General features: G+C 44.3%; 2 protein-coding genes and 1 pseudogene across 3 annotated transcripts in view; all 3 read left to right on the top strand.

The window, feature by feature from the left end:
* Positions 1–104,278, top strand: part of LOC129332864 (cullin-9-like) — a 116,170-nt gene extending 11,892 nt beyond the window's left edge. Inside the window, exons 2-41 of one of the 2 annotated variants that reach the window (XM_054984173.1) lie at positions 16,091–16,696; positions 28,560–28,714; positions 29,033–29,566; positions 47,248–47,386; positions 48,099–48,289; positions 52,981–53,356; positions 53,572–53,764; positions 56,019–56,226; positions 56,747–56,940; positions 57,289–57,497; positions 57,962–58,196; positions 59,799–59,904; positions 62,653–62,880; positions 63,192–63,282; positions 63,403–63,574; positions 69,566–69,671; positions 72,694–72,789; positions 73,074–73,249; positions 73,613–73,746; positions 73,837–74,022; positions 74,385–74,500; positions 75,428–75,610; positions 75,937–76,094; positions 76,341–76,578; positions 76,746–76,917; positions 77,722–77,867; positions 78,822–78,930; positions 79,162–79,358; positions 79,444–79,718; positions 79,802–80,165; positions 80,634–80,774; positions 84,829–84,993; positions 85,092–85,255; positions 88,109–88,202; positions 88,315–88,389; positions 92,896–93,006; positions 94,148–94,265; positions 95,321–95,454; positions 95,637–95,725; positions 102,845–104,278. In XM_054984173.1, coding sequence (XP_054840148.1) covers positions 16,105–16,696; positions 28,560–28,714; positions 29,033–29,566; positions 47,248–47,386; positions 48,099–48,289; positions 52,981–53,356; positions 53,572–53,764; positions 56,019–56,226; positions 56,747–56,940; positions 57,289–57,497; positions 57,962–58,196; positions 59,799–59,904; positions 62,653–62,880; positions 63,192–63,282; positions 63,403–63,574; positions 69,566–69,671; positions 72,694–72,789; positions 73,074–73,249; positions 73,613–73,746; positions 73,837–74,022; positions 74,385–74,500; positions 75,428–75,610; positions 75,937–76,094; positions 76,341–76,578; positions 76,746–76,917; positions 77,722–77,867; positions 78,822–78,930; positions 79,162–79,358; positions 79,444–79,718; positions 79,802–80,165; positions 80,634–80,774; positions 84,829–84,993; positions 85,092–85,255; positions 88,109–88,202; positions 88,315–88,389; positions 92,896–93,006; positions 94,148–94,265; positions 95,321–95,454; positions 95,637–95,725; positions 102,845–103,064 — 7,590 coding nt within the window. In that variant the 5' untranslated portion in view covers positions 16,091–16,104 and the 3' untranslated portion in view covers positions 103,065–104,278. The remainder of the gene's footprint in view (positions 1–16,090; positions 16,697–28,559; positions 28,715–29,032; positions 29,567–47,247; positions 47,387–48,098; positions 48,290–52,980; positions 53,357–53,571; positions 53,765–56,018; positions 56,227–56,746; positions 56,941–57,288; positions 57,498–57,961; positions 58,197–59,798; positions 59,905–62,652; positions 62,881–63,191; positions 63,283–63,402; positions 63,575–69,565; positions 69,672–72,693; positions 72,790–73,073; positions 73,250–73,612; positions 73,747–73,836; positions 74,023–74,384; positions 74,501–75,427; positions 75,611–75,936; positions 76,095–76,340; positions 76,579–76,745; positions 76,918–77,721; positions 77,868–78,821; positions 78,931–79,161; positions 79,359–79,443; positions 79,719–79,801; positions 80,166–80,633; positions 80,775–84,828; positions 84,994–85,091; positions 85,256–88,108; positions 88,203–88,314; positions 88,390–92,895; positions 93,007–94,147; positions 94,266–95,320; positions 95,455–95,636; positions 95,726–102,844) is intronic. The other variant, XM_054984165.1, reaches the window with a different exon arrangement.
* A 23,866-nt stretch (positions 104,279–128,144) lies between these two features.
* Positions 128,145–265,525, top strand: TTBK1 (tau tubulin kinase 1). The gene is made up of 14 exons (XM_054994565.1): positions 128,145–128,267; positions 166,718–166,865; positions 172,396–172,469; positions 180,657–180,797; positions 182,557–182,661; positions 195,710–195,775; positions 205,220–205,312; positions 205,478–205,603; positions 207,704–207,858; positions 209,122–209,341; positions 210,689–210,864; positions 215,508–216,066; positions 260,155–261,779; positions 265,129–265,525. Exons 1-14 carry the CDS (start codon positions 128,160–128,162, stop codon positions 265,523–265,525), a joined length of 3,993 nt encoding a protein of 1,330 aa, XP_054850540.1. The 5' UTR covers positions 128,145–128,159.
* A 16,122-nt stretch (positions 265,526–281,647) lies between these two features.
* Positions 281,648–288,358, top strand: part of LOC129325031 (solute carrier family 22 member 7-like) — a 20,609-nt pseudogene continuing 13,898 nt past the window's right edge.

The following is a 288,358-nucleotide window of genomic DNA, read 5'->3' as shown; positions in this document are numbered from 1 at the left end:
AGGATGGTCATTCTAAAGGGGTCTCCTGCCTTCCATACTGCGGCCGACACTAGAATAACTTCACAGTATGGTCCGAAAGCCTCAGTGACAAATGGCGAGGTTTCGACATTGGCAGGGGTGGTATATTTGTCTACCACCGGGACTGTGGTGGGGGCTGGCCTGATACGGGGAAGGAACATACATGGAATCGGAGCAAGTGGTGACACTGTGTCAGTAGGTGAATAGCATACTAATTCTTGGGACATAGTTTTGACTCCCACACATAAAATAACAAGCTCTGGGGGTCGGATCCACTGCTCTTCACAACTGCGGAAGTTAGTGCGATCCGTAGGGGTGGTCATATTACTCTGCTGCACAACTTTGCAGACCATCATTTCATTCCTTGCTAGGGTATTGATACATCTCCAGTGGGGGTAGGGCATTAATTTGGATGGGCGTCCCTCTATTAGGGGGCCTGCCAGCATGAGCAAACACAGAGTAACCAGGTGCCTCATCTCCTGGCCTTCCTTTTCCTTTTGTGGTGAAAATATCCTGGGGAGACCTGCGGATATAAGTACAGGTTCCCTGAGTTTCTTGCAGCAAAATAAATGAAGTGGAATGGGGGAAAAGGGAGGGTGTATTTCTGCCAGCACTGTATGTTAAGCGGGGTTCGAACGAGAAGTCCCAGGGGCACTAAGCGAGCCTTCCAGCTTGTTGCTCTGGGGAACTCCTGTGCGGGGGCTTCTTCCTAAAGCATGTATATTTCAGAGGGTAACGTCTTTACGTCGAGCAAGGGTTGGCTGTGCGTTAGGCGGGATTATGCAAACTCGCCCCAGGGGTCCCTGGGTGCCTAGACTATGTGGCCTTCAGGTGCCCCTTGCTCGGTGGCGGGCTGTTTTTATTTTGCGGGCTGAGGGCTATCGGTCCGGCTCAGCCTGGCTTTGCCGTTTTAAAAGGAAAAAAACTAGAGAGCGGTTTCCATTAACTATAAGGGTTGCTGCAGACGGGGGCCCTCGCTTTAATTTTCAAAAATAGGCCTTCGTCATATATTTGCAGGACAACCAATTTTTGGAGGGACTCCCTCGGGAGGCCCCATTTTCTGGTTTAAAAAAAGGTACACCGGGCAAAAAGAAAAATATACTGAGCAAAAAGAAAAATACACGGAGCAAGAAGCATACGGGTGTGGGGTACTTTCGGGTTGCCCTTACTTGGGGTGCCTGGCAGGGCTTCATTATAACTTCAACATGTCTCCCCCCCTTCTTTTCCCTTATACGGTACGGGCAAGGGAAAAGATATCAGTACGTGGGGCAAGCGGCTGCTGGCGGAAAGGGCCGAAGTGGAGCCGAAGGTGCTCGGCAGCGTTTATCGAAAAGCGGCGGAGGCGGCCGAGATCTGCCGGCGCCACTGGGTCTGAGTTATTCGGGGGTCATCTTGGCGCGGGGGATCCTGGCTATGTAAATGAGGCACGCTGCCCCTTGTGCGTGGCGAACGCACCCCAATAACACATTCCAGAGGTAACATATTTACAAAATACTGGCGGGTCTTTTACTTTTGCACTAAAGCGTACTGGATGGTGGCGCCGTATAGCAACTCACCATGACGAATATGAACATTAGTAAAAGAGGGATGTTGGGTCTTCGGGGGGTCCTTTTCCAGGGGAGGCACGGCCCTCAAAGCCAAAGCCGACCATCATGCGAAAGCGTGGGTCTGGCAGGTGAGACCCCGAATCTACGTAGATGCGGGATCTTCACCAGCACGGCGGGTGAAATGTTTTCAAACAAAGAAATCACCTTTTTTGGTGGTTTCAACGTTGGAAGACTGCATTCACTTTTGGTCTAAAGCCTCTCCAAACACTTTCACACACAGCAAATCTCTTTTGCCTGTGCAATTTTTTCTGAACACGCGGCTTAAAATCCAATTAAGAATCACTTTCGGTGGTGGTCCTATTTGGCTTTGGTTGCCGTGTTTCCCCCTAGGGTCCCAACTGTGGGGCCCGCCTAATAAAGTTAAAGAATAGAACTGGAAAAGCGTTTGACATTCACATCTACATATTCTGTTGTTTTTTTTTTTATACTAGAGCTACAAAGGTCTGGTCTAAGGGGACACAGGGTATCTCTGGCCCAGGGTGAAGGGACGTCTGGCGAATCACTGGGCAGAGGGGGGCTGGGCTGGCGGCGGCTCCCCCAGGGTCATATACTGGTGGGGCGGTCTGGAGCGGCTTCCCTTTCCATTCCTTTAATTGAGAGGCATGGAAGTATTTTAGCCAAGTGCCTCCTGTCTTCCTCTGGATAGCTACCTGATAGACGGCTGGAGAGACTCTTTTCGTGATTGGGACGGGGCCTTGCCATTTGGCGGCTAGTGAGTGTGCCTTCTGTGAGAACTTTCTATATAAAACGAGCTGTCCTTCCTCCCACTGCCTGGGGTTCCTGACCCATCCTAGTTTGCGGTCCATATCCTTCTGAGCTGTGCCTAACTTCTGGGCCACTTGCATGTGGACGGCGTGTGTGGATGAGATGAGGTCCTGAACCCAGGCGTCATTAATTACTACGGGCTGCATATCAGAAGGGAGCTGCGTGTCTAGCCAGAAGGCTTCTGGGAGCTGCATTTTCCGTCCTGTCATGACCATATGGGGCGTGAGCCCGTGAACTGCGGTGGTGCCTCTGATGGCCATTAGAATTATGGGGAGTTTTTCATCCCAGTCTCTCCCGGAGGAGCGAACCATCTTGCGGAGAGCCTCCTTGAGGGTCCGGTTGGTTCTTTCTATGGCGCCGGAAGCCTGGGGATGGCCGGCTATGTGAAAGCGTTGTTGGATGCCTAACGCCTTGCAAAGTTCCTGGGTTACTTCTCCGATAAAATGTGAGCCCAAATCGGAATCCATGACTCGTACAGTGCCCCATCTCGAAAACACATTATTGAACAGTAGTTTGGCCGTGGTGGCTGCAGTGTTATGCTTACACGGGAATGCCTCGACCCATTTACTAAAGGGATCTATGACAGTGAGACAGTAGCGATTGCCGCGGGGAGTGGGAGGAAGGGGACCGATAAAGTCAATCTGTATACGAGCCCAGGGTCCATCAATTCTCTGATGCTGGAGGGGAGCTCTAGGTCCAGTTGGGTCTGCATTGACCATAGCACAAGACAGACAGTTGTCCACCCATTGTGCTACTTCGGTACGCATGCTAGGCCACCAACCAACCTCTTTGACCCTCTCCAGAGTCAGATCCTTGCCTCGGTGTCCCTGCTCGTGGACAAACTGAATCAGGTCGGCCCTGACTTCCAGTGGCACTACCCAGTGGCGTTCACCGGCTGCATCTACTGCCCAAACTATGCCTTCTTCTTCTCGGATCAATAGTCTTCCTGTCTGATCTCTTCCTGCGGCTAGGAGGTCAGCTACTTCTGGGTCAGATATCTGCAGTTGTGCTAGGTCTAGTGTTCCTGCGATTCCCTGAGCCTGGCTGCGGGCTTGTGCCCGGGTGGTGACAGGGTGGAGGGGACAGTCGGTGGCCGGTTTCGGTAAGGGAGCATTCTCCGTGGCGGCCGTCTTGGCTGCAAGGTCTGCCTGGTCATTCCAATAAGCGGTCTCTGAGTTTGTCTTTTGGTGTCCTTTAACATGGGTAACCTGCGTTGGGCCTGTGCGGGACTGAAGGAGCGCGGCTACTTGCTGCCATAGCTGTAGGTGGGCTACGGGTTTCCCATCACTAGCTCTCCACCCCTGATTCTGCCACACCGGGAGCCAGACCGTGGCGGCTTTGGCCGTCCAATCCGAGTCTGTGTAAATGGCAAGTGGGCTTTCTGGGGGCTCAAACTCAAGCACTGCCAGAAGCGCTTGCACCTCAGCCGCTTGGCTGGAATGGGGGCGGGCTGGACCCTTTAGAGTGCATGCGTCGCTCACTCGCACGGCGCCGTAGCCTGTCCGAGGGGAGCCTCCAACGTGAAAGGAGGAGCCGTCGCAGAACCAGCATGTGAAGCCGTTCAGTCGGGCTTCCTGTAGCGGGACTCCCCAAGTGACTGGCCAAACAACCTGCGGTGGCGGGTCCAGGGGGCACTCGTGCTCGGTCCCGGTTACTAACAGGCCATAGGGGGCTGGTGGCTCAGTGGTTTCCTTTTTAAACTCTACTCCGCGGTTAACCAGGGCCAGGGTCCACTGTGCTATGCGGGCGTTTGAGACTTGTCCATCTTGTATTTTGCCAGACAGAATATATTTGAGGGGCGTGTGAGTGGTTTGAACTATTGTGCGTGAGCCTCCTATGATAAATTCCCAGTGGGTCAGACTCCAAACTAGAGCAAGGCAAGTCTTTTCGCATGGGCTGAACTTGGTCTCTACTGAAGTTAGGTTACAAGAGGCATAGGCTACTACTCTAGCGGCTCCCGCTTGCTGCTGGGTGAGCGTGGCTCCTATGCTCTTGTCTGACACGGCTAACTGAATAAAGAATGGCTGGGTAACATCTGGATGGGCTAGGGCCGGGGCTGCAGCTAGGCTGCGCTTCAGTTCGGCTAAGGCTGTCTGTTGATCCGGTCCCCACTCCCAGGGAGTGTTCTTCTTAAGGAGAGCATAAAGGGGGCGAGCCTTGTCTGCAAAGGACTCGATGAAGTCTCGGGAAAAGTTAAAAGTTCCTAGAAGGGCTCTGAGGGAGGGGACATCGGTGGGTGCAGGCAGCTTGGAAATGACCTCCATTCGCTGGGCGTCCGGGGTGCGACCCTCGGGTCCCAGGGTCAGACCCAGGTACTTGACGCTGGTCTGAACCAATTGGGCCTTTTCCCTGCTTGCCTTGAACCCAGTCTCGCGGAGGAGTTCCAGGACTTCCCTGGTGATTTGGCGGGCTAGTTCTTCCGTAGGGGCGTGGACTAAAATGTCATCCACGTAGCTCAGTACGTGGGGCCTCGAGGAAGGTTGGAGGCGTTCCCACATCTGAACCACATGGGCATGACAAATACTAGGGCTGGAGTGGAATCCCTGGGGTGTCCGCTTGAATGCGTATTGCTGGCCGCGGAAAGTGAACGCGAACTTGTACCAGCAAGACTCATGCAACCGGATGGAGTGGAAAGCGTTGGCCAGGTCTATGACCGAGTAGAACCGGGACCCAGCGGCAATGGCCGTCAGGATCTCGTTGTACTTAGCCACAACCGGGGCAACTGGAGGGGTGGTGGCATTCAGGGCCTGGAAGTCGACCGTCATTCTCCAGGTCACTCCATCTGCTTTCAGAACTGGCCACAATGGGGCGTTGCAGATGGACTGCATCGGGAGTATGACGTCCCACTCAAGGAGTCCTTCTATGGTCTTGGCTATCCCTGCCTCGGCTTCAGCTGGGTACTTGTACTGTCTTTGGGGAGGGGGGTCCTTTCCTTCAATCAGGACGCAGGCGCCCTTCACTATCCCACACTTGGCTTTGTCTGTCACCCAAACTTCGGGAAAGTCCTGAACCCAGGGGTCTCCTGTGATGGGGGCGAGAGGCAAAGGGGCCTTAAGGGCTGCACATCGATGGACTGCATTGACGAAGTCTGGGCCTCCCGGGATGCGCCACAGGAGCCCGTTCGCTAAGTCAATGGTCAGTCCCTCGGCTCGGAAGAACGGCATACCCAAGAGTCCATCATCTTCTCCCCGGTTTGCGCATGCCGAAATCCTGGTGGCCAGGTTCCCAACGGAGAGGGGGATGTCCTGCCAGACCGGGGATTCTTGCATGCCGCCTCCGAAACCGGCGAGCTGCATGGTAGTAGAGGTTTGAGTTCCCTTTGTAACTAAGGTGGGCCGGAGTATATTAAGTGAAGCTCCGGTATCTATGAGGAGGGTGGCAGGCTTCTTCTTTTCCCCGAGAGTCCCGATCCCTGCCTTCACTGTCGGTCTCCCCCATGTGTCCGGCTTTAGTTTGGCAACTATGCCCACGGAGGGAGACTGGGACTCGGGGCGACCCTATTCTGATCCTGCGCCCTGGTCTGTGAAAGTGGCACTTTCTCTAAAGGGGTTGTTGGGGCTCGGGCGTTCCCAGACCACAGCTATCGGGGGACTCGAGAAGGGAGGGTCTGGCGGTAAAGGGGGCGCCGACGGGGGTACTGGGGGCTGCTGCTGGTCTTCCCACTCCATGATCGCCTTCATTAGAACGGATGTGGGCTTTCCATCGAATAGCTCCATGTTCGCTCCAATGTTTTTGAGGCGCATCCAAAGTTCCCAACGGAGGGGGTCCCTGGACTGGGGCGTGCTGCCGCGGTCCCGGTAGCCCTCGTGGTCGCCCTGTGATGCTCCCCAAGCGTTAGACTGATCTGGAGGTGGGTAGACCTGATGGTTGTACGGGTGCGATGCTCGAGAGTGAGAAGGGGCTAGGGGCGCATCCTGTGATCGGGGCTCGTGGGGTCCCTGCTGGGAGGAGGAACCGTAACTCGGGGTGGGTGCAAAGGAAACTCCCAGGCGGTAGTCCCTTGGCCCTCTTCCCCGGTTAAAACTGCTGCTCCTTCCCCCCAGGATTCCTCCCCTTGTCTTCGAGTACGAGTTGCGTCCCTGCGGTCGGTACTGAGAGTGGGGGCCATGATTGGCGTAAGTGACTGCACTTATCGGCTCGCTCTCCTTCCTACGAGAGGCCGGGGACTTCACATGGCGGATTGCTCCGGTCTCTCGCAATAGGCCAGCAATGCTCCTGATGCGAGCTTCCAGGTCTCCCCATGAGATGCTCCCAGGTTCTACTCCTGCCAGGGCTAGGCGAGTGGTGCTGTTGAGCCCATCTATGACTGCCCTTCTGAATTCTAGCTCATCGAAGTCGGGTACATCGCTTGCATCTAGGTCTACTTCGTCTGCTAGCTCAGCGAGAAGCTGCTTCCTAGCTAAGTATGCCTCTGGGTCCTCTCCGGGCTTTTGGGACTCTGCAATATACAGGGCCTTTAAACTCTTGGTGGGCCATAGGAATGCACATAACTCCTTGATGGACCCATACTGACTGCGGGTGGCTAGCCTTCGGTTGGACACGTAGGCATTGAGGGCTGTGACTATTTCGGGGCTGGCGCAGTGGCGGGCCAGTTGGGCCACATCGGAACCACTAGCGGAGGGCTGGGAGGTGGTTACGTGAGTGAACCACTGGATGGCCGTGTCTCGGTTCAAGGGCCCCATACGATCTGCTATGGCTTGGAGCTCATCGGGCCTCCAATTGCGGGTTTCCTTAACGACCCGGTCTGTTTTCCTGCCGTCCTCGTCCATGGATACAATTTCCTTAGTAGCTATCGGATGGAGGGGCTGTGGGGCTTCCTCGGGCTGGGGCGACTGAGATGCCCAGCTATCCTTACTATCTTCTGGGAGGGCCAAGAGGGCTGAGGGGTGCACGGCGGAAATTACGGCCTGTTGCATCCCCAAGTGTCGCTTCAGGGCCTCTAGCTCCCTCTTACAAGCTGAATGGTCCGCGGCTGCGGTTTTAGACTGGTTGTGGTCCGCCATGAACCGGGCGGCATGGGTGAGCTTAGTAATCTCTTCTTGTCCCTCAGTTAGTGCGTGCTCAGCCATATCGGCACGAGCGGTGGCCGCTTCAGCCTTGTGCTGAGCGTCCTGGAGGGCAGTGGTTAGTCCTTGCTTCTCTAATATGAAATTGACGCGTTCGGCGCGCCACTCAACTGCTCTTCTCTCGTACTCTTTTTCCTGTTCGGTTAGCTTGGTCCTGAGAGTCTGGATTTCTAGACGCAAGGCGTCCTGCTCTCGCTCTGACCTTTCCTCTAGCTCCTCCTGCGTGGTTTGTAACTTACTAATTAGGGACACGCTGTCCTGTAGGGCAGTGAAAAGTGCCCAAGCTCCATATCTGTCTTTTTTACTTGACTTGGGTTTCTCCTTTTCACAGAAATCTTGGAAGGCGCTTCTGACTATCTGGAGCGGGTCGGGTCCCTTGAAGGAACCGGCTTCCCAAGGGCAATCTCCCTTCTTAACTAGCCACTTCTCCAGGCGGGGCACGGTGGGGTTTGCCCGGTACATTTTTCCTTTTAGTTTAAAGCTGACCTCGGGGGGTTAAAGAGTGGATCAGCGACACCAGGGGTGGGGCGATTAAAAGCTCCCTATACGTTTTCCCGTCTAGGGGCCGTTCAGAGGTTATTTTCCTTCGGGTCCTCGGGGATTCTTACACTGGATTCTTAGGGGTTTTCAACAACTTTTCCTCTCTATGTTCCTTTGGGAGGTTTATCCTTCCCTCGGGTCCTCAAGGATTTTTAAACTGGGTACTACACAGGGTTTTTACCAGGGGGTGCTTTCAAGGGTCCTACTTTTAGGTTTACAAGGGTATTTTTAATGGTACCACACTCAATCCTTCTCCACCGGGGGAGAGGGGAAAATTCCTATTCCCGTTTCAAGCTTGCCTACAAGCCACGGGACCAGGAAAAGTTTACTGGCTCAGAAGGTGCTCCCAAGCTCTCTAAGCCCAAGAACAAAAACGCTCAGTGCTCCCAAGCCTCTGCTCAGAAGCCAAAGCTCAGGGGTCTCCCAAGCCTATACTCGGAAAACCAAAGCTCAGGGGTCTCCCAAGCCTCTGCTCAGGCAACCAGAAATGCTCCCAAGCCTCTGCTTAGAAACTGAAATGCTCCCAAGCCTCTGCTCAGAAGCTACAAATGCTCTCAAGCTCTCTAAGCCCAAGAACTAAACTCAAAGTGTCCCCAGGCCTCGTGCTCAGAGACAAACGGTTAAATTGTCTCCAAGCCAAGACCAAACGACTAAAGCGCTCAAGGACTGCCTCTGCAAGTCCCCAAGCAAAAGTGCCCAGGAGTAAAGCTTACTGTACTCCCAAGCGAGGTGCGCTCAAGAGTTCAAACAACTCCCAAGCAAAAATGCGCCCAAGAGTCCTACTAACTCTCAAGCGAGGTGCGCCCACGAGTCTGACTTAAAACTCGCAAGCGGAAAGGCGCCCAAGAGTCTACCTTAAAACTCTTAAGCACGGTGCGGCCGGCTGCCGTGGGGCTTCAGGAACCTGGCTTTAGATTCCCAAAGCTATACTGACTGAACGAACGGACTATCGATCCCTTCACGTTTCCTCCGGAGCGGGGATTGAAGCCTAAGTGCTGGCAGGAACGGGGTTTGGACGGACTTAGGAGAGACGGGGGAGGGCGGAAAAGAATTTTATATGTGCTGCTTCAGGATGTATATATATAGAGCCTACTTCTGGGATCCCACCCACATAGACGCGTTTAGGCGGCCCGGAAGGTGGCCAGGAACTTCACCAGTTCAGAGGTCCTCACCCACAGTACACCGGTTATAACGGCTGGAGGGCCTCGCGGTGCACCACAAAAGGCAAGTAGTCCAAAGCTGGCTGAAGGAGGAAATGGGGAAAAGCCAACCCACAAGATAGAAATGCTCGCTAGAGCCACACACACTCACACTTTTAATTCCCTAAGCTAAATTGCGCTCTTTACACAGAGGTCTGGAAAATTTTCCTCTAAGTCAGTTCGCTGAAAACACGCGTGTCGACTCACGTGTATTCACACGAACTGGGTTATGCCCGCATTCTCCACCAGTAAACTGTTACCAGAACTGCTCTTTATTATAATGGGGAATTAGCTGTAGCAGTCTGTAACTTAAAATAAGCGCGGATCTTAACCTATGTCTACGGAGGTCCCGATCCCAGACACTCTAGTGAAAAAGAGGCAGACTACAAATAAGGTTCCAAACACGTGTATTTAGTGTGGCGTAAGCCTAAACTGGCACAAGCATACAAAGAACATACAAGACCTAAGAAACACAGAGTAGGAAATATAGAGACTTTCGCATTAGCGGGTTCCCAACGATGATAGGGGAAATACTCACAATCCTGGAGCGAAGCAGAGACACAGCAGCGAGGGTGGCCCAATGCCAGCACTGGGACCACAGACGGACAGCAAGGAAGTCTGGATAGGAATGGCCTAAGCACCGAGTGGTCTGGGAGACCAGCTTAAATACCCCAAAACGTACCCTGGTGCTGGTGCTGTACTTGGTGGTTCTCACAGATTAAAACAAAGGGTCTAATGGGTCACTGAATGGCTTGGATGGGCCACTTTAGCAATCAGATCGTGATAAGTGACACCTCAGGAAGAGGGGACAAAAGAGGGAGGGGGAAATCCAAGTGGGCTGAAAGGATGTTCCAGCGGACAGGGCTTGTCCTGATGTCATCAGCTTCTGGAATGCGGAGGTTTCTTTGAGATGCATTCTCTAAGTGCTTGGGATGGTCGGCACTTAGTTCTTCTCCGGGGCGGCTCCTAAGATATGCAGAGCGGGGCGAGGTACTCTCGCTGCGGACGTGGTGTGCCCGCTTCACCGAAATGGCTTCCCAAAGCAGTCTTCTTCCCAGGGTCTTCTGGCTGCCTGAGAACATGGATGCCGGCGGGGCATAGCTGAGGCTGGTTTGCAGGCTGCCCGGTAGCGAGGGCAAGCTCGGGGGCCGGCCCGCGGGAGGCTCCAGGCGGGAACTGGCCAGGGAGCGCCTAGCCAGGCTCGCTGGAGGTTTCCCCGGCAGGCGCCCGGCTGCTAGCAGCAGCTTGGGCCCATATGAGGCAGGCTTCCATGGAGGCAGGGGGAACAATACTTAAAACACAGTCCAAAGCAAGGAACAGGCACGGTCCGTGGCAGATGGCAATGCAGGCACGGGGAACACAGTCCAAACGCACACTAGGAAGTCCAGATACAGGTCAGGGCAGGGCTGCCCAGAAAGAGAGTCCTCTGTGCAGTTATCCAAACATGGAGTCAGTAAACTACACAGTCTATTGCAGCAGTAAGGCAATTGACACGCAGGCAGGAAACTGACACGTGTATTAACACACACACACACGTGTAAAGCAATCTTTGGTGTAGCAGTGAAACAGCAATGCAGGAAACTTTAACACAGTTAATGGCAGGCTTTAAAGCAGGGGAGGGGGCCTACTTGGCAACAGGCCATCGATGAAATCGCCCCCCGTCGTCCTCTTCGCTGCCGGAATCGCCGGGCTCCTTGGTATACAGAGGAGCTGCGGCAACAGAAACGGGAGCTAAGACGACTTGAACGCGTGTGGCGGCGATCTCGTGACGAGGAAGCAAGAACATCTTATAGGCTGTTTATGAAGTCCTATGAGATGGCAGTGAAAGCTGTGAAGAAAGAGTATTATGCAGCTTCCATCGCATAGCTAGCTCTCGCCCAGCTAAATTATTTAATGTGGTCCGTTCATTGGTCTCCCAATCAGGTGGAGACCATCAAAAGTTGAATTTGGAGATAAGTTGTGAGGCTTTTGCGAGCTTTTTTACTGATAAGATCTTGCTTCTCTGCCGCGACTTACCAGCCACAGTTGATACAGTAAATGAACTAGAGGCCCCTTGGCCGTCTTCGGGACCCATATTAGATCATTTCAGCCCTCTTTTCGGGGAAGAGGTGGACAGGATTCTGCATGTGGTACGGCCTACCACGTGCCCCTTGGACCCATGCCCGTCATGGCTGGTGAAAGCCAGTGTTGACGGGCTTCAGGATTCCTTGGAGGCGATTATAAACCTGTCCTTGAGCTCTGGGGTTTTTCCCAAGGCGCTGAAGGAAGCTGTGGTACGGCCTCTTCTGAAGAAATCATCATTAGATCCTGCTGACCGGCTCAATTACCGACCAGTTTCCAACCTTCCGTTTTTGGGGAAGGTGATTGAGCGGGCGGCAGAGAAGCAACTGCAGAATTTCCTGAAGGAGACCTCAGCCCTAGACCCCTTCCAGTCTGGTTTCCGCCCGGGACATGGGGTCGAGACATTGTTGGTCGCCCTCACAGACAATCTCCGCAGACATCTGGATCAGGGCGGATCAGCACTGCTGATTTTGCTGGATCTGTCAGCAGCGTTTGATATGGTCGATCATGAGCTTTTGACCCACCGCCTTGCTGATGTGGGGATTCAGGGGACAGCACTGCAGTGGCTGGTCTCCTTTCTCCATGATCGGGGACAGAGGGTGGCGCTCGGGGAGAGGGTGTCATCTCGTAGGCCACTGGTTTGTGGTGTGCCACAGGGAGCGATACTCTCTCCATTATTATTTAATATCTATATGCGCCCCCTCGCCCAGCTGGTGCGGAGTTTCGGGCTTGGGTGTCACCAATACGCGGATGACACCCAACTTTATCTGTTGTTGGACGGGCGGCCTGGATCGGCCCCTGATGCCCTGGAGCGTGCTTTTGAGGCTGTGGCTGGTTGGTTGAGACAAAGTCGGCTGAAATTGAATCCCACGAAGACGGAGGTCCTGTATGTGGGTCGTGGGGAGATGGCTTTGGGACCTTGGCTTCCTACACTTGATGGGGCAGCACTTACACTGGCCCCGAGGGTTAGGAGCCTGGGGGTGATTCTGGATTCCTCCTTGAAGATGGAGGACCAGATCACTGCAGTTGCCAGGTCTTCCTTTTATTATCTTCGGCAGGCCAGGCAGCTTGCCCCTTATTTGTCTCCCCGTGACATGACTACAGTGGTCCAAGCAATGGTCACCTCTAGGTTGGATTACTGTAACGCGCTCTACGCTGGGCTTCCCATGGGCCTGATCCGGCGGTTACAGCTGGTACAGAATGCAGCAGCGCGGGTCATTGCCGGAGCACCGGTGTGGGAGCATATTACACTGGTGCTACGCCAGCTGCATTGGCTGCCAGTGGAGTACCGAATCAGGTTCAAGGTTTTGGTGTTAACCTACAAAGCCCTACGCGGACTGGGACCGACGTATCTGAGGGACCGTCTCTCACCATATGAGCCCCGGAGGACTCTCCGCTCTGGCGGAAAACATCTTTTAAGTGTCCCTGGCCCTAGGGAGGCCCGCCTGGCGTCGACCAGGGCCAGGGCCTTTTCAGTCCTGGCCCCGACCTGGTGGAATGCTCTGTCTTGCGAGACAAGGGCCCGGCAAGATTTGCTTGCATTTCGCCGGGCCTGTAAGACAGAGCTATTCCGCCAGGCATATGGCTAACGCCGGGCAGTGCCCGCCCCCCCCCCGTGAAGGGGGGGTTAAACCATCACCCCTATGCAAACACAGAGGCATGTATGAACCACTATGCAGCATGAATTGTTATATTTAATGTTTTTAGATGTTTTTAAATGTATTATTTAATGTTTTTAAATGTTTTTAAACATGTTTGTATTTGTTATCCGCCCTGAGCCTGCGAAAGCGGGGAGGGCGGAATATAAATATAATAAATTAAATTAAATTAAATTAAATTAAAGATAGCAACCAGGCTGCCTTCTCATGCCAGGCAGCAGGTATTGCAAATACTGTAGAGATGACTGTGGGAAAGCTGCATATGTTGTCCTGGCCTGCATGTGCTTGTTTGCTGCTGGAGCTCTGGGAATGATGAGCGCAAGTAGTCTGTTGGTGTGTTTCTGGTGTCATACTATACTTTATTATAGAATCGTAAAGTTGGAAGGGGCCTTACAAACCATCTAGGCCAACCTTCTGCCCAATGCAGGGACAGCCTAAAACATCCCTGACAAGTATTTGTCCAGCTGCTCCTTGAAGACATTACTTTTAACGTGAAGAAGTTTTTCTTCATATCCAGCTGGTACCTGGTAGTGACTTTCCAAAGAATTTTGGGAAGGGTACTTTGATGAGGGTGGTAAGAATTTATCTAAAAATCTTTATTCCCCACCTCCCCCAACTCACTGGGGAGAAGGAATGACTGTTAAAATAGTATATTATATAGACATACTCTAAGCATCTTCTCTTTTTCAGATTCCCTGAGAGCTTTAGTAAAGGTGCTATTTCAGTTCTAAGAACAAAGAAAGCTGTTTAAGGGATACAAGCGTTGTCTTTTTGCTCTTTCCTTTTCTCAAAGTAGAACAGAAGATGGGCAATAAGAGAGGGTTGTGGTGCTTCCTGAACTCTGGTAAAATGGAACGGGTATTTCTGGACATCTGATTTCTTCTGATGCTTCTGATTAAGTAAAGAAGGGGTGTGCAAGCATGGTTTCTTTCCCTTTTTTCTGGAGAGAGGGACTCAATAGGATTTTTTTTAGTGTACTGGTGAATAAATTTGTGCATGTATGATCACAATACATCTTGAAATGCACAATTTAAGAATTTAAAATGTTTTTGTTCTATGCAGATAGTGAGTGTCCTTCTTTAATATACTAAACACTAATTTCTAGATTGATAGACCTAGTAAAAGAAATTGGATTCTTTTCTAGATATAAGGTGGGAAATACAGAAATTTTGACCTAAGGTCGCTAAGCCCTTCAACTGTGTTCACAGGTTGACAGCTCAAAGCAGCCATAGACTTAAGGGTGTACAGATAAAGCTTGGCCAGACTTATTCCTAGGGCAACATTGCAGAGGAGAGAATGCTCACTTTTCCATCTTTTTACACAGTTGTATATCCTAACTTGGAATTCATGAGCCATTTTTTGGGTTACAGAAATTATGCATGCGAGTTTGCAGGAAGTTAGTAAACTCAGAAGTGTGATTAGCAAGTGGACTTGGTTGGTTTGCATGCTCTTGAATAAAAAATGCAGACCTCCTATGTAAACTATTAGTTCAAAAGCCACCTTTTTCTTGGAACCTGGGGCACATCTACTTTTTCTAATCTACTACTGATAAAGTTCATGTAACTAGAATGGAAGAAGGGAGAGTGTTGAACACTGCTCTGAGCTCTTTGGACAAAGGCAGAATAAAAACATGATGGACAAATTCTTTCCTTATCTATTCCCACCTTCCCTTTGTTTGTCTCTCTTAACAAATTTTAAATTGTAACCTCTTTGGAGTAAAGAGCATCCTATTCATTGACAATGGTGTATAAATAATAAACTCAGGATTGAAATCAGAAAGTTACGGACTTTTAATATTTAAATATAATATGAATATACAGAAGATGAATATCAAATCCCAAATGCCATAGTTTTGGGCTGAGGTAAGCAGCGGTAGTAACCATCTACTTACAAGCAAATCCAACAGTAATATTTTTTTTAAAAAAATTGTGGCTGATCCAGAGTGAATTGTGGAATGATACAAATGTAATACTAGATTGTCTCAATTTGGATCTGAAAACTCCACAATAAGGTCCCCACTAGGGAGAAAGGTGGGGTATAAATAAAGTAAATAAAAAATATCCAGTTATTGTATCATTTGGTACTGAAATCTGGCTCAGAAGTACATGGTGCCTCAGCCATTCCATTCTGTTCTTCCAACTATATAAGTTGTCATTGATGTAAGTTTCTGTGTGTTCTACTTGAGTCACTACAAAAAGAGACAGTTACAGACCCAAAAAGTAGGCAAGTAATGTCACTTACCTTGGAGAGCAGAACACTTTGCATAATGCATTTATACTAGGTGTGAAACTTGGAATGATCAAAGAACTTATGGTGTCTTGGGAGTGATGGGTGGAACTCTGCTGATGGAAGAGAATAAAAGGAGTGATTTCACCCATCTCTCCTCACTGCAGCTCACTGATATTTTTGGCTTTTACTCCACGTGGGTTCTGCAGTCCTGGGAATAGAATTTCCCTGGGTAAGAAATTGCTACTAGGGAAGAGAACATGAGGAAGATCTGCAACTGGATCTAACCTTTAATCAGAATTCTTTCACATACTCCCTATAGATAAGTTAATTATTATAAAAGCAAATTTAGTATATACATACATGTAAGAAGATGTTTACTAGATTCCCCCTCCTCACTAAATTTGATCTTGTATTGTCAAATTATAACTGCAGATAAAGCTTAAATGGGGAGGCTGCAGTTGCAATTCTGTTTCTGCTTTCTTGGGGAAAAATGCCATTGAATAGGATTTACTTCTGGGACAGGGGGAATATTTACAGGATTGGGCTGTTGGATTCCCAAGTCTTTTTACAGTCCTTCTTTGTCTCAGGTTTCTATGGGATGCTCTTGGGGCAGTCTGTGAATGTAATACTGCTAGTTGCTTGAGACCATTGAAAACAGTTTGTTCATATTGGTAAGTGGGAAATGCTGCATGGAGACATGTTGTTTTAAAATGTGTATGGAGTCCAACATCTGTAAGAGGAAGCCCGTCTGGTATAGGTTATCTTCTGATACAGCCCTACCAGAAGAATCCTGCATTGGTTGGGAGTAGCAGAGGGAGATATTATGTATTTTGCTCCATAACTGTTTCTCTGGATATGGCAAGAGTGTGCTTGATGCAGTGGAGTGTCTAGCATGGGTTTTCTGGATATTTTTAGGGGCCTAACTTCTTTTCCTCCTTTATCCACAGACAGATCTTCCATCATGGTTGGTGAAAGGAGGAATGGAAATCTGCTGGTGCATGTTGGGCCCAAACTGCAGGCCTATCCTGAGGAACTAATCCGGCAGCGTCGTGGCCATGATGGACACACTGAATACCTGATTCGCTGGAACATCGTCAGCTTGGATGATAATATAGCAAGTAGCACAAATGCTGTTTCTGAGAACAAAACAGAGAATATTCTGATGTGGATGTCAGCTGAGGAGGTTTATGCCAACTGCCCCACGCTTCTGGGCAAGAGGAAACCAGAAGGGCAGCGGGTGAAAGAGGAGAAAGCGCCTAGCACATACCCATCTGATGTCACACTGGATGAAGCTTCTCTTTTGGAGATGAAGGCTGATGTCAGGAACCTTGTCCAGCGGGCTGCTCGGCAGATGGCTCGGACAACAGGCCCAGAGTCTTCCATCCTGAACACAATCCATGTACTCAGTGCCTATGCCAGTATTGGCTCACTGACAGGTGTCTTTAAGGAGACGGGTGCCTTGGATCTGCTGATGAAGATGCTGTGTAATGAGGAGAAGCAGATCCGTCGCAGTGCTGGCAAGATGCTGAGGGCTCTGGCTTCACATGATGCAGGTGAGGCTGCATGGACGGGAACTCCAGGGTGAAATCTGAGCTGCTCCTTGGCTAGCAGTTTGACTGCTCTGGGAAAGCAAAATGCTCTGATGGTTGGTTCTTTTCCCCTTTGGTGTTAGTATAGTATTTCTGGGTGCATATCTCAGACCTTGAAGTAAAGGTGCATCCTGAAATTTCATAGGACTGATCGGGAGGACTGAGGAGAGTTTTGATTCCAGACTCAGTGAAGGTGTCAGATTTTTTTATAATCAGAAGCCTGAACATTCTTCAGAGGCACTACAGTGAAAGCTTGCCATTGTTCAATATAGCACTGTCTGTTAGTTTATCCTCACAACAGCCTTGAAACAAGATTGTTGTCCCTGTTTGTAAATAGGAATTTAGGTTGAAATATTGTTACTTGCCTACAGCAACCCAGTGGTTCCATGGAAGTAGGGACTGGCTTCACAAACTCAAGAGATGCCCTGCTAGACCAGGCCAGTGGTCCATGTAGTCTAGTATCCTGTTTTGCACACTGGTTGACGAGTTCTGTAGGGTCAAGAACCAGTGCCTAGGGGCTTCCTTGGTTGTTTCATTGTCCTACTTACTTTTCTAGAGTTTGTGTTTACTGGCAGTATCTGGCAGCGTTTGCTGGATTAACAGCTCAATCCTATGCCCTGAGGCAGCGTTGTCGCTCATGTGCCTATATAAATGGGGCACCCTTCCACAGCTCCCTATGGAATTTTGCAGGAGAGTTCCATCAGCGTGACAAGGTGAGGTGAGCACAACAAGGCGAGGTGCGGCTGCTGCCAGGAGTGCCCACCTGCTGTTCCCCTGACAACCCCACTCACACCAGCCAATGGCCACTCCCCTCCCTTGACATCCAGGCTAGAGGCAAGCAGTGGTGCAGCCAATGGGGAGGCCGTGATCCCCACTGCCGCCAATAGGCCCCTCTTCAGAGAGCAGGCATCCCTGCCAGATTGAACACCCACCCTCTCGCCCGTCCAGCACCCATTTCTGATGAGGGCCAGGCCAGTGGCTGCAGCTTGGTGCACCTGCAAATCCACGCTGCCGCCACCGCCACTGCCACCACAAGAAACAGGTTCCCCCTCCCTGAAATGTAGGGCCAGATAGTAGGGAACTGATCTCTGTTGCCTGGAGATCAGTTGTAATTCTGGGAGATCTCCACCTGGAGACTGGCAATCCTAAGTAGTCCTCAGGTTCTGGAGAAGCAGGTGTGGGGGAGGCAGGGTCTTCAATGAGTGTCAGGAACACCCATTGGGAACCACATGGGAGGCCGGGAGGCCATTTGGAAGCGAGGGGAATGAAAAGCGCCCACAAACTTGCTGTGGCGCCACTTGAACACATCACTGCATCTCTACAATGCCCCAGTACTGGGGAGATGCCCTTCCCCAGCGTGGACTGACAGGCCCTCCCCACGCCAGATTGCCCAAGTCCATCCCTGCTTCTGCAAACATATCCCCCACACCCTGGCAGCAACTTCTCATGTGCAGCGACCATCTTCCTGGCTTATCAGATGCCAGCAGCTCAGACTATCAGAGAATGAAAGTCCGCAATGCCCCTCCCTCCGCAGACATTCATGGGCCACAGTTCAGTTCCCACCCCACTGCCTGAAGTTACATTGAGGGGAGGAAGGGGGCAGGGATTGGGGCGCCATTTGATACATTTGCGGGGATGTGTAAGAGGACATGTGTGATGGAGTTGAGAGGGCGACTGCAGGCAATGTCAGACAGGCATGCAAACACAGAAGTTTGTTGTTTTTCAACGCGTTTTATTAAACTGGAAAAAGTGCCATTGTCTCTCGGCTGGAAAGGGAGCCAAGGCATTTTGCACAGCCCTCGTTCTGCGCTCCCAAGGACGAGGCTGAGATGCGGACTGCCTTAAGATATTGCTTCCTGGGCTGGATCTGAATGACACTCGCAGAGGATTATGGGGAGGGGGGGTGGAAGCAGACATGCTCGTCTCCCGGACGAGTCACGGCATGCCTGCAAGAGAAAGACACACATGTGCTGCAAGTAACCCAGCCTAGTCCATGGCTGAGGCAAAGCCCACACTCCAACATCTGAGAAGATGCACATAGTAGAGAGCAGCAGCGGCAACCCCACAGGTGCAGCTAGCGACCAGCTGATGCAAGACCCTCTGGCGAGGAAGCACTCTGCCTTGGGGTGATTTTACCTTTAAGGGAGGAAGTTAACAGGTAGTTATATACACCTGGTCAAGAGTAGTTTTCTGGGCAACTGCCTCTGGAGCAGGCTGGGGCTGCCACCACCATCCTCTCCCCCGCCAAGCCTCACCTGAAAAGGCTAGTGGTCAGGCGAGTTCAGGTGATGGGGCAGCCAGCGAGCCGCACCGCCCCATCTCCTTCTTACCTGTAAGTGCTACCTTGCTCCTTACTGAGATAGAACTTCAGAGTCAGATAACCTGCAAGGAAACTTGAATGGTTATTGTTAGTTAGCCAGACAGTCTGGACTTTTTCCTTCCCTTGAGCTAGTGCAAAGTTCTCCTAGTTTTCTTGCTAAGTCCCCCCAGTGCACTCAGTGCCCGCCACCATGAGTACCCTCTGTTCCACCTTGTGCTCAAAGTACCCACGGCGGAAGGCTAACAGGCAGAGCTTTCGGCCGTGTGCTCACTTACTTGAGGTCATGAGCAGCGCAGCTGGACGTTTTGTTTGGTACGTGAGCAGGTGATTGGGTGCGGGGAGGGGGGCTTGTCCACCCTGGAAGCAAACGCGGATTGGCCCCCGTGGTATTTCCTATCCTATGCTTCTTCAGGCTGCTGGGCTGAGCAGCGAGAGAGGGGCTCGTGTTTTCCTGTTCAGTGGGCCTATGGGCTGCACCTCCTTTTTTCCTGGCATAACTTTCTGCTGCTGGAGGGGGCATTTCCAGGGCTGGAGTGGCTTTGGAAGCAGACTAACTCACCCCCGCCCCCCTCCCTGCCCCCTCCTGTGCCGGCGTGGCGACTTGTGCCAGACTTGCACCTCTGCTCAGCCACCAGCGTGCCCGCTGCCAGCAACCCGTCTGCGGTCCTGCGCCTCAGGTCGGTGCCGGTGGAGAGGCGTTTACATCGGCATAAGTGCCATTTACACCTGTGCAAGGCTTAGTTCTTTCCCTATGCGGTTTCCACCCTGCTGCTTAAGATTGCACTGTTAATGGAGTAAACTTGGTTTAATCTGGCACATTAGTATCCAGCTTCCTGGATCAGATCCAGGCTCCTCTGTTTTGAATTGGCACAACCAAATTTTGCTGGATAGGCATAAATCCAGCTAATTGGCTGGTATACAAATGCTGGATCATACACCCCAGTATGGAGAGTGCCATTTTTCCCCAACTGAGAGAAAAAGAGATTGACAGGGAAGCTGCTGCAACAGAGGTGCATTGTGTATGCACATGCAGATAAATGCTCTTCTGCTTTAGGTGGTTTCACCCCTTCCTTTCCAAATTACTGCAGAGGGGTAGCTGAGTTGGTCTGTCATAGCAAAATAAAAAGTCAAGTGGCACCTTAAAAATTAGCAGTGTTTATTTCAGTATAATTTTTTGAGAACTGATTCATGAAAGCTCATATTGAAAAAAATTGCTAGTCTTTAAGTTGCCATTGGATTTTTGTTTTATTTTATTGGAATTATTCACATTAAAGCAATAAACACATCCTTGAAAATATGTTGTACGTCGCAGCCAATTTATGACAAGTCGCAGCCAATTTATGATGATTCCCATGGGGTTTTCAAGGCAGGAGATGAACACAGGTGATTTACTGTTGCCTGCCTCTATGTAGCGACCCTGGACTTCTTTGGTGATCTCCATCCAAGTACTAACCATGGCTAATGCTGCATAGCTTCTCAGATCTGACGAGATCAAGTTAGCCTGGGCCACCAAGGTCAGGGCACAGTACCCATAGGAATTATGCTGTTTTAAAAAGTTCATGCTATGCATTTTGAGTAATACCTTGTCTTTAAAAGGTATTTCACGTATTCCAAAAGAAAGAATTTTTCATAGTATTTCCTATGAAATTTCCTAATTTTTCCATTGCAAAAGTTGAAGGAAAAGTCTGAATTTTTTCCCCCTGTTGTCCCCTCTCCTAGTACTTTGATTTTCTCCCGAGGGAACCTCCTCCTGCATTGTCCTTCCAAAGGGCAGCTCCTCTGCAGTGATATTTCTAGGTCTGCTTATGGAATCTCTGGAGAAGAAGTAGCTGATGTATAAATCATCAACCCCTCCAGTGGTTACTGGTCATTTACCAGATTCAATTTAAAGTGCTGGTTATTTTTCCCCAAGGCCTTAGTGGCCTAGGACCTGCGTACCTGCAGAACCACCATTCCTGCTATGCTCTGCCATGACAGCTTCACTCATCTGAGCAAAGCCTTCTATAGGTACCACCCTATAAATGGGTAAGATTGGAAGCTGTGCCTTCTAACACATTCTCTGTGCTGGCTCTCACTTTGTGGAACGGCCTCCCTGAGAGGGCAAGGAATGCTCCTGCACCTCTACCATGCCATAGATTGTGCAAGTCAGTAATGTTTTGCAAGGCCTATTTATTTATTATATTTATAATCTTTCTCACTGATAAACAGGGGAAAATATGCAGGGTAGGTCAATACAACCAACAGCTGGAACATTCAATAAACAACACAATAGAGTAAGGATTGCAGAAATTTGAAAACAAGCAGAAATCTGATACAGAGCTGAAACAATGCTGAAAAAAAATAAGCAAATTAACATGACATAGTACATGATGCAGAACTATCCATAGTTTATGGAAAGCCAGGAGAATGGGAGCTTTTCATACCTTTCCAGGTAGACCATTCCATAAGATGGGGCCACCACATAGAATGCACATGTACAGGCAGCTGTTGATTTTGCCCATGTGCAAGGTGGCACATGTAGAAGGCCATGTTCAGATGAGGAAAACTGTCCTGACAGAGCATAGTCCTGTAGAAATGAAGGAACAAAGCCATGAAACGTTTTGGGTATGATAGCCAATACCTTGACTTGAGAATGGGAGTAATATCTATGCTCCATTTAGCATGCCCATTACTATAATAATAATGTTATAATAATACTAGACTATATTAATCAAGCTGTGGCATTCTGCACAAGCTGGAGTCTTTGAACTGATTTCAAGCAAGGACCTGTGTAGTGTACATTACAGTAGTCAAGAGACTCAGTGTTACCATGAAGTGGATCCAGGTGGCCAGATTGACCACGTCAAGGTATAGAGGGCCGTCCTCTGGACTAAACTGAGTTTGGAGAAGACATTTTTTGCAGCTTCATCAACTTGCTTCTCTAGGAGCAATGGTAGATCCAGTATAATCTGTAGCTGTGAATGATTTCTCCAAAAGGCTTTACATAGAGGTCAAATAACATGGGGGATACGTTTGCGCCCATTGGAACCCCACAAAATAGTATCCATGCTGAAAATAGCTGGTCTCCAACAGCAACCCTTTGATCCTGCTCCATGAGAAACAATTTAAACCAGTCCAAGGCACATCCCTTGATACCAACTTCTGCCCCCCAACACCTCAACAGGATGACTGTATCAAAGCCTTTCATGGCCTTTCATTCAGACAGAGGTCATCAACTAAAGCCATCAGAGTTGTCTCTGTCCCATAGCCCAGTCTGAAACCCAGGGGTGGAAAAAGGTCAGTAAAATCAGCAAAATTCAGTTTTTTCATCTTGGTCATTAATTTGTTAGTTTTTTTAAAAAAATTGGTCAGTAAAGTCAGTATTTCTTTGTTTTCGTAAAATGTAATTTGTGGGGTTTTTTTGTTTTTGTTACTCAATTTTGGGGAAAACATGATGACTTCCCACTATGAAGATTGATTTTGTTCTCATAATGATTACTTTATGTATGATTTTTAATATGTTTTGCTGTTTTATTATCTGCAGTATGCGATTATTTTTAAAAAGGAATTTTTTGCCTTAAATGTTGTAATGAAAAACGTCCTATCTTTATAAAAAAAAATCAATAAAAAAGTGTGCAAAGGCTGACTATGGGGATGTTGAAGGACAGATAATAATAATTTTTTAATGAAGTCGCAGTTTTACTTTTAAAACACTAATTTATCAATAGGCTTAAATTGTTCAGTAATTTGTCAGTTTTTTGTCAGTATTTGGCCAGTTTTTTTGAAATTTTGGTCAGTAAAATCAGTAATTTTGACCCTTTGACTAATTTCCATCTCTAGAAACCAGACAGAAAAGGATCCAGATCACCGGAGTTATCCAAGAAGACCTGTAGTTGGTCTCCTTCAGCTCTCTCAATCGCTTTGCCTAGAAAGAGCAGATTAGAAACTGGGTGATAATTGACCACATCATTTTTGTCTAGGGATAGTTTTTAAATTAGTGGGCGGATAACCAGCTCTTTTGAGTGGCTGAGGGAAGGTGCCTTGTGTTAGTGATTGATTCATGATAGACATCAACGGCTCATTTATATGGTCTTTACTTGTTTTTAGCAGCCAAGATGATCACAGCTCCAGTGCCCAAGTAGTGGCTTTCATAGATTCCTGAATCCTTTCAATATCCATCACTGTAATTGAGCCAAAATGGTTCATAAGTGGACCAGATGGTGTATTGACTTATCTCTTCTGACTCACCTATATTAGAGTTGGTATCCAGGTTAGACCATATTTGTGCTATTTTATCAGCAAAAAACTTTTTAAAGGTGTTGTAGCTAGTTGTCTGCTTTTGACCCGATAAAGGTTCAGATTTAGGAGCCAGAAGGTGTTGAAATACTATAAATAATTTAGATGTTCATAAAGCAGCTGATGCAGTTGTGACAGAAAAATGTTTCTTTACTATTATTACTACTCCTTCATAGGCCTTCCAGTGGACTCTATAGCATGTTCTATCAGGTTCAGTGTGAATTTTCCAGGACCACCAGTGTCTTTCTAGATGTCTTCCAGCCCTCTTTTGGGATTAGAATTGTAGCAGGATAGAACAGTACAGGAGGGCACCTTTGTTACAGAATAAGATTGTAGTCTACTGCAATGATTACTCTAGATATTTTTCTGCTTTTACTGCGTTGTCCTCTACCTTTGGAATTCCACTTACTATATTGTTTATAGTATGCTTTGCCTTTGACATTTTGTTATTTGTATTGTCTTTTATTTCTGTACTGTAGCATTATTTATTGGATGTCTTATGTGTACACTGTTTTTATTCTGTAATCTTCTTTGAATGTCAGCAAGAAAGGTGGGCTGTAAATAAATAAATTGGGAGCACACTGAAAGCAACATTTTTTAAACTCCCAAATGTACATTTTATTTTGTCACAGGTAACATTTCAGCAACTAGCTTTCTTATCTTCCTCTCCTTAGTGGGGAGTGTCAGTGCTGTCTTAAGAATTTTTAATAAGATATTTTCTTTTTGGTCTAACAAGTTCTTCCTGCTCAGAGGCTTCAGCAGAAAATTGAACTTAAAGCATTCTTGTGGCAATATTTTTGCTGATATCACTGGTGCTGCCTATTAATGTCATAGGTCTTCCTTTTTAGATTTAAAAGAACACTCAGAATCAAAGAAGTGCCTTTCAGTTTTGACCCCATATAGATCATTTGCTAATTGAAAGTTATCTGTATAAAGTGGCCCAGCACAAGCTTTGGTTTCTTTTCATATAAGAACAGAATCTGAACCATTATTAGAAAAAGTCTGTCCAGGAAGATGGCCCCTTGACACGGTCTATCTAGCCACCTGGATTCATACCATGGTAACATTGAGACTAGAGTACTGTAACACACCCTACATAGGTTTCACCGTAAAATCAACTTGGAGACTCCGACTGGTGCATCAAACCTCAGCTCGATTATTATCAGGAGCTAGGTGAGGCACGCATGTTACTCCCATCCCACAGTCACTCCATTGGCTTCCCATCAGTTACTGAGCTCCACTCAAAGTTTTGGCTGTTATGTACAAAACCCTTCATGGCCTTGGTCCATCATATCTGCAGGACTGTCTCTCTCCCTACACTCTTCAGGGCAGCTTTGCTCATCTGAACAGGGCCTTCTGTAGGTGCCACCTTGCAAATGGGCAAAACCAGCAACTGCCTGTACATGTGCATTCTGTGTTGTAGTCAACCACCTTATGGAATGGCCTTCCTGATGAGATTAGGTGAGCTTCCACTCTCCTGGCTTTCTGCAAATTCTGCAGAACTGAATTATTCAGGAGCATTTTTTTACACTGATAGGAGTATGGTACAGTAAGGAAGTGATTTCAAAGATATGCATTGGTAAATGGATAGGGGGACTATAGACTATATTACTCTGTACTGTCTATTGTAAGTATGATTCTACTGGATAGTTTTGGCATTGTTTAATATGTTTCAGTTCTGTATGATATTTATGCTTGTTTTCAAATATCTGCAAATTTGCATTTCCATACCCTATTGCATTGTTTATTGAATGTCCTTGCTCTTGATTGTATTGAATTAGACTGTGTAATCTGCCTTGAGTCTCTATGAGAAAGGTGGATTCTAAATAATGTAAATAAATACTTTCTGGAATATGAATGAAGTCTGTAAAAAAACAATCAGGTTACCCATTGAATAATAAGGAATTGACTGGAAACTGACAATATTGGCAACATCATTGGAGTAATGAATCAGTTTCTGAGAATTTCCTGTGTCTTGTGTTTTGCTAGGCTGCTGCACTGGACTGGAACCTTAAAGAACACTGTCTTTCCTGCTGCTTCCCAGTCCTTGAAAATGTTGCCACCTTCAAGATTTGGGCAGCAGCAGGCAGTATGTAGCTTGCACAGTCTGCTGTAGATTGTGAAAATGAGGAGCCTGGTGAAGAAGGGGAAGGTGACTGTGTTTCTGTGTCCATGTGTGCCTTTTCCCTCATGGAATTCTCTCCCAGTCTCTGTTAAATTTGATGGTGGTGAAGACTTCAGTAACATTTGACTTAAAGAGCGGTCATGCTCTGTAAATTATTAAACCATGAATTTTTTGGGGTCAAGAAGACTGCATCTATGGTTGTTAGGCATGCAGAATCCCAGGCCCCACAGAGTGCAAGTAGCTGCTAAGTGTCCACATACAGAGACGGCAAGTTCAAAAGCTTTCACATCTAGTGAAATTCAGAATAAATTGTGATGGGTTAGAGAGAAGCTAGGCAGTATGCTTTTCAGATTTGTGCAAAGTAAATTCTAATATTCAGTTATTAAGTCCACAGTCTGTAAAAATAAATAGATTGGTTTGGATTTATTGTCTACCCTTTTTATGGCGTGTAGTAACAATCTGGTAATTATAGTTATTTGGAATCTTTGTGTAGGTTTCACTTCCTACAGTCTCCCCCAGACTTCTGTGGAAGGAGTTCTGAGAATTAGTCACCAGCTTCTGGAATTGTTCCCACGCTCAGGGAATAGAGTCAGCTGGAGTTTGTATTACAACCTTTGCTTTACCTCAGTCTTGAGGCCTTTCAGGAACTTGCAGTGGGAGGGTCCTGTCATTGCAAAACATGTATTAAATATTGAGTTCTTGAATGAATATGGAGGAGAAAAAAATAAGGTTAAAACATGTTTGTTGCTCAGCTTTAAGAGTGTGTGTAGTGAAAATTGGGGGAAGTAAATTTAATCAGCAAGTGAGGAAATTTCATAAGCAGATGTCACTTTTTTGGAACTTGCAAGTATAATCCTTTTATAAAACAAGAAGAAAAAACCACAGAGGGAGATGAGCAAGGTACATGTTGTAAAAGAGTATCATTTTCTGTTCTTGTATACCTTTTATCTTCAAATATTGGTATCTGAATGTAATATTGAAAGCAGACTTCAAAGTTTAAGTACACGGATTGGATAGCTGCTGTATTGACCACTAGTGGAAAATACATCAGGACTGCCCTTTGTACGTTCTATATTGCATGGTTTTTCCTACGCCAAGATTAATATCAAAGTAGAACTCATGATACTCTCAATCAGATTCTCAGGGATGTATCCTGCCATGCCATCACATGCAGCTAAGAGCAATACATTCTAACTATGCAAAGTGTCAGTACAATCCAGCATAAATATAACTTTGTGCAGTTTCACCCAATGTTTGCCATGTAATTCTTAAGCAAGATCTCTCATGCTTTTAATGGTGCTGTCTTGTGTCTTGAGTTGACAGAATCAACAGCCTTAGCTATGCACCATGGTAGGATATGAGCCTTTGCTGCTTCATGTAAAACTTTTCTGCATGGGCAAAGCTGGCTTATGGTAGGAACTTTAACTATTAGAATACTGAAGCCAGTATATGCAAATTTTATAAATTAATTGGAAAGGTACATTCATATTTACATAAAATAACTAAAGATCAGATGTTTTATTTTATACTTATAGATGCCTCAGTTTTGTCCCAGTTGTGTAAGTTTCTTAGAATAGAAAATGGGGGTCCTATGACACCTTTAGATGGCTTTTCTAATGAAAAGTTTACGTCATATGTAATTCTCTTTTATGTTTTTTCCCCTTTTTGTGCCAGAACTCATATTGTCTGGAAAGGCTGGATGAAATCCACAATTGATTTGAATGTACCAAATGCTGTCATGAAGCCTAGCTCCTTACCACTGCCTAATGGTGTAGACGAACCCCCCCCCCCGCCCCCATCCTTGGCTAAAGTCCCAGCTGTGTAATGAAAATCCAGTCCTGCATCCTCCTCCTTAAAATTCCACAGAGGGCTCTTTGGTTGCTATTCTTGCTCCCAGGTGCTCAGCCTACTCTGTCCAACTAATTTATCTACCACCTGTTCTCTGTTAATCTGAGCCCTGCTCCTACTTCTGTTATACCAGTCCAGTGGTGGGCAGTGTATGGTTGTGACACCCAGAGTTGTTTATAGCAATATGTAGGTTTTTCAAATTTGGGACACTTGCTACCTTTTCTTTTTTTTTCTTAATTAACTTACTTGCTTATATATTCAAATCTGTTCACTTAGCCCTGAACAAGTGTCTTCTGTGTCTCTTTTTGCTTCTCCGTACCACACATAAACTGATGCATATTTACTGTGTTTCCTTGTTATATCAGACAAACTGCTAACTAGATTTTTTTTTTGATGGAGGGGCGAATGTTCCAGCATTTCTTACTATTCTAAAGAAGCCAGTATTGTACAAGATCTTGATCACCCTTTAAAATTGGTGACAGTTCTTTAGTAACTGTTATACAGTAGCTGTCAAATGTTTTTCTTAAATATTCTCTTTGTGTATTGTAAATTAAATACTGCTTTTCACTTAGACTGCAGAGGTTGCAAAAAAGAAGGACCAGAATGGATAATTTCTTAAAAGCTGGGAGGGGCTGTGGCCAGTGGTAGAGCACCTGCTTGGCATGCAGAAAGTCCCAGGTTCAATCCCCAGCATCTCCTGTTAAAAGGATCAGGTAGTAGGTGATATGAAAGACCTCCACCTAAGATCCTGGAAAGCTGCTGCCAGTCTGAGTAGACAGTACTGACCTTGATGGAACAGTGTTCTGATTCAGTATTAGGTAGCTTCACGTGTTCACGTTATTGTAGATGTAACACCCTTGACTTCGAGTAAGCGGACAATGAATGGGTTTAAGTTAAAAAATGAATATGCCACCTTTCTGCCAATAAGTATTCAAGGTGACTCAATACAGAGCAATAAAAATAACAATAACATTTCTTCTCTTGGCTTTAATGATGGATGTCTCTATCTTCCTTAATGATCCATGCTTAACCAGGGGCTGAAAATTGGTTTTAAGCTCTAAGCTTAAAACCATGTTGTCTTTTTGTAAACAGACTATGTGACTCCTGGTCATAGTACAATCTTAAAATGGGCCTTGGTGGTAAACAAGGTGTCACCATCATGAATAGGTATGATGCTTGAAAAGCATCTGGTTTGTGTTCTGTTTATCTCCCTGGCAAGTTATGAGGGGCTGTACTAAGTGTGTCTGTTTTGTTTCCAGGTAGCCGAGCCTATGTTCTCTTGTCCCTGAGCCAGCAGGATGGCATTGAACAGCATATGGATTTTGATAGTCGCTATACTCTCTTGGAACTCTTTGCAGAAACAACATCCTCTGAAGAACACTGCATGTCCTTTGAAGGGATTCATCTTCCTCAGGTATCAATTGACTTGGTTAGCTGTGATGTGGCCGTGAAAGGGGAAGAAGTCTCTTGGGAAGAAATTAGATTCTACAATTTACATCTCTGAGAAGCAGATGAGATATGGGTTGGCTAACTTAAAGGTTGATGTTAAAAAGGAGAACACGAACTAGGATTACCTACAGCCCTGTCTTATTTGAAAAATGTCTGAAACAGGGATTATGATAGGCATTGGAAATTTGAAAAATAAGATGAATTCTAATGTCTGTCTACAGATATTAACTAGAAGTCAAAGTTACTTTCTTGCAGTTTGTGTGATGTGCTGTTTCTTTTTCAGATTCCAGGAAAGCTACTGTTTTCTTTGGTGAAACGCTACCTGTGCGTCACCTCCCTTATGGACAAGCTCAACAGTACCACAGAACTGGGAGGGGAGCGCCAAGACTGTGCAGCGCTTAGTGCAAACTTTGGGGAAAAGAGCCGTGTGCAACGAGAGTTTGATTTCAGCATGGCCATGGCTAACCTCATCTCAGAGCTGGTGCGGGTGATGGGCTGGGATCGTAGCCAAGAGAGGGAGCTTCTGTCCCTGAGGGAGATACAGCCTCGAGTTGTTCGGTCCATCTTCCAACCAAAGGGTCCCACTTGCACTGCCGTTCAGGTGCCTCTGGTAACTCCAAAGCCTTTACCACGGAAGAAACAAGGGAATACGTTCTTGACTTTGTCAGATTTCTCAAACCGCAGCAGCTATGTAGAATATGTGCAGGAGAATCTAAAACCTGGGATGACTGTGCGCATGCTGGAAGACTATGAAGAGATCAATGCTGGAGATGAGGGAGAGTTTCGGCAGAGCAATAGTGGGATGCCTCCCGTGCAGGTATGTGATGTGGAGAAAAGTAGAGTAAGAGAAATTACTAGGAGGCAGAGAGATGGAACTTTCATTTTGACTCCTCTCTTGTTTCATATTTGTTTGATTTAATGGTCAGCTGGGATTTGGACCTTACATAATTGACTTTTAAAGTTTTTGATTCCAGAAGTTTGAAGTGTAGTACCTTGACTTTTTTTTAAATCACTTGCATGATGTCTGCAGGCCTGTAGGGTATCTGCAGACTGTTGCTTTAGGGTGACCCACCAGATTGACCCTTCAGATGTAATAGAAGAATAGTTAGTTTAGCAGTAGGTTGCTGCAATAATGATAATTGTGCAATTTTTTCACTTTGTATCATTTTTATTAAAAAAATGTTCCTTTCCCCGTCATTTCATTGGAAAGTTCATTCCCAGCTGGAGGTGATGAGAAATTATGTTTTAGACATATTGAGGAAATTAAAAACCAGCAAGTCTCCGTGTCCTGATGGCATATACCCGAGAGTTCTTAGGGAACTCAAATGTGAAAATGTTGATCTACTAACTGATATATGCAACTTGCCACTCAAATCAGCTGCTGTACCAGAAGACTGGAGAGTAGCAAATGTTACAGTGATTTTTAAAAAGAGTTCCAGAACGGAACCAGGTTAGCCTAATGTCTGTCCCTGGCAAATTAATAGAAACCATAATCAAAGATAGAATTATTGGGTGCATAGAAGAACAAAGCCTGCTGAGGTAAAATCAATATAGTTTCTGCAAAGGTAAGTCCTATCTCACCAACCTTTTGGAGTTTTTTGAGAAAGTGAACAAAGATGTAGATAACATTGACCCAGTAGACATTATGTACTGGAACTTTCAAAAGGCTTTTGACAATTTACCTCATCAAACACTTCTGAGTAGGCTTAGCAGTCATGGTATAAAAGGACAGATCCTCTTATGGAATAAAAATTGATTAAATGATAGGAAGGAAAGAATAGGAATAAATGGGCAGTTCTTGCCATGGAGGAAAGTGAGGTCCCGAAAGGATTGGTATTTGGGTCAGTGCTATTTAATTGGTTCGTAAATGATCTGGAACTGGTGATGAGCTGTGTCGTGGCCAGGTTTGCAGATGACATGAAATTGTTCAGGATGGGGAAAACTCAGGCCAATTAGGAGTGTGCGTAATGAAAAAAACGAGCTGAAAATACACACAGAAATTGCCAGTTTGGCTTGTTAAAGCAGCTTCTGGAACACTTAACCAAATCCAGGAAATGAGATAGTAATGACCTGCCCCCCACCAAAACATTTGGTGTTTCATTCCTTACCGCACAGAGGCTGCACATGCAGGCCAGGCAGTGGGGTGGATTGTCTGGCAGCTTCTTGTTTTCCTTAACAGCAAGTCTGTCTACACTCATCATGCAACCAGTTGGCTCCAAAGGGGAAAGATTGGACCCTTAGCATTAACTCCACTGCTGGGAAGGAGATGTGCGTGACTTGCATGAGCGCATTTTTCCTTCAGTACATGCTGGGCAATGGCGTTGTCATTCAGTGGCTCATCGGGATTGTTTGCTTTGCACTGAGGAGGGGAGCAGCAGATGGCATGGTGGTGTTGGCACCAGTGTCACCATTGTCATCCCTTTCTGTGCGATTTTACACACAATGCAGGAAAAAACTAGCCCGGCAACATAAATGTGGGCGTGCACATATGAGTTTGAGAGGGGACGGGTCTTCTTCAGCCTCTGAGCCCTCAACTGCCCAAAAGATTCATGTTATGCAGATTAGGGTGAAAACTGGAAAGAAAAAAGCAATTAAGAGAGAGCCACACCGAGGAGGTCCCAGACACATGGAGCTGGTTGATGCCTATTCAGTGGCCTTTTGCTGCTGCTGTCCTTCGCTTAGGTGTCATGGTGCCAGGGCCGCCAGAAAGCCTTCTGGCTTTTGGGGCTTTTCTGGTTGAAACTGTTTAACCCAGTGTTAAATGATGGGGAGGTGGCAGTGTGTATTGCACACTTGCACATACACTCCCCACCCCCAAGTCTTTCCAGATCAATATTCCACATGGAAGGACCAATCTGTTCAGTTTTTTGGGGGGGGGGCACAGCAGTGGGACTTTCTTCTTCAGCTGTTTGAGTCATTGTTTCTTCTTCATTCTCATTCAACTCTGGATTAACAGTTTTAGTCAAAAAGGGAGACTGGTAGTCAGCAACCTGTCCAGTCTCCCATTTTTACTAGGAAAAAAAGAGGACCATCATTCTGTTTCCCATCTCGTGAAGGAAAAATGAACATCCGGCTCTCCCTTTCTGTGCTGTTTTACGCACAGTGCACGGACAGACTGGCAGCTGGCGAGTTTAAACAGGGAATCCCGGGCCGCTGCAAAGCAAATTAGGGTGAGGAGGATTTGCCCATCTCTCTTCATGGAAACAAAACTACAAGGCACAGGGAACCATGGCATAACAGCAGGACTTAGACATAATGCTTTATTGGTTTTGTCACTAAGAAGGCAATTTTTAAATTTTTTTGCTGCACTGTACTCCTTGGCAATGGGACATTTTCCTGCTTACGTACCATTGGCATGCCATGATAATGCCACTTTGCCAGTAAGTTTCCCACCATTGTGCGTGCCCACGAACACTTGCCTTCTTTAGAATCCACCGTTGTGTGAGTTTTCATGTGCTTGAGGAGAAACTTACTGGACCGATGGGTTTTTGAACAATGCAGGTTTTGGTTAAGCGCAAATAAAGCCACGTTTCCAACTCCCCCCTTGAAAAAAAAATGTGTGTATGCATCTGCAGCTGCCCAAGTCGTCTTGACATGTGCCTTCCCCAAGTGTTCCTCGATGTCCATAAACATGGAACCCCATTGTTGCATGCTCTCTCAAACTCAGTAGATCAATGGCTTAGAGGGAGGACTGTTTTTCTTAACTAAAACCTCAGTATTCAGGTTTAATGGCAGTGTTGGCACTTTGAAATAAGTTGGTTTTGTGTTGCAGTTTGGGCACTCGGGCTCAAAAAGGTTCGCCATCACTGCCCTACAGGGTGGGGATTCCTAGAGATAGGGAACAGGGCAGGGCAATGCATCTGGCACTTTTGATTAACTGAGAATCTTCATTCCACATGAGTTCCCAATAACAAACCTATTGCTGAAAGCACATACATGCTAATTTTGTAGCCGGCAGTTGGTGTATGTGTTTTATACTCTCTCTCACACACGTGTGCGTACCAGAGTACAGCTACTCAGATGAGAACTAGCCTTCAATCTCCCCCCATCCCCCCGGGTCTAATGTTGCAGGCAGGGGATGCAACAGCAGCAGTTTCATTTTTGTTTTTAAAAGTAGACATGCCCCTAAAAATAATAATTGACAATTTGAGCAGTATGCTAAAGCGGGAGTAACCAACACCTGGCGCAGGTGCAAACAGAGCACGCCAGACCTTTCTGTTTGGCACAGTGGCCTCCTTGTTCCACTCCAGAAGTAGGGATGCAGTTGAGTCAGGCCAGACCAGAGCTTGCTTCTTGGGACTGGGGGTGGGGGACCTAAAGCAGTAATGTCATCAACTGGGGCACCTCCCAGTAAGTGGTTGGTGCAGTACTGCACAGGTGCAAATAGATATTGCTGCTCAGTAGACTCAGTCTGTGAAACAGGTGGAGGGGGCTGCCAGCCACACATGTGGGGCCCCCAACTCTCTGAAGAGCAGAAGCCATTGCTGCCACTGTGGCCCCCTCCCCTCAAGCGGAGCTGCCTCTGGGGCCAGGCCAACCCTCATTCCCCACCCCTTTTGTTTGCCAGCACACCATCACCACCGGTGGAGGTTGCATTTCATTCTTCATTCAGACCAAAAATGGTTGCCTTGCCGACCCCTGCAATGAAGGAACATTGTAGTACAGCTTCAGAAGGGGACAGTTTCTCCTGCTAGTAAGCCCCAAAAGCTATACGAGCAGGAAAGAATCCATAGCCCCAATCCTAGCTCCAGATTATTATTTTGCTACCCTGATCATACAAGTGGATTCCCATGACATTCACATTCTGTAACAATACTCAGTTTCTGGATAGTGAATTCAAGTGTTCAAAAAACTGGAACTGGTGGTGAGCAGCGCAATGGCCAAATCTGCAGATGACACAAAACTATTCAGGATGGAGAAAAACCAAGGCTAATTGTGAAGAGTGTCAGGAGAGGGCAGCGACGAGCCAAAGGAAGATCAATGTAGGCCAAGTGCAAAGTGATGCACACCGGAACCCAAAAAAATCCCAGCTTCAAGTATATTCTAATGGGGTCTGAACTTGCTGAGACTGAGAGGAAAAGAGACCTCAGGGTCAGAGCAGACAGCTCAATAAAAGGATCGACGCAGTGAGCTGCAGTAGTGAAAAAGGCAAGCTCTATGATGCAGAATATTAGAAAAGGGATTGAAAATAAACGGCCAATATTTTACACCCACCTAATCTCATGGAAATAAAAAAAACCAAACAGATCAGATCTGAGTTGGTGGTGCCCCAGCTGGAACAAACAGTAATGGAACGAAGTTATTCCAAACCCACCTTCACCCCATGGAACCGAAACTGAAATGGATGTTTTCTTGGTGCATACCCCTAAAGCCAACTGTGCAGAGTTCTAGCAGGATCTCCACAAATTGGGTAAATGGGAAACAGTGTGGCAAATGAAGTTCAGTGTAGGCAAGTTATAAGATAATTAAAATTGGACCACTGAACTTACTGTGCCTAAGAGGGAAAGAAATTTTGGCGTCATAATGGATTGCGCAATGGAAATGGCAACTCATCAGTGCCCCAGCAGTAAAAAGGGCAAACTATATGCTGGGGAATGTTAGGTAAGGGATTGAAAAACAAAACAGCCAGTGTTATAATGCCCCTATATAGATCTATGGTGCGGCATCATTTGGAATATTGTGTACAGTTCTCATCACTGTATCATGAAAAGGATATTGAAGAGCTGGAAAACGTACAAGAGAAGCAACCAAGATGATTAAAGGGTTGGAGCACCTTCCCTATGAGTAAAGGCTAAAGAGTCTGGGATTTGTTGGTTTAGAAAAGAGATGACCAAAGGAGGTCCTAGGAGAAGTTTATAAAGTTATGTATGGCGAAGAGAGAGCAGACAGAGAGACATGTTCTTCCTTTATCAATGTACTGGAACTTAAGGGCATCCAATGAAGTTGATGGGTATCAGATTCAGGACTAACAAAAGGAAATACATCAAGGGATTAAAATATAGACACTGCAAGAGGTTATGTAATGGCCATAGGAATAGACAGCATTAAAGGGGGATTAAACAGATTGTAGAGGATAGGCCTGTTAGTGGCTGTTAGCCATGATAACTAAAGGGAACCTCCATGTAAACTTCTGACTACCAATATCAGGAGGCAACTTCAGGGGAAGGCCCTAGCTTCTATGTGATGTTGTTGGTCCTCCAGAGTAACTGATTGGCTTCTGTGTGGGACAGGAAGTTGGACTAGAGGGAAGACTTGTGTGATGCAACGGAGTACTTATATTTTTTTCTATCCAGCTGGGATAACATGTTCAAAGATTGTTTCCCTCACACATCAGATCCTGCCTGCCAAATTTTCAAAGGAGTGGTCCCCATTTTATATGGGGAGGGGGCATTTGAGGAACCCTAAGAAAACAGGTAGTATTGCAGAGCAGGTTCAAATAATATAAATAAACGACAAACCATTGGGCACCACATTTAGTAGGAACTTGGTACCATCTTTGGGTGAGGAGGCAGCAGGCAGAGCCTTTACCTTCTCTTTGCTTTGTGTATTTCATGGCTTCAGGGCTGCACAAGGATTTTAAACAGACTATTCTTGCTCTTTTCCCTTGATCTGCCAGTAGCCCTGGTAAGGAAGAAGGCCTGTCTTTTTCCCATATGGGGGTTATAAATTAAGTAAGATGAGCCATTTCTATCCAGGAAACAAAAGGGAGAAGTTAAGAAAAAAACATCCTGCCCATCACCTTGGCCCTTATCCAACCCTCTCTCCAGCATCTTTTTCAAAAAGATCTCGTTTAGTTGAGCTGTCAGTGGCTGCTTAAAGGATGGTATTACACCTGTAGTTCCGTGATCTTTCTAAGCATTTTACTGGAATACAGGTGCTGGGGCTGCAGTCTTAAGGGGAGGAGACTATGTGGGAGGCTGATGGAGAAGTGTTTTGTGACCTTTTTTCTGTCATTTTTTATGAATGCCACTGTGAAGCTATTTTTACTATTGCTGGGGAAAATGTTCTTACCAACCCACTCTGTCTCTATTTCCTCAATGTGGATTTTTGTAACAACGTTAATGAAAATGTCTATTTTTTTCTCAGGACTGGAAATCTGCTACTTCCTAAGCAACTTGTTTCATTGTCCAGTTGTCTTACTCGTCCACTGTTATGATGCCTTGTGCCTTCCCTTCCTTCCTTGTCCTCCATCTGTTGCCTCCCACATGAAATATAGGTTCTGACCTCCCCTGGGACAAACACCCGTCCTTTTCACTCAATCTTTGAAAAAGACTCATCACTAAACTGTGCTTTCCTTTGGCTGTTACTGTCCCTTCCGTTATTTCTCTTGCCATTTTGTTCCTGCTTTGTAGAAAAACAAGCCTCCTGTTGATGTACAGCTCTAGTTAATTAGTTAGTGCCCTGCAAGGTTGCTGCTTGGGTCTAGCATGACAGTCACTGTGTTCTACTTTTCACTGTTAAAGCTCTCTTATTATTAGCTAATACTGAATTACTGGCTTGTCTTTGTTACTAGGGAAATGGAAATACAATCTTGGGTGAAGGCTACTAGAAATGTAAAAATAGCAAGTTCAAAATGATTTATTAAATTTCTAGTAGAGTTTGCATGTAATTGTGGAAATAGTGTTTGCAAAGATGGAATGTGGACAACCCCATTCTCCAAAACTGGCTGGAGAAACTTACTATTGTCATAAATTGGGCATGAATTATAATATTTTAATGACATTTTTATGGATACTGTGAAATTGTTTGTTTTTAAATGATGTGATCTGCCCTGTGGGGAAGACAGAAGAGTAGTTTAATAAAATAAATACATAAATAATTGAAGTAAACACAGCTTATAATAGCACCATGTCCCAAGAATTTCAACCATACATTTAATGCTTTGACATCTGGCTGACTGCTGTCAGAAGTGATGTGAATTGGATAGGGATTGGTGTGATCCACCAAAGCAATTCTGATGTTCTGTAGAAGCCAATTAACTTATGCATTATAAGGACTCAGCCCCACTATATTGAACAAGTGAGGCAAGAAATGGAATGCGGGCCTTGCGTATACATCCAGGTGGCCACCAAAGCAGTCCCTCCCTCCACTGACAGATTGTGCTTGTAAATCTCTTGCAGGAATTGTTTATGCATACAGAGAACTGAGCAGTGCTACTTAGCATTGTCCTTTGACAGAAGAAAAGCATGGTTTAACAAGCACAGTGCAAAAGTTTTGAAGGGCATAGCTTTTAAAGCTGTGCTGAATGTTTACCTCCACATTTTTAGGGGTATGTGTGAGAATAAGTGGAAAAACGATTTCCAGACCACTCTCTTCTTTTTTGAGCTTTTTGTTTGCGTTCATTTTTGCAGCTGCTTTTTCTCCCTGCAGATTTGACACCTTTTATTTTTAAATTGACTTTTGTCTGAGGTAATCCTAGCCAGTTGCAGATTGTCGAGGCTGTCTGGCATCATCACATTAGCTTGGTACACATAATGTATTTGTGAACTTGGCCACCATGTACAGAGAGGTATTGGAGTTCATGGCTGACTGTTTTGGCTCAAACCCAATGTACATGCATGCACAACATGTGGGCAAAATGCTTATGTGCGTATGAATGAATGTGCATAGATTTCATCCTTATGATTGGCAACATTAGAAAAGCAGCATTCCTGAGCACGGGTACAGACCTCATGTGCTGGACTTTTTCACATGCCTGTGGGCCTAGCATATTTGCAAGCAGGGCTGAAGTTGGTGCATTTGCTCCCTTAGCCCTTCTACACTGAATGGCCCTGTACACTGGTATGTTGTACGTACAGGACTGTGTCACACAGCTAAATCAGACTAAGGTCAGTGCTACTTGCCCTGAATAGGTAACCATTTTTTCTGTGGTTTTTCAATGTCCAAAGAAGTAGTATTTCTGTGCGTGTTTCTTGGAAGGGGCAGTGGGCAAAATTCTTTGTCAGAGACACTCACCCTGTTTCAGCTGACCTGTACTTGCTTTTTCCCCCCAAACAAGCTGATCTACAATGAACATGGAGTTCATTGCTCCATTTGGATCTGGTATTTGTTCGTGCTTGTGTCTCTTGTTCAGTGATATGTTTTTACCAGTTTGTACAGGTCTCATTATATTCCAATATACTGTGTTTATGGCAGAACTTTTTTTGTCTTCCCTTAGCCTCTATGTCTTGCCTCATAGTTTTAGTTAAATATTGTGCATTCACTATTTTTGCTTCCCAACACTACAAAGCTAATGTCCTCAGTTAGCCTTTAGGAATGATTTCCCCAGTCAGGCTAATGTGTTCTAGCTAAGATTCCTGCTTATGGCTAGAAAACGTTTTAAATTGGAATGTGCTAGAAAGCATTTTTCATTCAGGGCTGAAATAATAACTCAGATTCTTGAAGGCAACCTCAAGTTTTTTTGCAAGCCACTGTCAGCATTTTAGTATCAGTGTTGCACAGGACTGTTTCAAATTTTCAAAATCCCAGTGCCAGTATCAGATTTGTAGGAGACAGGACACGGGGGATTTTTTCCAATTCCAAGTCTGCGTATTATTTTAAAAAAATATTCTAGCTAAAATAGTCATGTTTTGCAATGATGGTTAGGAAGCCCTAAGTCCCCTGTGCAAGCACCAAGTCATTACTGACCCATGGGGGGACGTCACATCACGACATTTTCTTGGCAGACTTGTTATGGGGTGGTTTGCCATTGCCTTCCCCAGTCATCTACACTTTACCCCCAGAAAACTGGGTACTCATTTTACCGACCTCGGAAGCATGAAGGTTGAGTCAACTTTGAGCCGGCTACCTGAACCCGGCTTCTGCCAGTATCGAACTCAGGTCCTGAGCATGAGCAGAGCTTGGACTGTAGATGTGTTTTGGTAAAGAAAAAAGGACCGTAGGTGCCAGACAAACTTTTTAAATTTTTTTTTAACTTTTATTTAATACAACCGAATAACCACAACAATAACTTGAACAACAAATACAGGGAATGATATAACAATTATACAAAATTATTGATTACAATAAAAGAAAAGGAAGAGAGAAAATAAAACATTTCAATCAAATGCTTACTATAGTCAATAAATGTTAAGTATAAGTAGCTTTCACCAAGTGTCGAAGTGACTTATTCCATTTGTGGTACTAAATTTTCAAAATATCCTGATATAAATTGTTAGGAGGAAGTGTTTCAGTTTTATCAACATAATCCAAAAAAGACCACTATTTTTCATATTAATTGCTTGTAGTAGAATTAGCAGATAGACTCTCAGTTATTTTATCAATTATCAGCTGGTCCCATACTTTTGTATACCAATGATTCAATGTTGGTGGGGACTGGTTTTTCCAGAAAAAAGCAATAGACGATTTTGCTATAGCAAGCAAGTTATTTATTAAGTCACATTGCGAGACTGGTATATTTGTGTTTTGCCAGAGGTTTAAGAATATTAGTTGAGGTTTGAGAGGTACGTCATAGTTTGTTATTAATTTTATTTGCTTTAGTATTTCCTCCCAGAATGTTTTAATTTTAGGGCACTGCCACCATAGGTGAGCAAACATACCGATATTTCCACATTTCTTCCAACACATGGGTGAATAAGTTGAGGTGATAACCGAAAGTTTTTTAGGGGTTAGGTACCAACGTGTTAATATTTTAAACGATTGGAGTTTTATGTTTATTGCTTTGGAGATTAAAGTAGAAGATGACCAAATTTCTTTCCAATGGTTTTGGGATATTGGTATGTCACAGTCCAGTTGCCATTTTGTTTGATAGGCGTACTGTTTTGGTTTATGCATATGTATAATGGTTTTGTAGACTTTTGAAATCAGTCGTTTTTTATGATGAGTATTCATGTCTATGAGGTCTTCAAAGCTTGTTTTGGGTGTTGATATTATATCTTTTAAATGTATTTTATTGGTCATATTGACCAATTGTAGGTATTGGAACCAGGGGATAGTAGTATCTAATTTCTCTTCTAAAATACTTTTTGGTAATAGGCCCAAACGGGAAGATATGTCTGAGAGATTTATATCCTTCAAAAAAATCCATTGCTTGCAGTTTAATAGGCTGCAGCCTGGTGGAAACCATTCTTGAAAAAGAATAGCTGAATATCATGATAGTGGTGGGAGTAGTTTGGTTTTGTAGTAATCCCATAGTTTCATCAAATTTGCCCAGAGTAAGTTGTTATCAGTTTGTGTTGGTCTAAGGCGATTAGTGCTCCAGAGAATTTCTTGAATTGATAAAGGGGAGTATAGTGACTCTGATATTTGTTACCAAATTGTATCTTCCTTAGAGTTTAGTATTTGTAAAATAATAGAAAGATGGACTGAATGTGCGTATAGTTCTAGGTCTGGGTATTTGAAGCCTCCATTTTTGGGGCTCTGTCGTAGTATATGAAATGCAATGGTTCCATAAAAAATTATTAAAGATTGTTTGCCATTGTTTCATTAATTTGTGTGGTATAGATATAGGAATGGTTCGAAACAAAAATAACATTTTGGGAAGCAGGAAAGATTTAATCAGATGAAATCTTGAATACCAGCTATGTTATTGTTTGTTCCATGTCAAGATTAATTTCTTTATTTCTTGCATTGTTTGTATGTGGTTGAATTTCAATAAGTGATCCAGATTAGTTGGTATGTTAGTACCCAAATAGGGGAGATATTTGTTAGTCCATTGGAATTTAAATTTTGAGGAAAGTTTAGTTTTATGTGCTTGTGAAAGATTGATTGGCATTAACAGTGACTTTTGTATATTGATTTTCAAGCCTGAAATTTGTGAAAATGTGTCAAGGATTGTTTGTAACTGTTGTAATGATGTGTCTGGTTGTGTAATATAAAGAAGCATGCCGTCTGCAAACATGCTCATTTTAATCGATTTCGATGCAATTTTAACGCCATGAATTTTTAAGACATTCCGTATTTCATTTGCTAAGGGTTCCAGTGCTATTGTGAATAAGAGTGGTGATAGTGGGCAGCCCTGTCTGGTTCCCCTCATGAGGTTTATTTCTGGAGATGATATATTATTAACCTGCACTTTGGCTTTGGCTTGTGAGTATATCGTTTGGAGGGCTTGACAGAATTTGGGACCAAAATTCATGTATTGTAATAGTGAGCGTAGATACATTGTTTCGAGTGTATCGAAGGCTTTTTCTATATCTAGCGAAGCCAATATTAATTCTGAGTCATAATGTTTGTAAGTGGAGAGAATGTGTAAAGTTTTGTGAATGTTGTGTGTTATATCCCTTCCAGGTATAAATCCGGTCTGATCCGGATGAATGTAGTCTTTTATAATTGAGTTGAGTCTTTGGGTCATGACAGAAGTAAAAATTTTGTAGTCTTGATTGAGTAACGAGATGGGGCGGTATGAGGCTGAATTAAGATGATTTCTACCTTGTTTTGGTATGACTATTATGTTTGCTTCCTTCCAAGTATGAGGTTGGTTACCAGTGTTTAATAGATGATTACATGCTTCAGTTAGTGGTTGTGTTAAGGCTATGATGAATTTCTTATAGAATTCTGAGGGAAAGCCGTCAGGGCCGGCTGATTTATTATTCTTCAAACCTTTAATTGTTGATTGTATTTCTGTGGGAGATATTGGGTTATTTAGTAGCTGTCGATGTTCCTCTTTTAATTGTTTGATGTGTTTTGAGTTAGCTAAAAATGCATTAATTTCTTTTATAGGGGGATTAGACGAGGTATATAATTTAGTATAGAATTCCTTAAAACAATGTAGAATATCTGTCGTTTTGTGCAAAATATTTCCTTTTTTGTCTTGAATTGCCTTAATAAGTTTTGACGCTTTCTTTTCTTTTACTTTCCATGCCAAAAGTTTTAATTGCTTGGGTGACTGGAACCAAAAATTTTGTTTTAAATATAGTAGATTCTTTTGAATATGGCTAGTGTCTATGGTCTCCAGTAATTTGCATTCATGTAGTAGTTTACGATATACCTTGTTACTTCCTGTTTCCTTATGTTGCTTTTCTAATAAAGAGATACTGTCCAAAATTGATTTTTTTTGTAGTTGTTTCATTTTATTTGTGTGGGCCGAAATTGATATTATTTGTCCTCTCAGGACTGCCTTAAGGGCGTCCCACCTAACATGAGGGGATATCTCTGGTGATTTATTGTTTTGCAAATAGTCATGTATAGATTTTTCAGTTTCTTTAGTAGCGAGTTCTTTTTGTAAAAGGGATTTATTAAAGGTCCAGTGTCTTTCAGGAACTCTTTGAGAATTCAAAGATAATAAACATGAGACCCAGGCATGATCTGAGTTAATAATATTACCAATTTGTGAATTAATTGTGTTGTTTTTTATATTTTCTGTTGTTAAAATATAGTCAATTCTGGTGTAGGTTTTGTGTCTAGATGAAAAATATGTAAAACCTTTTTCATCGGGTGCATCGTTTGCCAAATATCCGTTAGTAAATATTTTTTTAACATAGATGGTAATTCTGAATCTTGTTTTTTCTTGCTATTTGGGTATTTGTAGTGCGATTTATCCAAATTATAATTGCTGATATAATTGAGGTCTCCCCTGATAATCATTTCTCCCACATGAAAGTCACATAATTTAGAGAAGGTTTCTTCTAAAAATTCTACCTGATTCAAGTTTGGGGCATAAATTGAGCCTATAGTTATTGGTTGATTGTCTATTGTTCCTTTTATAAATACGAATCTTCCCATAGGGTCTGTTAGTGTAGATTTATGTTGGTAGTTGATTGTTTTGGATATTATCATCGAAACACCACGTGATTTTGATGAACCTTTGGCATTAAATTGTTGTTGTATCCATTTTGCCTTCAAGACTGTGTTGTTGGGAGAGTGAAAGTGAGTTTCTTGAAGGAGGGCTATGTCAACTTTCTGTTGTTGCAAGACGTTCAGAATTTTCCTCCGCTTGATATTATTATTGAGTCCTCTAACATTGTAGGATAAAACATTCATGTTTGTGTGCATGGTGATTGAAATAATTTCAGTTTATAATAAGATATGATTTGTTCTTATAAAGGTGAGTTTCTTATAGTAGATGTTGAGCTATTTTGATTGGTAAATCAAAGGTTATTTCAAAATACTTGAGAAGCTCGAATTGAAATTGTTAATTTCGCTATAATTTTTTTAAATTATTTGTTTATTTTGTTTGTTTTGTTTAAATGTGTAAATAGGCCAATATTAGTAGAGATCTGTTGGAATATTGGAATCTATAAGATGGTAGTTTGGATTAAAAGAAGGTACAACCAGAGTATATGGAAGATGCAACAAGCTATAGTAGCTCACTACAGTATAAAGGAACTGTGTATATAATCAACTGCTGTCCCAATTTATCAGCGTGACGTATTCTATGTCACAAGGTTATAATTCCAATTACTTATTAATACAAAAGCTGTTGCTAATAATATAGTAGGTCATAATTGAAACCGTTTGTTATTATGATAGTAATTACCAGGATACAATATTAATAACCGTTTGTAAAATATATATATATATATATATATATATATATATATATATATATATATATATATATATATATATATATATATATATATATATATATATGTATGTATATATATATGTATGTATATATATATATATGTATGTATATATATATATATGTATGTATGTATGTATGTATGTATGTGTGTATATATATATATATATATATATATATATATATATATATATATATATATATATATATATATATATATATATATATATATATATATATATATATATATATATATATATATATATATATATATATATGTATGTATGTATGTATGTATGTATGTATGTATGTATGTGTGTATGTGTGTATATATATATATATATATATATATATATGTATGTATATATATATGTGTATGTGTATGTGTATGTGTATGTATATGTATATGTATATGTATATGTATATGTATATGTATGTATGTATGTGTGTATATATATATGTATATGTGTGTGTGTGTGTGTGTGTGTGTATGTGTGTGTGTGTGTGTATATGTATATGTATGTATGTATGTATATAAATTTTGAGGTTGTAAATATAGAAAAGAGAAAGAAAAGAGAATATGCAGTTATAAATGATAAATAGCGTAGTTTGCTGTTATAAGCACTTTTAGAAAGAATATAGCTATGTATTGTTCAACAACAGCAATTTTAAAATGCAAGTTTTCAAAATAGGCAATTTCTTTCTCTCAAATCCTAATTTGTTGTATATATATCAATTACTAGTATTATAGTGTTACTTAAACAATAATATGAAGCTCCACACAACTTTTACCCATCAAATGAGTTTGTAAGATGGGTATCACCTTCCCCCTCTTTTAAACTATTAATCTATAAATTAGGAGTATTTAAACCCTCCCCCTTCCCACCCCCTGCCCTCAGTCCCTCCCTTCCCCACCCAAAATAAAAGTTATGAAATATCAGTATTAAAGTTTTAATTCCTAGCCTCCCCTATACCCAACCTTTACCCTCCCACTATTCCCCCTCCCTTCTCTTACCCTTCCCTTCCCTTCTCTCTCTCTTTTTTAAACCCTTTCACTATTAACTAAGGTTCTGCTCTTAAAATAAGCTTAGATAAGGTATAATACTGAAGTAAAATCACTTGTTATTATAACAATTAACAGAGGTAGTTAGCAATTAAAATATATAGATTTAGCTCCTTATAGTTGGTGTGTTAAATGTCACCCACCAACTATTTGGGTACTTCCAAAACCTACCCAAAATTAAAATGGAGCTAACTCAAAATATGATTTGTCTTATTAAATTGTATAAGTATCTAGTTTTGAATTCAGAGGTTAACAAAGGAGATCACAGTCCCCCCTTTCGCAACAGAACCTGGCATAGAATATTAGCAGAAGATGTTGCAGCTAGCATAACATTTGTATTAGTATACAGAAGATTACTTGAGCACATTTGTTTGCATGTTTGTTCTTCAGGTGTTTCTGACAGGGATCTTGCTGCCTTTGCACGGCAAAAATTCCTGTGGCATCTTTCTCTTTTGTGATGTCTTGTCTATGTCCATGTCCATTTCAGCTTCCAGATTAAGATTCAACAAGAGGGATAGTCCTGATTCTGAGTCAGTCGCAATATAATGCTTCCCTTGGTATTGGACAGATAGCTTAGTGTAATTTATCCACCTATATTGGATCTTTGCCTTTTGCAGAGCTTCAGTTGTTGCTTTGAGTTCCTTCCTTTTATTCAAGACGTCTCCAGGAAGATCTGCAAAAACTTGCACTGGTGTGTTATTAAGTAAAAGTGAGCCTTTATTTCTTGCTTCTTGCAATACCATTTTCCGGGTCTTTTGATCAATAAATTCTGCCCAAATGTCTCTTGGTTTTATTCTCCGCTTCTTTGCACCTACACGATATGCTTTAACAATTAAGGGAGCCACGCCCACCTCCAGGGCTAGAGCTTTCATTAACCATGCATTTAACCATACAGCTAAGTTTTCACTCACAGTCAGTGTCTCTTCAATGCCTCTAAAATGGAGGTTCACCTGTCGAGAGTTTATTTCAAGATGCATTATTCTTTCTTGAAGACTAATATTTGCATTCTGTAAGTCGTTTATGTTGCTATGGGCTGATTTGCTGAGTTCCAATGCTTTCTCTGCTTTGCTGTTGGTTGCTTTCAAATCTTGTGTAATTTCATGGAGTTGATCATTTATTGGGCGTAATAATGAGGCTATTTCTCCAAGCATGCTGTTTTGAAGCATTTTTAATTCTGGAGGGAGGTTTATTTCTGGCTGGCAAAAGTTGGCGTTTGTGTCTGTGAGTGTTCCGTCCGCCATTTTGGTGCGTTCTCTGGTTGCCGTTTCTTGAAGAGCTGTTTGGCTCGTTGTTAAGAAGAATTCTTGTAGGTTTTTTTGCTGCTTTGTTCTTTTGTCTTTTATCTGATTCCTGTTTGCCCATAGTTAAGAGGAAAAAGTTGTTGTTATGCTGCTTGTTGCCAGGTTTTCGAGCTAGGTGGGATCGGAGCTCCTCAGAATGCGTCTGACTCCATAGCCGCCGACGCCATGCCCTGGTGCCAGACAAACTTCAAGGGGGAGGACATGCAAAAAGTAATATGCCACCACAGACAAGGCCCTGTCTCTAGTCATCACCCACCTCACCTCTGAAGGTGGGGACACAGGGAGCAGAACTTGAGAGGCAGATGTTAACCAGCAGTCTGGATTGTATGGGAGGAGATGGTCCTTCAGGTACCCTGTCTCCAAGCTCTTTAGGAACCTAAAGTAAGAACCAGCACTTTGAATTGTGCTCAGAAACAGATGGGTAACCAGTCCAGATCTTTTAGCACAGGGGTGATAAAATCCCTGTAGCCAAACCCTGACAGTAGCCTGACCGCCGTATTTCAGACCAATTGAAGTTTGGGGACCATTTTTTAAGGCAGCCCCATGTAGAGTGTATTATAGTTACCTGACTTGGATAAGATTAGAGTATGGATCACTGTAGGGCAGATCATGCTTTTAGGGGAATTGTCATATTTTGGAAACCAGCTGGAGCTGATAAAGAGTGGTTTGTGTCATGGAGGAGACCTGAGCCTCCAATTGTAGGCTGGGATCTAGTAGTACCTCGAAGCTGTGCACCACCTTCTTCAGGGGGAGTATAACCAGAGCAGCGTCTCTATTGACCAATATCACCTTAGACTTTTCTGGAATGATCTTCAGTTTATTGGCCCTCAAATATCCTTCTACTTTTTTCAGGCTCCTTTTCAGGACTTGCACAGTCCTACTTGGCTTAGCTGTTAAGAAGAAATAGTGCTGGGTGTCATCTGTATATTGGTGACACCTAACTCCAAATACCCAGAGGACCTCTCTCAGTGGTTTCATATAGATGTTAAATAGCATGGGGGACAAGCTGGAACCCATGGCATAAATGCCACAGGGCTGAGCAGCAGTCCCCCCAGCACCACTTTCTGGAATTGGTCGATCAAGTAATAGTGGAACCACAGAAGCATGGTACCTCCCATGCCCAAACCCAGTCCGCCTCTCCAGATGGATACCATGGTCAATGGTATTGAATGCTCTTGAGAGGTCCCGGAGAATCAGCAGGGGACATACTCACTCTCATCACTATCCTCTTGAAGATCATCAGTCAAGGTGACCAAGTCCATTTCTGTTCCAAAACTAGAACATCCAGATTGAAATAGGTCTAGATAACCTGTCTCTTCCAAGGCCTCCTGAAGCTGTGTAGCCACCATCTGCTCAAGGACCTTGCCCAAGAATGGAATACTAGCCACTTGGCAGTATTTGTATAGGTCATTTGGGTCCATGGATGACTTCTTCAGGAGGGGTATTTTTCAAAGCAGTTATGTATGACCAGATTTTCTAAATATCACTGCCACAAAAAATACTAGGTGCCATGGCAACCTAAGCACCTGGGATTTGTCAAGCCCTGATGCCTACTCCTGTTAGTTTTCTTATTCTGCATTTTAGTGAAAGCACCCTCACTTCCTGTTATGTGACATGAAAGAGTGGGGCAGGGCAAGCAATAAATTCTAACCATGCCATGTGACTTTCAGGTTTTATGGCAGTCCACAGGCCACACCTACTGGGTACACTGGCACATGGTAGAGATTACTGGCTTTGGAGAGCAGCCAGAAGAAGAGACTGCCCAGGACAAGGCATCCAGTCTAACAGAGAACCTGAAACTACCCACAGGTAAGATTAGAGGCATCTTAGTTCCAGCTCCTGTGTATGCATGTTTATGGTAGTCATCTTAATTTCATATCTTCCTTTCTTTGGAGAGGTGGAAAATTGTTCACTCTTTCTTAATCTTTATGTTGTATTCGCTCATACTTGCTGTTAATCACATACATGGGAACAGGGAATTTCTTTAGGGGAAAAAAGAAACAATAGAAAATCTCAGGATGTATGAAAATATCATTTTGGATAGGAAGTATATGAAAAATGAAGTGGGCAAGGAGGTATTTTCAGAGTTCCCATATCTTCTGAAATAGGCACATTTATCTTTTTGACTGCACATTTTCTTTCACCCTATGACATGGGCATGACTTTTGAGATCATGCGTGTTTTTAAAATAACATACGTCATGTGTGTTGTGAAGAACTGTTTCCTGTGCCAGGTCATTGGCATTGGTCATTGGTACCCAAGTAATGTAGCTTCTGTGGCTCAATCCCATGTGATTCTGTAACATTTTAAGTAGCCTTTCATCTCGCAGGAGTCTGGTATAATGCCATCCAGTGTGATCTGCCTTTCCTTTGTGGTGTTGCTACTTCATGTGTTACTGGAGGAAAGTTGGATGGAGCACAAGTAAATGAAAGCCATATGAGTTGGATGTCTTAGCATCTAGGCCCTAATTATACGCACATCAGAAAGAGCTAGACAAGGCTTTTGTTTTTCCTGCCTGCAGTTACTCGAACATTCTACTGTAAACCACTTGGGGGTCTTTATTCTCTGCCATACCTGACGGATGAGATGAGTGAGCACTCTGGGACCCTCAGCAGAGCTGAATGGTGGGAGCTACTCTTCTTCATTAAAAAGCTAGAACAGCAAGAACAGCAGGAAATAGTTCACTTTATCCAGCAGAACTATAAAGAGCAGGTAAGTGGAGTTACAGAATGAGAAGAGGATGAAAAAGTAACAAGAAAGCGTTCTTGGAAGGGGAAATGGAGTAAATTGAAAAGGGTAACTGCTGTAGTTGCTACTTGCTAGATCATTAGCATTCAAGGTGCAGTTTGGCTGCAAAATACCCTTCACCCCCCCCCCTTAACTTACCCTGTGGCTGAACCCCTTGGAGAAGTCAGGTCAAGAAGTTCTCCCTGCAACTTTTAACCTTTAAAAATGGTGGCATATCTGCAGGACTGCCTCACTCCCTGTGTCCTGCAGCTTCACTCATTCTAAACAAGGGCTGTTGCAGATACCACCCTGTAGTTGGGCTAAATGAATAGCTGCCTGTACACGCACATTCTCTGTGGTGGCCCCCATCTTATGGAATGGCCTGCTTGACATCATGTGTGTTTTTAAAATTATAATTAACACTTATTTTAGTATCTTTAATTAGTAAGATACTAAAATATGAATGTATATTAAACTAAATCCAGCTAGTGATGAACATATGCATGCAAGAGAAATTAACAGCCCAATCCAAAGGGCCAGCCTGGCCCAATCCAAGGGGCCAGCCTGGTGCCTGCACCCACATGTCAACATAAAAGTGGCACTGCTCCACCACTCCCTATGGACTTTCATGGGAAGGCCACACTGGCACCCGAGCTCGACAAGGAGTGGTGCAGCCGCTGCCGAGAGCACCCACCCAAGTTCCACGGACAGCCCCATCAGCACCAGCCAGTGGATGCACTGCTCCCCTGACAGGCTTGCAAGGGGCAAGCAATGGCACAGCCAATGGGCAGGCTGCAATCTCTGCTGCTCAGCGACACCTTCCCCCCTTGTCAGGGAGCAGGCAGCCCTGCCTGGGGAGTGGGAAGGTGACACCGAAGGTGCAGACGGCACCCGCCCTCTTGCCTGCCCAACCCCCATTTCCAATAAGAGCAAGGCTGGTGGCTGAAGCTCTGCTTGCTTGCAAATCCCTGCCGCCGCCGCCGCCCCCCAAAACATGTTCCGCCTCCCTGAGAAGTGGGACCAGAAAGACGGTGGGACCCAGCACCCAGGAGCAGCCCCCCAAGGTACAGGAGAGGCAGCTATGTAGAGGCAAGTGGGGGTGGGCACTGCAACGGTTGACGGGGGCTGCCCATTGGAAACCATCTGAGAGATTGGAAGAACCATTGAATGTGATGGGAGCAACCAATGCCCATCGACTTGCAGCGGCTCCATTACATATCACCGTATTAAAAAAAGGTGCAAAGAGAATGTGAGATGGACCTCACAAGCCATGCTCCAGTCCTGGGATGACACCCCCCCCCCCCAGAATAGAATGATGGCTTGTGGTACTAGAGAACCTGCTCTAGGAGCTGCCACCCCACTCCCCAGCGCCACCCGACTCCCCAGCGCAAGATCCCCGAAGTCCATCCCTGTCTCCACAAAGAGCAAATGGAAGAGTGTCTGGCCTCGCGGGCCACCGAGATCCTAGAACATCGCTCCACATCTCCCCCCTGCCCCAGCAACAACTTTGCTCCCTGCATACAGAGATCCTCTGCCTGGCTTATTAGATGCCAGAAGAGATGTTGGAGGAGTCCTCCGTGGCACCACCACTCCCTGCCACACACACACAAGGCTACACTCCCACCCCACTGCCTGCTGTGAACTTGAGTGGGGGGAGGGAAGCTGGCCGGGGCTGGAGCCTCCAAGCTGCAACTGGACACCTGCTCCTTTGAACTGCAGAGCCACACAAAGACATGGAGCCATGTGGAGCCTCATAGGAGCCACCCCACCCACTCCAGCCCAGAGTCAGAGACCATTTGCTTCCAAGTGTGGAATGGCAGGTCTTCAGGGAAGTGGAAGGGGGCTACTGCCACCCAAAGGCAAGCAAACAGACCGGGGCAGTGGGGAGGTGGCTGTTCAACACATTTTATTGAACTGTGAAAAGTGAAGAGGGTGTCTGGACATGCTTTTTCCAAATTTCAACCAGCCAGGAAGGGAGCAAAGCCAGTCTGTGCAGCAGTCAGAGCCGCAAGATCCATTCCTCATGCTGCCCGCACAGGAGCGAGGTTGAGATGTGAGATGCCTTGGGGACTGCTCCCTAGGCTGGAATGGAATGGCAGTAGAGGGAGTTGCTGGGGGCTGGAACAGCTATGTTCCTTGGTCTTCCTGACAGGCTGCGACCTGCCTGAAAGGGAAACAGACACACATGTGGCAAGAGGCCCGTCCTTATCCTAGTCCTAGCCCAGCCTGCCATGTTCTGAGAGGGCTCCATGGCTGGGAGTGGTGGCAGCAGCTCTGTTGTCACAGGTGCTCCCAGCAACCAGAAGATGCATGCCCCTCTGATGGGACCGTACTCCTTCTTTGCATCTGGGATGCTCTGCTCCTGCAGCTGCTTGCGGAGACAGTCAAGGAGCTGTGCACCTGCCATTGACAGGGAGTTAGAAGAGCAAGCACTCAGCCACCCCAACCTGCAGCGGTTCTCTCTCGCCTGCCTGAGAGGGGAGCCCAGCCAAGGGTGTTAGATCGGAGGCCCAGCATGGGCTGCTGGAATCCACCCACCCCGTAACTAGGGGTGTACAACAACAACAAAAAATTCCTGCTTCGGAATTTCTAAAGTGGGAAAAAGAGTCAGAAATATGCGATTTCGTAAATTGCTTATTAACCTGCTTTGGTATGCGCCGTAAAGATTCGGAGCATACTGACAAACTTCCCGCCCTGCTCCTTATTTCACCCGATGGGAGGAGGAGCCGCCCTGTGGCTTACTTCCCATAGGGTGAAATAAGCTGCAGGGCAGTAAGTTTACCCTGCCGCTGGCTTCAGCTGATTGACAGGGGAGCCTCCTCCTCTGCCCTTTGGGGGCGCTTTAAATCCATCACTAGCTGGATTTTGGGGCAGCCTGCTCCTCAGCTCCTTCTTACCTGTCAGAGTGCCCTCAGCCCTCCTCAGGCCAGGACTCAATAACCTACAAGGGAACTTAAGTGAAAGTAGTTAGGCAGACATTCAGGACCCACCTCTCCTGCCCTGAGTGAATGTTCAGCAATCCCCAAAATTTGCAAAGTTCCCCTGGCGAACTCCTGCCCCAGAAGTGCACCCTTTCCTGCCTTGTACTCCCATGGCAGGGAGCTCTCGGGCAGAGCCTCTGGCCGTGCCTCCACTTACTTGGGGCCCAGGCCATCCCATCTGGCTGTTATATAGTGTGGGCGGGGGACTGATTGGCTGCCGGGGAGGGGGCTCAGCCACCACAGGGGCACAAAAGGATTGGTAGTTGGTATCTTATGCTCTGCCAGGCCATGTGGGTGGGCCTGAGTACCAGGATGAGTTTTCCCATTCAATGAGTGCCTATGGGCCATACCACCTTTTTTCATGCCATAATTTCCACTGCCGCAGCGTGGGCATGCCCCGAGCGGCTTTGCAAGCTGACTAACTCACACCCCACCCCTCTGGCCTGCCCCCTGGTGCGCATTTACGCCTCCATCTGGCTGCCTCGTTGGCAGGAGGGGGATTACGCCCGTGTCAGTCTGAGTTATGACAGTGTGCCCCTTAGTTCGTTCCTTGAGTGCTTTCCGCCCTGCCCCCTCAGAATTGGGCTGTTAATCGCTTAACATTTCTCAATCATATCTATAAATTATTTAAAATCAGGACATATTTGGTCTTCCATGAAATGCATTGGAATTTTATAAACACAGAGACACATACATTTCTCATCCAGATCTTTTGCATGCAATTTCCTTTGTCAAAAACCTAGTTCCTATCTTGGTGATATTCTTTATATGCAATGACATTTGCTATCTATAGAGACATATCTATGACCTTTTACATGTGACAATAATATTAAAAAAGTCATCGGTCTTAAATTTAGCTAATTCTTCATATTTTTAATCATGTGACTTTTGCTAAAGCCAATTTACAATACCATTGTGCTCCTGTACAGATAAAATTAAAACAAAGTTTTGAAGATACTAAAAAACTAATACAAGATAGATTAACAGATTATACATAGTATTTCCTACTAATTAAGAAATCATTTATCTACCCTTTTCCAACTACCTTTAATTAATTGCAATAAAGGAACACCTGTATTTTTCCACAATCTGCTAATGAACTGCAGTAAAGGCCATGCAAAGTTTACAAAAATACACGTTTAAATGGAGTATATATGATTAAAATCAAATCTCCTATTGAGTAATGGTTGTTGGGGGTTTTCCGGGCTGTATTGCTGTGGTCTTGGCATTGTAGTTCCTGACGTTTCGCCAGCAGCTGTGGCTGGCATCTTCAGAGGTGTAGCACCAAAAGACAGAGATCTCTCAGTGAAGATGCCAGCCACAGCTGCTGGCGAAACGTCAGGAACTACAATGCCAAGGCCACGGCAATACAGCCCGGAAAACCCCCAACAACCATCGTTCTCCGGCCGTGAAAGCCTTCGACAAGACTCCTACTGAGTAGTTTCTGCGCTGTTAAATATGCCTTGTTTAATTTCTTATGCTTTGTTTTGGCCATTTTTCATCTTTGTATTCAGAGTTATGTTGTTTTCAAATTTCTGCAACACGCACACTATTGTATTGTTCTTTGAATGTCCTATCTGTTGGTCGTATTGCCGGGCACTGTGTTTGAGTTTCAGTGAGAAAGGCGGACAATAAATAAATACAGTTACAGTGATATACAGATGCAAACTTTAACTGTCTTTCTTATATTTCAAGTTGTCAGAGCTGGACGAAGAAAGCCTGATCCAGCTGTCTGTGTCAGCAGAGCTGGCTCAGAAAGTGCTGCAGCTGCTGAGCAAGCTGTGCCAGGGCTGCACCCGAAGTGATTTGCAGTGCTCCCACATCTATCTCAAGTATTCCTTCAGCAAGGGAAGGGCAGAACAGAACTGCCAGAATGGGGACGTGACCCTTGCAGAATATGGTAGCCTTTCTGAAGCCATGGCATCCAGAAAGCCAAAGAAGGAACTACTCCCTGTGGGAGTGCCTTCCGCAGCTCCATCTACAACAGAGAAAACTGACACACAGCTGATTAATGAGCTCCTCAAAGTTGAAGGACTTGCCTTCCCAGATGCACTGGATGAGAAGGTCAAAGGTAAGTGCCAGCCAGCATCCCTGCTGTCTTTTGGGTGAGCATTCTTGTGGGCGAGGATGTGGGTGCCTGGAACTGCAGGATGCTTTCATCTTTGTTTCTAGAGGGGTAGCGGTAGTACAAAAAGAGGCGCTGTGGGTTTTGTTCAGGGGAGAGAGCTTGAAATAGGTCTCCAGTTAAGAGACTGTTATACTAATCTATCTTTTGATCCTGGAAAGTCTTCTGCAGCCTCAAGTTGACGGGGAAGAGGAACTCACTGGAAAAAATAGCAGACGTTGGGGATATCATCCAGAAATCAAGCTCTGAAGTTGGGTTACAGATGGCTGGTCTCAGGTTCATCACCAAGATCTTGGAGGACGAACCTGGTCAAGCAAGACAGGTTATCAAAGCAGATGGTGGACTCACCATCAGGTCAGTTCTCTTGGTTTTTCTACCCCTGGCATGAACTGCAGGGTGGCCTCTTTCAATTCCATCAGTTTGCTGGAAAACAGGAGCATGTTCCTGTGGGTAGAAAATCAGGACATTAGCGAGTGTTTGTCACATAACTGATGCTTTTGAAATAAAGAGGGTTTTTATCTGGCTTTGGGTTTTGAGATGTCTCCTAGAACATGTACACACATCTGCATTGGGAGATGGGGGAAAAGGCATGTTGTTAGTTTCTTGAGCTTTAGGGAGAGAATGGGATATAATGCCAAACAAACAAATCTCAGGTTGGTCTTGTTTTTTTCTTAAATATATATTTTATTATTTTTAGAAGGTAAGAAAGAGAAAAGAGGTAGGTAAAAGAATAGAAAAAGAAACAAAGCAATTTTGCAAAGTTCATTAAGCTTGCTTGTATCCACATTCTAGTTCTCCAGGTTTATATTTTATCCTAATTCAACTTTAACTGTGAATTCTAATATTTCATACAGTATTGCCTTATTATTAGATTTTAGTCTCTATATTTGTTCTTTATCCATTTGTAGAAGGGGTTCTAAGGTGTAGCGAAGTCTCCTTCCTTTTGTCCTTTTGTTAAAGAGGTTAATTTGTCCGTTTCTGCAGTTTCCATTATCTTTACTGTTAATTCCTCTTGCTGCGGTATTGTTTGTTGTTTCCAGTATGACACAAATAGTATTCTAGCCACAGTTACCACATGAATTGTAAAGTAATCTGTTCTTTACTCATATCTGGCATACAATTTAACAAAAATATCTCTGGTTTAAAAGGAATTGAAATCTGTAAAATAGTTTGTATTAAAGTATGTACCATTATCCAAAAATCTATGTACCTCTTTACAGGACCACCACATATGAAAAAATGTCCCTGTATGTTTCCCACATTTCCAACACTTATTTGGCATATTCTTAAACATTTTAGCCAATCTATCCGGAGTTAAATACCATCTGTAAAACATCTTGTATAAATTCTCTTTAAATGTGACAGATTTAGTTATTTTTACATTCACTCTCCATATCTTATTCCATTGTGCTGAATCGATATTATCTCCTAGACTCTGAGCCCATAAAGTTTTACACTTTCCCACCCCCTCATTCATTTTCATTTTCATTATAAATAGATACATTTTCTTAATCAGTTTTTCATCTGAGTCACATAACAGTTTTTCAAAGTCTTTTTGTTCTAGATAGAAGCCTCCCATTTTATTATCTTTATTATATCTAGATTCAATCTGTGCTCTTGACCACCAGTCTAAGTTAATACCTTGATTTTGTAAGTCCTCTTTCGTTTTTAATACTCCTTTATCATCTAAGTGTTGTTTATATCTAATAACCTTATCTACGGAGAATACATTTGGGTGTGTAAATGCTTCTAATGGAGAGACCCATTGTAGGATTTTCACATATATTTGCGGCACAACTCTTTCCCATGTCGTTATAAGAGATTTCCTTATCAAGCGATTTTTAAAATACTTATGTCTAGTTGCTTTTCCATACCACATAAGTGCATGCCCTCCTAACTGTAGATCATAGCCTTCAAGAGCTAAAAGTCTTGGATTTTCCAATAAAATCCAGTCTCTCATCCAAACTAAGCAACACGCTTGATAGTAAGTTTTCCAATCAGGTAGAGCAAGGCCCCCATTCTCTTTCAAACCTTGAAGCATTTTCAATTTAATTCTTGGTTTCTTTCCTTGCCAAATAAATTTACTTATACTCTTGTTTAGTTCTTCAAACTAAACAAGGGTATAAGCAAATTGTGTTTTAACACACAGTTGATTTTGTATCCAGAGGAGTTAGCCGTGTTAATCTGTAGTAGCAAAATCGAAAAGAGTCCAGTAGCACCTTTAAGACTAACCAACTTTACTGTAGCATAAGCTTTTGAGAATCACAGTTCGAGAATCACAGTTCTCTTTGTCAGATGCGTGCAAGCTTATGCTACAGTAAAGTTGGTTAGTCTTAAAGTAAAGTTGGTTAGTCTTATGCAAGCTTATGCTACAGTAAAGTTGGTTAGTCTTAAAGGTGCTACTGGACTATTTTCGATTTTGATTTTGTATGTATGTTTTTCTGAGTTTGGAGCAGCCCCCACCATACCATCTATTGAGCTGGTCTCCAGGTTTTCAGGCACAACTCTCTTAGTGATGTCTGGCCAGCCTTAAGCTGGTTCTAGTTCTACCCAACTTTAAGGGATCACACAATGGCAAGATTAAAAGTCCCCTTCTTGCTGCCCCCAGGGAGAAAATGGTGAAAATGCTGGTGGAGCTGCTGAGCAACCAATTGAAGGAGAAGCTGCTGGTGGTGATGGCTTTGCGGTTGCTTTATGTGCTTGTGGCAAAGTATGACTGGCGAGTTCTCTTTGCTACAGAAGGTGGGGTGCGTGCTGTGTTGGGCTGTATGCAGGAGTACCCCACATCAGCATTGGTGCAACAGGCTGGCTTGGCAGTAAGTAGAATACCTAATTGGGCAAAGGCTGCCCTCAGTGGGCAAGGAAGCTATTACAAATATATAGACCAGCTTTCTTAGATTCAGACTAGCTAAAACAAGTGTATTAAGAGGCTTATGCTACAGAATAAAGATACAACCTGTACTATTACATCCGCTTCATATAAGGTGAATTCCTGCACTGATAATCACTTCCATGTATGTTGCCCCATCACATGTTTTGGTCTTGCCTATATGTAATAAGTTCACCTTGTATGAAGTGGCCTTTGCCACTTAGGATCAGAACTATGACAGAGAATATATAGCTAATGGGTGGAGAAATGAGCCAGGCAGTGAGAAGGGGATGGGGAATAATATGTGCTGGGGCTGTTTTAGTGGTGAGGATGAGCAAGAGTTGAAAGAATTGGGGCACAACAGGAAGGGGTGGTGGTGGTGGATGATATAATTGTTGAAGGGAGTTATTTTTGTTACTCCTGACTGCTTGACCCAGTTCTCAAGCCTGCCTGCTTTCCCCTTTTAGGCACTGAAAGTGCTGGTAGGTGCTGGGAATTGTGAGCTGCTGGGTTCCAGCGGGAAGTCCTACCCTCTGAACCACTCTGATGCCCAGATGATGCGGGAGATCTTTGCCAGCATTGGCTCTGCTTCCAGCAAAGACTCCGACAACTTGCTCTGTGCTATCCCTGCTGCTATTGAGAAGATGCTGGGCACACCTGGGTAAGAGCAAATGGTTAACCTGGCTAGGTAGAGGCAAAAGAGATGACATGCGAGGCAAAAGAGAGCCCAGAGATCACACAAGCAATCTGGTTTCCCTCAAGCTTCTGGGGTGAAGAATCCATGCAGGGACCATGGTTTGGTTCACCATCTGCTTGGTTCTCCTTCCTCCTTGCAGAGAGACAATCTGATAGGCTCCTTGTCTGCTGCTGCTTGAATTGCTAGCTAGTGGTGCTGGCCCCTTGAACTAGAATTTGAGTTGTTGCCCTTCTGTTCATTCCTCCTCTTGCCCAATGAAATGGTGATTACCAATCAGACTGGACCCTCACCCTTTATTCCTTCTTTCTGTAGTGCTTCGTCAGCAGTGCAAAATGGGCTATTGGTGTTGAACATGCTGATCAACAATCACAAGGGTCTGGCTGAGCAGCTGGGAAATTGTGACCTCCATTCAGTCTTGCAGAACTGCTGCCGCTCAGGCCAGAAGTCCAATGAGATGCTGGCTCGAATAGTGCTCAACCGCCTGGCTGAGCATAAGTTGCCCCTGAGCCAGGAGAATGCAGGTAGGGATTGAGGTGGTCTTCCAGATATTTAATCCTCCCTTGCATTTCTGTGCATGTGTGCATGTGCTGGCTTTGCTGTATTTCCATCCATTACTTGTTGTTTCCAAGCTCTGCTTTGTGAAATGGGAAAGCATGGACCCAGAATGCCTAGGCTCCTTTGATTGCAAGTTCAGCAAGTCCTATACCCTTATAACCTTGGATAACATTCATGTACTTTGTTCCCTTGTCTTTCTAGGGCACTGTGTATTGGTGCTTTTCATCCACGAACTTCCCTCCATTATCATTCCGTACCTTCTCCATTTGCTCCTTTTAGGAGCTTGAAAAGGGAAGAGGTGAAAAAGCACTATTTCCTTCAGGCTTTGTCCAAACTCTTGGTCATCACTGGGTCATGATCACCAGCTAAGGTTGTCCTATAGAGGGTGTGATTTTGACTCCTTCCTTCCTTTTTGTTTCCCCCTCCTCAGATCCTGAGGCTACCTTTGAGCTCAAGGACATGGATGTACCAGCACTGTTAAGCAGCCTCCGTGAAAGCTTTTCGAAGGAGGTGGTGCTGGCACTGGAGCTCTGCCTTTGTGATGAAGCTGTTAACACTGAGGGAGATGGCTCTGAGGTTTTGCCAGACCATGAACACTTCTTGCTGCTGCTGAAAACTCTGGAACAGCTGGGAGCAGAGAAGTCTGTACAGCTGGGGGTGTTGAGGTGAGGGATAAATGAGCAGAAGCATAGGTGTGCCTAAACAGAAGAAGGGAAAAGCAGGCTGAGGGACATCATGAGATTAAACTTGTGAAGGTGGACGGAACAGGGTTTCACTGTCATGGAATAAAACTTTTAGAATAGTGCTTAAGCATTGTGGATGTAGAAAAACCAATGTGTCTTGAGCAGTAGTTTCTCAAAATAGTACACGTGGCCTTTCTAGATAAAGCTTAGCATGGGAGTCTGGGGAGCGGGGAAATATTGAGAAACCATGTAAGGGGCTGGCCTTCATGCAGCACCACAAGCCTGGCCTAGGGCACAGAAATGGGAAGATAGCAGATTTGAGTAAACGTCAGCCATATCAACACAGCACACTGCAGAGCGTGGTTTCTCTCCCCCCACCCCGCAGTCATAGGCTGCAGTTGAGGGAGCTCTAGAGATTCCTGAGACTTTGTATATAGAGCTTGCCAAAAATTTGGGACCACTGCCTTGAGAGGTTCTCCCAAGAAGATCATGTTGAAAAGCTAGTAATAGGTAGATGGTGTGTCTGAAGGAACACAGATTCTGAGTGTGTGCTGTGTGAATAGTATCTTGAAGGAGAAAGTTTTCTGTATTGTGGGTGTCATTAAAAAATTTTGGGCAGTCTTCAAGCAGACCTTAGAATTATGACAATATGCTTTGTGAACAGTTTTTTGTTGTTGTTGCTGGGAGTTGTCTAGTCAACATGACTTATGGAGGAGTTCTATTTGTAACACATTCCTGAACATCTTAAAGAAAATAAAAGATCTTGTTGTGTGAACAGGGGCATGATTAGAAATAGGGGTGTGCATTTTGGGTTTCCGATTTGAGTTTTTAACCCGAATTGGGCCCAATTTGGAAAGATTTGGGATTTCTGAATCGGTCCCAGCATTGCTGAGCCGATTCAGGAATCCCAAAGCAAAGCTTCCTGAAGCTATTTGTATCGCTTCAGGAAGGAAGCTTCGGGTAATGCAGCAGCAGCCGCAGTACTTTTCTAGCTGTTTGCATTTCCAAATAGCAAGAAAAGTTTCAAACTTCCCGCCTCGCCACTTTTTTCTCCTTTTCATTGAGTGAAAAAAGTGGCCGGGCAGGAAGTCTGAAAGGAGCACTTTTCTTGCCGCTTGCAAGCAGCAAGAAAAGTGTTGCTTTCAAACACCCACCCCTTTTCCCAGCTGTTGGGAGGGGGAGAAGAGCCCCTTTTTTAGCTAATGGGAGGGGGAGGAGGCTGAGGAGGTTCTGTCTTCCCCCTCCCATCGAGTAAAAAAGGCAGTAGGGCAGGAAGCTTGAAAGCAACACTTTTCTTGTTTGCAAACGGCAAGAAAAGTGCTACTTTGAGCTTTGGTGTGCTCTGTAAACCTTCCCAAATCTTTATGAATCAATTGAATCCCGGAGCAGCTTGCCCCTTCAGGTTATCCCACATTGTTCCCTGAATATTTTTCAGGTACACACCCCTAGTTAGAAATGGAAGGGACTCCATGGCTCTTAAGCAGTGGGTGTAGGAGTGGCTCTATTGCATTTGGCTTAGTTTCCAGACAGAACTGAACTGAATTTTCTTCTCCTTTAACCGCTCTTTCATTCTCTCTGTCGCAGGATTTTGAATAAGTTTTTGGACAGTTCCCAAGAGGATGTGTTGCCCTGGCATGAGTGCATTAAGCCCTGTCTGTCTTCTATGAGTGTCCACAGCAATGAGCGGGAGGTGAGGGACTCATGAGAGTGTTACTTGAAAGACTGAAAGTATGAGGGGCTACTGAAGGCCATTTTGGAGATACTTTAGGATATGCTAGTAAGAGAGCAAATGTTTATGGAGTGGTAGCTTCCTAACGCATTGGAGATGGTGGCAAGTGCTCTTGGACCTTGACTGCAGATTCCAAGTTGAAAGTTATACTAGATGAAATGTGATCAGAAGATGGTTGCTGTAAGTGCAACCATGCAGAAGAGAAAGGATTAAACCTTCTCTCTCCTCCCTAAACTACCTCAGTTTAAATTCAAACTAGCTTTAAGCAGATCTCATTACAAATCTTGTCCGGCCCCTAAAACATGTTAGGGATGCTCATAGCTGAGTCTCCAAAGGGCCAGGACAATCAGTGATGTGTGTCCCATATGGAAGCTGAAGTACCACCCTGCACAAGAGCACAACAGTTGTCAGTCGCAATATTCATCCAGACACTTTCCTGGTCATCCACGGTGAGCAAAAATCTGATTTTGGCAACTAATAGGATGATAAAAATTGGTCCTCTTTAGATCTGAAATGAGTGATCTAGGTGTATATGGGCAAAGTGGGCTATTAAGTTTTTCTATAGTTTGTAATTTTTGTAGACTTGCACATAAGACTGCTTTTGTCTTGCATCTTTCAGATTGCCCACATCTAGTTCCTAGCTAGACTCAAAGACTGTAGAAACATAGTTGGTTGGAAGTAGAGAGCGGGCAGGTTAGCACATTGCCTTCAATGTGATGGCAGTGTGCCTTTCAAATATTTGCATGCTGGCCAAAAAGCCACACGTATCTCAAAAGAAATACGAGGCAACCTTCACAAGGAAGATAACAGGGAGGGTATAATCCATTATTTTAATGCTGCTCTCCCTCCCATGAACAAGAATAATCTTATGATGTATGGTTTCAAGAAATGGGATTTTATTTTATTATGGCCATTTCTTTTCCATGTCATATGGGATCCTCAGGGTGGCTTACAGCAAAATAATCATAAAGCCAGTAAAAGCAAAACAACCAAGTCAGCAGCATAATAGTCAATGGCTAAATACTACAGAGAATAGCCAGATCCAATAATAGTCAGCAGACAATATGACTCAAAAAGTCTTCTTAAAGAGAGCAGCTTCCAGCAGCTGCCCAAACACTGGTAAGAAGGGGAACCAGGGAGCCTTTTGTTAGCCATTCTGAAGTTGTGATGCCATTATATAAAAGATCCTCTCTAGTGGCCATCCATCTGACTTTAGAAGGTGGAGGCACATGAAGAAAGATCTCTGAAGATGACCTTAGTGTTATAGGCAGGTCTACCTGGTAGCCAGTGCAGATTATACAAAACAAGAAAAATGCTTCTGGGGCCTTTCTCTTATTCTAGAACAGCTGCAATGCAGAATGGATCTTTCTTGCCTCCCTCCTACTGCAGCCCAAAATGTCCCCATGAAATGCAGCTCCTGGGGGACAGCAACCCTCCCCAGACCAGCCAGGGGAGGGGAGGAGTCAGAAGTCTGCACTAGGGGAGATAAACTGGCAACCCCTCCCCTTTTGATTCTTGAAAATTTATTTATTTATTTATTTATTTATTTATTTATTTATTTATTTATTTATTTATTTATTTATTTATTTATTTATATCATGTTTGTATTCCACCCTCCCCGCAAGTGGACTCAGGGCAGATGATAACCTTAAAATCATTTTAAAACGTTCCATATTAAAACATTAAAACATCATATAAAAATAGCAGAACAGTGGTGGGCAGCTTTCACAGGGAGTGGGGTAGATGTTGCATCCTCCGGCCAGCGGAGTCCCAACCTCAGCCCTGAGCCTGGCGGAACAACTCTGTCTTACAGGCCCAGCGGAAAGATAGTAAATCCTGCCGGGCCCTGGTCTCAGTAGACAGAGTGTTCCACCGGGTAGGAGCCAGGACTGAGAAAGCCCTGACTCTAGTTGAGGCAAGGCGGGCCTCCTTGGGGCCATGATGCGCGCCGCTGCGTTTTGCAACAGCTGCAATCTCCGGGTCAGGCTCAAGGGTAGGCCTGCGTAGAGCGAGTTACAGTAATCTAACCTAGAGATGATCGTTGCCTGGATCACTGTAGTTAAGTCACAGGTAGACAGGTAGGGGACAAGTTGCCTGGTCTGTTGCAGGTGGAAAAAAGAACTGACAACTGATACAACCTGTGCTTCCATTTTCAGGGAGGCATCCAGGGTCACCCCCAGGCTCCTGACCCTCGGAACTGGCACAAACTGTGCCCCATCGAGGGCCGGGAGCCTGAGTCCTGAACCCAGTCCCCCGTGGCTCAAGTACAGGACCTTCGTCTTTGTTGGGTTCAGTTTCAGTCGACTCTGTTTCAACCAATCAGTCATGGCTGCAAACGCACGTTCCAGGACTGTGGGGTCCAAATCAGAGAATAGCAGAATAGCAGTAAAAATAGAGATGCACAGAAGAGCTATCTCATGTTAACTCATTTTTATCCTGCCCATCCTCCAAAGGCATCAGAGTGGTGTACATGGCTTTTCTCTGCACTGCCTCACTTTAGTCCTCACAAATACAGCTGTAAGGTAGGGGAGGCTGGCCTAAGATAATCTAGTGAACTTTGTGGCTGAATGTGTGCCACTTAACAAAAACCACCCTGTGTGTGTGTGTGTGTGTGTGTGTGTGTGAGAGAGAGAGAGAGAGAGAGAGAACACAAACCTCACTGGACAACCTATCCTTGTACACTACCAGCTGTTACATCTTTGTCTACAGGTTGTGCAGGAATTTATTCGCTTCCTGCATCGTCTGGCCACCACCAACAAAGACTGTGCTGTAGTGATGTGCCGTGTAGGCACAAAGGAAGCATTGACAAAAGCTATGGACAAGCACAACTCCAGTCTATTGCTGGTGACAGAGCTGCGTGACCTTGTGACAGACTGCGAGAAATATGCCAGCCTTTATAAGAAGATGACTACCAGCATCCTGGCTGGTTGTATCCAGGTGAATCTGACATTGGGGTGATATAGGAGTGGCAAGCCAAACAACAGTGTACTGAGAATCAGGATACTGACTAGCTGCAGCTGGTGTAAATCTGAGCGGGCTGAACCAAGATAAGGGGCCAGTGCAGGAGAAGTTGTGCTCTGTAGAGTTTTCTCCTCTAAAATGGGTTGACTGGTTTGGTCAGCAGCTGCACTAAGAAATATGCGTGGCTTATTCTAATAGGGCTCTTCTGTCAGTTTGGATTGTTGGGGTGAGAAGCAGGTATTCCACCATTCTGTGTTCTCAGTTAATGCATTTGTTTGTCTCTGTAGATGGTCCTGGGTCAGATAGAGGAACATAGGCGTAGCCACCAGCCTATCAACATCCCGTTTTTTGATGTGTTCTTGCGCAACCTTTGCCAGGGTGAGTGATCCACACATTTCTGAAAAGAACAGGAAAAGTGGGGAATTTATCCCACCCCCCAAGCCAGCTTGTGTCATCCCTGACTCTCTCCAACTTTATTTATTTATTTATTTTGCCTAGGGTCCAATGTGGAAGTGAAGGAAGACAAGTGTTGGGAGAGAATGGAAGTCTCCTCTAATCCCCATCGGGCCAGCAAGTTAACAGACAGGAATCCAAAAACATACTGGGAGTCAAATGGAAGCACAGGATCCCACTACATCAATGTTTACATGCATCGAGGAGTGGTAGTCAGGTCAGTACCAGTGGAGATTAGGGATTCTCTGGACAGGTTGAATTGGGGCTTTCCAGTGAAGTAGCAGGGTGGACAGGGCTTGAATAATGATGCATTTGGCATCTTAGGGCAAGAGCAAGCTAAGCTGTTGGTTGCCTTGTAGGTTGCCTTGTGAGTGATCCTTTGTGGGATGGAGATGAGAGTCAGGGCTTTGTAACGTGGTGGTTCATTGTCCGTCTTCTGTGCAGTCCCACATGGGACTGCGCATGCGCAGGCCTGCCGACCGGATCTTTTTTCTTTAGTTAAACGTCCACTAGGGGTCACCCAACCAGATAGTGCGCCTGCGCGGCCCTTCCCACCAATATCGCATCCGGTGGGCGCCCCCCACCCTCCAGTTTCTTCTTTGCCACCAACCGGTGAAGACATAGCTTGTCCGCTGACCTGAAGAAGAAAGTATAAGTGTTAGAAGATCTGATAAACGTATCGGTGAGAGCTTGCTTTTCTCGGTCGTGATGTCTGAGAAAGCTTTATTCAAGAAATGTACAACGTGCTCCACTAAGATGGCCAGGACGGATGGCCATTCTGTCTGCCTGGAATGCCTGGGGGAGACGCATATTGTGGCTAAATGTGTTCATTGCCAGAAATTTACGCCCAAAGCCAGGGCTGAAAGAAAAGCCAGGCTAGAGGCGATGTTATGGAAGAGGCCAATGCAGGCTACTAATGGCGCGGAGATGCCCCCCAAACCTCCCTTGGTGAGTGGAAAGTCGTCCCGGAGCGCCTCGTCTACAGCGAAATCTCTTTCCCCGGGACGCCCTAGAGCAACCCCCCCTCGGATCCGAGCGGGGCATCGGGTCAGATCCACCAGCCGCCCAAGTCTCCCAGGACTCCGACCCCAAGTCCGAGAAGCGCTTCGGATCCGATGGCGGCGAGATCGGAGCCGAGGAAATTGGAACCGAAGCCGTCGGTGTCGAGGAGTTCGGAACCGGCGCGATCCGAGCGACTTACTAGCGAGACCGCGCGGTCGGAGTCGAGGGGTTCGGATCCATCGAAGCCACCAAGTTTGTCGGTTCCGAGACACTCCGATCTTGAGTCAACCGATCTGACTCAGAGGAAACGTTCCAGGGTTGAAGACCAGACTGGACCGGCCCCCAAGAAAGCTAAGAAGAAGAGCAGACAGAGGCACACTGCGTCGGTTCAGACAGAGACCGAGTGGGAGACACCTGTAATCCCCTCTCGAATCCGATCACCATCGTACCATTCGTCGGATGGCAATTGGAATCCCCGTGAAGATCTTTGGTCTGGCTCTCCTTCCCGGGAGGGACGCCGTCGGCATTCTGAACAGGGCTCCCCTCAACATCACTGTAGCCGTTCGGAGACTTTTTGCTCCAATCTCCTCCGGCCCCGTCGGGCCTATTCCATCTCATCGGTCCGGGATGACTGGGAGCTGCCTCTTAGTGAATATTCCCGGTTCGACTCGCCTCGACGGGATCAAGGCTACCATCATTCTGAAATCGGCCGTGACCAGAGCCCGAGCCCTCCGTCGGATCCGTCTCCTGACGAGGTTATTATCAGTTCCGGCAGGCTCTCCCCTACAGAGGACTTCCGTCTATATGCGGAGCAGATGATGAGAATGGCTCTCTCGTTGGAGCTGGAGGTGTCTGCAGTTAATCCGAAGCCCAAGGATAAGATCTTGCACCATATATATTCTGGCAACCCGGCCTCAATTGCCTTTCCCATTGCGGAAGGTCTAGAGGAGGTCATTACTTCGGTATGTGAGAAGCCTGCTTCCATTCACCCCACCTCTCGGCGTCTGGAGGCTTTATACAAGACTCGGGATGATGCCTGCACATACCTCTTCATCCATCCTCCTCCATCTTCGCTGATCGCCGAGGAGATGCAATCCAATCAGAGACAAAGTGTGCATGCTGTACCTGCTGACAAGGAGAGTAGGAAGTTAGATTCTCTAGGGAAGAAGATCTACTCCTCGGCGGCCCTGTCGGTGAAGATTGCGAATTACTTCTCCATAATGGGAGCCTATCAGATATTCCTGTGGAACCATGTCGCGGTGTTCCTTGATAAGCTCCCTGACGACCAGAAAGTTTTGGCCAAGGTCATTATGGATGAGGCACTACGCCTCTCAAAGCAGCAGATTAGCGCTGGTCGCAACACCCTGGAGACCTCATCAAGAGCTTTGGCTTCGGCTGTCGTTCTCAGGAGGCATGCCTGGCTGCATACGACTGCGTTACCTCCACAGAATAGGAGCAAAATCGAGGATATGCCTTTTGAAGGGAAAACTCTCTTCGCGATCAAGACAGATGAATATCTGTCCCAGAAGCGAAAGGACCGTTTAATGGCTCGGTCCTATGGCATCGCCCACACTAGACCATCCCAGTTCAACCATCCCCCATATCGTTCCTCGTACTACTACCGGAACCGAAACCAGAGGTACCAACCGTATCCTCCTTATGGCTCCTTCAGACAGCCCCATCAACAGTCGGGATCCTTCCAGCGGCGCAGATCCACTTACCGTCCGCAACACAGTCGTCAGAGTCCGGCTGAAAAGGAGCCGGCTCCCCAACCTAAGCAGTTCTGACTAGCCGTGAATCAGGCTGTGGTCTTTGGAGACCGTTTGGCTGAGTTTAGTGTGTCCTGGGTGGAGATCCAGTCTGACAGTTGGGTTCTTGATGTTATAAAGTTTGGTTATAAAATTGAATTTGAAGTTTATCCGGAGTTGTCTCTCCCTGATTTCTCGTTTGATTCCGACTCACAGAAGCTCCAGATGGCTGTTCAGGCCCTGTGTCAGAAAGGGGCAATTACGGAGGTTCCTCAGGGTGAATCTCTCCTTGGGTTCTACTCCAGGATGTTCATAGTTGACAAGAAAGATGGGGGAGTACGCCCTATTTTGGACCTTAAGGGGCTCAATAGATTGGTGAGACCTAGAAAGTTTAGAATGCTAACCTTGCATATGGTCCTGCAGCTGATGCCTGATAACATGTGGTTTGCTGTACTGGACCTCAAGGATGCGTACTTCCATGTTTCCATTCATCCGGCACATAGGAAGTTCCTGAGATTTCTTTGCAATGGTAAGGTTTTTCAGTATCAGATCCTGCCCTTTGGGCTGTCCTCTGCACCTAGAGTCTTCACAAAGTGCATGGCTCTGGTGGTAGCTTTCCTGAGACGTCAAGGATGTTCTATTTTCCCGTACTTGGACGACTGGCTCCTGGCTGCCCTGTCCTCGGACCTTCTTTACGAACATGTGAACCTGGTGGTGCGCACTTGTGCGCGCCTGGGCCTCTTAGTTAACTTTCAGAAATCAGTTTTAGTTCCCTCCCAGAGGGTGTCCTTTATAGGCATGGTATTGGATGGGACGCTAAATAAAAGGTTCCTACCCAAAGAACGTGTCTCCCGTATTAAGCGCTCAATAGCATTTTTCTCCAGGTGCCGTTTCCAATCAGCCTCAGCTATTCAGACGTTGCTGGGCCTTATGGCGTCTGCCACGGCTGTGACTCCTATGGCCAGGTTGAACATGCGACCACTTCAATTGTGGTTTCTTTCAGTCCATGACTTCCTTTCGGCCCCTCAGTCCAGGAAGTACTCCATTCCTCGTGGAGTCCTTCGCTCCCTGAGGTGGTGGCTCTCTGAGGATAACCTCCTTAAGGGAGTTGCCTTTGGAACAGTGCAGTGTCAGGTCACCATTTCTACGGATGCCAGCACTATTGGTTGGGGCACTCAGTGTGGACATCTCAAGGCACATGGGACTTGGTCTGACCAAGAGAGGTGTTTCCACATTAACATGTTAGAATTGCTGGCTGTACGCTTTGCCCTTATCGCATTTTCAGATACGCTCCGAAACAAGACAGTGCAAATTCTCACAGACAATTGCACGGCCATGTTCTATCTGAACAAGCAAGGGGGCACCACTTCCTGACTCCTCTGCGAAGAAGCAATACGGATTTGGGAATGGGCGTTAGACAGGGGCATTTCATTACAAGCAGTTCACATTCCAGGCACCTCAAATGTGATCGCAGACAAGTTAAGCCGTCTCACGTCCGACAACCACGAGTGGACCATAGTGCACTCCGAGTTGGGAGGCTTGTTCGAGACTTGGGGTTTCCCCGAGGTGGATCTGTTTGCATCGGAGAGCAACAGAAAGGCCTTGCAGTTTTGTTCCCGGGGAGGTCTGGGTCTGAACTCCTTGGGGGACGCTTTCCAGATTGCTTGGACAGGAGTTCTCTTCTATGCCTTCCCTCCTTTTCCGCTGATTGCCAGGACAGTCAGCAAGATCCTCCGGGAGGGTTCACGTGTAATTCTAGTCACTCCCTTTTGGCCTCGTCAGCCATGGTTTCAACTAGTGATGCAGCTATCTCAGGGTGTATATTATCATTTCAATCTGGTTCCCAATCTCCTTTCCTACAGGGGAGTACTGTATCACGATTTACCCAAACTGAAGCTGATGGCTTGGTTAGTTCGGGGTTCCCGGGATTGTCTGACAGAGTTGCAGAAATTTTAGTTAATGCTAGGCGGGATAGCACCCGTAAGTCCTATGCAGCAAAATGGAAACGTTTTGAATGTTGGGCTGCTGAGACGGGAGTAGATATTTGGAATTGCCAGTAGGGGACTATTTTTGATTTTCTTTTGACTCTTAAGGATGGAGGTCTTTCTAATTCTTCAGTAAAAGTTTATTTGGCTGCCATCTCCGCCTTTCACGCAAAGGTTGATGGTCGGACTGTTTTCTCCCATAGTTTGTCCAGGTCCTTCCTTAAAGGTTTACAGAATATGTTCCCCCCAGTTAGGGAGATTGTGCCTCAATGGTCACTTAAATTGGTGTTGGTTGCTCTGATGAGGGCACCTTTTGAACCTCTGGCCTCTTGTGCCTTGAAGTTCTTATTGTTCAAGGTTTCCTTTTTGGCGGCCATTACTTCAGCCCGTAGGGTCAGTGAACTGGCGGCCCTGAGACAGGACCCCCCTTTTCTTAAGGTGCACCCTAATAAGGTGGTTCTTTGGCCGGATCTTAGATTCCGGCCTAAGGTTGCTTCGCAGTTTCACACATCTCAGGACATTATTTTACCTGTGTTCTATCCCTCTCCTTCGGATAGCTCGGAAAGGGCCTTGCACTCATTGGATGTGCGTAGGGCAATCCTTTTCTACCTCCAGAGAACTAGGTCGTTTAGGAAAGTTGATAGTCTTTTTGTTTGTTACTCGGGCTCTTGCAAAGGGAAGTCAGCCACTCCTCAGTCTATTTCGAGGTGGGTTACGATGGCTGTGAAGACTTGTTATGCACTCTCTAATGTTGACTGTCCTCTAGAGGTTCGAGCACATTCCACCAGGGCTCAAGCGTCGTCTGCGGCCTTCTTGAGAAGTATCCCTATCCGGGACATTAGCAGAGCGGCTACGTGGTCCTCTTCGGAGACCTTCACCAAGCACTACGCCTTGGATACGTTGGAGCGTAAGGAAGCGGCTGTTGGTCAAGCTGTCCTGCAATCGCTTTTTGCATAAGAAGCATACCCTCCTCCAAGGTAAGCAGCTTGCTAGTCTCCCATGTGGGACTGCACAGAAGACGGACAATGAAAACAGAATTTCGCTTACCGTAACTGCTGTTCATTGACGTCTTCTGTGCAGGCACACATACCCTCCCTCCTGCTCTGCTATGCTTCCTCCAGTTGTCAAATTTTTTTCTGGGGGTCGGCAGCACAGGAGAAACTGGAGGGTGGGGGGGTACCCACCGGATGCGATATTGGCAGGAAGGGCCGCGCAGGCGCACTATCCGGTTGGGCGCCCCCTAGTGGACGTTTAGCTAAAGAAAAAAGATCCGGTCGGCAGGCCTGCGCATGCGCAGTCCCATGTGTGCCTGCACAGAAGACGTCAATGAACAGCAGTTACGGTAAGCGAAACTCTGTTATATACATGGCATGCTTCTAGCTTTCAAGGCAGGTTATACCTCTTTTGTGCAGATGCTGACATTCTACTATGGCCTTGGATCAAACACTGAATGTATTTTCTCTCTTGCTGCAGGCAGATGACGTTGCTAGTGGCAAATGAAGATTCCAGCTATATGCCAGCTAGGATTGTGGTGATGGGAGGAGAGAATACATCCAGCATTACTACTGAGCTCAATACTGTGAGTGCCACAGCCTCCCTCTAAGGCCTGCTCTTACCTTGACAGGGAGATGCATGAGTTGGAAGGCTTTACACTGAAAATTCTACACCATGTTGAGATTCAACTATTTCACAGAGTATGCTTGAGAGACTGCCTGCCTCCAAATTGCTGTGTTTCACTCCCTCCTGCCTGCGCCATCTTTGGTGATGGCAGCATAGGGAGTTAGGGGGTTGTGGGACAGAAGCAAGCTGCCCTGTTTCATTTCCAGTCTGCTTATCAATTAGAAATGTCTCAGCAACTAACTACATATTGCTCATCAGAAACTCATTGGAACAGTCTTGCATAGCTATGCAAACCCCATTTGGATCACAAATTCACTGTGCCGATGGCAAGAACAATGAGATTAGACTTGATTGTGTGCTGAGGAATGCAACTTAAAGTGCCATGGTGATTCTATGGGAATTGTAGTTCTGTGATTCAACTTGTAGAACACCTCAAAGAATTCTAGAAGTATCTTTTATTTACCTTGAAATGTACATACTTGAAATACATGCTGTTTTGTGTAGAAATGGATTAGTGGGACCTGCCCTCAGTGCCCCCCTTCCGTTTATGAGTTGAAGTAAATATCTGACACAAATGCTGATTTGTGGGGAAATGTATGCACTTCATATATGCATCCTTTGCCCATCTGTTGGTATGATTGGAAAATAGGTTCCAGAGCCTTTTGGTAAGCTTGCTTGCAGATCTATATTGTAGATGTTGGTCTTCAGAAGAGGTAATGATTGCTACTTGCCAGTGACTTTAGCCAGCTGAAGGTTTCAGGGTATAGGAAGAGTTCATCATTGTGCTTTCTGTGCGGTTCCACATGGGAACTGGGCATGCGCAGGCCAGCTGTGGACATTCTAAAGCTTCAGTGGTGCGAGATGCTTGCCTAGCCTTTTTGTACACTTTCCCCCTAGGCACAGCTGTAAAAGGTGGGGCAAGCAACTCCCTCTCTCAGTTCTTCTTTAGCTGCTGCTGAAGAAAGAAGTGTCTTTGCTCCACTCCTCAATTCCTACCTTTCGATGAGAGTTCAGGCCTTTGGATCCATGGCTTCTAAGGCACTTTTCAAGAAGTGTATACCTTGTGGTACCAAGATGGCCCAATTGGATGGGCATGACAAATGTTTGTTATGTCTGGGCGAGGGCCATGATACCTTACAGTCTGCCATCTGTAAACAGTTTACTCCCAAAGCGCACCATAAAAGGGCATTGTGATTGAAAGCAGCTCTTTGGTAGTCAGTCCAAAGAGTTTTATTAGAGACTTCCAAAGTCTCTAACAATGCTGCAGATAAAGGGCCGCAGCACCCAGAATGGGCCTCCTCAGTTCCTTCAGCATGCTTGGTGCCTGTTACCGCTGAGAAGGACCAATCGGTTCCAATTGCTTATTCGATGGTTCCACTTCGGTTCCAATCAGAGCAACATTCAAAAAAGGCTAAGCTCAAAGCAAACCATGCTGATAAATTGTCGACTTTGAAGTCACGAAAGGGAGGGGGGATTCCTCTTCAGCTCTAACCACATTGGTTGCATTGAGTTTGCCCAGGATTCTGAGAACTCCATCTCCAACCTCCAGACAGTGTTCTACTTTGATTCCAACCCTTTCAGACATTTTTCATTTCCCTTGGTCAGACACCCTCCTATACGTGTTTCCCCCACTCCATCTTATGATGCTGACACTCGGCAAAATGATGAGGGAAGGTTCCTCAGCAACTGTAATAGCCTCTTACTGCCTGAAGCAAGCCTGGTTTGCCACTCTGTTTCAAATGGTGAAGGGCAGAATCTACCAATTTCCCCTAACACTGCACCTGCTATAGGACAATGTGGTTCTCCACCACAACCTAGGCACTCTGAAACTGACAGCCTGGTTCATATTCCCCCTAGACTGAATTTCTCTTCCCCAGTCAAGAAGGTCTTGTGGGAAGCTAGGAAACCATCCACCAGGACATCATATCTGGCCAAATGGAAAAGATTTTCTCTTTGGGCTGCAGGCAACAACTTGAACCTGGTCTCAGCCTCATTACCATCTGTTTAGCACTATTTGATCCAGTTAAAGGATCAAGGTTTGGCTAATTCCTTCGTTAAAGTCCACCTAGAAGCTATTTCAGCCTACTATGACAACATGAATGGGAAATCTCTGTTTGCCCAGCCTCAATGCAGGTTCTTTCTCAGAGGGTTGGCAAACCTATATCCTCCAGCATCCAGGCCTATTCCACAGTGGAATCTTTCCTTGGTGCTTGCTTCAATCATGCATAAACCTTTTGAACCCCTAGCTACCTGCTCCCTTAAGGTTCTTTCTGGTTACTCCTTTCTGGTTACTATAACATCTGCTAGGAGGGTGACCTGTAACAACAGTTACAGGTAAGAGCAACCCTGTTTTCTGCTGGGGAGTGAGTGTCCCACCCTCATGATATCACACAGATACAGTTGAGTTGTGAGCTGTGCTGAGATCTTTGTGCCTGTTTGCATTCAGACTGGTGCCTGACCAGAATTTGAGAGATTATATTACAGGGAATATCAGTGACTAGAGATGGTCTAGCAGAAGGCAGCTAGCCATGTTTCATGCTCACCCTTACCAGTTGATGCCTTTGGGAGTATTTAGAGAACCTGAGCATGCTCAAAGGCTCTTTACTTCTGGGAATGGGACATTCTTGGTTTTATGATGGTTCACAAAAGCTGGATAACATTTTAATACCCCTAAAAAGATCAAGACCACTTGAAAAGGTGAATGTCCTGCGGTCATTGTACTTTGCACTAGACGTAGCACCACCTTCATTTAATCTCCCTCTTCATTTCATTTGTGAGGAACATTGTTTTTTTATGTGCTGTTCCCACAAGGTAGGCCACATGACCTTGCATTCTTTACCCTTGTATGCGAGGGGCTCTTGCTTATTTTGGTGGGAGTACAGAGGAAAAACTGAGTGGTATTGCAAGGCAAGTGATTCCATTTTTCTTTAGGACCTCTGTAGTATGGTGGGGATTTGATCCTTCTTTTTTTTTCTCAACAGGTCAATGTCATACCTTCAGCCAGCAGGGTGGTTCTTCTGGAGAACATGATTCGCTTCTGGCCCATCATACAGATCAAAATCAAACGTTGTCAGCAGGTACACTGAGTTATCTTACTTACTGCAGTGAAGCAAGCAATCAGCAGCGTCACTTTGCTGGCCTTGAGGCCTTTCTATGTGATCAGGTTTTGCACATTAAAAGAGCACATTTGGCTCTTTAGCCTAATGTGTGTTATTCACAAAGGATGGAGGCCTTGTTGTTGAAGCATAGTTTGCAGCCATTTTGTGGAGGAGGCAAAATGTCATTGAGAGCACTAGACAGGATGTTAGTTGCCTCCAGGAAGAGGGGTGCCTTATATGTGAGGGTCCTGTGTTCTCTGCAGGGTGGCATTGATACTCGTGTGCGTGGCATCGAGGTGCTGGGCCCCAAGCCCACCTTCTGGCCCATCTTCAAGGAGCAGCTGTGCCGGCGCACGTTCTTGTTCTACACTACCAAGGCACACACCTGGTGCCAGGAAATCTCAGAAGATCGGATGCAGCTGCTGCAGCTCTTCAACAGGTATCCTTGTCCTTCTTCTGGGGCTGCAGAGTGTTGTGGTGCCCTGAGAGCCTCGTGCCTGTAGGCCCAGGATGGAGAGGTCTCACCCACGTCTGGGTCCCAGGCCACAGGATGAACAGGAAGAGCTTAGCAGCTTTAAGGAGGGATGCTCCCTGCTAAAATGCCAATTCCCAGCACCCACTCAGTTGCCAGGCTTAATTCACAATATCCACCCTCAACATCCCCACTCCCTACATGGGCCACCGTAAGAGCTCTCATCTCTTACCCAGTGTATGCCTCATCCAATCCAGACATCCCTACAGACAGGCTATCCAGGCTTTTATCTACAGTTGTAGCTCACACAGCACCTCTTTGCTGTTGCAGGTTGAACAGTGCTCTGCGCCATGAGCAGGTGTTTGCTGATCGCTTCCTTCCTGACGATGAGGCTGCTCAGGCCTTGGGCAAGACCTGCTGGGATGCTCTGATCACCCCCTTGGTGCAGAGTATCACCTCTCCAGGTACCGGATCTCCTTCCTGGCAGGGACCCTTGGCTGGCGTGGTTGCCCATCCCTCCCGCTAGTTGACTTGTCTTCTTCCTGGCCTTCCAGACCCCAGTGGTGTCAGCCCCCTGTCGTGGCTTCTGAGCCAATACCTGGAGAATTTAAAGGCAGCCCCAGGTGCCAAGAAACAAGCATCCATTTTCAATTCCCGTGTGCGACGACTGAGCCACCTGCTGGTGCACGTGGACTCCAGTAGCCCTGAGCCTGAGGAGCTGAAGCCCCCAGTGAAATCCAGTGAGTGTCATCCCAGGGGCCAGACAGACAAGGCAGCGGAAAGGGCAAGTCTTCCTTTCCATTCCAAGTGGAAGATAGGGTGGGGTAACAGTGGGGGGAGCCCCTGATGTCTAGGTAGGTTTTGTTGTTTCCAGAATGGCAGAGTCAAGAAGATGGGGCTGCAAGAAGCCGGTATGTGGGTGGTGTGGGAGTCCTGTACAGAAGAACGGAAGCTGGGAGCTAATGGGGAGGCATGTGATTCTGGCGGGTGGGAGAGGAATTCCCACCAAGTTTTCAAAGCCCACTAGGCCCGAGGTGTGTGTCAGCAGTACTGTTTGAAGACCTTGGTTCCCTGTCCATGCTGTGTAATGCCCTCTTTGCAGATGGCAAGAATGGAAAGAGCAAGGAGTCGAGTTCTGGGGCCGCCAAGCCAGTAGAGAAGAAAGCCAGCAGCACAACCGGCATCACCCAGTGCTGGAAAGAAGTGGTCCAGCAGCAGGTAGGGGCTGCTGAGCAGGAGCGTGAGTGGGCATGCGGGCAGTGGGACGGGGTGCAGGGCTTGCCCAGATGTTCATGATGCAAGTTGATGTTTTCATATTGACACCTGCCATGACTTTTGGTGCGGGTGTGTATTAGGGAGCAGTTGCGAGTTCCTTTCTCTGCCTTGCTAAGGAAATCTTGGGGGTGCAGCATCAGAAACCCTGAGGCTGTCTGACAGGGCTGGATCTCTGTGGGGAAGAGGCTGCTGGGCCCCAGTCTTGGTGTCATGCTGGATTTTTAGGGCCCCTTGTGACTTTTTAGGGCAAACTGTGACTTAGCTCCCCCCACCCCATTCAACATACTTACACCAGTGTATCGAAACATCAACTGGCTTGTTCCAAGGACTGCAGTCCTAAGAACGCTTACCTGGGAGTAAATCCCATAGTGGGACTTACTTCTGAGTAGGCATGGAAGACTTGCATAGGAGGCACGCTGGTTTGGCTCCCTCTGAGTCCTGCACCTGGGACCCCTGTGGCTGCCTGTGGCTTTCTAGCTCTTTTGGCCTCCCCCCGCTCTGGCACCCTGGGCTGGGCAATCACCGAGGCTTGTGTCTAGCAGGCAGGCCAGCCTTGGGGACTTAGCTGGGGCTTATTTTTGTTTCAAAGTTCCTTCTCCCATCTTGTAGCCCTCCCGCGGGCTCCCTTGGCAGCTTACACGACAATGAAAAGCTTGATTACGATAGGAAAAGAAAGCATAGAGGGAAATCAGTGAAAACAGGCTGTTGCTTACCTGTTCCCAAAACTTTCAAAAATCTGACTTGTGACAGCATGGCAGTTGTCCTTGGCCGCTGCAGAAGCCTTGCTGCGGAGGGAAGGGACTTGGGGACTTCCAGGACGCCCTCGTAGGGTTGCTGACTGGTTTCCTCTGCTTGTGCTGTTCCGTCTAGGTGAAGCGGTTCCTGGAGTCCTCGTGGCAGGCCCCGGACTTCGTGGAGCAATATTGCAACATCTACCTGCGCCTCCGCACTGCCATGGAGGAGCTTTTTGGGCAGCAGATGTCCTTCATGCTTGCCCTGCGCCAGGGCTTCTCTGGGGGACTGCTGCAGCTCTCTTTCCTGACTGCCATGCACGTGAGTCAGGGCGGATAGGGGCTGGGGCCGAGGGGCCGAGCCTGTCCTCGGGTCTTAGCAGCTGGAAGAAGTGAGCTTGGCTCCAAACCCTAAGCCTGACCATTAACCTCCCCTTGTCTCCAGGGGTTTCTTTGCCTACCTCCAAGCTCCCCAAGTGAGCACAGGCTGGTCACATACCGTCTCTCCTCCTGGGCTTCAGGCCCCAGGGAAACCACACCAAGCCTTTCCGTAGAGTTCTTCCTGCTTGTCTGGTGGGAGGAGTTCCTCACCAGTCTCCCCTGGCCTCTCCCTGGCTCATACGGCTTCTCCTGTTCTGGGATCTCCAGGTGAGCGAGCAGTTTGCCCGTTACATCGACGTGTGGATCCAAGAGAGCTGGGCAGACTCGGGCAACGCAGAGACTCTGCGGCGCCTGCAGCAGAGCCTGGAGCCTGTTCTCTTCCTGTCTGGTCTGGAACTGGCCAACACCTTTGAGCATTTCTACCGGTGAGAAAGAGATGCAGAATGGGGAGAGGGAGCGATGCTGCTCCTGCTGGTGGAGAGGAGGGAGGCATTAGGCAGGACATGCTGGGAAAGTGATGGCAAAGCACTTCATGGGATGGATGATGATGGGTAGGGGGTCCTTTGTGGGGGGAGGAAGGGAAAAGGTCTGTGGTCCAGGCAAGGCAGTGGGGGCCTGTGGGAACGAGTTGCGGCAGAGCGAAGCGTCCATGGTCCTCCTCCTTCCTCCAGGTACTACCTGGGCGACCGGCTGCTGTCCCAGGGCAAGACGTGGCTGGAGAGTGCTGTGGTGGAGCACATTGGGCTCTGCTTCCCCAACCGTTTCCCCCAGCAGATGCTGAAGAACCTGAGCGAGCTGGAGGAGGAGCAGCAGCAGTTTCACCTCTTCCAGCTGCAGCAGCTCGACAAACATCTGCTGGAACTGGACCAGGATGGGAAATACGGGGAGGAAGAAGAGGATGAGGGAGCGGTGAGTGAGAAGGGGGGGGGGCTGTGTGAAGACCCAGTTGTCAGTCCCTTGAGCCCAGAAGACCTTTGGCTTCCGAGTCCTCTTCCCTGGCCCCAGTAGTGGCTGCCTTGGGACCCGTTGCTGTCCTTCAGAGCTACTGCTGGACACGGGTTCTGTTGCTCTCCCAGGTAACGAAGGAGGAGCTGAACGGGCAGGAGGAAGAGTCAGAGGTGAAGGTGCTGGCGCTGTCTCCACGCTGCTGGACCATCTCCCCGCTCTGCTACCTGGAGGAGCCTGCCAGATTTTTCCCACCATCCCTCAGTCAGCACTTGGGCAGGTTTGCTGACTTCTATACCCAGAGTGAGTGTGGGGCTTTCAGAGTCCAGCAGAGCTGAGAAGGTGGTTTGCACAGGTCTATCTGGCTCCCTTGGGCTTGGTTGATAGTGGACAAATCAATGCCGCTCGAGTTACAGGCTCTAAAATGGGGAAGAGCCTCCAAACCAGGAAATGACTGGCATCGAACTCTGGCATCGAACTCTGTATAGTCTTTGTAAGCCGAATTTCCAAGAGAAGGAGCGTCGAAGGCTTTTCTTTAGAGGGAACGTGCTCACTAGAGCATCTGAAGCCCGCCCCGCCCCGCCCCCCCCCCCCCCCCGCCGTGCTCATGCCAGTTCAGATCCTTCCCCAGCACATCCTGTCCCTGTGTAATGGAAGGGAGAACATGGTTGTGCTCTTGGGAGGAGAGTTAGCGTAGCCATGGGGGAGTGCCTTCCCTCTCACATTTTCACCCCACCCTTTTGGCCAGTGGCCCTTGAGTCTACTGTATGGTAAGATCTGGTGTCTTGATGTCTCTGGCACAGAGAGTGGCCACAAGGCAGTGGCTTGCGTGCAGAAAATCCAGGTTTCAGTCCTGGCATTTCTTGTCCAAAGGAGCTTGGGTAGGTGGGAAACGTGCGACCTGCGTGGAGAGAGCTGTGGCCAGGCAGAGCCAGGTGGTAGTGAGCTAAAGGGACCAATGGTCTGATGGGATAAGGCAGCTTCAAATGACGCATCCTTTGTAACACGTAGTTCAGCCTGTGTTTGAGTACTTGAAGAAGGGGGGTGGGGTGGGGAGCACAATCCCGCTGGTGGAGTTCTCCTCGACTGAACCTTTTTCTTGTTTAGGTCAGAGCCGTTTTGGACTGGAGCACACGAAGCCACGGCGTTTACAGTGGACATGGCTGGGCCATGCTGAGCTGCAGTATCAGGGCTGCATCCTTCACGTGTCCACCCTGCAGATGTACATCCTTCTGTGCTTCAACAGTGTTGAGGTATGGCCTGCCTTGGTTCACTCTGTCTTTCACTATGGCTTTGTATGACTTGAACAATATCCAGTACGGTAGAGCACAGTCAATGTGGTTTAATGGTGGAACCTAGGATATCATGGTTCCACTCCCTGTTGTGCCACAACATTCAATGAATGACCCTTGGGCCCATCACTTTCTTTCATTATAAGTTATTTCGTAGGGTTGTTAAGATAAAGTGGCTGGGACAACCATTTGGACCTCTCAGGTCTGTAAATGTAGGATGGGATAAATGTTTTTAAAGAAAAAAATGTAGAGTTGGGTGGACAAAAATGTCCTCTGAACTTTATGTAGTAGTGTTTAAGTTATGCAGCATGAAGAATGATCCATTCTGATTCTAGACATGTTTTGTTGTGAGCAATTTCTATGTTGCACACATTTGCCCTTTGTCATAGCAGGTGTAACTTTTGCTTGACAATGGGATCACAGGGGTCATTGGCCCAGTAATTGCTAGTCTTTTCAGCCAGGGAAATTACCTGGTTCACCATAGACTTTGCCTGTAAGTGACCACTGGATCCTGTTGGAACTTTTTATAGTCAGAGAATTAGTGAAAATGCAGAATCTAAGAAGATGTAACCTGAGAAAGCCTAACGTCCTTTGCTCTTGTGCATTATCAGAATCTCTATGCACTCCATATGTAGCAGTGGTGCTGAAATGGTATCCAAGCATGAGCTGGGTATTTCTGTATTATAGTGGAGAGCTCTTTAGGAGCTCTTGTTTGCCCATGTAAATCATTGTCTTCCAGATTGGTCAGTGTAGCCTCTGTCTCCAGAGAGCCTCCACCTTGCAAGTAGGGATTTGACTGTATCTGCAGTATTTCTTGGGGAGACGGTGAGAATCCCCTATCAACAGATATCTTGGTATTCCTTTTTGGTCTGTCTGCATACTAATCCCCCCTCTTGCTTTTCCTCTTGGTAATAGGAGGTTTCTGTGGAGACCTTGTTACAAGCCACCAATCTCTCCCCTGTCCTCCTTGGTCATGCACTGAAACCTCTCACAAAGGAGAATGGTATCTTGTCTCAGAATCAGAGTAAGTATAGAAGCTCCCAAAGAAATGGGGTAGGGTGAGGGAAGGAGAGGAGACTTTGATCCATTTGGCCATGTTTGCATGACCTCGGCCCTGTGAAGCAAGTGAGGTTTTTCCTGTCAGCTAGTTTAATGGAGCAGTTGACCACACCTCATGGAGGTCAAGCTGTGCTGTTAATCCAAAAAGCTGGAAAGCCTCCGGATGTTGTGAAGACGTCTTGTTTTTTGGTTCCAGGTATCTTGAGGCTCAATGAGGGGACATTGACCCAGATGTCAGGCCAGCGTCTATGGCTGTTGCCCAAACAGACATACTTGAATGTGGAGGAAAATGAAGGCAGTGCTCTTGAGAAGAAGAGGAACATCATCTGCTGCCTCCTCATTCAGATCCTGAAAGAGGAAAAGGAGATACACATTGACAATCTGGTCTTCAGGGTATGGAGTGCAAGGCCTCTGCCCTTTGTAATTGAGTACAGCTGCCCAGCCAAAGCAGGATTAATTTGCTTTCTGCCTCTCTCAGGTGATTGATGCCTGCCAGAAATGGGAGTCCAGCACAGCTCTGAAATTCTTGAGCTTTTGCTGCAGTAGCACTGATGTCCTGTCCTGTATCCTTCATCTGCTAAGTCAAGGCTACATCCGGCGCCAGGAAGACAGTCCTCAGCTCCTGGAGTATGTTTCCACTGAGCCCTCTACACCTCATCGGGGCCAAGCTCAGCTAATTTTTCAGAATGCTGATTGCCAGAATAAAAAAAGCCCTTCTCGGCCAGATGCGGACAAGAAGTTTTCTCCTTTCAGGTAACATCATATATAAATGTATAGTGCACAGCAGGAACAGGAGCCCATCTACATGCTGTTGATAAGGCCTTTTCCTCTGACAGATTAGATACCTTCAGCCTTGGCACGGAAGAGGTTTTGATGGAGACAGTGCTGTTGCCCAGAGGACGCACAATGAGCCAAGAAGAAGTTGAGGTGCTGATGACCCAGACTGTACGGAGGGTCTCAGATACTCTCAGTTTGTCTGCAGACATAGCCCAGCACCTGCTTATACACTGTAAATGGAATGTAGACGTGCTCATTCAGCGCTATTCCGAGGACCCAGAGCTGCTGCTGTTTTCCTCAGGGCTGCAAGTGCGAAATCCCCAGCCACCCTTGGACCCTGTTACCCACTGTCCAGTATGTGTGAATCAGCTGACTCCAGAAGACAATTCACCTGTCCTCTGCTGCATGCACTATTGCTGTAAGGTAAAGATTGGCTCCCTCTACTCTCCAGTTGGTAGATACCGGACAGCAGTTCTGTGCATTAGAAACTGTGAAGGTATTCTATGTCCCTGTTTTTCTCTTTCTCTCAGTGGCTAGCCAGATGGCCTTAGAAGGCTAACAGGCAGGTAGCAGATGCCAAAGGCCACCCCCCCACACACACACAGTTGCCTTTGCACATGAAAGTAACATTTAGTCATTGAGTCTTTTAGTTATTAACGGACTTTTCCTCTGTGACATTGTCTAATCCCCTTTTAAGGCCAATTAGTGGCTGTTACTACCTCCTCTGGCAGTGAATTCCACAAGTTAATTTATGAAGAAATACTTCTTGTTGTGATTTGATTCAAATGAACCAGACGGCTTCCTTCCCTTTGGGCAGCTGCATGTGATGGTGATATTGTACAAATCTCTAAATCTAATCAATGTCTTCCCCCCCATGTTGATTTTAACTAGGCCTGCTGGAATGAATACTTGGCAACTCGGATTGAACAAAACCTGATTCTGAATTGCACGTGTCCCATCTCTGATTGCCCTGCACAACCCACCACTGACTTCATCTGCTCCCTCATTTCATCTAAAGAGGACATTGCCAAGGTAGGCATAGTAATTATAATCTGGTAAGGGATCAACCACCCTAGGTTTGAGCTCCTGTTTTGTATTCATGATGATTATATACTTAGAAAATAACTTATTCCAGTGATTCTGAATTGCCCATTAATTATTTGTTTAAAACATTTCTATGCTTCCTTTCTACCCAAGCAGGGTCCCCAAGGCAGCGAACATCAAAACATTTCATCATTAAAACATTTAAAATAAAATGTATATTTAAAATTCAATAAAAACATATAACACCACAATCAGGGAGAAGGGCATGTTATTGAGGGTATGCCAGACAAAACAAAAAGTCTTTGCTCACTGGCAGAAGACGACAATAGAGAGAGACAGTCTAATCTCTCTGGAGAGTGCTGAGTTTTGTCACCATGACCAAGAAGGCCCTTTCTTAGGTTGCCTCTCTAGCTAAGATGGCAGGGGTACCTGAAGCAGACTCTGCGAAGAAGACTGGAGTGGTCAGGTAGGTTCTTACTAGAGAAGGCAATCCTTAAGATCCATTACAGTTCAGGTTGCTTGTTGAGACTACCTTGTTGTTGGCAGCATATCCCACAGAACACCATCTGGAGCACTTCTTTCTGCAGATAACTTGCTTGCTGCTCTTTGTTACATGCTATATTCTGGTCCTTGTGAGTGGGTGTGGCAGACTGTTTTCATGCAGAAGGGGGTTTACTAGCCTTTCAGTCCTTTCTGTTGGGATTGAACATATGTTGTTGGGATTGAACATATCCTGACCCCCCCCCCCCAAATTAAAATCATATGCTGGGAATCCAATTTTTGGACTAAGGGCAGCTTTATTCTTTGGTTTTTATATAGTATGCAAATGGGCATATTTTGCATTATTTATTCTGATTATGCCAATTGGAAGGACGGTGGTATGCAGGGCACTGGGGTTGTTAGCAGTCGACCCTGATCCTCACGCTAATAGGGAAGCTTATAAATATGGCTATATCATGAACCTCTCTCCTCATGTGTTTTAAACACAGAAGGTACTGCCTTGTGAGGCAGGAAATGGTTGCCAACCCTTGGCAAGGGGTTGGAAAATACTGGCATGTGAGTCAAGCACCATTTTACCTTTAGTAATACCCAGGACGGTTTAATCAAACCTTTCCCATTTTATTGGCTCGCCTCCAGAGATAGCCATTAAGTTACTGTTTTTAAGCAGAAGACACCATCCTGCCCCAGGGTACGTCCCACAGTATAATTGGGCTACCCTCCACTATAGTTGAGTGTGCATGTTCTTGGATCTGAAACCCACCCTCGGACGCATGTCTGAGCTTCTCTCTGCCACAAACCGCTGTTCGCTCAAAGCTACTATCCTATGGACACCTCCTATCTTCTGGACTGGTAAATATCACCCAACCATGCACTCCTCTCCATTTTCTAGTTTGCTCTGTCTGTATGTTGTGTGCAATTTTCTGTGTATTTACTTTTGCTACCCCTTCAGTAAAAAACATTTTTGTTTGTTTTTATTAAGAGTTCTCTAGAGGAATGATCCCTGTATATAGAAGTGGAGAAATCTTGCTTAGTTACCCCCTCTTGCTGCTTCTCCTTGTATGCTAATTCCCTTAACTCACAAGGAGACCACCTATTTGGGTAGCAGGATCTTTCCCTGATCAATGGAAATCCCAGTGAATGCATACATGCACATTCCCCTTGAAGTTTTGAGGCGCCTCACGTATTTTTTCCATTGACTGCTTTAAGAGCTGTAAATTTTGAAAAAATATTCAGTTAAGGCCTTTGTAAAATACATTAGGATATGGACTTCTATATTCAGTATCGATCATTGTGATGCCTGATGTAATGTGGAATCTCAGAATATGCACAGTCCTGCTTTTGATAGATCAAGATCATGTTTCTTATTTCATGAAGAGACTATGTGGTCTTAGTAATATCTCTGCTCTGTGGCTTGAAATCTCTCTTGTTTGAGTACTTAGAATAGATTTCAGAATTAAGTCATAGAACGGGAAACTGTTTGCCCATATTTCTTAAACTAGAGCTTGTTCTTTTGGTTGTCAGCCCATATACTGAAGTTGTAAAGAACTGTAACTATCATGTCAAAATAAGTTTGAGGAGCCAAAGCCAGGAATGGAACCCATATCTCCTGAATTACATCCTACTCTTAATGATCTTCTCCAAATTCCCCCCTCTTTTTAATGAACATTTCATTATAAATTTCCAGAAGTTACTAAAACAGAAATGTTCATACAATAGCACAGAAGGCAAACGAGGCTATACAAAGACAACTGTTATACACAGATTTATTACAACAAATGCATTTCAGGATTAAATCAATGACCCATCATCATATAAGAGAATCCTGCAATGTGTAAAAATTGTATTTTCTTAATAGATTCTGTTTAATTTGCATGTTCGTCAATTGCACTAATTTGGGTATATGCCAGATTTGACTATGCCATTCTCCCATTGAAGGAGCTTTATCTGATTTCTATTTAATAGCAATTAAGATTTTTGCTGTTGAAAGCATGTTCCCAACTAATTATTGTATGTTAATACTCGGACATATTTAATATTACCAATCAGTATGACTTCAGGAGTTGATTAAATAGGGCAACTGGTTATTATAACATCAATTATGTCTACTGAATTGACTTTAATTTGGGGGCAATCCCAATATATATGTATAACATTAGTCATATCAGTATCAGTACCGCATCTACAGTGCTTCAGATCCTATCATGTAGATTTTCTTTGTTTTCTCTTAGTATAAGGTACAAAATATTATAACATTTCTCTTTAAAATAATGCTTGGCTGGAACTAATGTCTTCCATTTTTCCTTCCAATAATAGAACCCCATAAAGGCATTCCATCTCACCTTAAACTTATTCTTTGTATGGTATTTGGATTCCAGCAATATCTTTTAGACTGAAGATAATAGTCCTTTCAAATAGGCCTTATCATATAGGATTAGATCCTGCTGAGCAGTTCTTTCCCTGCCTTCTCCAAGCACCCTTTCCCTCTAAAAGCTGAGGCTGGCAATCAAGCAAACATCATGGAGAAAGTTCCACAAGGCCCTGGGAGCTGTACTAAGGAGGGGGAGTTGGGAAAAATCGCCACCATTTTTTTTTTTGCTGTTATAGGACCTTCCTTCCTTACTGCAGCCTTCTTTGTCATGTGGCATTTGTCCATGAGGTTCTTTCACCACCCAGCCTTGGGGTTGGGGGATCTTAAGGGGCTGCTGGGGGAAGGATTTGCCTGTGTGACTTCCTTCTGCTGACACTTCATTGAATCCAACTCACAGATGATAAGTTTTTCAGATTTTGTACTAGTTAATTATATGACTTTCTAATTGTTCTCTCATAACAGCATTATTCTTTTATTATGTGCTCAAAGAAAGCAATCTTTCTGTATCTTTAATTAACCATTTAAATTTGTTCCCAGTATAGAAGGATTCTAGAATCTGTCTTATATAATACCATGGCAGATACTTTTAAGTGAATCCAACAACTGGGTCATATTTTAATCAAGTTTATCATCTTCACAAGATGACCAAGCTCATTTAATACTTAGCTGAACAGAATAAAACTATATTGCAATATTTAGGGCCGATATACCTCCATAGTAACCTGCTCTAGATGATTCTTTTCACATGTTTTTTCTGTAAAGTCGTCATAGTTGCTTTATGTGGTTTTATTATCCTATACAATATTAGTTACATCTTTTCTCATGATGCTGTCACCTTTTAAGATAAAGACTGGAGTGCAAAAATAAAATAGAGAAATCAAAGTTAAAGCACTCAGTTTTAGAATGATTAATTCTCCCTATCCCAAGGTGTCTGAAGAAGGGAGCTCTGACTCTTGATAGCGTACACTCTGAAAATCTTGTTGGTTTTTAAAGGTGCCATTGGACTCCAATCCTGCTGTTCTCTGTATCGATGAAGACTTGGAATAATTTTTAAAGACTGTTTTGCATTTTTTCACCATAGGCTTAAAATTAACATTGTAGTTGTTTCAAATCTGATGTGAAATTAATATCCAGTACATTGTCTTGCTTGGACCCCGCCCCTTCTCTCTGCAGTATGAGAAAGCTCTCTTAAGAGGTTATGTTGAGTGCTGTTCAAACCTGACCTGGTGCACCAACCCTCAGGGCTGTGATCAGATCCTCTGCAAGGAAGGCCTTGGTTGTGGAGAAGCCTGCTCAAAGTGTTCATGGATCTCCTGCTTCAACTGCAATTTTCCAGAGGTAAGGCATAAATGAGGCTGAAGTGCTGCTGCCTCCTTCCAAAATAGTTACTCTTGTTTCTTGCTCTCCTCATAGCTTAGGCTTTGTATTCCTTCCAGGCTCACTACCCTGCTAGCTGTAGCCACATGTCCCAGTGGATGGATGATGGCGGATATTATGAAGGGATGACTGTGGAAGCTCAAAGCAAGCACTTGGCCAAACTCATCTCTAAGCGGTGTCCAAGCTGCCAGTCTCAAATAGAGAAGAATGAGGGCTGTCTTCAGTGAGTACTCTTTTGTGAGCTTTAAAGCTTGAAGAGAGAGGAAAACAGACTTTTTGGCTTGTGGATTGATATTTGCTGTTTTGATGTCAAATCTGGTTTGCCATGTTGGACTGCTAAATGCAGTCTACTTGTGCTTTCTTTCATCTTCACAAGGTGAAAAGCTGTAGAATTGATAGCAATAGAGAGAAGGGAACTGGAACACGGGTCTTTTTTGTGGGATGTGTGAAATGTAGATCCATTTTGGCTTCTTGTGAGAGACTTCTGACCTCTCCTCTGTAGGTTCTCTCAGATTATATGGACACAGTCATAATCACTTATGTCTCTAAAAGTGATAAGCAGTGGCACAAGTTTTGGAAAATATATCTTGCTGTGGGGGCTGAAGGAGATTAAATTTATGTCATTCATGGAAGGAAAGGTGAAGCAGTGACTTTCAGTCTGTTAAAATACTCCCTGAGAAGAGATTTTTAATTGAGAGAGTCTAGCGCACACACTGTAAAGATATCCAGCAGCCAAAAGGTGAGTATTAAAAGCTTACAAGCTATGAGAAGCAAGTTTTTTAAAAGAATAATTGGCCACTGTAGCAGCTCCCACTAGGATGCTCATCTACTAAATCCTTAAATTAAGACTCCGTGTCTTTCTTAAAAATACAGCTCAGCCATAGTTGATTTATAACATTCTTCCGTGGGGTCTTTGATGGCTAAACATATTACATTATAGTTATGGATGAAATTAGCCAGACCGCTCTTTCTCTGTCTCCCTGCCTGAGCTGCTGGAGGTGGTCTAGAAAGTTGTGTTAAGGACTCGTAGGCTTCTCTCCCCCTCCCCTCAGGGGGCTCCACATCCATATGTGAGGTCACCTTGTCAACAGCAGCTCAGGATTTCATGACCCCTATGATTACCATGGGCCTGTCTCAGGTAATAACAGGCTCCAGGCACTGTGCAGGTTATGCTTTTGATCTGATGTTCTGTTCTGGGCAGGGAGATTATCTGAAGGTGGGGAATTGAAGACAGTCCCCTTGTCTCACTGCTTGCTGGGGTTTAGAATACCAAGACTCTACAGGGGTGATGACCCGCCCCTGTAGCCTGATGGATCTGACTCCTTTTAAGATGGCATTAGGGGATTTTCATGCTGATATGGTCGGTGCTCCTGTCAGTACCCTGGTTGATCTCTGGAATGAGGGAATGACTTGGGATATTGACAAGATTACTCCTAGGCACCCCCTCTCAAGTCTCAAGGACCCGAAGCAGTCCCTTGGTTTATTGAGGGGCATGACAGGGCACTGGCAAGAGATCATTTTAAAGCTTACTCTGGGACAGTGATGGTGAAGAAAAATATTTCTCTAACACGAATGCATCCACACAGTGCAGACTTGCAGAACTCTTCTGGGCGGTCAGGGGCCTATTAGGCTCCAGCCTACAGCCGGAGGTGGACTACTTTGCAGCCTGCTGTGATTATTTTGCTGAACACTTTGCAGATAAAAACACTTGCATCCAATTTGACTTGGGCTGTACATTAGCAGTCCCGTGGTGCCGATTTGTTCAGTTGTGTGACAGTTGTTCAGTTTGTCCAGTCTGAGGATATGGAAAGGATTCTTAGAAGTTTGTCTGCTTGTATGACCCTTCCCTTCCTGGTTGTATAAATCTTCCGGGGCGGGGAGTTACTGGCATACTGGGTCTAGGAGACTGTAAATGCCTCCTTAAGAGAGGGGGTAGTCACCTCTGACTTGAAGTAGCAGTGGTGTGTCCACTCCTAAAGAAACCTATTCTGGACCCAGAAAACTTAAATAACTATCAATCAGTCTCAAATGTTCCATTCCGGAGCAAGATGATAGAACAAGTGGTAGCTGGGCAACTTCAGGAATTCCTGAATGAAGCAGATTGTTTAGATCTGTTCCAGTATGGTTTCTGGCCTGGTCATGGGACTGAGGCTAGACAAGCAGCAACACAAGAAAGGGCCTTCTTAGTCATGGCACCAGATTTTTGAACTTTCACCCTTGGAGTTTTGTGTCTCCCTGTGTTACTGTCTTCTGCAAGTGAATGAAGACTTTTGTTCCATTTGGCATACCCCCAGTAAACTCTTACTGGCTTTCCTCCTAGATGTGTGTTTCTTTATACTTTGATATTTTTTATACTGTATTTTAAAATGTAATTTTATTGTTTTAATTGTGTGTTGCTTTGTCTTGGGGACCCTATTTTGGGTGGAAAGGTGGCATATAAATATTTTTAAATAAATAAATAAATAAATACTTGCTCATTCCCTCACTGCTGCAAGAGTTGCCTCTGGCATATCCTGTCCTGAGTTTGGAGGTGTTCTGGTCATCAAACTATGAGACACAAGTTGAGAAATAGAAAGAAAGTCAGGTAACAGAGACATACGGGATATTTCTAGGATTCAGAAATCTGCTTTGCGGGCTCCTGATGATTAAGGCAAATATATTAATAAAACTGTGTGACCAGGGCTGTTACAGCAAGTTACTATTCCCTCAAGATCAAATACAATGTGTTGTGGACAGAAAGTGTTTTAGATGAGAAATTATTTCATTACATGAGAGCTTGGTTGCTTGGTTTGATCCAAGCACAGTGACAAATTAGAAAGCAGACATAAATTCTTCAAGAACTGTGGTTGTGAAATCATGTTCTCCTGAAATACTTAAAATAAGACCTATAGCCTTAGAAACTTGCCCCAAAGTTAGTCCCATTGGTCATAGTCTTCACTACTCATAAATGTCCAAGGGTCAGCATCTCAGAAGCTATTTCATGGCACACCTGAGCTGTTCTTCTAGACTATGGACTTTATATGACTAAGCTGCTAGCCATGCTTTTGAACTAATGGCCATTCTTTATTATGCGCAGCATGACTTGTGCCAAATGTAACCATGGATTTTGCTGGCGTTGCCTGAAACCTTGGAAGCCAACCCACAAAGATTATTACAACTGTTCTGCTATGGTGAGTGTATGAGTAGAGTACAGGGTATATATGGAATGTAGTGTTGCTCTGTGTGGTGTTTTACATGGCAAAACATTACATTCGATAACTGTATCCCATTTTCCTCTCTTAGGTAAGCAAAGCAGCTCGACAGGAGAAGCGTTTCCAAGACTATAATGAAAGGTGCACTTTCCATCATCAGGCAAGGGTGAGGATCACTATTCCATCCTTGAACCTGCATTTTACTACCCACTTCCTCATTCATAGGTTGTCTTGGACAATGCAGTTCTAGACAGTGGTGTTCAGGGTCTAATAGAGTCACCAGTGAGGGAAAGGCTTAGTTCTTCTGCAGGCTAAGATGAAATCTTCTGACATCAGAAGGAAAGAAGTAATTGGAATCTTCCAGAAAGTGCTTTTTAACTAGGAGAACCAAGGATGTTGCATTTTTACCCTTTTTCTTTTACTAGTCTAAAAATATTTTTCCATTAAATTTGAGATGGAAAAAGAATGTTGGGTTCTCTTACTCCTCACCACCAAGAGATAGGAAAGGTCTGGACAATTCCCCCTCCCACCCGTAACTGCTCATATGTAAGGTGATAAAGGTAAGGTAAAGCACCGAGTCATTACTGACCTATGGGGGAACATCGCATCATGACAGTTTCTTGGCAGACTTTTTATGGGGTGGTTTGCCATTTCCTTCCCCAGTGGGGAAGGTGATGGACCGCTGAAAGAAGTCCAAGGAGAACCACAAGCTTCAAAGGGGCTGCTCATTGAGACCTATACTCAGCAGCTCCCCTTGAACTTGTCTGACACAAAACAGTCAGAAGCCAAAGTATTACAGAAAAACATGTTTAGTTTAGTTTATTCAGTGTTTAGCCTGCCCTCCTCACAAGCGGGCTCAGGACAGGGTACAGCAGTCTTAAAATACAATTCCACAATGGGATAAAATACAATACAATAAAACAGAAAAAATCACCAATTAAAATCATATACACAGAATCACAGATGGCCATTTCCACATTTCTGCCCCTGACATACAAAGAGGGAGGGAAACGAACAGGTGAGATGTAATCAGATACATACGCGGGACAGCTCATAACAGTCCTAAATAGTCCCATGCTTTGCAGGGCGCCGGTGGAAGGCTCAATGATGGTCCTAGTGCCGGCCTCAACCTTATGCCTGGTGGAACATCTCTGTCTTGCATGCCTGCTGAAATGATACAAGATCTTGGCGGGCCTGGGTGTCATCAGACGGAGAGTTCCACCAGGTTGGGGCCAGGCCCAAAAAGGCCCTGGCCCTGGTCAAGGCCAGGCGAGCCTCCCTAGGGCTAGGGATCACCAGTAAGTTCTTACCCGCTGAACAAAGCGCTCTCCGGGGCACATATGGGAAGAGATGGTCCCTCAGGTACGCTGGCCCCAGTACGTTTAGGGCTTTAAAGATCAAAACCAACACCTTGAAACAGATCCGGAATTCCACAGGGAGCCAGTGAAGCTGCTACAGAACTGGTGTAATATGTGCCCTGTATGGAACACCCATCAGGACACGAGCAGTAGCATTCTGGACCCGCTGTAGTCTCCAGATCAGCCCCAAGTGGAGCCCTGTGTAGAGAGAGTTACAGTAGTCCAACCTGGAGGTGACCGTTGCATGGATCACTGTCGTTAGGTCACTGGGCTGAGAGAGAGGGGTGAGCTGCCTGGCTTGCCGCAGATGGAAAAAAGCATTCCGGGCTACAGCCGCGACCTGAGCCTCCATAGACAGGGAGGAATACAGGATCACACCAAGACTCCTGACTGATAAGACGGGCACCAACGGGACCCCCCAAAGGCCAGGAGATGGATCCCCGCATCCAGCAGCCCACAGCCCAAGTACAGGACCTCCGTCTTCGCACGGGTCAGCTTCAGTCTGCTCGGCTTCACCCAAGCCGACACGGCCTCTAGAGCTCTCAAAAGGGTGTCCGGGGCAGAGTCAGGTCGGCCATCCATCAACAGATACAACTGAGTGTCATCTACATACTGGTGACAACCCAGTCCGAAACTCTGCACCAGCTGGGTGAGGGGACGCATATAAAGGTTGAACAATAGGGGAGAATCGCCCCTTGCGGGATGCCACACACCAATGACTGGTGCGTGAACACCCTCTCCCCCAGCGCTACCCTCTGTCCCCAGCTGTGGAGAAAAGAGACAAGCCACTGTGAGGCCGTCCCTCAAAACCCCATGTTGGCGAGGCGGGGGCACTCATGGTCGACCATGTTGAATGCCGCTGAAAGATCTAACAATATCAGCAGTGCCAACCCACCTCGATTCAGGTGTCTGCGGAGATCGTCCGTGAGGGTAACCAGCACTGTCTCCATCCTGTGGCCCGAACGGAAACCGGACTGGTATGGGTCCAGGACGGAAGTCTCTTCCAGGAAAACCTGCAGCTGTTCCACCACCACCCACTCAATCACCTTTCCCAGGAACGGGAGGTTTGACACTGGACGTTAACTGGACGGGTCAGTGGGGTCCAAGGATGGCTTTTTAAAGAGAGGCCTCACCACGGTTTCCTTCAACACCCTGGGAAAAACCCCAGAGCTTAATGATGAATTAATAATATCCTTCAATTGGGCCCCCAGCCTATCGACGCTTTCACCAGCCATGATGGGCAGGGGTCCAGGGAGCACATAGTGGACCTAACCAGCCACAGGATCCTGTCCACTTCCTCCTGGGAGACCAGGCTGACACGGGGACAGAGAGGGCGACAGGGAGTGATCTCGTCAATGGCTTTCGAGAGATGGTCATGCCAATCTCCCACCAGCTCATCTAATGAGATGCCAGGGGTCATCGGATCCCGCAGAGCATTCTGGAAGCTAGTTGGATCCATAAGTCTCCGCAGGCAAGCATAAATCAGCTCGCCGCGTATGCAGGAGGGGGTTGGTACACCCAGAAGAGCCTTCAGGACGTGGTGGTCCGACCACAGCACCACTGTAATAGCATCTAGGTCCACCTGAACCCCCATCCCAAAGATCAGATCCGGTGTCTGGCCCGCTTGATGTGTAGGAGCAGAAACAAATTGGGAGAGTCCCACTGCTGCCCTGGATGACACCAGGTCCGCAGCCTGAGTAGAGGCGGCATCATCGACATGGACATTAAAGTCACCCCAAACCAACAGCCTAGGGTGCTCCAACACCCAGCCCGATACCGCCTCTAACAAGCTCAACAGGGTAGCTATTGGTGCTCTAGGCGGCTGGTACACCAAATAGATAGACAAACTCTCCTCTGCATCCCACACCAGACCAACACAATCAGTGTCAGCAATCTTTGGTGTGGGGAGTGTGCTGAAGGAGAAACTCGAATGAGTATTGCCACCCCTCCCCCTGGCTGGCCGGCCAGGACTGGTGAAGGACCAAAAAACCTGGTGGAGCCAGTTCTCCCAAGGCGACCGTTTCGCCTTCCCTCACCCAAGTCTCTATCACGCACGCCAGGTCCATACCTTCTGCTGCAGGAAAGCCCTGCAGTGTTTTGGTCTTGTTATTGATGGACCTGGCATTGCACAATACCAGTGTCAGAGGGAGGCTATACCTCTTAGCCACACAACCAGCATGCCTTGGGATGGGATGTAGGTTGGAAGGACACCAAGCCCTACCATGTCTCCGTGGCCTTCCATTCCCACTCCACGTCCCACCGCCATACCTCCCTTGACCCGGAGTACTGGGATCCCCAGCTCCATCCCGGTCTCCCCCTTCATATCCACCACCCTCCGCAAACCTCCCCTCACAAATTGACACATAGCAGTAACAACACCAACCCGCAGCAGCTACCCACAGATCATCCATCGTTGCCCTGCACCCCCCCAATCACAGAGAAAATAAAATACTAATGCAATCAGGTGGAAATACAGGATCAGTTTCCCACCTGAGGGTACGGCCTTACTGGCTGGCGGGCACAATCATAGCCCATTGTGGAGTCCAGCTTCAACTACCTAAGCCCCTGTAAGCTGCTCCCTCCTTTCTCCAGCAGCACATCTACATCCGACTGGTAGTTGACTCTGGACATCTCCCAGAGACCATCCTCTAACTCCTCCACACTCCCTAGGTCTGACAAGTTGGCTTCAGATGTTCCCAACATTAAAGAAGCCAGCAGCTGAGTGGCCAGTAACAAACTCCACAGAGTGTCTGCTCAGACAGCAGAATAACTCTTCCCAATAAGGGAGGGGAGGTGGAAGGCCACTACAGTGGCTGGACTTGACTTGGCTCAAGCTACTGCTGGCTGGACTTTGGCTTTCTTAGGAAGGGAGATATCTGGGCAGGCTTCTGGGAATATTGTGTGGAATTTGATCAGACAACTTCATCTCCCATTTCTCTGATCACTGCTTCTGTGTATAAACATTTGCAAATATCCAAATAGAACAGGTGCCTGCTGTTAATCAGGCTTTTCCAATTATAGTGGGCTAGAATATTTTATAGGCAGGTGGTTCAAGTTCTACTAGTAGAAACTGGCTGATAAGGCTACTTTGGCTTTTGATGACAAAAAAGGCTGGAAGCTCTTTGTGCCATTTCGAACTTAGGTCCATATGTCTTGGAATAGTCAGCCAGATTGCCAAACAGAATAGTTGGTCTGAAACAACGCTCACTATGAAGAATTGGGGCAGGATCTTGTCCAGAATTCATGATATATGCGTGCTGGTGTAGATAATAGGGAAACTGGATGAGTTAATGGAGTTCTCTTGGGTTTTTCAGGAATTTGCCATGAACCTGCGAAATAGGGTTTCCACTATCAGTGATGTGCCACAGATTCGGACCTTGACATTTGTTGTTGATGCCTGCAAGATGCTGGAACAGGCACGGAAAGTAAGTGCACAGTTCTGAGAAACAGGCTTCTGTGGGATGATTCTACGCTACTTTAACCTCTGGTTTTCTCCTCTTCTGTTGCAGTTCTTTCACTCATTTTCTGGTATCATCTAGTCCAGCCTTACTTTTTTGAAAAGGTGTGTGGGCCATTGCCTAGAGAACAGGTGCAACGTTCAAATAAAAGGGCGTGGGAGGTGGAAGAATAAGAATAAGACAGTGCAAAAGAAAATGCTAAAAATTGATGATGGAAGTGAAAAAAAAATCTGAATTGCTGTTAAATTCAAAAAACTGATTTATTACAATGTGGCTTTTTATAGGGGAAAGCCTAGTACATCACAGATGTAGAATAACTGAAGTTTGGCTAATAAGGGTATTATACTGTACTTGTTGATCTCTGTTTGCCATAATCTAAGGAGTACTTTGCCTTTGGTACTTGTATTAGAAGCGCATCCTGTGTGGTTGTGTACTGGGCTGTTCTGGAGTAACTGGGCTATTCCTTGGGATTTGGAAGCATGATCTCGTTTCCAGCACCTTCCTTAGTTCTCTCTCTCTCTTGTCACAAGCCCTACATCCGTCATTTTGTTCACGTTTGGGAACTGTTGGGGTTCAGTGAGTGCAATCATAGACCAACACAAACATCACATCTTCCCCTTTTATTTTTAGAAATAAAGAGGGAATGCTTTACAAGTGAAGTAACACAACAAGTTGGTGTTTCATAGGCAGGCCTCATATCTAGTTCATTTCAACCCATGTATTGAAAGCAGGTGTGCTGTGTCTTTGAAACCATGCGGGTTTTTTTTAAAGCATGGTAACACCATACCTACATTGATCCTTGGAGCATAGAAGATATAGGGAGGTAACATTACAGTTTCTTTAAATCTGCATTAGCTCATGGCAAAGTCTCTGTGCAAACAAGGATTTTGTTTGTCTAGTGTTTCCCATTCTAGATATTTCTTTTGTGAGTTATCTGTGCCTTTCTGGTTGTAGGTCTGTAAATGGATGCTTCATTGTAATCCTGATTTATGCACGAATAACAAAGCAAGAAAATGTTGGTTTTTCATTATGCAGCAGGAATGTGAAAAAACCCAACCTGGTCCGTTATTTATATGTAAATTATGGGTATGTCTCTGTTCTCTACCAGGTGCTGGCTTATTCCTGTGTGTACAGCTACTATAACCAAGACACTGAAAAGATGGATATCATGGAACAGCAGTCAGAGAATCTAGAGCTACATACTAATGCTCTGCAAATTCTTTTGGGTGAGTAAGAGTGAATGACCCAGTACTACTCTACAAGTGGCTACTATTGCTGGAAAAAAATAGGTTGAGATAACACTGGCTATATGGAGGCTAGAGAGCCCTTATTAAGGAGAAAGACAACAGTGTCTCATCACCACCATTCTAAATGTCTGGTCTGGCTTTATTTCTACATTGCGTGAAATTTTAGTCAAGTGATTCACTTGTATAGTCCAGACTGTTTGTACTGTCATGAATGATGCTTCAGCATGTATAGACTTTCACCCCATGCTTTCCCCCAGTCTGATAGGCTCCAAATAACATATCTGTGAAAAGCAGCAGACAGAAGTGCTGGGGGCTGAGAAAAACTCTGCTACACTAGAAATCTCACCATTCTACTGATACAGGTTTGCAGGGATGAAGTGAGAGTGTCAGAAACAAACTGTAAGATGGAGATATTTTGAGTTTATTTCTTCTGAACGCACAGCCCCAAGAGGAGGGAAAACTTCTTACAGCCTTAATTTTAGACTGTGGCTTTAAATGTCTTCCTCTTGCCCATTGTCTAGAGCTGCTAGCTGCATCCTCATAGGAGGGGAGAGCAACAGGAGTTTGATGAGAAACTTTCCTTTATAGCCACCCAAGTTTGCCAGAACCATATCTGGAGATGAGGCCTATACCTTTTTAAATATTTCAAAACCGTGAGATAAGATGTCCCTGTTCTTCCTGCCCTGCTTTTCCACCAGTGTCTCCACCTATTCTCTTCCCTACTTGATTCTAGTTGTATTCCATAGCAGGCAGAAAAGGAGGATGAATTCCTGAACATTCTGAATAATTGCAATTGGGGGCCTATAAGCCACTGGTATATTTAAAATAAAAAGCTAAACTAGAGCAAGAGGGAAATTTTATCCCATTGTTTTTTTTCTTCTGAGCTGAGCTGAGCTGAAATTTCCTGCAAATGAGGCAAATAAGTGCTTGTCTGCTTGGAACGTCATTGAATGTGTTCATTGATTCATCACTGCCCATTTGATTGCTACGATATAACCTGCATACAGGAAGATATGTCTTGCCTTGTATTTCAGAGGAGACATTGCTGCAGTGCCAAGATGTTGCCTCCTCCATTCGGCTGCTCAAAGCAGAGCATTTTAATACAGGTCTAGAGCTAGTGCGTAGGATCCAGGAACGGCTTCTAGCAATTCTACAGCATGCAACTCAGGTAATATCTCTAGTGGGGTTTTTTTGCAAGTGATCTGTTTTATTTACTGCTGTAGCGAGAGGAATATTAATTGCATAGTAGCAGGTCTGGACTCATAACTGTACCATCTATTTATGAGGGAGATCTTCACGTGTGAACATCCAGGATACATCCTTTTTAAAATATTTCTCATTTTGTTGCAGGACTTTCGTGTGGGGTTCCAAACCCGGCAAGGCTCTGAACCGAGGGAGATGAAATCCAATGTGCCTAATGCTACTCCTGCTTATAAAGAGTAAGGTTTTTTTTCTTCCAGGAAGCAAGTGGTGGGAGGGGATTTTTATATTCTTGCTATGAAAGTTATGGGTAGCATCTCTTTTGCGTTCTGAAGGCTTGCTACTGTACAGCCCCCTTCTTGAACAATAAACTAGGCTACTTCCAGGGACTCTTAAGCCATTGGTCACAGGAGGGGCCTTTGGATCAGTCACAATGCTCTGGTGAACAAAAGATCAGCCTTTGTTGGTACTATCCCCAAGGCAACTCACAACTATATTGTTCATTGTCAAGTCTTCTGTGCAGTCCCACATGGGAACTGCACATGTGCAGGCCAGCCGAGGAGGCATCAAAGCTCCAAAAGGCACAAGATTCTCTCCCGTCCTTTCCACGTGCTTTTTGAGTGGGCACTGCTATAAAAGGCGAGGCAAGCGGATCCCTCCCTCAGTTCTTCTCTAGCTGCTGCTGAGGAAGGATGTGCTTCAAGCTCCTCCTCGATTCCGAGCAAGAAGAAAAAAAAAGAATATGACTTCGAAGATGCTCTTCAAGAATTGCCTCAGGTGTGGATCCAAGATGCGGATCCAGTGGTGTGGATCCAATGGGCACGAGAAATACTTCATGTGCCTAGGAGAGGCACACAATACACTGTACTGTGGTGTGTGTAAACAGTTTACGCCTAAGGCCCGGTATGAAAAGGCATTGCGCCTAAAAGTGGCACTGTGGGAGTCAGCCCTCTGAGTTGTCTCCAACTCCGAGGTTTCAAAGGCCACGCTAATAAAGGACTGCAGCACCCAGAACAGGCCTCTTCAGTACTTCCAATTTCAGCTCCAAGCGCCAACAGTATGAACCAGTCGGTTCCTAAAGATTCTAGCCCATCTTGGTCTTCATCTGAGCCGCCATTGAAGAAAGCCAAGCTGAAGTCAAGGCATACTGAAAAGCGTCTGATTTTAAAACCACAAAAGAAAAAGCGATTCTCAGCTTTGGCTCCATATGCCTCACTGGCATCCAGCCCACCTGTGGCTATGAGAACTCCGTCGCTGACACCTAGATGCTGATTGGCTTTTGATCCTGCATTTCTAGAGGGCGAGATTCCAGACTTTATGGAACTAGGAACGGCTTTATCTCTGTTACTGCCTTCCCCAGTGCACCCTGCACAGAGGGAAGCCGCTTCCTAGGCTCCAACGGACACCGAGAGTTGTCTAGAGGTCGTTAGAAGTCACAGACGCCCAGGGATTCCATACCCTTATAAGTCTCTTTACCATTACTGTGCCTACGGCATGGAAGGATCACCGGGTCTGTATCCTCATTACTATCTGCAAGATGACTACTACCCTGTGGAACCTTGTCCTGCAGTCTCAAAGGCAAGGCTGTCCTCAGTTCCTCCAACGGTTCCTGAAGACACCAAGTCTGCGGAACTGACACTTGATCTACCAGTGCATCCTGACAACAGCACTGACCCTGGGTCCAACATGGCATCCGAGCCATCCCCTCCCAAATGTATTACGAGGACTCTGCTGGGTCTCCCACTGAAGACCTTCACCTCTACTCTGAGCAGTTGGTCAGAATGGCAAGATCACTATAAATCGAAGTGACTTGTTCAGCTCCGATGTCATCGGATCCAGTCTTCAAGGTTCTCCACTCAGAGACAACAGGCCTGGTGGCGCTCCCAATCATGCAGGGAATGATAGATGTTACAAAAGAGGTTTGGTCGACTCCAACATCCATGCCAGCAACTTCAAAGATGTTAGATAACCTCTATAAAATGAAACAAGACTGGACTAGGTTTTTGTTCAGTCGCCCTCCTGCTAATTCCATTGTTACAGAAACCTTGCAAAGCAAAGGTCTTCAGTGGGGTACTGGTCATTCTGCCCCCACAGATAAGGAGGGCAGGAAGCTTGATATTTTGGGGATAGAAGTTTCTGCCTCATCACCCCTAAACTTCCATATTGGCAATTATGAGGCCATTATGGCCAGGTACCAGTTGTTCCTTTTGGACAAGATAGGCCCTTACTTAAGTCTCATCCCTGATGAGAAACAGTGTCTTGCAAAGATACTTCAGGGAAATGTCCTTCGGAACTCTAAACAACAAATTATCACTGCGAGACACATTGGGGATTGCTCTGCATGAGCTATGGCCTCAGCCATTGTAATTTGAAGGCACACATGGCTTAGAAACCACTGCATTGGCTCCACATCATAGATTAAGGATTGAGGACCTTAATCTTTAAAGGGAGTGATCTTTTCTTGTCAACCACTTATGATGCCCTCAAGAAAATAAAAGATGATACGGCGACTGCTAGGTCCCTAGGCATTACCTTACCTTACAAGCACCGGTTCCCTCCTAGACTGAATCCTTACTACAACCCCAGATACAATCGGTTTCTGTCTCAACCCAATCAACATTTCCTCGGAACCAGCAACATGCTACTTCCATGGTTCCATCCAACCAACCTCAGTGGAGGTATTACTGTAATAAGTCAAAGGATGGTTCCAGTTCTCCCAGAGAGCAGTCGGGCTCCACCAAACAAAGTTTTTGACACCAAGACGTCTTCCCCTCTCCCTCTGGGTCAATCCCTGCCTCTACCTGCATGGGAGAAAATCACCCAGGAACTCTGGGTACTGTCCATATTTTGGGAAGGTTACTCCCTAGAGTTCAAATCCATTCCTCTGAATGTTCTTCCCCAAACAGACCCATCCCTACCTCAAGCACTTCTGGTGAAGGAAGTGCAGAGCCTATTGCTGAAACAAGCAATAGAACCGGTTCCGTGCTCCAGTTCTGAGGGGATCTATTCCAACTATTTCATGGTGGGCAAAAAGTCAGGGGGCTCACGCCCCATCTTAGATCTCTGTTTTGTAAACAAGTTTATCATTCCAAGAAAGTTCAGAATGTTGTTATTAAAAGATGTTTTACTCCTCTTAGACAACCACTGTTGGTTCGTTACTGTAGATTTGAAGGACGCTTACTTTCATGTCCCAATAAATGTTTGTTACAGAAAATATAACCTCATATTTCCAACGAGGTTCCAAACGGTACCAATACAAGGTCCTTCCTTTTGGTCTTTCCTCTGCCCCTTGGGTGTAGGTTATGGCAGTAGTTGTTGGCCACCTCAGAGAGAAGGTTACACCATATTTCCTTATCTGGACTTGCTTATCGGGGGCCAGTCCAGAGAGTCTGTCTCTCATCACACCTTGTTAGTACTGTTAACCCTCTAGCAATTGGGTCTAAGGGTCAACTTGGAGAAGTCTTCCCTGGTTCCACAGCAGAAGGTAACTGTTATGACCTGTACTTTCTTTGGGGTAGATTTTTCTTTTAATCTCCCCCTTATACCCTCTGGGTAGTTTGCTGCCACCAGGAATATATTATTCCAAAATATTTTATTCAAATTTCCCCTTTGGTAACGTGTTTAAGCGTCAGGCTCCTTTGTGTTTCTATGTGGCCCTGAGGATATGAATGGGATATAGCAATGACAGCTACACTGGGATATAACAAAACAAAATAAATGTTTATTTTTCAAGAAGCGTATTGGTTTCATAAAAGTAGTTCTTAGTTCTTAAAGTTACTTCCTAGAAACTCATTCACACAGATCTCTTCTAAGGCTTCACACATAGTTAGCCTCCTTCACTAGACTCAATAGTTCTCTCACAAATACTTCAAATATAGGCAGCACACAGCTAGCCTCTCTTTCTCTGACTTTCATTCACAGAAATATTAAACCTGCTCAGGCAGCACACAGCTGGCCTCTCTTTACCTGACTGAGTGTCCTTTCACAAACATGCTCAGTTCAGGTTCCACACAGGTTATATAAATACTTCAGTATACTCAGGCAGCACACAGCTAGCCTGCTTTCTTCTGACTGAAACCTTTCTCCCTGCACTGTCAGTCTAAACTCCATTCACTCTGCCCACACTCTCAGTCATCAACCAATCACATCACTCACTCTTCCCTCTCTCACCCCCACTCTTCACCTGGCTCAAACCAAGCATTTAAAGACACATGCACACATTTACTTGGAATCATTACAGTAACATTTGTGGAAGCAGTGCTAGACTCCACACTAGTTCAGGTTTTTCTCACCAAGGAATGTATAACCCAGTTACAAGTTGCTCTGAACCAGGTGTGCTCTTTCAGACACCAAAGCACAAGGCAAATCCCAAAACTGTTAGGTTTTATGGCCTCTCTGATGCTGATAGTACCATTTCCAAGGCTCCGGCTATGACCATTGCAAAATTGGTTTGTCAGGGTTTTTCATCCACACTACCAGAACCCGTACAAGTGGTTCTCAGTTCTGAGGATTGTTCACAGATCCCTGTCATGGTGGAACACCAAACGGAACTTAATGATAGGGACCCCATTCGGTTCCAACCCCATTCACCTCTCCATCATTACAGATGCCTCCCTGTCGGGTTGGGGAGGCTTATTCCAGAGACAATCAGGTGAAGGGTCTCTGGTCTCAACACAAGTCAAAGTTACTCATCAACCTTCTGGAGCTGAGAGCTATACAGTTTGCTCTGAAAGCTTTCCTCCACCTTGTCAGAGGCAAGAATGTTCAGATATGCATGGACAACGACGCAGCTGCTGTGAATTATGTGAATTATCTGAACAAGCGGGGGGCATGGTCTCTCTGTCCTTCTCCCAAGAGTCTTCATAGATTTGGGAATGGGCAGTCCAGCATCAGGTTTCCCTCACAATCATCCATATTGCTGGAGAAGACAACACTCTAGCAGATGCCCTAAGTCAGTCCAGGGACTTCAATTACAGATGGTCCATCCATATGGATTTCCTTCAGCCCTTATTCCTACAGTGTGGGTTTCCCACCATAGACCTCTTTTGCTACTTCACTCAACAAGAGGTGCCCCCAATACTGCTCTCAAGCGGGCAAGAGAAAGTCATCTCTAGGAGACGCCTTTCAGATTTCTTGGGCAGACGATCTACTCTATGCCTTCCCTCCTCTCCCTCTCATAACTGTGACACTGAGAAAAATGATGAGGGAGAGGGTATCAGTGATTGTAATAAAATCAAAAAGAGTCCAGTAGCACCTTTAAGACTAACCAACTTTATTGTAGCATAAGCTACAATAAAGTTGGTTAGTCTTAAAGGTGCTGCTGGACTCTTTTTGATTTTGCTACTACAGACTAACACGGCTAACTCCTCTGGATCTATGAGTGATTGTAATCACCCCTTATTGGCTAAGACAGGCTTGGTTCTCCACCCTGTCCAGAATGTCACAGGGAAGGATGTACTGGTTTCTGCTGTCACCAACCCTTCTTCAGGACAATGTGGTTTTTCACCACGATTTAGAATCACTGAAGCTGACAGCTTGGCTGTGTCCCCTCTGCAGTAGAATTCTCCAGTCAGGAACATACTTTCACAGGCCAGAAAACCTTCCACCTGGAAGTCACACTCTGGCAAGTAGAAATGTTTCTCCCTTTGGGCTTTTGAACAGGGCTTAATCTCTCCTTTGGCCATCTGTCTTAAACTATCTAGTTCTGTTAAAGAACCAAGGACTCTCTAACTCCTCTGTAAAGGTCCATCTGGCAGCCATCTCAGCCTTTCATAAGGGGGTGAAGGGTAGGTCCCTCTTCTCCGAACCAGATTGCAAATCCTTCCTTAAAGGTTTGGCTAATGCTTACCCTCCAGTGTTCAAACCCACTCCTCAGTGGAGTCTACCCTTGGTTTTAGCAATTCTTATGCATAAACCTTTTGAGCCTCTAGCTCCTGTCCGCTCAAATTTCTCACAGCCGAGACAGCCTTCTTAGTGGTCATAACATCAGCTAGGGGGGGTGAGTGAAATGCAGGCCCTGAGGTGTAATACACCTTTTCTCAGAATGTTTGCAGACGAAGTGGTTCTCCGTCCCAGCCTCCAGTTCCTACCCAAGGTAGTCTCTGCTTTCCTCCTCAACCAAGACATTACTCTGCCAGTGTTTTTTCCTTCGCCTTCTACAGAGGCTGACAGAGTCTTGTACACATTGGATGTCAAATGTGCACTCTGTTTTTACCTGGACAGGACTATTGCCTTCAGAAAGGACCCTAACCTATTTGTCTCCTTCAGGGGATCTAAAAAAGGACAGAAGGTCACTCCTCAGACCATCTCCAACTGGTTGGTGTGGCTCATTAAAGAGTGTTATAAGCAATCCAAGCAATCTTGCCCTTTGAACATGAGAGCGCATTCTACAAGGGCCAAATCTACCTCATCACTGTTTAGCTTGGGCATTCCACTCATGGACTTATGCAAGGCAGCCACCTGGTTGATACCCTCCACCTTTATTAAGCACTATGCAATTGACGTAGACTCCAGAAGGGATGCTGCAGTTGGTAAAGCAGTGCTGAAGAGTCTTTTTCGATGAAGAACAACATGTCCACCTCCTGGGTAAGTTCACTCGCTAATCTCCCATGTGGGACTGCACAGAAGACATGATGATGAAAACAAGGTTGCACCTACCTGTAACTGTTGTTCGTGGAGTATTCTTCTGTGCAGGCACACGTCCCTCTCTCCTTTCCCCCGCCATGTGCTCTTTAATATGCTAATTTATCCTTCTTCACCTGCAGCTCTGTGAACTGAGGGAGGGATCTGCTTGTCCCGCCTTTTATAGCCGTGCCCACTCAAAAAGCACGCGGAAAGGCCAGGTGAGCGTCTTGCGCCTTTTGGAGCTTTGATATGTCTGCAGCTGGCCTGCGCATGCGCAGTTCCCATGTATGCCTGCACAGAAGAACACTCCATGAACAACAGTTACAGGTAGGTGCAACTCTGTTTTTTTATTTATATCTTTCTAGCTGCAGTTGTAATAGTAGTCCAGATGTAGGATCACCAGATATCTAAAGGCTGTTCCACTAAAGTCACAATGTTGATAACCATATTTTTGTTAAGTGTGATTAGTTCTTTGACAGCTTGACAGTGTTTTCTAGCAGTGTTGGCTTGTAGGCTTTAAAGAAAAGGCTTAATGAGAGACTTGCTCCAAAACTGCTGAAGTTTGACAGCCTTGTCCGGCAGCATGTTTATACTTCTATCTGGTTGAGCGGACAAGTTTCCAAAGGCTGTTGGGGATTTAGAACTCTGATCCTAAGAGCTATCTCCTTGGCTGTGATTTAGCAGCAGAAAAATATACCCAGTACACTGATCTGCCAGTGTTTGTTTCTACACAGGTTGAATTTTGATGGAGCATCTGATTCACCTGACACAGATGATGGTGGCAAAGAGGAAGAGGAGGATGAGGATGAAGATGAGGATGAAGAGTATGTCCCTGAATGGCAGGACTATGATGATGAAGATCTTGATGATGACAACATTTCATACGATGATGAATCAGAGAATCTGGAAAGAGATTCCTTCTTTTTTGAAGATGAGGATATAATTTGTGATTAGGCTTGACCTGCTGGTAGCCTGATGTGAAATCTTGCCTGTCATCACTCAGGACAGTCTTGTCCCTGATGCGCTCTTCTTCTGTCATTGTCATAAACAGCAGGGAGAGGACTACTAGGTTTCAGTCAGGCAAGACAGAGTTTGTATGGGTAGTTTACCACAAAAGGGTGCTTTCATCTTTTGAGTTGGCTGCCTTGTGACTCTTGGGAAAAAATTACAGGGTTGCTGTCCCTGGATGCATATGATGAACTTCATCAATTCTTGGCAAGAAAAATTGAAGTTACTGTTTTTTGTGAGCTTTCTTCATACCTTCCCTTGGGAAATAAAACCAGGTGCCAGTCTGGAAACAGGTCCAGTCATTGCCTCTGCTCTACCTGGAGAAATCAAGGAAGCATCACAGGTCATCAGTGTTTGTGAAAAGTTGTTAGGTTATGCACCACTCTTCCTGTATTTCTTGTTCCTTCTGATGCCCATTTGCGACTACCCTACAGGAAATCCAGCCTTGGCAAAAATCAAGCTTGACAACGGCTAAAACATCAAAAAAAAAAGTAGGGACAGAATTTTATAAATACCAGCAGTGATGTTTCATGTGGTAAATGTATGGATGTACTAATACACATGCACACACATGCACACATACACATACACACGTGCACACAGTCTCTTAGAAGGCGTCAGAGAAATTCTTATTTCTGTTCTAGCACAAGTCTAGAAACTAGGAATGGAGCTTTTCACTCCATTTCAGTGTGAATTATATGGACAAGAAAGATCTACCTAACTGGAGGCATTTTAGATGATTTAGGTCATTGTGCTTGGTTGGAGATGTGGGCCAATAAAATTATTAAACAAAATGTCCCGAATGGAGCCAAAGTGCCCTGCTGTGAGCCTGGTGGGTGGTTTGGTGGGTTGCTGGTGCTCTGAATGGACATGGCTTTGTGTGCACCTCTCTCGTTGAAAGGCAAGTTTTCTGTAACTTTTCCTTTGTGTTTGTCATTGGAATTGTTGCCTTTTCTTCCTACAGATGGAAATTCTGCAGGATGCAGAGGTTTTGAGAGTTCGTATATATATATTATAAATATATACATATATATATATATATATATGCAGAAACTGAAATTGTTCAGATTATTATGCTTTATCTTTTCTTGAAAATTAAAGAATCCTGAAAGAATGAGATGATATAACTTCTGTTTATGAAATAAACAGTCTTTCTTCTACTCTTTTTAGTGTGGTTTCTCTTCTAGATCTCCTCCACTTTCTACACTTTCTTAGGGACAATCTATCTGTTCAGAACATGCGACTGTGGCCAAGAGCAACAGCCCTGTGTCTCCTTGTTAACACCTAGTAAAAGAACGTGCTAGATGTGATGTTACCTAGAGTTCCCCTGCCCCTGTTCTGGCTGCAGTTTTCAGGGGTAGAGAAGGGGAATGCAATGATGTCACACCATGCATTGCCTTTTACTAGACATCACTGAGGAGATATGGGGCTGTTGGCCTTGACTATACATAACATCTAATTTAGCTCTGAATCCCTCACAAAACTTACAACAAAATTCCATGTTATGAAGAACCCTGTATAACTGGTTCTAGTTAGGTAAATGATGAAATGGAGTAAATACAATTTTTCATTTATTCTAAATGCATTTTTGAAGTTTATGGATTGAATTCAGGAATTTTTCATGCAACATTCCCTGATAATTCTGTACCCCTCAGCTCAAAATCTTAAATGCATCCTGCTACCATCTCACTCAGGCCCAGCTATATGGTGATGTAAGGTAAAATAGTGGTGGCAGTGGTGGATTTTGACAAATGGCAAGATACACTGTCATCTGTGCGTTGTTCCTTGCACCAGAACCATTTAAGATCCTTTCCTCTTGGACACAGAGTGCATTGCAGTAATCTAACATACATGTTACCATGCTATGCCCAGCTGGCTCACCAACCAAAGGTGGTGAAAGACCCACCTAGCCACCACTGCCACCTATTTATCCAACTGGGGGCCTAGGTCCAGCAGCACCCCCAAGCTACAAACCTGTTCTTTTAGGGGTAGTGCAACCCCATCCAGAACAGGAGATACTTCTGTTTATGGGTCAAACCTCTGTACCACCACCAATAGCGCCTACATTTTGCGCTATCTCTCAACCATCCCAACACTGTCTTGAGCCACCACAGTTCCCACAGCCTCCCTAGGATCTGTGGAAGCATAAGGTAGAGCTGAGTGTCATCTGCATATTGGTATGTAATGCAGCTCAAATTTCTTGATGACCTCTCCCAGCGGCTTCACAAAACTGCTAAAAAGCATGGGGGACATGATGGAACCTTGTGGGACCCAGTAGGTCAGAGGCCAAGGGGCCAAACAGCAGCACCACTCTCTAAAATTACCTTTAAGGTAAGACCAAAACCACCAGTCCCAACCCCAAAAGGTGGTCCAGAAGGATACCGTGATGGTATCAAAAGCCTCCAAGAGGTCCAGGACAATTAACAGGGTTACATTCCACCGCCCATCTCTTGACATTGGGATGGTCAAGGCCATTTCAATCCCTCAAACTAGGCTTGAAACCAGACTGGAAAAGATCAAAACAATCCATCTCATTTAGGAATTCCTAAAGTTGGTTAGTCACCATATCAACAGGAAAATTCTCCAACACCACCTGAAAACCAGTTTTCCTCTTGCAAAGTTCGGAGGAGTGATGCAAATGCTGGGATACAAATGCAGGGATTCAGGTTCTGACTAGTGTGGGTTATGTGGGGAAAGTAGGCCCTGTAAAATGTATAGGTTTACGGCAGGATTGATTATCCTCTCCCAAGAACTGTGGAAGAGAGGCCACCACTTCCACATTGCTATTTCCTGTGGGCAAAGATGTATGCGATTTCAGTAAGGTAAGAGAATTTGGAGGGTGAGAAGCATTCAGCAAAGCCTGCAAGGATGGGTTCTGCTCTTGTGTGTCTGCTAGACCTGGTGGCTGCTGCTGTGCCTCCATTGCTAGTGCCTTTTGAAACTGCTTTTGAACAGGCAGTGCAGATGTGACAACACTTTCTCCTGACTTTGGCATTGCTGGTGCGGCTGGAGGAGAGCACAAAGAAGTCTGAGGCTAGTGAACAACCTAAGACAAATGGAAATAGGGTATGTGAGTGGTCCACTTGAACAAGGAGGTTCCAATTAGGAGACAGAACAAAACAGAACCAAAAAAGTGGAGTCAGAGAGCTGTGGGCTTGTTGAAGTTTCCATTTCTTGATCAGTAGTGGGGTGGGGGGGATCCCAATGACAAAAAGAAATACCTAGGGTCCAACCCTTGTTTTAAGATATACTATGTGTCCACTTCATTATGTGTGGGAATACATGGTTACACATTATTAAGGGAAAGCACACTGTACATGCTCAGGGGCACTTCGTACTCCAGGACAGTTTAGTGCTGATGCTGGGGCCAGTAGGGGCGAGGAGTGCCACTTGACTGGGGCCTCAGAAAGGCTATAAAAGCATGTATTAATCAAAATATTCAAATTGTATCTCTTTGAGTGTACCTTATGTTGTCTGCATTTTTAAAAAAATTCAGGGGCCTCAAAGCTTGGGTGTGGCCCGGAACTCTGAAGGTCTGGCTGAGACTTGCCCTTATTAAAAACTGTATTTAGAAGCTTTGGATCCTGTGAACACTTTCTGCATGTGTTTCAGTCCAGTGCAGCTTGCTCCCTCTGCTGCTAGTACTTCTGCAAGGGCAGTCTTAGTGATTCTTTGGCCATGGGCAAAAATCCAAGATGGAGCCCCAGAATCAATGCCCCCACAACCCCCCCTGCCCCCCTGCCGGGCCTACCTGCTGCCATCAGCATCCAAGCGAGGAGTGGCCCTTGCCCTGTAGGAAGCAGATGGGAGCCACTGGAAACCAGCTGCTCAAGCCTTGGATAGGGCAGATGTGAATGGCCATTGCTGCCAAGCCAGATGCCCTGATCCCCAGACAGGATGGGTGTGTGCAACTGCCACTACCAAGCTGGCTGCCCCCCTTGACTGGAGGGGGGGGCGCTGTGGGTGGTTGTCCCCTAGTGCAGGGCCTGTGGCAGCCACCCCATTGCCCTTTGATTTAAGACTTCCCCTGTACTTCTGTTTGTGCAAGGATTCCTTGAGAACCATTGATCTTTCATAAATGGAAGCACTAGTGGCAAAGAAAGCATGCTGAGCTGAGGCTGGAACAATACCTAAGCCAACGTGTCATTGTCAAGGGTACCAGTTGCTCATATATAAAGATTTGGGGGTTGTATCCCACCATAATGGTGCTGCTTAGATTGGCATGTTCTGTCTGTGCAAGGCATGTGCCATCAATGAAACATGATCTTGAACTGATGGGACATGCTCCGCTTTGTTGTATTATCCATTGCCCTTTTTCTGTTGTGCTTTCATAATTATCTTGTTCCACTGAAACTACCTTGCTCTTGTAAAACAAACCACTTATTTGTTAGCCTGGAATAATGCCCCCACCTCTACTTATTCACTATCCTATAAGCCATTCTTTTCTCTAAGATCTTGTAGAGAAGCACAGTTCTTGTTTCCACTATGTGAAATAAAATTGTGTGGGGTGAGGGACAGGGCATGTCCCTTCATGGTGGGACATGAAGCCACTTCATGGTGGCTTTGAAAGCAGCTTTTCAGAAATGCCTGCCAAGTCACTTCACTGTAATACAGAGTAAAAACAGGTTTCCTCTGTTTTTTAAATAGTTTTAATTTGGTCTGTAGCTTTCTGTTTTTATTGTAGTTATTTCACGATGATGGGAAAGGAGGTGGCATGGTATAGCCTGATCTCATCAGATCTTGGAAGCTAAGCAGGGTTGATACTTGGATAGGCAGGGGCAGCGCCAGGGTTTCTGGCGCCCGCAGCTGCCCCTACGTGTGTGCGTACAGAATGTGCACGCCTCTGGACTGTGTGATGACGTCACTGCGTGTGACATCACACTACAAGCGGCCCCATTGGCTGGCTGGCGGCTGGGACGGCATGTGGAGGCTGTCCGCACTCCCAGTCAGGCGCAGCGGGTGGCTGGGGAGGTTCTGCACGCCGCCCCGGATGCCTGCTGTGCCTGGCCCATGGCTGCTGCACCCAGCTGGGGGCATGTGTTGGTGGCGGTGGTGGCAGCAGCGTGGGGCGGGGCGGGAGGGCTGGCAGGCTGTAGAAGCTGCGGGCCAGGCACGCCAGCTCTGCAGCACGCGCCCCCGCCCCCGGCGCCCCCTCTGGTGCCCCCTTCGGTGCCTCAGCGCTTGAGGTGGGGGCCGGACCTGTCTCAATGGGCACGCCGGCCCTGTGGATACGTGTCCACCAAGGAAGACACTGAAGAGGAAGGCACTGGCAAACTACCTCTGCTTCTCACTTGCCTTGAAAGCCCCTTGCTGGGGTTGCCATAAGTTAACTGCATCTTGATGGCACACACACACACATTTCATGATGAGATTGTAATGTTTAACACATTGCCCTCAGTGCTTTAAGCAAAAGAGCGAGTAACAGAAGTGATGTAAATACATAGCTCTCATTCGCAGCCTTTTTAGACAAGGACGTGCACAAGACTGGGTCTGGGGGAGAGGCAGCGATACTCTGTTATACTTCTTGTAATTAAAGATAAGTATATAGAAGAGGGTAACTAATCCCTCTCAAATGTCTTGTGTGTGCACATTTGTTTTCTATTAAATGTAATGAATGATTTGGGATTATAAAACGCTAATTTGATGTAGAAACTGAAAGGGTGTGGAAGGGAATGTCAAGCTACTAAGATGTCTGCGAGCCTGGGCCATGGCACAAAAGTATTGCAAGGTGTCTGCCTAGCATGTGCTTGTCACCTTAATAAGGATCCTGGCAATGCAGAGGCCTTAAAACGCACGCAGTGTGCGAAGAGCAAAATCGGACTGCACAGAGAAGAAACAGGAGTTTGCAGCGCCGGTACGCGCGCGCGTCATTGGCGAGGAGGCTGTTGCAACGTGGCGGAGCCGACGGCCTGCCAGTCAGTACCTGAGGTCCCGGTGCAAGCCGGCGGGGCGGGGCGGGGCGGCGCTGCGGAGGCTGGAGCTGATGTCAGGCTGCTGCTGATGCTGCCGCGCGCGGTGCATTGTGGGCGAATCCCGCTAACCAGCGCCGCCGCCGCCGCCTCTTCTCCCTCCTGCCGCCGCGGACCCATCCCGAGGCCTGTGCGGGAGGGGGGGGAGGATGCTCCCCTGGCGGCCCCCGCAGGAGCAGCCACAGGCGCAGCGCCAGGCGATCCCGGGCAGGGAAGGGAGCCACGCGCCGGTGCCGCACTGACTGAGAGCAGCGGGGAGGGGATGCGCCGCCCTCACCAACGGCTGCGGCAGGGACCAGGTGAGCGCGCAGGAGGGGTGGGCCCCGGGACTGGGAAATGTGGAAGCGAGGGGGGCACCTAGTCACTCGGGGGGCGGAGGGGGGCTGCGGGAAGGGCCTGTCCCCTTCAGCTTGGGGTGGCCGGGCAATGCATTGTGGGAGTTGTAGTTCTTTCACCCCCCACTTGCTAGGGTGGGGGTGGGGGACAACGAAACTGTACGCAGGGGTTGAGGCTCCCAAGATGCCCCGGGGCGGGATTGACGGGACATTTGACCAGTCGCTAGTAGGAGCAGCCGGTGGGTGGGGTGAAAGCAAGTCGGTGAAGCTGGAGCAGAGTTTCAGTCAGCTGCAGTGCAGGGGATGGGAGGAGTGGTGGGTGGGGCCTTTGGCGGGGGAGGGGGGGTTCGCGCCTTACCTGGTAGCTGGGAGAGGGGAGGTTTCGGTGGGTGGTGTGGTATTTCTACAGCGGATTGTTAAATTGGGCGGTGGGCGCCCTTAGAAGTAATGGATTATGTAGTGGGATTTTTGTATAATAAATGCAGGGGAGGAGAGAATAGGCCTCATGGGGGTGATGGATGGTCTGGTTGGGTTCTGTTTGGAGTTGAGTGCGCTTTCTTTCCAAGCAGAGAATAGGTGCACGCAGGGCGGGCTTCCTTTCAGATTGTGCAAGAGAGGGGCAGTATAGCTTCTTTGCTTTGGGGACAGTTTTAAGGGTTATAAATACGACCAAGCGCCTTTGCCTCTCTCTCTCTCTCTCTCTCTCTCTCTCTCTGGCTATTTAAGAACTCTGGTTTCAGCATTCCCTGTTCGCTTATCCCTTGTGAGAAGTCTCTCTTGGAAATTATTGTGGAGGGCCGCCCAAAAAATAAAAAAATGAAGTACTAAGTAAAGTGAGCAGTAGATAAAGATGGTTCGGGATACTACTAAATAAGTGAATGTGGAAGAAAGATAGGTAGATAATTCCAAGTGTAAGGGAGACCATGGCAGAGGATATACAGACTGTGATGTGATGTGACAGTGTAGTGGGTAAAGAGCCTGAATTTAAACTTGCTGTATGTTGTGTAGCCTTCATGCAGTTGTCTCAAGTGACCATGCTGGAGGCAGTTGGCATTGAGAGGTTAGTGTAAGGAGGGGTGTATCCTGCAGCAGTGGTAATAAAACATACAATTTAATTTAGCAATTTATAATAAATTTTTGAACTTGCAGTACTTACAAAGAAAAGGGACCTTGGTTGTCTTAAAAACCATGAGAATCAACAGCAGTTTCGTCTGCTCTTGTAAAATTGATTTAAAAGATTAGTTTGTTTTGCACCTTCACCCTTACTATCTCCCAGACCCAGTTCTTCGAAAACAGGTTATCGTATTGACTTGTTCACTTATATAGCTGACTTTCTAGAATTATTATTCTTGTAGTTGTGTTTTGAGTGCTCTCTGATTGTCACATCCTCCTTGAAATGTGATGCCCCAAATGATATTATATCAGTACTGAAGTATATAGTAGTGTCACTTCCTGCGTTTTGGATTTCATGCTTCTGTTTTGCCGCTGCTAATTCTGGACACTAGATTGGACTAAACATTGACATTTTTAAAGATCTTTTGGCAAGTCTGAGTGAGGCCCAGTGACTGTAAGAACATTTCTGTGTTGGGCCAATAACTAATTCTGCCAAGATTTCAATAATTCAGGGAGCTTCGACAATTGACAGTAAAATCCTAAACAGAATTATACCCTTCCCAGTCCATTGAAGTCAGTGAGCTTAGGAGGGTGTAACTCTGCTTAGGATTTCACTGTTTGAGAACTGACTCTGTTTTCTTGCCATTGACTTTTAGCTCGTGATATTGGGGACCCTGGAACTTTCTTGTGGATCCCCTGAGCATTCCTTATAATACCAACTTTAATTTATTTGGTCACTTTGAAAGCTTGATACTGTTTGCTGACTTCTGTTTGTGAGTAATAGCAGATGAATATTGTTATTGCAAACATGCAGATCCTGTCAGCACCATAACAAGAATGTGCTTCATGTTTTATTTTCATTGATGGACTGTCATGGAGGACCTTTACTAAAAAGTCTGCAGAGTCCAGTACAGCAAACAGAATCATCAGCTGTTGTGCTGCTGTTTCATAAGTCTACAGGGCACTCACGTTTAGAATACTATGATCTGCCCTATCTGGGGTAAAAATCTGGAAAAGGTACAAAAAGGACAGCTGAAAATGACAGAGAGATGACATTTTAAATACACATGAAACTAGCTAATATTGAATCAAACATCACTATATCAGTGTCACCATAGTCTACTCTGACTGGCAGTAGCTCTTCAGGATCCAAGGTCTTTTGCGTCACCTGCTGAGCCTTTTTAAACTAGTGATTCTCCAGTGAGCCACGGCCCCGCCCCTTTCTTTTTTGAGAAGAAAGGCTTAAACAGTTGGATGCCTGAGAACAGATACAAGTGTCATAAAATTATGAACACTATGAATAGAGTGAATTTGAAATGTCACATGGTAATAAAACATAGACTCATCCAATCAAACTGATTTAAAGTAGGATCCCATCAAGCAAAGGAAATGGCTTCTTTATACAATGCATGGTAAACATCAAATTCATTATTATTTCATAATGGTCATCTAACATAGATAGTTTCAGAAAGGATAATACAAATTCATGAAAAGCTCTGCCATAAATACAAGTTTCCCCGTGAAGGAATTATCCCCTTTATCTAGGAAACCTTGCATCAGAACTAGACTGAATTTACAACTAGTTAATCCCATTCCACCAAATCTTTATTAACCATCCTGAACAAGAAAATGATAACCAGTCATCAGGACATGGTTGCTTCGGGCCTGCCTTTTTATGTAAGGTTTTATGTGGCAATTTGAAATGAATGACCTCCTTTAGCTCAAAGTTTCCAATTACAAAAAAGATTTAATTAAACAGAGATGGAGGTAGAACAATGAATGTTGATTAGCAACTGCTGTATAGAAGACAGCCTCCAAACACAAATGCCTCAAAAATACTAAGAAAATAGTTATTTGTGGGAGTGTTCTGTGTAACATGAACTCATGGGCTGTATTTGAAGGTTGCAAATAAGTGAGAAAGCTTGGGAAAACTTTGTAGAAGAAAGGGAATGTTTGAAACGGCCATTTACAGCAAGAACAAATATTTGGTTGTTTACACTGGAAGATTTTACATGTGGGTCACGTCAATAGTCCATCTTTGTACAGTTATTAAATCTCGCAAATCTTACCCAGAAGTACTGCAGATCCCAGGGATTAAATCTGGGCCCTTCTGCATGCAAAGCATATACCAACCGTGTTGATAAAAAGAAAACAGTTCTTTAAACTTGTTATATTCACTGCTTGCTATCTTCAAACTAATCCATATTAATGTGAAGTTATTTGATTTTTATCTCTTTTAACAAATAATTTAACACATGCTCAAATACTATACTACAAGCATATGTTCTGTTGAAGAAAGTTTTTCATAAAATGTGAAGAAGTTTGGACCATTCCATGACTTCTTAACATTAGAGGTTTTGTTCATTTCTTCAAATGTACATGCCATGTAGTTTTTGAGCTTATTATAAATATCATGTATTTGCTTTCAAAAGGGCCAGTACAATGTTTAGTTTAAATTCCCATTCAGAAGAATTTATTACAAAAGCAAGGATGATTGACAGGTTTTCTAAGAACAGTGAGTTTTGTGGGATACATGCAACCTGTGTGTATTCCCCTCTGTGGCAAATAGCAACTCCTGGGGAATGTCAAGGAAACAGCAAGGAGGGAGGGTTAAACCCCTCCCCATGCAGATGGGGGCATACATGCTATTTATCAGTAAAAACTGCTGGAAATGTCCTTTCATGAATCTCCTAGTAGTTAACTAGTTTGTCCCTGAGGTTAGAACTGGATTGTGGACTCAAGTACCATGGGAACTGAATGATCTATTTACTTATTATTTATTTATTAGACTTATAGTCCACTCTCCCCACAATGCAGGCTCAGAGTGGATCACCACCTGATTAAAACACAATACAATATACAATAAATAACATATGGCAAAAGCAATTTAAAACTGGCAGCAAAATTTAAACAGCAGATTTCACAGTCCGGCAAGATCACTGGGTCTGCAGAGGCTAATATACAGCAATGAGTTAAAAACCAGGAGGGGGGTCTCCCCCCGCTTGGTAGGAGGCCGAGAGGAGGCCTATCCGCCTCAATCACCAAAAGCCTGGTGGAAAATCTCTGTCTTACAGGCCCGGTGGAATGCTAAAAGATCCCGCTGGGCCCGAGTTGTCTCAGACAGAGTTCCACCAGGTTGGGGCCAGGCTGAGAAGGCCCGGGCCCTGGTCGAGGCAAGACGGATCTTCTTGGGGCTGGGGATCTCCAGAAGATGTTTCCTTTCTGAGCAAAGTGCCCTCTGGGTGTATAGGGTGAGAGGTGGTCCTGAAGATATGCTGGTCCCAGTCTGCCAAGGGCCTAAAAGGTCAAGACCAGCATCTTGAACCTGGTCTGGAACTCCACTGGGAATCAGAGCAGCTGGCAGAAGATAGGTGTCATATGGGCCCAGAACGGCGTCCTAGTCAAGAGCCGCACTGCTGCATTCTGGACCAGCTGTACTCTCCGGAGCAGGCCCAAGGGCAGCCCAGCATGGAGTGAGTTACAGTAGTCCAGCCTGGAGGTGACCATTGCATGGATCACTGTTGCAAGGTTGTGGGGTAAGAGGTAGGGGGCAAGCTGCCTGATCTGGCAAAGATAGTAAAACGCTGATCTGCCAACCGCCATGATCTGGGCCTCCACAGACAAGAAGGCATCCTAGACCACACCCAGGCTCACTGTTGAAGTGGGCGTGAGCAGTGCCCCATCAAGAGATGAGAGCTGGATCCCTGAACCCGATAGCCCATGGCCCAGGTACAGGACCTCTGTCTTCGTTGGATTCAACTTCAGTCTGCTCTGCTTTAACAATCCAGTCACAGCCTCCAAAGCCCTGGCCAGATCATCCGGGGTGGTATCTGGCCATCCATCCATCAACAGATAAAGCTGGGTGTCATCCGCATATTGATGACATCCCAACCCGAAGCTCCACGCCAGCTGGGTAAGGGGGCACATATGGATGTTGAACAACATCGGGGAGAGTATCGCCCCCTGAGGGACACCACACACCAAAGGGTGGCATGCCGATAACTGCTGCCCTAGTGCCACTCTCTGTCCCCAACTGTGAAGAAAGAGACTACTAGCCACTGTAAGGCAGTCCCATGAATCCCCACATCGGCGAGGCAGTGGGCCCAAAGCTCATAGTCAACCGTGTTGAATGCTGTGGTAAGATCCAATAACACCAGCAGCGCTGACCCACCTCGATCCAGCTGCCTGCAGAGATCATCTGTGCGGGCGATCAGCGCTGTCTCCATCCCCTGGCCAGGGCGGAAGCCAGACTGAAATGGATCCAGTACTGAGGAATCCTTCAGGAATACCTGGAGCTGTTCTGCCACTGCCCACTTAATCACCTTACCCAGGAACAGGAGGTTCGAAACTGGGCAGTAACTGGCCGGATCAGTGGGGTCCAAGGATGGTTTCTTCTGTAGGGGCCAAACCACCGTGTCAACTGTGTCGAACGCTGCGGTAAGATCCAATAACACCAGCAGCGCTGACCCACCTCAATCCAGCTGCCTGCAGAGATCGTCTGTGAGGGCGATCAGCGCTGTCTCCATCCCATGGCCAGGGTGGAAGCCAGACTGAAATGGATCCAGTACCGAGGAATCCTTCAGGAATACCTGGAGCTGTTCTGCCATTGCCCACTTAATCACCTTACCCAGGAACAGGAGGTTCGAAACTGGGCAGTAACTGGCCGGATCAGTGGGGTCCAAGGATGGTTTCTTCAGTAGGGGCCACACCACTGCCTCCTTCAATGCTCCAGGAAAACCCCCAGAGCTAAGGGAGAGATTGACAATGGCCTCCAGTGGAGCCTGAAGCCCGTCCAGGCTAACTTTTACCAGCCAGGACAGGCAGGGGTCCAGGGGGCAGGTGGTAGGCCTCACCACTCACAGGATCCTGTCAACCTCGCCAAGAGATCAGACTGAATTGATCTAACACAAATCCAGAAGATGGCCAAGGGGCCTCCAGTTCTCTTACTGTATCACTTGTGGCCGGCAGGTTGTGATGGAGAGGAAAGATTTTACCCACAAAATAGCTCCCCAAAGCCTCACAGCTAACATCCAAATTAACAATTTGCCGATCTCCCTGTGTAAGGAAGACCAAAGACCAAACTACTTGAAATAATTTTGCTGGGCATGAGCTTGCTATTGTTAACAGTTGGACAGTATATTTAAAATGCTGCAACAATGTTTGTGAAGTGCTTTGAAAGAGCTATACAAATGCTTTTTATTGTTATTAGTGGTATTGTTTTCAGAAGTCACTTTTCTAGCTTAGGTACAAAATATTTTTTTAAAAGCAGGATTGAGTTTAGTACCAGTGATAGTACTTGGTCAGTAATCACAACTATTGGTTATGAATAGAATGCTTAAGATGGTTTGTGCAGCAAAGTATTTTTTTCCACTAATAGTTTTTAAATCAAAGATGGCTAATATCTATGTCACCAATTGTTTTTTCACAGACATTAGGATTCTGTAAGGAAACCAAAATCTTTAATATTAGACAGATATTTGAAACGGTATATTTAAAAATACTCAGTAACTCGAGAGCGATCATACACACTAATATTGTTTTATTTTTAAAAAATTACTTGATAATTTTAAACATTAATCATCATTCTGAATACCAGGGATGTCAGAAACCATGAAGTCAAGCTATTACAAAAGAAAAGCCAGGGATAGGTTCAGGAAGTGGGAACATATCCGAGAGGCTACCAACATATGGAGATGAAACCCCTGTAGAGCAGCAGGGGAGGGATAGAGATCAGAGGAAGCAGGAACAAGAACAAGAAGCAGGAAATGTAGTTGGTTGTTCTGTTGGTCCTGCAGCAGAATACAGATGGAATGCGAGGCAGAAGGAAGTTAGGAGGCAAGGCAGAACTATGGTCAAGAATCTGGAGCAGGTCATATAGGAAGCCTTGTCTAGTCAGTCATTTGCCAGCCCTGTTATTTTAAGGGCCATTGAAAACTGACCTTGGAAGTTCAGCTGGTACTGGCCATTAACCATTTTCAGAATCATTAGGGAAGGACAAGATAAGATGAAAATGGATCCTGATTTCTCTTGCACCTATTGAATCAAACGTAATTTTTATGTAATATATAGTAGCTTTCTTTTTGTAAGTTACTTGAGACATGTCTGTACCAAGGATTTTTTCTTGCTCCAGGAATTTAATTGCTTCTGCAAAGTCTGTGATCCTGATGAGATTAATCCAAGCCAAACACTCTTTTAAAAATATCTGTATTTTAACTATTTTATCTGATTAGACTTTTCAGTTCAACTCAAAAGGATAGAGGTGACTGTTACTTTGCTAGCAGATGTTTATCTTGCTGGTTTCCCATCATCTCTTGTTTGTGTGTTCCATAAAGAGGCTTATGATTTTTTGAGGATATTAATTGTCACTTAAAACTTATTTCAAAATTTCATGATAAAAGAAATTGTCATGTCAATATTTGCCATGTTAAAACTGTGTTACTTATTTTGCTGTATTTGTTAGTGATTTTATGATGCTTAGACCCAGGCAATACATATGATGTATGTATTAAATGTATTTAAGGTAATACATATGATGTATGTATTGAATTTATTTAAATTGGTTAATGCAAATATGTAGTGTCATGTTTGAAAAATTCTGGTCACAATGTACAGCAATTGATTTTTGAGCCAGTGCTCACATATGTATTTTTACTCATATTTTGTAAGAAACTAATATTCAGCTGTAATCCTGCATGCATGCATAAAACTCATTGATTTCCACTGGTATCCGTTCTCAATGTATAACCGTATTCAGGACTGCAACAGCCATTGTAAAAGTTAATCTGAAATATTGAGAAGGCAGTAAAATATAGGTCAGTTATATAGCAACTGGGAACACTTTCAAGCAACTTGAGTTGAAGGATGGGAAGCTCTGAATGGGAGCCAGTGTTCTCAAGCAGGAAACAGGGGCCGATTCCACACAGCTTACCTGAAGCTGGGATGTGGAAGATTGCATTTTCTCGCGCGAAAAAACGTGGAAGATTGCATTTTCTCACGCGAGTTTTGTGCAATATCGTGTGAGAAAATGCAATCTTTCACGTTTTTTTCCGACATGTTCCGCAACATCCCGGCTTCAGGTAAGCCGTGCGGAATGGGCCAGGCTTTTGTAAAGAGGGGCAGGTATTTTATGTCAGAAGAGTGAAAATGAAGTGACCAGATTTTTGTCTTCTTGATTGACCCAGTGGATGGAAGGTACTCTTCTGCCCTCCTAACCAGGGAGTACGCAACTCAGATTCCTTAGAGAACCACTTTTTAAAAAATAATCCAGAAGGGCTGAATTAGTAACAAAACTAAAAGCATTTTCTCAAAATTGTACGTTTTCTTTTAAACTCTTTCTCTTTGCATACTCCAGTTTCTTTTTGATTCCCCTGTCCTGTTCATAGCACCACCTCCTCTTTTTTTCATCCTTCCTCTATCACTGTTGTCTCTTCTCCCTCCCTCCTTCCCTCCCTCTGCTCTGTTTCTATTCTGCCATCTCCCTCTGCTGATTTTTTCCTGAGCTCAGTAGCAAGAATGTGGATAGGCATGGTTATTTGATGAAGAACTAGCACCCACTTTACTACACACATGCAGAGAGAGAGGAAGTGCAGCACAGTCTATTGATAAACCTCAGTTCCATCCAAAGACTTCAGTGAATAAGTGTTTGGAATTCCCATGAGGTGCACAATTAGGGAAGAGGCTGTAATTGGCCCATAGTTTATCCTAATTACTGCAAAAAGAAGCACCTATGCTACTTAATGACTATTGAGTTGAATTACTGAGAACAAGAGAAGCAATCTACTATATTTCACAGGTGTTTTTTAGTTCCTTGGATCTTTTTTGTAGGAAACATCAAGTACATTGAATGCCCCCGGCTTGTGTGTCAGGTGGGTTGCCATGTTGGTCTATAATAGAACAACAGGATTTGAGTCCAGTGGCACCTTGGGAGACCAACAAGATTTTCAGCCTGAGCTTTTGAGAGTTGGAGCTCTGTGTCACTGGACTCAAATCCTGCTATTCAGGCCTTAGTAAAGAGGAGCATGTAAAGGGGGTGCTCAGACAGCTTTTTCTCTCCCTGTCTGGCGCTTCCTGTGGTGGTGTGTTATATCCTGGCCCTCAAATGTAGGAACAATTGGTCAAGTTACTGCTGGAAAACATTGAAGCATTGTAGGAATACCTACAAAAAGGTATTCTGTAGGTATTCTGATAAACTGATTGTTGATGTTTCTGTCACAGATATGCCTGTACATCGTAGACTGCTTGGATAAGTTTCTTGTGCCCACATTAAATCTGGGTAACAAAAAAGTACATAGAGGGTGGCTGACTGCCAGCTATTTTACCTTTTTGCCTCTGGTTCAGTGTCAGCTATTTTGTTAAATCTAGTATTTTGAGCCAGAAGTGTTAACATTTTTTCTGTTGACCTCAAGCCTTGATTTGTCAGATCCCCTTCCCCTACATGAGGCTCTGCTCTGGATCCGTCAGAGGACCCATTTCCTAGCTACATATATTGTTGAGTATATTTAAAATCGTCTGTTGGCAACCCTACTACACATGCACTGAAAATAGCATCAAAAGGTGGTCATGTGAATATGTCCCAACTTCCACTTTTCTGTGTGTCCTGGAAGATTCAACATTGTTAATTCTGCTGTGTTCAGTGAGCACATCTGTGGTGCAGTGAAGGTAATGCTTCTGTGTAATTGTAAGGAGCTGAGGAAGAGGAAGACCAATCAGCAACAGTGAATAGTTGCATGTTGTTCTTAAATTTCCTGAGTTACATCTTTGCTTGCACAAATGGCTCCAAATGGAATTCCACCTTTCCATCTGACAAATTATAAACAGTCTAGCCATTAATTGTGCCAGTAGGGCAAAATAAGAACTCTTTAAAGGGAAAACAACATTTCCACTGGTCTCAGCATTTGAAGTAATAAACACAGATTTGGAAAATAGGTTACTAATAGCCATTCTATTATTATGGGCAGTATATTCTAGCCATCCAAGTTATTCTGTTTTTCACAGGAGTCACAACTGTTAGGTGCTTCCTAGCGTAAGAGGTCATGGCAAACACATTCATGTTTGTCATTCAGGTGAAATTTGTTCTGCCTATTGGGATTCTGTTTCTTTTGAGGACAGGGACAGCTTAGCCGGCCACTTACATTGGGTAAATCCCAAAATATGAGCAATTACTAAGAATTCTGGCCACACAATGACCTAAAGAAAGCATAGTCAAAGGAAGCTCAAGAGAATTGTAACTGCAGTTATTTGGGACCATGTCCTTTCTACTGGTTCGAATCCCACTCCTGCCATGAGCTCAGTAGGTGACCTTGGGTAAGCCACTCCTTTCAGACCCAGCTCCCCAGCTGCATTGCGGGGATAATAATAACACTAACTTGTTCACTGCTCTGGGTGGGGCACTAATCTGTCTAGAAGAGCGGTATATAAGTGCAGTTGTTGTTGTTGTTTAATGGCTGGTGAATGTGAGTGGTCTTTGGGAAAAATAAGCACATCAGCAAGATACCTTTACTCTTTATTGTGCATCTCAAAAGAGTTCCTCTGTAGCTACAGGATGCTTTGGGTTGCAATTCAGAGGCATTTCTGAGCTGTGAAATAGATGAATTTGCTCTTGAAAGTAAGGCTTTGTGACTGGAAAGACACAAAAAAGCGATCTCTCCTAATGTCTCTCAGGCCTATATGAGAGCAGGACAGCTTGACAAAAGCATCTGTCTCAAAGATTGATGGTGTTGGTTTTATTATCACTGGGTTTTTCTGAATTCTTAATGACACATATATTTCCAGCTTTCTAGAGACCAACAGTATGCCCCAGATCTGTTATCCTTACATTTGGTTTTTCCAGAATCTGGATCCTGCAAAGTGTCAGTAAAGAATTTCTAAGGGGAACTTTTTCCTGGGCAGTCCAATGAGAAGCAGACATCCCAGTGGAGAGGAGGTCAAACAGCAGAGGTGGGGACCACAGCTGTCAATTAAACGTAATTTTGCCAAAAATACTTGTTGATAGAAATGAGTTAGGCAGTTTTGCTGCTGTCTTCCCTCTCCCACTTTTGAAGCATAAAAATGATTAAATCTATGGTTTTTGTTGTTACAAGGATTGTCACTAATATTTCAAACATTTCAGTATAATTTTTTTTTTGCCACCTTCAGTGCTACATTAATTGTATTTGCTTTTGAGGTGTTTTACTGTATTGCTCAGGTGTGTGGTCACTTTAATAAACCATGAAAGTAAGAGAAAGTAGCAAAAGTGGGGCAGACAACTAGGAGGGTGCCAGATACTGCTGTTTGAGCTGGGAGTTTATTTCTGAATTCTGAGAATCTAAATTCTACACTCTGAGAATCTGTGTGGCTCTTAGGCAGAGCACTGGACTTGGACAGGATAGGCACAGCTTCAAATCCTAACTTCATCTGAGACTTATTGGGTGATCTTAGTCAATTCATTAGGGTTCAGCTTAAAATTACCATTTAAATTAGCCATGACGAAAATAGAGGATATACTGGGCAGTATATCTCCTGTTATCATCAGCTGTTTCTTGATATCCTGTCCCACTCCATGGCAATTTCTTCTTTGCAGAAAGGTTACTGGTGTCTTTATTTGCTTCTGATTTTTGTTTACCTCTTGTTCTTTTTCCTCCATATTCTGCCCTCAGTTAGAAAGGATTTCTGTTAATGTTAGATAAATGTGTATAAGTAGAGCCTCAGCTTCAATTCTCTTTACAACTTTGTTCTCTGTCCTTTTCCCATTATAAGGGGAAATAAGTACTCTCAAAATCCATCCAGCATGTTGGGGGTTCTCATGCCACTCTACAGCTAAGTGAATCAGGTTTGTGTTTTCTCTTCTCTAAAACCCCCTTCTCCTTTTCTTGCTAATGAAAACCTTTATTTGGGATGGGAAGATGATAAATCTGAAGGGAAGGTGGTTTCCAATAACTTGAATAAACATTGCTTGTTCTAATTCATAGGCTTCCTGAGGTGAGGATGTGTCCTGCAATAAACTGGGATATTGCAGTTCTTCAGCATTGAGCATAAAACACTTAAGTGTTTTCCTGGAACTTTAGTAAGATGGTGAGAGCCAGACTAACATAGCTTTGTTCTGCTGAATGAAGATGATGGAGCATTCTGAAAAGATTGTGGATGTTACTTTTTATGTTTTGGCTGTGTTTGAGCAAATGCTATTGCAGCAAACCTGAGTGGAGAGAGATTCAACATACGAAAAGTCTGTGAAATCACAGATTCCATATATAAAGCTTTTTATTCTGTGAGATTTCAGAAAATTGCTAAAGCCATCATGAGAGGGGCATGTTTCCAAACAAAAGGCCCCCCATTAATTGTTGCATGTGTATAATCGTGCGGTCTCTACAGTCCTCAAATGGAACTATATTACTTTGTGATTTGAGAGAACCCTACTAATTATTTACCAATCAAGGGTTGTAACTGGTCTTTGTTTAGCTCTCCCCTATGTAGGGAGACATAAGCTGATTGCTGTACTGAAAATAATTCTCTCCTAGAGGCCTTTTGTCTAAGCTTTCCCCCTGCTGCTTGTTCCAGCCAATTGCCTGTTTTTAATCTAATTCTGTTGTGTATAGATTTCCAGGTTGGGTCACAAAGAGCCAACTGCTATTGATAGGTAGCATTTGTCTTGGCTTTCTTGCAAGTCTAATGTAAAAACAAGGCAGCATTACTAACACTTAAGTGTTCCTATTTGGCTGGGTATAATATATGAGCTGATACCAGGCAGAGAAGTAGATCGGAGGATCACTTCAGTTCAATCAGGCACAGAAGCAAGAGAGCAGAAAAGGTAAATTTTGCACCGAAGCTTTCTTGAAATATGTCCTAAAACTGGGTGTAAAACTCAAACGAGTTGGAGGGTCAACTTTTAGGCCTGGGTTTTTTTCACCCCAAATTTAATTTTTCCTTGATTTGATGAATCTCAATGAGCCAAAGCCTAGCTCCTGAATACCTCCCACTCTACTGCAAGTGTTTCATTTGTAGTGTGATAGAGGTAGGGAAACATTGCAGAAGCAAGAGACTAGATTTTTAAAAGATAAGCTATTGTTCAGCTCCTCTTCCTGATGTTTGTCTGCTTGTCCTCTCCCAAACTCCCAAACTTAAAATGGCTGACTAGAACTTGGGCCCTTGAAATGTGTAATGTTTGCCATTGCAGGCTGGGGATACTTGGAAAACATGCTTAAATAGCAGTGTAGGAAAGTACAGAAACCAGAAAATAGCAAAGGAGCTTTGTTGAGGCCACAGGCATACTTGGCTGCAATTGTTTTTGCGGTACTCTGCATTTGCCATTCTGCACTGCAAACAAAAAGGAAGGAGGAACTGTGCTGTGCTTAGTAGCTGTTGGTCACTTATTGCCTTTTTAAAGGCCCTTTGAAAGGGTATTTGCTTCGTGCCTCTGAAAATGATTGAATTATGTGCAGTCTGGTGAGAAAGCCATACTGGAGAGCCCAGCAAATATGATAAGTTGTCAGTGTCTTATAGTTGATTTAGCAGATGCAGGGATGCTTTTGGGACTGGAGCCTGCTGGATTTTGCTGTTTCTCAAGTTTGAACCCCTTCCCCGTAGGCTTGCTTCCTTTGGTGATAGGGACAGTTGATGGAGACATTTCTGGAACTTCTTTTTCACTTTGTACTAGAGTTCTAAAATGACTTGCATGTTCCCTCAACAAGTTGTGTAGTAATTTGATTGCCAAAAGTATATATCTGTTTTGTGTGTGTGATTTTTTTATTGTATTGATTTTTCATACAGCTCACAAAGCACACACACCAACGTTAACTTGTGGCAACCAGTTCCCTCCATGTGGATGTTCAGTCAGTGTACCCCCATCCCAAATCAGTCCCAAACCAACAAACCTGCTAGAACGTTGTGGAGAAAATAAGCTTCAAATGAACTTCTTATTTTAAGTTTTCTTTCATCCTACTTGCCCTTTTTGTCATTGGGAAGCAGATTTGAATGCAGCTTATTTGACTCTGTGTCTTGAGAGAAAAAATATGATAAGGTATTTTTTGGCATGATCATTTTGAGGCAGCATATAAATATATCTTGTCTTATTATTGACCCTGTTTGATAAAAAAAACCAGCTGCTTTACATAATATAATTTAATTCTATAAACTCTTTAGTTCTTTGGAGCTGCCAGATGATCAAGCAACTCTCTATTCATTTCAAGAAAACCACTGAAATGAATGGAGGCTGCCAGGAGTGGACTGGGAAGTGAAAATGGCCCTGAGCAAGTCCAGGTGAGTGGCCCCATGCGGTGCTACAATACAGTTCTTCAGGGATACTTGTCTTGGTGGGGCCACTAGTGGCCATTATCTCACCCACTGCATTCTCCCCCAAACTGGCAACATTGCAGAAGGAGACAATTGGTGACCTGACATCACTTGTCATTGCTGATAAAGGGCCTTAGCCAAGTAGCCCCTTAGGCATTGACAAATTTACTGAGGGGCTTGGCTCTGCTTGCTCCTGGCCTCCAGTGGCCCTCTAGGGTAGCAGCCCACTGGGCGACTTCCCTGTAAGTTAAATGGCTAGTCTGCCCTGGAGGCTGTGCAGTTGCAGAGCTGTTTGATTATTCTGTCTATCACTTATGGCCAGAGCCATCTCAAGGTATTGCTGTGACTGAAGCATCATCCTTCCTACTTTCCTGGAAGGCTCCAAGGTGGGATGCAGAGGAAACATCTCTGCAGCTTGCCTTAGATGGAAGATGGGATCCTGAGAGGGTAGCAATACCACATGCGAGAGAGGAGAAGAGGAAAAAAAATCTCTCGTAGTGCCTGGGCAGGGTTGAAAGTGGTGTTATAAGGGAAGCACCTCTCTAGAAACAGATTCCTAGAGGACTTGGCACTGGCACATAAAGTGAGGATAGACACCCCACACCTGTTTCCTTCTTTGTTGGTGCCCACACCAGTTTCATGCTTTAAGCTGCTGCTTGGATGGTGTACTGGCCCTGATAACAACCAACGCTGCTTTCAGGGTTAATTTCTCTCTCATTAGAAGTTATCAAAGAAACCACACAGAGTAAGTAAAGTTTTGTAGGTCTACAAGTGAATTTGGATACTTATTCATGGGTTGTTTGCCCCAGCTTGGATCCTATTAGGAAGTGGTTTTTCCCCCAGCTTCTTCATAGCTCCTTGGTTTTCCCTGTCTTTCCTGTATTTTTTTTCTAAACCTTCTTTGTTTTGGGAAAGATCTTAGAAAAATTGGGGTGATGCCTAAGTGGATGGGAAAGTCTGTTTCTTCCCAATTCTACCCATTAGTCATGTATGGTTGCCAGCCAGTGACTGGCAGCTGTTGGGAGTCTGGGGTGGGTACATGAAGGGGCTTTGGCAGTGTGATGGCATAACTCTAATTCCGGTGTGACATCATGTCTCTCTAGGAATTGCTGGAAACTCTGTGATAAAACCATATTTGACAATTCCTAGAGAGGCATGATGTCACTTCCAGGTTTCCCCTGGAAGTGATGTCATGCTGTTGCCGATGGTTACATCCATGTTCCTGTCCCTCAGTCTCTCACTGGTTGCTATTCCTGGAAACCCTACATAATGCTATAATGCCAACACATTTTTTTCTTAATTTTTCTCCCACTAGCTGACAAAGTGGTGGCAGGCAGCGGTGGTTGCCAGTGAAAGGTCCCTCACCATAGCGGGTCTCTGAATCCCTAGCTTTCTTTTTTTTAAGAAAAGTAAATCTGTAGCCCCTTTTGTTGTTCTAGAGAAATGCCTTTCCTCTTATATTTCTGCAACAAAAGGAGCTAGATGCTTATAAACAAAATGAAAGCTGGGAATTCAAGGAACCTAAGAGAGATTGTTGAAATGTTATCATGATATGCAGCTGCCCATTAAAACTAAAAAAGCGGAAAGAGCATACAACAGTTAGGATGGTAGGAAGTGGCTACTGCCAGGGTACTGTGGCGGGGAAACCTGTCACATGGAATTTCAATTGCTGCTGCACTGTATTGGAAGCAGCAGTGAGGAAACCACACAAGTGTGTCTCCATGTGGAAAACACCTTAAATGGAGCACAGACCTGCTGCATTCCATTTATAAAATAAGAGCAAACTTTAATATATATGCTCGCTAACTTCCGTGACAATTGAGCAAATAGTTTTGAAATGAGAAGTCTCATCTCCTTAACTGGGATTTGCTTATCTTAGGTTCTATAGGCAGATTACTTAGTAATTTATTTATGTAAAACCCATCCCAGGTGCTCTAGATAGAAAACAGTGTATTTTGTTAATTAAAAATATATCAAATAGGTATTAAAACTTTAAAATGTTTTGTGCTAAAACTGTGTGTGTAAGAAAGTCCTGTTGTTGGGTCATGGAAGACAAGGATATATGAATGCAAGTTGTCCATAGCTAACTGGAGAGTTTCACAGTGCAGTCCTAACCGGAGTTACTCCAGTCTAAGCTCACTGACTTCAATGGACTTAGATTGGAGTAGCTCTCGTTAGGATTGCACTGTCAGTTTTGCTCATGGTATGTGCTGACTGGATTGCAGCCCATTGCTCCAATCTGATAATTGCTTATGACTTCTGGAACTCAGATGTGTGCACTTCTACTTCCTCTTTACCAATTGAGAGCTTCCATATTTCAATGGAGAGACTACATCTGAACATGGAAGGAATGTATCTGCAGTTGGCTACCTTCATTTACTTGAATGGGATATTTCACATGGACAGAGCACATGGATTTCTGAGTGAAGAGTTTTTTAAATACAAGAGAATGCTGAAAATTATTCTTCTAAATGTTTCCCCCATTATCTTTGTTCTGAAAGCACTTTCTGATATATGGTCCAGTCTGTGCAAGCCAATGATCCCTGGAGGTAACTCCTAAGAGCAAAAAGTTAAAATATAGCCTCACTGAATATAGATATTGTTGAAGAATTAAAGAGCCAAGAATCAACATTATTATTCCTTACCAAAATCTTGTGCTAAAATTCCAAATATATCTGATCTCCTGTCATAGTTGTTAGTCACCATTGTTACCACCTCCAGGATCTTGGCATCTTTTTTTGTCTTACATTTCTAGAGATCTGGTGCCTAGTTAAATAGATAAGTTTTGAGAGTAGAAAGTATAATAATTGTGCCTAGTTTTATTGATTTAAATTAGTCTGTCGATTCCAATGCAAGATGGCAGAGCGATTAACATAATGTAACACTCCAATACCCCCTTCTCCTCCTTTAATACAAGATGGCAACAAAATCTTATTTATTATTATATTATACATATATTTCCCATTTCTTCCAACATGGAAGACATGACATACATAGAGCATCCAGGTTGTCTCCAAGGTTCCTAAAAGACCCAGATCTGTTTAGCTTGGCAAAATTGCTTAATCAGCCTTCCAACCTTACCCAAATAGCCTGACTTGGCAAACAAAGGAATAGACAAACATTGATTCCTTGAAAGACATTGAATTAAATGGTAATTCAAAAACAAATTGAGAGGAAGGTTATTGGAGTTCTCAAGAACATTTCTGTGATTTCCCCTGATGCTTCAGGATGGTACAAGGGACAGGTGTGCTGGACCATGAGAAAAGGCGTAAGGAAGAAAGGTGGTTACCAGAAGCAAGTTCTGTTGAAAGCAGTGTTTACTTTTGGGTAAAAATAGCCAAAACTAGACTTAATAATATCATTAAATTTATATACTGTCCTTGAGGGCAACTTAATGACACCCTCAGAGCGTTTTACAAAGTTTGTTATTATCCCCACAACAATCACCCTGTGAGATGAATGAAGCTGAGAGAGTTCTGAAAGAGCTGTGACTGACCCAAGGTCACCCAGCTGGCTTCAAGCAGAGGAGTGGGGAATCAGACCCGGTTCTCCAGATTAGAGTCCTGTCACTCTTAATCACTACACCAAACTGATTTGAAGCCTTTCTGTACTTTAGTAGCTATTGATAGAGCCGTTTATCTCAAAGAAGACAAGTAGACTGATTAGTGACATCATTCTGAACATATTCCTTTTTCTGCTTGCCTGTTTCACAGAAGAAGCTGTTTTTAAATCCTGGCACTCAAAAGAGCATTCTGGCCCCACCTGGATGCTTACCGTGTGGTCCCTGGCAGACCTTGGTGAGCTGAGTGTTGGAAGTGGTTATTTGAAGAAAGAGTCATTATTTTAAAGCAAGATTATTTATTCTCCTGATATAGTTATGGCTTTTGCAGCATTCTTGTTACCACTCTGGTACTCAAGCAATATCCAAGAAGTTGGCTTCGGCCAGTCTTTTGACTTGCTGGCTTTCAAATCCCCCCAGCACTGAAAAACCCTGCATGGTATAAGCCAGTAACTTGTCACCACTTTTATGTTTGTGCTGCTGACTCACGGCATGGTTGCTTCTGCTGATTTTGTGCATGAAGACAGCTGGCAACGTTGTAAAGAGGGCAGTAGCTTGGGCCAGCAAGGCTTATTGCAAGCTGTACTTTGCCCCCAAGGTGAGTTTGCCACCTTTCCAGTGCTACTTTCTTTCTCTTGGCCTAGACTGTATTTGTTTCATCAGAATGATCTGTTTCTTATGACCTGCAGTAATTTTGTATATGTGTTTTTCCCCCCTCCCCTTTTTTGTGTTTTTCATCTTCTTCTAGATAAATGGCTCATTTAAATTGGGAGCTGCTACTAAAATATTCTCTGGCTGGCAAATGCAGTGCCTAGCAGCTGCCATAAAGGACGAACCAAACATGAGTGGGGGAGGGGAACAGGTCGACATTCTGCCGGCCAACTATGTGGTGAAGGACCGTTGGAAAGTGGTGAGTACATTTCTGTCTCTTTCTCTTTGGCCTTGGTGGATGTCATATCTTTCGACTGCCCTTTCTTACCTAGTACAGTTCTGAATTTTTTTGAGAACTTTCCAAAGTAAGCAGTTGCCTGGATGTTAACTTGGAGAGTGTGTGTTTCTGGAGTCATTGACACTTGTAATGGCTAAAAATGCTCTGTATGGAGCTGCATACTGTTTAGAGCTGCATCTGCCAGGACAACCAGTCTCCTGATGAGGAGAATGGAGTGGGTGGATAGGCCAAGGGGAGGAGTGCATTTCATCAGGACTCTGGCGATTTGCACTGGTTCCTTGTTATCTTTTGAGGCATATTTTTAGGTACTGACTCATAGAACATAGAAACATAGAGCTGGAAGATCCCCTATGGGTCATCCAGTCCAATCCCTGCACAATGCAGGAAGTTCACGGCTATCTCTACCCTCATCTCCCCCAGTAACCCCTTCTCTATGCCCAGAGAAAGACAAAAAAATAAAGTTGTTGGTGTCATGAGCATGACATGATTTAAGAAATTCTCTTTGATTTATGCCCCATCATACCTGTGCTGAGAGAGATTTTTGAAGGGAGATTCTACAAGTCTTGAACCTACTTCCCATTTCATTTGTACCTAGTTATTTGTGGGACTTTTACTTTATAGTAAAATTATTGTTAGCTCTTAACATATACTTTTTCTTTTATATATTTTATTTCCTTATGCAAAGAAGCTAACTTTCAAATATGGCTGTATAGGTCAAATACCTCAATCTGTATGTTTACATTTAATTAAGTGCTCTGTGTTTTATGGTTCTGTGAGGAGAATGAGGTGGGTGGATAGGCCAAGCGGAGTGCATCTCCAAGCAGAAAACTTGACCACGAGGAAAGAAATCCACTACCATGGCTGAAAAGAAACCTTTGTTTCTCAAAGCCCATTCATTCAAAACTCTTACGTCTTGCTGAGGAATGTCAATAAGAGCACATAATAGTAGACTACATGCTGTGCTGTATTTAGAAAAGGTACAGGGTTACAACAGCAGGAAAAAATGAACTGAACCACCTTCAGGGAGGAAGAAGAGAAAAAAGCATCTATCCCTCCTTTCCACCCTTCTTCCTAGGAAATGAGGGCTGTATACATGGCTTGCTTTTTCTCCATTTTATTTTTGATCCCTGTCGATTCTTGTGCCCTATTTGTTAGGGCGGCATTCATTCAAACTCTGTAGAGATTTGCCAAACCACTGTGTAAGAACCATGTCTCCCACCAACAAACAGATGAGAGAGACACAATTAATGTGTCATGAGAAAAGTCAAGCTAGCCACTCCTTCTTAAAATGAGAGAAAATAATATATATAAGTCAATTTAGTACTTTTTCCAAATTTGCCTGAAGGAGGGCAATAGGTAGTTATTTTTTTCCATACTGTCCGTGTTGCTTCAGAATACATGAACTGCAGTCAAGGTGGTCAGCTGCTAATGTGGATGTTGTGCTTGCTGTGTTCTGAAGTATTTGGTCCTCTGCCAGCAAGACTAGCTCCTGTTGTATATATCCATCCAGAGGCACATTGAATTAAACATATTATTTTTGGATGTAAAACCTGAATTCTCTGAATACAGTATCCTTGCTGTTTGAAACAGTGCATTCAAAGGGCACAGACTCTTCAGTATGCTTCGATGAAGGGTAAGATGTAGTGCTTTATATGTGTTCGTATTTCGCATGCTATGTTTTCTTTGCACATTCTAATCTTTCTCTTTGTCCTTTCTGCCTTTTGTCTGTTGTGTTGCATCTATATTTAGATGCTACACCTTTGGGTAGGGACTTGTTTCTCCCTTCCTGTAGGGTATATACTTTATTTCTTCATATACATTTTTTTAATCGTATTGAGATATGAAAGAGATTAGTTATTTCATACAAATCCCCCGATGGAGGTCAATTATGTTATTTTACGAGTATTAGCTTAATTCTTAACTAGTCAGAAGAATGCTTGTGGCTAGTTAAAATGTGGTCAGTTTCTTGTAAAAAAGACATCCTTAAATTTTAAGGTATCTGACAAAGGAAGCTTCGACTCTCAAAAGTTTTCACCCATAAAATCTTATTAGTCTATAAGGTGCTACTAGACTCAAATCATGCTGTCCTACAACGCAGCTAACAACCTGAAACCTAAATTTTAAGTGTGTGTGTTTCAGAATATAGATTTCTTTTCCCTCTCTCTATATGGGAGTGATCTGAGTGTCATATACTCATTTCTATTGATGGAAAAACTCTTGTTCTTTTGTTGAGGAACTTACGATTTCCTTGTTTGGCCACTGGTTTCAAGCTTCCTAATAAAATGTGTGTTGAGGCACTGTGCCAAAGGACAACCAGACTTAACTGTCTTTGGTTTATTAATAACTTTGATTATTAACTATGGTTTGTTAAAGAAGTGACCCCACTGTTCAGGGACGATTAGCATTTCCCCTATTCTCCCTGGATTTTTAGAGTTTAATTAAAGCAAGCCAATCACTGGATTTTTGAAAGAGGGTTCAGATTACCTGCTGCTCTTAGTCTGCTCCAGTATAGAGTAAGCCAGTCAGATGATGAGAAAGATCTTGAAGTTGGATTGTTTCCCTTGAAAGTTTCCTGTTTTTTCCCCAAGTCCACTTTTAATTAAATGGGAATATTGTGAAAGTCATTGGGTATGGTCTTAACCTTCAGTCTGGTCAATGGATCTGATTGCATTCTGCTTAGAAAGTGACTGAAACCCCATGGAGGGGTTTCAGTCACCTGGAAGAGCCTGAAATCTCAATCTGCTGATATAAGACACTGATTGAGAAGTAAAATCTATTCCTCTTGAAATTCTTAAGCTAATGCCAGTTCTGTGCCCTTCTATGACTAGGTAGAATTATTATAATAAGCTAGGTATCGTGTTTCTTTGCCTTGCATCGCTTGCTTAATGATGCCTTGTTTTATATTTTTATAACTAAATGCATTTTGGATTTTTATTTTGGGATGGCAGTCTTGTTCTGATTTCTTGTTTAATATCTGACATTGAGTAGTTTATTTTGTTCTGTTGGGAGTTGTAGTCTATTGAAGTAGTATAGAGCTCTGGAGTAAAAGAACCAGGGGTAGGGTATCATGAATATCTTGAGTCTTGTACGGTGTAATCCTAAAAAGTGTCACTCCAGCTTAAGCCTATTGAAATCTTCTTAAGATTGCACTGTTCATGCCCTGAAACAGAAGAGAACCTTTTGAACTGATTGCTTTGGCTCCCAAATAGTAATTTTTGTTCTTTTATATTTTTTTTCCTATTCCACTGTTAATTCACTAAGACCCTAACAGTTCCTTCCCCCTTCCAATCCGGTCTGCATTCATTCTAGGGAGTGTGGGATGGCAAAAGTCAAATGATATTCCTAACAGTTGTTTACTCTAAAATGGTTCTTGATTTGGGCTTTCTGCATACTTTGGTTAGAGGAGACTTGTATACAATCACAGTATAGTTTGTGAGTGACCATTGCAAAGGGCAAAGAGAAGCTAGTTTAAATAAGGTATGCTTCAATGATATCTCATAACCTCCAGGGAATCGCTGGTGTTAAAGATTGTCAGGGCTTGCCGCAGCTGCCGCTGGGCGTGGCACTGGGCAGTCTGCCCCTGACGTCACAGGGGGGCCAGGGATTCTGCAGGACCCTGCTCTGTGGAAGGAGGGGCGGTATACCTCACCCTGACTCCCTCTCAATCCACTCGCTGGCCTGCTCAACCTGGCCTGCTTACCCCCTGCCTCTTCCACCATTTCTTCCTCCCAAGACTCTCCTTCAAACCTCCACTCTCCTTCTTGCCTTTTCCGTGGCTTCTCTCCACTCCCACTCTGCTCCATCACTCCTACTCAAACCCACCACCGCAGAGCTCTTCCCAGCCACCCTTTATAGGGTTTCCTTTCTCCACCCCGTCCTCCTTCCAGGCTTGTTCCCTCTCCTGACTGGGCCCAGCTGTGCATTCCTCCAGGTGTTTCCCTCCAACCACTAATCCCTCCTGGGCTCTTTTGCCTTGCTGGCAGGGTGGGGTTGAGTGCGAGCCATCCCCAGCTGAGGGCTCCTTGGCTTTGCTCACGAGGAGCTGCCCCAGCCAGCCTCTGAGCTACTGAGCTTGCCTGGCCCTGCTCACGAGGAGCTGCCTTAGCCAGCTTCTGCGCTGCCTGCTCAGCAAGGCTGGGCGGGGTTACCCATCTCCTCCCCCAGAATGCCTGTGGCAGCCCCCCCTGGAGAGGCTTGGCTTCTAGGAACTCCTGAGCCAGGCTGCTGTCTTCTAGCCATGGTGTGGCTCTGGGCTGCAGCAGCGGCATCCTCTCCCTGCCAGGTAAGGGCTCTGCTTGGGCTGCTGCTGCTGCTGCTGGACCCACCTTCCCCCTGCTGTGGCCCTTTCCCTCCAGCCTGCTTAGCCCCCTCTCTTCCCCCTGGAAGGTGGGGCTGGCTGGTCTCTCCTTGCCCCCTCCACCCCTCTGAGGTTCTGGCCTTTTGCCCCTTCCCCATGGAGTAGGTAGGTTCTGGCCCTGGTTGCCGGCTTGGGGGGTGGAGTTGCTGCCACCCTTTTGTCCCCTGCTGTTCCCTCTTGTCAAGTCTGGGGGCTGGGGCTCAGACCCCGGACACACCCCCCCGCTTGGCTTTGAGTTGTGGGGGTCCGGCTCAGTCTCAAACATGCGGGACATATAGTCCGCGTCCACATGCCGTGCCCCCCGGCGGTATTTGATGGTAAATTGGAAGAAGGGAGAGGTACCAGCGTAGCACCCTGGGGTTGTGCGCCTTCATCCGATGGAGCCATTGCAGGGGTGCATGGTCCGTCAGCAGTATAAAGGGGTTTTTGGCCAGGTAGTACTGCAGGGCCCCCACCGCCCACTTGACCGCTAGGGCCTCCCGCTCCACTGTAGCATAGCGCTTCTCGGAGGGCTGTAGCTTCCGACTCAGGAAGAGAATCGGGATGTCTGCTCCGTCACGTTCCTGGGTCAGCACAGCCCCGAGGCCGGTGTCCGAAGCGTCTGTGGCCAGTGTGAAGGGCCGGTCAAAGTCCGGGTTCCACAGGGCAGTGGCGTTAGAGAGGGCGGACCGCAGGTCTTTGAAAGCTGCCTCTAGTTCTGGGGTCCACCGGACTTGGTTGGGCAGCCCCTTCCTTAAGCTGTCCATCAGGGGTGCCGCTCGGGAGGCAAAGTGGGGGATGAACCGCCCATAATACCCCAGCAGTCCTAGGAATCGCCGAACCTGCTTCTTGGTCTTGGGCTGTGGGGCGTCGGCTATTGAGGCCACCTTGTCCGGTGGTGGCCTGACTTGTCCTCCCCCGACCACGAAGCCCAGGTATTGGAGTTCCTGGAACCCCAGGTGGCTCTTTTTTGGGTTCGCCCTTAGCCCAGCTCGTAGGAGGGCCCTTAAGACGGCTTCCAGGTGTTGGAGGTGGGTGGGCCAGTCGGGGCTGAAGATAATAATATCATCAATGTACGCCATGGCGTATGCCCGGCACTCTCCCAGCACCTGGTCCACCAGCCGCTGAAAGGTGGCCGCCGCCCCATGCAGGCCAAACGGCATCTTCTTGAATTGGAAGAGGCCTTGGGGGGTGGCAAAGGCCGTCTTCTCCCGGTCCTCCGGCCGTACGGGCACCTGCCAGTAGCCCTTTGTTAAGTCCAGGGCCGACAGGTAGCTGGCGGACCCCAGGTGGTCCACCAGCACGTCTGCTCGGGGCATGGGGTAGGCGTCGAACTGGGCCACCTTATTCAGTTCGCGATAGTCAATGCAAAACCGGGTGGTCCCATCTGGCTTGGGCACCAGGACTATCGGGCTCCTCCAGGCACTCCGTGAGGGTTCGATTACACCCAGCCGGAGCATCTCGTTCGTCTCCTTCTCCACTGCCTCCCACCGCTTCCTGGGGATGGGGCGCCAGGTAGCCCGGGCTGTCTGCCCCGGGCTGGTTGGGATGGCATGTTGAATCAGGCTGGTGCTGCCCGGCCTGCGGGAGAAGACCCCGGGAACCCGTGTGCAGAGGTCTTGTAGCTGGGCCCGTTGAGCTGGATCAAGCTGGGGGTCCACCTTGGGCGCCTCAAACTCCGGGGCTTCGGAGGTCCACGGCAGCTCACTGTCAGGAAGCTCCAATGGGTCCTCAGCCATGCCACACTCCTCTTCGGGGCGCTCGTGCCACTGCTTCAGGAGGTTCACATGCAGGGTCTTCTGCCGACGTCGGCTGACCCCGCACTGGACTTCATAGGTAGTGGGGCCCAGCACCCTCCGAATCGGGTAGGGGCCCCTCCAAGCGTCCCCTCCCTCTCTGGGAAATACTGAGTGGTGCACCAGGACCTTCTCTCCAGCCTGGAAAGTCCTCATCCTTGCACCCCGGTCGTAGGCGGCTTTCTGCTTCGCCTGGGTGCGAGTCAGTCTGCAGTTCACCTCGGCTTGGGACTGTTGCACCCGATCATGGAGCTGGCTCACGTACTCCTGTGGGGTGGGCGCAGGGCTGCTGGCCTGGGGCCCCCAGCGTTCTGTCAGCCGGGAGAGCATCCCTCGTGGCTTGCGCCCATATAGCAGCTCGAATGGGCTGAAGCCAGTGGAGGCCTGCGGGGTCTCCCTGAGGGCGAACATGAGCGGGTCGATGTAGAGGTCCCACTGGTGAGGCTTGTCCCGTGTCATCTTCTTCAGGGCCTCCTTGACGGTCTGGTTCAGCCACTCTGCCAAACCATCTGTTTGAGGGTGGTAAGCCGAGGTGAACACCTGCCGGATCCCCAAATTCCGGCAGAATTGGCGCATGGCTGTGGCACGGAACGGGCCCCCTCGATCCGTCAGGATTTCATCTGGCAGCCCCACCATCGCAAAAAACTTGGACAGGTCCCGGACCACCCCAGTGGACTTCCGGTTTGGGATTCATGGAGGTCTAACGCAGCTCCACTTGCGGAGCTGACCGGACTGCCGTTTTAACCGGCCGGTGGGGTGAAAATAGCCTGCGGCCGACTGCTCTCAGGTGGGGAGCAGGCAAAGAACGCTCAAGACCCTAGGGTGAGCTAGATCTCGGACGAGGGGGGGCTCTACACAACGGGTCCCCTCCCGATCCTTGAGGTCCCACCTTGCGACGGGTCGGCTATAATCTCTGCGGCAGTTTTGGGGCCAATTCGGCTGGCATAAGACCTACATACCCAAGCTTCGATTGGGGGAAGAAGCTGAGAGGAGAACTTAAAATCGAAACAGCGATTACAACCCGAGAAAAGTGAAGAGAAGGTAAAGATCACTATCTTCCGATACGGGACAGATTGATAAAAACAGAGAAGGAAAAAAGTAGATTTTTAAACTGCAACAGACTAGTGAAAAGGAGGGGAAGACTCGGCAGGAATTGTATTTGAAAAGAGACTAAGCTTAAAGAAGTTATTAAAGAAATTGGACTATTGTTTTGAATACCTGTGGCTTTGGAGCTGTGAGAAAAAGACACCATCGCGAGATCTGCTGTGGGAAGACGGGAGACAGGAAGTGCGTAATAACAATAGAGTGGCTGGAGAGAAGCGGCCCTTGCTGGAGGGCAGGAAGTAGGGAATCGCCATTTTTGAAAGGGGAAGGGTCGCGGCTTCAGCGGAAGAGGAAGTAGGCCATCTTGGATTACAAAATCATAGAGAAACCATAGAGAAAAGACGCCCGACATTTTGGACTCTTTAAAATTTAATTTTTAAAAGAAGATTGGGACATTTAAAACAGAAAAACGTTAAATTTTACGCCACGGAGTTAAGGAAGAGAGCGGATTCGTGGGAGCGAGCTAAAGCAAGCCCCACGATGTCAAAAAAAGAGTGGCAATCGGCAATAGAAAACCTGGATAAAAACTTGGATAAAAAACTTTTAGATATGATTAAAGAACTTAAGGACACGAAATTGGAGCTGATAAAAGAGGTCAAAGAGGTTACACAGACAGTAAAATCGGAGCTGTCAGAAGTGAAAAAAGGCATGGAAACAATACGAAGTGAATTACAAGGAACGCAGCAGAGAGTTAAAACAGTAGAAGACGCGATGGAGAATTTAGCAGACACGCAACAAACAGAGATGAGATTGGTGAAGGGGAGAATGTCAGTTGCAGAAACTAAACATATGGAGAAGCAGCTACGTTTTCGCGGCTTGCCAGAAGTGGAAGGGAAGTCAGCGCAAGAACAGATGACTGAGGTGTTGGCTGAATACCTGGGGAAGGAGGAGGAGGAAGTTGTGGCTATCCTAGACGTGGCATACCGTGTGAATTCGAGAATTGCAACCCAGAGGAAATTACCAAGAGATGTGATTGTGCAGTTTACAACACGAAATATGAAAGAGAGGATTGTGACAAAACAGTTTCAAGATCCATTGGAGATTGATGGCAAGACGATTATTATAATGAAGGAATTGCCCAGATCAGTGTTATTGGACCGGAAAAAATATAAAGTGCTAATTCAGACTTTGAAGGACATGAAAATCAGGTATAGATGGGAGTTACCGGAAGGAGTGTCCTTTGAGTTTGGAGGGGCAAAAAAACGCATCAGATCTGAGCGAGAGATGGAGCGATTTATTAAGGACAATGAAAAAGACTTACCATCAAGACTATGAATATGAATATGAATATGGAGTGTAAAGTATTATCTTGGAATGTAAATGGACTAAACTCACCGAATAAGAGGAAAAATATTTTTCACTGGCTACTAAAACAAAAATGTGATATTGTTTGTTTGCAAGAGACCCATATTAGAAAACAGGATGTAAAATATTTAAAATCTGGAAAATTGGGCAAAGAATTTGCAGCGGCTTCCAACAAGAAAAAAAGAGGAGTGGTGTTGTACATAAAAGAGGAGCTACAGCCAAAACTTGTTATGAGAGATGTGGAAGCTAGATTTGTAGCAGTGGAATGCATTTGGAATTTAAAGAGAGTGTTGGTAGTCGGACTTTATGCACCTAATGGTGCAAAAGAAAGCTTCTTTGAGGATTTAAGGAAGCATTTAGACGATCTTACATATGACCAGATAATTCTTGCTGGAGACTTCAATGGAGTGACAGACTTGGAACTAGACAAAAAGTCTACAACGGCACAAAAGAAAAGAGGATTATTGCCAAAGCTTTTCTTTGACTTGATTCAACAAGAGACTCTCGAAGATGTATGGAGGAGAGAATATCCTAAAAGTAGACAGTTTACTTTCTATTCTGCAAGGCATTTTACATTATCAAGAATTGATATGATCTGGGCCTCAAAAGACTTAGCGTTATGGACTAAGGAGGTAGAAATAATGCCGATGGTAGGCTCAGATCACAACCCAATTATGTGGAAATTTGGAAAAAGGAGAAAAAGGAAAGCATGGAGAATAAATGAGGACTTGTTACAGGAAAGAGAGAATATGGAAATATTGAGAAGAGAGACAAAGTTTTTTATACAATATAACGTGAATAAAGAAGTACCAACCAATAAAGTTTGGGATGCTTACAAGGCGGTTGTAAGGGGCATACTAATGGACTTAAATGGTAGAGCAAGAAAGAAGAAAGAGGAGAAAAGACAAGAGATTGAGGAGAAAATAAAAGCCAAAGAAATACAGCTAAAAAAGAGACCAGGGAAAAAGAAGGTATACCAGGAAATTAAAATACTTCAAGAACAGTTAACAGCAATGAGCAATAAAGAATTGGAGTGGAATCTTAAAAGACTGAATCAAAAAGTGTTTGAGGGTGCTAATAAACCTGGAAAGTACCTGGCATGGCAATTGAAGAAGAAAAGGGAAAAGAAAATAATAAACAAAATTTGTGAAGACAACAAAACGTATTTGGAGCAGACTACCATTAGTAGAGCCTTTTATAAATTCTACGCTAAGCTGTACAATAAAAAAGAAGTAAACAAAGAATCAATAGCGTTATATTTGGAGAAAACCAAACTTCCAGAAATCTCGGAAGCTTGGAGAAATAAGTTGAACAGCGAAGTAACTGACGAGGAAATAAGTAAGGCAATACAATCTGCAAATTTAGGAAAGGCGCCAGGGCCAGATGGACTTACGGCTAAATTTTATAAGACAATGGCTAATGAACTGGCACCATTCCTAAAAGAGGTGATGAATGGGGTTTTAAGGGATCAAAGGATTCCAGACACTTGGAGTGAAGCGAACATATCATTGATCCCAAAAGAGGGCCAAGACCTGACTAATGTGAAAAATTATAGACCTATATCGCTACTCAACAATGACTATAAAATTTTTGCGAAGATATTGGCGGAGAGATTGAAGGGGTGGCTCTCGGAAGTCATAGAGGAGGAACAAGCAGGCTTTTTGCCAGACAGACAAATAAGAGACAATTTAAGGACAGTGATCAATGCTATTGAATATTATGACAAGCGTTGTGACAAAGAGGTTGGTTTCTTCTTTGTAGACGCTGAAAAAGCGTTTGACAATTTAAACTGGGATTTTATGTTTGCCACTATGGAAAAGCTACAACTGGGAGAAAGATTCATCAGAGCAATTAAGGAAATTTACAGAGACCAGACTGCAGCAATCGTGGTGAATGATGAATTGACCAAGAAATTGACGATAAGTAAAGGAACAAGACAAGGTTGCCCGTTATCTCCATTGTTGTTCATTCTAGTATTGGAGATTCTGATGATACAAATACGTCAAGATGAGGAAATTCGTGGAATAAAAATAAAGGACTATTCATATAAGGTCAGAGCATTTGCGGATGACATAATGTTAATTGTAGAGGACCCATTGGAGAACATGCCAAGAGTGATAGATAAGATCAAGGAGTTTGGAGACTTGGCAGGTTTCTTCATTAACAAAAAGAAGTCAAAGATACTATGCAAAAACATGACTAAGCAGAAACAACAATTGTTAATGGAAACAACGGATTGTGAAGTAACAAGTAAAGTGAAATATTTGGGAGTCGAATTAACTGCAAAGAACATAGATCTATTCAAAAACAATTATGAAAAATTATGGACTCAGATAGAGAGAGACTTGATTAAATGGAATAGACTGAATTTGTCATGGTTGGGCAGGATTGCAGCAGTTAAGATGAATGTGTTACCAAGAGTAATGTTTTTGCTACAGACAATACCAATCATCAGAGACTCTAAACAATTTGAAAAATGGCAGAGGAAAATATCAGATTTTGTTTGGGCAGGCAAGAAGCCTCGAGTGAAAGTGAAAGTTTTACAAGATGCAAAGGAAAGAGGCGGAATGCAATTGCCCAATCTGAGACTTTATCATGATGCAATCTGCCTAGTTTGGTTGAAAGAATGGATGACATTAAAGAACAAGAAACTACTAGCCCTAGAGGGATATAAAAAAATATTTGGATGGCACGCATACTTATGGCATGACAAAGTAAAGGTCAACTCGATGTTCCTGCATCACTTTGTTCGGAGAAGTCTATACATAATCTGGAAGAAGTACAGAATTTATTTACAAGAAGGAACTCCTTTGTGGGTGGTTCCGTATGAGGTGATAGACCCGAGAGCTGTTGATAATGAACAACAATGTTTAACGTACAAAGAAATCACTAAAACTGAAGCATCCAAACTTAGAATAAAGACACAAGAGGAACTATCACCTAACTACGACTGGTTCCAGTATAGACAGATCAGAGACTTATATAATTCGGACTCTGTAAAGGGAGGCATACGAATAGAGAATTCGGAACTAGAGCAGACCCTTCTTAAAGAAGATAAGAAAAGAATATCCAAGGTATACCAAGTACTGTTGAAATGGTATACCGAGGATGAGATAGTTAAAATACAAATGGTGAAATGGGCTATAAACTTTAATAAAGAAATAACAATGGAGGCATGGGAATACTTGTGGAAAACTACAATGAAGATAACGACATGTACTAATATCAAAGAGAACATCTACAAAATGATCTATCGTTGGTACATGACACCAAAGAAGATTGCGCTAGGGAATTTGAATACTTCTAATAAATGCTGGAAATGTAAGAAGCATGAGGGCTCCCTCTATCATATGTGGTGGTCGTGTGAGGTAGCTAGGCAGTACTGGGGGGAAATAATAAGAGAAATGAGTGAAATTTTACAATTTCAAATCAATAAGAACCCAGAACTCCTGCTACTGAACTTGGGAATGGAGGGAATTCCAGCCCAATACAGGACGTTGATATTTTATATGACAGCAGCAGCTAGACTTCTGTATGCGCAAAAATGGAAAGTACAAGAAGTGCCAACTATTGAAGATTGGATTTACAAATTGCTGTATATGGCTGAAATGGATAAGATGACAAGAAAGCTGAGAGATCTGGACTCAGGGCAGTTCAACACAGACTGGGAGAAGCTGAAACATTACCTGGAGAAGAAATGGGAGGTGGGAGGAAAACTGTGGCAGTTTGAGAACTACTGAAGCACTGAAGTAGAGGGGGGAGACTTTACCGGGGGGAGAAGAGATAAATGTGAATTAATAAGCAGTCAAATTAATAGATTGATATATATATAGATATATATAGGTTAATAAACAGAATATAGAGAAAATAATTAACTATAAGGATTAAATATAAGGATTGATTAACTAACAATATTTTCTTTTTTTTTGGTAAGTTTTGTACCAAACTGAATGTCTGAAGATATAGATGGGTCAAATTGATTGACTACGTGATGAGAGATATATAGAATTATTACAAAAAGATAGAATGAGTAATATATAGAGAATAAGTCAAATTGTTTGATATAAATGAATGTATGATCTATATGGTTTATGATATATAGAAATATTTGAAATTGAAAAATGGGATAAATTGTTTATCTAAGATGGAAACAAAGACTTACAGTCTGGGCATACAATGTTAAAAATAGTTAAGGATGTACTGCTTAGAATAATGGAGAATATATATCTGTTTTAGATAGAGGAAGCTAATAAAAATAAGGGAAAGGGGACAAAGGGTGGGAAAGCTGTTGGAAGTCAACAAAAAGGGGGGGAAAGGGAGGGGGTTAGAGATGAAAAAATTGGGGAAAATTGAATGTAAATGTAAAAATAATGTTCTAACCCAATAAAAAATTTTTCAAAAAAAAAAGGATTTCATCTGGCAGCCCCACCATCGCAAAAAACTTGGACAGGTCCCGGACCACCCCTGGGGTCTGCATGGTCCTCAGCGGGATGACCTCGGGGAACCGCGTGGCATAGTCCACAATCACCAGGGCAAAGCGGTGGCCCTGGGGTGTGCGTGGCAGCGGTCCAATGAAGTCCATCGCGATCCGTTGGAAGGGTGTCTCCATGACAGGTAGCGGGGAGAGGGGGGCCTTCAGTGGGCGGTGGGCTGCCACCCGCTGGCAGGTGGGACACGAGCGGCAGTGGGCCTTCACGTCTGCATTCACGGAGGGCCAGAAGAACTGTTCAAGGATCTTCTTCAGGGTCTTGTGGTGCCCCAGATGCCCGGCCCACGCATGCTCATGGGCCGTGCGGAGGACTTTGGCCCGGTAGGCCGCCAGCACCAATAGCTGGCGGACCTCCCCCTGGCCATTTGGGGCATGAGCTATGCGAACCCAAACCCCTCCTTGCTTCTCGATGCGAGGGAGCCGCTGGGACCTCCGTTCATCCCGCACCTGCTCCTCCTCACGAGCGGCTGTCTCTCGCAAGCGCTGCAAGGACTCATCTGCCCCTTGGGCATCACGGAATGGGCGGTCTGCCGGGGGTCCCGCTGGGTCTTCAGCCTGTGGTTCTGCCCCTGGTCTGACAGAGGGACCCTCGCCCGGGTCGTTGGCCTCCTCCACTTGCAGAGCGGTGGCAACTTGTGGGCCTGCCAATTCCCCTGCCGCCTCCAGCAGCAGCCCGGCATTCCTGGGGGCGTCTCTTCCCAATTTCTCTGCTGCCTGCTTGAGGAGCCTGAAGAACCCCGGGGCGTCTCTTCCCAGCAGCACTGGCACGGGTAGGTGGGCTACCCGGGCAACTTCCATTTGGTGGCGGACCCCTAGGTACTCTATCGTGATTAGGGCCGTAGGGTACGGCTGGGTGCGGCCCATCACATCCGTCACCGGGATCCAGCGGTGCACTGGGGTGGCAGCTGGGAGGAGCTGGGGTCGAATTGCTGAGACTGCACTCCCGGAGTCCAATAGGGCTTGTAGGATCAGCCAGCCTATCCTCACGGTGGCGCATAGACTCTGCACCTGCTTGCCGGGCGGTGGGTTATTTTCCCAAACGAAGGCGCAAACCCTTGGCGAGGCCTCTGTGAGCGCGCCGGCTTGCATCCACGGCTCTGCTGTCAGTGCTAGTTCCGCTGGAGCAGCTGGGTAGGCTGCCTCCAGCCTTCCCCACATCCTATCCTGGCGTTCCTCCAGCCACAGTCCGAGCTCCGCTGGGGTGGCAGCCTTGGGAGGCCGCCCCTTGACTGGCACCTGCGTCGGAACGTCTCTCCCCGTACGGGCCACCAACTTGTCAGGGTTTGCCGCAGCTGCCGCTGGGTGTGGCACTGGGCAGTCTGCCCCTGACGTCACAGGGGGGCCAGGGATTCTGCAGGACCCTGCTCTGTGGAAGGAGGGGCGGTATACCTCACCCTGACTCCCTCTCAATCCACTCGCTGGCCTGCTCAACCTGGCCTGCTTACCCCCTGCCTCTTCCACCATCTCTTCCTCCCAAGACTCTCCTTCAAACCTCCACTCTCCTTCTTGCCTTTTCCGTGGCTTCTCTCCACTCCCACTCTGCTCCATCACTCCTACTCAAACCCACCACCGCAGAGCTCTTCCCAGCCACCCTTTATAGGGTTTCCTTTCTCCACCCCGTCCTCCTTCCAGGCTTGTTCCCTCTCCTGACTGGGCCCAGCTGTGCATTCCTCCAGGTGTTTCCCTCCAACCACTAATCCCTCCTGGGCTCTTTTGCCTTGCTGGCAGGGTGGGGTTGAGTGCGAGCCATCCCCAGCTGAGGGCTCCTTGGCTTTGCTCACGAGGAGCTGCCCCAGCCAGCCTCTGAGCTACTGAGCTTGCCTGGCCCTGCTCACGAGGAGCTGCCTTAGCCAGCTTCTGCGCTGCCTGCTCAGCAAGGCTGGGCGGGGTTACCCATCTCCTCCCCCAGAATGCCTGAGGCAGCCCCCCCCCCCTGGAGAGGCTTGGCTTCTAGCAACTCCTGAGCCAGGCTGCTGTCTTCTAGCCATGGTGTGGCTCTGGGCTGCAGCAGCGGCGTCCTCTCCCTGCCAGGTAAGGGCTCTGCTTGGGCTGCTGCTGCTGCTGCTGGACCCACCTTCCCCCTGCTGTGGCCCTTTCCCTCCAGCCTGCTTAGCCCCCTCTCTTCCCCCTGGAAGGTGGGGCTGGCTGGTCTCTCCTTGCCCCCTCCACCCCTCTGAGGTCCTGGCCTTTTGCCCCTTCCCCATGGAGTAGGTAGGTTCTGGCCCTGGTTGCCGGCTTGGGGGGTGGAGTTGCTGCCACCCTTTTGTCCCCTGCTGTTCCCTCTTGTCAAGTCTGGGGGCTGGGGCTCAGACCCTGGACAAAGATCAGGGACTTACTCATGGGCCTCTTTCTCTCTTCTATTCCTATTACCTAGTAGGTTTTCAGCATTTAAGATTTGACCAGATTAATTGTTTTATTGTATTTTGCATTGTCCTGTCTAGAAAGCAAGAGTTAAATAACTCTCATTTTACTTTACATTACATCGCAGAATACATTGTGTATGAAATATAACTTTTGCAGCAACATAATAATTGTTCATGGGACTGTGTAGTTATAAATCAGGCTTGGGCTATGCATATCATATGTGCCAACAATGTACTTACCACTTAGCTGCCAGTAGCCAGTTTTTCTTTCTGTGCATTTTTGGCCTCCCAAGAGAAGGAAGATTTGCAATGTTCCATCATTTCTTTCCTGCCACTGTGACATCTTTCTGGAGAACATACTCAAGAAATGTAAAAAGAATTTCCTCCACAACTTAGTATATTTCTAGACATTTATTTTGTAATGGATTTTCATCCGTTTCTTACTAAGGCTTTTCACTATCACAAACTAAAGATTTATCTTTATTCTTGGATAGCTTTCAGCAATTAGTTAAGAAGACCTGCCAAACAGAAACTTGCTCTTTGAACAAGTTTTGCTTATCAATACAAAGGTTTATAGGGTTCTTCTTGCAAGGCTTCTTCCCATCAAGACACACAGAAGCCTTTCTAGAGTTTATTTCTTTTTATTGAAATAACACTTGTCTTCTCAAGAAGCAAGATATCAAAATATATATAATTATTAACATAAATCCTACAAAGATGGAACATAGAAAAGCAATAAGAATTAGGTTTGCTAGCATTTCCTAATTAATCCTTAAATTGAAAACATTCAAAGTTTCTGTGAAATGCATTAAGATTTCCATAGCATACGAAGGTAAGATTCTCACTTAGGTCCTAATGAGATGTCTTCTAATCTGACATAGTATCTGAGTTGACATGTTTTATAGGTTATTTATGCAAATATCTAAGATCTTTTTCATGTGATAGCATAGCTAAACTGTGATTGGTTTAATGCTTAATTAAATATTCATATTTTCTATTGTATAACATCCTAATTAGACAAAAAGTGACATTATATCCAACTTGCAAAACAAAACTATAAATCTGTGAGAAATAACAGAAAGAGTTAAGTTAGTAGATCACCATTGGTCCATTCTGTGATTGGAGAACATTAATCTAGGTAGTGTCCACTATTTTTAGTGTTAGTTATACAACACTCTGAAAAAAACACAAGGCAATTCATGCAAAGTGCAGAAGTTCACTTAGAATACATGCGTATTGCTTTGTAGAATGTGCTTCAATCTATATTACTGCTGGATATGGGACCCGGGGCAGGGGTGTAACGAGCTTTTGCCCGTGTCTAAAACTAAGCTTCAACTAGCCAGGAGAAAGATGAATCTCTGTCCTGGGAAGCCGAAAGCAGTTAGTCTTTAGACCTGTCAAACAGATAAGTTCTTTGAACCAGCTGTTTATCAGTACATGTATTTATATAGGGTTTAATATTGCTTTGCAACTCTTTATCAAACACACAGACACCAGTCTACAGTTTATTTCACTTTATTGAAAATACACCCTAGTTTTTTAATGAAGCAAGTAATCAAAATATAAAAGGCTATTAATATAAATCCTATAAAAACAGAACATAGAAAGGCAATAAGAAATAAGTTTACTAACATTTCTTAATAAATCCTAAGTTTAACATGCTCAAAGTTTCTATGAAATACATAGGTAGAATAAGTTCTCACCTAGATTCTCCCAAGTGATCTCTTCTATCAGTACCCTGCCATACTATCTGTGTTTGCAATTATATACCTAATCATATGCAAATATTTAAGGTCTATTCACATGATAGCACAAACAAATAATGATTGGTTTGACACTTCACTGAATAGTCATAATTTCATAGTACAGCCTTCCAATTAGTTAAAAAATTATGTCATAGTCAGAACTGCAAAAGAAAACTATAAATCTCTGACAAGTGTCAAGAAAAGTTAAGTTGGGCGATCACCATTGGTTGAATCTCTGATAGAGGAACATCAATCTCGGTAGAGTCCACTATTTTAATTAATTGTCAAAGCATACCTGTTGAATTACCTAACACACAGAAAAAATACACAGAAAGTTCATGCAAAGTTTAAAAGTTCATCTAGAGAATACAGGAGCTTGGCCTAGTATTGATTAGTATTGATTATTGTCATGTGCTTTTAATCTATATTGGCATAATGGGGGTCAGTAGATAGGGGCACCGATGGCTTCCCTACTCATGCAGATGACTGGGGCTACCCACTCCTTCCATACTTCTTCACCTCATATCCCTTGAATGAGCCAGCAGACTGTGACACCTACAACTAAGCTCACCGGTGCCTTGTGCAGATTGCAGCTGAGTCTGCCACATCCTAGGAGGGCATCTATGGCCGGGGAAAGCGGCTACGGCTTTGTCGTCCCAGGTGCTGCAGGCAACCAGGAAAGGAATGCCTCTGTGGTGGGAAAGTGCTCTTCATCTGCACCTAGCTATTCCATTCCCATGGTCGCTTAAAATTATGGTCCTGTGAGGGAGACAGTCATGGGGTTGTGCAACCGCTATCACCCAGGAGTTACGAGAGCAAGCACCCAGTCACCCCACCTGCAGCTGTGCTCTCTCCTCTGGCTGAGGTGGAGTCCAGTCAAGGGAGTCTGGATGGAGTCCCAACATGGTCCGCTAGAAGACCCCACACACAGGTGTGTTGAACACGTCCCTCTGAGCAACTGCTTCTGTGGCAGGCATGGGCTGTGCTGGCTCAGAGACAGAGGCCAATTCACCCTCCAGCTAGCCTTGGCCACAGTGGCCAGTGTTTTGGGGGGGCATGGGGAGGGGAAAGAGAAAGCCACTGTGAACGAGCAAGATGGGGCTGTCAGGGCTTGCTGCAGGCGCCACTGGGCAGGGTGCTGGCAGGCCTGGCCCTGACTTCAAAGAGGTGTCAGGGACACTGCAGGACCCTGCTCTGTGGAAGGAGGGGTGGTATACCTCACCCAGACTCCCTCGCAGTCCACTCACTGGCCTGCTCAACCTGACCCCATCATCACTCTTACTCTCCTCCTTCATCAGCTTTCCTCCTCCCCTCCTTGCACTCGCTCACTTCTCTCCACTCCATCACTCCTCCACAACCCACCCCACCCTGTGGGTGGGCTTCCCTTTTATCCCTTCAGCCTAGCCATGCTCCACCTGCCAACCACGCCCTCCTGCTGCCTTCTAACCATGGCCCTAGCTGGCCTAGGCAGCTGCACCTGTTCTCGTTTGGCTGGAAGCACTGGGCCGGTCCACCTGCGCCTTGTTGGCTGGCTGTCCAGCCTCCCTGGCTGAGCTGATGGCTGAAGGCAGGCACAGCTGAGCCTCCTTGGCTGGTTGTCCATCTTCTCCCACTAGCTCCTAGCATCTCCTGGGCTAGGTGATCGCTTTTCAGCTGGGCTGCAGGCTGGGGCATGGCTCTGAGCTGCTGAGGCTGCTTCTCCTCCCTGGCTGGTAAGGTGTCGACTTGGCTCACTGCTGGCTGCCTGTCCCCACTGTCTTGGCCCTCCCCTTCTGCTCTAGCCCCCTCTGGGTTGCCCCCATTCTCCCTGCCTGGCCCCCTGGACTCCCACTGGAGGGTGAGGCTAGCTGGCCTCCACCTGCCCCTTCTAACCCTCTGAGGCTTGTGTGTGTCTTCCTTTCCCCCTGTGGCCAGCTGGTGCTGGGTCTGGCTGTCTGCTGAGGCAGCTGGGCCACTGTCTCCCGGGGGTCCCCTGTCCTCTTCTCCAGGTAAGTCCAGGCACTAGGCTGTGGACCCCAGACAGGGGCAACTGCCTCCCTGGCTCCTTCTTATCTGTTGGTGCACCCTTGCCTCTCCGCAAGCCAAAACTCAGGAGATGGATGGTAGTTGTTAGTCTAGCATTCCAGTCTTAGCTCTCCTCCCATATGTGAGTGCAAAGCACTACCCAAATTTTGCAAAGTTCCCACTTTGCACTCTTGCCCCGCTGCCATTAGCACCCTCTCCTGCCTCACACTCTAAGTCCCCACAGCAGGGGACTTCCTTCCAGAGCCTCTGACCATCTCCCCACTTATCTGGGGTCATGGGTGGCCAGAGGTTATGTAGAGTTCCAGAGGAGCTGCTTGGGTGTGAGGAGGGGGGCTCGGCCACTGCAGGGGTGTGAGTAGATTGGTCCCTGTGGTAGTCGGCATCCAGTGCACTGTAAGACCACTTGGGCGGGGCTGGGCGTGGAGGGGAGAGAGACTTCCCCCATACAATGGGAATAACATTCCACTACAGTATGTGTGTGGGGGGTGTTTCCGGGCCCGAAGTGGCTGAGGGAGCTTAGGGAGCTGACCAACTCACGCCTGGCCCTCGGGCCTGCCCCCGTGGCCACTGGTGCAGGGACTTATGCTGCAGTTAATGCTGGTGCCCTGCTGCCACAGCCAGTTGCCAGCGGAGGGCCGCAATGGAGTGGTGCCGCACTGCTGCATGGGGGGGGGGGTTACGCTGGCAGAAGTGTGGGACATTCTGCTGTAACTCTTAGTTGGCCCCCTGAGCACTTTCGGGGGCCCCTCTCAGGATTATGCTATAAGTCAAAGTGTTTGTGAAAAGAGATGCATATTGAGGAAGGATTTGTGAGAAGAAAGTGTGTTCTTAGGGCAACAGTTAGGACATTTGCAAATGAGGGTCTGTTTGTTTTTTGCTGGCTGCGAGCTACTTTCTGAAGTAGCACTGAGATCAATGAATAAGATAAAGCCAATTCAGCTATCCTTGATGAAACATGCAAGAATATCCAGGAATCTCAGTGGATGTCTTGATCACATGAGAGATTGTATTTCTTTGCATGTAACATGCAAACTGCGGTCTGACAACCTTTTTTGAACAGAAAAAAGCTGTTTCCAAAAGGAGTCATCTGAAACAGCAGATCTCAGGGAGGAAATGTTCAACCAGTTTGGAACTGTACCCCCCCCCCCCCGCCAGCCCCAGCTTTCCCCCATGGGATTACAAACGTATGCTTGCTTCCATAAATGCTTTAAAACTGTGCTTTCAGATAACCGAGAAAAGAGAAACAGGAGGTCGGGAAAGACCTAAGGGCCACTTGTTCGAAACACCCCCTCTGGAAGCAAGCTTTTCTTCCTCAAATAGAATAATCAGGCTTGCATTTAGACGTGTTTGCACTTTAGCTTGGCCCTTTGTGAGTGTCGGCATTCATCAGGAGGACAGCAGTAACTCCAACTGTGCTTTCCATACTGTCTTGCTTGGGACTTCAGTGCTGTCGTCTCACATTTGAGGCAAGCCCAACAATGTCCAACATATGCATCCCTAGAGGACCCAGGAAGAAATAATTGAAATGAAGTACCAGCAAGTGCTCCAGATGGTTGCTGAGCAGTGATTTTGCTTGAACTGATGATTGATAGTCCAGAAAGGAAGGATACCCCCTGGGAAAGGAAGTATATTAAAATAAATGTTGCACATGAAACCTGATGTACAATTTGGCCATAAAAAGATAGTGTATTAGTGTTCAGGATGACTATGTTAATTGCTTCATGCTTTCAAAAACAACATTGAAATAGCACTGACTGTACTACAAGGTTTTGCATTAGCAAAATATTTTGTTAATAAGCCGCATGTAAGGATAACAAAAAGGGGAGAAAAACAACAAACTGCAAACCAAGGGTAACCAAGGGGATTTGAACAACAGGAAAAAAATTGAATTGTGGAAAATAACTAAAATATGAATTAAAAACGCATGTATAAAGTTTAATTAGAAATACATAAATTAGATTAAAAACATCATATGGTTCTATATATACCTACTTATCAGTCCAGAGGAGTTAGCCGTGTTAGTCTGTAGTAGCAAAATCAAAAAGAGTCCAGTAGCACCTTTAAGACTAACCAACTGGTCTGATATCTGACCAGTTTCTTTTGGCCCTCCATGCATCTGACGAAGAGAACTGTGATTCTCGAAAGCTTACGCTTCAATAAAATTGGTTAGTCTTAAAGGTGCTACTGGACTCTTTTTGATTTTGCTACTTATCAGTGTGAACCAAAGCATGAGGCTTTGTATGTGTTTGAAAAGACTAAATAACTCGGTTTTGTTTTCGCGGCCATGTTGGACGCTCCTCTCAGCAGGTCCGAGAAGAAGCGGCCGAGCAGCCTGACCGGGGGGGCTGATCTGCAAAGGTTAGCCCCCAGGGCTCCCAGGGAGGGAGTCTGGGTCCGGGACGCGGCGGGAAGAGCCCTCTGGCAAATCGAGGCAGGGGGTAAATTGCCTGTTTGTCCCTATGGAGGCCGGCAGACGTGCGCAGCACCTCGCGTGCTGCCGGGCCACGGAAAACGGCAAAGAACAGGACTAGGCGGAAGCCTATAAGTAAGCGAATCCCTTCTGTCACTACAAGCGTATGTGAAGGAGTGGTGGGATCTGAAGTTTAGAAGATTCGGATTATCCCCCCTCGCAGAGTCTCGGAAGATTGGCAGTCCCCCCCCTAAAATGGCAGCGAAAAAGCAGAGTCCTGCCTTAGGCAAGTCAGTTACGGCTGCCCTGCAGGGAAGAGGCGAGTTGCTCGAGGAATTGGTGAAAAGATCGGTTATCGAAGCCATAAAACCCTTTGTTGACAAGCTGAATGAAACAGATCAAAGGGTGGGCTTAATTGAGAGCGATGTGAAAGCCATCAAGGAAGTAGCGGGGGGGGCAGAGAAGTCTGCTCGGGAAAATGCGTCACTTATGAGAGCAACGAACAAGGAGCTAAAGTTGGTGGAAAACCAGCTGATTGGGCTGCAAGTGGAGCGAACACAGACCATTTTGCGTCTCCAGAATGTTAAAGAGGAGGAAAACGAGGATTTAAGGGATCTTGCCTCGGAACTTTTAGCGACACCCGCGAGGGAAACTAAAGAAGAAGTAAAAAGCGCCATTTTGGGAGCCCGTCGGGCATCTTCAAAATATGCAATGAAGCGGCAGCTGCCTCGCGAGATTGTTATTGAGTTTTTATCTAGGAGGGTCAGGGACATCATCCTATATAACTCATATAATGCGGACTTGGACTTTCTGGGAAATAAAGTCAAGATACTGAAGGACGTTCCATTTTTAGTTCGGAAGAGAAGAATCAAGTATAAAAGGCTGGCGGCTCTTTTGAGGGATCGTGGCATAAAGTACAAATGGCTATTTCCGGAAGGAATCGGGTTTAGTTATAAAGATCAAGCTTACAAGATTAATTCGGAAGATCAGCTAAGGGATTTTGTGGACAAAAACCAAGAATTTGGGCAAGACATCAAGCAAAAAGAAGAAGATTCGAAGCCTGAAGGGAGGGGGGAGGCAACGAGCGCTGCGGCTGTAGCTGCTCAGAGAGAATTGCGTCCGAGGCCCAGGAGGGGGAAAAAGATTTAATTTGAACTGTAATTTGTATTTTGTAAGATTAACCATTCCATCAGTACTTTATTAAGCTTTATTTTTCAATTATGGCAGTATGAAGGGAAAGCATTGAAGTGTAGTGTTTAGTGTTTGTAGGCTGCCTTCCCCTTTTTTCCACCCCTCCCTTCCCCCTCTCTTTTTTCCCCCTTCTTTTCCTCCCCTTGTACTGTTGTAGTTTTTTGTAGTTTACTGTTTTAGATGTTAAAAATAAAAAAATATATATATAAAAAAAAAGAAAAAGAAAAGACTAAATAACTCCAATTTCAGAAAAAAACCAAATTTTATCTTTCAGTATATAAGCAGTCAACAGATACAAGTACAAACATAGAGTTGAGTAGCCAAAGACTACAGCATCTGAGCATAGGAAAATCAAATAGATATAATAATTCTTCTTTCCCCTAGGTATAAAACAACGCTATGGTGGTAAAAAGAGAGGCTGAAATACCTTAATTGTTCCAGGTTTCTTTTTCACACACTGCCTCAGTTTTTTCCATCTGGCTAGTCACCTCTTTTCAGACCGTATGCCCATGTGTCCTTCAGAGTCTCTATGAAGACTCTAGTATGTTTCTGTGTAGCAAACTTGTCTGTCCTCTCAAGCATGGCTCCTTACTAGAGATGGGCACAAACCAGAAAATAAATGAACATGCGGTTTGTGGTTTGTCACGTTTCATGAACCACAAACTTCCATGAACCTGCCCCGGTTAACGAATTGGTTCATTTTGGTTCGTGAAAATGTCACTTCCAGGCCAGCAAATCACCACTTCTGGGTCAGCAGAAGGTCACTTCCAGGTCAGCAGAACGTTACTTCCGGGTCAGCAGAAGGTCTTCAGGAAGTCCATCCCCTGTTGCCTAGGAAACTGATTGATTGGTGCCAGGCTGTCTGCAGTGATGAACTGAAAAATGAACCAAATGAACTAGCCTAAAGTTCGTGGTGGCTCGTCAGAAATGGGATCTGACGAACCGCTGGTTCACGAACCACGAACCGGCCTGGTTCATCACAAATTTTGGTTCGTATTTCGGTTCGTGCCCATCTCTACTCCTTACTCTCAAGAATGGCTGCTTCTCTTGTCTTGTTCCCACAAGCCCCCTAAATCTCTCTCACAGAATACAATCCTTTTGTCACTTGGAAGCTGGAAGTCTCCAATGCCTACCTGGCATCCTGTCTGTTGGGTTGCTTTTGTTATCATTCTAATGGCTTTACCACCACATTCTTCAGTTTGGGATTGAGAGAAGGGCAAGGGAGATGTCATTTCCCTGACCAAACAAGGGCAGTTTTGAGTTTAACTCCTGAGTATTCATAGAGTGTGAACTCAACATTCACAAAGCAAAGAAGAATTTTTTAAATAGATATTATGGGCATGGTGTCATTTCACCATATTGGAGGTCAGTGCCCACAATTCCTCCTCCTTTCTCTCACCTCAGAATAATTGCATCTTATTCCCATTTGCTTGGAATGAAAGAGTAAGGCTTTATTTCAAGGCAGGTGGCAGGTCTTCCACGAAGATCTGAGCCTTGACATATCTTTTTTTAAAATTAAGTATGGCCCCGACTGCCCTTAACTTCCTTCTGAGATAATAGGTCACTTTTGGGGAGAACTTAAAAAGCTTACAGTGATGCCATTGTGGAAGAGGGGGAAGCCATGTATGCTGCACCAAGCTGTTTGGAGGAAGGACAGAATAAAAATGTGAATTATACTCTGTACATGGCTGTAGTACCCACTGGGGCAAGACACCTGTATTGGATTCCAGCAGATACCAGACCTCCCCTAGTGAGAACATTCCATTAACCCCTCTCCATATCATTGAGAGAACAGTAAGAAGGTTGTGCCTTCCCCTGCCTGTACTTCTAGCTTTCAAGTGGGAGCTCGCTGTGGCAAAGAGGGCAGCAGGTCTTCTCCTGAGATGCTGAGATACCAGGAACCTTGAATATAACAGGAACTTTAGGGGGCTCCTATTTCCTCAAGGAGCCATCCTCTGATATAAAGGACAGACTGGGGGAGGTTCAATGCATTACTTCTGGGTTAATGAGCTTTTCTTCATATATGCATGATCTTTGGGCAATTGTCTGGCTCTTTTGGGTGCTGGACCTGTACTGGGAAACAGCTGTTTGTGTAGCAATTTCTTATGCTATTAGGTGAATACTCTGGTGATTTTCCACAAGGGTGAAAAGTATGTAAGTTTTCCCCAGCACCTTTCCCCCCCCCCCCCTTTTTATACATTCTCATATTCAGTGTGGGAAATATACTGCACAACCTATTGTGATCTTGCACCAGCTTTTGTCGTTCTCTGGATTATCATGGGCTGAACTGCTTCACATGTTGTGAGTCAGGACTTTTTTAATAGTACTATTTGATCCCCAGAACTGAGTTCTACACAAACATCCCCCAAACACTTCCTTAAATCTGCCAATAAAATCATGACAGGTTCTGTTTGGGGCTCCTCCTTGAATCTTTCAATCCTTAGATATGGCATTGTTCCAACAGTGAAGCAATAATTTTTAAAGATCAATTTAATACATCTGTCAAACTTTCCCTCACAATATTGTAGGCTGTCAGCGCTTTGAAAAATGGAGATGTTAGTTCTTCTCATTTAACAGGGTGACAGTTCAATTTCAAGTCTTTTTCTAAGCATAATGATTAGATTGCTGACAGTAGTCACTGGATATTTTTTAAAACTGCATCTCAGCTTGGTTTCCAGGGGTGTTGCACTCTCTTTTGTCAAACTGTCTGTAGGAACAACTCTATCTTTAGGTGTCTTTCATACATTACACAGCAGAAAATCCATGTTTGTCTCCAAGTGTGTCCTTGACACTTGGGCCCTCTGGCCAGTCCCAGTTCTGTAATGGGTGCACACATTGTGCTTTTGTGTTGCATTCAGTTTATATCCAAGATTTTAACCATATTCTACAAAATGTAATGTGTGCCCCTACTTCCTTTATCCCAATGGGATATTTGTGGCAATTCCATTTTTTCCCCATTCGGTGCCCGATACCAGCTGTACATAACCAGTGTGCCACAAGGGGGAGCTGCTGTATGATTGAACGTAAACCTTGTTATTCTGCATGTTAATCTGTTAGTGAAGTACCCTGTCTTGGGAACATAAAATATCCACACAGTAATTATGAAACAGATGCACTGAAGTCTAGTGCCCGTGCAGCCATTCTAAGTTACTCAAGTTTAATATTTTAAGGGTGAAAGAGAACATTAGTGTGATTTGGCATGTTATGTCATCCATTATTACCTTATATCACTATGTTAACTTCTCTGTATCGCTGCTCCGTCATGCAGTGGTCTTGATGTTTAATACTGTCAGCTTGTTCTACTATCTTCTCTGCCACCTTCATTCATTTCTTTCTATGAAGAATCTATGGTAATATTCCCTGAATCTCCATCCACCAAATGCTTTGCAGTGTTTTCATTGATTCCTCTGTTCCTCCAATTGCACCTATTTTTAGAAAGCAATTCACCCATGATTTAAAAAATACACAAAATGTCAGTTAAACAGTGGTCATTAATACTTGTGCTAAGCAACTACAGCATCTTACTTATCTGAAACTGTCAGACTTAATCTTCTAGTTATTGACTCTGAAGGCATGTTGATTCTGCTTTTGTTGCACAATTCTAGTGCAGTTCAGACTTACGTTGCTCTCAATGAGTTTTGTTGTATATACTTTACTTACACCTGAGCCCAGACTGAGACTTTATTTTTCCTTGGTGTCTGTGTGCCTTGGCATCATTGCCAGGTTACAGATGCTCCAGGGATGCCTGGAGCAGGGTTTGCTTCTCTACCATATGTTCTGGTATGCTCTTTCTTACAACTTCTCATGAGAGAATGTTTATGTATTGAAAGTATATACTGCACCAGGTTCTATTCAGATTTTGCAGTTTATCTATATTAAGCAATTTTGCATATGTTCTGTTGAACCTCTGCTAGCTCCAGGGAAGGGAAAAGACTCAGAAAAACTAATGAAGCATTACCAGAAATTCTACTTGAGCATCCTCTGAGTTATCTTGTTGTTTATTAGATTTATACCCTACATTTCAGACAACTGTGTCCCAAAGTACTTAACATCAACCAAGAGGCAGAAGTTCAAAAAAGTCAACAAATGACAAGAGGAGGGAAATTGTTAGGACACTCTTAGAACAAATGTTCACACCCCACTTTCCCTTTTCATATTCTTCCTGAAAGGGAAGCAGGGCAACCTTCCAGGGATCCTTGGATCTTGGCTAATAGCGGAGGCAAGTCTGTTGTTTCCCCTGCATTTCATGTTTATATGCTATAAATAGGAGAATGTCAGAAGCACAACCTTGGCAATTGCGCATTCCCAGCATGCTGAAATAAACTTCTGCAACATATTTATGCAACAGCTTTGTGCAGTTGCTCAAGGAGCACCTTACAAAACCAGCCTCTGCCTTCCAAATATTAGTAGGTAGAAAATAAAACAGCTTTCCTGGACTGTACCACTGTGGCTGCAAATTGCAAGTTTGAATGTTCCCTGAGGTGTTTTTTTAAAAAGTTTCCTGCCCAAAGAAGGCTAGTATGTCTGAGAGGGAGTGTTCCTCTCTTGCCTACTCATTTTCTATGGGGTTTTGTTATTTTTCATGAGGGAGTATTCAGGCAGCCCATTTTACCCACCAGCAGCTTGAAGTAGTACAATCCAGAAACATATCTGCTGCCAGAAACATGTCCAGTTGTTTTTGTGTGTTTTTTTTGAATTTTTTTGAATTTTTTTATTACCTACATTAACTAACAATACAGAGGGAAAGAAGGGGGGCAGGGGAAGGAAAGAAAAAAGAACAGCAACATATAACAACACTACACTACAAATAATGCTTTCCCTTCATACTGCCATTATTAAGAAATTAAAACTTTGTAAGATATTGATGGAGTGGTTGACCTTGCAAAATACAGATTACAATCCAAATTAAGTCTTCCTCCCCCCCCTGGGCCTCGGATGCCGTTCTCTCTGAGCAGCTGCAACCGCAGTGCTCGTCCCCCCCCCCTTCAAATCTTTTTCTTCTTGCTTGGTGTCTTGCTGAAATTCTTGGTTTTTGTCCTCAAAATTCCTTAGTTGATCTTCTGATGTTATCTTGTAAGCTTGATCTTTGTAACTAAACCAGATACCTTCCGGAAATAACCATTTATACTTTATTCCACGTTCCCTCAGAAGAGCTGCAAACCTTTTATACTTAAATCTCCTTTTCCGAACTAAGAATGGAACGTCCTTCAGTATCTTAACTTTTTTACCCAGAAAGTCCAGATCCGCATTGTATGAGTTGTATAGGATAGTGTCTCGGATCCTCTTAGATGAAAAATCGATGATGATCTCGCGAGGCAGCTGACGCTTCGTTGCATATTTTGAAGAAGCCCAACGGACTTCCAAAATGGCGCTTTTTACCTCTTCTTTAGTTGCCCTCGCGGGTGTTGCCAATAGTTCCGAGGCCAGATCCCTTAAATCCTCATTTTCCTCCTCTTTCACGTTCTAGAGGCACAAAATTGTCTGTGTTCGTTCCACTTGTAGCCCGATCAGCTGGTTCTCCACCAGCTTTAACTCTTTATTTGTTGCCCTCGCGAGTGACGCATTTTCCCAAGCAGACTTCTCTGCCCCCCCGCTACTTCCTTAATGGTTTTCACTTCGCTCTCAATTAAGCCCACCCTTTGATCTGTTTCATTCAGCTTGTCAACAAAGGGCTTTATGGCTTCGATAACCGACCTCTTCACCAAGTCCTCGAGCGACTCTCCTTTCCCCTGCAGGGCAGCCGAGATTGACTTGCCCAAAGCGGGACTCTGCTTTTTCGCTGCCATTTTAGGGGGGGGGGGGACCGCCGACCAAATTCTGAAACTCAGAGAGGGGGAAGAACGAGCCTTCTTAGCTTCAGATCCCACCACTCCTTCGCGTGCGCTTGTAATAACAGAAGGGATTTGCTTACTTACAGGCTTCCGCCTAGTTCTGCTCTTTGCCGTTTTCCATGGCCTGGCAGCACTCGAGGTGCCGCGCACATCTGCCGGCCTCCATAGGAACAAACGGGCAATTTACCCCCTGCATCAATTTCAGGGGGCTCTTCCCGCCGCGTTCCGGACCCTGCCTCCCTCACTGGGAGTCCTGGGGGCTAATCTTTGCAGATCAGCTGCCCGGTCAGGCTGCTCGGGTGCTTCCACCCGGACCTGCGGAGAGGAGCGTCCGACATGGCCGAGAAAACGAAACCGACTCCAGTTGTTTTTGGAGGCAAGCCAGGCCTATGCCTTATTGGCAACTCCAGCAACTGCTGAATACCTTTGGGAAGCCTACTTAGCAGGTCACCTCTGAGTAACTACTCCCATATTTGCAAAAAATATCTAGGCAGCTGTTACACCACTGAACATTCTATGGTTCTTCCTTTGTGCTGGAAAATGACTTTACAAGAGGGGAAATACCAGGTGCACTGCAGCCAGTTCAGTGGGAAGGGAGAGTGCGAGCATGTGCTTCTCCCTCTGCCCCATTGTGCCTTCCTCCCTGCTGGCCAGGTGAGTGGGGCTGGGGTGGTGGTGGCAGCTAGGGGCGGGGGTTGCCCCACCTCCAGCAGGAAGATGGTAAGTCTATTGCATGATCTTAAAGCCACAGAATCACTCAATTTTTAAAAATTTAAAATGAATCCATATAAATATAGTAAGAGTTTGTTCACATTACTAGTTGCAAGTTCATGATGTTTTGAAGTGTTCATGTAACATTAGCAATGAAAACATTTGGTAAAAAATTACCAGACCTAGCACCAATCTCAATTGCACCCCTCCCACTAGCTGCTTTTTGAGCTAAATTGTAAATTGAATAATCTGATTATGGATTCCCAACATTTTTGTTCTTAGTTCAGGGCAAAGGTGAGATTTGGCCAGAATCTTCTGGCCTGTTAGTCACTGTGCTATCCTGGTCCTTACCTTGATTTTTGATATTTTTATGTGTCAGCAGCAGTGTTGCCTCATTGACTGGGCTGACACAGGTAATCTTGGATGTAGTGTTGAGGCCCCAGGGCTTTTAATTCTGCTGAAATTTTCCATACTGAGACCTCCTTAACAAGTCCAGCTCAGGAGGAGTTCATGGGTGCCATGACAACCAATGGTACACACCAGATATGGTTACCACTCCCCCAGTGGGGGCACGGGCTGGGAACTGGGCCCAGGGAACCCCTCAGTGCACTCTGGATCACTTCTGCATCACGTCACACCAGGTACGATGTAATTCCCGGTGCGATGTGGGAGCAATGGTTCGGCTCGGGGCTGATTTCAGAATGTAACACAGTCTTAATGTTTTGCTGGTTCACATGGGTTTTTTGAATATTTGTTACAGTGGTTAAAAATGCAGGCTTCTAAAGTACAAAGGGGAGGGGCTGGATGGGCGAGTGAAGTGTGCTGTGGTTGGATGTTGGAATTACAAGGGCCTTCCAGGAACACCTGGAATTGATCAGCCAGAGTCTGCTCTGATGACTCCAGTCATCACCCTTTGTCATAGATTCAGAGAAGGCAGAAGAAAGCACTTCTTCACACAATGCATAATTACAAGATAGGATGTAGTGATGGCCACTAGCATAGATTACTTTGAAAGGGGATTTGATGTGTTCATGGAGGACAGATTCCTTAAAGTTGTGGTGACTCAATTGAACATCCATTTTTGGACACAATATGCTACTTTCTAAGAAGCAGCATCATGTGAAGGCTTTGGAGCCTCTGTCTCCTGCATTTGGGCCTTCTGGAATATCTGTATAGCTGTGGTGGGAATCAGGATTCTGGCTTAGGTGAACCATTGGTCTGAGCCAACAGGGCTGCACATGTTCTTAACACACTACTAATTATTCAGATTTTATTATTTGTTTGAAAGTTTGTGTCTCTGTTGAGTATTGTTCTATAATCTGAGAGTTTATATGAACTGAAAAGAGGCTTAAAATACAAAATACCAAGGAGACATGGAAGGGCAGCTCTCAATGGCAGCCATGTGTTTCTATTAGCAAGGCATGCTGGTAGCTTAAACATTTGTCATTTCCATTACTTATTTTTTTTGTTCAAAAGAATTCCAGCTCAGGAACCAGAAAGAAGGCTTTATTAGGAAATTGTCTTGGTTTATAGTCACGACATGTCTATCTTGGGGACAGCAAAGCAACACTACCATTGATTTTGTCTTCTGTTATCCATATGTAATTAGATATATAATGTTGTCTATCCCAGTTAGATCTGAATGAACTGAAGTCTTTTTTCGTAATTATAGATGATACAGCCAGAGGGGTCTTCCATCACAGTAGAATGGTCAGTACGGACCACAGACTTTTGCAGAATTTTTTGAATTCCCTATCTGTTTTCTTGCTTCGGCAGAACTTTTGTTAATAGCAGGGAAATGATTTAGTGATTAATAGTTCTCTCAGTCTGCTCTGTCGTTTCTTTTGGCTTACCATATGGGATATGATTGACACCATTCTGATGTAATGCTTGCATTCATATTTGCCCTTGCTGAACTGTGTTGTCAGCAGTTCTAGGTGCACTGATTTTGGCAATCGCGAAGTATATTAATGGATGATCTGTGTCAGCTACAGATCCTATGATGGAACTCTACATAAAAGGTGAGTTGAGGGAAAGCAAAAGGCTGGACATGGGCCAAGAAGCAATCCCAAGAAAGTGGCTAGGATAGTTATATAGGAATTATGAATGAAAGCAGGCCAGTGTTATATAATCATTGTGAGGAAGGAGGATAGGACATGACCCCATCTCTATAATCACCTGGAAAGAAGGGGATTAATGTGCCTAGGTCCTTATTCTCTAAAACTACTAGCTCATTCTTTAACCATGGGGAGTTTCAGAGCTCTTCCATCTTCATGTTTCTTCTTCATAATGCTTTTGTATTGTTCATAAAATTAAGCATAGTAAGAAGGGTAGAGAGAATGTTTTCTCCTCTTCACATAACCCAGAAATTCAGGGATGGCTGATGCACATAATTAATGATGTGGGGGGGCTCACTACCCATGCTAGGGTTGCCAACCTCCAGGTAGGGCCTGGAGATCTCCTAGAATTATTCTTGTCTTCATACTACAGAAATCAGTTGCCCTGGAGAAAATGGCAGCTTTGTAGGGTGTACTCTATAACGTTATAGCCTAAAGAGAGTCTTCACCTTCCCAAATCCTGCTACTCACAAAATCCACTCCCAAATCTCCAGGAATTACATAACCCCGAAGTTGGCAACCTTAACTCGTGCCCATTTTCTGACTCCCTTGCCTTGCTTGCATGTAGACCTTTAGCTGTGAGCAGGTGGTTACTTGCACTCCAAGTTAAGCAAATTGCTCCTGACAGTTGTAGCATGAGTGTCACGCTTTCTGCCTCCCTGCTTCTGAGTTTGCCAGTAAGGGAAACCAACCACTAGATATTTATACTGTTCTCCTCCCATAATTTGGATCTATGGCATTATTCTTCCTCCCCTCCCCCACTGGCATTATTGGACCTAGTCTTATATCTGGAGATCTTGAAGTGGTCCCTGAGACTCTCATGGTCAATGGCCTGGTGTCTTCAGCCTGGTTTGGAAATAGATGAATATATTCCTACTGGGTAGAGTAGGAATGCAAGATATGAAGCCGTGTAAGAGGAACAAATATAAAACTGTGTAAGATGAACTGCAAACAGCCATATATATTGACTGGACTAGGGAAGCTATATAATAAGAGATACCCATTGAGGGTGCAGGTCATGTTTGGTCAGTAAATAATGCTGTTCTAGATGTTGAAACGTTGCCTGCTCTCCATCCGTTTCCATGTTGCTGTTGAACTTTTAGCTACCCGTTAGTGAGTTCAAGCGTGAGTTTCTGTTTTAGAGAGTTTGTGATGAATCCTGATACACAGTTGAAGGAAGTCATGTCAAAATTATTCTCCAGGATCTCTAGGTTTCCTCTAAAACCATACAGCTTCATGTCTTTGAACTTATACTGAGGGCCTTCCAATTAAATGTACAGGTCTACTACTGACTCCAGACTTTAGTATAGAGGTCCGTAACTGGCAATTGTTGGAGAATATCTAGTCCCCTGAGAGCTGCCAGTTGGCTATCGAAGCTTGTCAGCAAGTTTTCCTTGCACTCAACCTCTTTTCAGCTGCTCTCAAGTAAACTAGTTTCTGACCAAGTCCTTAATAGATTATTTCTATTAAGCTTCTATTTGGGGCTGCCTTTAAAGATAGCTCTGAAACTTCAGTTGGTACAAAATACGTTAGCAAGACTTCTGGCTCCAGAACGTATAACCCCAGTCTTGCATTAACTTCTCTAGTAACCCGTTTGTTTTAGGGCCCAATTCAAAGTGCTGGTTATCCCCCTGAAAACCCTTTATGGCACAGAACCCTCATGTAGGATTGTCAGGTCCCCTTGCCCTCCCAGTGGGGAAGGGGGGATCTGGCACTCACCTGTCGGATCTCCTGGCTCATGCACAAAGTGCGCACATGCTCCTGGCATGGTATGATGAATTGGCTCATTTGAAGCCTAAATCAGCCTGGTGCAAAGTGCAGGAGCACTCCTGGGGCCTGCGTAATGACATCACTCCTGGGAGTAACATTATTGTGCTGCGCCAGGAGCGTGCCATGGAAGGCCCATTCCTGCACCTTCCCCCCCGCCAACCAGGTGAATGGTGGTGGGAAGGCTTGGAATGGGGGATCCCCCATCCCCACTGGGGGACTGGCAACCCTACCCTCATGCCTCTAGAACTGCATTCTCCTGATATACCACCACAGTCCAGTTGCCTTCCTTAGACAGCCTTCTCTGTGGTGCCCTTTGTTAGGATTGCCTGTTTCACAACAGCTAGACCATGGGCTTTCCCAGTGACAGGCCAAGTCCTCTGGAATGGCTGCCTAGAGTGGGTGTGGAGGGCACCTTCATTGGGTGCCCATTCAGGAAAGCCTTCAAGACAGTATCATTGCAGAGGGCATTTGGAGGAGAGTAAATTGTTTTGGCAGGTTTGGCTGTATTTTAATCTCTGTGTGTTTAATCCTTGATTATAATTTATATTGGTTTTTAATTTTTGTTTCTACCTTGTGTGTTTGTTTTTGCTTTGATAATTATGTCTTACATTCTTGCAACGTGTCGTTGTACTGTGTCTAAGGAGAGAAGGTGGGATATAAGTACTTTAAATAAATAAATGACCATTTCCCCTTTGTTCTAATTCAATTAATATTATCTTTTGAGTCCAGTTTGTGTAGTAACTTAGATGAGATGTCACTGCAATAAGCAAAACAGCTAAATGCAAATCTTGTCTCTTGAGCTTCAGTGGTACACAGCAAAGTTTTGATTGACCCATGCTTGAAGCCGTCACCCATGAGCGACCTTCCCCACATCTTTTAGTGTGTATCAGCTCTGCTTGTCTGTGCTGAAATGAGCTTGTGTGAACAGGAGAAGCGGTCATGCATTTTACTTCAGGACTGTAATAACAATGTAAGATTGCCTTGGAGACAAAGTATATATCATTTTTACTTTACTGTAAAGACTTGAGTTCAGCAATATATCCTGAATTACAATTGACCTGTAAGTAGTAAAAGCAACTCTATGTACTATCCATCACTTCTGTAGGCTTTGACATAATATAGCATTTTCAAACTAGTGTATAAAAAAGCACTGCTAGTTTCAGCTTATAGACAGCACTTTTGTGAAATTTCCCCTTAATCTTTTATATTAGCAAAGTTTTAAACAAAGTAACAAAATAATGTGATATAGAAAAAAATTATACTCCAAAAAGGAGAACAAAATGAATACGGGAGTAAAATAAAGAGATTGGTCCTTCTCTGTGCAACAGCCCTGCTCCAGTTAAAGTCCTATATGCTTCCAGTGGACAGTTGCAGCTAACGTTTGCTGGATTGTGGCCATGCATTTACCATGCCAGCCATGTTATTTTGGGCAGATCAGTACTAGATAGGAGAAAGGGATTCTGAGAAGTACGCAAAAGAGATAGGAAAAGAAAGGAAACTAAGCCAGAAGAAAAGTTAGTGCAAATAAAAGGAACAATCTTGTAGGAGGAGAAGACTGACATTTTCTGAGAATTATAACAGTAACAACATTAAAATGAAGGTTACAACATAGGGATTGAAATCCTGAGGGCCGTTGCAGTGGTGGTGGCTAACCACTGATGCAAAAACAGTGCCTCTTGTTTTTTTCCTCAGGGGAACACAGAGGGAAATACTAACACACACCCCTCCATACGGCACAGATGGCATAGCAAGTCTACCAGAGTCCATAGCTATTCTGGCAACATCTACCAATCACAGCAACAGCCAATGATGCCCCTATGAGTGGCACACTCAGGTGCAGTGAATCACCAGCCATTTATTCCGCCACTGCTCCCCAACACCACTCCCCCCCCCACCAGACAGGAATGGAAGACCCAGCAACAGCATAACCCCAACAGGGGCACGTGGTCTGAGTGCCTTCCCCAGCTTGTAGGGGAAGAGCGCCCCTGCAGTGGACAGAAAACCCACCCTTTCCCTTGCAATGATGTGACTGGCATTAGAAGTGATGCTCACATGCAGTGGTTCCTGCTCTGAGCCTCACACCTCCTTCCCATAAGCAAGTAAAAATAGAAAGACAAGAAAAGGCACAGGCCAGGTGCAAACCCACACCCCCCACACCCAAAACCAGCATCCTAACCACCAGGCCAAGAGGGCATGTTCAAAGGAGGCATGCTAGCAGTCATCGGGTACACCACAGCAGCCCTGACATCACCACCAGCCAAATGGGGCCAGGAAGAGACTATTGCATAGACAGGCATGGCTCAGTGGATGGGCACCGGGATAACAAAGCCATGGTTCCTGGTTCAGTCCCCACATGAGAAGAGCTGAAAGGCAGACAAGAGCCCCAAAGCTGACATCTTGCCCCTGCAAAGCACAAGAAGGGGAATAGGAAAGCCCAACCAGTGGACCACCCTGGAGAGCCATCATTTTGGCAGGGACTCCGCTCCACAACTCCTCTATGCTGCACCTTTACATCCCCTGCACCACACTGCCAAACTGCATGGCTTATCAGATACCAGCAGCACTGGGGAGGGGAGTGATCAAGAGACTCCTGCCCCTCCCCCCAAGCTCAAGCATCTACACACCTTTTCAGACCACTCACTCATCCATTGTGTAAGCTGAACACAGCAGCCAGCAGAGTGTGTGTGGGAAGGGGGTGGAGGGGAGGTTCAGCCTTCAAGGTGCCACTGGACCTCTGCTGTATTCTGCAGCTGAAAAAGACAGGCACCAGAAAGACCCAACAGCAGCAGTCGCAGCATGGCCGCCCCTGAGTCCAAGCCCACCCTAATAGACATGAAAAGGCAGCTCTAAGGGGAACCCGCATATGGGGGAGAGCGGTGAGGGAGAAAGGGGCATAGAGCTAGTTTCATCTGCTCACAAACAGACAAGGATAGAGCAGTAGAACACCCCAGATTTTATTGAATAGCAAATCGTGATGAGGTCTGATGACCTGGGTTGCCAACTCTCTCTGTCCAGTACTGCACCTATGCTTTTGCAAGCTGCTCCCAGGGGCCATGGGGAGACAGGCTGAGCTCTTCCTATAGCATGCATCTGAGTGAGGTGGACTTGCTAATCAGAAGACTACCAGAGGCAGGATGCTCCATGGGCTGTGCTGGAACCATTGACTGAGCAGTGGCAGGGACTGCACTGGTCATGCTCCCAGATCTCCCTGTTGAATCACCATCTACAAAGATGCTAAACAGAAATATGTGGAGTGATGGCAAACAGCAAAGATGCTGTGGCAGCCACAGCCACACCTGTGGGCTCCAACAGAGTATGCAGTTCCACTCTATGGAGGGGGCTCCATTTAACAGGTCCTCCCAAAGGCGAATTCTGTAGCCCACCAAATGACACTTCCTGATCCCATACTCTGCAACTGCTCTGTTTGCTGCTGCCACCACACCAATCTTGCAAGGCAGTGAGCCCCAGGGTTGGACGCCTGATTCATAGAGCATAGTGAAGCAGCTGCCAAGCCCTCCAAACCACAATGGTGCCCTTTCCCCAGCCTGGAGGGAGTGGGCACCCTAGCAAAGAAGTATGCTAACTGCCCAGTATGGGGTTGCTAGTGTCCCTGCCACCCATCATGGGCATTTCTTCTGGGTACACTTCCCTAGGAGTATGCACCATTGCATGACATGGGGCATGGTGCTGGGAGAGCATTGCTCTGGCCACCCCTGTATACACACACTGTTGGCCTTGAGTGAGGGAGCTGGCATTGTTGAGGCAGTGCCAAGGTTTGTGAGAAGGGTAGGGGCTGGCAGGTGCAGACTCCTGGGCCAGGGCAGTTGGATTTCTGCCCCTGCTCACTTTTCAGTGCATGGTTGCCCCTTTGAGTTGAGCCTCTGGAGATGAGGTGCCTGTTAGGGTTCTGAAATGAGACACGTTAGCCACACAGCATGGATTTTGCTCTCTCCTTTGGGTGTTAGTGCTTTGTGTTAGTCATTGAAGTCTAAAGCTGTGCACTTTAAGTGTGCGTGGCAGAGACCTCTGAGACGGTCCCATGCTGTGTGCCCTACCTACTGGAGCATTCTGCCTGGGTCCATGTAGTGTGTGGGGAGGCTGTGATTGGATGTGAGGGAGGGGGTTTGGCTGGGGAGGGATGATTGGTTGTAGTTGTAGTTGACATCCTCTGTTCTGTTGGGCTCTTTGGCAGGGCTGCATCTGTCTGGGGGTAGGGGATGCTGGGCCTTTTCCGTTGCATGGGCACTATGGGCTATGCTGTGGTTTTTGATGGGATAACTTTCCAGCAGTTTGGCGGGGCTTACCTAACTGGGTTGGCTTAGAGAACGAACTAACTCCTGCCACACCCTGGGTTCACCCCTTTCCCTGCTTGAGCAGTCAACATCTGCACATCAATGTCAGCTCCTAGAATCAAATTTAGAAGCTAACTAGTTTAGTTGCCATAAACCAAGACCTGTGTGTTCTGTCTTGATATTAAATGTAAATAGCATATTGGATCATTATGGTCACTCCAAACCTCATTTCCAGGAGTACTGTATCACTTCAGTGCAGAAAATCAATGCAGTATCATATTTGTAATTATGTAGTATATCAAGGCTTTAAAAACATCTGTGGTAACTCAGACATTATATCTATAGTCATATAGAATGTTATATTGCAATCATCTAATAGCTAATGAAAAAACTAGAAAATAAACCACTCAAGTCTACCACATAATGATTGTGTTCGTACATCTACATTTTAGCACTCCCCTTAGATTTACAAATCCTGGAATCGATGCCTACAATCTTTCATGCCTCGATGTGGTGAAATCAACCTACTTTTACTTTTGGAAGGTTTGCAAGGAAATGTTGATTCACAGTTTGGAGATTTGTTGAAGCAGTCTCCTGACTGGAAATGTGGTGAAGTTGCAGAATTCTTCTTTTAGTACCGTTAAATAAAACCAGGCTACTTAGTGACATTCTGCCTTGAACCAAAATAACTTGCGTTCATTTTAAATAACATTGTGATTCTGGGATCTCTAGTGAAAAATCAGAACTTGTATATTTACTTTTAAATTTGTGAACATGTTCGATTTGAGTGTATTTTTGATATTATCCTTCAAACATCTTTAGCCATAATGGTGTATGAACTGATGTTTAGCATTATGACTAAATTTAGTTTAATCTAGCTCTAGGTCAGCCAGATAAGATATTGTGATGTTTTGTGTTCTGTCTAGCTGAAGAAGATTGGTGGTGGTGGCTTTGGAGAGATTTATGAGGCAATGGATCTCTTGACCCGTGAGAATGTGGCCTTGAAAGTAGAGTCAGCCCAGCAGCCAAAGCAGGTCCTCAAGATGGAGGTAGCTGTCCTAAAAAAGCTACAAGGTAAGAAGTCAACTTGCTCTGGAGAGTAAAGCTTGTGTTCTTTCATCCTGTTTACCTTCTGTATTCCATTTTGTGATAATGCTTTTGACAAAAAAAGGCTAAGTACAAAATATTACTACACTCTGTGTCTTTCTGTGTCTCCGAAGGCATGTCTACACATCAACCTTATATTGGTTTTATACTGCTGACAGCCATGGCTTCCCCTAAAGAAGTAAACTGTAGCTTACTGGGAGTGCTGAGAGTTAGAGCTTTCAGTCTTGCCCCCAGAACTGCACTTCACAGTGCTCTCTGGAGAGAGTTCTTAATGTTGTTTTACACTCTGTGGAATTAAAGTTTGGATTGTAGTAGCACAAGAATTTAAGGCTGCATTGATAAGGACATATTGCTTAAAGAAAATATATACATTTTAAAAATCAGTCAAATTATTAACAACTGTGCTCTTTGGAAGTTCGCTGGAGGAAGATGTCTCTTTGCACTGGTGCTAAGATCCTACAGCACAAAATCCTGCCCTCTTGCAGCACTGAGTTTATTTATTTATCAGGCTTCCCGATGGCGCAAACGCCATTATAAGGGGGGGGGGGTTCACATCGTGATTCCGATCGTGCCCATCTCTACTCAAGACAAGAGTCCTTTTTCTTAGGAGTAGAGATGGGCACGATCGGAATCACGATGTGAACCCCCCCCCCTTATAATGGCGTTTGCGCCATCGGGACTCAGCTAATTGGTTCCGTCCACGGCAACCGATCCAGCGTTCGGGGGGGGGGGCGGCTTGATCAGGGGGGCCATCGTGATCTAATTGGAGAGCCAGACACTCAGGCGCCAATAATCTATTCCCCTAGCAACGGAGCCAGGGGAATGCCTGAGCTGTTTGCACCCTCCTTCTGTCACTCTGGAAAACCAAATGGAAGCCCAGCTTTCCTTGATTAGCAGGCTTCCTTCCAACCATGGAGCAGCAACCCAGGGGAGGGAGGGGGAAGGGGGTGTTCTGAAACCATGGGCACAAAGGTTTTTTGCTTTTTAAAAAAACGGGCCTTTGTAGGAGGAATGGGTGTTTTTCTATCTGTCACTCTCTGCAAAAGGCAGCGCAGGTGGCTTGGAGGCCGCCCGCGCCATTCATCTTTCCCCAGGATAAGGGGCGCGCGGGCAAGCCAGCCACCCCTTATCCTGGGGAAAGGCAAAAGGCAGCGCAGGTGGCTGGGAGGCCGCCCGCACCGTTCGTCTTTCCCCAGGACCAGGGTGGGATCTACAGTTGCCAGCACCCAGGGCAACTGTAGTCAGGCTCTTGCGTGCGCGCGCTCCTGTATCCCCCCCCTGCCCACGTAGCAAGCCGGCTGTTCCGGTGCGCTGCGGAGCTGGCGGCAGCATGAGTGGCTCAGAGGCTGCCCGCGCCGTTCACCTGCCCCGCAAGACAAGGGGCGGCCGGCTTCCCCGCATGCCCCTTGTCCTGGGCAAAGGCGAACGGCGCAGGCGGCCTCCCAGCCTCATGCGCTGCCTTTTGCCTTTCCCCAGGACAAGGGGTGGCCGGCTTGCCTGTGCGCCCCTTGTCCTGGGGAAAGACGAACGGTGCGGGCGGCCTCCCAGCCACCCGCGCTGCCTTTTGCCTTTCCCCAGGACAAGGGGCAGCTGGCTTGCCCGTGCGCCCCTTGTCCTGGGGAAAGGCAAAAGGCAGCGTGGGAGGCTGGGAGGCCGCCTGCGCCATTCGCCTTTCCCCTGGACAAGGGGCGCGCGGGCAAGCCGGCCGCCCCTTGTCTTGCGGGGCAGGTGAACGCTGCAGGCAGCCTCCAAGCCACTCACGCTGCCGCCAGCTCCGCAACGCACCGGCACAGCCGGCTTGCTGCGTGGGAGGGGGGGGCGACCCAGGAGCGCGCGCGCACAAGAGCCTGACTACGGTTGCCCTGGGCACTGGCAACCGTAGATCCGGCCCTGGTGTGAATGTCCCCTCCCTGAGGAGAGGCGGCTCATTGCCGGGTTAAACCCCCCCCGCTCTTTGTGTGTGTGTGTGTGTGAACGTCCCCTCCCTCCCCGTGCCCACCGGGCCTGGCGGCTGCTGCCACCAACCACCGTTCCTATATCACTGAAAACAGCGGGGCGCCCTCCCGCTTTGGCCTCCCCGATTCCCGATTCCGGATCGGAAACGGGACTTGACCGGTTAGAATCGGTGACCTGGGTTCGGCGGCGGCCTGGATCCACGAACGGCTTGATCGGTATTTTTTTTTTTTGGATCGTGCTCACCTCTAGTCTTGAGTAAGAAAACAATATGAACTAAATACAATTATCATCTGCTCTGAGATTGGCTGCTTTTAAAGATAAGATATATATTTTTCTTGGTTCTGGAATACAAATGATGAAGTTAGTGCCGGAAGCAACTAAATAAAAGCAGGAATGGGATATAAAAAGCCTAAATGTTAGTTTCTAGAGAGTTTGTAAAATCAAAATCAAAAAGAGTCCAGTAGCACCTTTAAGACTAACCAATTTTATTGTAGCATAAGCTTTCGAGAATCACAGTTCTCTTCGTCAGATGCATGGAGGGCAAAAAGTTTCTCTTTTTGCCCTCCATGCATCTGACGAAGAGAACTGTGATTCTCGAAAGCTTATGCTACAATAAAATTGGTTAGTCTTAAAGGTGCTACTGGACTCTTTTTGATTTTGCTACTACAGACTAACACGGCTAACTCCTCTGGATCTATGTAAAATCAAAGGGAGCTGGTTAAAAAAAAGTTTAGGAGAGCTGTCCCTCAAATGTTGTTTGCGGCCTGCTCCAAGTTCTTAGGACATATTGCATCCCTACATTATCACTAGCACTCTTATGCTTGATTTCATAAATAGGCACATTGGCAAATATTGTTGAAGTTGTCTGTTTTCTCTCATTAGTCAGTCATACCAAACATCAGTAGAAAAGGCTAGTGTGAAATACCTGGTGATGTCTCCCAGTAGGTAAGGACTAACATGTGTCTGACCAAGATTTAAAGTTTGTTATAGAACGTTATTGCCAAGTTGGTCCAAGAGAATAAGATATACAGACAAGGGGTTTTTGTTGGACTAACTTCTGTGGTGATTCCTGTTACAGAATTCTAAAAGCTGGCATATGCTTATGTTAGCAGAGATTGGTTCAGGTTTTTTTTAAAAAGGTAAATTTACCTGTTTTGTCTTATAAAAGCAGGCTCGCCTACTGCTTCCCACATGTAAAGGCATTTTCCACCTTTGGTGGTAGAGAATGCCCTCAAGTCATAGCTGACTTATAGCGATCTCTAGTGGGGTTTTCATGGCAAGAGCCAAACAGAGGTAGTTTGCCATTGCCTGCCTCTGCAACCCTGGTCTTCATTACTAACCAATTACTAACCAAGGCTGACCCTGCTTAGCATCTGAGATCTGAGGAGATCAGGCTCAGCTGGGTGTGAAGGAGGTAGTTATCAAACCAAGAACAAACCTTTCTGAAGGGTGGTTCAGATTTCATTTATTTTGTGGATTGGGATCAATGTTTTATTTATTCCTTTAAAACATTTATATGCTGCTTCTCCAGAAACCCGCTTGAAGTGGCTCACAAAATAAAAGATAACATCATTAAAATTAACAACCATTAAAAATCAGCCGATAAAACCCAGACGCATAAAAGCACATAAAAGTTTAAACACTTCCAGTCATTGCAGTCCAGATAGGAAGGGTGCTTCAAACTTCAGTGGTTCAGTGGTCCCCAATTATTATAAAACCATAAGTTATTCTGCTGGAGCAGACCACAGTCTGTTCGGTCCAAAGTTCGGTACTATCAGCAGCCTGTCTTTACGGTGCTCCAAAGTGCAGCACAGTCCTTCGTTACTGGCATCTGGTGCTCAGGCATATCCTACTTCTGATTGTGGAGGTTCCATTAACTTTTTATGATTAATAGCCATTAAATGATGTGTTCTTTATGAATTTGGATAATCTTTTTTTCACAGCTTTCAAAGGCATTGTTCATTATTTTCTTCTTGGCGCAATGAATTGTATAAATTAACCATGTATCATACGAAGTAGAACTTTAAATAATTTTCAACTGATGATTTGGAACATAGTGCCTCATCTGCCCTTTCAGAGTAATGGTTTATATAAATGATATAAATCTGGAATTAATTTTCCAAAGTTGTTTGTTTATATTAGCCTTCTGACATCTCTAGAAAGTTAAAAGTGCTGTATCTGTTCCTAGAAAATTTTAGACATAAAACACTTATAATTCATTCTAAGAGGAGAAGTCCCCTTTATTCGCGAATTGTTTATTTTTAAGGACATTAGCTTTATAAACCCTGTGTGATCATCTGTGAGAAAGCAGTTTTCCATTATGAAGCACTTGATTCTAGTGAATGGAGGAAAGGTAATCTGTGAAAGCTTGCAAGGAGTTAGGTGAGAAATATGTCAGATGAGAATCTCAGGATACTTCACGGAGCTGGTTCCTATGCATGTATCTTCTGATATAAGTTCCACTGTATTTGATGGGACTTGCTCCCAAGTAAGCCTACTTTGAATTGCAGCCTCAGTTTCATTGGACCTGGTCTTCATTAATGTAAGCCAGTTATTCCTCCATTGAAGTACCCTGTGCTTTTTGCCTTTCCTTTTGTGAATTCACTGCAAGTGAATTCTGTGTAGCAATAGCAGAATCAAGTTTAAATGGTTTACATGTTAAGGAATTGATGTTAAGCAGAGAGGGGGAAGTTCCAAGAGGAATCTAGCTCCTCTTTTGTCATCTCCTGGTACCTGTGACATCTGCTTATCTTGGGCAAATAAATTCTCATCCTGATAAAATGATTGAATATTACCTGTAAAAAAGTCTCAGACTTTGGCAGATCTCAGTAGGAACAGAATTTGGAATTGAAGGACAACTCCTCCCAAGAGGAGGAGTTCCAGAATTCTGTGTTTCCCTGCACACTTATGGTATGTCTCAGAGAGCTCTCTCAACTGACATGAGATTGTGATGGGATTGGTTATAATGTGGTCTGTGAGGTATGTAGACCCCAACCTATGTGTAAATACATTATAACGTACAGTTTCTTGTGGCAATACATTTGGAGTGAATGAGGTACAGTTCTTAAACTTCCACTGTAAAGTGAGTGAGATCTAACTTTCCATGTTGAGTCTGTGTTGGCTGTAATGCTTCAGTGTCCTAATGAGATAGCTTTCAATTTTTCTACCTCCTGCAAGCCTTCTCTACATCATCTTTGCTACTGAAGGAAATATGCCTATTGCAGAGGATTCTGGGACATGATCTAGGAAGCATGCTCAGTTCGTAAGAGATACTGGCCAGATTTTCTCAGCCTTGTTGTCACCTCACATTAACTGAGCCTTGCTCTGGGATACACCCAGCATCCTAGTGCAAATGCTTGATGAAGGAGAAGCTCAGTAATACACCGACAAGCTTTCAGATAAGTGTGTCTGTCAGTACTAATCATTTCATCGAGGGACTCCAGAGTTCTCTGGAACACAGTTTGAAAATTATCGTGAAGGCAATAAGCTAATTAGGCTTTAATTGCTAATATATCACAGTACTTGTCTTTACTTCTTGCAGGGAAAGATCATGTTTGCAGATTTATTGGCTGTGGAAGGAATGAGAAGTTTAACTATGTTGTTATGCAGCTTCAGGTAAGTCCTTTTGCATTTTTTTCCATCCAGGGTTCCAGAAAAGCATCTTCTAAGTTGCCATTGATGACCAGGAATCAATTCCTAGTGATCATATTTGTGGATATGAGTTCTGGGGAAATAATTTATAGGGATGAGGGGGCTCTTATTTTATGCCAGGCAGAAGAGATGAACCACACAAACCCACAGAGAGGACTTGTGGGGAGGTGTTGGTCTTTTACTTCATGTAGGCGAGAGATGTTTAGAACCTGTGAGGTTCTCCATAAGAGACTGTACAAAAATACCGACAGTCCACCAAGGCTTGCCAAAATAGTGGTGTTCTGTTTTTCCAGTTAGGAAAAAGGGGCAGAACCGCATTCATGGTTTTCCTAAGTAACGAAGCCTTGTGGAAAGGAGAAAGGTTTTTATGTTTCATTTGGAGGGATAATTTGTGGCAATTAACTGAAACCCAACATTGAAACCCAACATTAGTGTTATCTAAAAGCTGGCTATATAAAAGTGCTTGTTTGCTTTGGAATTTTGACTTTGCACCCTGAATCTTTTTTTGGATTGCAGTGCTAGTAAATAATAGTGGAACAGAGATTGGATTTAGATTGTCTGTAGTGCAGTGTCTTGATAATGATGGGATAAGCATCAGGCCTTTTCTTAATATGACAAAAAGCTTTAATTCAGTGATATTCACTCTGTGGCTCCAGAGTCGCATGTAGTTCTTCCCCAGTGTGGTACACTTCCCATGCTCCAGAACAGTGGGCAAGGTAATTGTCCAGTAAGAGTTGTGGTTGACACATGGTTCCCACCTTAAAACAACTGATGCTGGAGGGACTGGAGTATGAGTAAGCTGTGAGCCTCCCTGAGCAGTTGGGCTCGTTCCAGGGATATGTGTGTGTGTGTGTGTGTGTGTGTGTGTGTGTGAGAGAGAGAGAGAGAGAGAGAGAGAGAGAGAGAGTACCACTGCTCTACTTGTTTTCTGTAATAAGAACTCCTGGGCAGAACAGACTTGATTTTCAACCTGAATGGTGATATCTTATTTTCTTTCTCAATTCTAAATTTATTTATTTATTTATTTATAGTCTACCTTTCTCACTGAGACTCAAGGCAGATTACACAGTGTGAGATTAGTACAGTCAATATCAGGAACATTTCCATAAACAATGCCATAGTGTAAATAGGTACAAGTTCACAAAGGCATAACATTAGTAGGAATCCGATACAACATAGTAGTGAGGCGTTTTCTCATATATCTTCCTTATTTTAATGTGACCATCCATGACTCTTCTTTGAATCCCTTCTGAATGAAAATGAACCACTTAGAACTGAATGCAACACTCTAAGTGCACTATGGCAGGGGCTGGCGAAGACATTCTGACACAGAAAATCCAATGTGTATATTCCTCACCCCTAGTAAAAGTAGTAATATTAAATAGCTGAAAATATGCAGCTCTTTAAGAGTGCCCAGAATATTCCACCTGAGGTAACTGCCTCGGTCTACAGAGCAGATACTGTCTGGGAGAGGGCATCTGTGCTTCATACCGTGAGAGTCACATGCCAATCCACATGACTGCCAGGAATGATTGTAGGATGAGGTGCCATTTTGTGCAGCTGCCTGAATTGTGGTGGAGGTGACAAAATCAGTCTCAGTAGTCTGTTCAGTTTTGGAGAAGTGAACATCTTTGCAGAAAATCTGGATGTTTAGGATTGACATCCCTACCCCCAGACTCAGCTCCAGGATCAGAGCCAGAGAAGGAGTAGCTGCTGGGGCACCTGTGCTAGGCAGGCCACGGGGAGATGGGCTGGGCCACGATGGAGCAGCCACAGGAGGCAGAGTTGCTGCTGAGATGTTCATGCTAGATACGCCATGGGGAGATGAGTCAGGCTGGGGCAGTTGCTGAAACAACCCCAACAAGTGAGCTACTGGGAGAACCAACAGCAGAAGCCAAGAGGGAAGGAACTGCAGCTGAGCTTGCAAGAGAGTTGGTAGGTTCCACAGATCCCCAAGGAGGAGGCAATGGCAGAAGAAGAGGAGAAGCACGGTCTGGCTCTCTGTGGTAACAGGCAGGCCCACCACAGGAGTTCAGGTTCAAGATATGCCATCAGGAGGTTGGAGGGGGCGGGGAGCAGTGGCACCAGCCTCCTTAGGCCTACATGGGCTGACGAAGAGCTTTAAGGGAAACCAGGAAGAGAGGGCAGAGAGGGATGAGGCCAGTTCGAAGCTCTATTGGCCCTGAGTCCTCCTGACAATCTCTAGGGCTTGGTCACTAGGCAAGAAAGAGTGGGAGAGCTCGGATGTCCCATCCCCAGAACACCCTTTAATAAATAAATGATGCCAGGAAGACCTGGGGAGGAAGATCCAGACCACTTCCATAAGGTACTGGGAGAGGCAGGTGGCTTGAGAAGGAGAGAGAGCAAGGAGAACCTCCCAAATCCTCCTCTCTGTAGTGTGAGGCTCATCCATGGCTTGGCCAAAAAAGGGACGCTGGAGGATGCTATAGCCCTAGACTCCAACCTAATGCAGGGGAAGTCTGACACTAGAGAAATGTATGACATCTAATTTCTACTGATTTCAGTGATGGAGGCTGAGTACAGCTCTGGAAATGTGTGGACTATATTTACTCCCCATCCTATTCTCCATAAATTTGCAAATACTCTCTGTGATGTTTCCTGATAGCTCTAACAGAGCCTGCTGTCTGATGCAGCTGGACAGATTTATATAAAAAGATTTATAAGCTCCCAAAGCTAGTAAACGGAAAAAAGAAAGAAGGAAATGTTGATTTCCCCAGTCTATTTACAGGAATCGTAAGAGTTATTGAAGTAAAGCAGGAACTAAGTTCTCAAGCAGATAATGTAGTTTATTTCTGTAAATTGAACTGTTCATTTTAAAGCACATGACTACATAGCCAACGAGGCTCCTGGATGAATGTGAATATGGAACATTGATACTCTTAATTGCTTAAGTTTGTGTTCTGGGAATATCGATAGTGTGTTCTACTAATGTTTTCTGTTATGGCAATTTAGAAAATTGAATTGCCTTTCTAACTCTTGGTAGACCTGCACAACCAAGGCAACAGTAATTTTTCTTGTCAGTAAAAGGGTTTTCATTGGTGTCTGCTGCACTGAAGTTTGATATTCAATCAATTCATTGTACTATGCTGAGTGGGGAGCCAACTGACTGCCTGACTTACTGATCTGATGATGAAAGGAGGAGGGTGGATCCAGTTGTAAGCCTCCAAATAGTCAAAACGTCATGAAACCAGAGACCATATAATCTTTAGTAGGGAGTTACTAAATAACAGGTGCCCAGAAGGGGGATGAGAACTTAGGCTAGCAAACCGAAGTTGAGTTGAGAAGTTTGGAGAGGGTCCATGGCTAGGGCTGTTCTGCAGCTGTCTGTTTGTTCTGAAGCCCCTAATGGGGGCAGGAAATGCCCCACCCCCAGTTCCCATTGCCTGCCACTGCTTCAAGTGGCTGCAGCAGTGTTGTATCTAGCATTACGTTACTTCCAGTAAAAACCTGGAAGTGACATATGGTAGCTCTCAGATTTCAGGAGCTACCCTATGTCACGTTTAGGTTTTTATCAGAAGTGACAGCCAATGTCACAGCCCCTCATATCCCCACCCACAATCCTCCCACCTGTTGCCAGGCACTGCTTGGCAACTGTAGTCATGCCTCAGTGGTAGAGCATTTGCTTGACACAGAGATGGTCCTCCTGGGCCCAGTCCTCAGCATCTTCAGGTAAAAGGATCAAATGGTAAGTGACGCAAAGGGTCTCTTTAGAGACCTTTAAGAGCCACTGCCAGTCTTAGTAGACAGTACTGAGCTTGATGGACCAAGGATCTGATAAGGCAGCTTTATGTGCTCATGTGAATTCGAGGGCCCAGGATCAAAACCTTGCCTCTCTCCTGAGCCTACAAGTACATCTGTACACTATAACTGCTGTTGCTAATTGCCTTTGTTGACCCACAACCATCTAGTTTTGATGCCATCTACTGGCTGCTGTTTTCTGATTGTCAACCAAGACTGCCTCTCAGGTCAGGAAATTTGGGCTGTCAAGGGCTAAAGAAACAGGAAACTTCTCTCTGATGCAAAACAAGAATGGCTATTTATTACCAGGCCCACTTGGGTCTCACTCTCTTTTTCCAGGTTCTGACATTTGGGTTGAATGGATGATGCTGATCCAAATGCCCACATTGGGATAGGATCATAATTGAAATATGTTAAAATCCAGTTGTATAATTGCAACGGACAAAGTCAAGTCTGCCCCCTTTTTCAATATCTGCCAATCCCATCCGAACCCTTGTGGCAAGGCAGAGAAGCCTGCAGTGACCAATTAGGGCCTTTGGAACTCTCAGAGGGAGACAGGAGCAAGGAAGTGGGCAGAATTAAAAGGATGTTTAAACTGATTTTTAATTGGATAGGCTTTCTCTGTTATCTAGCAGGTTAGGGATTATGCTTTCCCAGAGTCTCTTCAAAGGGAGGAATAGTGGGTTAGTGTGTTAACCTGTGGTGAGCCACACTATTTTAAAGTTCTTTCTTGGGTAGAGAAAGCTATGTGACAGGCTGCAGTGTGTAAGAGTACAGCTTAGGTGCTGCTGTGGGCAAAGTTAAGAACCCTGAGGGGAAAGTCCCTTTAGTTTTCATTCAGAAACAGTGGACTGTTTCTGGTACTCTCTCTACTTTGACACAAATTACTAATTGCTGTAAGAAACTGTATCCTTGACTCTTGGCTATCGCAGAATGCTACCGTTTAAAGTGTTGAGAGTCCACTATTTATTTCCCTTCCCAGTAAAATAAATTTGTCCAGTTTGTGTTTTAATTCTCTGTTTTCCTTGAGGGAGGTCTACCAAGGCAGGGCAGAGGAGGTCCAGTATCAAAATCATAAATCACCTTGGCATTAATATTTTTAATAGGGCCAAGGGCTGGCAGGCCAGTAAATAAAGTTCATAGTGATTTCTTTATCAGCAGGGCTTCATACATATGGCACACAGAGAAGTGTGCTGTTGGCTTTACTCTTCATTATAATATAAGTAATTATTGTCATGCTACCATAAAGAGGGCTGGGGCCTTGTACTGAGGATGTGCTTTCCCACCAAAAAAGGAGAGTCTTGCTTATGGCTCTTCAATGCCCCTAAGGCTACTACCATAATCGAACTGTAATTTCATGTACTCCTGCATGAAGCTACTGAGGGCAACTGGATGAAGGTTTTTAAGACAGTTAAGTGGTGTTTTGGACAAAAATGGGTTTATCAAATCAACCCAGCTTCTACTTCAGGCTGCTGTCTGGCAAGTGATTCTCAGTCAGAGAAGCCCAGAAGGAGGTAGAAATCCTAAAGGCTCTATGGAAAATTTTTACCTTTTGTGTGTGTGTATTTTTTTAAAAAAATCTTCACATTTCTCTGGAGCTGTGCATGCAGGGCCACAATTTTGACAGAACAAAACTTTTCTAAGCAAATTTTGCTAAGTTTTAAGTTATCATCTCCCTTATGGATGGTTACTGAGGGTTCTTCTAAGCATTAGGTTGAGGATCACTGTCTTAGAGCCATTAGCCACAGTTTTTCACATGTTAAAGAGCCCTGAATATGCTTCCCTGACATGCAGTACAGCAATAAATTTGTATGGTACTTTATTGCCTTGGAAGAGTTGGTTTCAGGGCTTTTTAAATTGTATGTGCAGATGAGCCCTTCAGTTTTTGGGACCAACATGTTTTGTCAGTCAATACCATTTTCTTTTCCCATGCAGATACTTTTTGTAATACTGTATTAAATGATGTATGCAAAATTTCCCTGGACTTGTATGAAACTAGACCTGTAGGTGCCAATGTTGACTGATACTTTGCATTTGTGATAAACCATCACAGATCAACCCTCTCAGGAAGACAAAAGTTTCATATCGAATTTTTAATAATGAAATAATGGGATATAACACATTGTCTGCATGTATAAACCAGCTCTAAGTTTAGTGATAATCTTGCTTAGGAAAAGAAAGTTAATATATAACTCTGAATACAGTAAAGCACAAAATTATTAGTTTCTACAGGGCAACTATTCTGTTTTGTATGTATAGCTATGTATAGCTTTTGTATGTATAGCTTCCCATATGCTATGGGAAGGTAGAGAAGGATATGTTCCTATGAAATAGGATCTAATTCTACGTATTTTTGTAGTTGAGGATTGGGACAAAACAGTATATATTTGAGTTGTTAAGCAGAATTTACAAATGAATCTGTTTGGAATGTTTTGATTCTGAGTAGGAGAAACACCAGACAGGAAAGACTATACTTCCTATTGAATACTCTTAGACTGCTTATAGCCTTCTAAACTCTCTGGGGACCAGGTCCAAGAGAGGAGAAACCACTGTTGCCAATATCTGCAAGTCTGATTATTGGATGCTGTGTTTGAAGATGCATCATCATTTGCCTTTTTTGGTTATTAATGTGACATAAAAAAGTGGATATTGTGTTTTTAATTAAGATTCATTCTTTGTGTGTGGTTAGTCAAGAAGCAAGTATTGTTTTGGAATTAGGTGAAAATAAATGGCTAAGTTCTCTTTTGGCAGAAAGAATAACTGTGATGGTCAAGATAAAAAGAGGAAGAGTTAGAGTGAAAGTTCAGTGACTTATTTTTATTTATTTATTTAACTTATCTAAAACATTTGTAAGCTGCCTTTCGAGTCCCCAAGGCAGCAAACATTAAAACATTAAAAAATGTAAAATGACATTTAAACAATTTTAAAACAACATTTAAAATAGTATAAAAATAATTCAATAATACATACATGCAACACCAAGAACAAGGAGGAGGGCTGATAAGAGTTATTTTGACCATATTATATTTGATTTGGAGACAGAGCATACCACACGTAGGTAGTGGTTTGGCAGGGAGGGAGGGATGGGGGCTACAAAAGTGTGTATGAAAAAGTGCCACAACCAAGAAGTAAATATTTGTACCATTAGTATTTAAAACCATACTCCTAGAAATCTTAAAGCACTGATCAAGAGGGAGGAAGTTCAAGAAATCCCCAATGATAAAGAAAGGGTTTGATGAGAGACAAATCTGTGGGAGATCTATGCGTAGGTGTCTCCTAATCACATCTAATTTGGTCCTGAGAATTACATTTGTATCATTCAAGACCAACAGTTTAACCTAGGGTTGCCAGATCCAGATTGGGAAATTCCTGGAGATTTGGAGGGTGGAGCCTGGAGAGGGCAGAATTTGGGGAAGGGAGGGGCCACAGCAAGGTATAATGCATTAGAGTCCATCCTCCAAAGCAGCCGTTTTCTCCAGGGAAACTGATCTCTGTCACCTGGAGATCAGTTGTAGTTCTGGGAGATCTCCAGTCATCACCTGAAGGCTGGCAACCCTAGTTTAGCCACTTAGATCACCATACACTTGGGGCCTAATTTAATTAACTCTTGGGGTTTTTTGCCATTGGGGCAAGCCATGATTTACAGTGGCATGTTTGCTGCAGTGATCTTTTCACCTCCAAATACACTGTAGATATGTACCATGGAGCCATGCCCATTTGTAGCTTCCTAGTGAGTCTCCCCTGCATTTGTAGCTTCCTAGTGACTGGAGATGTGTCTCCCCTGCACCTGTTGTATCCCTCCACAAAGATCTCTTGTATAAATGCAGAAAACACTCCTGAAGCCATTTTGTGTGAATCAGCCCTTCTGTCCTAAATAGGGTTGCCAGCTCCAAGTTTGGAGATTCCTGGAGATCTGGGGGGCGAAACCTGGAGAAAGTGGGGTTTGGGGAGGGAAAAGACCTTGGCATGGCATAATTCCATAGAGTCCACCCCCCAAAGTAGCCATTTGCTTCAGGTGAATTGATCTCTGTGGCCTGGAGACCAGTTGTAATTCTAGGAGATCTCCAGCCACTACCTGGAGGCTGGCAACCCTAGTCCTAAACAATCTTGTTTGTCTTGGTTTTGCCCAAATGTATTTGAGTGTTCTCTCATAGGCACGCTCCCTAATATAGCTAGTCCTAGCTCAGCCTAATGTGCACTGGGTCTGTTTTCACCCATGATAGAATGTTCAGATGACCACATCTCCACACTGAATGCACAAGCACTTGGAATGCTAAAAATGTCAGTCCAGAGCAGAAAACAGAATTATCCTTGAGCTATGAATTAAATGAAGCAACGTTGTTGTTCTTGCCTACATACTAGTAATGTAAAGCCAGTATGCAACTGTTTCAGGGCCGGAATTTAGCAGACCTCAGAAGAAGCCAGCCACGGGGAACCTTTACACTGAGCACAACTCTTCGATTAGGCAAGCAGATTCTAGAATCCATAGAAGCCATTCACTCAGTGGGATTCCTGCACCGGGACATCAAGCCTGTAAGTTTCTAATTATTTGTTTTTCCTGTTGTTGGTGTTATCTTATCAAAGGAGTTTGCCATTCATCAAGCAAAGTTGTCCTCATGATTGGAAAACCAGGTAGTTATGTAAAGAATACACTTGGACTATTGTAACATGCTCTGCATGGTAATGGCCCTGAAAATGATCTAGGAACTTTAGCTAGTGCAAAATGCTGTGGCTCATTTACTATCTGGAATTAGCTGTGATTCACACATTACACCATTTTTAAACTTATTCCATTAGAACCCTAATTGTTTCTGGGCCTGATTTAAAGTGCTGGTTATCTGGTTATGTCCTATAAAGCTCCTCTCGTAGCCTCCACATATCTTCAGGACCACTTCTCCTGATATACTCCTGATATACTCCTGGGTAGCAGTTTTACTCATGAGTAGAGATGGGCATGAACCAGAAAAAAAAAAGAACCATGTGGTTCGTGGTTTGTCACAAATCATGAACCACGAACTTTCACAAACCTACCCCGGTTCACAAAGTGGTTAGTTTTGGTTTGTAAAAATGTCACTTCTGGGCCAGCAAATTACCACTTCTGGGGCAGCAGAAGGTCTTCTGAAAGCCCAACCCCTGTTGTCTAGGAAACTGATTGATTGGCACCAGACTCTCTGTAGTGACAAACCAAAAAATGTACCAAACGAACCACCCTAAAGTTGCAGCAGTTCATCAGAAATGGGCTCTGATGAACCACTGGTTCGTGAACCATGAACTGGCCTGGTTTGTGACGAACTGTGGTTTGTATTTCAGTTCATGCCCATCTCTACTCATGAGATGAAGGCCCAGTTAAAGTGGCATCATGCAGGTGGTTTAGATCAACATCTACCGATTATTAGCAGTGACTCCTGTGCAGTGGAATAGCCCTCCTGTGCAAGTCAGGAAGGTTTCCATATTATTAGCATACTGTCAGTATTTATTTATTAACATTATTTATAGTCTGCATTTCTCACTGAAACTCAAGGTGGATTACACAGTATCATAGTGCATTTTTCCAAGTTTTAACCAATAACAACAACAACGTGCTTATATACTGCCCTTCCAGACACATTAATGCCACACTTAATAACACACTTAGAGTGTTATTATTGGTCCCACAATACAGCTGGGGGAGAACTGGCTTACCCAAGGCCACCTGCTGAGCTCATTACAGTAGTGGGAGTCAGAATGAGCAGAGTGCTGATTCTCAGTCCTCCCACTTAACCACTATGGTGTAGCAGCTCTTACTATGCTACAGCAGTTATGGATGACAAAGGTGTGTCAAGCAAGTTTCAATCTATGTGGTCAAGAAAGGCCATAAGGCTACTGCGCTACATCCTCATCACAATGTAGGTCATGTATTTTTTTTTGTTCTTGTTAAACAGTGTCTAGAACAGTTTTTTTCCCTTTAAAAATAAAGAGAAGCAGTCCTTGGCAGCACTTACTGAAAACGTGATATAATGAAGTAATGAAAACAGAACCCCTTCTCAGGAAGGATGATGGGTTGGAATGAGAAAAAGTAATAGGCAAACCCAAACTAGTGTAAACTGTGGAATTGTAGCATTTTAAATTTGGGGAAAGAGTGTTGGATGGACAGATGAATTTCGCTGCAGTTTCGCAAGTCCTTATAGGAAATTACTGATTTAAGTATAATAATATTGGTAACTGGAATTTAGCACTAAATGGTGAATTTGTTATAAGTAGTGAATTAGTTCTGACTTACTAACTTTAAAAAAATTCTGTTGCATTTGTCTAGTCCAACTTTGCCATGGGACGCCTGCCCTCAACTTATAGGAAATGTTATATGTTAGACTTTGGTCTGGCCCGGCAGTATACCAATACCAACGGCGAAGTCCGACCTGTAAGTGATGCCTTTTCAAATTCTGCTGCCATTTAGGTAATGGGATTTTAAAGCCTATTATGTTGTTAATTTATGGTTGCAATATTGTTAACTGCTGGTTGGGCATGCACTTTCATTGGGATGGACATTGAACATGATGGATCCTTCTTGTTGTGATAGTGAGAATATATTTCTTTTCAAATCATAGTGTATTTCCATATATGTTTGTGTCGGTTAGTGTCTTGAGTCAGTGTTATTTAAATTGTCTTCATTGTTCTGAAATTTTTACTTGAGCCCTTTAAAAAATGGGTATTGAAAGTGTAGATAATGTAGGTGTAGATATATTTTTCTTATATCCACTTCCCTTAAAACTTTGAGAATGTGGTGTGTAAAATCATGTGTATTGAACTTCTGGTCATTCTACCTTCCTTATTTTTATGACATGTATTTGAAAGGAAGAATACTACATCTCACTTTTTTCCAGATATAATATATGCCATAAAAACTTGTTGCAGCAGTGTAGAAATACTTGTGCTGCTGTGAGTAAATAAAAAAAAATGGCATCAACTTAAATAAAAATTGGAAGTGGGGGGAAACAAACCCGGAGGTGTGTTAATGTTTATATTGAAAGGGAAATTTTCTGGTAGCGATATAATGATGATCACATTCTCTTGCAAAATTGTTCTGTTTAATGGCATAGTTATATGAGTGGCAGCATCCATGTTTTCACACCAGCTATTTAGTCTGGAATACATTTAATATCTTCCCTCAATTTTTATGGCAAATCCTGAGTTAATTGTCAATTTGTTAGTGTTCCATCTTTTTTCCAGATCTTTTCTGTAATTTGATTAAAAGTGCTACTGAGGCTTCCCAGGGCTAGCTACTTTAAATTTTCCTTCTTGCCTCAAGTGATATTACTGAATCAGTTGTGTTCCGTTGGGTGAAGGGGGCAGGCTTTAATTACAGTTGTTCCTTAATATCTTGAGCAGAATAACACCTGGCTCCCGTCTGTTTTACTCTCAGGGATATTAAAGACCTTCTAATGATGGGAAGAAGTAACTAGAAAATATGCTATCCAGCAACTGTCATTTGGAGCCCAACAAGAAAATTAAACCTGAGGAAGAGCAGCAGGGGTGGGGGAACTAATATATTAGGAACTGGGGGAGGGGATAAGAAGATACCTTTCTTATAGATAAGTTATAAGCCACTATTATGGCCAAAAAGCAGTATATAAGTCTAATAAAACAAATATACTAGTAATTGTACAATTGGTGGTAGAGAGTGCCCTCAAGTCATAGCTGACTTATGGTGACCCTTGGTGGGGTTTTCAAGGCAAGAGACTAACAGAGGTGGTTTGACATTGTCTGCCTCTGCAGCCCTGGAACAATTACAATGATAAAAAGAGTGCTTGTTTTGATTGCAGAGACTGAGAGCCAAACTACAAGTGACGTCTTACACAGGTTGGACACTAGTCGGCTTCCCTCAAGTTTTGATGGAAAATGTAGGCATCCTGGTCTTGCAGCAGTAATGGAGAGCCAAGCTGTAAAACAAGGGCGCCTACATTTCCCATCAAAACTTGAGGGAAGCTGACAAGTGTCCAACCTGTGTAAGGCGTCACTTGTAGTTTGGCTCTAAGTAGAGTCCATTCTCTCAGCTGACTAATTAAGGTTCATCTGAGGAATGCCACAGGCTCCTCAGTTCACAGGAAAGAATGAATTAAACTGAGAAACAGAAGCCTATTTAAAGAAGGGGAAACTAGAAAAGTGACCACAGCAAGGAGAAGCAGGATTTGATTTTGATTTGTCCTTCAGTGTACTCGACCCACTTCTTTGGCATTACTTCAGTTGACTTTACATGTATTATGCAGTAGTTGTTGTTTATGCCTTAATAAACCAGTTAATCTTCAAAATGCCATAGCAACTTTTCTAAGTTGTTACTAGATGATTCTTTGTCTATCATCCTTTCTTTAAAAAAATAGCACCCACACCTTTTTGTTAAAGAGGTATATATCCATGTTAGGGATTTGTTGCAAACCCTGTGACTTTAAGTGCATATGTTCCTGGAACATTTCACTGTAGATGTCCAAATCAGATGAGATCCAGTTTTAGGAAGGACATAAGTTTGCTATCATTTACAACTTGGTGATCAGCTAGCTATAAAACTTAGATGAAGAGGGAGTTTACCTCTAACTATTGTTCTTTCATTGGCCCTTTGTGGCGTACGACATTACCCTTATCGCTCTCTATAATTAGATGTAGTTTATTTATTTATTTAAAATATTTATTAGCTGCCTTTCCACCAAAAAGGAGCTCAAGGCAGCTTACAGTATAAGAAATGTTGGTCCTGCAACAGTGAGCTGCAAAGGGGTCATCCCAAATATGTGACTGCACAGAGAGCACTTCAAGAATAATTCAAACAAGCAGCCACATTATATTGGTAATGTTATACCGAAAAACTAGTAACGTCATTCTGCTTGATGAAGAGCTGTGTGACAAGACAGTCCGCATGTTTCTACACCAAGAAAATTTGGTACAGTAAGCAGTACCTATTAACAGCACACAATTGTCCATGTGAACTCTTGGCTTGAAAGGGTTTTCTAATGTTTATTATCCCAGACAAGTTTAGTAACGTGTCATGCCACTCTATTAGACTTTCAGTCATGGTCGCTAATAGACATCTACATATAGGAACAGTTTTATTGTTGCCAATAATTGAATGGCCTGTCATTCTTAATTGTTTTCTCGCTGTACAAAGGCTGGTTTTCAGTTTGAACACTGACTTCAACATCCTTTTATGAATGCAAAAAACCCTCCAGCTATTATTATACTTGCCCCTTGAAGCTCCCTTCTGAAAATACTTTTTTGTGCAATTGTTACTGTATTCAGAGAAGCAAAGGAAAAGCAGCATTTGTATCATGACAAGCATCTTCTGTTTGCATGAACTGGCAATGTGTTATTGTGTTTGCATGCTATTGTTTTTGCTGACTCAGCCCTAGCCCATTGATTAGAGCTCTGTCTCGTTGTGGTTCAGACCGCACTGCAGTAGTTTGCAATACCTGACTGAGGATAATTTATGGATGGATAAGTGCAGGTTTGTCTCTGTGTAAAAAGCAGCAAATTAGGCCAGAGAATGTGTAATCAACTTTGACTAACTTGGGTTAAAGGTTGTAGGAAACAAATTAAGCTAAAATATTGTACATTTAACTAACTTATTCAGGCAAAAGAAGAATTGTTCATATGGAAGCACATATATGAGATTCGGAAAAATGTTTTGGAGCAGGAGTACTTTAACGAAGTAGTTCTGCAAGCGATACGTTTCTTACCCTTTTGCTTTTGAGGCTTGACCAGTTGAATTAGACCCCATGATTACATGCACTATTGTGGCAGTGCTGGATCACTCAGGGATGTATGGCACAACACAATGACCAGGTAGACAGATCAGATTTCAGTCTATGTATAGCAAAAGTTTTTATTCCTAAAGAAGAGAGAAAAAATATTTTCAAGTTTAAGAATCAAAGATATTCCACAATCAAATGATGTGTCTCCTGGATTTTTGTTTGTACTGGCCTAGCACATTGGGATGGTGAAGCTCTTACTGCAAGATAGCACTAACTTCTTTATGGAGGCTGACCATTTGTGAAGGAGTTGGATTGAGTGACGAAACAGACCCAGTACTATGAAGAATAGCTTTTTGTTGACATTAAAGGGACAGCCTTGTAATACATGTACTTCTAAGTTATGTAACACCACTATTCTCGCTCAAAGGATCATTTCCCAAATGCCTCCCCCCTCATTTTTACGCATATCAGAAAGCTGGCAGCCTTCTGTATGTTGTGTTTACTTACTTCGAAATAACCTGCACTTCACTGGCTTCTAAAGCAAGTGTGATGATTTCACTGAATATTTATCTTCCTGATAGGTGGTTATGCTGAGAATAGAGGGGAAGCAGTGCACTGGCATTTAGTGTTTAGAAGCAACCCCAAAAGAATAAGTGGGTCACTATAAGGATATAGCGATGAAACCCACTGTTATGGCCATATGACTTGAAAGCAGAAAGGGTGGCTTTCCTTTTAGCTAAAGGTATATTTATCCTATAATACGCGGCCTAGAATATTTATTTATTTAGAAAATTTAGTTACCACTTCTCCAGAAACCTGTTCAGGGCACTTCCCAATTCAAAACAAATCTTACTACTTGCAGTATAAAGCAGGATGTGCACTAGAATGTCCTTTAGTGGTGATGTGTGTGCATTTATATGGATCCCTGAGATTTAACTTCTTGGGTGAAGACGAGCATAATATGTATAAAGCATTGAGGCTGGTTTAGAAGTAATTGCACTACATTGAGTTCAAACATAAATTTTCTCCTCTGTAGCCAAGCTTGGAGGGAAAAAAGTTCTGCAAATTTGCATAACAAACTGGCTGTTGGGTATAGGAATAGGGTTCCTAGGTGCCCGCCAGTGGCGTGCGACGAAGACCTTGCTGCTGGCCCGAGGTAAGTGCCAGCCCTCCCCCTCCTGCTAGGAGGGTATAGAGACCTGGAAACCCTACATAGTGTTGATTGGATGATGCTTGTGATGTCACTAAGGCAATTCCCCAGATCAGCTTTAAAAATATTGCTGTATTGAAAAAAAAGACAGAGGAGAAATTCATAAATAGTAATTGTTTGTTTGTTTTTTAAAAGGTGTCAAATGTTGGATAAGGTAGGACAGAACAGTGAAAAATTAAGCCAAGGATCAGGTATCCAGAACCTGGACATACAGTCAGGTACCAGGACTAGTAGAAATAGCACAGTCTTCACAAGTTTGCCAGGCCCCCTTACCCTCGCAGCGGGATCCAGCACTCACCTTTTCTTTGCTTCATGCATGCAATGACCACTTCGGCCAGTTTGGGGCCCAAATTGGCCCACTATGAAGTGCAGAAGCGCTCCCTGGCCTGTGTGATGACATCGCTCCCAGGAGGCGGAGAGTGGGAACAGGGGATCCCCCTGCCCTCCCTGGAAAACTTGGATCCTTACTTCACACTGTGAAGAAACTGCTCAGACTGAAGGATTTAACCAGCAGGAAGCAATAAATTTACCTCTAGACGAAATTTTATTGACCCTTTAATCAACTGCTTCTAGCATTTCATTTATCTGTATGGTGAGTCCTTCTGTTGTACAAGTGGAAGAAAGCTGGATTCAGGCCACAGGTAAAGAGGCTCCCATTACCTCTCAGTTTAAGTTTAACTTAATCTCCGTAGATCTGGCAGGCCAGTGTGTGTGTGTGTGTGTGTGTGTGTATACTATGTGTCTGATAGAGATAGTGATTTGACAAGTACGGAAAATAAACTGATCAGCATTGAGACATATTGAATAGTGTCTCCTGAGCATGCAAAAACAGACCATCCCTGGCTCATACAAACAATGACAGCTCAATTAGATCTGATGATGTAACTAATCATCTACAGTGAAAAACAAAAACTGTTGGCAACAAATTGGAGGGGTAGGGAAGTGCTAATGGGACGACAGCAACAGTGGCAGGGTGTGCGTGGTGGTAAGAACCATAGGGTATCAACTCCAACCCTCTGTACCCTAAGGGAGGATAATCAGCCCTCCCCTATCAGGATCCACAGTCTAGACCACTGTGTACCACCATGCCTAAAATACTTGTGACTTTTAAACAAGTCAAGCACAAGAGTCATCGCTCATGCTTCAGGGGAAGGCAAAAAATAAACATTTACTTGATTTTAAATTCATTTATGTTTTTGTTTTGGTCCATTTTGCATTTTTATTGTCACGATTTTCTTTGGGTTTCTCTTTTTTTACAGTTCTTTTGGGCTCCTTTTTTGAGACTGTTTGATGCGTTGGCTTCCCATCTGCTGCTTGTAACCATCTCAGCCATAAGTTGTGAGTGAGCCATCATGATGCTTCTTGGTCTTTTATTTTCTACTTGCTTTCTTTAATTATTATTAGTGTTCAGAATTACATTTGCTTTGGTTTTGCTTTTCATGATATAATTTTTGCTTTTCAGGACTGGGAGATATATCAGTGTTTGATGTATAGATCAATTGTCTTCTGGGCTCAGAAGCGGTGATAAGTTAGGGTTCAGTCATATGAGTAAGGCTGCCAGGCCTCCCGCCAGTTACTTCCATTGCCTGCCCCTGCTCTAAGCGGCAGTGAGAGAAAAATAAAACAAAAAATACTGGCATCCTCCCTTCTGGCATATCACTTCTGAATAAAACCCAGAAGTGGCTGTGGGTAGCTCTAGGAATTGCCAGAAATTACCATAGTTTCTGGTGATTCCTAGGGCTACCCATTGTCACTTCTAGGTAAGGTTATCAGATCTCACCTACTATCATGCCAGAGTTCACCTGGCAACTGGCAGGGGGTGGGGAAACTTTCTGAGTCATGGAGAGGCTCAGCTGGCTGGTGAGGGGAAATGGTGGGAATGAGGTGGGGAATAGTGCCAGCATCACAGCATGCTGATGTCACTCCCTGTACACCTAGAAGTGATGTTAGCACATCCCCAGGAAATGCCAGGTATGCTATAGCATTTGGAGAAATGCTATGGTTTAACTGCTATTTCCTCCCCCCCCCCACTAGCCAGCTGAACAGCAGTTGAAGCTTCAGTTGGTGGGAGGGGGATCCCCTGTCCCAGCTGGGGGAATGTTAAGCCTACTTCAGAGTTGTACCTGGAAGTGATGTAGTGACAATGATTCTGGTGGCACACCCCTACATGTCCCCCTCCCTGACCCTTACGTTGGTTGCCAGGCTCAGCTTGGCAACCATACAATTGAGGGACTAAAGTAAAAATAAATGTAATAATTTATTGCCAAACTATCAGTCTTCTCATAGCTTCCCTGAATGTTCTCTAACTCCTACTGTTTATAGCGTCTCCCTTCTAGCCAGTGGGGATCCTCTGTTAACTCCATCCTCTATGTCCATTTAAGAACGTGTCTCTAATGTCAGAGGACCTAATTACGTAATTAAGAGAAAAAGAATATTAACTAATCCAGCACACCTAAAAGCTGATATAGCAGTACTCCAAGAAACACATCTTCATTCAAAGAACAATACAGAGTTAAAAGCTAAATGGATTCAACACCAATACCATGCAAAAGGATCATCCAAATCCAGAGGTGTCTCTATCTTAATCTCTAAATCTTATCAATTACCAGCACAAAAGCACATGCATAGACCCAAATGGCAGATACTTATTTATTAAAGGAAAATTAGAAAATCAACTTACACTTGCTTCAATTTACGCCCCTAATTCCAATCAAATTAACTCAACAGAGAAAATCTTAAATAAACTTAATAAATTTCAGGAAGGAGAAACAATAATTGGAGCAGACCTTAATTGCATCATCAATTACAATCTAGACAAATCACATCATAATCAAAATAAATCCAAAAATAAGAAACAAAATACTGAATTGGCTACCTTATTGAAAAAATTCCACTTAATAGATATTTAGTGTCACATGCATATTCAGGAAAAAGACTATACATACTACTCATGAAGACACAACACACATACCCACATTGACTATATTCTTGTCACTGAAAAAATAAAAAACAATGTAATTAAATCACAAATTGGAAACATCACTTGCTCAGATCATGCATGGACTTCTTGTTTAATCACATCGGGCTTACAGGATAACCCAGAAAAACAATGGACCTTAAACAAAATGTTAATATTCAATGAAAGCACATCCAAATTAATTGAACAAGCTATAATGAACTACCTTAAGGATAATAGCTCTGAAGAAATTGCTCTGCATATGGAATGGGATGCACTCAAAGCAGTAATAAGAGGCCACCTTATATCAATATCAGCATTTGAAAACAAAAATAGGAGAAAACAAAAACAGGCAATATTTGAAAAAATCAAAATATTAGAACAACAACACAAAGAGACAGGAAGTAATGAAATATACTGAAAACTAATACATCAGCGTAAAATATTAGAAACAACAGAAACCAATCAAATTCAGAAAAATTTATTATATTTGAAACAAAAACACTGGTTTCACTCACCCAAACAACTACAATTATTAGCATGGAGAATAAAAAAGAGCCTTCAGAATAATAACAGCAACTCAAGATCCCAAAGGAGTAATATCTAATAAACCAAAAGATATCTTACAGAATTTCAGAAATTTCTATACGAACCTATACTCTTCTAAAAACCCATCCATTGAAAACAGTCAAGAATATATCCATGCAAATAAGCCAGATTAAACAAATAAAAGAAGCACATCGACAGTTAATAAATATCCCGATCACAATTAAAGAAACTCAAGAAGCTATACAGAGATAAAAAAAACAGTAAAACAGCAGGTCTGGATGGTTACCCATCAGAGTTCTACAAAAAATTCACTACAATCATTGCCCAACCCTTGACAGAGTTTTACAACAATTTATTAGATACAGGACAGCAAACTCCAACATGGAGCAATGCAACAACAATTGTTATTCCAAAACTGGGAAAAGATCCACTTAATCCAGCTTCCTACTGACCCATTTCCCTGTTAAATCAAGATTACAAAATTTTTACAGCCATCATAACCCATCGTTTAAACACTTTTATAGGACAATACATACATCAGGATCAATCAGGATTCATACCGGAGAGAGACATCACAGACAACATACACAAACCCCTAAATATACTGGCTACATGCAAACAATACAAAACAGAATCACTTTTACTTTCATTAGACATTGAAAAAACATTTGATTTGCTAGAATCAACTTATCTTTACTCACTTTTGAAACACATGGATTTTGGAAATAAAGTTATCCAAGCTATAAGCACTGTCATGGCCCAGTCTGAGGGTGGGGTCTCCTCGGGAGGAGAGGAACCTCGTGTAGCCAGCCAGGACTCCTCAGGAGAAGAGGAGTTCTGTGTAGCCAGCCCTAGCCCTGACTCAGCAGAAGCCGGCAATCAGGAGCAGCAGCTGCTGGCTGATCAGAGCTTACAGCCCGCAGCTGAGACACCAGCACCCTCTGGCCCCAATACCACAGGGGAAGTTCAGCCAGGGACATCCCAGGTTACAGATGCAGCCAAGGGCCTCCACCCCCCAGGTTCACCCACACCCAAAGAACGCCGCAGACAACGCCAGAGACTGGAACTGCAGGAGAGACGGCGCAGTGCTCGTCTCCTGAGCCGACACCAGCTGCTGGAGAGTGATGATGAGTAGCATCAGGATGGAGCCCCAGCAGCTGGCTGAAAACCATGCCTGGCTATAAAAGCCAGTCAGGTGCAACTGCCAGGCGTGGAAGCAACGTGTCAATTACCTGCAGCCACTTCCGGGTACCTTGCGTCTTGCTCTTGCCTGCACCTTGCCTTGATACCCTCGTGCTCTGACCTACGTACTGGACTTGGCTTGGCTTTTTGGATCCTGGACACACCCCTGGCATTTACCTTGGGATCTGACTACGGACTGGACCGGGCTTGTGACTCTTGAACACTCCTTGGCTTTGTGTTAGTACCTGGGCTACCAGCTTGGGCGGGCCCAGCCCATGACAACCACGATATATTCACATGCAAAAGCACAGGTCATGACGAACAATAAACTATCAGAAGAGAGGGACCAGACAAGAGTGTCCTTTTTCACCACTCATTTTTGCCATAGCACTTGAACCTCTAGCCGCAGAAATCCAAAACAATAACCAAATTCATGGAATAAAAATAGCATCCAAACCCCATAAACTCAGCATCTTCGCAGATGACATGCTTTTATACATTACCAAATGAAACTCAACTTTACCTCAACTACAAAAATCCTTAGATTTATTTGCACAAATATCAGGACTAACTATCAACGTCTCGAAATATATACTCCCTATCAATCTATCACAAGCAACAAAAGACAAAATTAGAGCATCCTACAAATTCCAATGGGTAACTAAATTCTACCATATTTAGGAATTAACATTCCTTCTAACCTAGAACATCTTACAAAATACAACCATACCCCCAAAATTAAAGCTATTAAAAATGGCATTTTAATGGAACAAACAACAGTATTCCTAGTACGATAAATTTCATTTAATTAAAGCTTTTATTCTCCCTAAACTAACCTTTCTATTTCGTGCAATACCTATCTCATTCCCCCATAGCATGATAAATCAATGGCAAACAATGCTTAACAACTTCCTTTGGAATTACAAAAAAATGAGAGTATTATTTTATGACTCAGACAAAATACTAATAATGGTGGTTTTAAATACCCAGACATATCATTATATATGAATGCCATTCAACTTTCAAAAATAATATGAATACTAAAAAACAAAGAAGACCCAGCTTGGACCCAGATACTAGAACCTCTCTATACCCCCATGTCTCTCCAAGAAATTTTATGGAGTAAAAATAATCTTCATCCAATTCAAATCAATGACAATATATTTTTGACAAATCTACTTAAAACCTGGGATAAATTAAGACCAAAAGTAACCCCTAACATATCAAGATTCACTGCTATTTTGTCACAAGAATGGTTCCCTCCAGGAAATAATAAATCAACCCATAACCAATGGAAACTATTTGACAACAAAAGACTAATTGATATAGCATCACACAAAGGTTTATTAACTAAAATTGAACTAGAAAAAAATTGAGAACACCATACCTTGCTTCACCTACTTGCAGTTATCCCACATGGCGTACCAAATCAAATTAACAGAGATAATATGTAAGCCAAAAACTGCATTTGAGAAATCCTAGATTCTAATGAAAAAAAGAAAGGAACCATCTCAAAAATTTACAAAATTCTTACTGATATAAACAAACCAAAAATGTTTAAATATCAAAGTAAATGGCATCAAGATTGTAATATAACTATAACTGCAGATCAATGGAAAGAAATCGGGACCTCTGGACAATTTAATTCCTAAGAAATAAATACAAAGCTTCAAACTTTCAAAATTATGATACGGTGGTACTTAACACCAAAAAAATTATCAGTAATTCACTCATCTAGCTCACCCTCATGTTGGAAGAAGTGTAGTAAGTAACATTGGATTTTACGCGCACTGCTGGTGGCAGTGCCCAATTCTTAACAAATTTTGGGAAGAAATCATACAACGAATTGAACAAATAAAGTATAAAATCCCATTACAGCCTCAATTAATATTTTTAAACCTATGGCACAATATTGAGAGTCCAGCAATAAGACATGACCTAATAGCAAAGACACTGATAGCCTCACATTGGAACAATCAAACACCCCCTGCATCAAAACAATGGCTTTTAAAAGTATGGTATCAAATTATTATTGAAAAAATTCCAGCTAACTTGCAACAAGATGCCATACCTACAAGGTCAACTACATTTTTTGAAAAATGGTGGCCCTTTTTTGAATATATCAATAGAGAAGAGATACAGTCTTCGAAACAATTATATCAAAACATTCTTAATCAGTAAACATAGTTACCAAATATCATGTATATAGTTAATGTTATCAACAACAAGCCACATAACGAAAGGCTTAAGTTGTATGTCTCGATACAAGTTGTAAGTTGCATGTTTTTGTGTTCTGTATAAAAGTTATAATAAATAAATAAAAATAAATAAATTTAAGGACATGTCTCGGAATTAAAACAGTCACTACAGTGGTGTCAGGCACCTATGGGTTCAGGTACTAGAACAGCAGGATTAGAGTCCAGTGACACCTTAGAGACCATCAAGATTTTCAGGATATAAGTTTTCAGATACCTATAGGATTATAGGCACCTATAGGGTTTTGTTGGATAGAAAACTTTTATGATTTAAGAATAGCCCTCTTTCTCTCTATTGTTACATTCAGGTCTAGCTTCTTATGCAAGAACAAAATATGCTAATGGCTGTTCAGGACCATCAGATAACTTCCTCCTAAGGCAGACAGCATGTAATATGTACCTGAAATTCAAGCTATTTTATTGCTGAAACCCTGGCCACAGCAGCAGAGATGGTTTGACTGATAAAACAAAACATGTTATTTAATTCAGGTTCATCTTTGGGAAGTTTTTTTTTTTAATTAGAGGTCACCATTTCAAATTGAATGTTAAGAAACCCTATGAGGAATTTTGCTCCTGGTCATGGAGCTTGTACTAGTTGATATGTGATTTTGTGCAATTTTGTACTCAAGAAATAAATCTGCATGGTTATACTTAATTATTGTCATGTTTTGAAGATAAGATTAGTGGAAATAGTGCATTATAGACCTTACAGCTAACATTCTTAGAGCCTTTTTGAAGTATAGAAACCATAGCTGATCCTGGTTTTTACTCTGACCTTTTACTTAAAAAAAAAAGCGCTCTACAGTATGACAATAAAAATAACAAACAAGACCAATTGAGTCAATAATAGAACAATAATAAACAGCAGAAATACATTGAAAACAACAGCCCAAAATAGAAACAGCATTAATCTTTCACCAAGTGGACAGGATTCCTCAGTTGCCCAAGGAACTCCAGAACAGCACAGCTTTAATGGCAGACCAACGGCCAGGGGACCAGGAGGTTTCTTGGGGCACGCCTCGTGCGATGTGTGACGCAGCTTACAGGGAACTGCTTGTTTTCAACCGGAAGTGAATGTTGCCAGAATAAATTAGAACCATCTGTTGAAACAGTGTGTATGGACGGACCTTACAGATGGATCCTGGATTAAGCAACTGAAAGAACTAAAAAGTATTCCCAAGGATGAGATATTCGAGGGCAGTTTCTATTGTTGTCTGTACAGAGACAGGTACCATAGTGGCCTTTCCAAATACTGTAAAGTTGAAGTCTGCTTTTCCATTTCATACACAGGTGAAGAATTGTTGGTGGACTCTGTCGACTCAAGCTCGAAGCAGCATCCTTCAGGGACATTTGTTTTAATTAACATTATATCCCATCATGTAGTCACTAAGTTTTGAGTTATGATTGGCTTGTCCACTGGGAAATAACTCTTAACCCATAACCAGCATAGCTGCTTAAGGCAGCTGTGCAGGTTAACAGATGTATATTAAAATAGTTTATGGCACACAGTGATAAAATAAACATAAATTACGCTGCCAGTTCTTGACAGGTTATAATTGTTTTTTTTCCTTTCCCATCAGCCGCGTAATGTTGCTGGTTTCCGGGGAACAGTCCGCTATGCTTCTGTGAATGCACACAAAAACAGAGTGAGTGCTTTTTCCCTTTTTTCCTTGTTTTATTGGAGCAGTTGAAAGAAAGAGCAGAATTATTTCCTGTAGCTATGCAAAAGATACAGGAGCCAATTCTGGGACAAGTTGTCTTACAAAGTAACAGCTCCTGTGTGTTTTGTATTTTATTATATGAACAGAATGACACAAGTACACATAAACAAGGGATTTTATGCATTCAGTGGGGCTTCCATATATTGTTGCCAAAAAGTAATTTCCCTGCCCTGCATCACAAGCTGCTTTTCAAACAGAGAATGAAATGCAGTGTGTGGGGCTGAAAATTTTAAGCAAGTTTGTTATGTGGACTGGTGTTAAGACCAGTTCGTGCCTAACCATAGAATGGGACATCATTTCATCACAGGAAGAAGTACCCACCCGTACTTTCTCTCAACATCAACATCACTCCACACCTGAAGATCTGGAAGCCTGCCCTTCCCCTTGATAAGTGAACCAGCAAAGTGGGGAACCAGGAACCCCCTTTGAATCCCTTTGCTTCTGTTCCTCCCATAATCACCCCTCAGGACATTAGACCAGATAATGTAGTGCTCACCTAAAATCTCATGACATCCCATCTCCTGCATCTACTCAGGAAGAGCGTGCTAAACATCAGCACCATACTAAGTATACCAGGAATGGTGGGCAGTCAGGACCACTGAGCATAAGAAACCTCAGTTATGACTTGTCAGTTGTTGGTGCAACCTTTGTCTAGATCAGCTCCTGTTTCTTGCACCCCAGGACCCTGACCTTGAATAAGTTTATTGGTATCCTGGATAGCTCCAATTCCTGACTGGGGTTCTAGCTGCCAGACCTTGACAGTCAGCTATTCTAAGTGGCTGAACTGGACTATGTCCTGTCTGATTGGGAACAGGACAATTGGGGCTGTAATTAATCAATAAAAATGTATTGCAGGATCACACTGCAGGTCTATCTAATCTGGTGTTCTGTTGCCCATGGCAACCAGCCAGATGCTTCTGAAAGATATGAAGGTGACGGTCTTCCTGTTTGACCCCAGCAACTGATGTTCAGAGGTTCACTGCCTTTGCCATGTAACGATCCTGGTTTACAGCTGTTGCATTGATAGGCCTGTCATTTGTTTAAGAGCCATCTGAGATATTATCCATTATCACATCTTGTGATAGTGAATTTTATAAATCAAACATACATTTTTGAAGAAACAATTGGGGAACTGTGAGGACTTATGAGAGGCATCTCATTTCCCCTTGCGTCCCCCTTCCCTACACTATTTTCTCTTTCTTTCATTGTGACAACCCCATATTCTGTCCCCTATCCATGTTTCCCTCTTCTTCCCACCCATCCACTGGCCTATTTTTTATCTACACCCCCAGGCTTCAGCTTTACTTATTATTTATTTAATTCATACTCCAACTTTCTCACCAATAGGGACCCAAAGCATCTAGTATTGTTCTCTCCTGCATTTTATCCTCACTACAACCATGAGGTAGATTAGGCTGAGGGAATGATTGGGCCAAAGTCATAGAAACATAGAGCTGGAAAAAAAGCAAAGAGTCCAGTAGCACCTTTAAGACTAACCAACTTTATTGCAGCATAACCTTTCAAGAGCCACAGCTCTCTTCATCAGATGCATCTGACGAAGAGAGCTGTGGCTCTCGAAATCTTATGCTACAATAAAGTTGGTTAGTCTTAAAGGTGCTACTGGACTCTTTGCTATTTTGCTACTGCAGACTAACATGGCTAACTACCCCAAGAATCATCTAGTCCAATCCCCTGCACAGTGCTACTCCCCCACTTCCCCCCACTGCTCAGAGGAAGACAAAAAACCTCTGGAGGCCTGGAGGAAAATTCCTTCCTGACCCCAAAGTGGTGATTGATATTACTTTGGCTATATGAGAAAGGGCCACAAGAGCCAAACACCTGCTCATCTCTTCCTAACTCTCCCAATCTGCCTAAATTCATACTGAGTCATAGAATCAGCATTGCTATCAGATAGCCATCTAGCCTCTTCTTAAAAACCTCCAAAGAAAGAGAACCCACCACCTCCTGAGGAAACCTCTTCCGCTGGGGAACTATTCTAACTGTCAGGAAGTTCTTCCTAATGTTCAGCTGAAAACTATTTTGCTTTAATTTTAACCCACTCATTCTGGTCCATCCCTCTGGTGCAACAGAAAACGATTCTACTCCATCCTCTATGTGACAGCCACAGCCTTCAGATGCTTGAAGATGACTATCCTATCCCCTCTTAGTTGTCTCCTCTCCTGGCTAAATATACCCAGCTCCTTCGACCTTTCCTCATAGGACTTGGTCTCCTGACCCCTCACCATCTTTGTTGCCCTCCTCTGGTCATGCTCTAGTTTGTCAACTTCCTTCTTAAACTGTGGTGCCCCAAACTGAACATTGTACTCCCAAGTGAGGTCTAACCAGAGCCGAGTAAAGTGATACTATCATTTTGCGTGATCTGGACACTGTACTTCTGTTGATACAGTGCAAAATCACATTTGCCTTTTTAGCTACCGCACTGCAGACTGATGTTCAGTGTATGATCTACTAAGACTCCTAGATCCTTTTCACGTACACTATTGCCAAGACAAGTCTCCCTATATGCCTTTAATTTTTCCTACCTAAATGCAGAACTTTAAATTTATCTCCACTGAAATTCATTTTTTTTAGTTTTAGTCCAGTTTTCCAGCCTGTCAAGATCATCTTGAATCCTGCCTCTGTCTTCTACTGTATTTGCAATTCTCCCAATTTAGTATCATCTGCAGATTTAATAAGCATTCTCTTTATTCCTTCATCCAAGTCATTTATAAAGATGTTGAACAACTCAGGGCCCAGGACAGATCCTTGAGGCACTCCACCTGCCACTCCTCCAAGAGAATGAGGAACCATTTACAAGCACCTTTTGGGTGCGATCTGTCAACCAGTTACAAATCCACCTAACAGTAGTAGGATCCAAACCAGATTTTACCAATTTATCAACAAGAATATAATGTGAAACTTTGTCAAAAGCCTTATTAAAATCAAGATAAACTAGGTCCACAACTTTCTCCTGCTCCAACAAGTTGTAAGTCTCTTTAAAAAGGATATATGGTTAGTCTGACATGACTTGTTCTTGAGGAACCTGTGCTTAGTCTCTTAGACAGCTATCTTTTCTAAATGCTCCAGGACTGATCATTTGATGACAGGAAGCTTTCAGGGCCGAGTGGGGACTTGACACTCTAGCCACTACACTATGTTAGTTCTCAACTTTTCCTCCTTTCTTCCCTTTTGTCAGCCTTTCCCTGGGAAAAGTGCAGCCAAGTTGCAAAAGTCATGTGGTAACAAGTCACTCAGAGTTGTGTGGTAGCTACCACTAGGCCTGACCAAGTCACACAAGTTGCCACTGGGCTCAGGCAAATTGCACGGCATTAAATTTTCTGGTAGCCTCCATTAGATCTAGGTGAGTCAAACAAATTGCATGATGATTGCTGCTGGCTCCTATGAGTTCTCCATCCAAGGCAGGATGGAGGGTTGCATGGGTGGATTGGGCAGCTAATCCAGCCCTGAAAAGGGCCCTGTTGCTTCATCCCTTCCTCTTATCAACCGAAACCCAGACTTGCAGTATTGTTGTGGTTCATTGTTGTGTCTTCTGTGCAGTCCCACATGGGACCTGCACATTCACAGGCCAGCCGCAGATATTCCAAAGCACCTCAACACGCGAGACATTCACCTAGCCTTTTCATGCGCTTTCCCCCCAAGCGCGGCTATAAAAGACAGGGGAAGCAGCTCCCTCCCTCAGTTCTTCTTTTGCAGCTGCTGAAGAAGGATGTCTCCATCACCATCCATTTCACCATCTACAGCTATTTCCCCGCTGCCGCCTTCTCTGGTATGGCCTGCTGAAAGGCATAGAGATTCCCTGGCTCCATCTGACAATAAAGATCAACTGGAACTGGCTCATCATCAAAGATGCCCTCAGTTCCATTATTCTCTGTATGGTTCCCCTTATCATTACTATGCATATGGATGTGAAGGCTCATTGGATATGTACCCATCTCTTCATTACTTCTTCCATAACAGAGATCCTTATGTGCCAGTTCACTCAGAACCAAGGCATAAAGCAAAATCTAAAACAGTTCCCACTACAGTTCCAGAAGACAATACTGCTCCGGAACTGATGTTGAACCCTGTCACACAGTCCGATGACAACTCCGATATGAGTTCAGATTTTTCATCGGAACCGTTGCCACGAGAATTCCATACTGAAGATTCTGCTGTTTCTCTGAATGAGGATCTCCGCTTGTACACTGAACAGTTAGTTCAAACAGTGAGATCTTTGAAAATAAGGTGAACTGCTCTGCTTTGACCTTTTCAGATCCAGTCTTCAAGGTCCTTCACTTGGAAGCAGCCAGGCTTCTAGCATTTCTGATCATGCAGGGGATGCCTGACATAACCAAAGATGTGTGGTCCAGATCAGGGTCCAGATCAGCTTCCACTCCAGCCATGTATAAAAGCTGGGCAATATGTGTAAGACAAAACAAGAAGGGTCAGGCTTTCTTTTTACTCACCCCCCCCCCCAGCCAATTCAGTTATCACTGAGTCTCTTCAAAGGAAAGGCCACCAAAAAATCCTGGGCCACTTGGCTCCAATCAATAAGGAAGCAGGAAACTAGACGTACTTGGTAGAAAGGTTTATGTTTCCACAGTTTTGATTTCTAGAACTGGTAAAGATGAGGCTATCATGGCCCGCTACCAGCTTTTCTCATGGGGAAAGATAGGTCTATATTTGAATCTAATGCCTGATGACAAGCAAAGGCTTGCTAAGATCTTGCAAGGAGAAGCTCTAAGATGCTCCAAACAACAAATTAACACAGCCAGTCATATTGGAGATTGCTCTTCCAGAGCCAGAACCTCTGTTTTAGTCATTCATAGACATGCTTGGCTTAGAACCGCAATACTAGCCCCACACCATAGGATGTGGGTAGAAGACCTTCCCTTTGATGGCTCAGACCTATTTTTGTCTACTATGGATGAGGCACTGGAAAAGATTAAGGATGAAAAAGTGACAGCTAGATCTTTGGGTATCACACCCCTCTACCCAAATCCATTCAGGCAGAGATATCCCCCTCGGTCATATCCATAATAGATACAATTGGTTCCATTCTCAACCAATGCACCCAGCATCCAAAGGCTCTCAGCAGCCTTCCTCCTCCACCTCTATTCAACCCCATAGGAGGTACTTCAGAACCCAGTTAAAGGATGGTTCCATTCTCCAAAAGATCTATCTAGTCCTAATAAGCAGAGCTTTTGACGCCAGACCCTGTCTTGTCCTGCCAAACAATTCAACACTTCCTCTGCAGGCCTGGGAGTCTATCACCCAGGAGGCTCGGATGTTGTCCATTGTCAACCAGGGCTATTGCCTGGAGTTCAAGACAGCTCCTCCAGACATCTGACTTCTGTCCAACCCTCTAACTCCACCTGTCTTGCTCATAGAGGAAGTGCAGTCATTGCTAAAAAAAGGGGGCATAGAACCAGTTCCATCCGCTTCCACAGATGGAGTGTTTTCCCGATACTTCATTATGGACAAAAAGTCAGAGGGCTTCCACCCCATTTCTGACCCTTGCTCCCTAAACAAGTTCATAGTTTTTAAGAAGTTTCAAATGTTGTCATTAAATTATGTTCTACCCCTATTGAAACTTCAAGTTTTGTTTCCTACTGTTGATACATATTTTCATGTTTCAATAATGTTCACTTCAGAAATTTCCTTTGCTTACAGTGGGGCTCTGAAAAATACCAATACAAGGTTCTTCCTTTTGGTCTCTCCTCTGCCCCTTGTATCTTGTCCCTTGTATCTTTATAAAAGTCACGGCAGTAGCAGTGACCAACCTCAGAGAAAAAGGGTATACCATCTTCCTCTATCTTGATTATTGGCTTCTAGTGAGCCAAACCACTAGGTAAGTTAGCTCACTAATCTCCCATGAGGGACTGCACGAAAGACATGATGATGAAAACAAGATTACACTTACCTGTAACTGTTGTTCATCAAGTGGTCTTCTGTGCAGGCACACGTCCCTCTCTCCTTCCCCACCATCAGCTCTTTTTTCTTACCTTTCTTCTGCTCTGCCGGCTTAGAGAACTGAGGGAGGGAGCCGCTCAACTCGCCTTCTATAGCTGCAGCTGGGTGAAAAGCACACGAAAAGGCTAGGTGAGTGTCTTGCGACTCTAGGAGTTTTGGAATGTCTGCTGCTGGCCTGCACAATGAACAACATTTACAGGTAAGCACAACTCTGTTTTGCTAGTAACTCCAAATATGGCCACTGAAATCTCAAAGGGCATTCAGTTCTTAAAGCTGTAGGCACTGTGTCTGTTACTGGTGGGGAGGGTTTTATTTTTTTGTTTAGATTGCAGATTTTTTTGCAAACCTGAGGCTTTTCTCAGGTTTGTAGAAAGATCTTTCTTGTCTATTCGGGGTCCTAGTCTGTAGATTTAAGGATCTGCATCAACGGCCCTACTAATAATCAGATATGACAAGCAAGTAACTCACAAGGATTTGCACAGGGCATCTCATTTTCCCTTCTCACACTATTCCCTCTTTCTCAAAAGTCCCCTTAGCGTCTCCCCATTTCCTGCTTCTCTCCTTCCCATCCAGTAGCCAACCTTCCTTTATTTTCCCACCTGAGTTCAGCTTCCCCTCCTTCCCTCATCCTGGCAGCTTCTCCCCGGGAAAACTCTGCCTGATTTGTGTGGCATCAGCCACTTGTCCAGGCTTAGTTGCATAGTGCCAGTCAGGCAGGGCTCAGATATACAGCGAGGAATCTGCAACAACTTGTGGAGGGTACATCACTTTCCCCTGTATCTCCTTCCCATGCTATTTCCTCTTTCCCTTCTCCAGGCAGTCCCCATATTCCCACCTTTTCTTGCTTTCTTTTCTCCTTCGCAGCCACCAGCCAACCTACCTCTTATCTTCCCCTCCCATCTTCAGTTATGCTTGTTATTTATTTACTTCATTTTATAACCAACCTTTCTCCATAATAGGGACTCAAAGCAGCTCACATCATTCTCCTGTCCTCCATTTTATTATCACAACAACCTTGTGAGGTAGGTTAGGCTGGCAGTGTGTGACTAGATCAAGGTTACCCAGTGTGGAGATTCAAACCTGGATCTCCCAGATCCTAGTCTGAAACTCTAATCATTACATCACACTGGTCTTCTGTTGAACAGTAGCATGGAGCTGGGCCTGAGTGAGATGTGCCAGTCATGTGGTAGTGAGTCACCTAGTGTTTGCTGCTGGGCCTGACCTCTATGAGCCCTCCCTCAAAGGTGAAAAAAGGCCTGGCCCTGCCCCACGACCTTGCCCTGCACCTTGCCCTTCTCTGCCAAACTAAGGCTTGGAGGCCAGTAATACTGTTGGGGTTGCCTAGCAACAGCCACTGTGAGGGCATTCATACTTAAACCAACAGGCGCTCCTCCTGTCATTTTGAGTTTTTATTCTCCCTGCCCCCACCCCCCAGCTTTTTCAGGTTTGTAAAAAAATTGACTTGTCCATACATGGCCCAAGTATCTACAGATGGCACAGTGCTGAAAATTAGATAAATTGATAGGCTTGTTGCTTATTCATCTATGGGATGTAGTGTGTTTGGGCAGGGCTTTTTAAATGTCAAGCAAAACTAAATTTAATTTCAACTAGTTTTCTTCCCTAAGAAATCACATTATTGCTAGGTTTTTTTATCCTAGCTTTTACTTAGTTACATCTTGTTTAATGTCTGCCCTGGCCTTTATGTTAGTATCTGACAATAATCATACTCTTTTATGAACACTTTTGAGTGTTCAAAGTGCTTCATGTATATTATCCCCATGTTATAGATGGGAGTATAGTTTGTTCTGAGATTACCTGGGGCAGTTGAGACTAAAATGGATCTGTATCCTTGTATACTGCACTCTCTTAATGAGATATCCGTGGAAGAGAGCCTCATAATCTCTCTTGTATGCTGCTTTTATAGACCCAAATAATTTAATATCTCTGTTCAGCAGTTTCATTTTCTCCTTTGCTCAGAATAATTATAATCTAGTTGCTACGTGATGCTCCCAATTTATATTTTCTTTTGGGGATGAGTAAGAACAGTAGAAGTCAAATCCTGGGAGAGAAGGAAGATTCTGAAGGAAATAACATATTTAAGTACTTTCTCCTAGTCTGTATTGTTAGAATCTACTCTGTGTAATGTCACCTTTTTTGGAGGACATAGGCATTTGTTTTGCCTTTTTAATCTTCAGGTTGCTTTTCAGATGGCTAATTGCCTTTTGCTATTCATCCTGGAGACTGACGGATCAGTAACTCTCCCTCTTCCTCACTTGAAGATTGGCCCAGAAAAGGGTAGTCACTTGTCTCAGGTCACCTTCACAGGGTCTGAGGCAGGACTTTAGTTCTGACACAGAGATATTTTGAAATCTCATACATATTGTAGACATTATCTTCACAGAGCTTATTTTACTGTCTGCTATTCCTATTGTATAATTAATGTTCATACAGCAATCCCAACAGTCAGTTTCATGAAATACATGAGGAAAATGTCATTTTTAGATATGTTGCTAGACTGCTGTCTGGGCCACTTATAAGGTGTTTGAAAGTTAACCATCATGGGATATAAAGTTAGGAGCTGTAGCACTAGATTAGGCTTCTCTGTTGAGTGGTTGCTGTAAGTTTTGTGTTTCTCAGTGAGAAGATCAGCAGTCCTTCAAAGACTGTCACATGACATGTAGATGTGAATTTATATAATTTCACCATATTGATTACAGATATGAAATATAGCATATCTGGTTTGACATAATTGGTATAGATCTCTGAGGTTCAGATGATTTAGCAAAATTGGCTGTTAGCTGAAAAACAGCTCTGAGTTTTTGATGAACATTTTCAGTCCCTGCCTGGACTTCTGAATTGCTGGGTGCTAACACTAATGATGACATATGTAGTAATTGTATTTGAATGTGAGTATGTGGAATGCTTACATGAGTAAGAATGGTCCATATAACTTATACAGACTGGACTTCCAGAGCCTCAAAGGCCAGACCGTTCCCTTGTTTCTGACAGCTTGGCCACCATTACCAATCTTTCCTTGCAGGATGCAACCATAGCAGAGTTTGGGAATATTCTGGGATATATACTCAGATCTCATAGGGCAATGGTGAAGCCCAACAGGCCTTGCCAGCACCCTAGGTGGTGAGAGTGGGGCATATTCAGGGTCCTCAGGCACACGAAGAGATTCTGTGACTGATGCGCAGGGTTCCCTGATAGTAGAACGTTGCAAATCACTGACTGAGAACTGAATGAAAGCCTAGTTTAGATTGCATGTAGAATGGTTTTTCTAATTGGTAGATGATGATTCATGGTGCAGCAGCTTCCCACTCATCCATAAAGCCTTTTTTTAAAAAAAATAGTAATGGGATCTTAATCTTGTGTTTCTTTTCCTTTCTCCAGGAGATGGGTCGACATGATGACCTGTGGTCTCTTTTTTACATGTTGGTGGAGTTTGCGGTTGGTCAGCTCCCATGGCGCAAGATCAAAGATAAGGTAGGAACTGCAGTGATGGGAAGCTAAAGCAAAGTAAGACCCTTGCTGCAAATAAATGCATTAAAGCAACAATTGCTTATTTCTAACTCATTTTCTCTTCCATTTTAATTGTCTATTTTGCTTACTGCTGTGTAATGCTGGAATCAAGTATCCTTTTTTCCCCAGGAGCAAGTTGGAATGATTAAAGAGAAATATGAACATCGAATGCTGCTAAAACATATGCCTTCTGAGTTCCACCTTTTCCTAGATCACATTGCAAATCTGGATTACTTCACTAAACCAGATTATCAGGTAAAGTTCTGCCTTTACTGATAGTTTTGACATGTCATTATGGACTCGTGGCAACATATGAACGTATATTGTAGATCATCACAAAAGAATTCTTGAAGACAGACTATGTAGTTGCTGATGTTGCAATTTATAGCCAAAAACTAGCACTGCAGGCGTGAGGGACAGACTTCTTAATGTTTTCTCCTGGCACTATCCCCATCCCCCACCCCCGAAAACCACCATATGTTTTCACTTATGTCTTCCCTATCAAGAAATAAACAGGGGTGTTGGGGAAGAGGCAGTTTTTACTGGGGAAAAGGCACAATAGAAGAGGGTTTATGAAGCCCCTCTCTTCATGCACTGGCTTTTTGGTTTCAAACTACAACCTTAGCAGCATGTAATATAAAAAGAAAATGTCCATTAAAAGAAACATGGAACATACGTGGATCTGAGAAGCTACTAAAAGAGAAGTCTGCTATTTTGGTTACTCAGAAGAAACCAACCAAACAGACTTTTCTAAGCGTGTTGGGGATGCTCCTGGTATGTGAAGCACTAGCTCATATGCTGGTTAGGAGATCTCTGAAATGTCCTTGGAGTCCTATCTTTTCGTGTCTTTAGTGCAATGTTTATGCAAACTCCTCAAAATTTGATCGGAATGGAAGCAACATATTGTATATTACTCCCATTCTGGAGTTAGTGTATTGGCTACTCATCAGTTACCAGTCTCAGTTCAAGATTTTGGCTATCGTGTATAAAACCCTTCATGACCTTGGTCCCTCATATCTACAAGAGCGCTTCTCTCCCTGTTCTCCATCATGGAAGCTTCACTCATCTGAACCTTTTTCAGGTCCCACCCTGCAATTGGGCAAAATATACAACTGCCTGCACACATACGTTCTCTGTAGTGACTTATGGAAGAGCCTGCCTGAAGAGGTCAGCAAAGCTTTCCATAAACTGTGCAAAACCAAATTATTCAGGAGGGCTTTTAATAAACAGGTAATAGGGCTGTAGGAAATGGTTCTAAAAAATGCTTTGCTACCCTCCCAATTTAGACTGATAGGGACTATAGATTGTACTACTGCATACTGGCTGTTACTGTCATTTATTATGTCATGTAAAATTGTTTGTTTTGTTTCAACATTGTTTTCAAATTTCTTCAATCTATATCCTATTGTATTGTTTCTTGAATGTCCCAGTTGTTGATTGTATTAAATTGCACTGTGAAATCTGTGTTGAGTCTCAGAAAGAAAGGTGGACTATAAATAAATAAATAAAAAATAAATAAATAATCTCATCTGTGGGGAAGGGTTTTTTAATTGTGTAGGCCAGTACCTTGTGGGACACAGTACTGCTCCTAAAAAAAATCTAATTGTTAATTAAACTAAGGATGACTAAAATCCAAATCAGTAAAATCTTAAAATTACATGACTAAAAAGGTATTAACAGAATAAAATCCTGCTCCCTTAATTGGGACATTCGTAATGATGGGAAATAAATCAAAACCATTCAACGTAGAGGATGCTTATTCATAAGTCCATGACATTTTTTTGTCACCATGTATGTAGAAATGAACACACAGGTCTATCAGGTGATGAACATCTCCTTTAGCAAGGGAGGAAGAAGTCCTCGAAGGCACTTTCTCACAGTTCCCTGTGCTGGGAGCTGCTGTTGATTCTCCTATATGTTGGCCTCTGTGTGTGATTGATGCTTCCTGGGATACCTCTAAATATTTCATTTCATGCTCGTGTTTCTTCTTTCCCCTCTTGTTTTTCTTTTTCATTTAGTGCATCCTACCTCTCCAAACCAAAATTAGTGTAGCATGAGGCTAGTCTCTATCCCAGTTGCACATCAGATGGAAACAATAGCGGCAGCATTATCCACATAACGCAAAAATGCAGAACCACAGACAGAAAATGTTCCCTCTTAGGTTCACCCAGAGATCAAGGCTTCCACTAGAATTGGCAGTATTCAGTGACAATTATACAAGGCTGCTAGTCTTGACTGTAACTGTAAGCTATCCTATAGTGGACAAAAGCAAAAAATACTGAGTTCCTTCTAAAGATTCTTTTTGCTTGTGAGTGAACATTTCAATTTTATTGCCACATGTTTTTTCCCTTTTAGCTCATCATGACAGTGTTTGAAAACAGCATGAAGGAAAGGGGAATTACTGAGAATGAGGCTTTTGACTGGGAGAAAGCTGGTACTGATATTTTATTATCAACAAGTACCTCCACTCCGCCTCAGCAGAATACAAGGCAGACAGCAGCCATGTTTGGGTGAGTGACAGACCTGCACCCATGACACAGTCAACATGCTGTGGAATTCAAAGAACCTCACTAGAGGGATTAGTTATTCCTCAAGCACCATTTTTATTTATACAGTACTTGCAAGTGTACTGGATCCTTTCAAGTACAAAAAAATCTGATAACTCATACCTGTGAATTTTACACGTAAACTTCAGCTATGTGACTGTCTCTTTGTATCCATGGATGTCTCCAAAGGTAAATCTTATGATCCAGATTACTGTGGAGAAATGTCATCACAGTTCCTCTTTGATCATTCAGTATTTAAATGTTTGATTAAGTGCATGAATGGCTTCCATGTGACTTCAGATCTGCAGGGCCAATGGCATTCACAGTGTAGTCTTAGCCAAGAGATACGTAGAAAGGTTCACAATAATATATCCCTCTGTGGAATTGGGTGATGTCTTGTTCTAGAATGTTGCTTTGTCCCACAAATGTAGCACCTCCTCAAAGGAGCATGTTCTCAATGTGGAGTTAAATTTTAGCAAAAGACGTGTGTGTTATGTGCCATCGAGTCACTTCCAACCTATGGTGACCCTGTGAATGAAAGGGCTCCAAATGTCCTACCATAAACAAACTAAAGACATGTCATAACTAATATGTAATTAAAGGCAGCTACAGACACCTCAAGTCCATATACTTCTAGAAATGATATTCATAAAACAATTTTCTGTACGTATATCCTGCCCTTCCTGCTGCTCAGGCTTACCAGTGAACTTCATGGTTGAAGAGGTATCTGAACCCAGATATTCCTAGTCCAAATCCAGTGCTTAGTCTACTATAGTGTTCTGTCTGTGTCCCTTAAGATAATAGGTTCCCTGTTTCTGAACTTCTGTCTGCATTATGCGCCATCATGCTACGACATATTAAAATGCTTCCTTAGCTGAATGAGGAGAACATCTTCAGTATGCCAACTCCCAAGTCATGGGTTACGATGTATTTATGGGTTGTGGAAACCTTTTAAGGTAGATTTTGAACTTTGTCAAACATGGATGGCAAGGATGGGTTACAGACTTGGATGCAGCAGCTTCCCTGTTCTCTTAATGGATTTCTTATCCTAACACAGTCTGAAACAGCTGCTCTACTGTAATGTGTTCTGTGTGCCAGTACATTTCCCATAAATTCAGCTTCTCTTTGGTAGTACCTTTGTGGCATTACTTAAGACAGGATGCCTAACCCTTACTGCGCAGTAGAAGCTGTTTTATTTCATGGTTTTGTGTGTTGTCTCCCCTTCAGTGTTGTTAACGTCACTCCAGTTCCTGGAGATTTGCTTCGTGAAAACACAGAGGATGTCTTGCAAGGAGAGCACTTGAGTGACCAGGAGAATGCTCCCCCAATTTTGCCCGGCCGGCCAGCAGAGAGCTTGGGCCAAGGTCCAACCATTGCCTTCAATGAAGGAGAGGTTTGGGAAGAGACAGATGTCAACCGCAACAAACTCAGGATAAGCATCAGCAAAGTAAATGCTTTGATCTTATGGAATGTGCCTTCTCCTCCTCCCCAACTGTTGCTGATTTTTTGCAGTGATTCTTTGTAGTGATGACAATGTAGCATTTCTAATGAAAAGAGAGTGATTGTGGGATTGAAAAGGTATTCCTCCAGCTTTGACTAGGTTTTTGACAAAGTTCAGGACACCCAAACTTGATGTTTTTGATATATGTGTTGTAGAGGATTATTCTTTCCTGTCATGCAAGTGACACAACATACTCAATAGGTATCAGCATTGGGTGTTGGGCTAGCTTAGGGCTCTGCCAATTGCGTCAAGCTAATGGCATTTAGCTTGGCATTTGCAGCTCCTATTCTATGTACTGGACGTTTCCTGGAGGTGGCCACTTTGGGGGTCTGTAGCTTGGATGTCTGGAATGCAATCTTGGCCAAACTTGGAGGGTGGCTACAGGAGAGCCTGCTGAAGACATGCTATGAGTTTGGCGTCTCTGAATGTGAAGGGGGTGGTGCTAGCACCCCCGGAAGTGATGGACCATGGACTGATGAACCGGTCCGCAAACTGGTGTGGGTCCATGAATGGTCTGTGGTCCATGGTCCGTGAAAATCAGCTTTTTCCCAGTCCGTGCCCATGTCTATTGCATAGTGTTAAAGATGCCTGGATTTCCTGAAATCCAGTTTTATGGGTGCTGTTTTTCTTCCTTGAAATGGAGAGAGATTGTGGCTCATAGAAAAAATAATTTCCCCACAACAAAATGCCCACTTTTGATTTGCCTGACTGCACGAGCAGCATAATGTTGGAGGAAGTCATGCTTTCGGAAACATGAGCTGAGCAGCAAGTGGCAATCCCTTTTCATGGAAGTAATCTGTGCAGTTCTCCATGATTGATTTTCTATGGCCTTATACTTACGCAAGTGGACCAAGGAAGACTAAGCTGGAGAAAATAATGTCTAAGTCAGCTGTTAGATGTGTGACATAGGGTGTCCTTTTATCTAGTCCTGGCTCCGTTATGCAGAAAAGTGGGGCTGTGTGTCTTGATCCCCCTCACTTCTTCTCTCCCACGTGTGCATTCTGAGTGTTTGCTCAGGTCTGAAATTATGGAGCATCCACACAAAGTTCCTGGGTTTTTCTGGATGCTCAGTTTGAATTCCATAATCTTTTGGACTGTGATTGTGGTGGGTTTTTTTTGCATAAACAAAGCTATCTAAGATACTTTAATTGTGACTGTATTGTTCTGGTTGTAGTCTGCCAACTGAGAATGGGGTATTAAATAGATCTACTAGGTGATGGCTTATGTCATGTTCATCAGAGTACCCCGTGATTGGACTTACGAATTTTTATTTGGGTTTTCTCTCTTGCACAGACACAGTGCTTGGCAGAAGAAGATCAGAAAAGTGGTGTGTGCCCCAGCTCCCCCGTCAGAGCCCCCCCAGACTCCCCTACTACTCAAGGACGCTCTCTGAGATACCGTCGAGTAAACAGCCCTGAGTCAGAGCGCCTCTCTACTGCCGATGGCAAAGCAGATCAGCACGAGCGAAGGTTTGTTTGGTCTCCACAAGTAGACTAGTGTACTGTCTAGGGGTTTGTTTTGGTTAAAGTTCAAAAGTATATGGAAATGCAAGCTTAAGGTAATTGGCATTTTTGTAATAGGCATATAGGTGAAAAATAATGAATTCCCATTTCCAACTGTTGATTTGGATTCTTTGTATCCCATCTGCATGCTTGTTTGGATACTCAGAATTTGTCTGTTGGTCAAGTCTTTGCCATATAAAGTATTTTTGCACAGGCTTCTATATTTCCATTTTTGTGCCAAAGGTTTTTTTGACTAGTTAAGTCAGGTTGTGAATGCTGTCCTGGATTCATTTGTTCTTATCCTGCCAAAATAACCACAAGAATCAATGGTTAAGAAGTGTGCTGCTTTAACAGCTGTTGGGGTTTTTCAGCTATGTGAGAGATCTAGAAATCAAGGCTATGTTAGAGGATTTTTTTAGATCAAGAAAGCATGTAATCTTGCTATAGTCACCTAACTGTTGAGTAGGAGAAGGAAGTTCCTCACTATTATTTTATATTATTTGGAATTTTTCTATGCTGCCTGCTACGACCCTTTCTTTCTCTTGGGGAGATTTGGTCTTTAAGCTTCTTATTCTTGCCCCCTCTTGGTAGATTGCTGCCACCAGGAATTAAATTCCAGAATACTTAAATTTCTCCTTTTAGTAACGTGCCCAAGCAGGGCTGGTGCCAGGGTTTATGGCGCCTCAGGCGAAATTACCTATTTGTGCCCTCGCCCCATGCCGCGAAGGGGCAGGGAGGTGGTTTGCTTCCCCGTTTGCTTCCCTGCTCGCTGCCGTACCACCTGAGCACCCAGTTTGCTGGAAGCTGAGCCAAGGCAGGCGGCAACGACGAAGGAGTGGAGAGGCAAGCGGGGAAGCGGTCTGCTTCTGGGTCGGGTGGGAGTCGTCGGGGGCTGGCACGGCACCTCCTTCAGAGTTCAGCGCTCGAGGTGGTTGCCAGCACCGCCTCCATGGATGCGCCGGGCCTGTGCCCAAGGGTTAGGCTTTTTTGTGGTACTATGTGGCCCTGAGGAAAGGAATGGGATATAGGAATGACAGATAGTCTGGGATATATTAAAAAAGTAAACTTTTATTTTTATAAGAAGCCTATTGGTTTCATATTATTTCTAAAATTTGATAGTTTCAAAAGAGTAGTTTTCAATTCTTAAAGTTACTTTACTTAAACTCAGTCACACAGATCTTCTCTCAGGCTTCACACACAGTTTGCCAGCTTTTGATATTAATTTCTCTCTCAGTTACAAGTAAGACCTTTCCTCAGGCGCACACACAGTTTGCCTACTTTTCCTGACTGAATGTTCTTTCACAAACACACAGCTCAGGCTTCCACAATGGTTATATTTCTTTCAGACAACATACACAAGCTCAGGCTGCACACAGCTTGCCTGCTGTCTCCTGACTAAATATTTCTCTCAGAACTGCTTAAAAATACTTAGACTGCACACAGCTTGCCTCTCATGCCCTGACTAAATCTTTTTTCTCCACTCTCACTCTAAAAGTGCATTCACTCCATCTACACTCTCAGTCATCAACCAATCATATCACTCAGGGGTCATTTTGTAGCTTAACTTATTAGCATAATTCATTAGCATATGCCACGTCTCCTGCCATCACCGGAAGTGTCATTAGTATAATTGATTTGCATATGCCACACCCCCTGACATCACCTATTCTGGCTGTTTTGGACCCAATTCTAGCCATTCAGGGCCGAAATTGGGCCCAAAATGGGAAAAAGGGTCTGAAAATGGCTGAAAAGGGACCCAAATCCACCACGTGTCAGATGCCCAATCTGGGCCGTTTTGGCCCCAATCTAGGCCTAAACAGGCCCAAATTGGCCAAGAGTCAAGTGGGCGGGGCCACCTGACATGTAACCTCTTTGGGGAACTGCATTCCTGTGTGTTCCCCCTCAAAATGAGCCCTGATATCACTCAGTCCTCTCTTTCACCCCCACTTTTCATCTATACCACACCAAGCATTTAAAGACACATACGCACATTTACTTAAAATCATTACACTGCCTCTCCAGAAAACCTGCCCAAGGCAGTTTACAAGTTAAAACGTAAGAAAAGCATGAAACATCATAACAGTTACATTTCTCAGGCTGGAAAGAAGAAACAAATGTTTTTAAAAAATCAGCCCCTTTAATTAAAAGCCTGGGTTTGGTGCCTAAAAGAGGAATAGTGTGGGTATCAGTTGAGCCTCAAGGGGAAGGGCATTCTGTAGGTAAAGTGCTACCAATGAAAAAACTGTCTTTGCCGCCTGCTTCACCTCTGAAGGCAGGGGCACAAAGAACAGGCCTTCTGAGGCAGATCTTAATTGGTGGGCTAGACACTATGGAAAGAAGTGGTCCTTCATCTACCCTGATCGAAAGCCATTTAGGACCTTAAATGTAAGAACCAGCACTTTGAATTGTGCCCAGAAAGAAATGGGCAGCCAGTAAAGATTGTTCAGTGTCAGGATGTTATAACCCTGGCCCATAATAGTAGCTTGGCAGCTGAATTTTGAACCAACTGCTGTTTCTGGACCAGTTTCAAAGGCAGCCCCATGTAGAGTGCATTACACCAGGCTGAAGAAGCTGGTAGTTCTCTCTATGTTTTCACCAGCAATGTTGCCTGTGATCCCCACTTGGTCCTTCTGTTGCCTTACATGTTCTTGAACACAATATTGCTTGACATTGTCAACCATATTGTTGGTTGCTTCATGTTGAAAGTGTTAGTATTTCAAAAGTATACAACTGAAGCATGTTCACAGTAGAAATGGAATGTGATATAATTGGATTGAAATAAAGAACGATTAAGGGGAAATGCTATATTTGGCAACTGCAATGAGATTGATAGAAAGAGAAACCAAGTGCTGTTCTACTGGCAAGTGGCTTTTTAAAACTCACAATATCTTTTAGTAACCTGCCCTGGGAGGTCCATTTTTTAATACAGGGGCAAGATATAAACATTTTAATAAATAATGTTTCGGTTAACAATGCTTAGTCCATCATATTATTCTGGCAAGTCAAAGATAATTTTAACTCTGTTTCCATAAGCCTGAGAGGTCTTTAATGTTTATATAATTTCTTTCTAAAATCAAGTTCAAAAAATCATTGCAACTAGTTCCAAGTGAAACTCCTTCAATTGGTAATTTTAAACAGAATAGGAAAAGTGGCTCCTGAAACTAACAAAGGGTTCCTCTGTGTGATCCCTGTGTGTGCCCCCAGTTCCATGCCACTTTAAAGTAGAGACTAGAAAGTTCTAGCATTCTAGTCCACGTATTGGAGCTCACATCCCCTTCTGGGAAGGAGTTTTGTATATTGCACACATCTTGGAGTGAGGGGAAGCCTTCCTGCTCAGTTCTCTTCTGACCACTGTGCTGGTAAAGTGTCTGAACCGAAAGATCAAGCAGTTGCTTTTTTGAGGAAAGCTATTTTAGGATTGACAAACAGCACATTCTGGTGCTTCAAATGGCCCATATTTATGAGCAAAATAGATCCCCAGCCCCACTTACAATGCTCCACCTCTACAAGTTGGTCAGATTATAGGCCAGAATGTGCTCACACCAGGTGTGACCTATGGCAGGTAAGTGCATTTCAAGAGAATGCCATGCATCTATGCCATAACCAAACAGACTTTGCCCTTAGAGGTTTTCGAAGAGTCACCAGGGAGCTGTTGCTCAGTTCCAGTCCTATATTGTCCTACTTCGTCATCTGAAGCTTCTTGGCTGGAAGCACCTAGACAAATCAAGTTTGTTTAAGCTAATATCTTCCTATACCAAGAACACAATTTAGTCCAAGAGTGAAGGTTTTGATAGATTCCCTGGAACCATCCTGTTGGCAACTGCTCTGCCCACTTTTGGAAAATAGATTGGATTAAAGCTTAGCACTAATTATGCAGAACAAATTTATATCAAGTAATATACAATGTGTCATGGGGTTGGGCTTCAGTTTTAAATCAAGGATATGGTGAATAGCTGATTTCACCTCATGGCGGATGCATAATAATAACACACTTTGTAAAGCACTCTGAATGGGTGTTGAATTGTCCTAAAGAGCAGTGTATAAATCAAATGTTGTTGTTGTTGAGCCAAGCTACAGGAGACAAATTACACGAGGAGGAGCACGTGGAGGGAGTTGCAATGTTAGCTGGGAAGCTGAGTTTTAAAAGAGATCAGAAGGCTTTGTCAGTTTTCCCTCTCTACAGAGCCAGGGAGATGGCTGCTCAGAGGGTTTGTTAATTTCCACTTTGCCTCTGGAAGGCTCTGTCAGTTTCACCTCTCCTTCTAAGACATAAAGAGGAAATAAACAAACCCTCTGAGCAGCCATCTCCCTGGCTCTGTAGAGAGCGGAAATTGACAAAGCCTTCCGATCTCTTTTAAAACTCAGCTTCCCGGCTAACATTGCAACTCCCTTCATGTGCTCCTCCACGTGTAATTCGTCTCTTGTAGCTTAGCTCTTGATGATGTTGTTATTACTATTCAGAACAAAGATTTGCAATCTCAAATTAACAGAGAAAAGTTCACGTTTGTCACTTATAAAATGAATATTGGTATCAGACTTTGGTAATTGTTCAGTCTTAAATCTTGAGCTGAAGGCTAGCTGGCTTTTAAGACATTTCCTCTTGCTTTCAGATCTCGAGTGGATTTGCCTGGCTCTCCTTCTCGGCTTGTGTGTTCTTCCCAGCCAGCACAGATGCTGTCCATTGACACTGGTCAGGTAGATAGGCAGGCGAGCGGCAGAATGGATGTATCTGCTTCTGTGGAGCATGAAGCACTTAGCAATGCTTTCCGATCAGTGCCCCTGGCTGAGGAGGAGGACTTTGACAGTAAAGAGTGGGTTATAATTGATAAAGAAACAGAGCTGAAGGACTTCCACCCAGGTGCTGAACCAAGCACATCTGGAACAACAGATGAAGAGCCTGAGGAACTGAGGCCCATTGAAGAGGGTGAGGAGAGGAGGCGTTTCGGAATGGAAGTGGCTGTTAGGCCAAAAATACATGATGGGAGAACCCGGGGTATGCAGCCTGTGGCTGAGGAGGACATTTCCCACAGACATGAAGGGCATTGTCAGACTGTATCTGACAGCAAACATGAACAGCAACCAGGAAGCCCTGCACAGTCCCCCTTACATTCAGCACCAGCTATCCGACAGCGGAGACGTGAATCTGAGCCTACTGGTCCTGAGAGACAGGTAAGATGTGTAATGGAAACACTGCTCTTCCATTTTGCTATTTATCATCTGTGGTGTTTGTGTAGTTTAGTAAAGTTATCCAGGATACCCCTCCCCTCCAAATCTATTATACAGAGGATGCAAATGTACTTCTCTAGAGATTCCAGAGGCACATTGTCAATAATAGAGTTATAGCACTAGCATCAAGACTGTTTCACAACTACCTCCTTGGATGTAGGTTCTCATGCCTCATTTGAAGCAGAGATGTTGCAGTTGGTTCTCCATTACATTCCTTTAAGGTGAGGCAGACTAGGAGGAATTTAATTGGGCCACAACACAGGTTATGGAAAATTGAGCTGCTTTAGCTAAGTGGTAGAATTTGTTGGAAAATAAAATATTCTCTCTCCATCAGTACATGATGGTAGTATGTGTGCATGCAGAGGTGTACCTTAACACTACTTGTAGTAGCACTTGCAGGCAATTTTTTTTTGCAAGCATTCAAGGAAGGACTTCTACCTTCATGAACTTACAGAACCTGACAAGATTTGCATGGTTTCAAGGCCAATCACAAGTCTGCAGAAGGCCTACAAAATAGGGCATGGAGAGCAAAGCCTTCCCCTTGTTGCTGCCCATGGTACGCATATTCAAAGGGTTTTCTGCCTTTGAACATAGAGGGGGCATTTAGTCTACATAATGAGTAGCCAGTAAAAGATCTATTTATCTGTGAATTGGCCTAACTCCCCTTTAAAGACTGCTTGAACTAGTGGCCATCACTAAATGCTATGGCAATAAATTTGAGTTAAATTTTCTACGTATCTAGAAGACTTGGCAGACAACAATTTACAGAGATCTTTTCCCTAAGAGGATGAGTTTCCTGTTGATAAAATTTTAGAGCCCAATGAAGGCCTGAGAAGCAGTCCTTCTCTTGCTTACTTCCCTTACATAGGTCTGCTGGAGTTTTAGGGAAGGAAGGGTTAGGATCATTCAGGTGGATTACAAAAGGTGATTAAGCTCAGATCACCTAGTATTTCCATCCTACCCCATTATAAAACTCAACAGTATCACCAATTTGTAGTAATTTATGGAATAACAAGGTGATGTGAAAAGGCTGTGTAATATTTCCTACACAATGCATGTTCAGCTATTTAGCAGAACAACAGTTAGGACTGAGATGTTGAATATAATGCTTGAAGTGTTCCCAACATAACGACTGTTGGTGGAGGACCATATTTATCATGGTACACTAATCAGACAGCTTAGGTGATGTATTTAAACTAGAGGAAGACTGAGTATGTGGGCATATTTTGTTAAGCTACCTTGTTGGTCAAAATACCTATCTAGTCCCTTTCCAGTAGTGAACTTTTACAAAATATGGCTGCCATTCAGAGTGTTTTTAGCAATAAAATGCGGGATATTTAAAGCCTTCTTACAACTCCTTCCTTCAGATAGACTGATGAGTCATTACTGAAATAATATATGTGAAGCTTTTTAGAGAGTGCCAAGGACTATTATAAAATCCAAAGCTGGATAGGGAAATGTTAGCTATTAGCTAAATGACTCCCTGTTATGTTCCTAATGTAAACTTAAGTGGCGCACTTCCTTGCCAGCCTGTCAAATATGCCTGTGTTACTGTTTCTTGGTGGTTTGGTTGAATGATTTCTATTCCATAACTCTCAACACCTACTAAGATTCACAGCTATATTATAGAAAATCAAAGATAGCTCTGAAAAATGAATAATTGTCATGATATGGGGGTGCCCCCAAACCTTCTGTACCATAAGAGCAATGCACAGACCCTGCCCTGACTCCACTGTTCGCCTCAGCTTGGAAGGGGAGGGAGTTTCTAACACCCAACCTTGTCTCTCTATCGACACCTGCGCTGTTCTGCGAGGAATGAGCTGGTTGAGTATCCTTCTTGGCTGGTGTCCCTGTCCCTTTAAAGATTGTGAGGTACAAAGCACATGCCCTGAAATGCCTCAGGCCTATCACACAGGCCCCTTCCCTAGCAAGATGTTGGGCCCTTCTCCTGCCTGGAACATCTGCCAGACCGGGGCAGGTAAGTCCCCATTCCTAGACAATGAGGTTTACTTAATGCTCTGTGAAGTTACAAAAATTTCTCTTAATACATATATGAAAACATGAATATATGGGAACTCAGTAAAGAAGAACTATGTTTTTCCAGTTACACGGAGGGGAGGCAGTGTTATCCTTAAGCTTTATTGTGGCAGAGAGCAAAGGAAGCCAGTTAAAGGGAGCTAAGACCAAGAAGGAGAAAGCTAGATTCTGACACGATTTTTCCAGCTTGGGCACATGCACAAACATATACGCGCACACACTCACAAAGAAACATAATTTGAGATTTGCAATTGGAATCTACTTTCTGTAAATCTGATTAATGAAAGTTAAAGCTGCTTTGGCTTGTGATTTCAACAAAATTGTTCTGTCAATCTTGTGAATTTTGAACATGTTTTTAAATGAATGAAAGCTCATTCCTAGTGAGGAAATGGTGTCTGCAGATATGTCATGAGAGATACATCAGCTGGTTGTAGCCACTGGATCACACATTAAGAGTGGTTTTGTACCCAGGCTTCCCTTCCTATAACTTGAATGGTTAATCTAATAACACTAAAATGCTAATTTCCCAACTTCCAAGGAGAGTTTCTTTTCCTTTTTAATTACATGCCCCCGGTAAATTTAGCAATCATCTTGCAATTTTAAAAATGGTAAGGTAGTATGGAAATGGAAACCAAGAGGCATCTGTTGCTATAGTTTAAATATATGTTGATGTCACATGGGCTAGAAACCTGCTCTTTATGTCATGGGTTTTTTTAAAGGAAGCTGCTAGGGACTGTATGCTGTGAGATGATATACTATTCTATCAGGGTTGTATGGTGAAGAGCTGCTTCCAGTCTGAGTAGACAATACTGACCTTGATGGACCAGTGGTCAGATTCAGTATAAGGTAGCTTCAGGCCTCAAATGAAGACTAGCTGTAAAAGAAGCAGGAAGATCCCACAAATAATCAGTTATGACCAACAGCTTCAGTGCCAGAAAAGTGTGGAGACAGAGTTTCTAGTGCCACTGCCTTTAAGAAGTGTCCGCATAATTCCATGATAACAGCTGAGAATTGGAAGTGCAGGCTGCCATAATAAGCCTGCCCCACACTGCCATGGGTAGGTTCTAGGAAAGATGGAGCCTGAGAGAATTCATCCCAGTAGAAAATGGAGGGGAGCCCCATTGATAGTAACTGGACAGTCTGAATTTCCCCTTACAACTTTCAGTGTAGGGGAAGATGGCTGGCCTTTCTCTGGGTTTAGCTTCTGAAATCAAGAGGGGAATTCAGATGCTTTGCTGGGCAAATATGAGTCTGTATCAATGCTTAATCTTTTGCAACAGATCAGACATTGCTATTCATTCATGCTTTTACCCAGAGCAGTCCTGAAAGCCCATATGAACAATTGCAAGTGGTCTGTGACCTCCATATTCTTTATTTATTCCATTGTAGGCATCTTAGTCCATTCACGAAGTTGCTTGATTAGTTTATTGATGTACTTGGTCCTGAATTTGTATAGACACCTGCACAGTCTCCTTTCCTTTGATATTAAAAAAGTGGATTAGTCACATTTATAGCATGAAACAGCCTAGACAAAATATTTCTTAGGCTTTTATTACTTTTAGCTCAATCCTAAGCATGTTTTCATAGTGAGGCTTACTCCTAGGTAATTGTATTTAAAGATTACAACCTTAGTATGGTAAAGTTCAGTTGTGATCAAAATCATGTCACTGTAGGAAAAGTTGCAGTCTGACTCTGGATCTTAAGCATATGAACGAGTGTGATATGCTGCTTCTGTGGAAGTTTATACTAATCCATAAGTCCCCCAAACCATGTTATCCTGTAGTTTTTAATAGGACAGTTTTCTGTGATGTTTAAATAATACCTTTAGGATATGAGCTGCTGTTACATTTCTGGGCAAAGTATGTTACAGTTGGGGGCGAAGGTAACTTTCCTTGCTGGGAACTCCTTTAGAACAAGGTTTTCCTGGAAAGCACCCTGGTGATCTGCCACCACTCAGGTACCACCTGAGAACATCTAGACTGATGTGCTGAGAAGGCTCCTTTTCAGCTCAGTCCTAGCACAACCACCAAATAACAGAGTTGAAAACCTCTTACAGCAAACTAAGTAGCTCCCAGGTGATCAAGCACATAGGGAAGACATTCAAGGAAATATCCTAGAGAAATTTATTGTACTCAAGAAGCCCCAAAAAGTCTTTATAGAAAGAAGGTTCATTATAGAAAAAAGGGGAAATGGTGAGTGGATTCAAAGAGAGGTAGGAAAGGGAACAATATAAAAAACCCAGGGAAGAGCACTCAATCACACAACATAGTCTCTCAAATAAAAAGCATTACAGTCGGTCTAACTCAACTAAATACACTTTACCTAGAGTGTAGCAGGTTCCTCAGAGCATGTACAGTGTTCCTTGTAGCACCAAGATATTGGAGGAGTCCTCAATTCCTGGTCAACTGGTCTTGGGGTCTCCAGATATGAAGCTGTTCCAAAGTGAGGACAAAGAAAAGTCCAGAGCTCTGATATATTTACTGCCAATGGAATCTGACCTAAGCCAGCCTTCTTGGTCAGATAGATTAGTGGATCTAGCCAATCCCAAGTAAAGCTCCTGCCATATTTAATGCCATATCAATTAATGCCATTTTAATTTGGTCTTGCCATATTAATAGCTTTGCACTTCCATGACAAAGAGGGAATCTGGCCCAAGCAGTTGTCCTTTGTCAAAAAAGGATTAAGTTGGCCTGGTAGCCCTGATGTGGAATGGAGGCTAAAGTGTTATTCTCATATAAGTGTCTGGAGTGCAAGAACCCAGATGCTGTAGGTGGCCATCTTGAGACAATCTTGGGATTCAGTCACCGTATGACACAGTAGTTAGTTTCAGATTATGATCTGAGAGACCCAGGTTTGAACAAGCATTCCTTTTTATGTGACAGTGAGTACCTCTTGCCTCAATGCAGGAGTTTGGTCTAGGTTTTGCTGCCAAACTCTGCCATGGACGCTGACTAGGTGACCTTGGAACAGTCTCACTCTCTCTCATCCTAACTTGCTTCACAGGGTGGTGGTTGTTAGGATGAAATGGAGTATGGGTGAACAGTTATAGTTACTTTGGGTCGTCAGCAGGGGCGGGGGGAAGCAAGATATAAATATCTAAATAAACTCTATGATGTTACTGTTGTGTAATGAAATGTAACATTAAGGAATTAGATTCAGGTCAATTTATGTATATCTTACAGTGTGCACGACTGTTTTCTGTGGTTGGCTATCTTGTTTGGTAAGTAGAACATAAAGAATAGCGATACCGAGTGGTTTTAAGGCATCTGGGATATTTATTTGCTTACTAGAAGCCAGTTCGGCCAAGGAGTTGTTGACTCTGTTTCAAATAATTGCCTCATTAGGTTTGCCAGATTACAATGCTGCAGAGATTCTGGAAGCCCCATTGGCAGATTTTCCTTTCTATCTAATTCTTAAAAGGTCCAGCAGTCCTATCAGTATCGCAGGCCAGATTTAGCAACTCTGTTGCTCCCTTGCTCCCACATCCCCCAGTCCTCTAATTCCCTCTGCCTGCCCATTTGACTCCTGGCAATATTGCACAGTTCTCCCTCTTCATTGTCGTGTCTTCTGTGCAGTCCCACATGGGAACTGTGTACGCCCAGGCCAGCGGCGGACATTCTAAAGCTTCTAACAGTGTGAGACACTCACCTAGCCTTTTTGTGCACTTTTCCTCCAGTTGCGGGTATAAAAGACAGGGCAAGTGGCTCCCTCCCTCAGTTCTTCTTTAGCCACTACTGAAGAAGGTGTTCTTCTCTTTTGTCATGCCTCAGGTGGGGTGAGCCACCTTACGCTGCCACCACTCTGGGATTTAGGGTCCCTTGGGAAGGCCCAGAGTACCCTCCCAACCCTTCTGACCTCCGTAGCTTGGCCAATAAACAGGCACGAGGACCCAGCAGAGTAACAACAAACAAAATAGTTTATTTACAAGGAGGTCAGTTAATATTAAACAAACAAGCAAGCAAGGTGCATTAGCAACAATAGATGGGTGAAAGCAAAATAAACAAAAGGCCCTAGCGCGACTGAACTCACTGTCCCTCTGTCTACCAGGCCTGTCTTCTCACCCTACCTGGATGAGGATCTCTCTCCCTAGCAGAAACCTCCTCTGGCCTGCTCCCTGGGAGAAAGAACACAGGCTTTTTCTCTCCCAGACTTATATAGCACCAGCTCCCTGTGTTCTGATTGGCCAAAAAGGGTGCCAAAATGGCCCAGAGGCTCTTGGGAATTGATGGCAGGCCTACTCCCACTGCTAACAGGCTTCTGAGGCCTTGCTAGGCCTTCCTGGCATAGCCCCCCACCAGACCAAATCATGGGGTCCAGCCATCTGGATCCCCATTGATGCGGTCTGCAACCAGGGATCTGGGCTGTGCCTTGCCAGCTCTGGGTTAAGATGGCAAGCAATAACTTCCCAAGACTGATAGGGCTTCAAGGAGTTTGCATAATAAACCTGGGGAGGAAGGTCTGTGTCTGGTGACAGGACTACATATTTCACCTCACCCATGCAGTCCTTGATCTGGCAAGGCCCCTCCCAGGAAGCGTCCATTTTATTGCTCTTTATAGGTTTCAGCACCATAACTAAGTCACCAGCTTGGTAAACCCTCTCCCTGGCCTTTTTATCATACCAGGTTTTCTGTTTACATTGGGTTTCTTGCAGCGGATTATGGGCTAGGGTTAAAGCTTCGTTTAGGTAGTTCTGAAGGTTGTCCACAAAGTCCAAAACTGGGGAAGGTAGGAAACCCTCCCAGTGGTGTTTCACCAATTCCAAAGGTCCACGGACTTCTCTTCCATAGACCAGTTCAAACGGGGAGAATCCCAAGCTGGGGTGTGGAACTGCCCAGTAGGCAAAAAGGAGCTGAGGCAAAGCCAAATCCCAGTTGTTGGAATGGGCAGTTACAAACTCCTTAATAATCTCCCGGAGGGTCCCATTGAACCTTTCCACCAACCCATTTGATTGGTGATGACAGGGGAAAGTCACTAAGTGCTGAACCCCATGGCTGCGCCACAGCCTCTCCATCACCCCTGAAAGAAAATTGGTCCCAGCATCTGTGAGAACCTCTAGGGGCCAACCTACCCTTGCAAATATATCTGCCAAGGCTTGGAAAATAGCATTGGCATCGATATGGCTAAGAGCCACAGCTTGTGGCCAGCAAGTTGCAAAGTCTACAATAGTCAATATATATTGTTTCCTCCCCGGGGTTTTATTCAGCAAGGACCTCACCACATCAACAGCCACTCTCTCGAAAGGAGTGCCAATCACAGGTAGAGGCTGAAGCGGGGCTTTACCCTTATCCAAGGCCTTCTCCACAGTCTGGCATACCTTGCAGGACAGGACAAACCTGGCAATGTCCTTGCCCATCCCCTCCCAATAAAACTGCTGTCTCAGCTGGTCTTTGGTTCTTTTTACTCCTGAATGGCTGCCGGAGTGATCATGGGCGAGGCGATGTTGGACCAGAGGCGATGTTGGACCAGTACCATCAACTGACGATGTGGCTTCCAGCCACTCTGGTCACCTGGTCGAAGGGACTCATGGCACAGCAGGCCTCTGTCCATCACGAACCGGAATCGGGTGACTGCACTGAGGGGAAGATCCTTCCTTGCCTGTTCACGGGCTTCCTCTTGCTCCTTCTGGAAAGCAGCTGATGTCACTGGAGTAGACTCTACCTCTTTAGATGTCGCCACAACGTCTGGAGGAGTCACTGGTGCAGATTCAGCTGGTTGCAGCTTCTTAGTCTGGCTGTGGGTTAACACACCTACGTAGTCTCCAGCGCATCTGCCAAGTTCCTCTGGAACGTCTGCAAAGTCTTTCAGAAACTGTGTGTACACATCTCCCTCTTGGTCTGCCTCAGGTTCTGCAGTGTTCTTTTGGTTCCTGGAGCACGTGCTCTGCTAAGTCTTCTCCCACAAACATGGCCTCTGGGGTATAATCGTGCACAGCAACTTTCCAAAGTCCATTCCAACCTTCATAGGTAATCGGTACCTGGGCAACTGGCAGCACAGTACCTTCTGCTTCATGCAGGCACCTTACCCTACTTTCTTCTCCTGGGAGGAGGTACTTGGGATTGATAAGAGAGCGATGCATGGTAGTCAGGAGAGAAGCAGTATCTCGCCAAGCAGCAACTTCACAGCCATCCACCATGACCTTCTTCTGGTGGTGCTGGGAAATATACTCTGGATAAAATGCAGGTGAAATAATCTGAGGCCTCTCTGGGACCATGTGGTGCATGTCAGTCCTGGCCTTGGGGCACTTATTCTGAAAGTGGCCCAACTGGTTGCATGTAAAGCACCGTGGCACCTTCTTCTCCACCGTGGGCGACTTCCCACCAGCACTAGAGAAAACAGGTTGCTGTTGCTGGGACGGCTGTCCTTTTTTCCTCTGGCTGCTTTCTGGACCGGGGTGGGGACTTAGGAGACTCCCTCTTATGCCAGTCCCAATGAATGCTGTACTTCTGCCCTCTGTAAGATTCAGCCAGTCGCTCCGTCCATTGGCCTGCTTCTTGAAGGGTAGAAGGACCCTTGTCCACAAGCGGGCACCAAATGTGCTCAAGAAGAAGATTCAGGAACTGGTCAGTGCACATCAGGGCCTTGACATCAGCCAACGTCTTGACTTCTGCAACTTCCACCTACAAGTCATAGGCTTTTCCCAGTCTGTGTATTAACTGTGGGTAGGACTCTTTACCTTCAAGCCTGATCTCTCTGAAGTGCTTTTGGGCCCCTTCCTTGGTGAATCTCACTCTCTCTCTCACTCCTTGCTTGAACAGCTTGTAATCTGTTCTCTCTTCGCCTTCCATCTGGCCAGACACTGAAGCCAGGACACTACTCAAGTGTGGTCTCAGCTTTTCCATGTACTGCTCTGGGGGGACCTTGTAGTCAATGCAGACTTGTTCAAAATTCTGCAGGAAGGCCTCGATGTCCTCTCCTTCCTTGTACAAGGGGTACTTCCGACGGTCCTCTTTCACTGGGGCATCTGGAGGAGGCAGACCCTTTGCAAGCTTAGCCATCTCAAGATCATGCCTCATTCCCTCTGTTTCTAGCTTCACTTTCTCTTTTTCTAGCTCTAAGCGAGCTTGGTTCTCAAGCTTCATTTTCTCTAGCTCAAGGTCTGCCTGCTTAAGTTGCAGCTGAAGATGCAAGACCTCTTCACTCAGGGGCTCCATTGTTCTGGCTGTCTCTTCCTTCTCAGACATGGGCCCAGCAGCTGTTGCTTGGGTTTTGCTTCTAAGAAAAAGCACGTCCTCTGATTTTGTCTTCCCTGTTCGGAGGAGCATGCACTACCTATTCTAGCCTCACTATCCAGTTGACCCGACAGCTAAAACATAAACAAAAAAACCCTTCACCACACCTTTATCAGACCTTTACTTGGTCTTGCAAGCACCTTCAGCAAATGTGGCTTCCTTAAGCCAAAAGCAAAAAAAAAGCCCCCCCCCCCAAGCCAAATGTCACTCTGCCTTACCAGGGTCCAAAATTAGTCCATCCCACTGCTACAGCCACCATGTCATGCCTCAGATGGGGTGAGCCACCTTACGCTGCCACCACTCTGGGATTTAGGGTCCCTTGGAAAGGCCCAGAGTACCCTCCCAACCCTTCTGACCTCCATAGCTTGGCCAATAAACAGGCATGAGGACCCAGCAGAGTAACAACAATAGTTTATTTTTGAGGAGGTCAGTTAATATTAAACAAACAAACAAGTAAGCAAGGTGCATTAGCAACAATAGATGGGTGAAAAGCAAAATAAACAAAAGGCCCTAGCATGACTGAAATCACTGTCCCTCTGTCTGCCAGGCCTGTCTTCTCACCCTACCTGGATGAGGGCCTCTCTCCCTAGCAGAAACCTCCTCTGGCCTGCTCCCTGGGAGAAAGAACGCAGGCTTTTTCTCTTCCAGACTTATATAGCACCAGCTCCCTGTGTTCTGATTGGCCAAAAAGGGTGCCAAAACGGCCCAGGGGCTCTTGGGAATTGTCGACAGGCCCACTGCTAACAGGCTTCTGAGGCCTTGCTAGGCCTTCCTGGCACAGCCAGATCATGACAGCTTTGCTCGTCAGTTCTGAAGACAGATGTGAGTTCAGGCCTTCAGCTCCATGGCTTTGAAGGTTCTCTTCAAAAAGTGTTCATGTTGTGGAACCAAAATGGCCCAATTGGATGGGCATGAGAAATGCCTGCTTTTCTGGGTGAGGGTCATGACACCTTGCAGTGTGCAGTCTGCAAACAGTTTCAATCCCTGGAATCCTTGAAATCCCTTTCAGATTCCAGAAGTCATAGAATTGTCGACAGCCATTTGGCGCTGTCCTCCATACGGCTGATGGAAAGACCGAGGGCTTTTTCGGGTCCGTCTGAGAATGACAGTCTCTTAGAACTGGCTCTCCACCGTAGACAGTATTAATTCCCTTATTCTCCATACGGTTCCTTATACCGTTACTACGCTCATGGGTTTGAAGGGTTGCTAGGCATGTACCTGCCTCATCATGACTTCTTCCATGAAGGAGGCCCTTATGTTGCAGTTCACTCAGAACGTAGAAGTAAAAGTAAGCCTACATTGGTTCCAGCCATGGTTCCTGAAGACAATGTTGTCCCGGAACTGACATTGAATCCCACTACACACTCTGAGGATGGGTGTCACAGACCAGCCCAGCAGAGCAAAGAGATGCAGAAGGCTCTTCTGAGGAAGAGGCAGCTGGTGAACCTGACCCAGGTCCATGGCCAGTGGCAGAGGCATTGCAGGAGGAGGCAGTCTCTAAAGGATCAGACACAAATCCATAGCTGGGTCCCAGCAAATCGGTCCCTCCACTTCCCAGCCCTGGGCCAGCAACAGAGAGCCAGGCAATGGCCAGCTCTCCCCCTCAGCTTCCCAGCCCTGGGCTCGCAACAGAGAGCTGGCAACAGCCAGCTCTCCCCCCTCGTCACCAGAGCCTCGGAAGTGCCGTCAGAGGAGGGCAAGGAGAGCCCTTCAAGCCAGATGGGTTGTGATCTACCCTGAGCCCACTCGCAGGGAGGGCGGAATAGACATGTGAAATAAATAAATAAAAATAAAGCTAGCAGCTCAGCACCAGCCCAGCATCAACAGAGATGATGAGCACTTGGCAGAAGCAGGGCTGAGACGGGTGGCAGGTGCATGATGCAACTCAAGTGGCTGTGCAGCTTGAGGCTTTAAAGCAGCAGAGAAGGGAGTGGCTGTGTGGAAGCAACACGTCCGCTTAGTACTAAACTTGCCGCTTGTGTTTGGAACTGATTTGTTCGTCTATGACTTCAGCCTGTTATTGTGGACTTGATTCTGGAATACCCCCTTTGGACTCAAAGCTGTGAGTGTTATCTAACCTGTGCCTGAACCTTGGAACTCTGATTTGTCCTGCCTGCTTGCTGCCTGTGTGAGTCAGTAACCAGGACAGGACACCAATATTGGACCAGATTTCGCATCACAGCCTTCTCCACCGGAGTTTCTGATGGAGGATTTGGCTGTTTCCCTGAGTAAAGATCTCCACTTGTATACTGAGCAGTTAGTCTGAATCGTGTGAGATCTCTGGACATTGAGGTTGATCTGCTCTGCTCCGACAGCTTCAGATCTGGTCTTCAAGGTCCTTCACTCAGAAGTGGCTGGACCAGTGTCATTTCTACTCATGCACAGCATGCTAGACGTGATGAAAGACATATGGTCCATCCTAAGAAGCTGGACAATATGTATAGGATGAAACAGGAAGCATCAGGCTTTCTGTTTACTTACTCTCCCGCCAGTTCTGTTGTTACTGAGACCCTGCCAGGCAAGGGCATTCAGAAAAGCATGGGCCATTCGGCTTTGATCGATAAAGAGAGTAGGAAACTAGACGTACTGGGCAGAAAGGTTTATGCTTCAGCAGCCTTAACCTTTAGAATTGGTAATTATGAGGCCATTATGACCCGCTACCAGCTTTTCTTATGGGAAAAGATTGGCCCATACTTAAGACTAATCCTAGATGATAAAGGCTTGCAAAAATTCTGCAAGGGAAAGCTTTAAGGCTGTCCAAACAACAAATTAATATGGCCAGACTTATTGGGGACTGCTTTTCCAGAGCTATGGCCTCCACAATTGTACTGTGTAAACATGCGTGGCTCAGAACCACAGAATTCGCCCCTTTGAAGGGTAAGACCTATTTTTGTCCACCACAGATGAGGCATTCAAAAAGATTAAAAATTATAAGGTGACAGCAAGATCCTTGGTTATTAGACCCAAATTGCTTTAGAGAAAAATTTCCCCCTAGGCCATATGCACCTTTATAACAACAAATACAATCAGTTCCATTCCCAGCCAATGTGTTGTAACGCTCCCCCCTTTTGCCAACACTGTCTCTTGGGGGGGGGGGGTGTCCTGCCACTTCCCCTTTAATTGCCTTCACGGCTCTCAAGATACTCCTGCCTCCTTCTCTCACTCTCCACACCTCTCCTTCCTCTCCACCCCCACTTGTGGGTGAACTTCCCTTTTATCTCTTCACCTATCCCAGCCTCCACCTCAAAGCCCCCGCCCCCAACAACCTACCTGCTGTCTTTGCTGCTTTAGGTAGCCACACCTTTGGCTGCTCTGCTGTTGGCTTCTCCTGGCTATTCCCCACCACTTCTAGCCTGCCTGTTGGTTTGCTACATCTCTCCTGCCTGCCTCTGGGTGGGATTGTGGCCTGGCGCTGCCCTTGCTAGCTTTGGTCTGCTGGTGGTGGTGGTGCTGGCCAGCTGTCCCTGCCCCTGCTGCATCTACTACTGGTGGGGCTGTTATTCTTCCCCCAGGCTGAGGACAGAGGCTGCCCAGGAGCCCTAGCTAGGAAGATGGTGGTCATTAGGACCCTAGCCTGCTTCCTTGTCCGAGCTTGCACCTGGGCCTTCTTTGGTGTTCTTGGCCCTCATTAGTTCCTCTGTCTGTCTTCTCTCCTCTGGGTGAGTGTTAAGGGGAGTAGGGCTGGACTGGGGGGCTGCAAGCCTTGTTTCTGAGGTCGGCGGCCCTGGGGGGGGGGGTTCCTAAGCCTGGCCCCAGCACCAGACAAGCATATATTGCCCAGAGGCTCTTAGCAGCCTTCTTCCTCAGCCTCTGTTCCACCTTGGCAGAGATACTTCCAAACTAAATCAAAGGATGAGTCCTGATCTCCAAGGGATCTGGGTAGGGTTGCCTGGTCCAGGCTGGTAAATTCCTGGAGATTTGGGGGGTGGAGCCTGGAGAGGGTGGAGTTTGTGGAGGGGAGGGTCCTCAGAATGGTATAATGCCATAGAGTCCACCCTCCAAAGCAGCCATTTTCTCCAGGTGAACTGATCTCTGTCACCTGGAGATCATTTGTAATTCTGGGAGATCTCCAGCCACCACCTGGAGGCTGGCAACCCTAGATCTCAGGCCAATAATTACTAAACTTTCCTGTGCCATGTCAGCTAACATCTTACTTCATTTACAGGTGTGGGAGTTGATGACGCTGGAGGCTTGGGTACTGTCCCCGGAGGACACTTAGATCAATAGATACATCTCTTGGTGGTCCCTGGCCCCAAAGAGATCCGCCTTACCTCAACCAGGACCAAGGCCTTCTCAGCCCTGGCTCCCGCCTGGTGGAACTCCCTGTCTGTGGAGACCTGGACTCAGCAGGAATTGTTATCTTTCCACCGGGCCTGTAAGACAGAGATGTTTCACCAGGCATATGGTGGTTGAGGTGCGTGGGCCGTGAAACCAGCTTTCTGCCATGCGGGGTTTACGCCCTCTTCTGTTAACATCTAATTGTTGGCCATCTGGCCCCATGGATTGCTGTTTGGGTTCTGCAACATGTGTGCTGCTGTCTTTTAGAAATCGTATTATATATTTATTGATGTTTTTAATCTGGTTTTAAAGTAATATATTTATGTATTTTATATATGTTGTATTCCGCTCTAAGCCCATTCACAGGGAGAGTGGATTAGAAATAATAATAATAATAATAATAACAACAACAACAACAACAACAACAACACTCAGCAAGATGATGAGGCAAGGTTCCTTGGCAATGGTACCTCCTTACTGACCGAGGCAAGCCTGGTTTGCCATTCTATTCCACATGGCACAGGGCAGAATCTACCATTTTGCCTGTCACCACGCCTGATACAGGACAATGTGGGTCTCCCTCACGACGTGGACACTCTGAAACTGACAGGCTGGTTCATATCCCCACCCCACCCCCACACATGCTGAATTTCTCTTTCCCAGTGCAGAAGGTCCTGTTAGAAGTTAGGAAACCATCTTACCTAACCAAATGGAAAAGATTTTCACTTTGGGTCACAGGCTACAACTTAAAACCAATCTTGGCCCCATTACCACCTCTTTTATACTATCTGGCCCAGCCAAAGGATCGAGGTTTGGCTAATTCCTCCATTAAAGTCCACCTAGCAGCCATTTTGGCCTACCATGATGATGTAAACAGGAAAGCTCTCTTTGCCCAACCACAATACAAGTCCTTCCTTAGAGGTTTAGCAAACCGATATCCTCCAGCATCCAGGTCGATTCCGCAGTGGAATCTCTCAATTCAGTTGTACATAAACCTTTCGAGCTTCTAGGTACTTGCTCTCTAAAACTTTGGACAGCTAAAACATTGTATTACCAGTATTTTCCTGCTCCTATGACTGACACAGAGAGACATTTGCACACACTTAACATTAAATGTACTTTGTGTTTTTACTTGGACAGGACAGCTCCTTTCCTAAAGGACTCAATGTCTTTGTATCATTTAAGAAAGGTCTGAAGGTCACTGCATAGACCATTTGAATTGGATAGTTTGGCTCATTAAGAATTGTTACAAACAATCCAAACAAGCATGCCCATTGTATGTAAGAGCTCATTCTACAAGGGCTCAGTCCACCTTGTCAGGCTTTAACATGGGCATCTCTCTAGTGAGCTTATGTAAGGCCACCTGATCTATGATGTCCACATTCATCAAACATTATGCCATTGACGAAGACTGCAGAAGGGACGCAGCTGTGGGCAAAGCCGTCCTGAAGACTGTCTTCCATTAAAGAGCTTCATGCCCACCTTGTGGGTAAGTTATCTTGTTAATCTCCCATGTGAGACTGCACAGAAGACACGACTATGAAAACAGGGTTGCACTTACCTATAGTCAGTCAGTCAGTCGTTCATCGAATGTTCTTCTGTGCAGGCATACATCCCTCTCTCCTTCTCCGGCGTGTGCTCTTTTTTTATTACGTTTCTTCTACACTGGTGGCTTAGAGGAGGGAGCCACTTACCCACCCTTTTATTGCCACAGTGATGGTGGGGACATGCCAAAAGGGTAGGAGAATGACTTGCGTCTTTAGGAGCTTTAGAACATCTGCAAGTGGCCTGCACATGCGCAGTTCCCATGTTTGTCTGCACAGAAGAACGCTCAATGAACAACAGATACAGGTAAGTGCAACCCTGTTTTCCTTTGACCCCTGTGAGATTTTGCCTCAGTCCTATTTTTCTCTTGGTTTCATATTTCTTGACTTGGCAAAGTGACCATAGACAAACCATCTACAATATCAGGATAAGAACTTTTATGGGGTTGTTTTAAGGATTACAGCAAGATAATGTATGTGAAGTGCTTTGAACAGGTGAAAGCCCTATACAAATGCTTACTATTTAATATTATTATTCTCTGTATCTCTTCTAGCCCCTACCTTTGAGCCCACTGCCTAACTTGCCACATCCTTTAGCTCCCTGCCCTCCTAGAGATCCTCCCTAGCATTCCTGTTGTCTCTTTCCCTCTTGGCCTTTAGCGCTGTGAAGTTTCTTCTGAAGTTCTTTTGAAGAGGACAAAGACAGGAAGTTTAGTACTTCACTAAACTTCCTGTCTTTGTCCTCTTTTGGGTGTAGTGGCAGAAAGTCTGGGCTGAGGTGGCGCAGAGGAGGTGAAGTGCCAGACTGGCGGCATGCAACCCGCTTGTAGGGCTAGAGGGGGGAGCTGAGTGTATCTTGCAGTGTCCTGATCAGTGCACAGCACAGCTTCAGAAATGTTAGCATCTGCCAGCAGGCAGCTGAATCCAATTATCTCCCAACCCACATAGGCTGAACCCTGGGAAGACAGCCTTGTAGATCAACCTGTCCACCAGATGCAAGCCTTGTGTCACCATGTCCAGCCCCAGCCCCCTTTACTACTTCAAGGAAACCTGATTGGGCCTGACTGCAGAGTGTAGGTCAATTGGCAACCCTGATTCAAATACTGTGACCATTTAATGGTTGCTATTTGGGGGTAAACCTTTGATGCTTATATGACTGAATGACATTGCAATAATCTTTTTTCACTGTCCCCTTCATAGGGAATTTGGTATGATATACTACATAATATAAGCTCAAAATTAGATTGAACATAATGTAGCAGTATGTAGCTGTTGCTGAAAAAGAAAATGAATGTGTGGGCCAACTGCTCACAGAAGTATTTACAAGAGGGAGGTTCCAAATAGTCTAACTGTCAATAGTTAGTAGAGCTGTCAAATTCCTGGTGGGGATGGAGGATCTCCTATGTCCAGTTCCTGTTGCTTGCCTCGGCTTGAAGCAATGGAGAGAGAATTTTTTAAAGGCATCTTCATGTACTTACTGGAACTTCTTACTGAAAGTAACAAAAAGTAGCTCTAGGAATCTGTGGTTTTACCATGGAGTTTCCTGTAATTCCCAGAGTTACCTTTTGTCAATTCTGTAAGTACACAAGGCTGCATAATTTTTTTTCTCCTCTGAAGCTGCCCTTGCAGACAACCCTCCTACTGGTTGCCAATCCTCTGTCTAGATTCAAGAAGTCAATAGATGAACCAGGGCCACTAGTAATGATCATGTACCACTTGAAGATAGTAAGCATTATTGCATTTTTAGCCATCTGAGCATAATGGGCTCTCTGGAGCAAAAGCCTCATGGTGTGGTGTCTACATGCTAACCGGGAAACGGAAGTGAACTTCCTTAAGGAGGGAGTTCCCCAGTCTCAGTGCCATTGCAGAGAAGGCCTCGTCCCACATCAGTATTCACCATGTTTTGGGCCAGTGAGGTCTTATTATTCTGTGAAAAAAAATGTTGCAATTGCACACTTAACTAATTTTAAGCAATATAGTGACATAATATGGGGCAGAGTGAATCCTTTCCTCTGAATTTTCTGTTTCGTCTTTAAATTAATCATTTTGGACAATTCATGGTAGGAGGCAAGGCAGATTAGAAGGCCATCTGCAATTTCAGTGGCTTATTGTTGTGAAAAGGATTTCTAAATAGTAGGCTTTGGTGTGTGTACTTTTGGGGAAGGAAGGAAACCAGAGAAAACCAAGCTATCTAGTAAATGAGGAAAGGGATTAGGCAAGTCCCTGCAGGGTTGGCACCAGCTCAATTTGTTTGCACTCTCAAGATTCTAGAAAATCTTGCAGCAGTTCAGAGACTTACTATGCATTTATGATAAATGAGACATCTCTGACCCACAGTGTGCCTGCTGCTGTGTCACTGTAAAGCTTGCAGTGGCAGCCATTTGGCAGTTACATGAAGGGCTGCAGCTTAAGATGCTGAGGGTGGCTTCCCTTAGCATGGTATTTGAAATAGTTTATCTCAATCACTTATTTTTGGGGGGAAAATGAGAGGGGGGGAATGACAGGTGTGGAAAGTCATCAGAATGGGGAGGGGGGAGGTGAAGACCATGGCCCCTTGTCCTCATTCAGTTTCTCACCTTATTGGAGAAAGGACAAGAGTCAGGACTGCTGCTCATTATAGCGTAGTATTATGCCACGTCCCTAAGAGGCTTTTCCAAGTAACAGTGTGTTAGCCTGGTAAGGGGAGAATCCAGAGACCATATTAAAACTCCATAAAGCAAAAGTGTTTGCTACCCGCCAGTGAAGATTTCTGCAGCATGCACAGCACAAACCAGGGGCGAGTCAAGTCTTTGCCTGACACCTTTTCCTCCACTCTTCTTGGTCTTTTTCAGTTGGAGGAGGACAGGCATTCTCAGCACTCCCTCCCGAGGTACAGCCCCCTAAGAAGACTGGCGTCCTCCGTTTTCTCCTCCTCAACCCTGGAGACAGAACAGTACCCTCACCTTGGCGGCACTTTCATACAGCGCAGCCGTTCGGCGGAGAGCAGCCCTGTGCGCATGCCCCACCGCAGGCACATGCCCCTCACAGCAGGAAACCACAGACTCATGCCTTCTGTCCTCCGCATTTCCAGATCCCAGCTCCAGCAGGTGTGGGCCCGCTTCACACACAAAACATAGCCTGTGCCGGGGAAAGCAGCAGCCTTTGTAATGCAATAATAGAGCCCACCTGCCCCTGTGTGTCACCATTTAATGCAATACTGAATCCCAGACAACTTTGGCCTAAAAGGTACTGTAACTTCTAAGCCCTTGCGAGGGGAAATACAGAGATTAAGAACACCCACCTTTCTAATTCTCCAAAATGCCACAATAGAGGCTGATTCAAGATGAGAATGCAAACAGTGAACATTAATGTACTAAAGGGTTTACATCAGGGCTCCGTGCTGACAGCCTGCAGCCGTAGGGTGGTGAGGTGACTTTAGGGCTGCCTCAGTGAACAGACGGAGACTAGAAGGTTTGAGGAAAGAGGCAGTATAGGTACAGGAGAAAGCTGTCTTCCCAGTTTAAAAAGAAAAAGTCTGTGAAAAATTTCTGTGTGTTGATCTGTGATGCCAGGCCACGTATGATTTCACTCAGCCCTTGATTCATGCATGAGAAGTTTGAGTCAAAAGAGCTGAGATGGCGTCGCAGCTGCCTATCACCTAGACAGCCCAAACTGCAGTACTTTTATTGCAGCTTGTGTATCATGTACAGACTGCATTTCTTTGTCCCCTGTGGCTATGCTTTTACTCTGTAACTATTTTTGCATATATCCACCTGCATATATTCTTCTCCAGCTCTGACTGGCAGGCATGATGGTATAGCAACAATTTTCATCATGAGCCACCTCTCACTCAATGTACAGACTCCCTGGTTTCAGGAACTGGGAGCCTGCCTGACTGCCTCTTGCCTAGCCTGGCTCCTCTGTGTGTTCCTGAGATTGAACAGATTTCATGTTAGAAAGAAACCAGTTATTATACTGATTCCAGTCATCATTATCCTTGGAAAAGAAGAAAATGCAATACCGTTTCCTGCTTATTCCAATAATACTGGTTTTTTGGTGGAAGTGAAGAATGTGATCAGTCAGTCTATGAAGATGAGAAGGAAGGGTTTTTGTTTGCTACACTACTGCTTGCCTTTAGCTGCTTGGACTGCATTGCTTTCCAGATGTTCTCCTTTCAGTATCCATTGTTTGGAACTAGAAAGAGGTCTAACATGAGTGATGAAATTCGGTAAGCCTCAGCCTCAAAGAGGACTTAGTTTGTCAAAAGTTATACAACCCCCGCCCATCTCAGTGCAAAACATGAACCTTGCTGATGTGAATCATCAGGCTGGGTCAAATTTTCCTCTGCAAAATTATTTACATGCTAAACTGAACATTCCCCTCTGACTTTATGGAAAATGGGATACTATGAAGCAAATGCATGCAGGTATTTTTAAGCAGGAAAGCGGTGCTGAGATGAACTCCAGAACAAAAGTCATCAGTTAAAGAACTTAGTCTTAGTTCTCCTTGGAACTTGAAATTTTGAAAAGAAGTCTAGAGTAGCAGTTGGTTTTGTGTCATAGAGCTTTTTCTTCTAGCCTTTCTGGGTCTAATGGTGTGTTTGTTATGAGAGATCTTAAATCATGATTGGCTTAAACCTTTTTGTGTGTGTAAAAAAGCTCTTGAAAATTGTCTTCTTGATTGTTGATTAGAGGTTTTTTCCATCATGCTTTCAAAGTTTTTCGGGCAGCCAGGAAAACCAGAAATCTCTCTTCCCTGAAACCAAAGCTGAGTTTTTTCCTCTCAAGATTTATATAGCTTTGAGTTGGCAATCATGTTCTTCCACTAATTAATACAAATCTTTTCCATGTAAATGAAGCTGACATCAGGATACAGACTCTAGCATGAAATTGTGAGTTTGCAACACTTTCTTCCACTCAAAGTCTTTTGTAATAGTAAACCTTGGGAAAGGTTCGTTTCTTTTATAATGTTTCTCTACCAAAGAGAAATATCTATGGAAAATGTTACAGCAGACTATTAAAGCCAGAAGGATTTTTACAGAAAACTACATGAGGAAGAAGCACCTCCTTGCTCTCTGTGCAAATTAATACACTTCTCTGTGGGTGTGGTGAAACTCTGCATGAGGGTTGCTCCAAAGCCAATATGACTCTGGATTATGCCTCCGCGCATGGGTATTGCGTGCTCTGAAAAGGACAGGCCTCTGCAAAAACCTGCGGTAAGGACTAGTTTAGCAAGGCCTTTGTTAGTAATGGCTTTCCAGACAAGCTTTTGCATCACTACCTTGGGGCACATTTAAGAAGCTGAGAGTAGGGGTGGGGTTGAGGAATAAACCATTAGGAAATTTCTTCTTACCCTAAATCTCTACTCCCAGGATTCTTTACGATTTTAGCAGCTTGAGCAAGGCAATTTTCCCATGCTCTTCAGGTTTACCTCCCCCCACCCCCCACCACTGATGCTCACCTGGCCTCAGCATTTGGTCTCCTAGAGCATACTCAGTCCTCTGCAGGCATGTCTTTTCTTAAATGTACAGAGTCATTTTTCTACATGCCTGTGGAGTCTGCTTAGTATGCAGAATCCTCTACCTTGGCTGTAGTTGGCCCTATATTCTCTCCTGTTGCTAGGTACTTGATCATCACTGTCAAATATGATAGATGCTATGATTATTTTTATAGCAGAACCTATATTGGGCAGCATCAAATTAGAATCACATTGTTTTAGTGCAGGTATCTTCAACTTGTGGGTTAGGATCTTCAAGTGGTAGCAGAGCCCCACTTGTTGGGTCATAACCCTCTCTGGAACTGCCTTTTTTTTTTGCTGCTACTGCTTGTGTTGGAACCAGGATGCTCCAACCCCTGCCTTTCTTTGTATGAAGACGGGGGGCAGCAGGACAATGAACCAAGCTCACTCAGTGATAAAGATGATTCTTTTGTAGCACAGGCAGCGTCAGACTTGCATTTCAGAGGGTCTAAGTGCTTTCTTCGGAATATTTGAAATATAGGCCAATTAGGGTCACCGTATGTGGGGGGGTGGGGGGAGAGACTGGACCACAAGATTCTCTGCTTGATTCCAAGGTCTGCTCATCAATATGTTCATGATTAAATTACAAAGTTACTGTGAATTTTAAAAGCATTTGTCGTTACTTTTTATACCTCACTATAATTATATCAAAAGAAAGTTAAAAAGTCTAATTTTTTTTCTTAACTAAATGGATTTGTGCCTTGGACAAACATACCTGGTACACAGGCCCATTTAATAATTTAGAACTTTATAACAATTGTCAAACAGTATGTAGAACCAGAGACACAGGCGCTTGTGGGGGAATCTCGTGTAATCGAAAACCTAGAGAAAGGATACAATCCCTCCCTATGTGGTGTACCTGCATTCAAAGTTCAGCAAAGCAGCATGTCTGACATTTCTAAGAGATCAGCTAAGAGGTGTCCAGAAGAAATTAAGATCTCTTTGAGCCAGAGGGCTCATTTTCAGATTATAAGTGACAAGCTTTTACTTCTTTCTGTGCATGCAAACTATAGAGCCCCAAATTATAGAGCCCAAAATTAGTCCTGCAGTTCTGGGACAGTAATCTTGTGAAAGTCACTTTTGGACTCAGGACTTAATTCTGAGTAACATATATAAGACTATACTAATTTCTCATCAGAAACTAGATTCTTTACAAAGCGGCAATGAAATTCATGCTCTTGAGGAGATTAATACAATCCTTTCTGCTTCTGTATTTTAGTACCGCATTTTCTGTCTTCATACTGAAAACTCCAATTCTAGTGATCAAAGTTTGCTTATACAGCTTTTAATGCAGCAAATCCTCAGCTCCAAGAAAGCCCCCACACCCACCAAAATACGTGACACAAACTTGATTTGAAATTAATGGGGCTTGCACCAACGATGTCTTGCCAACAGAGGTCCAGAGCCTTGGCCAGCACTTTGTTAAGATCTCTAGAGTATCAGAATATCAACAGGATGGCTAAAACTCCTTTGCAGTGTGTGTCATAAAGGCTGTAGTTGGAGCCTGACAATCTTCTGGAATTACATCTGATCTCCAGACTACAGAGATCAGTTCCCTTGGAGAAAATGCCTGGTTTTGAGGGTGACTTCTATGGCATTATACCCTGCAGAGGTCCTCTCCTTCCTCAAAGCCCACCCTCCCCAAATTCCCTCCTCAGATCTCCAGGAATTTCCAACCTGGAGTTGGCACCCTAATCCAAGAAGATCAGTTTGCCTTAGTTCATTATTTATTTTCTCAAAACAGCAGAGAGCAATAAATTTGGAAGTTGCTCTTCATAAGATGTGAGCTATAGGTTACAGACAATGTCTTATGAGAGATCCTAGTTAAGATTTGGCATGTATATAAACTCTCTATATGAAAACTTGGCTGCCTTGTCTCCACAGCTTCTTAGTCTTGTCTTCCTGATTGGTGCCATTTCCTGTTTTCTTCCAACATACATCTCCTTTTCATCTTAGACCCTGTTTTCTTCTGACAAACTCCGCCCTTTCTTCCCACTCTGCTTCTCACTACCCTGCATATTCATGCCCCTTTCTTTCAGGTACTCTGCTTGAAGATCTTTTTGTACTCAGCTCTTCAACCTAATACTGCTCTGCCCCCTTCCTACCAACAACATACAGCCCTGCTTTCCTGTAGCCTCTCTTTGAGTTTCTTTACCCTTTGGCTTCCTTCGTAGTAATGCCCATGATTGTCAGCATTCTTTGAATGTCACTTCCCTCAGAAGTATCTCAGAAATTGGAGTGTCTTTGAACATGCCATGATTTCCCAGCATCTCAGCCAGTGGTTTAAAGGCATAGCAGCTTGTAAGAAAACAGGCAGCCAGTCTGATATATATATTACCTTTCTATAGCATTTTCATTCCAAATGTTTTCAAGTGCTTTACAAAGATCATGTATGCATATGCATAATATTTATATATTGAACATAGCTATTCCATAATAAGTCATTCTTCTGTGGAATATCCATCTCTGATGGAGGAGTAAGGCAGTTTAATTCAATGGCCCCAATGCTGCTGTACCCCAGTTTGTGATAAGCTGTAGAATGAGAGCAAATCCAATATTGTAGGGAGGATGAAAGGAAGATGAGTGCAAATGAAATGTAAGAAACTGGAATATGCAGGACCCTGGGGGTGCTAGTCTAACTGGAAAAAGCATCTGGGGTTATTAAAGTCCAAAGGAAGTCAGGATTGCTGTTTTAAGTCTATGTGAAACTGCATTGCAGATCCCACTACTGTGAATACTATGCCGTGGTTCATGTTAGTATTAGTAAGATGAAAAGTTGCTTTAATTTTTCCCCTCCCTTAATGTGAAATAGCCAAAGCTTCTTAAGAATTTACTTAATATCTAATTTTGTCTAAGGGCGTAACTACACATGCCCCAAGACATAAAACAGTCAGCTGGTGCCATCTACATCTTATTCTTTCCTTTCTGTCTACACCTTATCCCTTGTTAGGATTCACAGTTACCAGCTTTGTTGCAGTAAAGTTAGTACCTTGTTAAACCATGCTAATTTTCCTGCAACTTATTTCACATTATTCTCGGGATAAAGACTGCAGTGGATGTCATCTCCTAGCCCAAAGCATGCTTCTTCACCTACTCATGAAGAAAGCTTAACTCACAGTGCCCCGGTTTTATTTCAAGCATCAGGGCTTGAATACATGCTTTCAAATAAACAGCAAGCATCCTGGCATGCTGCTTGAACTAGCTAATTTGTCTTTCATCATGTATCTGTGTTCCTCTCCTGATGTGTGTGTGTGTGTGTGTGTGTGTGTGTGTACTGCAAAGAGCAGCACAGGAACAAAATGATTGACAGACAAACGAAGATGACAGAAACAGGGAATGAGCTGCAGCAGAGGACTGTTGTGCAGACTTTCTCCATTTTTTTGCCCACATTTGGCTGCTGTCCCTTGAACCTGTGCCTCCTTTAGTATCATGCCAGTTATGGGTATGGACATTAATATGCTATGGAAATGCTGAACCATTTTGTGAGCCAAATAACACTTTTCTCCTACTTGACTCCACGGCTGTTTTACACCATTGTTGGAGTTTCTGTCTCTTGACTGGATGGGTGTGTGTAGGGTCTGAGGCCTGTGGGCAGCAGATGGTGAGCCAAGCTTTATTTACATGGTATATTACAGGCCTTCTGGGTCAGAAAGGCAATGTCTTAATGCGAGAGGCCCCTTTCTTAAGGGGACTATGGCAAAGAAAGAAGTTCAGTCAAATAGATGAAAAACCGTTTTATCAGCGGTGACATGGTGAGTGGTTTTGTTGAGGCAGCTAAATGGCATTGTACATGTGGCATGGAGGCCAGCATTGTCTTGTTGCAGACCACTTGTCAGAACGCTCATCAACAAAAAAATTCTCCCTTGTCCCCTCTATGCACAAGGCAGGGCTGCTGCTGGAGAAGTCAGCTCCACTTAAGATGCTGTGTATAATCCTGTCACTGATTCTGCCCTGTCAGTATCTGCCTTGTATGGCACTTCCATGCTGTGGCAGGATGCAAGCAGTGGTGTGCCTGTACTTGCTACCATCTCAGCTCAGCACTGGCAGAAGAGCATTAATGGTATGCTTCTGCGGGTGCTGGAACCATCGAGTTAGATCCTCTGAGTTGCTGACAGATTACTGATTCTCAGAGGATTTGGCTTCAAGTTGAGTGGACCCAACCTGGTACCTGTAGATTAGAACCAATAGTTTCAAAGACCTAGACCATCTTAATTTTATTGTTGCACTATCTTCTGTCCCTTACATCCTATGCTCTGTCAGTAGTCTTATTGTACAAGAGTGCTTAGTTGGAAGTGTGAGGCATTACCACCTACGTACTGGATGTTGTCTTTCCTCACAAGAGTGTGAATCTGGTAGGGTGTTCTCTTAGTTGTGCAGTGTTCCATAGTAAAGAAAACAATTGGTCATTGTTCTAATTCCATTTCTTGTTAGATTCCTTCTACCGTTTAAGCTCTGTCTGGGTCACTATAACATATAGATCTGCACTAGCAGTTCCACAAGACAGCACAAAGATAATATTTATAGGAAACATTTCTAACTCTCCATTTGATGTACTGAAAGTCCTTTGTACTACTCAAACCATTGAGGAAATTATCTTCTAATGAATGTACTTTTTAAAAACAAGCTGCTAAACCATGTAACCTGGGGGTTGAAAGTTGATCTCCATTTTTTGCATTCACCTGCATGCAACTTAACATTCAGATACAAACTTGCCCTATGTTTTATTTTTTTACTATGCAGTGTGTTTTCTGTTGGGTCCTGTTGCCTTGGTGCACCTGGCTTATATATCTTCTTTATAAGAAATCACAGAGCTTCCTTATCAGAACTTCATTACAAATGCAGATAGGTGATCTGCCAACATGAAATGCATACACATTGCAAAAGCTGCCCCGTGTGACCAGTGGAATAAGAAGGATGCTCATGGGATGCTTGCTTGCTTGCTTGCCCCTTCTCTTTGGTCCTTCCTGAGAAAAACCAGACTTGGTTTCCAACTATTTGACTATTTCATCTTTCGTACTGCTACGAAGTTGCCTTCTTAGCCAGGGACAAGAACAACCGTTAAGGAGGTTTTCCACTTTCCTGTTTGCTTATTGGTTTTATCCATCATGGATAAAAACATGGGAAGGGGATATCCAAACAAGGTAAATCCAGCTGAGGAGAGGTCCAGCGTTTGTGATATCTGCAACCCAGACTGCAGAGTGCTTAAACTTCTGGCCCCCATATGTCTGACTGAGAGAGCCATTAATGCGGACTACATGCCTATGCAGTCTGCTGAGCTGGCTTTGCATTGTGAGCATAGATAGGGGACAAAGTAGAGGGGGGGAAACTTTCTGATCTTGGGGCTGTTCCTGTTTTCCTCCTTGTGTACTCCAGTGCCAATCCAAAAATACAGGAAGTTACCAAATGGACCTGCCCCCAGGCTACAAAAATAAAAAATCAATAATTTTCTTATGGCAACATATTAGAAAGGTATGATATGCAATGCAGCACACGTGTTTGGAATACAAAGGTTGTGGAAACTGGGGTACCGGAATGGCACAGCTGCTTCTTGTGGAAGGGCCTTTGTGCCAAGTAGCTGATGTACAGGGTCTTCAGTTTTCAAAACTTCCAAATCCTAAACTTTGCCAAATCTCCCAATTCTATTTAAACCTCTTATTCTGCTGTCAGAGGATAATACAACTTCCACCATATGCTAAGGCCCTGACAGTACTGAGTAAAGTAATTTCTAGAAAAGGCTGGATTTTAAATTGTTGGTTTCCCAGCTGCGATTGTCAGGGCTAAGGCCTCTTCTGCTTTCTAATGCCTATAATCACTTTGATAACTTGTTTTCTGTTTCTCAGGCCTTGCAGCTTCCAAAAAAAAAAGAGAGAGAGAGAACCTCAAGGGCCAGCATGTCCTTCCTTGGTCTGTTGCTTTGCTAATCAAGTGTGATCTCAGTATTCGGTAATTAGAATTTATAGGGATGCTGGATTTCTGATGTTTCAGTTCCAAAAAGGCAGAGGTATGCGGCCTGATCCTATCCATATTTACTCAGAAGTAAACACTGTTGAATTCAGTGGGATTGACTTGAACACCAAGGTGCATAAGTTTTCGGCATACATCACTTTAAAGAGACAATGCACTGGAGTCACTCTCTTGACTTTGGTTAAGAGTACAGAAGTGACCTGTGGGATTGCACACTTGCTCCCCTGCCCCTCAGGATGAATTCCCATCCCTCATCTCACCTTAGCCCTGGTCAAATTATATGTCAGTAGTTATCCCCACAAAAAGCTAGCTAGCCTCTTAACCAGGGTATAGGAAAATGGGAACCTGGTTAGCCGTAAGCATGGTCAGTTTCAGTGCTGATGGAGCCCTTATGCACAGTTAAAGGAACAGGGGGAAATTATTCTGGGTGGGAGTGTGCCCTCTTGCATTTAAGAGGTCAGCTATACTGCATATGCAGCAGTCCCTTGTCTTGTTAATTTTTAATCTGCTGGGCCAGTCTATGGCAATGCATTTTTCAAAAAAGCCAGCTTGGGCTTTGCATAGGGAGTTTATTCAATGTTCCTTTCATGAAAACCTCAGGAACTAGAGTCACTGCAGAGAACACACATTCATTTGTCAAGTATCCTTACCATGACATCAAAGCCAGGAAGCCCTTCTCGCTGGGAGAGCTGCTTGCTATATTGTTATTAAGGAAGAACAAGAATTAGTCAGGAAGGACCAAGCTGTCTTGAAGGGGTTTAAAGTTTGTTTTCCTTGAGCCTTTTTATTCTTTGTGTCTAATCCCTGGTGGAATCTATGGAAACAACCCCACCTTTGCCCTTTTGTACTGCAATAACATTGTATAATATGCTTGCACTATTCTGGGCGCACCAAGCATGCAAGAAGAAATAATTAAAGCTTTTTTGAGAATAAAAACACTGTATTATTTGTGTATATAGAGAGACTAATAAGAGAGAGAATATGACTTCTGTCTCCTGTATAAAAGCATGCACTGAATTACTTGTATGTAGAACACGCTGTAAATGCTGCAGAGTACTGTAAGATCCAACACTTGAAATCACAACTAACAAGCAACTTCATCTTAAAAAAAAAAAGAAACAAAAAACTAAACCGAAGCTGTGCAATGGATTTTGTGCCTTTTTTAAATCCATGTATGTTAATCCAGACAATCGGAAAAAAGCTTGTATACTACCAAAACCTTATTAAAGAATCAACGGCAGAACCTTGTGATAATGGTTTTATTTGAGTTTGAACTTCACTTGAGCTAAGATCTGTTTGTTGCTATGCAGTTTTAGATACTCACAGATGAAATCTGCTAATAATGCCATATTTCACATCTCAGTACCTCCTTTTGGTGGCAGCAGCTAGGCTCAATAAACACATCTCAGGTTACTGTGGCATATTTGAAGGCACTATAGAGGTGCAGCAGAGACTTTGGGTAGAGCCAGTATAGTGTAGTGGTAGAGTGTCAGAGTAGGATCTGGGAGGCCCACATTTGAATCCCCACTCTGCCATTGAATCTTTCTGGATGACCTTGGCCAGTCACATAAATTCAGCCTAACCTACCTCTAAGGGTTGTTGTGAAGATAAAATGAGGAGGCAAACATTGTAAGCCACTTTGGGTCCCTATTGGGGAGAAAGGTGGGGTATAAATGAAATAAGTACTCCCAAGATGTGCCACCTACCTTGGGACTAGTTACCCATCTTCTATCATGGAACCCAAGGCAATGCATATGGGGTTTCCAGGAGGCCTCCCAGCCAAGCACTGATCAGATCCAGGCCTGCGTAGCATCAGCAAGCTGTACCCATACCCTGCCTACAACTATTCAATTATAAAGCAAAACCCACGTTTTCAGGAGATGGGTTAAAAGCCTGAAGTGAAAGATTCTATGCTGATAGAATTTGCTAAATGGAAAGAGCTCTGTGTATTGAGGAGAGAGGAAACATAGATCTTTTTTGAAAGAGGTGATACAGGTCTCAAAACACGAACAAGAGTTGCTTCATAGCACCTTCACTCTATTTCCTCCAACAGTTCCTCTAGGGAATCATTATGCTAGTTACGATCCCTCCAGGGGACCAGCAATACAAGATGTTCACAGGCACTACCTTTCCTGGCTCTTCCAATACACAAGGGCACTCGGCAGTGGGTTCTCAGCTTTCCAAAGGGGAGATCCTCTGACCATTTGGCGGCATCCCTCTCACTCTTGGGAAAGGAACAAAGGCAGAAATCCTCCCAGGAAAAAAAATCATACTGTTCTTTGTGGGTGTCACGTAATAATTTGCTATTTATTTAACGGCAGAAGAATTAGCTGCATCAGAGCCTGCTACATAAAAGGTGATCAGAAAATATCGCTAACAGGAGCTTTGTTGGCTGACTCTTTTCACAACATAGTAAGATAGAGCATGAGCTCTAGAATCAAATGTGGGCTGTGGGAACTTGTGAATTAAAAGTTGGGATGTGGACCCTGGCTCAATCTTAGTTTGCCAATTTTTTTCTTCATGGGCTCCAAGTTATTTGGAGTGGATCTAGAAATTTCCTTGTGGAGATGAAGGACAAGAGAAGAACTCTGATGAAGCTGACCACAGTCCCTTGAAATCGCGAAGGCTGCTTGCACACTCAGAGGGAGCATGGACTTCTTGCTGCAAATAAAACACAAGTATTACCTTCTTGAGTACATACTCATCCTCCAAAAAGCAAAAATGTTAGGCATGATGTCAGCATGGCCCTTGTCTCCCTCAGCATCAGAGGACATCCTAGCATTGTTTACTTTGGGCTCTACCATTGATGCCAGGGTGATGGACATATTTGCAAAGGACTATGTGTTAGAGCTGGTAAGGGATCCTGCTGACGGATTCATCAAACTAGCAACTTCAAAAAAATAACATCAAAACACCAAGCAATGCTGGCAGCATCTACTGGACACAGAAAAAAACCTTCTGAATTCCCACAGATGCTCCAGGGTATCTTATTTTTATTACTCCAAAGAAGACTGGAGAATAAAATATCCATGCTAGAGCTGAAAAGACAGATAAGGAAGAACCATTTCAAAGTCAAATGATAGCAAGTGTCTCACAGGGAAATTACCCTGCCTCTATAGATAGACTGAAACATATTTTCATGTACCAGTCAGCCCTTACTGCAGATTATTCATTTTACACATAATAAGAAAGTGTACAAGTAAAATACTCCTTTTTTGCCGAGAAATTTCTCCCCCTTAGGGTGTTTATTCAAGCCTTGAAGCCCTGTTGGCATTTCTAAGGGAATGGCCATGTTCTATTACCTGAATTATAGCCTGATAAGACTGCCTTTCCTTCTACAAAGTTAGGATTTTTCTACATAGTCTGAGAGACTATAGATAGTACTATATCTGTGGTACTATATACCACAAAGTATAGAGATTATTTGGGGATGATGCTGGATATGACAAGAAACATCCCTGTTGCAAGAAAGGCAACAGAAGGACCTTTGAGCTATCCTTGAATGGGCAGACATTATGGAACGGGCACGACTTTTGGGTATGGTGCTGCCTTGCAAATACATAGTAGCATGATCCAGATCCCATGCTGGGCGTCCTTTGCTATCTCAGAAGTAAATAATTAGCAACTCCAGACATCACTCACCTCTTGCAAGATGGCAGGTATTCCTGTGAAATCATCTCATGGCTTACCTTTTTGAGAGCCACAGAGGATCCTCCCCATAATGGATACAAGCCCCTTTGAATGTGGAGCCCATTGCTGTAGCTCAATGACTACACCACAAAGGTATCAATAAGCTCAAATTCAGGGCCAACTGTCTGGCATTACAGAGCAAGATTTGAAGAATACATGCTCCCATACATGCAGAAAGCACATTAGCAAAGGCATATCTGAACAGGCAGGGGTGTGGACTCAGAGTGGACTCATGCTCCCTTCAAAGCAAGGCCAGCAAGATTTTGACAGGCAGAATATTAACTGGAGTGCTTGACCACAGAATATAGCAGGGGAATCTAACATTATGTTGCACTGGCTCAACTGACAGCCATCCAACAGGATGAATGGAAGCTTTGTCCCCAGATCTTCAATCAGTCTACAAAAAAAAGAGAGGAAAGTCGGTGACAAACCTTGTTTTAAAATATATCAAGAAGAAGTCTTTAGGTCAAGATTCCAGTGCCTAGAGGTGTGTGGAACACACAACCTGTGCCAGCAGTGTGGCTGCTGGAAATCCTGTATACATTTCCTTCTCCTGCCTTCTGCCATTCCTGCAGATGATTGGAGAGCACAAGAAAGAAATCATTCAAATAGAACAAGGAGACTCTACTTTCCACAATTTTGGCTGTTGTAAATAGTTACATTATTTTTATATTTTATAATCCTGCCTTTATTCCATTGTGGAACTCAATTCACTATATATAGGCTCCCGGCATTGACCAGACCTGCTTACCTTCACTAAAGCTGTTCATCATGTGATTGCCATAGGGACTAATAGCAGGACACCACCTGCAAGCTCTCTGTGGGAACTGAATTCATTTGGGACCCAATTCAGATTGGAACTGTGGTGTGGAGGGAAGGGTAACTGATCCAAAATGGTCCCATAGAGTGTAATTTGCCCTGGAGTGTTGGGGGGGGGAGGCTGCACATGTGCGCATCCAGTGCAGCCCCCTAGTAGGGCAGATACTGTCCCTGAGGTAATTTTTGGTCAGCAAAACAGCACTGGGAGGAAGACAGGAGCCCCTTTTCCCCTCCATACAATGGTCCTTATTTGAATCAGTCCTTGAAACACTTTTGATTTGAATTCCCACAAGGAACTTGTAGCTGTCATACAGTTGCAAATTCCTCAGGCAGTCACACAGTAGATGGAATGTGTAGATTGGACCTAAGAGACAGCACAGTAATAGTAACATAGCAATTTGGTGTTCCCAAAACAGATTGCAGCTAAATAATTAGTGTAGTATAGTGGCCAATTGACCGCTATCTCAGCCCCACCTACCTCACAGGTTTATTGTGAGGATAAAATGGATGCAAAGATCTATGCCGTCCTTAAAGAGTTGTTCATTCACAGATTCCTGGCCTGGGATCCAATTTGGCCGTTGATGGCCATTGAGCCCTTGATGAAAAGTCCCTGACTTAGATTCTTATTCTAAAAACATTTTTCTTGGTGGCAGTCACATCAGTACTTCTTTTTGTGTCAGACCTACCTGTCATAGGGAAAAGCACAAATTAGACAGGACCCAGGACATTAGACTAACTCCTTCTCTGTTTCTATTCCTTGAGTAAGCTTTCATTGGGAACAAGGTAGTCAAGGTCCCCTTAGCCATATAACTTGGTGACCATGTAGCTACAGTCTAGTAATCTCCGTTAGTCTCTTCCAGAAGATATCAGTATACAGCAGGGGTGGCCAAACTGTGGCCCGGGAGCCACATGTGGCTCTTCTAGACATATTGTGTGGCTCCTGGAGGTCTCTGAGTATCGCTGTGGCCATATATTTTAGTTTAGTTTAGTTTATTTACCTCCCTTCCCTCCCTTCCTTCCTTCTTTCTTTTCATGTCTTTCATATTTTCAATAAAAATCTTGGGGTTGCCAAGTCTAATTCAGAAAACACTTGGGGACTTTGGGGGTGAAGCCTAGCAAGGATGTGACATCATTTTTGTGATGTCACTTCCAAGTCAAAGGTCAGGTGATGGCTCTTCCCAAGCCCCACCCCTTCCAATGATGTCACTTCCAGCATACTGCACCAAAAGCCCACACCTTCCTGTGATGTCACTTTCAGGACACTCTCCCAAACTCACCTCTTCATCTGAAGTCACTTCAATGCATCATGTCTTGTGGCTCTCAAACATCTGACGTTTATTCTATGTGGCTCTTACATTAAGCAAGTTTGGCCACCCCTGGTATACATTCTGTTCAACGAGCCTTTTGGGTCAGTTTTCTATAGAAAGGAACAGCAGAAGAACCATGGGGGCTTCTACAAGGACAGGGCAAGGTGAATTTCTTTTCTTCTTCAGATAGAGGATTTGGAAAGAATGTGCAACAAAGGGTGTTGATGTCCTGAGGAGAAAGACCCACCATAGTTTGGCACAGTTTTAATACATCCTCTAAGTGAGAGACTGCTGACTGGCCAACTATAAAAATGAGGTCACTTTTAGCTACTTGAACATTCCTGTTCTTGGAGATGTCCTGACTGAGCAGTATGTCCCTCTACCTGCTCAGTCATTTTATTGTTTGTTGCTGCTGTTGTCTCATCATGGCCAGGCATTACTAACACTTTTGTTATTTTTGTGCTGGGGTAAGGGTCTTTTACTCTTCAGGGCTCAGTCTAGATGGGCAGGAGATGTTCCTTTTCCTGGTGGCTGACCCTGTCTTCCACCAGGGGGATATGTTAACCCAGGAATGAAATGCTGTCCTCTGACTATTTCTAAGTACAGAAAGTTATGGTAAGTTAAAATGTCCTTTAGCAAACCCTGCACACTGTGAGCTTTATTTGGTGGGCTTTAGGGTACTGATCCACAAGACCTTTCAATTCCATGTAGTATTTGATTGCTACTGATGGTAATTTGCCACCCATTTTGAGTTCATGCTAAACTAGTAATACACAGCAGTGTTCATCATCATGTCTTCTGTGCAGGCACACATGGGATGTGCGCCAGTTCAGGCCAGCCATGACATTCCAAAGCGCCTAGAGGCATGAGATGCTTCCTCAGACTTTTTGTGTGCTTTTCACCAGGTGGGCCTATAAAAGGTGGGGCAAGCGGCTCCCTCCCTCAGTTCTTCTTTTGCTGCTGCTGAAGATGGACATCTCTGTCTCCACTCCTCAGATACATTGTTGCAAGTCAGGGCCTTCGGTTCCATGGCATTAAAGCCATGTTCAAGAAATGTTCCCATTGCAGGATAAAGATGGCCTAATTCAGTGGGAACAAGAAATGCCTATTCTGTTTAGGTGAAGGTCATGACACCTTATGGTGTGTGGACTGCAAACAGTTCATGCTGAAAGGACGCAATGAAAGTGGCACTTTTGGAGCTGGCCCTGAAGAGCTCTACCAACTCAGATCAGATAGCCGCAGATAAAGAACCACAGCACTCTGAGTGGGCCTCCTCAGTTCCACCTGCTTCTTCTGCACCTGAGTCAGGTTCCAAAGACCAGTCGGTTCTGGCTGCGTCTTGGTCAATTCCTCCTTGGTGCCAGTCAAAATCACCTACAAAAAGGCGAAACTCAAGTCCACATCGAGAAACCATCTACATCAAAGGTGCATAAGACGAAGAAATCCTTTTCTTTGGGCCCAGCTACCTTAGGGTTCCAAGAACTCCCTCCCCCTGCCGAGACAATGGTCTGCATCAGTTCTGTACCTCTATGAGGGTGAAGTTCCTAGAGTTGTTGAACCATCCACTACTTTTCCCCCATTATCACCATTTCCTGTTTGACCCTCTGAAAGCCATAGGGATTCCTTGATTCCATCTGCAAATAACAACCAACTGGAACCTGCTCCTCACCACAGATGCCATTGGTTCCATATGACTCTTCTTACCACCATTACTATTCCTATGGATATGAAAATTTGCTGGGCATGTACCCACCTCCTCACTATTTCTTCCATGAGGAAGACCCATATATGCCTGGACACTCCAAACCGAGATGAAAGGCAAAATCAATTCCTACTAAGGTTCCAGAAGATAATGCAGCTCCAGAACCAACATTGAACCCTTCCATGCAATCCAGTGATGACTCCAGTTTGGTTCCAATTTTGCATCAGAACCATCTCCTCCAGAATTCCTTACAGAGGACTCTACTGTTTTGCTAAGTGAAGACTTCCACATATACACCGAACAGTTGGTTCAAATGGCGAGGTCCTTAGAAATTGAGGTGAACTGTTCTGCTCCAGTCTACTCAGATCCAGTCTTCAAGATCCTGCACTGCGAAGCAATGGACCTTGGGGCATTTCCAGTTATGCAGGGGAATGCTTGATGTGACCGAGGATGTGTGGGCAAAACGAGCTTTGACTTCAGCAATATCAAAAATGCTGGATACTATGTATAAAACCAAAACAAGAAGGGTCAGGTTTCCTCTTCACTCACCCCCTGGCCAATTCCATTGTTACAGAATCCCTCCAAGGAAAAGGCCTCTAGAAAAGCATGGCTATTTGGTTCCAATTGATAAAGAAGGAAGGAAACTTGGCATATTAGGTAGAAAACTATATGCCTCAGCAGCATTAGTCTTTCAGATTGGCAATAAAGAAGTCATTACGGCCCATTATCAGCTTTTCCTATGGTAAAAGATGGGCCCATACTTAAATTTAATTCCAGATGACCATCAAAGGCTAGCTAAGATCTTGCAAGGGGAAACTCTGTCTCAAAATAACAAATTAACACCGCCAGTTATATTGGGGATTGCTTGTCCAGAGCTACAGCCTTTGCTATAGACAAGCACAGTTTAGAACCACAGCATTAGCCCCTCATGAGGGTGGAAGATCTTCTGTTTAAAGTATCTGACCGGGTTTTGTCCACTACAGAGGAAGCATTGAAAAAGTTCAAAGATGATAAAGTGACAAGTAGATCTCTTGGTATCACGCCTCTCTATCCAAATCTGTTCAGGCAAAGATATCCCCCTCGACCGTATCTCCCTTATAACAGATACCATTGGTTCAATTCCTAACCATTGTATTCAGCTTCCAGGGGCTCTCAACAGCCTTCATCCTATACCTCTGCTCAACCTCAAAGGAGGTATTTCAGAAGTTAAAAGACGGTTTTCATTCACCTAAAGATCAATCTGGTCCAAACCGTTTTTGACCCCCCCACACCTGTTCCCTTCAGGTCTGGGAATCTATCACTCAGGATGCTTGAGTGTTATCCATAGTCAGCCAAGGTTACTGCCTAGAATTCAAGGCGACCATTCCACACCTTCCACCTCTGTACAATCCTCCACTTCTTCTCAGCTTTCTTGTAGAGGAAGTAGAAACATTGCTGTCAAATAGAGTCACAGAATAGATCCCATCTCCTTGAATGGATGGCATGTTCACCCGTTATTTTATTGTAGACAAAAATTCTGGTGGCTCTCACCCCATTTTAGAACTCCATTCCCTAAAAAAGTTCATAGTGTTTAAAAAGTTCCGAATGTTGTTAAGAGATATATTACCCTTGTTGAAAGTTCAAGTTTTGTTCACTTCTGTCGATCTAAAAGATGCACATTTTCATGTTCCAATAAATACTCAGTTCAGAAAGTTCCTTCACTTTCAATGTGGCTCCAAAAATACCAATACAAAGTTCTTCCTTTCGGTCTCTCTGTCCCTCATATCTTTATGAAAGTCAGGACAGTAGTGGTAAGTCATTTCAGAGAAAAGCGTTGTACCATTTCCCCCTATCCTGACAATTGGCTTCTAGTGGGCCAAACCAGGGAATCACCGCCCCAGCACATATCTCTGGTTCTGAACGTGCTTGACCAGCTGGGCCTCAGGGTCAATCTGGAAAACTCATCTCTGGTTCCTCAACAAAGGGTGGTTTTTGTGGATGCAATCCTGCAATCCTCTCAAGGCCTTGCTTTCCCCACTCTGGACAGGCTAACTAAATTTCTTCTTAAGCTGAACAAAGTCCTCTCCTGCAGATACCAAAGCACAGATCAAGTACAAAGAATGTTAGGTTTTATGGTCTCCATAACTCTGATGGTTCTGTTTCCAGACTGAGGCTTTGTCCCCTCCAAAACTGGTTCATCAGAGTGTTCCATCCACACCGCCAGAGCCTGTACAGGTGGATCTCTATCCCTCGGCTCATCCACAGGTCCTTGAAGTGGTGGAGTAATAAGCAGAACCTCCTAGTGGGTATCCCCTTTGGTTCTTCCCCAATCCAAATTCCATCAATACAGATGCTTTCCTGTTGAATTGGGTAGCTTGCTCTGGGACCAATCAAGTAAAATGTATATGGTCCCCTCAGAAATCATCTCAGGGAGATAAGATATGGCCTGAAGGCTTGCATTATCCTAGTACAAGGCAAGAATGTACAGACATGCACGGACAATACCACTGCCATGCAGGGGGCCACAGCCTCCATAGCTCTCTGCCAGGAATCCTCAATCATATGGGAGTGGGCTATCCAAGTCAGTCTCTCTGCCATACACATTGGGCATCCACCAGAACATTGTCTATGCCTACTGGGTTGATCCAAAACTCAGAATTATGAATGATCTATCCACATGAAATTCCTCCGCCCCATCTTTTCAAGGTGGGGCTATCCCACCATAGACCTCTTCACCACACACTTCAACAAGAAATGTGCACCGTACTGCTTGAGGGCAGGGAAAGGGAATGCTTCTCTCAGAGACACCTTTCAGATTCCTTGGTTAGGCATGCTCCTTTATGCCTTTCCCCCTCTGCCCCTTATGACTTTAACCCTCAGCAAAATTAGTGATGGTTCCTCAGCAAGCAAAGTAGCTCCATACTGGCTGAGGCAGACCTGATTCACCACTCTTTTTCAGTTGGCAGAACCCATCAGTATCCTCTAGATCCAGACCTCCTTCAGGACAATGTAATTCACCACCACGACCTGGATACTCTAAAACTAAAAGCATGGTTCATCTCTCCCCTGGACTAGGTTTTTTCTCCCCAGTCCAAAAGATCCTTTTAGAAGCCAGAAAACCTTCTACCAGGAAGTCCTGTTTGGCAAAATAGAACAGATTTTCCCTTTGGGCCAGAAGTAACAAGCTGAATCCCACCTCTTGTTCCTTGCCTTCCATTTTACACTATTTGGTTCAGTTAAAGGACCAAGTTCTAGCTAACTCTTCCATTAATGTCTATCTGGTGACCATTTCTACCTATCATGACACCATAAATGGTAAATCTCTCTTCTCAGAATGCAAATCTTTTCTCAGAGGTCTAGCAAACGTATATCATCTGGTTTCCAGATCCATACCTCAGTGGAGCCTCTCTTTAGTTCTAACCTTCATTATGCATAAACTTTTCAAGTACCTAGCTACCTGCTCATTCAAAATGTTCTCAGCTAAAACAACCTTTCTAATGGCCATAACTTCAGTTAGGAGGGTGAGTGAATTGCAACCCCTTAAATCTGACTCTCCTTTTATTAAAGTGTTTTCAGATAAGGTCGTTCTCTGTCCATGCCACCTTTTTCTGCCAAAGGTCCTCTCTGCATTCCACACAAACCAGGACGTTGTGGCACAGAAAGACTTTTGCACACTCTGGATGTTAAACATGGCTTTTGCTTCTATTTAGATAGGACAGCTGCTTTTCGAAAGGGTCCTAACCGTTTTGTATTATTTAAACGAAACAAAATTGATGAGAAAGCCTCTGCACAGACTATTTCCAAGTGGATATTGTGACTTGTTACAAGGAGTGTAACCAACCATTTCCACTACACGTAAGGGAACACTTCACGAGGGTGCAGGCCACTTCCTCTGCCTTCAGACTGGGCATCCCACTTGTCGACTTATGCAAGGTGGCCACCTGGTCAACACTGTCTACATTCTTCAAACATTATGCCATTGATGTGGACTCTAGATGGGACACAGCAGTAGGCAAAACAGTCCTGAAGAGTCTTTTCCACTACAGAGCTTCATGCCCTCCTCCTGAGTAAGTCAACTCACTAATCTCCCCTGAGGGACTGCACAGAAGTCATAATGAAGAAACAAGGGTACACTTACCTGTAACTTGTTCATAAAGTGGTTTTCTGTGTAGGCACACATCCCTGCCTTCTTCCCCACCATCAGCTCGTATTTTTATTTTCCTTCTGCACCAGCAGCTTATAGACTTGAGGGAGGGAGCTGCTCATCCCATCTTTTATAGCTGCACCTGGGTCAAAAGCATGCGAAAAGGCTAGGCAAGTGTATTGTACCCCTAGGAACTTTGGAGTGTTCACAGCTGGCCTGCACATGTACAGATCCCATGTGTGCCTGCCCAGAAGACCACTCGATGAATAACAGTTACAGGTAAGTACAACCTTATTTCCTTTGTTTCCATCCTAGCAGCAGTCCATGAGTAGGAAATATGAAGACAACCAGCTATTTTGTGGCTTAAGTAATCCTGGAAAATTAAGACTTTACCCCTTCCAGTTAACATATACCAGTTACAACCACTTGTTTCATAAGATACATTGTTTTGCAGACGGTTTGTAGGAATATCAGAACAACACCATTTATAACACCACTGAATAGAACTACGGTGTGGCCTCATTTGGAATATTTTGTGCAGTTCTGATTACTGTCTCAAAAAAGACATTACAGAGCTGAAAAAAGTACAGGAGAAGGCGACCAAGATGAAGAAGGGGTTGGAGCGCCTTTCTTATGAGGAAAGGCTGAAGAGCCTGGGACTTTTCAGTTTAGAAAAGAGACAACTAAGGGGGATATGTTAGAGGGTTATGAAATTATGCACAGGGTAAAGGGAGTGAACAAAGAAAACATTTGCTTATGTAAAAGGATTCTAGAGCAAGATGGACTGACAAGGAGAAAGAAAAGAACCACCCAACGAACACATAGAAATAAAAGGTGGTCAGATTTCTGGAGATTCAGAGAAACAAAAGAAAAGCACCATTTTCTGCCAAGTCTGATGGACAGTCAAGTTCTAGAATCACAGTGGGATGAAGTTGGTAGGAGAGGAAAACACCATGGGCTAGATTCCACAATCACCAGCATAAGAAGCTAGACCACCCCTTCCCCAGAAGCACCCTGTGACCTTCCGAAAAGGAGACTGGTCCAGGGCAAAATACCTTTGCATTTGGGGAGAGGAAGAGCAGCAGATTTCTGTCCCTATGCCATGTGGTCAGTGGAGTTGCAGATACATTCACATAGAAGGGAATGGGCTGTAACAATTATTTCCCCAGGGGCTGCAGATAGTAGGGGAGAGGCTTGTACTCCATCAGCAGACCTTATGATGTGCATACCTGGGCACCCAGAGTGTAGATCCAAAACATCCTTTGTGGCTGGGCTTCCTGGTCAATAGGCCTCAGGGTCCCATATCTCTGGGTTTTGCTAAGCAGGACAGCAAGTGTTTTGTGATGGTCAATAAATGACAGTGGATTTTGCTGCATGATCCATCACCAGAAGAAAGGAAATGTGGTCCATATTATTAAATAAGTAATCCTTTCAAAGTTACAAGCCCACAAACAGCTGTGTCAGCTGGGCTGGCAGAAGGCACACAGGAGGGGCTGCTGGTGAGGTGAGTATTTTTCCCTTGCCTTTCCTAAGCTGCCAGGGTAAAAATTGACTGACTTGCTCTGTGTGTGTGTGTGTGTGTGTGTGAGTGAGAGAGAGAGACAGAGAGAGAGAGAGAGAGAGAACTGGGGTTGAGAGAAGCTGGTGCTTTTGGCCTGAGAGTGAGTGGTGAGCTTAGCTTGCAAGGGAAAGGTTTTCTCCTTGTGTGTTGTGTGACTAATTGAAGAGGACCTGTCTGCTTGGGAGTGATTGCTACCACATCCTCTGCTATTGTCAGGCAGGGCCCATGGGCTTTTAAAATGTAAAGGCTTTCTCCTTGCCAGAGCTGCAAGCTTTTAGTTTGTGGCTCTTAGCCTGAGGATCCAGCCTGTCAACCCTGTAAAGTACCCCCACCCACATACACACACTTTTTAAAGTATAGACTTTTTTTGTTGTGTTACCACCTTTTCTCTCAGGAGACATTAGATCAGGTTTGGGGAGACAGGGTTCCTCACAGAAAGTAGAGTCCAGGGAGAAAATCTATTTTGTATGGCAGTCATGAGCAGATTTATTTTTTGGATGAAGACATTAGCTACTGAAGGGCCATTTCCAGTTACCCGCCAGGGGTATACTATGTTTGTCTTCCTCCTGGACTTCATTTGTCATAAATGCAAGCTGATAGTGTTGCCGAATGAACAGAGAGCCCTGTGATAAGCTAATGAGGAAAAAGGAGATGTTCAAGAAATGGAAAGAAGAAAATGCATTCAAAGAAGAGTATCTAGGGGTAACTAGGCACTATAGGACAGCTGTCAGAAAGGCCAAAGCTCAGAATGGGCTGATACTGGCAAGGGGGGCTCACCACAACAAAAAGACGTTCTTCAGATATGTGAGGTGCAAACAGAAGGTGAAGGGGGCATTTTCTGGGGGGAAATGGAGAAACTCTGACAGAGAAGGCAGAAAGGCTCAATGCCTACTTTGCCTGTTTTCTCTTGAAGAAGAGAACAGGCACACCTAGAAATGGTAATGGATAAAGCATGGCTTTAAGGCTGCTGGTTGACATGGGTAGAGAAGTTGTGGGAAAGCACCTTACAGCACTGGATGTGTACAAATCCCCTGGGCCAGATAGGGTACACCCAAGGGTGCTTAAAGAACTTTTAAAAGAGCTTGCAGACCGTCGAAGGCTTTCACGGCTGGAGAACGATGGTTGTTGTGGGTTTTCCGGGCTGTATTGCCGTGGTCTTGGCATTGTAGTTCCTGACGTTTCGCCAGCAGCTGTGGCTGGCATCTTCAGAGGTGTAGCACCAAAAGACAGATATCTCTCAGTGTCACAGTGTGGAAAAGGTGTTGGCAGGCCAGCATTGAGGCCAGAAGGAAGAGGCAGCAGGCAGGCAACACTTCACCATGTCTGGAGCAACACATCATTGAGGCACACCTCGCAGCATCTTTTTAAAAAAAACTGACTACTATATATTGAATTTGTTTCTATATTTTTAAAAAATTTCTGTAAACTGCTTTGGAATTAGACTACCTGCCTACCCAAGACTAGCGCAAAATTGAATTTACCAAAGTATCCAAGAATATTAATGAATGAAGGATAATAAAATGTATATCCTGAAATTTGTCTTCAGTTCCTTTAGCTTTATTATAAAACAGATTGAATGCTATTGACGTGCATCCAGCCAAAGTTAAGCACATGGATTTCAAGTTTAAAATATGGTTACCTCTACCCCATTAAAATTAATGGGAAATAAAAATACATACATATCTGTGGTGAGGATCATGACCTAAAAGATATGTTAGCATGATGCAGTCTTGATCTATGGGTCTGTCAGGGCTACCTTCTGATTTGTAAAGTGCAGTTATCAGGAATCTGCTCTGCGTCTACATTTAAAATATATGCTCTACAACAGGCCTAAGACCTTTGATTTTGGCTGTTCTGAGGCTATCCCACATTACCAGAAGCCCTCCTGCCCACCCCTTCATCCTGCAGTTCAGGGCTTTTTTTCAGCGGGAATGCGGTGGAACGGAGTTCCAGCACCTCTTAAAAATGGTCACATGGCCAGCGTAGAGGGCAATCTAAACTCCCCTCTGTCTTGAGATCAGGAGGCAGGGCCACCGGCCACGTGACCATTTTCACCGAGGGCAATTTAAACTTGAAAAAACTCCCCCCTTGTTCCAGCTGACCCAAAGTGACATCACTGTGCAGTCTTGAGTTCCACCACCTCTTTTCCCAGAAAAAAACCCCTGCTGCAGTTCCTCCAAAGAGCTCAGGGCAGCGACACAGTTCTTCATTTTACCCTCTCAACAACCTAGTAAAGTGCTGAGTGAAGAGTGAATGGCAAGCTTCATAGCTGAGTGGAGGTTTGAATTGAGATGTCCTGGATTCTAGTCTGGAAGCATGTTGGGTCATTTACTGGTAGGGTTGCCATTCCCCTGGTGGGAGTGGGGGATCCCCTGTCCCCAACCTCTTCCCTCCACTGCCTCTTACCTCACTGGCAGGGGGAAGAAAGGTGCAAGAACACTATGCTGGAAGCAAAGCATGCTCCCATGTGCTCCGGAGCACCTCCACCTGCTCCTTCATCGTGCCAGGAATGACATAATTCCTGGCATGATGCAGAAGAAATGGGTTGTGCTGAGGGCCAATTGAGTGAAATCATCCCCTAATTTAGCATTTGGGGCCAATTTTCCCTCAATCGACCCCTAGCACGACCCATTACATCATTCCTGGAACGACACAAGGTGCTCTGGAGTGTATGCGTGATAAGTACTCTGCCCTGCACGACTCCCTCCCCCCGTGCCCCTCATTCCTCAATTTTCCCCCCTAGGGACCTGGCAACCATATTTACTGGGCTGGTTTCCTTGCTGGAAAACTCAACAAAATGGTCACTTCATCATTACAGTAAAAGGGAAATGTGAAATTGTCCCTCATTTATGCCTTGGCCTTTGGTCATGGAGAATAACTTCTTATCCATGTAGGGATAGAAACAGGCAGTCTCAAAATGAAGGTAAGGCCGATGATATATATCCCCCCACAACTTGGAGGAAGCTTGCAAAATATTGAAGGAAGAAACTGTTCCTGTCTCACAGAGCCTAATTAATCGTTCTGAATTCTATCTAACAACAACAACATTCGATTTATAGACCGCCCTTCAGGACAACTTAATGCCCACTCAGAGCAGTTTACGAAGTATGCTATTATTATCCCCACAACAAAACACCCTGTGAGGTGAGTGGGGCTGAGAGAGCTCCAGAGAGCTGTGACTAGCCCAAGGTCACCCAGCTGGCTTCAAGTGGAGGAGTGGGGAATCAAACCCGGCTCTCCAGATTAGAGTCCCATGCTCATAACCACTACACCAAACTGGCTTTCATCAGTCTCCCCACACAATGCCAGGTGTTGCAGGGTGGGTTTTGTCCATCTCTTGTTCATTCCTAGAATCTTTAAATGACTAACATACAAACCACAATAACTTTCTTTATATACCTTGGCTTATAGCTGTGTGTTGACACTTTCCACGGCCAGTAATTGATTCATCTTTTCCCATTGTCTGCTTTCCAAAGGCTGACCATGTCATTGACGATGTATTTCCTATTATCTATCTAAAACTGACTTCCTTATTTCTTGTGTCATTGCTTCTTGTGAAACTGTCAAAAATGTGTTCCTCTTTATGATATGTTTGTATGTTTCTCATTTCTGGATATTTCAGCTCTGAAGGACTCTAACCACCTGTAAAACAATTTGTTCTGTACCACCCCTCATGTTTTATATGCCTATAGCAGATTGCTATGAACTATACAATTTGTTATTTTATTAGTATGTTTATTCTTTCATTTTATGCTCTCCTGTTTGCCAGTTCTGTGTGTGCTTGTTCTTGTTTTACATTATGGCCATGTGACTGACTGGTGCATTAACTGAATGATAAACCTTTTCATTGTTACCTCTTAGGAGTGTTCATCAGACATCACACTAGTAGGAGGTAGAGGAGAGATACCATCTCTCGCTTGCCTTTAGCAACTTGGGTCGGGAATCTCTTAGTCCCTCTTATTAGCATCATGGGCTGGGGTCTCAAGATGAAGCACTACAGATAATGAATTGAGGAGGGAATGCATTGCTGTACAGACCCTAGGTTTAGTATCATGTGATAATGTACCCTCCAATATGCCTAAAAGCATACTAATCTCAATAGAGTCTTTTTTGTTTATCTTGAGATTTGTTTTATATTGCCTCATTCTGTCTAGAGTATTTGATTCTATTTCAGTCTGCTGAAGAGGTAGTGATGGGATCAGCTCTACATAACACACCATTTTTCATGTAGTTTCAATGCTCTCCAAGATAATCACATTGGTTTTGTATGTCTTGTTCCAGGTGTTTACACTGAAGCCTTTTGAGATGAATGGTCTCCCGAAGGTGGTGCCTTTAAGTTTGCCTTATCAAGACTTCAAAAGAGACGTGTCAGAAAATAGGGAAAGATCTAGAATCCTCCAGCGTGTAAAGAAGGTGGATTTCTCAAATATTGTCTTAACTGCTCCTTATAAACCACCTTCAGCCCATCTAGAAGCAAATGGGAGATATGAGGAGGAGGAGGAGGAAGAGGAAGAAGAGGATGAAGAAGAAGAGGAGGATGACGACGACGATGATGAAGAAGATGGTGAGTTAGGAGAAGAGCTTGACATGCATAGTGATTCGAGCAGTGATGTGAGCCAGAAAAGTACTGAGCACAGTCAGGAAGGTGCACCATCTACCCTCTTGGCTGATGACCAAAAAGAATCCAAGGGCCGAGCTTCAGCTGCAGAAGGTGACTTGGAACTCGAGGAAGGCTCCAAAACTTTAGTTCTCTTTTCACCAGGTGACATAAAGAAGTCCCCAGTGAACACAGACTTGCCTCCTGATGTTGACCTTGGGACACTTGCTGCACTGACACCTCAGAGTGAGAGACCACAGCCTATGGGAAGCCAGCTTGATGTATCAGAGCCAGGAACCCTGTCCTCCATCCTTAAATCAGAACCAAAGCCTCCTGTTGCAGCAGCCACAGCTTCCTCCCCCTTTACCAAAGTTGAGCGCACATTTGTTCATATTGCCGAAAAGACCCATTTAAACATCATGTCTTCCGGTGGTCAGTTAACGAGGCATGAGGAATACTGCCTTTCAGGGCCGTTTGAAGAGATAATTGTTGAAGAAGAACTGAAGGAAAACCAGGTCTTGGTAGAAAATGGGAGTGTGAATTCAGGCCTGGAAGGGGGAGAAATGGAAAGCTGTGCTTTCTCAGTGAATCATGTTGAAACCTCCTCTGAAATTATGGGGGAACAGGCACTCCTTCTTAATGGTGTTACTAAAGAGGAAGAGGATGAAGATGAGCTAGAACTTAAAGGCAAAGTTTCCCCTGAATTAAATTTGGAAGAAGCTGACAAACTGGTTTCAGAAGACCCTGGCTTTGAAAAGAAAATTTGTGCAACAGAATACCTTAAACTAACTGAAATTCTCCCAGATGCTTCAAAGGAAAGTTCAAGAAAGCCCCTGAATATCAGGTACAGAAGCCGAATTCCCATCTTGCTCTCAGAAGAGGACACTGGTTCAGACCTTTCAGCCTCTCACTCAGGCAAAGAGAGGCTGTACAGGAGGCTGAAACAGCAGGATTTGGTGCGCCTGGTGATGGAGAAAAGGCAAAACCGTCTGCTCAGGTTGGCTTCAGGAGCTTCATCGTCTGCTTCCTCCAGTGATGAGAGACGGCGAGCTTCAGAAACCCTTTCTGCCACTGGCTCTGAGGAGGACACCCATGACTCAGATGATTCTGTCCCAAGGAAAATGGGGAGTCAGGAGAAATTTCCCCTGGCCAAGAGGGAAGAGAGAAGCTTAAATATGAAGAGTAGAATCCCTCGTCCCATCATGCCTGTAAAGCCCCCTGTGACAGAACTGAAACATGGGAGTCCTTCAGTTCATCCTCCACCACCAGCACAAAGTAGCAGTCCAGGAGACATGGCTTTGGCAAACAGGTAGGTGCATGTGTAAGACCATAATTTCTCCTGAAGTAGATTTAATGACTTCACATGGCTAATTCTTTTGAAGATCACCTCTTCCAAGTAGCCCATCAGCAGGGCTTAGATTGTCCATTTTTTTGCAGACTTGTGGTGACAGAGTGTCTGCTCATGTATTGGAGTTCTATCAAGATAGATCAAGATGGGTAGCCGTGATAATCTGTAGCAGTAGAAAAGAGCAAGAGTCCGGTAGCACCAGTGTCGGCAACGCCTTTCCACCCTCTACATTAGACAAACTGGCCAGTCCCTTCGACAAAGAATTAATGTACATAAATCTGAAATCAAAAACCAAAACATTCAAAAACCAGTGGAGGAACATTTTAACTTTCCAGGAAAGTAGCCGTTATCCTGCAGAGGAATTTCAAAGGGAGATTAAAAAGAGAGATTGCTGAATTGCAACTGATAAGGAAGCTCAAGATTGAATCTAGGCTTCCTGTCTCATTACCAATGCTGAATTCTCCACACCCACTACCCCTCTGCATACCCCACCCTATCCAGTCACACCTGCTATTGTCATTCACTGGCTATTGTCACTTGGCTTCTGTAATCACTCCACTCTCCAAGATATATGGACAGATGGACTCATATTCTATCTGTATGTGAAGAAGTGAGCTGTGACTCAAGAAAGTTTGTACCCTACCATAAATTTCTTATAGGTGCTACTGGACTCTTGGAGTTCTATCAGTCTACTACACAGGCTGGCTGATTAGGTGAGATGTATATGTACTGAGAAAATACATTTAAAAATCCTTTTCAATACCTATATAGCCATCAAAGAGCCCAGGCTAGTTACTATCTGGAAACCAAGTCAATCTACTCTCTGAAGGCATTCCTGACTCCAAACACAATTAGATGAGGTATTCACACACAGCCCTTTCCACTTTAGATCTCCCATTACTTCAGAAGTTTACTATTCTCAATAGGACAAAAATATTACTAAAGTTAGTGGATATTACATAAGCAATTGAAAGAAGACCCTCCATTCTAAAACGTTTAGAAATCTAAAAGTCCATTCAAGTCAGCTAGTGATTAATGTCAGATTTTATATATTCAGATGTAGTAATTTTGGGAATATTGTTGTGTAATGAATGGCATTTATATACTTCTTTAAAAAACAAAAGGATAAACATCTATATGTATTGTCGAAGGCTTTCACGGCCGGAGAACGATGGTTGTTGTGGGTTTTCCGGGCTGTATTGCCGTGGTCTTGGCATTGTAGTTCCTGATGTTTCGCCAGCAGCTGTGGCTGGCATCTTCAGAGGTGTAGCACCAAAAGACAGAGATCTCTCAGTGTCACAGTGTGGAAAAGATGTAGGTCATTTGTATCTACTCAGGAGGGGTGGGGTTGAGCTGAGTCATCCTGTAAGAGTTTCCCCGGGTGTGGAATGCTAATGGCGGGAGGCTTCACTGTATCCTGAGGAGGTTCTTTTGCATATGGATTGGTGCTTGATGTGCTAATCTTCTCTGCAGGGCTATTGTCGAGTATAGAATGTTTTGTTAGCCTGGTGTTTTTCAGAACTGGAAACCATGCTCTGTTCATTCTTAAGGTTTCTTCTTTCCTGTTGAAGTTTTGCTTATGCTTGTGAATTTCAATGGCTTCCCTGTGCAGTCTGACAAAGTAGTTGGAAGTGTTGTCCAGTAGTGTTGTCAAAGGAATTACTGATCAGATGGGAAAGCTTATGAAAAAACATAACCTTCAAGCAGTATTCAGACCCACCCGAAAAATACAACAGATGCTACGATCAGCAAAAGACAGTAGAGACCCCCTCACCTCTGTAGGAGTATACCGTATACCCTGCAGCTGTGGACAAGTTTACATCGGGACCACAAAGCGTAGCATCCAGACAAGAATAAAAGAACATGAAAGACACTGCAGACTTGGACAACCTGAAAAATCAGCAGTGGCTGAACATAGCCTAACGCAAACAGGGCACAGTATCTTATTCCAGGACACCAAAATACTGGACAACACTTCCAACTACTTTGTCAGACTGCACAGGGAAGCCATTGAAATTCACAAGCATAAGCAAAACTTCAACAGGAAAGAAGAAACCTTAAGAATGAACAGAGCATGGTTTCCAGTTCTGAAAAACACCAGGCTAACAAAACATTCTATCCCCGACAATAGCCCTGCAGAGAAGATTAACACATCAAGTACCAATCCATATGCAAAAGAACCTCCTCAGGATACAGTGAAGCCTCCCGCCATTAGCATTCCACACCCGGGGAAACTCTTACAGGATGACTCAGCTCAACCCCACCCCTCCTGAGTAGATACAAATGACCTACATCTTTTCCACACTGTGACACTGAGAGATCTCTGTCTTTTGGTGCTACACCTCTGAAGATGCCAGCCACAGCTGCTGGCGAAACGTCAGGAACTACAATGCCAAGACCACGGCAATACAGCCCGGAAAACTCACAACAACCAACATCTATATGTTTGTTCATAAAACATTTGTCATCATTATGTTTAGCATCATTATGAGGCAATTCTACTCAGTCTTTTGTGTGAGCTGGTATAGGATATTGAGGGGAAGAATCTCACAAAGAGCCAAGCTACAAGTGATGCCTGACACAGGTTGAACACTTGTCAGCTTCCCTCAAGTTTTGATGGGAAATATAGGCATCCTGGGCTGTTTCCAGACGGCTTACCTGGCTCCGGAACGTTGCGCCATCTTGCAGGGAAAACGCAAAATATCGCGTTTTCTCGTGCGAGTTTTGCGCGACGTCATGCGACGTCACGCAAAACTCACATGAGAAAATGCAGTATTTCGCATTTTCCCTGCAAGATGGCACAACGTTCCGGAGCCAGGTAAGCCGTCTGGAAATGGCCCTGGTCTTGCAGCTGTAATGGAGAGCCAAGCTGTAAAACCAAGATGCCTACATTTCCCATCAAAACTTGAGGGAAGCTGAAAAGTGTCCAACCTGGGTAAGGCATCACTTGTAGCTTGGCTCAAACTTGGCTTTATTTTATTTGGTGTTAATATGCCAAGATCATGCAAGATGTTATCTAGTGCTGAAATGTGTGTTTGGCTGGGGGAAGCTGGCTTTCCCAGCACATCAGGAAGGCTCTGGCCCCACTTTGTGTATGAATCAAGCTTAGTTGTGTCCAGAAAATGCTGGATTGCCCTTATTTTTTGTGTGCTGTCAACAGAAAAATCTGACCACTGTGTGCTTAGTGTTGTGGCTTTGTATTTCAGTTGTAGCTCTAATTTGAACAAGCTAGTAAATGGCCCTTGGACACAAAAAGCCCTTTGCTATGCTCCCACCCTCTCTCCTCTTTTTCTTTATTCTCTTCCTGCAGGCTTCAGGGGCAAAGAACCTTTGGGAATGTATCTGGTGACTTGCGAATAAAACCAACACCAAGTCCTGCTGCGCCTCCCCAGCGGAGCAATTTGAGGAAAGTCACCCATGCTCTACCGAGGAGTCCAGTTCTCCCTCCAAGAAACCTCAGTGCTTCCCCCAAAAGCCAGTCCTTGTCCAGAAAAGAAAGCCCATCACCATCCCGTCAACATAGGCCAGGGACCACCCTTCTGCGGGTCCAACCTCCTTCAACAGTTCCATCCAGAGCTCAGGCAGGGCTGCTGGGAGACACCCCTGTCTCACCAGGCATGATGAGAAAAGGACAAAGAGGGAAAGCTCAGACTCCAGCAACCAAAGGAAGACAGGGATCCCAGGAAGGCAAAGCTACTGCTAGATAATGATCTGCTGCTGTCAACCATTTTGATCTACCGACCTACCATCTTGCCAGGCTGGAGAATCCTCTGCGTATAGTATACACCCAAGATGCCGCTGCACAGCCTTACATGTCGGAAATACAAGCAGCTAGCTGTACTTCAGTGCTTCACTTGCCCACACTCCCACGCTGTCTCAATCCAGCTCCTACCTGGCTGAGACATTCCTGGCCAGCTCATGCTTGCTTGCTATTTGCCAACCACCAAGCAGCGACTCGGGCAGCCTGCCTAGTGCCTGACTCTCCTTTCTCTCATGCTGTATTTTCATTTTCTCAGTTAGCAATACCACAGTCTCCTCACAAGAGACCTGACCAGGTTGGTAGGGGAGGTGGCTTTCTTGATAAAGTGCGGGCCAAAAGCAGTGGAGAAATTAAAGGGCTGCATCCACCTGGAAGAGGAGTCTTGGGGTGAACTTCTAGATGGTCTGGATGACCCAGTGTCCCCATCCCCTACCCCCCTTCCTGGCCCTTAAAGTCTGATTCTGACATTTGCTGTCTACCCATCTGTTGTATTTTTTATCCTGACACAAACCAAACTCAGCGATTGCCCCACCTCCAACATCAAGCGAGGAGAATGCGTGACTGAAACTGTTGCCCATGAGGAGAGGAGCTGCATTCTCTGGAACGGATATCTGGAACTGCCTTTCTTAGCCAGCAGGAGAGAGGAAGCTGTTAGGGAAAGCAATCCTTTTCCTGCAAGTAAGCAGCTTGCTCTAATATATGCTGATATGGAGGAACATTTGTAAGTGATGTATTAACTCTTCACTAGGCAGAAGTGAAAGCTTTCTAGGGTGGTCTTCTTATTTGGCAGATTATAGAGCCAGGTGCAGACAAAATTACCTCTAAGACCCCAAATACGACCTGTGGAGACTATGGTTCCAGCATGCAGGGATTCCTCTGAATCCAAATGCAAGGCTCTAGGAATCAGATACTGCCGCTCTCCTACAGGATTTGGCCTCTGTCAGCAGCGGTGCTCTGTTGAGCATGCATGTGGCCACAGGGACCTTTCCGGGGGCTTCTCATGTCCATCTCCCTTGTGGTGGCGGCATCTGCTCACTTCTGAAAGACAGCAGTGAGCCTCCAATTTGGCTGTAGGTGTCATGTTGATTTTCAGCCTGGCACTTGCTGTCACACAGTGAGTACTGTGATGAGGCTGTTGAATCTGGTTGATTTAGGAAGGTCAGTTTCATATTATCCTCTTCCCATGATCCTGCCAGAGAAACAGGAGAAGTGAATGTGCTGGCAGAGCCAGGAAAGGGCAATTATACAAGGGTCTATCTAAAGGTGCAGGCGTTAGGGTCATGGACTGCATTAAAAAGCTTACCATAGCAATGGTACTGAAAAGCTTAAAATCAGGAAGTAAGCCTAACATCTGCATAGATCTCAAATCAGCAGCATGAGAGCATAGGAGACCTGAGCAGAGGCATTCACAGGGGGTTAGCTCATTCTGGGTCTCCCTTTCCTTCACAGCTCCCCAGGAAAGGTTATATAAAGAGTGATGGGAGCTTGGACAACTCATTTAGATAGTCACTGGCTGTTGAGCTAAGAACTAGAAGCTGCAGGTAGAAAGGATTGCTGGTGCTATAGTTGCTTCCCGAAGAGGAGACACTGGTCATTCCTTTGGAGTTAGGACTCAATTAGAGGGGCAAATCTCTGGTAGCTATTTGTCAAGAGGTGCTAAGTCCATACCACTGGAGAGAGGGTGAGTGTCCTTATACTCTATTAAGAGTTAATTTGTGCAGCAGAAGAAAACGAAGAGCATGGTTCAGACACTATATTAAAAGATTAAGCTTACTCTTCTGGCTTTCTTTTCAGGGAAACCATGGGAGTTGTAGTCCTGTAAGAGGGCTAATTACATGTTACAAAAATTGTAATTTTCAGAGTTCCAGGAGAGGGATGGGAACCAAAACAACCAAACACGTTTAAAACTTGTATTCCAGATGTGTGTGCGCATGCATCAGAAACACTTGATTGTGTTTGTGTAGCTGGATCTGCCGCATGTTTTCTAAGTGAGAGTTGTTGCAATGGGGCTTCAAGAGTGAACACCTCACATGCTCACAGTATTCCCCTCCTCCATTTTTACACTGTATTTGTGCCCCCAGAGCTTCATGTTCTGGGGTCCCAGAAATCTCTCTGTACTGTGCATAAAATTCCCTTGATTTTGCAAACTGTTGAAAGACCCAAAGTCTGCAGGTGGTAGACCTTATCATGCTCCACATCTTTCCCAATGGTCAAGTTTTATTTTCTTTTTAACCCTGGCCAACTCCCCCTCCCCCATTTTAAACCACCACTGCCCCAGTGTCATTCAGGCTTCTTACACTGCCTTTTAACGTTCTTTTAATGTTCATGAATTTCTATCAGAACTGTTTAATGTTGAATTTGAATTGCCATTTTGGTAGGCTGATCAGATGTGTGACGAAACAGCCCTGCATCCTTTGGAACACATTCTAAATGTGGGCTGAGCCAAGAAATCATGAGTTGCAAGTCCAGCGTGTGTCATACTTACTGAAGAACACCCATTCACAGTGGCTCTCTCTAGAAGCAGCTCAGGGGGTGTGTTTTTTGCTGCTCCCCACCCCCAATACTTCAGCTCCTATGATAATCCTTTTGTGCAGGTTGTTTATCATGACCCTTTATTATTTGGGAAGCGCTTTGTGCTTTCCCAGCCCCTCTCCCTCTCTAGTTCTCTCCCTAGGCACACACCCCCTCTGCTCCTTAAGCAAATCTTATGCTTTCCCATTCTGCATCCCCATTTCTCCCTTGGTAAGTTCTCTGTACGTTTGGATCTTGTCCACTTGGCCATACCCTTTCCAGTAAATCTGTCCTTCACTCCCATTTTCTCTTTCAGTGTTTCTGTATTCCAGAACTTGAAGGCTTCCATTCTTCCTGTCCTCCATGGCTTTCTTTTCCCTTCTTGCAGTTCTCTGTGCCTTTCCTGCCTTTCCAAGGCGTTTTCATATAGTATGACACAGTACTTGATGACTTAAGGTGTTGAAACCACAGTAAATTCTAAAGGGCCTTTTAGGTATGTAGGAGTAGTTAGTATTCACACACATGAAAGGAGGAAGCACGTTTTGAGTTGTACTATAAAGATTCACATTACATGAGACCAAGCTCATGGGCAACAAGAATATAGGGTGGAAGAGGTGCAGATTAAAGTGGAATGGGATAGGGGCTTGGAAGAAAATGTTGTGGCTGATCGTGCAGAAGGACGAGGAAAGGTGGCTGACACAGGAAGACTGTAGAATAGGCAAGAAAGCCTGAAAGTATTAAGTGCATGGAAAGCTGTGGGCATTTATAGCCAAGCCACACCAGATGAAACCAATGTATATCCTGGGTGAGTCGAGGTAGGCTAAAACCTAGGAGGATAATGCAATGTATCTGTGGCAGTCTTCTCTATGTAGCCCCGGAGTAACTTGCCATCAGAAGCAGCAGAACAGGAGGCCATCTGGTGTTACACCAGTTTGCTCTTGATAGTTGGGTCTTGTGCTCTATCCATTCCTCCTCTCTCTATCTTTGGCTTTCCTTTTTGGGATTAATGGTCCTGTATTTCTGATCTCTGTAAAATGCCTTCCATATCCCATATTCTCCAATGCTGGATATACTATTAGGACCTGTACTTGAGCAGATTCTTATAACCAATAGGTGGTGTTTTAGGCCAATATCAGTTATTTTTGTGGAGCTCTTGAAGATTGCATCTCCAAAAACGTATCATGAACATACTGATGCCATCACTTCCCCATCGTTTAAACATCAGCTTTGTTTACATTGTTTGTCCATTCCCTGTAGCTCTGGAACTAGCCTTGCCTGTTTCCTTCACAGCTGATTTTCGTCATTTAATAACCGTGTTAAAGGAGCCACATACAATTAGACATGTAGTGAAGCGGTCATCTGGTTGCCTCTGTTTATCACTGTAGCTCACATCTCACTCTAAAAGAGGCTTGTGTTTGTGGTTTTACATTATATGTTATACATGGAGTTCTCTGTGGTTTTTTCATCTGTGTTTTGGTTGGGATGCAGGAAAGGTTAGACAGAGAGAAGTTGCCAAACTCCTTTCTCTTTGGTGGTGCTCTGCTCAAAGCCACACTCCCCTAGATGCTTGAGAAGATATGTAGAGGAAGAGGGGGAGGGACCCTCTGTCTTCTTGACATGAAGGAATCATATGCCAACATCATCACATGCTGAACTCTGCAATGGTCCACTCAGATGTGCATGCCCCAATTAGTCCCCACATAACTCTTGAAATCTGATTCACATGGGAAGTGATAGTATGCTGCCGTTTAATTACATACGGTTTTATTCAAGCCTTCTGTATTAAGTGGTTACACTGACCCCTTTTGCAGTATACTAGGCAGGGTTCCACGTCCTCTGGGCTGAAGATAAAAAGTCTGAGTCCAGGTAAGACAGTTCTGCTCCACAAGATACTGCATCCTTTACAGATTATGCAAACAAAGCATCTTTACATGTTTTTGCTTATTCTTTAAAATGTATTCTTTTACACACAGGGAGAACCAAGGAGCTCTATGGGATACTGAAGCCCTGCCTCTAGCCCACTAGAAATCCTCTTGAGCATTCCACTGACAGATACTGCTTCAGTATCTTGCGGCTATGCAGTTATTAGAACTAGAAACTTTATTATTAAAATTCTCAGGAAATGGAATGTTGCATTCAGTACTAAATTTTGTGAATTTTCTGTACTTGTGCAGGATTTCACAACACATATTGGTTTACAATCTTGGGATTGCCAGTTTGGAATCCCAGGGTGAATGATTGGTCTGTGGAACTGGGGCCAAATGGCATATAATGCCAACACCAGAATGGTCTTTTGGGGATATGTGTGACAGGCAACTCACACAGAGCAATCTTCAAATACATTTGGGAGTGCTTCTGCATTAATTGGGGGAGGCTGCATCCAATCAGATGAGGTGTTGGAAGATTCATAAATAGACCCCAGCACATTAATTGCTATTAAGCCACAGCCTCCCCTCCATTTGGATTAGGACTGCAAGGAGGAAGATTCATTTCTTCTGTGCCATTCTTCCCAGATCAAAACTCAGAGAGAGCACTGTTTGTTCCATTGAGGAAACAATGTAGGCAAAACTGTATGTTTCCCCCATTCATGCAAATAGCAGCTCCAGGAAGCCATTTGAGGTTATAGAGGAGATTATCTGGTTCAAAAATTATTCACCCTCCTGTATATGGTATTAGCTTTTCCATCAAATTGACGTTTAGAAGTCAGTGGGACCTTTCCCATCACCCTGTAGGACTACTTTTTGTCATGTATATTTGCAGCTATGTGGCTGCATAGGCAATTGCTCCAGATTTTGGTTTAATGATTGCTCACATAAATAGATTTGTTAACGGCAGGACTTGATTAGTCATTTGGATAATTTTTCTATAGTGTAGAACCCCAGTGGTTCAATGTAGTAAGGAAAGGATACACATCTTCTTGATACTGGAGTTAAGAAAACAAAAAACAAAACCAACCCCCCCTCCACAGCTCAGTATAGTAGTTGTTCCCATTGTGTCCCAATACACACTTAACCATACTTTGTGGATTAATCCTAGATAAGATCCAAGATGTATAATGAAACCATTGTCCCTAGAGTGTGTGTACAGGGAGACCTGCTAAGCTGCCTGGAGAGATTGAAAAGCTGTTTTAACTATTTCCTTCTGCTCACCTCTGTGCTAGAAAAAACTTCATCTGCTTACAGTCCATGTGTCAGGCGCAGTTAAAGGGTCTTTAAAAAGGTTGGCTTTCTGTGTTGCCCGGTCCCATAATTATTTAGTATAAATGCCAGCAGAGTGAGCAAAATAGGTTCCTTCCTGTGTGATGCTAGCAGATGACATGTGGTTTTATTCTATGATTCAATATAGAACTCACATTACTAAATTTGATACTGTGCGCTCAACAGGGGGCATTTGATAATCTTCTACTACTAGCAAAATGCCCATCATTACGATGCATAGCATATGTGAAGAGGGAGGTATTGTATATTGCAAGGACATTAAAGGGTGTGCAACTCATTGTGGTGTCCTTGAGGGTCTGGGCCATCAAATGGAATTTGCTCAAACTGCAAATTTCTAGCCATGTGCAGTGATTTATTTTTCCACTAGGAATGAATGGCAGCCATTAAGTATGTGACAAACTATATAGTAGTGTGCACAGGGCTTAATCCGTGTTTCTTGCCTCTGGTGACCTGAGGTATTAAGAATCAAGCTTGCACATGTCTTCATAGCTCCATTAGAGTGTAACAGAAAGCTGGAGAATGGTTTATGCAAGGGGAGTTTGCATACATGTTAAAAATCTGGCATAGTACAAAGAAAAGGGGTGCATAGATATTGCAGGGACGTCTCCATGAGTGGATATGCAGCACAACATTGTGTGCACTGCACACAGGCACACATTACACCATGGGATGCCCCTAGTTATGTGCCCTAAGTTGTATTAAAACTTGATCATATTAGAATGTGAACTAAAGTCAGGAATTGTCTTAGTAGACAGAATGAGTTGCTAGAAAAGGATGCATACATAGGTAATGCAAAACACTGTCAGGAATCTTGGTCAAGAAAACTCTGGGACCACACACCAATGTCTCTCTGCAGGTCACAGTAGGGAATGTACTGCCTGTCTCCTCTGCGGTTGTATTTATATATTTAGACCATCAGATACAGCACCCCCTCCCCCTTTGTGGGTTCTGTGATGCATTCCTACACACCTTGAAGGCTGGATGTGAATGACACAGCAATGTGAGTTGATCACAGAAAAGCAACACCATGTGGCCGTGACTGACCATGAACAAATTGCCCAGCATTTCCCCCAGTAAATATAGCAGGCACATGTTGGCCTGATTTAGAGTGAGGCAATAGTGTGAGGGAAGTCTTCCATGTTGTTTTTCTGACCTGAACTAGCCCTGTGGAACTACTGTTTACCCCAATGGGGCAAACATCCAGGTGCCCATGTTTGCCTGTATCTTAGTCACAATGGGGCAAATAACGAAATTGTGCCCCCACCATGGCAACAGCAGCGTATGGTATGAGTGTGGGCAAGAACTGTGTCCACATGCCCTGCCATCGCACCACTCACTGCTGCCACCAGCCCCTCCCCTTTCCTGCTGTAATATCCATGCACAAGCACACACCTAGTGAGATAGCAACACCCTCGCCACGGCCTTACAACCCCTCTTTCCCCCCTGCTGGCTGAACTATGCTGTGTAGCTCAGATGGGGAAATAATAAAAACCCTTTAAAGGGCCAAAGGGAGGGGGTGCAGCGCTTAGCTCTGCCCCCTCCTTGTATTGGCTACAGGTAGAGCATCCTCATGGATGTTCCACCTGCAGTCAGCCTGCAATACCTCCTTTGAGCCAGATCAAAAGGAGTTTCCGTTACATTTAGCTCAAAGGAAAACCCAGGGGGGGCCATGGGTCTGGTTCACAATGAACATGACCTTGGACTGGATCCAAACTACATTTTCCATTAGCGGAGTGGAACTTTTCTACCTCCCCTCATCCTGCTGCAACCCACTGATCTCCGCAGAATCCTGCTCCTGGGAGATAGGGGCCCTGGCATTAGAAGAGTCTGCACTAAGGAGGAAGAACTAGTGAAAATTGCCACTTCAGTCTGGATTCAGCTCATTGGATGGAAGCCTCCATTAAACTTGGGGGCTTCCTGCATTCCACGCAAAGAAAATCCTCATGCAAATGGGGCTCATGATTCCACAGAGACTCCACGTTAGAAAAGCAGCACAGGGAAAGGCTCAAGCCCCAGCTTTCGGGCCCCACTTAAAATTGACCCCCCACTTATCTACTGTTTAAAGAAAAAAAACCACAGGGATTTCCATACAAAGGGTTTGGCCCTTTGAACAAGTAGTAATAACGAAGTGGGAAGGAAATTGATGTGGCTCTTTTGTCTATAGAGAGGCACTGCAAATACTGTCGTCGGCCTCGCTTGTGAAAAAAGTCCAAGTTGACATGGTTCTTCTATAGCTGATGGGGATGGGGACACAGCTGATTGGGATGGCAAAGTTTTGCAGACTCTGAAAGGTAGGGATCTTGGCGGCAGAGTTCTTTCAAAGCTGCTCCAGCCAATCCACATAAAATAAACCAGATCAGATAGATAATAAATGGTTTGCCAGCTCTGGAACATAGCTTTTCCTAGTCTGTTGTAATGGTGAACATATTGTATTGCCAAATACAATATGACTTTTGCCAAATGAATATAAGTGCAGCTGCTTAACATACATAAAGGGCTGCTCTGCACTTCTGTCACACTGCCACCAAATGAAATAACATGACGTCTTCTTAACACCAACCTTGTAGTACTGCTCTCTGTTTGGTTCCAACAAATCGCATAAGAGTTTCCACACGACCAACATATTTTCTATGCAAGTTGCTTTTAGAGATCTCTATGCCATCTGTCAGAACCACATGGGGAATGATACTAATTATTATAGGAAGCTGTGAAGAAGTTACCTTACAGAGGCATTGTGATAATGGCAAAGTATACACTGGCTGTCACTGAAGGAACACTTGATCAGTATTGTATAACAGCAAGCAAGAGGTGGTGTAAGCAGATCCTATAAAGAACTTATAGAAATCTGCATAACAAATTCCTCCCTATTTTTTTGGGAAGCAGGAAATTCTTCTGAGCAAGTCATGTTTTTGAAATGAACGGCAGTTGCCCTTCAGTAGAGACCACCCAGGAGAACTCGCTGCACAGTTGATACATCTAGCTCCTAACCAGGGCCGGATTGAGGGGGGGCAGGGGGGGTAGTCTGCCCCTGGCGCCACCAGGGAGGGGGCGCCGGGAGCAGCTGCCAGCAGCCACAGGGCGCAGGCAGCAGTGCGGGCAGCCTCGCAGTCCCCCGCGCTGCCTTTTGCCTGCCCCGCAGGACAGGGGGCAGCTGGCTTGCCGGGGCAGGCAAAAGGCAGCACGGGAGGCTGTGGGGCCGCCCGCACCATTCGCCTGCCCTGCAGGCGCCCCCTGTCCTGCGGGGCAGGCGAAAGCAGCGGGGGGGGGCTGCGAGGCCGTCCGCGCCATTCGCCTGCGAGGAGGCAAACGGCGCGGGTGGCTTCCCAGCCCCGCATGCTGCCTCCGTCATTCTGTCCTGCACGATGATGTCACCGAAGTGACATCATCATGCCGCGCTGGGAGCGCGCGCGCGCTGCGCGCATGCGCAAGGTGGTCAGCCTTGGGTTGCCCCAGGTGCAGGCAACTCTAGATCCGGCGCTGCTCCTAACTATTAGGGGGTGGTTCTTATCCAGCACAAGCCAAGAAATGCTTGAGGAAATGAATTTTCCTACCTCCCACTTCTGCTGAGATCTGTGGTGCTCCCAAAAATCATGCCTCCAGAGGTCCACAGACCCCAAAGGACATCAGGGTAGCAAAGAGGGTTCTGTAGGGGAAGGGAACAACTGAAAAATACCAGTCTCCTCTTTGGACTTGCAGAAGTGTCTTCCACCAGCAGAAATCATAATTAGGATGCACCCCTCTTATTAACATAATAAATATTTGGCAAAGGGGGTGAGTGGGAAGAAAAATAAAATTTATAATATTCCGCCCTCATAGGATCAGTATTAGGTACAAATTTGGTACACAAAGTGAAAAACTAGATACTGTATCAATAAAATGTAAACACAGTTGGAAGTCTTGTAATGCAGAAGACAAATGGGGAAAAGAAGCAAATGATTACTTTTCCTTGCACTTTTCTTCCCTGCTGCTGTATTGTCCAGTAGAACTTGTGTTGAGAATCTTGGGATGTGACATTCCCTTACCCTTTGCCATTAATAGCAAATATTATGGATACTGGGCTGGAAAATGCAGAATGGCATGTTATTATGACAAGTATGAGATTTACTTAACTATCTGTCTAGTGCATTTTTATCGTGGAGCTCAGGGCAGTGCGTGTGGTTCTCTTCCCATACATACTAGAACTTATAGAAGAGGAGGTGGGAATGAGACCCCAGGGACAGGGGCTGTTTTCAGTGACCATGTTTACCATCATGTCTAGTTTGGCCTATAAAAATCAGCAGAATCTGTGTGTCTGTTATGCAGAGAGGAAACTATAAATATAAGAAAAAGGTTCTGTATAATGTCCAGCAGGTTCATTCCCACATTTACACCAATGTGGCTGTATTTGCGAATCTTCTATGCACTGTGGGACATAAACATTTTGAAGAAGAAATATCACAGTCTATTTAAGTTTATGATTGTAGCTGAGCAGGAAAGAGCTTGCTAGCCTAGCTGGCAGAGTATCTGCAGATCAGGGGGATTTTTTAAATCACTGGGACAACCAAGTGCTTTGTGGGAGGCCCAGTTTCTCTTGGAATGTTCTCACCTTTGGGGTTGTTGAGGAACAAATGCAAGGAGTGGGCATGTATGCACCTTTGCTACTTGGACTAGGTAGAGCTGTAGAATGGATGCAAGACCTTCCACTATGAATGTCAATCAAAAGATGAAAGAGCATGAAAGATCCAGCTTGAGTGATCAATTAATAGGATTTTGATATATGTAATGTATAAAAGGCACTATGCTGTGCAAAGTATCTTGTGTGGCTGTTCAATTTGGACTGAATTTGGAACTGAAACGAAAGTAGCTTTGCATTGGTATTCAAAGATAAGACTTTTTCTTAAATTTGGAAACATCCCAGTAAGGAGCAGCTGTATGTGAAGATTAACTCCCACCTAACCAAGCAGAATATTCTGACTTGGAGACAGGACTTCTGCTACCTGGCCTAAAACATTAGTAGGTTCCAAGGTAAACCCTCTTTACATATCTCCTTCACATTGTTTAGGAAAGCAGCTCTAGAATGTTTTTCACGTTGCAACTAGAATGTACAACTGCAAACAAAGGAATAATTTTAAAAATCTGGTTTAAAATTGCATGGCAAATTTGTCAACCATAACACTCTGGCATGCATCACAGAAAAGCTGTCTGTGTACAGATCCACCTGGCATTTTCATAACTCTGGATTATGATGAAAAAAGAGGATGTCATTTCTTGTTTGTATGAGAAGCAGCAGTCATTATTAGATTTGTTATTCCAAGGGAACTCTTGATCATGCCATTAAAAAGCTCGCCTACCTTTTTGCTGATGTGTCTTTTTCCATTTATTTACTGGACTGCTATGAATGATAATTTCTCAACGTACAGTATGAAGTGCTGAAGGCAGGGTGAGTTTGAGCCTTCAAATGACAGGCTGCCTGTAGGGGGAACAAGCCACGTCCTGGGGATAAGTTCTGGAATGAATTCTGGGGCCCAGAGACTGCTCTTGAGGGTACATGATGCATATTTGTTGCTGAAGCTTAGCAGGTCTGGCCCTATAAATTGCCTGAATGGGAAACTGTTGGGAATCTGATGTAGCTCAAACACTAATTCATTTAGCTTAGCATTGTGTAATCTGACATGCAGCATCTGACATCTTTAGAATCTGAGGCACAGGGGTCTTTTTCAGCACCTGCTACCTGAGCTGTATTTTGGTGGAGATGCTGGAACTTTCTGCAAATGCAAGGTGTATGGTCTACCACTGACCCAAGAGCACCCCCTCCTATTGTCATACACCTTCTTTACAAAACATTACCAAGCAGATGAAAGGCTGATGGTCTCAGAGGCAGTCAAGCATGCCCCGTAATATCTATTTTGGCCCTAACACAAAAGAGACTGTGGAGTTTTTCTTTAAAAAAAAATCTGTTCAAGCATTTTTATTCTGCTTCAGTCAAAAATAGCATTGGGACAGTTTACAATCCAATAATATAGACAACATGTTAAAAATGTCAAACATCACCACCTCAAAAAGAAAACAAATGAAAATCACCATAAAAAACAAAAAGCATCCTGCAACAGCAGTAGTAAATTAAGCAAGCACAACAGTTGTATAAAATGATGCAGTTCCTATAAAACTGAAAAACAGCAGTATTAAAATGCAACAGACAATATAAACATTGTGGAAAGGTTCAAAATTCAAATCAAAGTGTTATCCAAATACAGAGTCTCCTAATTGAGGGCATTAGCTTAAAGGAGACAAAGCAAGAGGGGGGGGTAACTGGGATTCTCCACCTATGTTTACAGGGATTATTCCCTTAAGAGAACTCTCAAAATGAACCAGGCAGATGTTCAACAGGAAAGGTTTTTTATTAAAAGAGAAATAAAAGGGCAAATGTACAAAAATAACACACAGCACTCATATGAGACTAAGAGGAAATTGGGCAGGGAAGGGGAAGAAAGCAATTTTAAGGAAGGTGATAATTACCAGTCTCAAAGACAGGAGTCCACAGAGGCAATGTCAAAATGACCAGTGTTTCACGGAGAAGAAGACAAGGCCCAAACGGATTTGGGTGCATGTGTACGGATCCAAAGACACACACACCACATGTACTGATGGCTAGGAAGTCTAGATATAGGGCAAAATGCTCCTTGGGGCAAAGCTGACAGCTTCACCTCAGAAACAATGACTTAATGAGTTTTCCAGAGCAGGATAATAAGTTGGGAGATGCTTAATGTGTCTACCTGAAGTGGACTATCGGGGTAAATGGTGCTTGATGACTGTTCGAGTACCAGATGGGAAAAGCCACCAAGTTTGTTGAATAGCATTAAGTGGTGCTTACTCAGCACCACTAAGGGTGCTGACTAAAGGGAAGTGAGGCAGGGCATGGATGAGATTAGTCACAAGTTTCTTGGGAGACCTCATAGTCCTAAATTATGTCTCTCTCCAAAGTGTGCAGGGGTCTTTAGTCAGCCAGATGCTCTGATTCTCCTTCAAAAATATTTTCCAGGCTCCTACCTGGCTGTCATCTATTTCATTTTATTTCAGGCCAGGGCAGTCTTGCGCTTATGCTATATGAGGAAGGGTGTTTATGATTTCATATCTTATAAACTGCTGCTCAGCAGGGGGAGGGGTCTGACTGCTAACAAAAGGGTCAGCAGATACCTCATAGGTAAAGGAATGGACAGAAAACAGGCCTGGGAAAATTAATGTTTTTTACTGGATGCTGAAAACATGAAATCTGGCATTGTTTTGTTTTTTAAAAGTCCCAAAATAGCCAAAATCAAGTATCTAAACCATATTTAATGCTGTAAAAAAAAAAACCCTCGGAATCCTGCAGAAATAGGACTATGTGATTGTAATTCTTAAAAGATGCTCCTTGCATTACTTACATTATGGAAGCATAAAAGAGATGTTAATTGGTACATCTCCTCAGAATTTGTTCCAGAGTCTTGAGGCAACAACTGTGAAGGCCCTGCTGCTATTATGCCCCTATCAAGATGGCAGTTTTAGTATTGACGCTGTGCCAATAGTCAGGCAGTATAAATGGGAAAGCAAACACCAAAGGAGAAGGCTGGATTTACTGAACTACATTGTTTCCATGAGATAATGAAGCAGTATATTAATCACACTGAACTCTGCTCTTCTGCTAGGACATGAGGGAATCATGTGCCCATCTTGCTGGAGAGGCCATCTCAGGCTACTGCAATAGTGTGTGATTTCACAATTACTGCAATAGCTGACTTCAGGAAAGAAGGCTGCATCGCATAAAATGTTACTAAAAACTTGGCAAAAATTCTCTGGAAGTTAACAAGACTAGGTTTATTTTATGAGGATGCTTAAGCTGCATGGAAGAGAGAAAGCAAGGAGGCTGACTAGTTCTTTGCCTGAAGGAGATGTGTAAATCCAAGAGGAGGTAGTCCCAAACAAATTGAAACAAAGCCGAAGAACAGGACCACGTACAAAAGAGTTTAATTTTCTTGCTATCAAAACTCAAATATAAGGCACAACGAAAAGCCAAAATCAATTTTCTTGCTTTCAGAAGGAGGTGTGTGTCAGGGGAACTGATATTGAACATAAAGGTTCTGAGTGCCATTTGAAATGGCAGCTGTAGAAATGGGAGGTAGTTTGTGTTTCAGAGGAGTAGATTGCAAAAGAATAATCTGTAGGGTACATTCAAAACTTGAGCTTTATATGTCCCCATCTGTCCTCTGAGGATTACTCTGGCTGCAAACTTTAACCAGTTATTAAGATTGTTTTTGTTAATGTTCTTTAATTGAACTGGGGTCACTGAACATCTCTATGATCACAACACAAACTTAGGGTGGATCCTGTTTCCTGAGATCAATAAAACAATGCACTTGTTTTAGAGCAGAGTTGTTCATCCATTGTTACTTAACCTGTCTTGTGTACTATTTCTGACTGACTTCAAATTTTGAGTGTGCACAGATGTATTCCTTGGTGAGTAAGGGGCAAACTAGACATGCAGTCTGTGTATGTAAACTAAGATCTACCACAATCATGGAGATGGGGTTAGTTAAGGGCAAAAAGGATGTATGAATGAGGAAGTGTGTGACACACTTAACAACTTCTGAGTACTGATGTAAATCAAATGTGTTTGTTAAGGTATGAAGAATAGGTGGAAAAATCTTCCTGGGAGCTCTTATCCACTGTAAATGGTTTCATACAAGCCCATATGCATATGCTACATTAACACAGTTGCTGGAGGGATTCCTAAGATCATGTTACACATAACCTCTGCGTTCTGTCCCTTGTGCCACATCTCTTGCCTTGAAAACCCTGTGGGGGTCACCAGAAGTTGGCTGCAACTTGACAGCACTTTCCACCACCATTTGGCTATATCAGCTTGCTGAATAATAGGCACGTTCAACTAGATGGAAAGGAGGGGAGGGAACATCCAACCTTTTCAGTCAAGGGTGAGAGCTTACGGGATGCAGTATAAGGTATTGAAGCAAAGAGTGACAAATGTAGGCAGCAAGAGAAAGGTATCTCGTGTCATACAGGAAGTTTCCAAGGAACAGATCACAGTCTAGTTCTGCAGTACTTTGGAGAGCTCCCAGAGATGGCAGGTGCTGTTCCGATAAAGTTCAAACCTTAATTGAGTTTTTGTATCTTCTTTCACAACTATTAAAACTTTGCTGCTCAGATGATGTTGTAAGAAATGTTGAGAGGAGCTGCTCTGGTAAGGTGCCATAGTGCCACTGAATAACTTAAATCGCCCCTTGTGCTTTTTCTGATGCAGACCTTTAGAGAAGCAGGGAAACACAGGGAGTTTAACCTTGGAATAGACTTCCAGTAGATTCAGGGATTATGAAACCTTCTCACCCCAAAAGGATCACCATTGGGTTGCAACAATGAGTTACAATAAATTGATGTTGCATGCCCTATCTTCTTTGCAGAGTTCTTGAACCCTACACAAAAGGCACACAGCCAACACACATACAGACTTCTCAATTTCTAGGAGGCTGAAGCCTATGGCCAGAAATCAACAGCAAAAGTCTAAAGGTGTCCTTGGTTCTTAACTTCTTCATGGAGAAGACGCTACAGAGCAAATGCATATTCCCATCTTTATGATTCAAGGATAAAGACAAAATAAGCTACTATACTATAGATGTACAAGCATTAAATCTTCTTATATTATTAAAGCAAAGCTTTGGTATGGATTCTAAACAGAGGAATACTTTAAATAAAGTTTGAACTACTCACCTGATCTCCAGTGACCAGAATTGCCTCCAGGTGATCAGACATGGAAGAATTCATAAATTAGATGAAAATTGGTTGTGTCTTTTTTCCCCCAGGCTGTTGATGTGCCACAAAAAACTATTATAGGTAAATGTAGGAAAGTGTGCTAACAAAAACGCTTGTGGTCCAGCCACTTTGGAAGCCTCATTTAATGAACCTACCTTAAACTGTATCAGAGAGCTGACTGCATCAAGGATTTTTAAAATTGTTGTTGCCAATTCATGAACTCCATGAGGCAGAGTTCTTTCTGGTTCTTTCAAGAATTGCTTATCACTGCACATTCCCAGCCATTTCCCTTTCCACTTATGACTGTGTGGTCTCCCAAGATCAGCTAAGAAGAATACAATACAGTTCTTGTGAGCTCACCATAAAGAGATTGTCTCTCTCAGGTCGCATGACTTGATGCGCATTAGGTCTGTAAGGCTGGTTGTTCACTGTGAAATTAACCACATTAAACTTGCTTGCTTAAAATACTCAAGTTGACTTAACAGCTAGATTTTTTCCCAGCTCCTCCATCCAGTCATTCAGCATCCCTGTCTTCGCTGTCCCCAATTTTCTTCTGAGAAACAATGAAATTTGAAGAGCTTCTTCTGGAGGTGGATGGCTTCGGGAAGTACCAGATTCTGGTTTACCTGATGCTTTGCCTGCCCAGGTTGGTCATTCCCATGCAATTCCTGCTACACAATTTCATCTCTGCCTCTCCATCTCACCACTGTATTGTACCAAACTTCACTGGCATTTCAAACCTCAGCCGGGATGAAATTTTCCTCATCAGCCTCCCAAGAGAACCTGATGGGACATCGAGTTCCTGTAAAATGTTCTCTAGACCACAGTATCACTTGCTGGTAAATTCTTCAAAGGAGCTGGACAACACTTCATCCATTCAGAGCTGCCAGCAGGGGTGGGTCTACGATCACTCACAGTATGTATCAACCACAGCCACTGAGGTAAGCATTTGGTACACTCCTGTTTACAAACCACGGTGTTTCCTTAGGGATTGTGGAGCAAAAGGGTGAGTCGCCACATCCAGGCTAGGATAATAGTGCATGCTTTATCTATTTACAGGACAGAACTGGAAAAAAATCCCTCCAGAATGTTAGCTTGGTCCTCCAACGTTGTTCCATGGCTAGTCACTGCCAGTCTTTATATTGTTACATTTATTTACATCATAAACTTAAGACTTTGAAACCATAGGTGGTTTTCAGAAAACACCAGTCTGATGTCATACATTAAAGTCCCTCCTATTGGGTTAGATTCAGCTAGCTTTTCTGTTGCCGACAAGGGTCCTCTCTACACCTAAAATACTGTGCTGGGATTACAGGACCCACATGGACAAAATGTGTGAAGAAGACTGTAGTAAGGAGAGGAATAGGGAAAGACTAACTAGATCCAACCCAATGGCACCAGAATAGAATGCATGTTTCCCTTTGGTAAGTAAAAATACTGAGAGTCAGGCAAGATGAATTGAAGGCTAGGGGTTGGGCAGTTGTCCCCAACTCTTTTTTTAAAAAATGGGACCCCTATCAAATTAGCAGCACAGGCTGATCTCCTGGAATCTTGACTATTTAACACATAGGCTCTTGGCATGTTACAATTTTGAGGGCATTTTTAAACAGATAGCGGCACTGGACACAGAATTTAGCTTTCTAAGGACACCCCTCAAGTTTCTAGCCCTTGTGACAGTAATAATATGCTTTAAGGGGAATGGGCTATGCCTGCTGAAATCACAGAAGTTAGAAAGCTACCCAATCAAGATTATCTGTAGTGGTGGGGCTTCAATATGCTACATAATAGTAAAGAGTCCAGTAGCACCTTTAAGACTAACCAACTTAATTGTAGCATAAGCTTTCGAGAGCCATAGCTCTCTTTGTCAGATGGCTCTCGAAAGATTATGCTATAATTAAGTAGGTTAGACTTAAAGGCGCTACTGGACTCTACTATTTTGCTACTACAGACCAACACAGCCAACTCCTCTGGATCTATGAATATGCATGCTGCATAGTTTCTTGTCCCTTGCTATGATGAGAAAAACTGAAATAAATTACGCAAAACAGTTAAAAAGCAAGATGGGTTAGTCTGCCTGTAGCAGTAGAAAAGAGTATGTGTCAAGTAGCACCTGTAAGACTAACAAAATTTGTGGTAAGGTATGAGCTTTCCTGAGTCACAGCTCACTTCTTGTGGTGTGTATAGCAATGGCAATTACATTTAGTGACTAATATTTTAGAACCTTCTCAACTCTGAAGACTAGAGACGTTTCAATAAAGGAAAATTAAGAAATCAAACTCTCAAGAAGAAGAAAGCTGTGACTCACAAAAACTCATACCCTACCACAAATTTTGTTAGTCTTACAGGTGCTACTGGACTCTTGCTCTTTTCTACAGTTAAAATGCAAAATGTATTATTAAGGGTGATAGGCAGACTTGCTTCATTTGCATAATTTCTACAGGTCCCAGCACTGAAATTTCCTTGGAACAGAATTGGGATTCACACATTCATATCACGTCTCAATAATCTATTTCACTGTTTCAAAAACCAATGTTCCAAAATCTGATATGCCAACAGGATGATGAGTGAGTTCTATAATATACAATTTTGGTTTTGTCTCAAAAGTGCTATAAAACAGTGTCTTTGAAACTGTTTCTCATGTAATGTGTCAAAAAGCAAATATCTGAGAGAAAGTAACTAAGTGAATGTGTAATGAACAGTGACAAGATCCCACCCTTTTTGTATAATACAAAAGCCTAGGTCAGAACTGAATCCAGAAATCATGAAAGAATAATCAGAAAGCCACCTGTCAACTGCCTCCTGCCTTCTCTGGGAGAGCAGGAGTTGGTTGATATTGCTAAAGAAATTTCCTCTTTCCCCTGGTTTCCTGGGAAGGCATATACAGAAGGATGTCATATAGATCACTTTCAAATGACCAGACCCAACACTGTAATCACTAGACCATACATGTTTTAGCCATTAAAGCCTTCTTCAGTGATCACTATGAATTGATACACACTGTTGACCCATTTATTAGATAAAGTAAAATAGAAGCGGATGAATGGATCAAGATGACCCATGCTGTGACCACAACCCATGTGGTCACAGCATGGGTTGATAGAAATCCCAACCTCCCATTTATGGTCAATACCTACTATCCAGACACACTTATGTTATGGAAAAAAGGAATGATGTTATTTCCAATGATGTTATTTCCAATGCCTGATCAAGGCAAACTACGTCTCCATGGTGTGTATAGCAATGGCAATTCCATTTGGTGACCAATCTTTTAGAACCTTCTCCACCTTGAGGACTAGAGACATTTGAATAAATGAAAATTAAGAAATCAAACACTCAAAGCATGCAATGTCATATGTAAGCAATTAGGAATGAAGAAGGCACCTAGGTATCTGGGATGCCTTGGGAATGCAGTGCTCTGTGGGCAGTTAAAAAGAGAAAAGTGCAGGGCTATCAGTCTCAATGGGTGTAACAGACTAATTTATCTGTACCTAATTAAAACTTCTGAACTGTCCAGTCTGCAAAATTTATTTTGTAAAACTGGATAGCATCAAAGAGCTTCAGATAAGGTCTGATAACAAGGATCTCTTTAGGGAAACTGCTTCTCAGTACAAATTATTTGTGTGTTCTTTTTGTTAACTCTTTCTGATCAAGGTATAAAGAAACTTCTTCTACACTTTAACAGTGCAATCCTAAGAAGAGTTACTTCAGTTATAAGACCCCCCCAAAAAACACATTTTGGTTCTTAGGTGAGGACGACCAGTTACAAATGAAAAACAGTTTTTATTTTATGATATGTGAATTTCGTGAGGGCTCAGTGATAGAGCATCTACAGCCATACAGTGATTCTGAAAGAAGTTTGGCGGTATTCATTCACGGTAAACCATCACGCTGAAAAGTGAAGATGCTACTGTGCAGATATACCCTAACATTTTGTGACAATTAGTACAGATTCTTGTGACCACTGTGAAAGTTGCCAGATATGCTTCTGCATGGGAGTGGCTTCATGTGGCAGCCAAAACATGTTAGTATATAAGATATCCCCCAATGTATGAAGAGTTTCCACGCCAGCATTACACATTCTACATATCGATTGATAGCACAAATACACTAATTAACGGGAGAACAGTTCACGCACTGAGTAACTTATGTACAGATTGGCTGCATAAAACTACTTCCTTATGTTTTATGATCCATTCGCTCATCTGCACAACCTGGATCACCAAGCTGAAGGCAGCCTTTGTGACATGCTGGGGTGTTCAATCCAGACTAATTTTCATAATGGCAGGGAAGTAGCAAAAACAGGAGGTTCTTTAAAGCTACAGCCATGCTGTCCAGTCTAGAGTTTGCCAGTCTAGGCTCTTATATTATTGGTTCTAATGTTCTAGTGGGACCTGGTATGTGAGAAGAAAGGCCTCAACCAAGCAATTGCTACTTTCTTCTTCATTGGGGTTACCCTTGGATCTGTATTCTTTGGCTACTTGTCTGACAGGCGAGTATGTTTATATTCCTAACATGATTTGTTGCTAAATGTTGAGGCAGATAACAATACTTTAAAAACAAAAACGTATCTAATACAATATATAATATTACATGTATCAACTAATTGTAAACATAAACATGTGCTATCCTCCCCTCCCCACAAATGCTGGAGTTGCAGCAAATGATATTTCAGTTTTCTGACATTTCTAAGACTAGATATAAAGGAGGTCTGGTGCTTCCCAGAAGTAAGGGTGATACAAATTACCGATATTACCAAGCTACTTCACCATATTCTTTCCCCCGCCTACTAACTCAAAGCCACTCCTACCTGTTTCACCTCCACCTAGGAATGGATCTTCAGTTTTTTTTTTACAAAAGATTAAATACTGACGATGAGAGCTTTATTTTGGATCAGGGCGCAACATGGAGCAAAAGGAAGGGGGAGACGAACCTTTCTCTCTCCTCCAATTTCCCTATCTCAATTGCTCCCACCTCTTGAAGTTCTGTTTGCCCTGTGTGAGAGGAGTGTGCGTACATTATACTGGTCCCTGTGTTTTCCCCTGTGGACATGATGTGCTTGCTCCACAAGGCTGCCCTGCTTCAAATCAGGACCCAACATGGTTGCTATTTCCAATATTGGAAGAGAATCCATTCACAGATCTCCTGACCCCTGTTAGGGTTTGGCATTAAACATATAGGTGTTCTGGGAAATGCAGCTTCTAATGACTTGTGATGATTTTATTTATCCACAAGAAGTCACTGTTGATTCATATTCAGAAGGAAAAAGTGGGTTAGATACTGAAGTTTAGACACAGCAAGAAACTGCTCACTCTTTTTTGCTTTACTTTCTTAATAAGAAATACCTCAAGTAAACCATGGGGCCTTACTAGGTGACACACTCACAGCCCCCACAATATGTTTATGGTGCTCAGTGGCTGCACGGGATTCAGACGTCTTACTTGAAAGAAGCTCTTCTATCTCTTTTTCTCTCCGCTCAACTACAGATATATTTTTTAACAACTAGAGGAGTTCTATATGGAATGTGACTGCTATCAAGTAACATAGGTGTTTATCAACAAGCAGCACAATGACTTGCCTGTTATGGCCCTAGCACCAGTTTTCAGCCTTTATTTCCCCAGTAATTTCACTCCCAGCTAGCAATGCTAGAAGTGAATCTTCAGGTGTTTAGTCTGTGCCTCAGCTTGGTGCAAGAGGAACCTGACACAAACTTTTCCAGGACGCCATACAGTTCTCAAGTGATTCACTATTTGTTGATTGAGAGTTTTCCTGCTCCACCCAACCCTTGCTGTGCTTCAATATCCATCACCAAGCCCTTTAGAAGAAACAATTTCGCTGTTTTCACCTTAGCAAAATTAGCCTTTCCCACTCCGCTGTGTTTAGTTTCAGTAATATACTGTTTTCTTTGAATCAAAACTTGCAGAACAGTTCTGCCAAGAGTAAAATTTAGCAGGTGCATGCTTTACACTGACAATCTACGTGACTGTATGAAACATTGGCTGTTTCCACACGGTTTACCTGTGCTCGTAATGTCCCGGTAGATCGTGCAAAAACCGTGGACGATTGTGTTTTCTTGCGTGAGATTTGCGCAATGTCACGCGACGCCGCACAAATCTTGCGCGAGGAAATGCGATCTTCCGCATTTTTGCGTGATCTACCGGGACGACAGGTAAGCCATGTGGAAACGGCCATTGTGCCAGCTTTTCCAGAATAATTAGGGGAACAATAGAAGAGAGCAGCTCAGTACAAATTATAACCAATACGAAACTCTTAATTTGCAAACTGCATTTTATAATCCTCCCCCCCCAAAAAGCATGTTTGCCCTGAAAAACAACCCTGTGAAGTAGATCACCTTTCTTTTCCTTTCAAGCTCCTTTGATCCAATGATATTAAGCAGCAGACAGGGAGACTTAATTTCTTTAAGGAAAATATGGTGGAGAGATATTGGGCCATGAAGTAGATCACTATAGGCCAAACTAAAAGAGATTCTGGGAGCAGTTTGTATGAATGTCCTAAATGAACTTTACTGGGAGCACCTGCTAGAAAGAAGAGAGGCTACAGTGCGGGGTTTCACCCTCTCCCGCCCCCCACAACATTTTCCTGACCTCCAATGGCGCCTCGGAGCTCCTGTCTGCCACATTTCCTGTATTTTTTCCCCATCAGAGCAAGCAGAAGCTGCAAGAAGTTACTAGAGGATGGGAAATGGTGTGGTGGATGAGGGAAATTAACTTTCCCCCCTCTTCCTACCATGGCTCCCATCTGAATCATCCCCAACTCACCCCAGTGGCTTCTGTTTATCAGTTTAAAAAAATACTTGGTAGCTCCATTCACAGATCTCCCAGTTTTATGTCTAGTTGACTCCTAGGTGAAACATGATTGCTCAAGGCCACACAGGGTTACCAACTCCAAGCTGGGAAAGTTCTGAAGATTTGGGGGTAAAGCCAAGGGGCAGTGGTGTTTGGGGAGGAGAAGAACCACAGTAGGCTATAATGCCATCGAGTCCCCACTCCAAATCTGCCATTTTCTCCAGGGGAACTGATCTCCATAGTCTGGAGAGCAGATGTAATTTGAGGAGAGTTCCCAACCCTCCACTGGAGATTGGCAACCCTCAGGCCATGCAAGACATCCACAGCGAAGAACCCATGTCACCAACATGTAGATCCCTGGAGTACTCTGGGTCTCAAACTCCTGCCCTCCCTACTTCCCAAACACTTAGATGAAGGCAAATCTTGATGGTGAGAATGGCGAGGTAAAGATCAAAACACTTTGGCCCTATC

The sequence above is a fragment of the Eublepharis macularius genome, chromosome 1 (assembly GCF_028583425.1).
Source record: "Eublepharis macularius isolate TG4126 chromosome 1, MPM_Emac_v1.0, whole genome shotgun sequence".
Classification (NCBI taxonomy): Eukaryota; Metazoa; Chordata; class Lepidosauria; order Squamata; family Eublepharidae; genus Eublepharis; species Eublepharis macularius.
This window is presented reverse-complemented; position numbering and strand designations above follow the sequence as displayed.

What these genes read in the sequence shown, in the direction of transcription:
- TTBK1 (XM_054994565.1), top strand. Translation starts at nt 128,160, where the DNA reads ATGCAGTGCCTAGCAGCTGCCATAAAGGACGAACCAAACATGAGTGGG. An exon ending in CAGACAGCAGCCATGTTTGG is followed by an intron (nt 207,859 to 209,121) that starts GTGAGTGACAGA and finishes TCTCCCCTTCAG; the next exon opens with TGTTGTTAACGTCACTCCAG. An exon ending in CTACTGGTCCTGAGAGACAG is followed by an intron (nt 216,067 to 260,154) that starts GTAAGATGTGTA and finishes GTCTTGTTCCAG; the next exon opens with GTGTTTACACTGAAGCCTTT.